This window comes from Phascolarctos cinereus, unplaced genomic scaffold, assembly GCF_003287225.1.
Source record: "Phascolarctos cinereus isolate Bilbo 61053 unplaced genomic scaffold, phaCin_HiC Scaffold_5;HRSCAF=322, whole genome shotgun sequence".
NCBI lineage: Eukaryota > Metazoa > Chordata > Mammalia > Diprotodontia > Phascolarctidae > Phascolarctos > Phascolarctos cinereus.
Window position 1 is genome coordinate 63544744 of NW_027555958.1, and position 288358 is coordinate 63833101.

Consider the following 288358-nt stretch of genomic DNA (forward strand, 5'->3'; position numbering starts at 1 on the left):
CAGAGTAAGTTAGAGTTGTTTTCTAATTTGGTAGATTATTAAAACAAACAAATAAACCAAAACAAAGATAGGACATTTAGTCATTTAATTTCTGGTGATGAGTATCTCTCTACTTAGGATGGACTAATCATAGAGTCTTACGCTGTGACATTTTGCAAGCCTTTCCAACTTGGTAAGATCTACCAAAGTCATCTGCTTAGTCTTAGTAGATCTACTTAGTCTACTTATATCTATTTAGTAACATCTAGATTATTTTCTACCTAGGCGTTTGAGAATCTAGCCTCATTTTCACAATTCAATGAGGTATCAGGAACTTTATTTATTTATTTTCTTATTTATTTATTTGATTTTTTTGGCTACGCAATAGGGTTAAGTGACTTATCTAGGGTCACACAGCTAGCAAGTGTTATGTGTCTGAGGCAGGATTTGAATTCAGGTCCTGTTGAATCCAGGGTAGGTGCTCTATCCACTATGCCATCTAGTTGCCTGGTTATCAGGGACTTTAGAGAAGAACTGAAGAATACACATATTTGAAGCAGAAGTCTGGCCATAGCCATGATGGAGTAGTCACCAGTCTTGGTTACTTTTATTTTATTATTATAAATGTCTTGGAATAGACACATTTTGCCCTTTAGGAAATCAGAGACAAGAGAAACAATATGAAAATGACAGGTATGTAAGATTACACTGAAGTTTCCAAGCAGCTGCCTGTCTCCTTTCAAAACCTGATACTGCAGGTGCTCCTCACCTGTCACTAACCTTGTGTATCATACCATTGGAGCTCTAAATGGGAACACATTCTGTCCCATGCTGGGATTATGAAATGAAAATACAAGCTCTCAAATATCTAAAAAAGCTGAACAATGTCCTGTTCACTTAAAAATGTTTTAAATAGTCTCTCACAAAGGAAAACTACATTGTTACTGATGATGCTTCAGAACCTTAGAAATAAGTGTCAAAGAAATCTGTAAGACAATATGTGTATTATCAGGAGAAAAGAAGAGATTTCACCCAAGTCAACTATGTGAAATTGTTATTGATACTAGATTGAAGAGTTACAATTTCATCATTACAAGTTGAGTCTTTTTATGTGTTAATAAAATCAAAATAATGGGTGTTTAGTGGAAGTTTTCACAATTGTAAGTCTCATGTTTAATTGTACTTTTTTCAGATTACCAGTCAAATGGAATAATATATCTAAATTCTAATTTGTACTGATTAGCATTGATTAGTTGTAAGAAACACATTATACTAGAGAGCTGGTCTTGAAGCCAGAGAGATCTGAGTTCAAATACTACTTCTGACGCATTCTGCCTGTTTGACCTTTATCACATCAATTAAACTCTCACTACTCTTTCAGTGGCAACAAAATCAAATAAAAATGGGGACTACTTAATGATACATAAGAATACCTTTGGGCCCCACATTGACTTAGAAAACTACATATTAATGTTAGCAATATCTTACTGTATTTCCATTAATTTAAAAACATTCTGAATCACATTGGTTCAGGGTTCATTTAATAGTGTTGTCAGCTTTATATGTCCACCACCTGTTTGATACCTCTGACATAAGAAAATACATTTCAGTTCATTTGCTAACCTGCATTGGTAGAGAAATCTTCCAAATGAGGTAGTTCCCCATACCAATGAAATCACAGATATAATTCCTAACCCACCCTGAGTCATATATGTGATCTTGCCTCCACAACATCTTTCTTTTTTCTCTCTACTTAGTTAATCAACAAATATTTATTAAGCCCTGAGTAGGTGACAGTCACTGTTCTAACTACTGAGGATACAAAGCTAGGCAAAACATGTCCTTATTCTCAAATAACTTACAATCAAATTGAATATGTAGCATCTAGATGGATGCATATAAGATAAAAACAGAAGATATTAAAACCTCAAGTGGTAATTGATTTTTCAATTATTTTCAATCTTCTTTAAAGAAGGTCCTGTGACCATTTGTTGATGATGTTATGAAAAGATTCCTAATCTGATAAAGATTTGGACTACTTGATTCCTGAGATCTTTCCTAAAACAAAGAAACTGTAAGTCTTTAACACGCTTTCAGGGCATTGGAGGGAAAAGTCTCTAATTAATATAAAAGCTATCACTCATTTTCACACAATTCAGAGTGCCATAGCAGGAGCTGCAAATGGAAATTTTAAAAAGATGGCTTTTAAAACATTTATCGAGGCAGCTAGGTGGGTGAAGTGGATTGAGCACTGGCCCTGAAGTCAGGAGGACCTGAGTTCAAATCTGACCTCAGACCAAACACTTGACACTTAGTAGCTGCGTGACCCTGGGCGAGTCACTTAACCCCAATTGCCTAAAAACAAAAACAAACAAACAAAAACATTTATCACATCCATATTGCTAATAAGAAAAGTTGCTTGAACCATTTATGGTAAAAATAATTTAAAATATTCATTCAAAGCATATTCTTGATTTTAATAAGCTAATGTTAACTTGTGTCTACAAAATATGCAGTGATGTCTTTCTCTTGGATATGATATTTTCTTTTCCTATGAAGTACCTCACAGATGCTTTTAGTGTCTGTATTGCATTACGTAGGTGGAATTCCAGAATTTTAGAGTTGGAAGGAAGTTCATAGGTCATATACCCCCTCCCATGTTTGAATAAGGTAAAACCTGAGAAGGGGTTCACCTTTTGATTGAAGGCATCCAATGAAGCTCAGCCTGTTGGCATTTTTTGTTGTTTAATCATTTCAATTGTGACTGACTCTTTGTGACCCCAATTGGGGTTTTCTTGACAAAGATGCTGGTGTGGTTTGCCATTTCATTCTCCACATCAATTTTACAGATGAGGGACTGAGATAAAGTGTTAAGTGACTTGCCCATGGTCACACAGTTAGTAAGTGTCTGAATCCAGATTTGAACTCAGGAACAGGAGTCTTCCTGACCCCAGGTCTGGCACTCCATCCACAGTTCCACCTAGCTTCCCCAACCTATTGTCCTCATAGGTACTTTTACGTACCTCTACTTTATCATGTTGAAACTGTACTTGGAATATTATGTTTGATTTAGGGAACCACATTTTAGAATAGATACTGATAAGCTAGAGAGCCCAGGGAAGGTCAGCTGGAATGGTTAAAGTCAATGAATCTATGCCATATGAACATTAGTTGAAATAATGGGATGATTATCCTATAAACAAAAGTTTATAGATATGATTCAGAAGAAAGAAATGAAAAAAGCCAGATTCTTATAGATTGTAGCCTCATGTTTCCATATCCTAAATGCTTCCACAAAAAGTATTGGTATGACTGAGTATAGAAATCTATTTTACCCTAGAGAAAAGCAGAGGGGAAGGGGATAAGAGAAGAGGAGGGTGGTAGAAGGAAGGACAGATTGAAGGAGGGGATAGTCAGAAGAAAAATACATTTGAGGAGGGACAGGGTGAAAGGAGAGAGAATAGAATAAACAGGGGGGATAAGATGGAGAGAAATACAGTTAGTCTTTCACATCATGATTGTTATGGAAGTGTTTTGCCTAAATGTTGAGGTTTATGGGTGCTGGGCTCCAATATCACAACACGTGGATCCTCTTCGAAAGAATTCAACCCAAGCCTTCTTTTGGCCAAAGACAAGGTTTATTAGAACATAGTCATATTGGGCAGACTCTTAAGGAGTCTGAAAATTAGTGAGCTAGTGGCTAGATTATAAGAATCTAAGCCATTAATCCTTAATGGAGACAAGATGGATCTTATATATAGAAAGACTGTGGGAGGGACCTAGGAGTGGCCAAGTAGTTTGGGGTGACTGGAAGAGGGGTGTAAGAAAGCTCTGAATGGTAGTGACCAGTAAGCTAGGGTGAACAGGACTCCTGGGACCTGGACAATGGAGCTTAGGACTAAGTGTGGGAAATGGCTGGGCACCGTAGGGAGGGCTAGACTAGGTTAGGGGTAACAGAATTGGGAGATTGGGTGTAGCCACAAATAAAGGCCAGTTGATTGGAATATAGCTTCAGGCAAATGCCAGAGATTTGGCCATGTGGGAAAGTCCAGGGTTTTTCCTTTTTGGGATTTAGCTCCCATCCTTATCATAACTACACATGTATAACCTGTACTGGATTGCTTGCCTTCTCAATGAAGGGGGATAGGGAGGGAAGAAGTGAGAGAATTTGGAACTCAAAGTTTTAAAATGAATGTTAAAAATTGTTTTTACATGTGACTGGAAAAAAATAAAATGCTAAATAGAAAGTATGCACTAAATGTAGTGAACATCAAATATTTTCATAAAGATTGAAATTGTTTGTTTTAATAGACAGAAAAATACTTATTAGTGACATACAAGTCAGCTTTCTGTGCAAAGTAAGATCATAAACTCATCAGAACTAACATAAGAATTCATAATAATTGCTATTTAACACTGAGAAAAATAAATGACATACAATTAAGATTTAACCATAAATTATTTAAGAAAGCTATTAATTTTTAAATAAAAAAATGAACAATAATTGCATTTGCACACACACACACACACACACAAAGTTATTTAATCCATTAGTTAAACTAATGCAAATAAATTTGCTATAAGGAGACCAAAAGAGATCAGAAAGTACCTTAGTAGAAAAACTTGATTTACTTGCCAAATAGAGAGCGTAAATACCAAAAATAACACTTATTAAAATGTAAACTCATCTGTAAAATTTCATGAAGAACAATGATGGACAATTATAAGTTGCAACATCTCATGAAACAGGAGAAGGTGAAACTAATTTAAAGAAAGTTTGGCAAGATATATAAATAAACCCTATAAAGTGTTTGGTCGTATACCCACTTACATTGGCAGGATAGCTTTAGCATAGCAACAACCCCTAAATCTTGCTAGGCCAGCTCCTGACAGCGATCTCCCTGTTTGAAATCATTTTGTCAGGTCTGGGTCCCCTGAGTCCTACTAGGCAACTTCTATTGTCCTGGGACATGTGAATGTGTGTGTGTATGTATATGTGTGTCTGTGTGTTGTGTCTGTATGTGTGTTTCTTGTGTCCAGGGGTATGTGCGAGAGTGCCCTTGATTTGTTGGGGCAGCTAGTGGCGCAGTGGATAGAGTACCAGCCCTGGATTCAGGAGGACCTGAGTTCAAATGTGGCCTCAGACACATAACACTTACTAGCTGTGTGACTCTGGGCAAGTAACTTAACCCCATTGCTTAGCCAAAAAACCAAACAAACAAACAAAAAAAGAAAGTTGATTTGTTGAGGATTCCTACTCAAATTCTAATCAGTGTTAGGCTAATTTGATACTATAAGGGGCAATGATTATTAGTAATTATTTTAATATGCTCATTTCAGAACAAATATTTAGTCAGTTAATCAATAACAGTTATAAGAATAGGCAATATATTAATCCACATTAATCCACAAATTATACACATCATACAACTTTGTGTAAGTTATATAGACATATAGATTCCAAAAGGAGGGCCCTATAACAGGCCTCAAATCTTAACACTTGTTTGCCAGCTATGGACTGTTAGAATGCTCACACAGATATCTCCATTCTGTTTTGCTCAAATTCCACGACCAAAACAAGCATTGGTGGTGGGATGGTACAGAAAGTGCCCCCCCCCAAAAAAAATATATGTTCTTGGAGCACATGTATAATTAAGCCATCTCTTCTTGCCCAACCTAAAGAGGATCCCATTTGTCTTGTGATGATCTAGTCAGCAGAAATATTTCTTGTTTCACCCAATCTGTGACCCTGCTCATATATCAATTTGCTTATTTTGTCTAACATGTCATGTGTCAATTGATGGAATTATTTTGTATTTCATATAGCTGCTGAAGAAAGTTACTCCAGGTATCTGGCCCTATGAAAATAGGGCCCTGGAAGGAGAGGGTATCTCAGATCATGAGGAAAGTGCAAGGTCCACTTAATTAGAGGGGTTCAGGTCCCTTTAATAAAGTGTTTTGGCTCAGAGCTCTGGCTCAGTTTCTCTTTAAGTCATTTGGGGTAATTTTTGTCCCCATACCCTCTCCACTATTTATTTTCTATTTGGCTGCACTCCTTTGGATTTCTCCTTTATGCCCCCATGCCAGGTGCCTTCTAATCTCCCCAGCCCTTTTTAGCTTCCCTTTGTGTGTCTTTCTGCATTAGATTATAAGCTCCTAGAAGGCAAGTACTGTCTTTCTTTTTGTCTTGTCTTTCCTTATTTGTATCCTGAGTGCTTCTCACAATGCCTCACAACTTGTCTGGCATAATAAGTATATATTGATTGATTGACTACAAAGAAAATAGGGAATAATTGTTAAATCCTATTTGTTCAAAAGTAAACAACTAGATAAATTATCCAAATATATCAGAACACTTATAGATCTGGATCAAATTCTCCCCAAAATGCAAGCAAGAAATGTGGGTAACAAGGTTGGGGAACTTGCAGCCTCAAGGCCACATGTGGCCTTCTAGGTCCTCAAGTGCATCCCTTTGACCGAATCTAAACTTCACAGAAGTCCCTTAATAGTCAATTTATTTTTAATTTATTTATTAAGTCCATTAATAAAATGATTTATTCTGTAAAACTTGGACTCAGTTAAAAGGCCCCACCCAAGGACCTAGAGGGCCACATGTTGCCTGGAGGCCACAGGTGCCCTACCCATGGTATAGACTAATCGAAACTTATTTAGGAGGTAAAAGTAGGCAAATTCATGTGCCTTCAACAACTCATAATTTTGGACTCCTGGCACTGATGCCCTTTAGTGTCCACTAAGCACTCTAGCATGTCACCTGCCAGAGTGAAATTGCTTCTCTGCTCTGTGTTCCTTTCCTTCTCTTCACAGCTCACATGCTGGGCAAAGCCACTTTTCTGCTACTCTGACGCTACCAAAGCAGTGCCAATGTTGGCAGGGTGCTGAAAAAGTGTTATATCCTTTTAGCAAATGATATCACAGTAGCATGCCCATCAAAACAGCTATAATACTCATTTTTCTCCTCCTCCTCCTGAAGTTGTCAAGGACATTAAAGGGCAGCAAAGTTACATCTGAAAAGTTTCTCCTCCATCAGCCTATAGAGGATTCTAATCTGCAATAAGCCCAGACAGTTATTGAAATAGCAGAAGATGCTAACCTCCACAGTGTTCTCTTCCAATCAAACAACTTTCTGCCTCAGCTATATATCCTTCCTGTCACCTGTGATACTTCCCTATCAGTTTCTGCATTCTAACTTCTCTAAACAGTTTTGCTGTCACTTTAAGTCTTTTATGCCTCTGATTCAACCTGCACTCATCTCCTTTTCATCCCCTATGTTCTACATCTATCAGTGCTTTGAATTTGAGGTTTCCTTGTTGCACTTATTTAAGCCTCATAATGTGAAACTCAAAAAAAAAATAGACTTTTTCTATCTTGTTTGACCCCAACATTCAGCTATTAATAAGTACTTAGTAATTGCTGACCATGGGCCAGACACTATACTATGTGTCGGAGTAGCAATTACAAAGAATGAAACAGTCTCTACTCCTTTTATAATTTTCCTGTAATCCTTAAACCCTTCTTTATATTTTTTCAGCTATATACTTAAAATTTCTGAAAATAGTCATGTATAAATGAACTGATGAGCAACATTACTTTGAATTAATCCCTAGTGTCAGTTGGAGATTTTTCCTCTTAGAAAGACAAAATGTTTTTCATTTCTCTGGTCATCTCAGAATCACATGTCTTGTCTCAAGCACTTTTATTTGACAGGCTGTATGTTGTTCTTATGAAGCTAATTTTATCAGTTATCTAAACTCACCAAAGTTCTTTTTGTACTCATCTTCAGAAACAAAAAAAGTCTCCATTTAACTGTGGGACAGTGCTGTTTAGTCTCATAAAGCAGCAAGAAAAAGTAGAGGGGAAAACCACTCCAAAGAAAGTTTGGCATGAAATCTGACTAGACAAAGTCATCCCACAGGGGTTTGAAGAACGAAAATTGAAAGAGGAATATAAAGAAAAAATGAATAGAAAAGATTTTCTCAATAACAACAAAAATTATTCCAACATATTTCTTTCTCTAAAAATGCCTGTGGAATCATCAAATTTGGAACCTGACATCACCTTCCTTGAGGGACGTATAGAAGTAGAAATGGCATTACAGAAAATAAAGGTAAGAAAAACTGCAAGATTTAATGAGTATACACAGAGGAGATCCAAGCTACAGGATTCAATATGATTGAGGAATACATTTATCTTTACAATCTTAATTTCCTTAAATTTTTCCTCAAAATTTCACATTGGACTTAGTCTATTGTGTCTGCTCTCTTTACTTCTGGATCAAACAAATCTGATTTCCATGGTAATCAGGGCAGGTTTTCAGTAAATATCATCTTTGAAGGTGTGATATCACTAGGTTTATGTTTGGTAGTTATTCGATTAACGCCAGGAGAGATTCAGGTTTAGTTTATGAACAAAGGATTTAATTTGAAGAATAAAAGCAAAGTTCAGTTTCAAACTGCTTGTAGGTGTGCTTTCTCTGTGAAATATAAAACCCTTGTGGGAAAGCCTGCAATCTTTTCTTATTCTAAGATGCTTAGTGAATACTTTAGAAATCTTCCAGTTCAATGAAAAAAACAAGTTGATTAGTTTCTGAACTTTCCTTTGTTTCTAAATCCAATTAACATTTAGCAAAATAAGCAGGATTAGACAATCTCTAAGAACAGTTTTAGTGCTAACATTCTTGTAACCTGTGGAACCGCTCCATCCCTCCCCCAACACTGAGTTCGTATTAATTAGGTTGAATAGTGGGGTAGGAATTCAAAGCTGTTTTTTTGTTTGTTTTGTTTTGTTTTGTTTCCACTTTGATTTATTATCCCTACCTGGACTTACTCCATTAATCTCTCTTCCTGAAGAAAAGGGAACTTTTCCATAAATGTGGGAAAGGCATTCTATAGATCCTGCACAGGAAGTCAAGATAGGCTACGCAGAATGGAGTGTGAAACAGTGTTTGTTTGACCTAGCAAAAAAACCTAAAGAAATGCACAAAAAGTCATCATATCCTATAAAAAAATACAGAACAAAATAAACTTCTTCAATAGTCTATCAAGTATTTATTCCTGGGAGGGAACTGAACTTTTGCCTGCAATTGTTGCAAATTGTTCACATTGCTGTGAGTCTTTCTTTTCTATAAGCATATTTACTGCACAATCCTACCCAGGTCTTGAGGGACCTGTTCTTTGATTTTGACCCTCTCTGAAAATTAAGCCTTCTTTGAGGGCTTCTGTTCCTAAATAGGAAATCTCCTTTCACCAGACCTGGACTCTGTGAGTGTCTCACTGGCTTTTCAATAAGCTTCCCACCAGATTTTCTGAGTAACTCTTGCAAGTTTTGCTTTTTAAGTAGGCTGTTACATAGGAATTATGTATTTGAACCTCTTCTTCCTTAATGAAGCATGCTAAATTATGCAGTCTCTTTCTTTAACTAGAAAATCCATTTCCCAAATTTTAAAACTCTCAATTCTGATATTACCTTTACATGACATTACCATTAAATGACTTTCTTCTTTAGCTAAAAGGTTAGATTCTGGGACCTTAATGCCTAAGTAACTTCCTCAAAATTCCTCGATATAGGAGCTGGGATTCATAAACATGATTCATGAACTATTGGGGTTGAGAGGATACATGTATGTATATGACTGTGTAGTTTTTTTTTTTAAGGAAATATAGCAATGCCTCGTTTGCTATCATCTGTCAAGCAGGAAAAGTCCACCCTCAGAATATTTCCTCTCATTCTTATGTGTGAGCACATGTCTATCTTCTACATAAGCATCTACTACAAGAGACAATCAACTGCTTCTGGAGTGGAAATTGGAGGGGATAAACTAAACATGGGCAAAGTCTACCTTCTTCCCCAGAACTGTTCTTACAGTAGCTATCTAGATGGTAGTTGACTAAATTTACATCTGTAAAATTTTATGGAGGGAAAAAATTAGAAGATTTTGAGCTACATTTTCTCATAAAACAAAGTAGTAGAAGAAAAGGAAACTAATTTAAAGAAAACTTGCTGAGATATACAGCTAAGCAGTCATCCTAATAACATTTAAGGATAAAAACAAGAGGATGACAAATGAGAAAAATTGAAAAGAATTACAAATAGTTTTATGAGAATTTTTTGACCATCATATTCAGTAGAATCACCACGCATGTTTTTGAATATTACAGTCTCAACTCTTCTTAAATAGGAGGTAAAATGGCAATAAAGGCAACTAATCTGGAGGATGCAGATAATTTGACCTAATATAGATTAAAGAGCTGTGTGCCAGAGGTGATGCAGTCAGAGGGCATTGAGGGATATAGGAACAAAGTATCTTAAGAAAAGGGAAGATACCAAGTGTGGGAAAAATCTCAAACGTCCTTAATATTGAAAAAGAACTAGAAATTATCTATACGCCTACTTCCTCTTCTATGTATATAACATTTTATGAGAATCAAGTAAAAGCATCAAGTTTATCTTCAAAGAGATAATTTGTTGAGAATAGGCGAGCTTTCATAACTAACCTAGTGTAAGAGACTGTATATTTGCCATTGAAAAAATTAACTGCTTCCAAAAAATGTGGAGTATATACAGTACCATTACACTTATTTTTTATTGATAAGAAAAGAAACACATATTTGATTAATTTTAAATCTATGATGGTATGGTTAATTAGAGCAAAACATCACATTAAGGGCTCTCTTGCAACAAGGCTGCAGCATTATATAAAATGTATTGGTATGTCAGTATTAACTCCCATCCCTAAAAGCAGTGAAACTAGATTGCTTGTCATCCAGGCCACTGGGCTTTTTTAATCTGCCCCACTACTATAGTCACTGGATTCCTGAGCCTTATCACATTCCTTGAACCTTTACTGTTCTATTAATAGTATTTTGTCTTATTAAAATAGGAGCTGATTGAAGGCCAAAACTGTTTTGTCTTCCTGATTGTAGCCAGACAATTTTGCACGATATTTTACACATTACAAAACTTAATATTTTAAATTCATTAATTTTAATAGACATTTTATGTTTAATAATTGTGAGTCATCGTACTTTGTATGAATGGGTATTTGGAAAAGCAATGATTATTGTTATGTGCTTTAGTTTCTAAGTACGGTCTTTCCTATAAAGGGGAATCAATGATACAATTCCTGAAAATGTGCTGGTTTTAAGAACATGTTATATAGACTTAAAGGAAGAAGACTGAGAGAGATATCTGAGGGTCATTGAGAGAGAAAAAAAGAACACTGAAAGGCTGAGTACATAGGGAGATTCAAAGAATTTAGAGCTCTTTCCCTTAAGAAGAAATCTGTTTGTCCAAGGACCGATAAAGTTGAGGCACAAAAGATAGCAGATGTAGATTCAGAGAAGAAAGAGAAGAGTAGTAAGAAAGATTTCTTGCTCAGGGTAATTGAGGTAGTGATTTATTAACCTGATGCAAAATTAGAAAAGTCCATTGACATATCTTAGCTGATATAAAGATATTACAGAGAATCTCCAAAGACTTGTCAAAACTCTCGTGAACTTTAAGCTTGCATTGGCAATTGCATGCTAGACAGGTAGCTATGTGATCCTGGGTAAGTCACTTAAACTCTCAGAGGATGATGAAGGTCCTGAAGTTCATTTCAATATTAGGATCCTGGGGTCATTTGATAGGTGTGTTAATATTTATCCTGATAAATAGAAGTATCAAGTGGAGGGAGCATAACTGTGTTCAAGTATTAGAAGAGGTGTCATGTGGAAGAGAGATTTGATTTTTTTTTATCCATTGAAGGAAAGACTTGAAATAAAAAAAAATAAAATAAATACATTAAAATAAAAGGAAGAAGTCTTAGCTTGATGTCTGGATGAAAAGAAAAAAAAATAAACAAGCTAATAAAAAGTGAAATCAGTTAGTTTGAGAGGTAATGGGTTCCACCTCACTGGATGAGGCTGGATGTCCAGTTGTCACTTGTGTGTATTCTTTTCAGGTATACAATGCACAGATGGCTACTGAGAATTTAATAGAATTTAAGTCCATTGGAATGGACATTAGCAGCTATCTCATCCAACTTAAACACAAAAGGAATTCTTACTATAACATACCAAACAGATTCTTTTCAAGTCTCTGCTTAAAGACCTTTGAGGGGGTGAAACTCACCAACTATTGAGCTGGCCTATTTTATCGTCTAATTTCTATTTTTACTTTAGACTACTAGTCTAAATTTGGCTCTTTTCGACATCTACCCAATGGTTTTGCCGTCAAAGGATATTCTACAGCAAATCTAACTTCTTCACATGAAATCCCTTTAAATAATTGGTAAGTTAATAAATAAACAATTATTTAGTGCTTAGTGACTGCCAGTCTCTGTGCTAAGTGCTGGAGATACAAAGAAGTAAAAAAACAACCCCTGCTCATAAGAAGCTCACAGACTAATTAATGGAGGAGAAAAGAGGAAAACATATATAATCACACAAAATCTATGCATATAGGCTAAATTGGAAATAATCAAGAGAGGAAAACGTGAGAAAAGAGCTGTCATGCCCCCACCTTGTCCCTTCTCTCATCTGAAAATGTCCAATTCCTTCAATGTATACTTTTACTGCATGAACTCAGGCCCTTCACGAACCTGGTTGCCGTCCTCTGAATATTATCCATTGTATCAGTGTCTTACATAACCTGTAAATCAGAACTCACAGTCATTCACAAATATACCACCTCTAGGAACAAATACAAAATCCTCTGTTTGACATTCAAACCCCTTCATAACCTACCACTCCTTCCTTCAGTTTTCCAATCTTAAATCTGTTAGGGATGACACTCTGATCCACTGATACTGACCTCCTTGCTGTTGTACATATAAGAAGACACTTCATCTTTTGAATCCAGACATTTTCTGTTGCTGTTTCTCATAGTTGGAATTCTCTCCTTCCTTATCTCCCCCTACTAGTTTCCCTGGCTTCCTTCAAGTTCCAACCGAAAATCTAACTTCTACAGGAAGCCTTCTCCAACCCCTCTTAATTCTAATGTCTTTCATCTTTCAACTATTTCCTTTTTATGCTGTATGTAGATTGTTTGTACATATTTGTTTACTTTTCTTCCCTACTAGATTGTGAGCACACAAAGAATATGGATTTATTTTTTCTTCAGTATCTGCAGTGTTTATCACAGTACCTGGCATGTAGTAGACACTTAATAAATATTTACTGACTGAGTAACCAGAACTGAAAATAATACTCTAAATAAAATCAATTGAATGCAGAAGACAATGGCTATGTGGCTTTCTTCATCATAGTTTTGCTTTTCTGTTGTACATCAAGACAAAATTAGATTTTTTTGGTTGACACATCACACTGCTTACTCATCATGAGCTGCGAAATACTTTCTAAATAGAAAATTATGTGATTAATATGCCTTGTTAGATGTCCTGGGTAGTAATAACATGAAGGTTGCTATTTCATAATTTCAGGTGTTTGGGATGAGTTTGGCAGACAAATGGGAGACACCATGTTAGTAGATAACACACACACGTGTGTGAGTATGTAGGTATATATACACAAATGTGTGCACGCCTATATGCATACACACATGTGTACCTACATGTATATATGTGAATTTTGTGTGTGCATACATCATATATACATATATTTATTGTGTGCATGTGTATGGAAAGTAAAAATGTGTGTTGGTTATTGGTGTTTATTCAGTCTTCCTTTTTTGGTTTTAATAAATTCTGTATTTTTCTCATGATTTAATATTTTCTTATTTTTTTAATATACCTTAAAATTATTCCCTGAGAGCTCTCTGAAGGCACAAACCTTTTCTTTGTTTTTGACCTAGCCCTGATGATTTCCTTATATTAGTTTTTTTCAGTGCTTTTTCTATGTACATAGAAACATAGTTGTGACTATGATGTTAAAGTACAACTGAAGTCCACTGTCCTTGCTATTATACACGCACTTATACATACATATATACATATGTGTATGTATATATGTTCATGTACATATGTATGTATATATATGTGTGTGCATATGTACACACAGACACACACATTGTTTGAATATTTTCCTGCCTCTTCATTTTTTTATTGTCTTTCCAGTTTGATCTTTAAATGTACTTGAGATGACTTTGTTTACTTGAATCATTGGCTAAGCTTTCTTCAAACTTTTATGGGGCATTATTTCTCGTAATTTTCTGGCATCCTCCACATAAATTTACAAATTAACTTATGTTCTAAGCTTCTATTGCCTCTGGCTGTCTTATTCCTACTCTTGCCAGTGTGTTTTGGCTGAGGTGGTTTCTTGGCTCCTTTGTCTTTCTTGTTACAGCAAATGACTCATATTAGGTAAAATTCAGTATGCACTTGTTTTAATCAGTATAAATGTCCTTTTCTCTATCCATTTCCCACATGTAAGCTTCAATAAATCTTTAAATAGGTCAAGTTGATGTTTTAATTTTTGTTATGTCATTTATCTTTTAATTTTTTTTACTATTAATCTTATCTTTAATGAGTCATTACTCTGTGTAGACAGCTATTTCAGAAATGACCTCCACATTTGATGCTAATTGTTTGCATTCTGCCATAAAATGATCAATTTTGTTTGTGTGTCATGTTATTTGTTGCTCAGCATGTCCAATATTGCCTGATTCTTTTCTTGAAAAACATAATCATGATATGTAAGAATGAAGATTCCCTATAGTCTAAAACCTTTTAAGCTTTCTCATCTCTTTCTCCTCAAATTTATTCAGTCATTGAGTATCAAATTATATAATGATTTAATTTGTTGGGTTTTATTAAGTTCTCCATAAAATCTCTTTTCCTCCTTCTTCCTTGAAATCACTCTTGGTACATAATTTGAAATTATTTTGGTGGTATTTTTGCAAACATTTTCATGATCACTGTAATAGTAAATAATCAAATGGCATTGTTATTTTATTTTGTCTTTGGATGATCAAACAAATTTCCTCAACTTTCCAAGAAAAACCTTGGAGCAATTATCCACTTATCTGAAACTTCAATTTGTATTTTGATCTTATTGATGGTGAGAATATCAGGATTGACAGAGTTTACTTCCTCATACTAAGTGAATATACTAAGGCTAAGGATCTCCAATTTAAAGAAGGCTACTTTATTTTTATTAAATTTATTTATGTTTAAGGATCTCAGATTTAAAGTATTAGTGGTTCAATTAATGTTTATATATGAATAAATAAAAAATGATTCTGAACCATTTCTACAACATTTTCTAATATTCTTTCACAAATACTGAAGAAATAAGAGATAATCTGTTACACAATCAAATGTTTCATAACCATGAATCTAAGCTACTACTTAGGCTCTAAAAAAAGGTAAATAATATGAAGGGAAATATTTTTTCAAACATGGCACACAAAGAATTTAATATTACTCAAATTTTAAAATAATATAAATATTTTAATTGTCAAAACTGTTTTTGTATCACAAATTTTAAAAATAAATCAACTAAATATATGCATAAATAACAAGCACATATTTAAATAGCAGAACTCTCTACTTAACAAGAATGTAGGGATAAAAAATTCATTTAGATTAGTTTCTTAGACTGTATTCCACAGTCAATTCCAAATTTCTAAATGATCTAAAAATAAATCATATCATAGAGGAGAATTTAAAGTCATATCCTTTTCCAGACATAGAATAGAGGTTACAAAATACAAAAAAAAAAAAAGAATATTTTCATTGTTTAAAAATATAAAAGTTTTTACAATAGCAAAGTAAATGCTCCCAATGTATGAATTTGGTAGTATTGTGGATGACTGAAGAAAAAGGAAAGAGGACAATAAGTTATGAGCCTCATGCAATAATTCAGGCCAGAGATGATGAGTGCCTGAAGTAGAACAGAAGCTGTGTAGGGGTGGAGATCAAATTCGAGAGATGTGGAATTATTATTGACAAGGCCTGGCAGCATATTGGATATAGGGAATGAGAGAGAAAGAAGGGCCAAGATTGTAAGGTTGTTAATGTGCTTGACTGTAAGGAAGGGGACCATCTCAACAGAAATAAGTTATAGAATTAAATTTTTTTAAAAAAATAGCATGAAAGAGAAAGCCTTAATAAAATTACTTGCTGACAAATAGGTACAAATAGGTAGATACATAAATATATAACTGAAAAAAAATGCTGAAGGGGGAGGAATATGTACCTGAGAAGAAATACTGGAAATGTTGTAACAACAGATAAAACAGAGTAAAAATATTTGAGGAAATCTACACTCTATAAAATGAAATGAGAAAATAAGTCATGAAGTCAGTATGACAGCTAGTAATGTTGCCTGAAAGTTTGTGAAATGAAAGGTTTTATTTTGGGCCAAGCATTTCCGTAGGTAAATGGCTTATTGCCTAATACTCCATATGGAAATGAGCAAATTATTCATGGTGGTCCAGGGAAATACAGAAGGGTGTTAATTCTGCAATGGTATTTATGTCTGTTCAGTACTAAGGTCATATGAAAATGATTCTAGGAGTTTCCTAGAGAATCTAAGTGCAAAGATCTTTTGAAATTGAATGTGCAGTTGATTTTATCTAGTAAAATAAAGCAATAAAACAATGTTACTAAGTTACTTCTTCAATTAGAATGTTTTTAATTTGATATTTGAACAATACACTTATTTAGTGGTAAAAATAAATATCTTTATGGTCTCAAAAATGATAGTTATTATTTAAGATCAGCCATTCAACCTCGAACCTTTTACCTGAAGAGAAACAATACATAAATGCAGGAGGAGACATTGATTGCTGAAAAAAATACATATACATGAGAAAGTATATTTTGGAAGTTTTTATAAAAAAAAATAGAGGTGCTTGAATATATTGACTGTAGAGTGTGATAAATCATGAAGTGTTAAATTTTATGTTACTGGATGTGTTCAAGAAAAGATTGACAGGTAGAGGCAGCTAGGTGGCATAGTGGATAGAGCTCTGGCTTTGGATCAGGAGCACCTGAGTTCAAATCAAGCCTCAGACACTTGACACTTGCTAGATGTGTGATTCTGGGCAAGTCACTTAACACCAATTGCCTCACAGAAAAGGAAAAAAAAAAAGACTTCCAGAAATATAGAAGTGATTCATGAATTAAATCTGGACCACATGACCTCTAAAAATGAGAGTATTGTCTTTTCCCTTTTGTATAGTTCACAGAATCACCAAATTTGAGAAGTTGGAATGGCTTTAGTGACCATCTAGTCCAATGCATGCAGGAAAATAATCTTTATTATAACATACCCAAGGTCAGGCTATCTATTTCTAAGGAAAGGGAAATCACCATTTCTCGAGGTGTCACACTCCACTTTCTGATAGGTAAAATCATTTATAAGTTTTTTGTTTGTTTGTTTTTGTTTTGTTTTTCTGACAGCAAGCTTAACTTTTCTGCTTTCCACCTTTATCCTGGTTCTGCCCTCTGGGGCCAAATTTGTTGTGTTGTTTTCATTCATTTGCGTCCAACACTTCTTGACCCTATTTGGGGTTTTCTTGGAAAAGAAACTGGAGTGGTGTGCCATTTCATTCTCCTATTCATTTTACTGATAAACAAACTGAGGCAACCAGGGCTTAGTGACTTGCCCAGGGTCACACAGCTAGTGTCTGAGGCCAGATTTGAACTCAGGAAGATGAGTCTTTCTGATTTGGGGCCCAGACCTAGATCAACGGCTCTACCTAAGTGTCTTCTGGTGCCAAACGGAATTAGTCTAATTTATCCTCTATATCATCATAAAGTAGTTCAAAGAATTGAAAGCAACTACCATGTTGGAGGCAGTTAGGTGGCTCAGCAAAGAATGCTCAGCCTGGAGACAAGAAGACTTGAATTAAAAATCTAGCCTCAGACACCTAGTAGCTGTGTGACACTGGGGAAGCCATTTGACCTCTGTCTTAATCACTGGAAAAGAAAATGACAACCACTCTATTACCTTTGCCAAGAAAAAAAACAGTGGACGGTATGGTCCATAGGGTCACGAAGAGTTCAACACACCTGAACGTCTGAACAAGAACAACACCAAGTCCTTGCTGGGACCACAATGTCAGAGAAAACCCTCAGGTTTACTTGGAGGTTGGTTCCATCTGTGACTATCATCCTGCGAAATCTAACCACATTTATTGTCTCCATTTCTTTTGACTACACAGATAAATACAACTAGGAGGCTCTATCAGCAATGTCTCCATTTTCTCTAAATTATACAGAGAGTACATAATTCCTAGTTCCCAGGGTTTCTGTAAGGATTAAATGAGATAATCATTGTAAAACTCTTAGCATAGTTCCTGGTACAGAGTAAGGGCTACATAGATGTTAGCGATGTTGTTATTATTGTTGTTACTCGATGAACTGTTACATTGATCTTCCATTCTTAATATGAGTGAAACCTAAAGAAAAAATCAAGTTGCAGCTAAATAGAGAATGACCCAAAGGAACTCCTTAATAAGATATATAAAGGAGATAACAAAGTTGAGGGGGTTTTATTTCGTCATCTTCTGTTTTACAGATGTTGTGATGAATATTTTCAATAACATCACCCAGAAAAACAATCATAGTTAATGTTGGAAGGGATGAAGTCTTAAAGAAATTATTAAAAACTTGATAAAGCCCTCCAACTTAATGATACAATTTCCTATGCAATTATTTCTTTTTAATTTCTTTCAATGATTTAATTACTTTATTTTTCAATTAACAGGATTTTGCTTTCTCTCCCTGTCCCCACTCAACATTGGTGGGAAAAGTCAAACAGATAAACAAAGAAACATAAAAATAAAATCTCTACAACAAATGTTTATGGTGAAGTAAAATATATTCATATATTAACTATGTAAAACAATACATTTATCTATACACATCTACACCATCATATGTCTGTTATGAGGTAGGCAGTCTTCTAAATCATCAGTCCTCTAGAATTATGGTTGATCATTGTGTTTATCAGAATTCTTAAGTCTTTCAACATTGTTCATTTTATAATTGTTCATTTATAATGTTATAAAACAAATTGTTTTATTAGTTCTACATCCCACTTAGAGTGAGAGTCAAGTGCTGCTTATTTTCTTGTTTGTATGGATTTCTATTTGTACCTTCCAGTATATGAGATATTAAGTGATCTTCAATTACCGCTCTTTCATACCAGAGTGTCCTCCCCCCTCCCTTTCCTTTCTTCTTTTAAGATCATTAAAACAAAAACCACTTCCAGGCCCTCCATTTTGTTTGATTCCATCAAGGACCTCTGCAGACATTATAGTTCTTAGATGTTTGAATCTTATTCCCTTTAGAATGCAAATACTTGTATTTAACTTATTTTTAAATTTCTCTTTACTCCTGTTTTTGCATTTCAGAGTTTTACTCAGCTACTTGAGCTCTCCCCCAAACCCCTCCAAATACCTATAAAAAATGGCTCTAAACAAATTCTAAAGCAGCAAAACCTACAAAAAGACAGAGTGAAGCAAATTTCCAGCCCAAGACAATCCAGATGATTGATTGGAAAAGTATATCACGTCAGGCAGGAAGAGGGCCCAGGCCATAGTGAACCTGGAGCAGGCCTCTGAGGACTGATTTGCAGGCAATTGTGGTGATTTCAGAACTTCTCAACCCAGGAACGCCAAAGGCAACTTAGAAGGTTAGTGGGAAAAGCCTGTTTCTGCAGTGAGAGAAGGGCTAGGTCTCAGAGTCAGTTCCAGAGTGCATAGTTTGGGCGCTGGGGAGGTGGCTGTGTCCTGAGCTTCTGGCCTACAGATTGAGGGGCAATTGAGTGGCTGATCAGAGGGGGATTGCAGGGATCTCTTTGGCAGTGCTAAGGCAGGAATCCCTTGATTTGCCTGTGCTTGGATCTGGGTCACAATTCTGGACAGCAGTCCTGGGGCGAGGAGGAGTGCTGGCATGGTGGAGCTTTTAGTGGTTGGGGAGAAAAAACCTTCCTCACATTACAGGACAAAAAGCAGTTCTTGTGATCACTAACAGACCAAAGCACAGGCCGGGAAAGGAGTAAATACCTTGCCCCTTATCATACCACCTTGCAAGAATTGAAACTTTATAGGTCCCTACAAGTATCTCTGAAAACAGCTGTATAAACCCCTGAAGCTTGGGACATTGGAAGCAGACTTTTACTTTAACAAAGAGTTTAAAACTCAAGTAATTGGCTGGAATCATGAGCTAGCAGAACAAAAAGAGTCACACTACATTATCTTACTTTGGTGACAAAGAAGATCAAAACATATAACCAGAAGAAGACAACAAAGTCAAAGCTCCTATGTCCAGAGCTTCCAAGAAAAATATGAATCAGTCCAAGGCCTTGGAAGAGCTCAAAAAGGATTTTTAGAACCAAGTAAGAGAAGTAGAAGAAAAACTGGGAAGAGAAATGAGAGTGATGCAAGAAAACCATGAAAAACAAGTCAACAGCTTGCTAAAGTAGACCCCCAAAAATACTGAAGAAAATAACACCTTAAAAAATAGCCTAACCTAAATGGCAAAAGAGACGCAAAAAGCCAACGAGGAGAAGAATGCCCTAAAAAGAAAAATTGGCCAAATGGAAGAGGAAGTCCAAAAGCTTACTAAAGAAAATACTTCCTTAAAAATTAGAATACAGCAATTGGAAGCTAGTGACTTTATGAAAAATCAAGACAGTGTAAAACAAATCCAAAACAATGAAAAAATAGAAGACAATGTGAAATATCTCATTGGAAAAACAACTGACCTGGGAAATAGATCCAGGAGAAAGAATTTTAAAAGCCATCTGAAAGCCGTGATCCAAAAAAAAAAAAAGAGCCTAGGTATCATCTTTCTGGAAATTATCAACGAAAACTGCCCTGATATTTTAGAATCAGAGGGCAAAATAGAAATTGAGAGAATCCACCAATCTCCTCCTGAAACAGGTCCCCAAAGAAAATGCCTAGGAATATTGTAGCCAAATTCTAGAGTTCCCAGGTCAAGGAGAAAATATTACAAGCTGCCAGAAACAATTCAAGTATTATGGAAACACAATCAGGATAACACAAGATTTAGCAGCTTCTACAGTAAAGTAACACAGGGCATGGAATATAATATTCTGGAGGGCAAAGGAGATAGGATTACAACCAATAATCACCTACCCTGCAAAACTGAGTATAATCCTTCAAGGTAAAAAAATGGTCATTCAGTGAAATAGAGGACTTTCAAGCATTCTTGATGAAAAGACCAGAGCTGAATACAAAATTTGACTTTCAAATAGAAGACTCAAATGGAACATGAAGAGGTAAACAGAAAAGAGAAATCATAAGACACTTATTAAGGTTGAACTGTTTACATTTGTGCATGGTAATATGATATTTTTAACTCATGAGACCTTTGTCGGTATTAGGGTAGTTGGAAGGGGAAAATTATATATAGATATAGAGATAGAGATAGATGTACATAGATAGATAGATAGATAGATAGATAGATAGATAGATAGATAGATAGATAGATAGATAGATGGATGGATGGATGGATAAATAGCCTCAAAGGTCTAAAATTACTTAGAGTTTTCATTTCAGGGTTTCTTTTAGGTGGTGACTAAGGGATGTTTCTATTTTTATTTTTCCCACTCCTTAAAATATGTGAACAATTTTCTTTCATAATTACTTGAAATATAATATCCAGGTTTTATTTTTGGTCATAGATTTCAGATTGTTTAATTGTTTTTAAAGTATCTTTCCTTGAATTGTTTCCAGGTCATTCATTTTCGACACGTCTTACATTTTCTTCTACTTTTTTTTCAATCTTTTCAATTTGTTTTAATATTCCTTGTTTCATGAAATCATTAACTTGAGTTTGGTTTATTCTATGTCTCAAAGACTCTGTTATTTGGGAAAGGTTTTTTACCTTATGTGATAAGCAGTTTATTCTCTTTCCAAATCTCTCCTTCCTTTATATCTCTCATTTCTTTTTCTAGTTCCTTCCTCTTTCTCTCTTATTTAATGTACTATAACATTTTAAACTGAATATCATTTCTCCAAGGAATTCTTATTCATATTTTTAGCCAAATTGTGTTTTCCTTGGAGGTTTGGTCTATATGTGTTTTGGAGTTATTCCTTTTTCCTTGGTTTACATCTTGGGCATCTCTGGCCTCATAATATCTTTCATTTTTTTCATTTTGTCATTATACCAGCAATAAACTTTGGATATGGCTTCTCTGATAGCCTTGTTAGGAGCTCTTATGCTTTGATGAATGGTTGCTGAGTGATATGACCAAATGTTTAAGGATGAGATTAGAAGAAAAGGAAATAGATGTAAAGTGGGAAACATCTATAAAGATTGCTCTCTTTACTATTAGAGACAGTGGAGTTGCAACACTGGGACTTTGACATCAGAATTCCAATCAACTTCCTAAAGAAATTGGAACATAAACAACAATCTAAGATGATAAAGCTAGATTAGAGCAAGGATATATAGGGGAGGTAAATTCTGGGTATTATGAAGAAGAGAAAGATACCAAAGATACGACAAAAATAAACCTCAGACCTTATCGAAACACTTTTTTGATGAGTGAAGAAACATAAATAATAACTATTATCCTTAATTTTCAATCTATACATTATGAATATATTATTAATAATGTATGTGCCAAAGGCTCAATGAAAGCATTAGAAAAGTTTAAGATAAATTTTGCAAGTGTTATTTCACTCATATCACATCTTTATCATCACGTAATTGAATGAAAGATGTAGATAACACAAGATAATATTTTGCATACAGTTTATTGACTATAAACCAGCTTTTGATCTGAAGGAGCAAAATTCCATTTTAAGGCAGGACAGTATCCAAGTCAAACAAGAATCTCCCATAGATTATGAGATCTTCCAGATGCTGCTGTTTACAGATAGCATTGTACTAATTATATCAGTCCTATTATACTGTAAAACTTCTTAAATAAGGCACATAATCAACCTCATTCTAAAATATTTACAGTCTGAAAATAAAACAAACATGCATCCACTGTCTTCTGACTTCTCCTTCCATGGGGTTTCTTACATTTATCCATGGTGTTGCCCTCACATAGTCACCACCCTAGTTCAGATGAACATCACATCTCACCTGTACTAATGCAATAGTTTGCCAACTTCTACTTCAAGCCTTCCTAAAACATCAGTCTGACCATGCTGCTCATGCTCTTTCTCAATAAGATCAAGTGCATTCACTGTGCTTTCTAGGGTTAAGCACAAACTACGCTGATAATTAAAGTCCTTCACAATGTCATCAATCTCCCTTTCTTTACCTACAACACAAAATTTTCCTAAGTAGATTGGCCAACTTGATGGCAATGACTTTCTGTCTTCTAGTCTCCATTCCTTGCCACAGAGAAGGAATATTCCTTTTTACATGTTATGTAACATATAATATGCTACATATTATAATATGATAACATTGTTTGATAATATACTCTTTTTTCCTATAATCATCTTCTTTCTCACCTTTATCATTCCTACCTCCCCAAACTTCAGTCTCTTCCCTTGTGTTGATTGCTTATTTGAAACCTACAAATGCTCCTATTTCAACCCCATTAAAAAAAAAAAACTTCAATTCATAATACCAACCCTGTTATTGTCTTGAATCTTCCTGTCTCTTTTAAGCCATTTGATAAAAAGCTGTTAGGAAAATGGAATAGTAAGAAGGCCAAAATTGTGTCTGGACCAATATCTCACACCTTATATCAAGATAATTTCCAAATGGATACATGAAGTAGATTTAAAAGACCACATCATAAACAAATTAGGGAAACAAGATATTATCTTTGAGATTTATGAAGAGGGGCAGGGAGAATCACCAAAGATAAAATGGAAAATTTTGATAAAATTAAGAAGCTTTTTTTTGCCCTTTGAGTAACCTCAACACAAGTAGGATTAGAAGGGATATAGTTAAATGAGAAAAAAAAATCTTTGCAGTAGCTTTGTTTCTCTCCAAAGATATCTCTTATTTCCAATATTTATAAAGAACTGATTGAAATTTATAAGTCTATTCCCCAGCTGATAAATGCCCAAGGTTATGAATAGGCAATTCTCAAAAGAAGAAACTCAGTTAATCTATATCCATATGAAAAAGTTCCCCAAATCATTAATATTTCAAGAAATAAAAATTTTAAAAAATATTCTGAGATTCCACCAAATACTATTGATTTGATATTAACAAAGCTGACCAAAAAAAAAAAACAATAAAGAAATGATAAAATGGGGAGGGGCTACAGGAAAACAGATACATTGTTTAATGGAGCTGTCAATATGACCAACAATTCTTGAAAACAATTTGCAATTCTGCACAAAAATACTAAGCAGGACATTATCTTTGACCCAGTTATAACATAGCCAGGCCTACATTTAAACAAGATGAAAGAAAGAGAAAATGTCTAAATATGTACAAAATGTATTTATACCAACCGTTTCTGTAGTGACAAAAAAGAAAAAAAAATTAGAAAGTTTTCATCATTTCGGAAATGTTTGAATAAGTTGTGGTAAATAATTGTAGTGGAATATTATTGTGCTGTAAGAAATGAGAGGAAGGATGATTTCAGAGAAATCAGCTAAACTCTTTGAGAAAATTATCTTTATTTCCTTAGTCTACTTGTACTATATTCAATTTTGTATGAGACTTGTATAGCCAGGGTTCTCAAACATTTTTTTTTTTGTATCATGGATAAATTTGGAAATCTGGTAAAACCTGAAACTTTTTTTCAGAATAATGTTATTAAATGAATAAAATGAAATATATAATTATAAATACATTTGAGTAAAGATATTGCAAGGATGCCTTGAAATGTATCAACAGAACCCTAGTTTTCTAGGCACCAGGGTAAGAATCCCTACCAAGAGGAATGTTTTAGTAACATTTTATAAATTTTGTATGTTAGCTAGCCGTTATTCTTTCCAACATAATTATAAGCAATCTTGTGGACTCACTAATAATTAAGCATACTTTCAGACTACTGTCTTCATTCATATTTGTGACTTTTACTGATCCCTTACTGATCATTATTCACATAGAAGTTTTTTTTTAAATCAATGAGAACTGTAATAACTAAAAAAAATACACCTATATACACAGAAAGCATTCAATTTCAATAAGAATGTCTAACATTCAGATCATCTTTATTAAGATGATCAATCCAAAGAGTTAGTTCATGATTATACATTTCTTTGACTTATACACCATGGAGGCATAAAAAACTGGGCCTTGAATTAAATAAGAGGAGGAGATGGATTATCTTTGGCCAAATTTTAATGACCTCATACATTGTTGAAAGAAGGGTCTACCTTTTTAAGTATAATTGCCCTCCAATATGATCAAACAAATATTTATTAAGCACCAACAAGACACTGAGTTGGGCACAGGTAATAAAATTACTATGTGATGATGTATCATACAATAACATAGTGCCCCCAAAATTTCAAGTTAAAGGTCAACCAAAACACAATGAAAAGGATTATAATGGGCATTACTACACTACAAAATGTTGTCAAAAATTAATTATTCCTGAGAAATGACCTAAAATATGTAATCAAAGTGATGTGCATCTGCAAGAGGAAGAATGCTAGCTATGTAATAAGAGTGAAGGACAATTCTTGGATGGCTTAAATTATGTCAATAATTCAATTGTCGTTTGTCATTAACATTATCAATTGTCATCAACAATTATGTCAATTCAATTGAAACTCAATGTCAAAAAGTTGCAAACAAAAACTCCTAGAACTTTGGGTGAGTCTCTTGATGTGCATATAGTGGAAAATTAATCATCAATAAGAATTTTGTATGTATCCATTATATTACAGACATTGTGCTTAGAATTGGGAATATAAATATGTACATTGAAGAATTTCTGCACTCAAAGAACTTTTTAATCTAACAACATGACAAAGACAAGATTCCCGGAAGAATAGAAATTATGCATGGATTGCTATTGGGTCAACATAGATGAGTCATTATAACAAAAAGGTGAAATAGATTTGGGTCATGTGAGCAATAAGACAGTTAACTAGAAATTTTCTCAAATCTCCATGACCTCTAAAACCTCCCCAAAGCAGAAATTACAAAATTTAGCCAAAATTTAGCTAAAGATAAAACCACTTCAGCTGTTTCCATGTTCTAGAACACCAAGAATCCAAAACAAGATAAAAACGAAATAAAACCAGACAAAATTCAATAACCGATGCTCTCTGACCCTAGGCTCACTCAGCAACCCTTCCCCACCTCCCCCACTACTGGTAGCACATACTACCAGACCCAAGGACGTGACATATGCTTACATCAAAACCTACTCCTACATCCTAGTCACCTCTTCTTCTTTCCAATGACGTAGAGACCCTGATTCCCAGCTATCAAAATTTTCTATGATCTTGACAGTCAGCTTGGTCACAGCAGCAAAAGCCTGCCAGGGGCTGCAAGGTGAAAGCACCAGTGCTGCAAACTTCTGAAAAACTGGTGATAGCTCTGATCTGCTGGTGCCAGGGAAAGCAGGCTCTGAACTGCCAGTGACAGACCAAAGAACTATGGAGCAGAGGGAGTGGGAGAGTTCACCAGGACAGAACAGTGTGCATTTAAGGAGCTGTGCAGCTATCCATCAAGGCTAAAGGAAGAACACAGGATCCAATTGCCACTAGTTTTGACTAGCCAGAAGTCAGTTGGGGAAGACTAACGTAACAGGAGTCTGAGAAGCTTTGGGCCTCAGTCCTCAAAGAAACCACCATCAGAGGAGAAGCAGAAATGAGTAATAAGAAAAATAAGGGGGCTAGAGACTGAAAGTATCAAAGTTTCTGGAAAGAAGAAATCTCAAAGACCTTGAACATAAACAGATGGCATTATTTTCAGAGTGAGGAACAATAGAAAAGAGGAATCCCTGGGGAAAACCTTACAAAGCAGTGGCAGAAAGCACCTAGTGTCAGAGCCTACACTCAATATCTTAGAATTTTTTATTTATAAAAAATACAGAGTAAAAAGAGAGATCAAATGATTAGAGGCCCATGAATCAAAGAATGAGAATCTAGAGTAAAGAAGAATAGAAGTAGGATAATGAAACAAATAAAAGAAATCTTTATTTTGAAGAGGCACAAAAATTAAATTAAAAAACCCACTAACAACTAATTAACAGCACTAGTTTAGGGGATCAGAAGAAGGGGGAATCTACCTGATTAATTGAGAAGGAAGAAAAGGGGTAGAATTATATAACCAGATAAAAGCTAGAGAGAATAATTAATAAAATCCAAAGGAGGGAGGTAAAGGGTTAATAAATAAGAAGAGAGGAATCAGGGATGAAAGGAAGAGAGTCAGTGGGACCAGGGCCACCTTTTATAACTATAAAGTAATTACAGGAACATAATATTGCATTTATAGCAAAAGAGGGAAAATTCATGAAAAAAAATTAAAAGATAGATTCAGGAAAATATAAACCTAATTCATAACTTTAAATGTGAATGAATTAAACAATACAATAAAATAAGAAACTCATTTAAAAAACAAAGATATACACAAAATAAAACAGACAGAAATATTAGTATGCATCAAATAAAAAATATGAGTTGCCAAGATGAATCAGATGAAGCAAAAAGAAAAATTTTAAAAAAGGAATAAACAAAGATGTGGCATGATGAAGGAGATATTGAGCTATATTCTTCTCGGGTTTGTATAAGGTAGTTTTTTTTCTCTTTACAAAAAATAAGAATTAAATAATTTCATCTTGGACAGGAGAGTAAGTATAAAGTAGAGATATCTCTGTGTGGGAGAATAGAATCACATTATTTTGTGGAAAATTTAAAAAATGCATGAATATAGTGCTTTAGTTGTAAAAGTATAATTTCCCTCCATTTATCATATTTTAGATAATTTTGATAAAAACTCCCATTTCCATAGGATTTGAAATTTTACAAAATATTTCCCTCATAAGAAGGCTCTGAAACAAGCAATGAAAGTAGTACTATGCTTATTTCACAGAGGAAAGGAGAAGTCTATTATCGAATTTAGTGACCATCTGACCAACGATCACAAAATCATTCTTTCTGATTCTGGCTTGGAGGAGTACCACTTTTTATGCATTGCTATTAGACAAAGTGATAATGAGGGATGAACTTAAGGTCTGAGTTTAGCCTCTGTTGCCCCATAACTGTGGGTGTGTGATACCTCACTCACTTTGTTCCTGCTACTTTTTCATTATATAAATCAAAATGATTTCTCTTTTCCCCTTCAGTGTTGTATGCCTATCTTCCCATAAAAATTACTTAGCACTAGAACCACATATATTTGCACATATATGACTGAGGCTTCCTTAATTATTTACTTAGGATCATGGTCCTTGTGTAGAATCCAAGATTTACATAGAATCTCAGACATGGATTTTTTTTTCCTATTCCGTCATGTTGAATTCTACTCCTTTCATAGAATATGCTACAATATCATTTGTATTGTTTCTCAAGGAATATTTTAAAGATTCATGTTAACTGAAGTGACACATAAGTTTCTTTTTTATTCTTGTTCCTCTTAAAAAATCTCTAGTGTTAAAAAAGTGAAATGTTTCTTTACACAGCACAGGGAGTTACATATGCTCAGGTCATATCCATTTGACATCAAAATCAGTCAATTCCCTGAAAAGCATGAATAAACATAATCCTTTCTCTTGAGGAGCTTAAAAAAATACCAATCGTAACTCACATTGTTATAGCATGTTCAAGTATACAAACTACTTTTCTCGCAACCCTTAAAAGAATATAGAGTAGATAACAATATTTTCATTTTACAGTTGAGAAAAGAGAGTCTCTGCTGTCAAATGCCATACTCATTGTCAAAAATCTAAGGTTAAGTTGAGTAGACAGTTAATTTGCAGAAATAGTGACTTTTCTATCATTTTTCCCTAAATTCATTTGGCTCCATATATTTAAAATCTTAGACATATGGAATTTTATTTTTTGGTAGGACAACATCAATTTTCTGAGATTTGATGACAGTCACACTTGAATATTAGTGGCAAGAATAATGGACTGAAGGTGGACAGAGACGTCCTCGTTGCCTGGAATTCTTCTTGCCCATTAATTTTCATGGCAAACCAACAGTATTTGAAGGGCAAAGGCCTCTCAAAGTGTTTCAGGCCAAGGGTCACTGTGGATTTTCCTTAGCTCTTTGCAAAATACTTGGGAGAGAAGTATATCCATAGAAGATTAAATGCTGATTACAAGTTCTTTAAAACCTCAATTCTGATAGAGAAGGAAGTGAGAAAAAAGAAAGAAAGAAGGAAATAAGAAAGAAAGGAAGGAGGGGAAGGAAGAAGGAAAGAAGGAAGGAAGTGGAAGAAGAGGGAAGAAAGGTAGGAAGAGAGGGAGGAAGGAAGAGAGGGAAGAAAAAGAAAGGAAGGAAGGAAATGTGAAAGAGGAGGAAGGAGGAGGAAAGGAAATATTTACATTTATGTAAACTTGTCTTGGATTTTATTCAGGGTGCAGAGATGGTAGCCCCTGCTTTATATTTAAAGAACTATGAGCCTGCCTATCTTAGGATGGCATTTCTGATCACTGCAAATGAGCAAATTAGATCTGATGTGTCCCTGAAGAGATAAATCTCAGAAGCTGGTATGAGAGAGAAGTTACACAGCCATGTATCTGGCTAAGTTCAGTAATGACTATAGTAGTTCCAATGTCTGATTATAAGCTCCTTCCAAGTAGAGATTGTGTCTTTTGTCATAATTGTATTCCAGTGCCTAGCACAGCACTTGATAAATAGTAGGCATATACAAAGAATTGTTAATTGACTGATTAATGTTATCATCTTAAGTACATTTTTATCCTTATGATGTCAAATGTATGCCTTGCTACGTATGCCATGCATGTACACAAGTCATAGCTGCTCCAGTTTTATGAGGAAAAGTTTCTATTGCTATTTTCTTCCTGTGTGATTTCATTAACATCTCTTAAAAACAACAACGACACTTTTGTCTTCTGGCTAAGTAATAAAAATAAACATGTTAGCATAAGTTCATTAGCTATAGTTCGTAAACTCTGAGAACAACAGAGTGCCTTGAACTTGGAATAGATGTTCAGGGATGGGAGCAGGAGGACAACGTACAACAACAATGTTACATGAGGTGAAATACTCCATAAGAAATTCATTCTTTCCTATATATCTATTCTTGTTTTGCATTTAAATATTTATAATAATAATAGGAACTTATAGATTACCTATATAAGGAGCATCAAACCAAGTAGTTTAAAAGTAATCCAATTGGGGCACTTTTCCAGGTCAGGTAAATATAGCAAGTAAAACAGAGGTTTGTGGCACTAAGGAAGATATTTAGCTAGAGGGGAATGGAACCTATCAGTATTGGGATTAAACTGGGGCCTGATTCTGGGTTCTAGGGCAAATAGGGTTCCAGATGCAGCAGCAGCATGCCTGATACTATTAAAGGAGTAGTGACCATAGCAAACTCTGAGCTCTGTGTTATATCTCAGATCTGGGTTACATACCCACTTTAGACTGAGATTACTTATATGTAGGGAGTCAGTAATCTGTAGCTGAATTCTTACAAGGACTAGTTTTACATATATATATGTATCTATGTACGTATGTATACATATATATGTGTGTGTTTATATATACACATGCATACATATAATATATATGTATGTATGTATACATACAGATGCACCTCTATACACATATAACATATATATATACATATATACATGCATATACACATATAGATGTACATGCATAAACACACATACATACACACATTTTTATATATATGTATATATGGGTGTGTGCATATATATGTGTGTTTATATATATACATATATATGTTATATATAACATTCAATACCTAGAGAAAGCAAAATCAAGACTTTGGAAAACACATTACGAAAATTAAGAATTAAGAAGAAAATTAAGAAGGCCTTGACATCATTCCAAAAGTTCATAGAACTTTTCTCGAATTCAAAGTCACAATTTATGAGGTAACTTTGGAAGAATGATCTTAAAATAAAAGTGTCCCATGATCAAGAGCTTTTATCATTACTGGGACACCCATGAGACAAACCAAGACAAGAAAAATGACTTGAAAATAACTTTTAACACAGCTTCAAAAAGAAAGAAGCAAAAAACTTAGTTGGAACCCAAATTTAAGTAGAATTCCTGAGATAAAGGAAACAAGAGATCAAAATAAGAATTAAAAAGCATAATGAAATATTGAAATGAAATGAAATGAAATGAAACATCACAGTGAAAGTAGAGCATTAGAGGAAAAAGTTGAAAAATAAAATGAGAGTTTTTAAGGAAATACTTAGAAGGGGAATTAGCAGTAAGACGTGTATAGAAAAGAACTATGAAATCATAATGACCATAATAAAGGACTAGCTAAACACTTGAAAGAAAGATATTGAAAAACTTAAATTTTAAATTTTGGGGGAAGATTTATGTTACAGTTATTAAATAAGTTGTTCTTCTAACTCTATCTACATTTCTTTTCGTTGAAAAGACTAGAGATGAAAAAGAAATTTCAGATTATAGATTGGTCCTGGATAAAGAATCCTGTGAAATGTTTATACTACTAGAATTTACACTGAATATTTCCATTGAGAGGGAATGAGTTACCATATTTCGATAATTAACATTTCAAGTAATAAAATTTTAAATGCATGAGACCACCTCACAGAATTCATTATTCGTACTAACCAGAAACTAGGTATACAAACACAGGAGTCATGAGAAGGTAATTTAATGAAAAAGAGATTCTCTGAAATTAATTAAATTATTACTTGCAATACCAATCATGCTTCCAAAATATTACTTTTTTAACCTAGAAAAAAATGACCAAGATAAAAAGTCATTACACTTTAGGTATAAAATTCAAGTATTTCAAGTGATTTAAAAAAAAAATAAACCATGGGAAGGAAATCAGATCTAAAATAACACAATGAGATAGGAATTATAAAACAATTCAGTAGGGATTAACAAATAGAGATGTTGATCTGTGTATCAAAATAGTTATGCAAAATATAGGAGCATGCAAAGATGGTCTATTGTTTGATAATCCCAAAGACTCAAGCTACTGGGATAAGAACTTACTAAATGAGATAAATTGTTGGAAATACTATGTAGGTGAAACTAGGCATAGATTAACATCTCACACCAGATAGATAGATAGACAGATAGACAGACAGACAGACAGATAGATAGATAAGTAGGAGGTAGGTAGGTAGGCAGGTAGGTAGATAGGTAGGTAATGTGCCAAGTTGACAAGTGCTTTAGACAAATCAAAGAATTAATTACTTTGTATATCTTTGGATATAGGAACAGTTTAGGATGAAACTAAGAATGGAGAAAATTACAAAAGTTTAAGAGAACAAGTTGAACTACATAAAAACAATTTTTATACGAAAGCAAACCTCTTGAAATGAAAGAAAAAATGTAAGGGTAAAAAATATAGCAAATTACTCAGGTAAAGCACTTATTTTGAAGAAAATGATTATGGGGCATCTAGGTGGTGCAGTGCATACAGCTTGGGCCTTGGAGTCAGAAGGATCTGAATTCAAATATGGCCTCAAATACTTGACACTTAGTGTGTGAACTTGGGCAAGTCACTTAACCCTCATTTCATCACCAAAAAGCATAAAAAAAGATTATAATTTATAAGAATAAGAGGCATTCCCCAAGTGATAAATGGGCAGAGGCTTATGAACAGATTTCTAAGCAAGATATTAAAGCTATCAATAGTCATATAAAACATTCAAAATCATTATTAATTTGAAAAATATCAGTTAGGTAACTTTGAGGTCCCATCTCATGCCTAAAATTTTAGCATAGCTGACAATAAAGAAAATGAAAAACATTGGAATGTCTGTAGGCAATAGGCACATTAATGCAGTGTTGAATAGACTGTATATTAGAATTCCATTTCAGAAAAATTTTCAACTATGCCACCAATGCTGCTAAATTGTGCATATCTTTTAATTCAACAGTAGAACTATCTAGACTTTACCTCCAAAGAGACAAAAGAAAGAAGAAAAGGACCCATATTTAGAAAAATATCTGTATGGCAGCTTTTTTTGTGGTGGCAAAGTATAAAGGACTAAGTAGTTCCCTATTAATTATGGAATAAGTGAACATATACAGTTTATTAATGTAATAGAATATACATGCTTATGTGTGTGTGTGTGTGTGTGTGTGTGCATATGTCTGTGTGCATAGTTGTAGTTTTAATGAATAGAGAGCTGGGCCTGCATTTAGGAAAAACTAAGTTCAAATGTGGCCTTAGAAACTTACTTGCTGTGTGCTCTGGGCAAATCAGTTAACCTCTGACTCAATTTCTCATCTATAAAATGGGGATAATAATAGAATCTATCCCCCAGAGTGGGTGTATGGATAAAATGATATAATAATACTTTTAAATCAGTACAGTACCTGGCCCTAAGTAAGCACCATATCATCACCATCATCATTGAATTAAAAGGATTGTTTCAGGGAAACCTGGGGAGAGTTGTATGAATTTATGCAAAGAAATGCAAAAGAAACTTGAGAAGGGACAGGGTGAAAGGAAAGAGAGAATAGAACAAAGGGGGTGGTAGTATGGAGGGAAATACAATTAGTAATAATTGTGAAAAAAATCGAAGCAAGTTTCTCTGATAAAGTCCTCATTTCTCAACCATATAGAGAACCAAGTAAAATTAAAAATAAGAGACATTCCCCAACTGAAAAAAGATCAAAAAATATGATCAGTTTTCAGATGAAATAATCAAAGCTATCTATAGCCATATGAAAAAAAATACTGTAACTCACTATTAATTGGAGAAATGCAAATTAAAACAATTCTGTGGTACTACCTCATACCTATTAGATTGGCTAATTGGACAGAAAGATAAATTACAAATGTTGGAGGGGATGTTGGAAAAAGGAGACACTAATGCACTTTAAGTGGAATTGTGAACTGATTCTGTAGAGCAATTTAGAGCTATGCCCAAAAGGCTATACAACTATGCCTACCCTTTGAACTAGCAGTACCACTGCGAGGTCTGTATCCCCAGTGAGATTAAAAAAAAAAAAAAGTAAAAAAAAAAAGAAAAGGATTTGTATGTACAAAAATATTTACAGCTCTTTTCTTGGGGCAAAGAACTAGAAATTGAGGGGATGCCCATCAATTGGGGAATGACTGAATAAGTTATGGTACGTGATTGTGATGGAAAACTATTGTACTATAAGAAAGGATGAGCAGGTTGCTCTTAAAAAAAAAAAACCTAGAAAGACTTGCATGGGATGATGCAAAGCTAAATTTACTGCGTACAAAGTGGCAGCAATATTGTAAGATGATCAACTGTGAATCATTTAGCTATTCTTAACAATACAATGATGCAAGACAACTTGGAAGGACTTAAAAATTACATCCATCTCCAGAGAAAAAACTGATAGTGTCTGAATGCAGACTGAAGCATATTTTTTTAAACTTTATTTTTCTTGAGTTTTTTTTTTTAATCTGTGTTTTCTTTCACAATGTGACTATTCTGGATATATTTTGCATGACTATACATGTATAACCCACATTGAATTGTTTTCCTTTTCAATGGAGTGGCGGGGGGAGAGGAAGAGAGAGAATTTGGAACTCAACATTTTAAAAATGAATGTTAAAAATTATTTTTATGTGTAATTTGGGAAAATAAAATACTAAATAAAAAATAAAATAAATAAATAAAAGAGAACAACAACAACAACAAGGAAAAGAAATGCACAGAACCAGGAGAACAAGTTCTTTAATAACTACAACATGAATCTTCTTCCCAATTTTAAAATTTAAGTTTTTCAACATCTTTCTTTAAAGTGTTTAGCTAGTCTTTTATCATAATCATTATAATTTTATAGTTTTTTATACAGGTCTTATCATTCTTAAACAAGTTAAATTCCCAAATATTTTCAGGTTTATTTACCATTTATTCTTGATATTCACTACTAGGAAACATGAATGTAATTACTTTTGTTGGTCAAGCTGGTATATGTAGAGTAAATCTGCTGAACTAATTTTTTTGTCTAAATTATTTTTTGTTAAGATAGTTGAATTTTTCTTGCTATACTATCATGGTATCTACAAATAATGTTATTTTGATCTTTCCATATCCAATTTTAATACCTTTAATATCTTTTCCCCGCACTCCTACAAATGCTAGAATTTCTAAAACTATTTCAAATAAAAGTGGTGAGGGGGGATATGTTTATATATTTTTAGTAGGAATACTTCTGTGTCTCCATTGCACATTGTACTGGTTCTTGTCTTAAAGATTATTTTTTTCTAATTGTGCTTAGGAAAAATCATTTATAACATTTATTTTTACTATTGCATTTTTATCATGAACAACAATTACATTTTAGCAACTTTTTTTTACTTTATCTATGACACAACTGTATTTTAACATATTTTATGATAGTTCAAATTATTTGACATGGAACCAGCTTTGCAAACTCTGCCCCATCAAAATGAGTCATTTGACTAATGTAATTCTGTACTTTATTGGTTAATATGGTATCTGGAATTTTACATATGCATATATTAATGAAATTAATCTAAACTTATTTTTAGTGATCTCTTGTCCTAGTTATAAAATCGATACCATAATTGCCTCATAAAAGTTAGAAGTTAATGTTCATTTTTTTCTATATATATGAATCATCCATTTTCTGCAAGTAATAGTTATTCTGGGGATATTTGAAGGTATTCCCCAGTAAAACTATTTGGAAAAAGAATGTTTGCATGTGTGCATTCAATTCTTTGATGACTTGAATAATGTCTTCCCCTGAGATTGGACCATTTAAAGTACTCATTTCCTATTGCTTTAGTTTAAGGAGATAATCTCTTTCCTTTCCAGTTTGTTATAATACAGCTACATGTAGCATTTTTGAATGTCTTTTCTTTTGTATATTCAGTCCTCTTCTTTTCTATTTCTCTGTACTGCAAATAACATTAATATTTTACCTTTATAGATGAAGAAATTGAGTATTTAAAGTAGAGCAATTTTCCCAACTTCATCAAGGGTTTAAGGTTAGGTTTAATGCCAAGTCTCCTGATCTCAAGTCCAGTAAAATTTCCAGGAGATAAGCCAAATGCAACAATAGCTAGAAAAGTAAAGTAAATGCAAAAAAAAAAAAAAGAAAAAAGAAAAAGATGAAAATTTAAAACAAAATTCTATGTAAATTTGGAATTACTGCAATAGAATTTTAAGAAATAATGATATGTACCAGCAAAATTTTTCTGTTTACATTAATTCTGAGCTTTTTAAAATATTTCATAATTCTCACTTTTATTTTTGATAAATTAACACTTTAAATAATGATTTATTTGATGTTAGTAATAGACTTCCTTTCATTAAAATGTTGTCAATATAGACCCACAGGAGATAGCATTGGAAAGTCTGAGAATGAAGAGTTCAAACAAATATACACATATAAACAAATGCAGAGTTTCTTTTTTTTGCATTTTTTTTAATAATGGAAAAAAAAACCCTATGAGATCTGTTGGCCTGTATCTCACAGGAATCAAGATCGTGCAACTCTGTACTTCTGTGAAAATAAATATGTGTGAAGCAGCTAGGTGGCGTAGTGGATAGAGCACTGGCCCTGGAGTCAGCAGGACCTGAGTTCAAATTCGACGTCACACACATAATACTTCCTAGCTGTGTAACTCTGGGCAAGTCACTTAATCCCAATTGCCTCACTAAAAAAAAAAAAGAAAGAAAAGTGTGTGTGTGTGTGTGTGTGTGTGTGTGTGTGTGTGTGTGTGTGCAGTGATAGAAAAAAAAAAGCTAAGGAATAGATGATGCAGGATTATAGTCAGGTCAATTTAATGAGCTAAATAGCTACTATAAACAAAATACTGGATTAATAACGGAATGATTCCTAAATCATATTGCCTCTTATTTTCTGCAGAAGTTTTCCAGGATTATGGTGACATTTTAAGTTTCTTCTGCCTCTGTTCTACCCACTTCCACAAAGTTAAAAGCCCTATAACAATTTGTTTCAGAAAATTCTAGATTGACCCCCTTCCCTGCCCTATTCAATTCCTTTTTACAACATCAGGACTTGGCAAGAATCACCATGAGATTACTATTTCCTATCATCCCCACTTTTCTGCCACCAAAAAGCAGTAATAATTGGTTTACATATTTTTCCTTTTTATCTATATTATCTGTTTATCATTTATCTATCTAGCTGTCATCTATCCATTTATTTCCTTGTTGATTTGTTTGCTTATTTGAGTTTTAATTGCTAATACCTACTTCATCTCCATTCTGTTTTGGTTTCTTTCATACCAAGCATACTACAGAAAGAGATGGGATTTTGCAACATATTTTCCATATTTCTGGTTCACCATGGGATAGCCTCTATAGGTCAAATCAACCTTGTTACCAATGAATTTAAACGCATATTAAATGTTTACTATATACCAAATAGTGTGTTAAGAGACAATGCTTTTAGAAGATTAGGGTATAATGAGGAATATATCGTGGATGAGGAAACAGAAATTTGGTAAGGAAATGTTTGATCTGGAGTGTCCCAAAGTTGGTGAACTGATTCACCAAATTATATATTCTTTTCAGAAATAATTTTAGTATTAATTTGATTACTTTTCCCAGAGAAAGAAGTAGAAATTGTAAGAGAAGAAAAGTAAAAAGGTTACATGAAACAGAAGCAGGCAAGAAAAAAAATAAAGATATGGTAAAGGTGGAGGCTGGAGAGGATATTACATTAAGTCTCAGTCAGCTAAATGAGTAAGCTAGTTTTTAGTCACCAGTCAACGTTACTGAATCCCAGGGTAGGTTTCTAGCTTCCTGCCCTTCAACACCACACCTCAGCTAGTCTCACCTTAGAATTTCTTTTAGCACCTGAGGTATCGTCACTTTGGAAAGTCCCCTTTTTCTATAGTATTCTCACTCTAGAATATCCCTCCATCATGTCATCCCTTCTCTCACTGGAAAAAGAAAGAGGCAGAGAGAGATAGTGAGAGGAAGAGAGACAGAGAGAAACCAAGAGACAGTGACAGACAGAGAGATTCAGAGAGTAACAGGCAGAGAGATGTAAAGACATTGGCAGAGGAGGAAGGAGGATAAGATAGAGAAGAGACAGAGATAGACTTATAGAGAAAAAGGGAGAGAAAAGAAGAAGAAGAAAGAAAGAAAGAAAGAAAGAAAGAAAGAAAGAAAGAAAGAATGAGAAAAAGAAGGATTTGCCTAGAAAGAGCCTTGTAGAACACAGACATTTATGGAATGATATAATTTTTGAGTCAGTACAGGAAACTGAGAAGGGCCAGTAAGATAGAAGAAGGAAAGAATATTTTCACAAAAAAAAAAAAAGAACAGGACAGAGTATCCAAAAAAGAATGTAGTCATCAGTGTCAAATGAAGCAGAAAGCTGCATGTTAAACATGAGGAATCAGATCATATTTGGTATAGGTAGCTATAAAGACATCACTTTTAGTTGAGTAATAATGCCAGAATTCAGACAGCAAGTGGTTAGCATAAGGCCTTTATGTAAAACCTTAATATGGAATAATTATGAAAGATCTTTGGTGAAAGACATGAAATGTATTATAGCTAACATAAAAGAATATTGCACTACTGTTCATTTTGTATTAGAATAACTTGTATATTATCCAACTTAAAAACTTAGAATTCTGACTAGAAAGATATGTAGAATTCTTATCATATATGCTTTTTATCTTGTCATGTATGCATTTTCATCTATGTAAGTAAGTAAAAACTTTATATGACTCAGATTTATTGCTTTGTGGAAGTATCTTAGAGTTCAACTGACTCCTTCCCTCCACTTCTCCTAATCTGTCTCCCCCTTTACCCACCCCATACATATTCACTGACTTCTCTCAACTCAATAACATGGAATCTTTAAGCAATGAACAACTGCAAGTTTGGCTGATTTAACCCAAGTGAATAAATAAATAACTATGTCAAGAAAGATATATACTAAATATTATCATGTATTTAGCTCAACACAAAAGTGAAATCCATCAGAAGTGACTTTCATGAACAGACAGGTCTTCATAGTAATCCTAAAGTTTCAGGTTATATCACTGAACCTTATTCTATTTGTGACCTAGGGCAAGTCACTTAATCTCAATGTGCTCCAGGTGTTTTATATGTGAAAGGAAAAGGTTGAACAGATGCCCCTTGATGTCCTGTCCAGCTCTCTATATAAAATTGATTGATTATGAGACAAATATTGCTGTAAATAAAATGGAATCTTATCTATTAGATCCAATTTGACCGATCCTGACAAATCTTCAAGTTCAAACCAACAAGGGAGAGACAACCATGGGACAGTTAGGAGATATGATATATAAAAGGCCAAACCTGGAGTTAGGAAGACATGAGTTCAAATCTGTCCTTGGATACTTACTATGTGACCTTGGGCAGGTCACTTAACCTTTGTTTGGCTCAATTTCCTCATCTATAAAAGTGGGATAAAGCACCTACTTCACAGAGTTGATATAAGACTCAAGCGAATTAACAATTGGAAAGCATTTTGCTGAGTGCCTACAGGGCACTTGAGTATGGCCTTTTAAGTCCAAGTTTTATTAAAGAAATTCTTTTATTAATGGGATTTGTTCTGTGAAGTTTGGATTCAGTCAAAGTGCCTCATCTGAGGACCTAAAGGGCCGCAGGTTCCCCACCCATGCACGCACAGAGTGAATGCTATATAAATATAGCTGTTATTATTAAATTATAATAATAATAATTGTATCTGTGATTTCCTATAACCAAGGAAAAAGTCACCATCTGCCGCTCTGCCCACCGGCAAGAGAATGTTAAAAAAAATTAAGAAGACAACTTATGAATCTTTCTATTATTTCCAGTTTAGTTAGGTTGTGGCTTATTCTCCTTCTTAGTAATTTCTGAGGGCTCATTAAACCCCACTAAGAGCTGGAGGTAAAATCATACTCTATGCATTTCAAATCTATGCCAGATGTGAGAGTTAGTCGTGGTGACAAAGGTTTTCAAGGGGAAAAAAATTGAACCAAGGAGGACCAATATGGTTAATAAAAGAATGCAAACTCCTTAATCCTGTCACATAGCTCACTGATGCCAATTTTTTTATAAGATCTTTTTTTTCTGTCTGGCACTTAGTATAAAGGGCAAGTTATTATACCCATATTTTAATTAAGTAGAAGGTAATGAGATGCCAATTGTCAATTCAACTATAAACATTTACATTTTGTCTACTATATGCAGATGCTATAAAGACAAAAAGTGAAACCACCCCTACAAATAAATAGCTTATAATTGTACATTTCTTTTTTTCTTCTAAAAATGTTATTGAAAACAGTTTTATTCTATTTGAATATTGTTCAGAGTTCCTCTCATTTTTCCCTTTTATTCAAATCCTTAACAATCCTGAAAAGGCTTAGAAATGTAATTTAAACTATCTTTACCAGTCACTTTATTGTTTTTTTCCTTATTTTTTTAAATATAAATTTATTTATTTTTAGTTTTCAACATTTACTTCCACAACTTATTGAGTTCCAAATTTTCACCCCATCTCACCCCTCCCCCCACCCCAAGATGGCATTCATTCTGAATATCCCTTCCCCTAGTCTGCCCTCTCTTCTATCTCTCCCCCTCCCTTCTCTTATCCCCTTCCCCTTCTATTTTCTTGTAGGGCAGGATAGACTTCTGTACCCCATTTCCTGTATTTCTGATTTCCCAGTTGCATGTGAAAACATTTTTTTAAGCTTATTTTTAAAACTTTGGGGTTCCAAATTTTCTCCCTTCCTCACTCCCCACCCACCCTCATTGAAAAGACAAGCAACTCAATATAGGTTATACATGTGCAGCTATGCAAAACACTTTCATAGTAGACATGTTGTGAAAAACTAACTCTATTTCCCTTAATCCTACCCTGCCCCCCTATTTATTCTATTCTTTCTTTTGACCCTGTCCCTGCTCAGAAGTATTTGCTTCTGATTACCCCATTTCCCAATATGCCCTCCTGTCTATCATCCCCTTGCTCTCTTGTCCCTTCCCCCCCATTTTCCTGCAGGGTAAGACAGATTTCCATACCCAATTGAATGTGTATGTTATTCCCTCCTTAAGCCAAATCCTATGAGAATAAGATTCACTCATTCCCTCTCACCTTCCCCTTTTCCCCTCCACTGTAAGAGCCTTTTTCTGTTTTTCTGTTTTTTTTTTGTTTGTGATATAATTTACCCCCTACCTCTCCCTTTCTTCTTCTAGTATAATCCTCTCTCATCCCTTAATTTTATTCTCCAGATATGACCCCTTAATCTTCAACTCACCCTGTGCTCTTCTCTCTCTATCTCTCTATCTATCTATACATATACATATAATTTTCCTCCAACTACCCTAATACTGACAAAGTCTCATGAGTTATAAATATCATCTTTCCATGCAGGAATGTAAACAGTTCAACCTTAATAAGTCTCTTATGATTTCTCTTTCCTGTTTACCTCTTCATGTTCCACTTGAGTCTTATTTGAAAGTCAAATTTTCTATTCAGCTCTGGTCTTTTCATCAAGAATGCTTGAAAGTCCTCTATTTCACTGAATGACCATTTTTTCCCCTGAAGGATTATACTCAGTTTTGCTGGGTAGGTGATTCTTGGTTGTAATCCTATCTCCTTTGCCCTCCGGAATATTATATTCCATGCCTGCGGTCCTTTAATGTAGAAGCTGCTAAATCTTGTGTTATCCTGATTGTGTTTCCACAATACTTGAATTGTTTCTTCTGGCAGCTTGTAATATTTTCTCCTTGACCTGGGAACTCTGGAATTTGGCTACAATATTCCTAGGAGTTTTCCTTTGGGGATCTCTTTCAGGAGGAGATCTGTGGATTCTTTCAATTTCTATTTTGCCCTCTGGTTCTAAAATCAGGGCAGTTTTCCTTGATAATTTCTTGAAAGATGATGTCTAGGCTCTTTTTTGATCATGGCTTTCAGATAGTCCAATAATTTTTAAATTCTCTCTCCTGGATCTATTTTCCAGGTCAGTTGTTTTTCCAATGAGATATTTCACATTGTCTTCTATTTTTTTCATTCTTTTGGATTTGTTTTACAGTGTCTTGATTTCTCATAAAGTCACTAGCTTCCAATTGCTCTATTTAATTTTTAAGGAAGTATTTTCTTCAGTAATCTTTTGGACTTCCTTTTCCATTTGGCCAATTTTTCTTTTTAGGGCATTCTTCTCCTCATTGGCTTTTTGGACCTCTTTTGCCATTTGGGTTAGGCTATTTTTTAAGGTGTTATTTTCTTCAGTATTTTTTTGGGTCTCCTTTAGCAAGCTGTTGACTTGTTTTTCATGATTTTCTTGCATCACTCTCATTTCTCTTCCCAGTTTTTCCTCTACTTCTCTTACTTGCTTCTCAAAATCCCTTTTGAGCTCTTCCAAGGCCTGGGACTGATTCATATTTTTCTTGGAGGCTTTGGATGTAGGAGCTTTGACTTTGTTGTCTTCTTCTGGTTGTATATTTTGATCTTCTTTGTCACCAAAATAAGATAATATAGTCTGACTCTTTTTGTGCTGCTTGCTCATGATCCCGGCCAATTACTTGAGTTTTAAACTCTTTGTTAAGGTAAGAGTCTGCTTCCAATGTGGAGAATGTACTGTCCCAAGCTTCAGGGGTTTGTACAGCTGTTTTCAGAGATACTTGTAGCCTGTAAATTTTCAGTTCTTCAAGGTGGTATGATAAGGGGCAAGGTGTTTACTCCTTTCCTGGACTGTGTTCTGGTGTATTAGTGACTACAAGCACTCCTTTCTGTCCTGTAACTGTGAGGAAGGTTTACTCTCCCCAGCCACTACAAGTCCCACCATGCCAGTGTGCCTCCTTACTCCAGGACTGCCGCCCAGAACTGTGACCCAGTTCCAAGCACAGGCAAAGCAAGAGATTCCCACCTCAGCACTGGCAAAGCGATCCTGCTGTCACCCTCTGATCAGCCACTTGATTCCCCCTCAGTCAGTGGGCTGGAGGCTCAGGACACAGTCACTGCCCTGTGGCCAGCAGCACAGAGCTCTCTAAGCTCTGGAACTGGCTTTGAAACCTAGCTCCTCTCTCACTGCAGAAACAGATTTTTCCCACTGACCTTCTAAGTTGTCTTTGGAGTTCCTGGGTGGGGAGTCTGGAATCAGCCACAGGCGCCTGAGATTTAGTCCTCTGAGGCCTGCTCCAGGTTCACTGTGGCTTGGGCCCCCAAGCTGCACTGTGCTCCTCTAACAGCCCAGCACTATATACCTTTCTGATCAATCATCCAGGTTGTCTTGGGCTGGAAATTTGCTTCACTCTGTCTTTTTGTGGGTTCTGCTGCTTTAGAATTTCTTTAGAGTCATTTTTCATTTTCATTTGGAGGAGTTTGCGGGAGAGCTCAAGCAAGTCGTTGCTTTCACTCTGCCATCTTGGCTCTGCCTCCAATTCTACATTTCTTAAAGCCTTGCCAAAGATAGACAAATATGCAGGATTCTGGCATATATATGGGGATTACAAAGTCAGTAATGTTGAGGATGTAATTTTTACATGCGTGTGTTACAAATGTGTCTGAAATGTCAAGTGCCTAGTTTAAACGATTTCAATGGCTTCCTTTTATAATATTCTCCTAATGATCAATTTCTTTGGCTTCTTTGGCAATGAGTACATCCATGGCAAGAGTAGCAATTAGCTGAAATTTCCTAGGTTAATGACAGCTCTTCACAAAATATAGTATTCATCTCCTTAATGACTCTTCCCAGTGTATTATCAGTAAGTAAAAGCAACTGATTTTAGAGATGTTTATAACATGAAACATGGAAGGAAATTTTAAGAAGCTTTGATTAATTAAAGTAATTATACAACATAAATCTCTGTTTACTTTTCATTGATAATAATACAAACTAAAAATAATTAGCTTTATATACTCATTTAAGGTTTATAAAATACCTTCAATATATTATCTCATTTGATTTCCACAACCCAGTGACACAGGTGCTCTTAATAACCTCATTTTATAGATATAGAAACTGAGAGGTTAACCTCTCCATCTTTAATGTTCATTCAATCTGTATTTATATTTATAACCAAATTAAGTCTCTGTTAGCTGTAATCTATCAATACCCAGGCCGCAAATCCCCTTCTTTTCATGGTAATTTCAGTGCCTAGTTCATAGTTTTCTCACTAAATCTTGCCCTAAGACTAGAAATTCAACATACACACATGCATGTACATATGTGTACGTACATACATACATACATGCACACACATATGTGTATGTATGTGTATATGTATATGTATATTAATGCTCCCTGAAACACCCTAAATTCTCACTTCCTCAAATTATTCATTTCCAATGATCTATTCCTCCACTTTATCTCACCTATATTAAGATAAAGTCATAATTTAATCTTGGCCATCAACATCAAGTGTCCCACTTTGATGTTCATGAAAGTTCTAGAATGCCTTCATCTGATCATATTTCATTATTCCATTTTTCCTTCTTCCTTATGACCTGTAAAACTGCTCTTCCTCCTCACTGTGACCTCCAGTCCTTTCATCCTTCACTTTTCTCCCCATTCTCAAGTCATGAGTCTTATAAAGGCTATACTCTCCTTCCTTCCCTATTTGATCCCTTTGTGACTCATTTAAACTTGACGCCATCTTCTTTACTTGGGTACCTTGCTCCTTTATTTTATTTCTGATATCTGATCATTCCTTGAGAAGCCTCAGCCTTGGATTACTCCCTCTGTTTATTCCCTTCACTCCTATTAACATGATAATAAACAGAGCTAGAGAAGGACAACAAATCATGCTTCTAGCAGCTCTTAGTGTAGAAAGGCTATCTTTTACACTTTCCAAATCAATTCACTATTCTACTAACTACAGTGTTTTTCCAAAGCCTCCTGTAGTATTGTAACTGCTGAGAAATTTGACTCATACTTTAATGAAAATGTTAAGGCCAATTTCTGAGAATTTCCTCTTCTACCCTTCTCCTCATTTCATCACTCAAAAGTCTTCACCCACTATATCCACTGTTTCACATGCACCTTTGATACTATTCCATCCATCCCATCGTCCTACATAGATTGTCCCATCTATCATTTCACTCTCACTAATTATCAGTTCTTCCCTATCTACTGGCTGTAACTTTGTTGCCGACACACACTCCTACATCTCTCCTAACGTTAAATACAACTTCCATTGACCTATTCATCCTTATTAGCTATTGTTCTATATCTCTCTTCCTTGTTATTGCTAAATTCATTAAGCAAACCAAGTACAATTGGTTCCCCTTTCTCTCCTGTCACTCTCTTCTAAACACTCAGCTGTCTGGGTTATGACTTCTCCTGTTCACTGAAACTGCTCTTTCAAAAGTTACCAAAATCTTTTGATTGACAAATCTAATGGCCTTTTCTCAATCCTCATGCTTTCTGTTTCTCTGAAGAGTTTGGCATTGCAAATCACCCTCTTCTCCTTCAAGATTTCTTCTCACCAGGATTCCTGATGTTAGTCTTTCCTAGGTCTCCTCCATTTCTCTGACCTTTCCTCAGTCTTCTGTGCTGGATATTCCATCCAAGTCATTCTTGCTAAAGTTAAATGTCCCTCAAGTATCTGATACAAGCCCCCTTTTTTTTCTCCTTCAACATTGTCTAGCTTGGTTATCTCATCAGCTTCCATGGATTCAATTGTCATCTCTACACAGAAATCACTAGATCTATCCATCTCTGTTTTTTTCCCCATCTCCAGGCTCATATATCCAACTGCACACTGGGCATATCAAACTGGATATCACATAGCCATCTTAAAATCAACACATTCCAAACTTAACTTATTATACTTCCTTCACATATCTCCTCTCTCCCAATGTCTTTATTACTGTTCAGGGCACAATGAAAATCCGAGTCACTGAAGTTTGCTAAATTTCAGCCTTGTTTCTTCATTCTCATAACACATATCAAATCTTTGGCCAAGTCTTGCAATTTATATCTTTATAACATTTCCTATATAAATCACCTCCTCTCCAAGCAGCCAGTGACATAGTAGATAGAACACTGGGCATGGAGTCAGGAAGACCTGTGTTGAAATTTCAATTTAAATATTGAGTAGCTATTTGTCCTTGAGAAATTACTGTTTGCTTCAGTTTCTTCAGTTAACTGTAAAAGGGGATAATAATAGCACCTGCCTCCAAGAGTAGTTTTGAAGATCAAATGAGATCATATCTGTAAAAGCACTTAGCACATAATAGAACAATATATAAATGCTTATTCCCTTCCCCCTCCATTTACATAACCAAATGACCTGCTGGAGGGCCTCATCACTTCTGCCTAGACTATGGAAATAGGCTTCTAGTTGATCTTCTTGTCTCAAGTACCTCACCACTTTAGTCCAACTTCCAGTCAGGTGACAAAATGATCTTCCTAAAGTAGAGGAATTATCATGTAACTCCCATACACACAAAAACTCTCCATAAATTCTAGTGGCTCCCAATTACTTACAGTATCAAATATACAATCCAATGTTTGGTTTTAAAGTCCTTCATAACTTTACCCCTTCCTATTTTTCTATTCTTATATTTTACTTCCCTTGATATAGCATGGAATCCAGTGACACCAACCTCCTTACCATTTCTATTATAGGACATTCCGTTTACCAAGTCTATGTCTTTTACTTGGTGTTTTCTCTTCCCTGGCTTCCTGTAAAAAGTGCCATCTTTCGTAGTTTCCCTCAATGCTAACTCCTTCTCACTGAGATTACTCACTCAAATTTGCCCAGCATATATCTTCTAGGTGCATAGTCATCCACATTTTTTCTCCCATATCCAAATGTGAGTTCCTCAAGGACAGGATTTATTTTTCCTTTGTGTCATCAGTGCTTAACCCCATTTCTGTCACATAGTAAGCATTTAATAAAAGCATATTGACTTGACTTGACTTTTGTGACTTTCCCTGTATCTACAGTATCATTTTAACTAAGGACTTACTGACTATATGTTCAACATTCCCTCATATTAATCAAATTTCATTGAGGTATTTTGCTTTTATATCTTTAGGGCTACCTCCTTAGGATGTAGCCAAGATGACATTTTACTAAGTCTGCACAAACTACCCCACTGTATCTACTACCTGTCCCTAGAAATCAGAACACATTTTAACTTTATATCTCATCCACCTATCTGCCTTTTCACCCAAGGTATTCCGCTATTTGTTTCCATAACAAGCACACTTCCATCTGTTCTTCTATCCCCGCCCCCAAGAGTATTTTATTTTTTTCCAATTTGATGTAAAGATAGTTTGCAACATTCATTTTAGAAAGATTTTGAGTTCCCAAATTGTTTTTCTTTCTTCCTCCCCTCCCCTCACATCTCCCCAAGAAAGCAAGCAATCTGATATAGACTATATGTGTACAATCATATTAAAAAATATTTTCACAATATCCATGTTGTGAAAAAAGAATCAAAACAAAGAGGAAAAACCATAGAAAGAAAAACAACAACAATAATGACAAAGAAAATAGCATGCTTTGATCTGCATTCAGACTCCATAGTTCTTTCTCTGGATGTTGATAGCATTTTCTATCATGAGTCTTTTGGAATTTCAAATCTCCTATGCACAGCATGCTATTACTTTCAAATATAGCAAAAAAAAAATTATCATGAATATTTCTTTTTCTTTTTTTCTTCCCTTCCTCCACCATAGAGATGGCTACCATTAGACACAACTACACATGCACACACAAATGCATACACGTACACATACATGTAAAATTATTCTATACATGCTTTCTTTTATTATTTCTATATGAATGCAGATAGTATCTTTCTTCATATGTCCTTCATAGTATTTGGATATTTATAATAGCCTCATTTTCTACTTACAATCTGAGTTACTTAGCGCACTTAAATTTTTCTTTTTCATTTGTTTTAAAGTAAATATTATTTTATCCTTTTCTAATTACATGTAAAGATAATTTTCAACATTCATTTTTTATGTTGAGTTCCAAATTTTTCTCCCTTCCATCTCCCCTCTCCAAAATAATCTGATCTAGGTTATACATGTACAATCACGTTAAAGATAGTTCCACATCCATCGTATTGTGAAAGAAGAAACAGAAAAAAAGGGGAAATCCACAAAAATGTAAGCATTTAGAGATATAAAATTTTCCCTATGAACTACTTTAGCTGCATCTCCTAAATTTTGGTATGTTGTCTCATTATTGTTATTCTTTTTGATGAAATTATTGATAGTTTCTCAGATTTATTGTTTCACCCACTCATTCTTTAGGATTATTTAGTTTCTGATTAATTTGTAATCTATCCATGTTTCTTCATTACACATAATTTTTATTGCATCATGATCTGAAAATGATGTATTTAATATGTCTGCCTTTCTGCACTGAACTGTGAGATTTTTATACCCTAATACATGGTCAATTTTTGTGCACATATCATCTTTTCTATCCCCATTTAATTTTCTCCAGAGGTCTATCACTAACTTTTCTAAAATTCTATTTACCTCTCTAACTCTTTTCTTGTTTATTTTATGGTTAGATTTATCTAATTTTTGAGGTTGATGACCCCCACTAGTATAGTTTCACTGTCTATTTCTTTCTGAAACTCACTTAACTTCTCTCCTAAGAGAAGCAGCTTCTGGCTGCTTGCAGTATTTTCTCTCTGACCTGATTATATTAGAATTTAGCTATAATATTCCTGGGGTTTTTCATTTTGGGATTTCTTTCAGGAGGTGATGGGTAGATTCCTTCAATGACTATTTTACCCTCTGGTTCTAGAATTCCAATGCAATTTTTCTTCATAATTCCTTGAAAGGTGTTGTCCAGACTCTTTTTTGAATCAACACTTTCAGGTAGTCCAACAATTCTTAAGTTATCTCACCTTAACCTCCTAGATCAGTTGTTTTTTTCCAATGAGGTCTTTTACATTTTCTTCTATTGTTTTTTCATTCTTATGATTTTGTTTGGCTGATTCTTGATGTCTCATAGATTCATTACCTTCCACTTGCCCAATTCTAATGTTTAAGGAATTATTTTCTTCAGTTAGCTTTTGTACCTCCCTTTCCATTTGGCCAATTCTACTTTTCAAGGAGTTGTTTTCTTCAGTGGATTTTTTTTTCCATTTGGCCAATTGTATTTTTTTAAATAATTATTTTCTTCAGTACATTTTTGTCCTTTCTTTTCCAAGCTGTGGACCCTCTCCTGCATACCTCTCATTTCTTTTCACAATTTTTATTTTACCTCCATTATTTGACTTTTAGGATCCTTCTTGAGCTCTTCCAAGAAGGCTTTTTGGACTTGAGACCAATTCATATTCCACTTAAAAATTTCCAATGTAGATATATTAACAATGTTGTCCTTTTCTGAGTTTGTGTTTTGATCTTCCCTGTCACCATAATAACTTTCTACTGTCAATGTTCATTTTTGCTTCTTGCTGGGGTTTTTTTCTCATTCATGGCTTTTAAAGTTAAGCTCTGTTTCTGCAGCACAAGGGGCTATGCCCCAAGCTTCTCATGCTGGGGGTCAGGGGCCTCATCACTGGCTTTGTACACTGGGGTCCCAGTTCTTGAAGGCTTGCTTACTCTGCTAGGGTGACCTGGCCAACTTGCCCCTCTTGTTGTCTGGCTTCTAGGGCTAGCAACTTGCCTTCCACTCTGGGCCTAGAGGCCTGGCAGCTGGCCTGCTATGCCACTGGCCTGCTTAGCCAGGACCACAGGGCCTCAGTTGTATATCTGTGCTGTGACCAGGACCTCCTGCTGGCTTATACTGACATCATCTGTGCTAGGCTGCACTACCCCTTCTACCCAAGTGAAATAGACATTTCTTGAAGTCCTTCTAAGTTACCTTAAGCTAGAAAATTATTTCCCTCCATCTTTCTGTAGGTTCTGTCACTTCAGAATCCATTTAGAGGCTTGATTTAGTTTTTTTTCTCAGGGAAACAAGGGAGACTTCTTGGAACTTCCTATCATCTCTCCGCCATCTTGGTTCCCAATCTGTACATTCTCCAACCCCTCTCTATACACTTGATTTTGACATAATGATTATATCAACATTAGGATTTTTTTTTTAGAAAGGGCCTGTTAAGGGAAAAGGACCCACAAGTACAAAAATATTTATAATAGCTCTTTTTGTGGTAGCAAAGAATTGGAAATTGAAGGGAATAGAGGAATGGCTGAACAAGTTCTAGTATGTAACGTAATATATAGATGTAATGTAATACTATTTTCCTATAAGAAATGTTGAGAAAATGGATTTCAAAAAAACCTGGAAAAATTTAAATGAACTGACATTGAGTGAAGTGAGTAAAACCAGTAACAGCAGCATTGTGTGATGACTAAGTTTGATAGACTTAACTCTTCTCATCAATACAATGATCTAACACAATTCCAAAAGACTCATGATGGAAGATGCTGTCCACATCCAAAGAAAGAGTTGTGAAGTCTGAATGCAGATTGAGGCATTGTATTTCTCTCTCTCTCTTTTCTTTCTTGTGCTTTTCCCCTTTTGTTCCAGTTCTTCTTTCACAATATGACTAATGTGGAAATATGTTTAATAAGATTATACATCTGTGGCTTATATTGGATTGCATGCTGTCTTGGGGAGGGTGGAGGAGAGGAAGGGGGAGAAAATTTGGAACTCAAAATCTTATAGAGGTGAATGTTGAAAATTAAAAATAAATTAAAACAAAAAAGAAACGGCCTATTGAGTTTCAAAGTCACATGACGAAATGGCAGATTAGATATATTCTCTGGTCCTCTGGACACCTCAAATCTGTCAAATATAGGAATTATGTATGAGTCAAAGCAATTTCTGTTGTCTCTATGGCCTAAGTTACAATCAAGGTTCCTAATGACATAACAGAGGAATTAACAACAAAGAAGAATAGTTCATAATCCTCAACATGCACACTGGGCATGTTATTGGACTGTACAATCCAAACAGTGTTCTTACAATATAATTCATTTCCTTCTCCCCCTCTACTTCATGTACCATCAAAAGTCTTATTGATCAGTGGATAGAGCATTAGGCCTAGAGTCAGGAAGCTCTAAGTTTAAATCTATCCTCAGAACTTTGTGAATTTTGTCAAGTCATTTGACCTCTGTCTACCTCAGGTTCTTCAGTGTAAAATGGGGATAGAGAAGTTAGATGGAGCAGTATATAGAGAAGCAGGCCTGGAGTCATGACTACATGAGTTCAAATCCAACCTCAGATACTTGCTAGATGTGTGACCCTGGGCAAGTCACTTACCCTTGTTTTCCTCAGTTTTCTCATCTATAAAATTAACTAGAGAAAGAAATAGTAAAACACTCCTGTATCTTTGCCAAGGAAACCACAAAAAGGGTCACAAAGAGCCAGACACAACTGAAATGACTGAACAACAATACAAAAATGAGGATACCTACTTTAGAGGATTGTTTTGAGGATTAAATGTAACAATATTTAAGGCAGTAATCAAAGTACCTGGCACACAGTAGTCCCTTAATAAATTGGTGTCACCCCCCCACCATCTACCCAAAAAATAAGCCAGAATTTTACTTTACATGGGATGCAAATGCAGTAGTGCATAATATTGCAAAAATGCCCAGCCAGAAAAGTGAGTTGTAACAGGGGTAGGTTTTAGTGTTCATATGGAGTTCCAAGAGAATGATGTAAAAACTAGCGCAGTGACTTGAGACAGAAACTAAGGCCAGCAAAAAATGACTTCCCCATCACAAGAGGAGGCCTAGACAACTTTGAGGCACATTTCCTAAGGAAACTGGTAGTAAAGAGAAAAGAGTCAGAAAAAAATGTAATAGGGGAATGTGACTGAAATAATATCATGGCAAAGAAAACTTGGTTAAAGACCTTAGCAACAAGCAGATAACCAACAGGGCATATATTAAGAGTATAAAGAAATATGTCTTCTATATCATCCAAATGATTCTAAACTTTTATGAATATGTAGTGCAAGACAAAGAAAAATTAATCAACCCAAAGAAGTATATGCCCCTCAGGATTCTGAAGGTAACATGGAACCACAGAAGATATTGATGAGTGGTTCAAGAGAGAAATAAGAATCATGGAAAGGGTTTGCTAACTGCTAGACACATCAGTTCACCATTTCTGTGACCCCTAGCCCCTCCCATAATATGTTGCTTCCCGTTATAAATATCTAAGCTTCTTGAGAGCAGAAACCATCTCCTTTTTAGAATGGTATGTCCAGCACTTAGTATGATGCTTGAAATAGTAGATTAAGTAGATTTACAAATTTTATCACTCATTACATTTACAAGATAAAAGTGTGCATTAAATAAATATGACATATTTGCTTCAATCTCCTTCTCTGGTATGCCATAAGTAAAATGCATGCCTTTTTTTACTTAAAATCTCTAGTTTCCTTCAAAACTCTGTTCAAATGCCACTTATCATTTGATGTTTTTTTTAGGTCATCCTACCTGCTGTCCCTATTACTTTGGATGTCTTTAATGTATGTGTGTATACACATGAATAATTATGTGCATGCTTATGTGTATATATTACATATATGTCATGTATATAATACTATATACTATACTATATATAGTATATAAGAGTATACATACACTATATCTACATCTATATCTGTCTATAGATCTATCTATCTATATCTCAATGTCTCCATATATATAGATGTAGATGTGTACACATCTTTATATCATTTATAATTTATATAATCTTTTCAATGGAATGCAATAACGTCCCTGAGAGTAGGGACTATTTCACTTATGTTGTATCCTTAGCACCTAACACGGCACTTAGAAAATAGTAGCTGCTCAAAAAATTCTTGATTTAATGATTTGATTAATAGGCATTCACTGATGTGTCTGTGATACAGAATTCAAACCATGGAAGTACCCTCAAGCCTTTGTGTCCACCCCTCTGATTGGGTTGCTCCTTGAAGAACCTCTATTTGAGGCCAGCCATCTACTCATTTTGCATCAGGCTGAAATCTGGAATCATCCATCATGCCTCCATGCTATATATCTTACTCATCTACTCTCCATCTTGTTCTTCCTCACTTTTGGCTTCTGTTGACTTCCTCCTTTAGAATGTAAGCTCTTTGAGGGCAAGGACTCTGTTTTTGTTTGTATTTGTATTCTCAGTGCTGATCACCATGTGACACACAGTAGAAGCTTAATAAATACTTTTTGGCAGTCTGACTGATCTCATTAATATAATAATCCTATACAAGAATTCACATCAACCTATCCATGTCTAGCTATGCTGTGAGACTTTTCCCCTATCCGACTCTAAAAATATAAGCATAATATCAGTGTAATGGCTAAACAGCTGCAGTCACATTGCTGAGAAAAAATAGATCAGAGTGGAGGAGGGTTTGCATGGAGAGAACTCCTTAGTCAATCATGTGATTTGGAGAAATTCATCAAAGTCGTCAGAGACATTCTCTTGAGCAATTGCAACCAGTAGCACTGCCCAGTAGAGCTTTCAGCAGTATTATGGGAGCCAAAGTGATTGAGCACCTTCAGTAATGCAATTTTTGACAATTTGACAATAAGAAAAGGAAGTTTTAGGATTTTACTAAAATACTCTATCCTCAAGCCCAGGAGAGGGACATCGTAAAGGGAATATAATTCTACATCTTCTGTTTCTCCCAGAATAACAGATATCTTGAGAATTAATTCCTCAATAAAATCAACACTGTATCATCTACTGTAAGGACACCCTCTAGTTGAACTTGGTAAATAGTCTAGATTCATTTTCTGTCTTTATTTTCTTTAGTGCTATTTACATTTCCTCTAAAATCACACCAGACTATAACATTTAAATCCAGATTTTGTGGCTCCTGTGTTTTTGATGGTTAGAAAGGGATCCTTACACAAATCTTTGTAGTTTTTTTTTCTATCTCTTATATTTGTTAATCCTCCAGTTTCAGCCTTATAAGCCCTTGAGACTATTTTTACTTAATTGAGCCTTTGTGGCCTCTGAATTCTGATTTCCCTATCTCCATTCCAGACTCAGATAAAATCTCACTTTCTCTAGAATGTCCTTCTTCTTTCTTTCTCACCACTGGACCTCTTCTGCCTTCCTCTCTGAGATTACCTTTTATATGCACTGCATACATTTTTTATTTGATTGTTCCTAATTATTTTCATGTTGTCTCCTCCATTAAAAAATGAATGACTTCAAGATAAGGGTCATGCTTTTTGCCTCCTCTTCTCAGGATTCTCAATGCTTAACTCATTTTCTGGAATATAATAGGCATGCAATACTTAAATGACTAAATCACTGTACTCAATGCATTTCTATCAAGACAGAATATTCTAGACCTGGCTCTTTGTGGGTACTTCCTTCAAACATTCATGGTCAGTGACATCAAAATGAGAAGGATGTGTAAGTTCCAACTTCTTATTAAAGATTCTAAAAAATACATAACAATATATTTTTATATTCTACGACAAGGTACAATGTAGGCGAGCACAGGTAAAAATATGTTTAAATATCTGACTTGAGAGTAAGTGGCAAGAAAAGACTGGAAAAATAGATTACACAGAAATCTCACAGCTATGTATCATAAATACTTGCTTTCAGAAAAGTATCAGAAGATGCTAGACATTGAAGTACTTTATTAACTTCTCCAAAAAGTGAAATAGATCATATTTTGATAGGCAATGCCTCAAGTATGGGAAGATATGGGGAGGAATGATCACAAATGCTCACAGCTTTGGTTACACTGATTCTATATAGTCTTTATAGAAGATATGGCAAAGCAAGGCCAAATGATAGAGTGACTCTCTCATCTAGCCTTCATACTCTTCAGTAATCCAAGAAAGGATTCCATGATACATTCAGAATTCCAATCATTTCCACAATCACCCCAAACCTCCTTATCTCTAAGTCTGCTATTAAGACCAAACTGGGATGGAGAGAAAAATTACAAGGAGAAATTTAAAGTCAAGGTGGATATCTCTACGCTCTATGCTCAGAATGAAAGATATATTGTATACTCAATCAATCAACAAGCATGTATTAATTACATGCTAAAAGCCAGTGGTGGTAATGGGGTTACCAAAAAAAGAAAGTCAAAAGATAGTCCTTGCCCTTGAGGAGTTTATATTCCAAAGAGGCAGACAACATGCAAACAAGCCTAGATAGATAGATAGATAGACAGACAGAGATGGATGTCTATCTCTGTTATCTGTCTTTCTGTCTATCTATCTATCTATCTATCTATCTATCTATCTATCTATCTATCTACCTATCCATACATATGTAGATAATGGCAAATGCTTGAAAGGGAAGAAACTGGAAATAAGACAGGTTGGGAAAGGCTTCCTGTAGAAGGAGGGATTTTAGTTGGGACTTAAAATAAGTCAGAGAGGTAAGCAGTCAGAGTGGAGGAGGGTAAACATTGTAGGCATGGGGAAACAACCAGAGAAAATACTTGAAGTCAAAAGATGGAGATTCTTGTTTGTTGAAAGGCAAGGAGGCAATGTTAATGGCTTGAAGAAGACCTTTTGGGAGTAAAATGTAAGATGACTGGAAAGTTAGGAGAGGACTAAGTTATGAAGGACTTTGAATGCCAAATGAAGCACTTTGTGTTTGATCCTGGAGGCAAGAGGAAACCAATACAGTTTATTGAGTGGGGAGTGGTGGTATAGACATGATAGGACCTGTGCTTTTGAAAATCATTTTAGTGGCTAAATGGATGATGGATTGGAGCATGGAGAGACTTGAGGCAGGCAGACATTCTTCAATGTGCAGAGGGAACTATGACCCAACAGTTCAAGTGCATAATCTTACAAAAAATTGAAATCAATTTCAGCAATGTTCAATTTTATATTCAAGCATTCATAAATCAAAATGATCACAGAACAACTGAACTTTTCCAATTGTTTGCATAGCAGTCATAAATGTGAACAGCAGGAAGTTGGTAAATCACTGTTTACAAATCATTCCTGTTCTTGCAAAGCACTGCTTGGAAACTAAATAACAATCCAAATAGCCAAATCCCAGCAGTAAAATCATCCTAACACAAGTGCTTAGGACGGAAAATCTTGTTATCGTTAGATGAAGTGGAAACCTAGAGAAGATGGGCATCTAAATGATCATTGCAAAAGGCCATTATTTCCATGCTTTTACTGCAGCAGGAAATAGAAAGGCACTGATGGGATTCACTATTTTGTTTCATTTTTTTTTAAATTATCACATCACAATTGTAATTACATTGCACAATGACTATTGATTCTACCAGTAACTATTAGAAAACAAAATCCACGTCATTTCTGCAAGCAACGGAAACACAACAGGATTTTGACTTTCTTTAATTATAGATTTGCATAGGCATATCCTGAATTCTGATAACCCTACCAAGGTCATTTTGTAATAACATCAAGAATATTTTACAATTGTACCCCAGCAGGATTTCATTCAACCATTGATCATAAGGTAAATCAAATAGAAGATACTACACTAGCATTTCATCTCCAGTATCAACTTCCTTCAGCATTAATATCTTTGTCACTCTCATGTTGCTTCATGTATGCATAAAGATAGAACTAACCACTCTACCTTCAGTTTGGCCACCTACAGTGCTGTCTTTGTGAAATCTATTATAACAATAGGTGGGTTAGAATTGTTTAGCTCAGTTGGATTTGTGCTAATGATCTCAAAGTCTCAGGATTTGTGTCTCCACTGGAAAGTTGGTAATATGTTTTCCCTATGCCAAGAAACAATAACTTTCTCTCGGTCCAATCATCTTCCAAATGGGCATGTCTTCACAAGCAGGACCAGGAAGAAAATGTTAATATTTTAGCACAATTATAGTGTGATAACTGAGAAATAAGTCTGAAGTTTAACATACAATATATACAGGAGGTAAATACTATTAATTTCATATATAACAGCCAATATCTTATCTGAAGTGACATTGTAATTCATACAGAAATGATGACAGGCAAAGAGAAACTAATTATAAGGAGGACACATATGAATAATTAGTTATTAATACTTAACTAACCTTTTAGAAGCTCTGCCAGCAATACCTCAATTGATTGGTCTATACTACTTCTAAGTATTTTCTAATTTATCATATATTGTAGCCTACTCATGTCCAATTATGCATCTCTCCATTGACTTTTAATTGATCATCAGTTTTGATAGTTCAGAGTGTCTAGTATTCGATGACATGCAACCACATGATATAAATAAAAGAATATTGGTGTTTAAAAGGTGACCCATTGTGTCTGAAAGAAGTCTGGTATTGTTAAAAATAACTTTGCAGTTTCCCAAAGGCAATCCAGCCCGTTGTCCTCCTTTTGGCTCAACACTCAACACTTGACCAAACACACTGTACATTTGTAATGTCTGTCCCAAGAGATAAGATATATGGTGTGTATACATGCGCTTTTTGTATATTCTTTGTATACATATATAAAATATTAAATTAAATTAATACAGTTTTGAGAAACTAGTAATACTCATTAAAATATTTTCAATCAATTTGATATAATTAAAACATATTTAAGAATCACTGGGATTTTTATGATATTTTTTTCCTAGCCAGTTACATGAAATATAAATTATCTCATAGTTATTATGCTCACAAAAATCTTAGGACAAGAACTTTCCTTGAAGATCATTTAAGTCAACCTAGGGAAACTGAGGAATCCACCCTCAAAACTCACAGGTGCAAAACTGGGGCTAGCAGCCAACTATCCTCAGACTCAGTAGTGTTCTATCAAGGAAAATATAAGTAGGGTTCATGGATGAGGGCTACAGCAATTTCACCCTGTGGATGCAAAGAAAGGTTTCATAGAAATGATGGAGAGATATTCTATAGAATTTCAGAATGCAATGTGTTGCTGAAGTAAATGTATGAAAAGAAAAAAAATACTAACAGTAACTCAAATTGATCCCATTCAAAGCTGGCACATAGGCCTTCATTTAAAGTTGAAGGAAATTGACATTATATTTTCTGCTCATTTCAGGATTATGTTCATTTGCAAAAAGTTCAGTTTGTTTATGATTCTATCCAGGATCTGGCCACGTTGCCTCAATCATCTGTATACAATGAGAGATTATTCATTTAATGATTAAGAATGAGTTTCAGTTTATATTCCATTTAACAGACTTATTTTATGTTATTTGGTATCACTTTGATTTTGCTTTCCCCCCAAATTTGGCTGTTTTACTAGATTTTAAATAATGTTCATTTTGTATAAAATTCTAAACCCAGATAATATAGTTGCAAAAACTGATAGCTGATTTGGTAAGGACATATACATATGTGTATATATATATATATATACACACACACACATATACATATATATGTATGCATGTATATATATATATGCATACATATATATATACACATATACATATGTGTATATACATATGTGTATATATATACACACACACATATACATATATGTATGCATGTATATATATATGCATACATATATATATACATACATACATATATATACATACATATATACACATATATATCACTTTTCTATTATTTTTCATATTTAATGTTTTATGGACTGTTTCATAAGGGGATGAAAATGACTAGCATACAGTTGAATTCAAGTATCAGACAAGTATTTTTATTATGGCTTATTATGATTAATATTTTACCTTCATTGTTATCAGGTTCGGATCTTATAATAAGCTAGTGTCCCGACATTAATTTCTATCCAAAATTCTTTGAATTCTTTCACAGGGAGATATAATAACTATTATTTGCTGTTAAATAACAGTGCCAGAATCTAACTTCATACTTTTAAAGGTCAACTCCAATGTGATATAGTACAACTGGGATGATACATCCCTCATGTTGTACACACTTCATTTTCATCTTTTCAGCTAGATCTCTACACTTTAAAAAACTTTGTGTTCCATGTAACTTGGAGATTATGTGCATTTGTGATATTAAGATATATTAAAATGTATTTTATTAAGATTTCCTGCATCAGTGTTTTATGTGGGAGACAGTAGGTAATATTGTGATGTATAAAAAGGTCCAATTCCAGAATTGAAATTATCTAGGTTGTATGAGTTATGTAGTTTTAATATGGTAAATTGTCTTTTATTCATAAAAAACTAGTAATTTGCTGATATACAATTTAGTAGCCAACTCATCTTTTGCTAAATATTCAAATACATTTTTTCAGTCTCTTGCAATGTGTTCTCCATTTTTTAAAAACATTTCCTTACAAAATATACATTGATCACTTCACCCAGGCTTCTTAAGAACAATTGTTCTGTAGGTTCTCTGACAGTGACTTGGTCATGAATCACGATAATAAACCCCTCCATTTAAACAAACAAAATATACAACATTCAGCCATGTATGTGGAGCTTCTTTGAGGACATATTGCTCTTTGGATTTAAGCAACTGTCACCTCTAGATGGCCCTTTGATTCTACTCTTAGATCTCAGTCATTCCATAGGTTGTATTTGGATAAGTCAATTTCAGTTAGGTTTGACAAACCTAATGGTGTTTATTTGTCATCAGTCTTGACTGTTGTTCAGTGAAGTGATGTTTGCTTATCCCAAAATAATTTCTATGGTTTCTATTTGTCCTATGTTCTTTAGTATCTTTTGAGAATTTTATACTTATTGAGTCTAAATGACATCGTAATTTAATTGAAGAAAGATTAAAGGAAGCAAAGGAAATGTTTAATTTCTTTTGTTTGTTTTCAGTCGATTTAGTGGCTTGATGGGGTTGTAGAGTGTGTCATGGAAGACTAATACCTCTGGTGTGAGGGCTGCTGAGCCCTTTTTAGGGCTGCTTTCTACTTTTGGTGTCCACCTGATCCACCTAACTCTCACCTGTGGCTCCAAGAACATGTACAGAGGCCACACCATGCCAAACCATTTCTACAGATGGACTAAACCATGTCAAAGGTAACCAAGGAGTCTCAAACCCATTGGTGAGTTAGGAGGATGTCTACCTCAAACATGTGAAGACTTCCCCTTTTGGAATTGGTGGATGAGAACAATTTATTCCAAGGGCATGAAGGTAGCAGAAGCAGATGCCATGGAACACTTAGAGTTTGGTTGCATATCAAAGATGCCAAGGTCATCCACTACATCTTGAGTCATCACCAGTCATCTTGACTCTATCCTGCCACTGGACTGTGATAACTCTGGAAAAGAGAATGAGGCCGGCAAGTTCATGCAACTCTGCATCCCTTGAATCCAATTTATGCATGAATCAAAAGACATCACCCATGCCACTTTTACCATTTTTCCATTTTTATCTGAAACTCCTGTATACAGTGAGAACTGTAGTCACAAATCTGTGCATAGGTAACCCAGGTCGTTGGGTTGTCTTCTCACTGGAAGCAGCAGTGGGATTCAGTAGCCCCCTAGATGTCAGCACAGACTTTTAAGAATATCACTGTTCACTTCTTAGTGTAAGGAAAGGGATAGAAAAGATGCCCTAAAAATTGTCTGCTTACCCAGCCCTGGCCTCAACACTGCATTAGGCCTTGTGGTGAAACACACATCCAAAAAAAAAAACCAAAAAGACAAATCCACTTGCCATCGGTACCCAAAATGTGCACACACTTATAGACAATACAAAATCCAGTAGGCCTGAAAGATGAAAAGTTCTTGTTTAGAGAGAAATCAATAAGTATCTCATCCAAATAGCAGCCCTGAGTGAAACAAGGCTAGCAAATGAAGGCCAGCTTACTGAAGTTGGAGGTAGATACATATTTTTCTTGAATGGCCACACTTCAGGGGAGTTCCATGAAGCTGGTGTAGATTTCGCAATCAAAACTAAATCTAGTCAACAAGCTTATATGCCTTCCAAAAGGAATTACAGGCCATGACAATGTGATGGCCACTTGTAGGAAAATGATACATCATTGTCATCAGTGCCTAAGCTCCCATCATGATGAACCCTGATGAGGTCAAATGAAAATTTTATGAAGACCTGGAGACCCTTATCATCAATGTGCCAAAAGAAGACAAGTTTATAATTCTGTATGACTTTACTGTTAGAGTAGGTTCAAACTAACAGGCATGACAAAGAGTTCTTGGGAAGAATGGAGTTGAAAATAGCAACAGTAATGGTCACTTGCTACTGCAGACTTGTGCAGCTCATGACCTTCTGATCATCAACACTGTCTTCTGTCTACCTAAATGCAATAAAACTTTGTGGATGCACCCATACAGCAAACATTAGCATTTAATAGACTATGATTGTAAAGAGAAGAGACACACAGGATATGAAAGTGATGAAGGTAATGTGTGGCATAGAGAGGTGGACTGACATCATAGACTTATCTTCAACAACCTAAATACTCACATTCAACAAAAGTGGTAGCTTCAAGGCAAAGTTACTACCAGAAGAATTAATGTCAACAGATTACAGTGTTTCAGTTGGCAACAGTGGAGCAGAAAATGAATGGGCAGCTTTCAGAGAATTGGTGTACAGCACTGCATTTGCTCATCTGGGTCAGAACAACCACAAACATCAAGACTGGTTTGACAAAAATGATGCGGAAATTCAGAAGCTGATAAATGAAAAACAAGAACTCCACAGGGTTTGCCAGCAGGATAATTCAACCATATCTAAGAAGGAAATATTTAACTCTATCAAAAATAAAGTACAAGAGAAGCTTAGAGAGATGCAAGATTCTTGGCTCAGTAACAAGAAGACAAAATTCAGTTTGGATAATAACAATCCAAAGCATTTCATGATGTCATGAAACCTATTTACGGGGCAAAGACCTATAGTACATCTCAACTACTCAGTGGTGATGGAGCCACATTGATTAGTGATAAGGACATGATCCTAGAAAGATGGGCTAAACACTTCTATACTGTTCTCAACAGACCATCATCAATCAATCTAAAGCCATTGAGTGTTTACCTCAAGTTGAAGTCAATATGAGGTCTAGCTGAAGTTCCAACTGAAAAAGAGGTCTTAAATGACATCAGGCTCTTTTTGTGTGGCAAAGCACATGACACTGATTCTATTGCATCTGAGATTTACAATGTGGCAGGTCCACAGCTCATACAAAAGCTGACTTAAATTTTGGGGTTATATGGCAAGAGGAGATTATCTCCTAGGAGTTCAAGAATGTCTCCATTTTCTATCTCTATAAAGGTAAAGGAAATAGATTGTCTTGTGACAATCACAATGTGTGTGGGGTCTTTCTCTTAGTAAATGCTGGCAATATTCTTTCCTGAGTCCTCCTTAATAGACTGATACTCCACCTGGAAGATTGTCATCTACCTGAGAGGCAGTGTGGCTTCAGAAAGGACTGAGGAATGGTCAACATCGTGTTTACTGCCCAATAACTCTAGGAGAAATACCAGAAGCAGAACACAGATCTGTACACAACATTCATAGATCTGGCCAAGGCCTTTGATACTGTCTGTTGTGAGGTCTTATGGAAAATTATGTCAAAATGTTGTTGCCCAGAGAAGTTCATCAGTATTGTACATTAACTTCATGACATCAAACTTGCCAGAGTTCTGGATAATGAACAATGCTCTTGCACTTTCCCAGTCACCAATTGAATGAAATGAGGCTGTGCTTGCTCCGATGCTTTTTAGCATGATGTTTCCAGCCATGTTGCCAAACACCTCCAATGAAGACAAACATGGCATCAAGGTCAGCTATTGCACTGATAGCAAATTCTTCAATTTGAAAAGGCCACAAGCAAAGACTGAAGTGGAGGGAGTGTTGGTGCATGATTTTGTTTGCAGACAATTGTGTACCTCTGAAAATAAGAAGGAGCAAAGTATGGATTGATTTTCTGCTGCTTGTGCTACTTTTGTTTCTAAAAATTAACACCAAGAAAGCACAGGTGCTCCATCTGCCAGCACCACACCATCCATATGTGGAACCATCAGTTACAGCAAATGGAGAAGTTTTGAATACTGTGAATAAGTTCACTTACCCTGGCAGTATACTTTGCAGGGATGAACTCATTGATAATGAGGTTGGCACATGCATTGTCAGAGCTAGCTCAGTGTTTGGGAGGCTCCAAAGGAAAGTGTATGAGAAAAGAGGTATTAGGCTGATTAGTAAACTGAAGGTCTACAGAGCTATTGTGCTGACTTCATTGTTGCATGCCTATAAAACCTGGCTAGTATACCAGTGCCATGGCAGGAAACTGAATTGCTTCCATTTGAATTGTCTTAGGAAGATTCTGAAGATCACTTGGCAGGATAAATATTGGACACTGAGGTCCTTTTATAAATTTAACTGCCAAGCATTCAAACACTACTGCAGACAGACCAACTTCAATGGGCTGGCCATGTTGTTTTAAAGCCAAATGTATGCTTGCTAAAAAGACTATTTTATGGAGAACCCACATGAGGCAATTGCTCATGTGGTGGTCAGAAAAAAAATGATACAGGGATACTCTAAAGTTCTCTCTTAAGAAGTTTGAAGTTTATTATATGACATGGGAGACATGGGCAAAGGACCACCCGGCATGTTGTTCCCTCATCAAAGAAGGTGCTGTGCTCATGAGCAAAGCAGAATTGAAGTAGCTCAAAAGAAAAGCGAGATGCACAAATTTAGACAATCCAACCCAAATACTCACATTGACTATTTTGCCCTACTTGTGGTAGAGCATTCTGAGCTTATGTTGGTCAGATCAGCCACAATAGGATACACTATAATTTTACTTTAACGTAGTGATGTCATTTTGTTCCTCTTCCAGAAAGAAGGCCAATAACTCTGCTATACTCCACTCCACCCCATTCCACTAGTACCCACAACATGTTAAGAAAAATCTAGAAGAAAGGCTTCCAGAGCATTGAAATTTCTTCTGAGGATATGTGGGAGAACATGGACAGGAATCACACAAAACAAGTAAAAGTAGAAAGTATGTATGGTGCTAGGAATGGGGGTATATACCTGTAATCCATGTTATTGGGGAAACCAAGGCTGATGGAATACTTGAACCTGGAAATTCTTAGCTATGTTTGGTCCTCTTTCAGGGCAAAGGACAATAAGCAACCTACCAACCAAACAACAACTGAATGGGTTTCATGAGGGGTCTTTGGCATGTGAGAGTGCCACTGATACCTTTTATTAATTTTATGCTAGCTTAATTAATAAAATGAGTAATTACCCAGAAATTATGTCTCTTAAATTTTTTGTACATCACAAAATACTTCCAAAAAATAATCATTCATCCCTTTCTTAAAGACTTCTAATTATGGGGAAACCAATTGACACATACTGAGCTTCAAATAAAGTAAAACTCCCAGATTGTAAAGAAGAAGAAGAAGAAGAAGAAGAAGAAGAAGAAGAAGAAGAAGAAGAAGAAGAAGAAGAAGAAGAAGAAGAAGAAAATGTTGTATAATTATTAATACCTGCCTTATATTCATGCAGTTGATACTGACTTTTAAAACCCAGTGCAGGACTTTACATTTGTCTTTACCAATTTTATTTTATTTGATCCACATTCTAGTGCTTTATGTAGCATTCCATAAATTTGCATCTCTTCATCCAGTTACCTGCCACTTAATCTCTGAAATAGAGGGGAAGGGACATTGGGTAGGATAGGTTGGTTAAGTTGCTTGTTGTTGCCACTGTGAAAACAGCTACTAAAGCCAGTACCACAATTTCGCCCCTGTCAAGGAAGTTAAGCATTGGTATTGTTGAAACACTTTTGTCTTTGTTCTCGGCAAATGAGGTCATCTGTGCCTCTTTTACAGGTAGTTATTGCTTCTCTCTGTCAATCAAAGCAGTCATAATGATATAGAGCAAAAGGAACAAAATCAAACCAAGTAAGAACAGCAAATATCTCCTTCTGAAAACTGAAGGGTCAAGAGAAAACCATGAATGGGGGGAAAAATAAGTAAGTAGGGCATAAATATATGCAAAAGAACTTTCCAAACTCTGGGAGAAATGCAACAACAAAATGTGTGCTCAGTAATATTGAAGGGCAGCAGATACTGATTTCCCATTCCAAAATTAAGATGCCAGCCATGGGAATAGGGAACATGCCATTTTCAACATAGAGAACGAGAAAATTAGGAATATATAATCAGAAACATTAAGCAGGAGAAAAGTTCTGTAGGGTTTTGCATTTCAAGCAAATGAGCATATATTTTGTCCTAGAAATATAAGGAACTATTGTAGTTTATGCATCAGGGAAATATCATGGCCACTCTTGTGCTTAAGAAATATCACCTGGTTAACTATGTTATGGATGGCAGAATATTGAAGTGGAAAGATCAACTGAACATTCTAACCTTTCACATAAGAAGTGCTTAATAAACCTGTATTTGATCCAGTGAAATATTTTCCTGCGAAGCAAAGCTTATGAAAATGAATTCCTACATTTAAATGTTAATCTTCCATACACATTTATGATACTTTTTGAATGACTGACATCTAAAAACAATGAAAGCATTTAGCGAAACACATGCCCATATCTTAGTTACCTGCATTAAAAAAGATCAATTAAAGATAGTCATGTTTTGGAATTCTAAGAAAATGATACTTTAATAGCATAAGATCTAAGGCTGCGATTTTGTTTAAATCTGATCGAAATCTGTTAGGGCTTCTGAGAATGAACTGAATGAGTTGAAAGGCTATAAAAATAATAACTCATCGCAATATGTTTGAAAATTAGTTCATGTACTTTTAAGGCATTTTTCACAACTAAAATAATGCTAATTCTTTGGTTTTATAATGATAGTACTGAACAGCTTTCTTCTGAGTTCATACATATGAGGAATTTTTCCATATTTAACTTCATAGAAATATTTTAGATTAATAAGAATAAATAGTCTGACCATTTCAAAATGAGGTAAATGGGAAAAGAAAGATTGAATTATTTGCTTAACAATGTATAACTAGCAATGGGGAATTTCTCTCTGGGGAATTTCTAGATTGGCCTAATAACATTTGCTCTACTGTCTCTATCTTCATTGCCTTCTAATATTTCTTTCAAAAGTTTAGTGTTCCAATATCCCAATGGAATTGTCATCTTATTAATGCGGATACTTTTTCTAGGAATGAAGATTGTAAGCATGTCATCATTTTTATCCTTTGCAAGACTTGTCAAATGTCCTGTAATAAATCTGTCAGATGGGATTCATTCAACACACCGAGGATGTTTCTTGGCTTCTTTTAATGTTATATGGATGCTGTTGGATATGCAAGATCTTCATCAGTTACAGTTCACACTTTGAATTTGACCAACCCACCCTTTTCCTTTTCTGAAAATAAATTTCCATGATTACATCCTTTGTACTGAATCTCATGTGTAATCTCTCATTTGTGTCAGTTTGATATACCCAATTAGTATAAGTAAACTCATTAATTTTCCCAAAATTCTCTACCTTGCTCTGTTCCCACATATGGTTGGGATTCTAACAGGAGAGAATGTATTAAGTAGGAAAAGCTACTTTTTTTCCTTGACTCATATAGCATTTGATAGATATCCTTTGAAGTCCCTTCCCCCAACAGCTTTGTTCCTAATGTTCAGGACTTCAAAACCATATCTTAGTTTCTACTTCATCCTGGAGCTTCCATCAGTACCTGGAGATTCCTAGCTGCCCAAGAAATCCAACTATCCCTGTGATTTTCTTACTCTCAAACATGAATATTAGATGTGTGAATGTATATACAAACACACAGACACCCCCACACACCCCCACACACATACAAATGGCTTTTCTGGACATGCCTAACAGACTTTTTTTATTTCTTTGTTTTCCTACCATGTGGATGAGGATAGCCTCCCTTGATTGTCTATCTGCAATTTTAAAATTGCTGAGAGTGTGAAAACTGGAGCCAAGATGGTAGAGCAGAGAAGCACTCAGCCAAGCTCTTCCAAATTCCCCTCTAAGTAACTCTAAAATACTGCCTCAAATTGAATTCTGGAATGGAAAAGATTACATAAAACAATTTTCTAGTTCAAGACAACTTAGGAGATTGGTAGGAAAGGTTAGTCTTTTCAGGGTGGTGGTCTGGCCTGAATTGAAGCACAGACTTTACAGCACAGGCCACAGTTGACCTTAGAGGGGGCTACATTGGAGAGCACAAGAAATTTGAGAGCTCGCAGCTAATGGATGGTAGAGAAAGGGATTGGACAACTAGTCAAAAAAGAGATTGACAGAGATCCTTTGTTGATACTAGGTTTGTGACATAATTCATTACCCTTACACTATTCCAAAATGCTGTCCCAAAGTCAAAAGGAGAGATAGCATTTGTGGCCACAGTGGAATAGGGGGACCAGTGTTTTTTCCAGGGACAAGAAGCATATTTGTGGTAGCTCACTGGGGAATAGGGACACTGGTCTCAATTTCAAGACAAAAGGGAACGCTAAAAATTTTAGCAAGAGAAAAGGGGACCTGGTCATAATTCCAGGGCCAGGATGAGTGGTAACCCTACTGGTAATAAAGTGCTTTTTCAAGTAAAGACCAGAGCACAAGCCAAGAGTGCAGTGAACACTTCTACTTAGATCATACCACCTTGGAAGCACTGAAAAACTACAACTGCCCAGGGCTAGCTGTGAAAACAGCAGGAAGAAAATCCTGAAGATGTGAAAAATGACCCCTCCACCCTGGGAGCAGAGTCCAAATTTAACATGAAGTTAAAAGTCAAGAAATAGACTAGAAAGTGAACAAACAACAACAAAAAGAATCTGATCATAAAATAGATACAGGAAAATCAAGACAAAAACTCAGTAGAAGAAAATCATGTCAAAGCAGATAAAAAGAAAGATTCAAAGAAAAATTTGAATTGAATACAAGTCAAACAAGAATTCCTGAAAGAAATTAGAAAAGGATTTTAATAATCAATTATGAGAGATAGAGGACAGATTGGGGGAAAAAAAGATCAATAATACATGAAAATTATGAAAAGAAAATTAATAGTTTGTTAAAACACACACACAAACACTTAAGAAAATAGCACCTTATTAAAAACAAAATGATCCAAATGGTAAAATAAACACAAAAAAAAATTCACTAAAGATAACACCTTAAAAAGCAGAATTGGTCAAATGGAAAAAGAGACACAAAAAGTCACTGAAGAAGTTTTTAAAAAGCAAAATTGGGAGACAGAGCCAAGAGGTAGAGTAAAGTCAGAGGCTCACCTGAGCTCTCCCACAAATTTCTCAAAAAGTTTTAAAAACTGACTCTAAACAAATTCTAGGGCAGCAGAACCCATAAAAAAAGATAGAGTGAAACAAAATGTCAGCCCAAAACAACTTGAAAAATTAGCCGGAAAGATGTGCTGCACCACAGTGAGAGAGGAGCACAATCCAGGGCAGTCTGCACCAGCACAGGACACACCAATGCAGACTATGCCTGGAAAACTCTGAGCAGGTCTTTGGACAACTGAATCATTGGCATTAGTGGCAGTTTCTAGACCACTTAGCCTACAGATGCTAAAGCAACTTAGAATGTAAGTAGGAAGGGTCTATCTTACCAGGGTGGGAGTAGATCACAGTCCAAAGCAGTCTGCTCCAGCATAGCCCTGGCCATTGCAAACCAGGAGTAGATCTTAGGAGTGACTGAATTAGCAGCGGCAATGGCAAAAACTGCTTTTGAAGCACTCAGGCCACAGACAGTAAGGGGATTGAACAACTGGTCACAAGGAGATTACAAGGGTGTCATTTCTAGCAGTGAGGCAGGACTCTGTTGCTTTGTCCATACTTGGATTAGGGTTGCAGTCCTAGGTTGAAGAGGAGCACTAGCATAGAAGAGCTTGCAGCAGAAGAAGAGAAAGGACCCTACTCACAGTTCCAGGGCATACAAGACTGCTTGTGGTCACTCACAGGCCAAGGCATGAGTCAGGAGATGAGTAAATACCTCTCCATAGATCATACCACCTTGGAAGAACTGAAAACTTACAGTTCCCTAGAAATATCTCTGAAAACATTTGTGCAAAATCCCCAAAGCTTGGGATAGCATACCCTTCACCCTGGAAGCAGAGTACTTCTTTAACAAACAATTAAAAGTCAAATAATAGGCTGGTAAAATGAGCAAACAATGGGAAAAAAGAACACTGGCTACAGAAAGTTATTATGGTGACAACGAAGATCAAAATACACATTCAGAAGAAGATAGCAAAGTCAAAGCTCCTACATTGCAAGCCTCTAAGAAAAACATGAATATGTCTCAGGCCATGCAAGAGCTCAAAAAGGATTTTGAAAATCAAGTAAGAGAGGTATAGGAAAAATGGGAAAAGAAAAGAGAGTGATGCAAGAAAATCATGAGAAATGAGTCAATAGCTTGCTAAAGGAGACTCAAAAGAAATACTGAAGAAAATAACACCTTAAAAAACAAACTAGGCCAAATGGAAAAAGAGGTGCAAAAAGCCAATGAGGAAAAGAATGCCTTAAAAAGCAGAATTGGCCAAATGGGAAAAGGAGGTCCAAAAGCTCACTGAAGAAAATAATTCCATAAAAATGAAAATGGAGCAAATGGAAGCCAATGACTTTAGCTAATGACTTTATGAGAAATCAAGAAACAATAAAACAAAACCAAAAGAATGAAAAAAATAGATGATAACGTGAAATATCCCATTGGAAAAACAACTGACCTGGAAAATAGATGTAGCAGAGATAATATGGAACTTATTGGATTACCTGAAAGCCATGATCAAAAAAAAAAAAGAGCCTAGATATCATATTTGAAGAAATTGTCAAGGAAAACTGCCCTGATGTTCTAGAACTAGAGGGTAAGATAAAAATTGAAAGAATCCGCTGATCACCTGTTAAAAGAGATCCCAAAGGGAAAACTCCAGGAATATTATAGCCAAATTCCAGAATTCCCAGGTAAAGGAGAAACTATTGCAAGCAGCCAGAAAGAAACAATTCAAGTATTGTGGAGCCACACTCTGGATAACACAAGATTTAGCAGCTTCTACATTAAAGGATTGGAAGGCTTGGAATATGATATTACAGAGAGCAAAAGAGCTAGGATCACAACCAAGAATCACTTACCTGGCAAAACTGAAGAAAATTTTTTTCAGAGGAAAAAATGATATTTAATGAGATAGAGAACTTTCAAGCAGTCTTGATTAAAAGACCAGAGGTGAATAGAAAATCTGACTTTCAAATACAAGACTCAAGAGAAGTATAAAAAGGCAAATAGGAAAGGGAAATTATAAGGGACTGAATAAGGTTAAATTGTTTACATTCTTACATAGGAAGATGATATTTGTAATTCATAAGACCTTTCATATTATTAGGGTAGTTAGAAGGAATATATATGGACAGAGGGCACAGATGTGAGTTGAATATGAAGGGATTATATCCAAAAATTTAAAATTGAGGGGTGAGAGAGGAATGTACTGGGAGAAACAAAAAGAGAGATGTAGAATGGGATAAATTATCTCACCTAAAAGAGGCAAGAAAAAATAAAACTTTTACAGCAATGGAGGGGAAGAGATAAGGGAGAGTAAGTGAATCTTACTATCATCAGAACTGGCTAAAAGAGAGAATAACATATACATACAATTGGATATAGAAAGCTATCTTACCCTACAGGAAAGTAGGAGGGGAAGGGGATAAGAGAAGGGGGAGTGATAGAAGGGAGAGCAAATTGGGGGAGGGGTAGTCAGGAGCAAATTACTTTTGAGGAGGGACAGGGTGAAAGGAGAAAAAGAATAGAATAAATGGGGGTGGAGGGATGAGGATGAAGGGAAATACAGTTAGAAATAGTAACTAAAACAAAATGAAGTTTCTCTGATATAGGCCTCATTTCTCAAACATATGGAGAACTGAGTCAAACTTATAAAAATAAGAGCCATTCCTGAATTGATAAATCATCAAAAGATATAATCAGTTTTCAGATGAAATAATCAAAGCTATCTATAATAAACATACAGAAAAATATTCTAACTCACCACTGAATGGAGAAATGCAAATTAAACTAATTCTGATACACTGCTGCATACCTATTAGATTGTCTTAATCGGACAGAAAAGAAAAATGACAAATGTTTGAGGGGATGTGGGAAAAAATGGGACATTAATGCACTGCCAGTGGAGTTGTGAACTGATTCAATCATTCTGTAGAGCAATTTGAAACTATTTCCAAGGGGCTATAAAACTATGCATACCTTTTGAACTAGCTATTGCCACTACTAGGTGTGTATCCCAAAAGAGATAAAACAAACAAACAAACAAACAAACCAAAGAAATAAAAGGACCAATACATACAAAAATATATGGGGGTAAAGAATTAGAAGTTGAGGGAACGCCTATCAGTTGGGCATTATAGCATGTGATTACGATGGAATATCATCGTGCTTTGTGAATATGATGGAATACTATTATACTATAAAAGGGCTGGAAAGACTTGCATGGGCTGATGCTTATGTACTGTGTACATGAGCCATTGTAAGATGATCAGCTGTGAATGACTTAGCTATTCCCAGCAATACAACAATCCAAGACAACTCTGAATCAGTTCTGATGAAAAATGCTTTCCATTCCCAGAGAAAGCACTAATGGTATCTGAATACGCTTTGAAGCACACTTTTTTTAAATTTTACTTTACTTTCCTGTAGTTTTTTGTCCTTGTTTTCTTTCAGAATATAACTAATACAGATGTGTTTTGCATGACTACACATGTATAATCTATATCAAATTGTTTGTTTCTGAATGGGGAGGAGGTATGGAGAAGGAAGAAGGGAGAGAATTTGGAACTCCAAGTTTTAAAAATGTATTTTAAAAATTGTTTTTACATGTAAATGAGGAAAAAATAAAATATTTTTAAAAAAACAGAATTGGTCACATCAGGGGCGGGAGTTATAAAAGTTCCCTGAAGAAAATCATTCCTTGAAATTTAGAATTGTGTAAGTGGTAGTTAAAGACTCCAAGAGACACCAAGAAACAATAAAACCAAACAAAAGAATGGGAAGAAAATGGATGAAAATGTGAACTATCTCACTGGAAGAACAACTGACCTAGGAAATAGATCCAAGAGAGATACTTTAAGAATTTTTGGACTCCCTGAAAATCACGATCAAAAATAAGAGTCTAGACAACATATTTCAACAGATTATCAAGGTAAACTGCCCTGATATTCTAAAAATGAAGGGTAAAATAGAAAATGAAAAAAAAAACTACTTATCACCTCCTGAAAGAGAGCCCCAAATGAAAACTCTCAGGAATACATAGCCAAATTATAGAACACATGGATTAAAGAAAATATATTGCAAGCAGCCAGAAAGAAATAATTAAAAAATCATGGAGCCACAGTTAGGATAACACAAGATTTAGCAACTTTCATATTAAAGTATTAGAGTGCTAGGAATATGATAATCAGGAAGGCAAAGTACATAATATTACCAACAGACTAATTTATCTAGAAAACTGATTTTAATCCTTCAAGTGGAAAAATGAGTATTTAACAAAATGGAGGACTTTAAAGTAATCCTTATTAAAAGACCAGAAATGAATAGAACATTTGGCTTTCAAATAAAAAACTTAAGAGAAGCATAAAAGTTAAATATGAACAATAAATCATAAGGTAATCAACAAAGTTAAAACATTAACTTTATTGACAACTGTAACTCTTAGGAACTTTGTCATTATTAGAGAATTTAGGAATATAAGAAGAGAGGGCATGGAGACAAGTTCATTATGAGATGATTTTTTAAAAAAATATGGAATAAGAAAGAGGAATGCACTAGGAGAAGGGGAAATGGTGGTGGTGGGGGGAGAGAATCAGGAAAACTACCTCACATAAAATAGGTGTGAAAGGAAGAGTCATTACAATGGAGGGGGAAATGGAAGGGGCAATAGTAGGCAATGCTTATACTTTATTCTCATCAAGATTGCCTGAAAGAGGAAATAACATACACATGTAGTTGGGTATCAAAATCTATCCTACCCTATAGGGAATTAGGAGGAGAAGGGGAAAAGAGAACAGGAGGGGCTGAATGATTAAAAAAAAAAAGGCAGATTAAGGAAGGTAGTAGTCAGAAGGAAAAACAGACCTTTGAGGGAGGCAGGGTAAAAAGAGGGAGGGAAGGAAAAACTAGGAAAATAGGATGGAGAGAAATAAACAGTTAGTAATCACTACTGTGAATGTGAACAGGATGAACTTGCATATAAATCAAAAAGTGGGTAGCAGAATGGATAAAAAAAACCCAGCATCCAACAATACGGTTTTGAAAAGAAACACTTGAAACAGAGATATATACATAAAGTAAAAATAATGGGATGGAGAAGAATTTACTTTGCCTGAGCTGAGGTGAAAATAAAAAGCAGTGAGAGAGAGAGAGAGAAGAGAGAGAGAGAGAGAGAGAGAGAGAGAGAGAGAGATCTCAACAAAACTAACATATCAACCATTTCAGACATTTGACTCAGTGAAATAGCCTTAGTCCTTTAATTATTCAAATCATGGAGAGGAGTATATGTTCATCTCTCCCTCTCTCATAAAAACAAAAACAAAAACAAAAACAAAAACAAAAACAAAAAACAGCTTGGTCATTTTAATTTTGTAGTAGTCAGTTTCAATGATCTTGTCATTTTTCCACATAATTGTATTTTATTTTTTCTAATTACATGAAAATACAGTTTCCAATATTTACTTTTATAAGATTTTGAGTTCCAGTTTTTTTTCTACCTCTTTCCCCTTACCCCTCCCCAAGACATCATGCAATCCAATATAGGATATACATGTACTATCCTATTAGACACATTTGCACATCAGTCATGTTGTGAAGGAAGATTCAGAACAAGAGAAAGAAAAAAAGAGAGAAAAAATATGTTTTGATCTGCATTCAGACTTTATAGTTGTTTTTCTGGATGGGGATAGAATTTTCCATTATGAGTGTTTTGGAATAGCCTTAGATCATTTTATTGCTGAGAAGAGCTAAGTCTATCAAAGTTTGTCATCACATAGTGGTGCTGTTACCATGTGCAGTGTTCACTTGGTTCTGCTCACTTCACTCAGTATTAGTTCTTTCCAGTTTTTTCAGTCTTTCCAGGTTTTTCTGAAATCCTCCTGCTCACCATTTCTTATAGAATTATAGTATTCCACATATACCACAACTTGTTCAGCCATTCCACAATTGATGGACATTCCCTCAGTTTCCAATTCCTTGCCACTGCAAAAAGAGCTGCTAAAATATTTTTGCACATGTGGGTCCTTTTCCCTTCTTTATGGTCTCATTGGGATACAGACCTAGTGATGGTATTGCTAGATCAAAGGGTAGGCACAGTTTTATAGCCCTTTGGGCATAGTTCCAAATTGCTCTTTGGAATAGTTGGATCACTTCACAACTCCACCAATGCATTAATGTTCCATTTTTTTCACATCTTCCCCAACATTTATCATTTTCCTATTTTATGTTTAAGTGTAAATGTAATGTATATTCCATATATACAATTATAGTTAATATAATATAAATGTATGTTATTACATATTGTAATAAAAGTACTTCAATTATCTAAAATTATCATAATAGATCGTGATTATAATACTTAATTATAAATAATAAATTTGTATTTAAGCATAAATACATGTGTACACTTGCACATGTATATGTGTAAATTAATAGAAATCTTTCATCATTATCGTCATCATAGTTAGAGACTGCATAACATACATAGAAACTCTGTGCTAAGTACTTTACAAATATTATTCACATTTGATCCTCACAAAACCTCTGTGAGGTAATTGATATTATTATCCCCATTTTATAGTTGAGGAAACTGAGCCAAAGTTTAAATGTTTTGTCCAGGGTCACACAGTAAGTGAGACTGGATTTGAACTCAGGTTTTTCTGGGTACTGGCCCAGCATTCTATCTACTTAACCACCTGCCTGAAATGTCTTACAGTTTCTCTTTCCTTTTTAAGCAAATTGTATGGAATATAATTTTACCTTTTAAAAAAAATTAGGACAATCATTTTAAGCATCAAATAGTGTGATTCAATGATGTTTCCAGGGGCTACTGAGTTTAAAAAAATTGTTCTTTTTCTTCTTCAATGAAGATTAGTTCCCTGTATTTACTATGGTATAGTTTTACAAATGGAGGTCACTGAGCTCTTAAAAACTCTGTCTTTTTATAAATTACTTTAACTTTAATAAATAGGGAATTTTAAAATATTATTTATATCACAGTTACTTCCTAGTGCCCTCCCTCAATAATGCATTACAACAAAGAAGTAAAACAAAATAAAGAAACCAACACTTTGTTCACATTTGTCAATTGTATCTTTCTGCCTCTTATCTTTCCATATCTTTGTCCTTATCTGAAATTTATTTTTTAATATCATTTAATATTTTACTTTTCCCAATTACATGTACAAATACTTTTAACATTCTTTTTATTCAAATTTTGAGTTCCAAATTCTCTCCCTCCCTCCTCCCCATTGAGAAGGAAAGGAATTTGAGATAGTTTATATATGTGTAGTCATGCAAAACACATTTCTCTCTAAGTCATTCTGTGAAGGAAAACACAGAAAACAGCAAGAACAACAAGAAGAAAAGTAAAGTAAAGAAAAAGTATCTATTCAAGCTCTACCAGTTCCCTCCCCCCCCACTGGAGATGGACTACACTTTTCATCATAAGCCCTACAGAAGTGTTTTGGATCATTGTGTTGCTGAGAACTGCTAAGTGATTTATAGTGGATTATTGTACAATATTGTTGTTACCACATATGATATTCTCCTGATTCTGTTCATTTCACTTTACATCAGTTCATGTAAGCCTTTCCATGTTTTTTAAGAGAGCATCTTGCTCATCTTTTCTTAAAGCACAATATCATTTCATCACAATCATATATGAAAATTTGTTCAGCCATTCCCCAATTGATGTACATCCCCTCAAATTCCAATTCTTTGCCACGATTAAAAGAACTATCACAAAAAAAAAGTTACACGTATGTCCTTTCCCCTGTTTTTTTTTTTTTTAATCTCCTTGGGATACAAAGCTTATAGTGGTATTGCTTGGTCAAAGGTTTTATAGCTCTTTGAGCATAATTCCAAATTGTTCTCCAGAATATTTGAATCATTTTACAACCCCCAATAGTAAATTAGTGTTTTATTTTTCCCTCATCCCCTCCAACATTTGTCATTTTCCTTTTCTGTCATATTGGCCAATTTGATAGGTGTGAGGTAGCAGCTCAGAACTGTTTTAATTTGCATTTCTCTAATGAATAGTGATTTAGAGCATTTTTTCATATAACTACAGATAACTTTGATTACTTTGTCTGAGAACTGCTTATTCATACCCTTTAACAATTTATCAATTGAAGAAAGACTCATTTCTATAAATTTGACTCAGTTTTCTATATGCTTGAAAAATGAAGTCTTTCTCAGAGAAAATCACAAGATTTTTTTCACAGTAATGATTACCAACTATGTATTTCCTTCCATCCTGTTTTCCCTTGTTTATTTCCCCTCCCCCTCTGTCTCTGTCTCTCTCTCTCACTCTCCATTTCATCATTTACTCTGTCCATTCTCAAAAGTGTTTTGCTGGGGCAGCTAGGTGGCACAATGGATAGAGCACTGGCCTGGATTCAGAAAGACCTGAGTTCAAAACCGGCCTCAGACACATAACACTTACTAGCTGTGTGACCCTGGGCAAGTCAATTAACTCCATTGCCTAATCAAAAGAAAAAAAGTGTTTTGCTTTTGACTGTTACCTCCCCCAAATTGCCTTCCCTTCTATCACTCCCCCTCTCTTATTCCCCTTCCCCTTCTACTTTCCTGTAGAGTAAGATATATTTATATACCTAAGTGTGTAATTATTCCCTCTTTGAACCAATTCTGATGAAAGTAACTTTCATGTGCCCTCCCTCCCCTTTCCCTATTTCCCCCTCCACTGTAATATCTCTTTCAGACATCCTTTATGTCCAACAATTTATTCCATTCTACCTCTCCCTTTCCACTTCTCAGAGTGCATTCTTCTTTCTCATCCTTTGATCTTATTTTTTTAGATAATCATACAATCACATTCAACCCACACCTCACCTCTGCTTTGTCTATGTATACTCCTCCTAACTGCCTTATTAATGAGAAAGTATTTAGTAGTTACAAATATAATTTCCCCATATAGTAATATTAACAGTTTAACCTTATCAAATCCTTTATGATTTCTCTTTCCTGTTTAACTTTTTAGGCTTCTATTGCATCTTGTATTTGAAAATCAATTTTTCTGTTTTGCTCTGGTCTTTTCATCAGGAATGCTTGAAAGTCCTCTATTTCATTGAATTTCCATTTTTTTCCCCTGATGCATTATGTTCAGTTTTGCTGGGTAGGTGATTCTTGGTTGTAATTCTTATCATTTTGCCCTGTTAGTATGTCATATTCTGAACCATCAGATCCTTTGATGTATAATCTGCTAAGTCTTGTGTTGTCCTGATCATGGCTCCACAATATTCAAACTATTTCTTTTTGGCTATTTGCAGTATTTTCTCCTTTATCTGGGAGGTCTGGAATTTGGCATAATATTCCTGGGAGTTTTCATTTTGGGATCTCTTTCAAAAGGAGATTGGTGAATTCTTTCAATTTCTATTTTACCCTCTGGTTCTAGAATATGAGGGCAGTTTTCCTTAATAATTACTTGAAAGATGATGTCTAGGCTCTTTCTTTTGATCATAACTTTCTGATAGTCTTAACAATTCTTAAATCATCTCTCCTGAATCTTTTTCCAGGTCAGTTGTTGTTGTTGTTGTTGTTGTTGTTTTAACAATGAGTTATTTCATACAGTCTTCTATTTTTTCATTCTTTTGGTTTTATTTCATTGTTTCTTGATAATCTCATAAAGAATGCTTCCACTTGCCCAATTCTAACTTTTAAGTAATTGTTTTCTTCAGCAAGCTTTTGTACCTCCTTTTCCATCTGGCCAATTCTACTTTCAAAGGGCTTCTTCACTTCAGTGAATTATTGTATATCTTTTTCCATTTGTCCAATTCTGCATTTCAAGGCATTCTTATCTTCATTTACCATTTGACCTAGTCTGTTTTAAGGTGTTTTTTTCTTCGGTATTTTTGTGCCTCCTTTACCAATCTCTTGACTCTTTTTTTTCCATATTTTTCTTGCATCGCTTTCATTTGTCTTCCAAGTTTTTCCTCTACATCTATTACTTGATTTTAAAAATTATTTTGGAGCTCTTCCATGGCCTGAGACCAATTTCTATTTTTCTTTGAGGCTTTGGATGCAGGAATTTTAATTTTGTTGTCTTTTTCTAGTGTATTTTGATCTTGTCACCATATTAATTTTCTATTGTCAGAATTTTTTTTTCTGTTGTTTGCTCATTCCCCAGCCTATCTATTAACTGGCTGAACAAGTCACGGTATATGAATGTAATGGAATACTATTGAGACATAAGAAATTATGAGCAGTCAACTTTCAGAAATAAAACAACAACCCAAAAGGATTTGAATGAATGGATGGATGCTGAGTAAAGTGGGCCGAACCAGGAGAACACTGTACATGGTAACAGCAGCATTGTGTGATGATCAACTATGACAGAATTAGGTCATCTCAGCACCATGATGAGCCAAGACAATTCGAAAAAGATTCATGATGGGAGATGCTATCCACATCTAGAGAAGAAACTGTGGAGTCTGAATGCAGATCAAAGCATACTATTTTAGCTTTAGCTTCTTTCACAACACGATTAATGTGGAAAGATGTTTAATATGATTGCACCATATAACCTATATGAGATTACTTGTGGAGAGGGGGGAGGGATGGAGAAAAATTTGAAACTCAAAATCTTATAAAATATGTAATTGAAAACTATCTTTACATATAATTTGAAAATTAAAATGTTATTTTAAAAAAGAAACTAGGCAAACTCTAATAGACACAAAGGTAAGATTTTTTTTGAAATGTTTATTTAAATAAGTATTACTATAATTTGTCTTAGACACAGAAACAATGAAGGAATTTGCAGTTTCATTGTAACCTAATTAACAATTTAATTATCTGCCTTGCCTTAACATGCAGGTTATTGAAAATTAAAGTCATTTGATACAGTCATTGCAAAAGTCAAAATCACATTCCTTTTAATCATTTTGTTCAGTGATCAAAATATTTATATGATATAAGAACTATTTTTATTATAGCTTACCACAAGAAATTTTGATCAATAAAGTCTATTCATAAAAAATAAATTTACTTATGGCAGTAATGAGTCTAATCTTCCATATTTTTGCTTACAGAAAGAAAACAAGATAATAGCATTTAAGATTAATAACATTTAATATGCACAGTATGCATACAACATATTTGGCAAAATTGGTTTGCAAAAGGATTATTAGAAAATAAGCAAATGCCCTTCAGAATGAACAAGTTTTCAATTAACTCAAAATATATGTACATGTGCATATGTCAATATGTGTATATATGTATATGCTTATGTGTATGCTTACATATGTGATTATATATATGGGTATATATGTATATGTATGTGTATATGTGTTTATATATACACACATATATATGTGTGTGTGTGTGTGTGTGTACACACACACACACAGACACACACATGAAACAATCTCTGAGTCTTTACTGTATTGCAAGACAATATAAACAGATGTCCAGAGATTTAATTGCACTATCTGCTTGGTAAATGTTGATTTGACAAAACTGACAGTATAGTGAAATACTATTTTTACAGCAGGTTTAAAGTCATTTGGTCATTTGGTCGTATGGGCAGTATTAAAATCAACAGAAAAGCATAAGAGACAATATTGTTTAGAGAATTCAGAGAAACGGTATTTAGTTTAACCTTAGCAGTCTCAAATGAGTTGATGGTTCATTTGCTCATTGCCATTTAGAATTTGTAAAGCGATTGGTAAATAATGGAGTCTCCCTAGTTAGTTTGTTTCATAAAATTCCACTTCAAGGTTCATTTGGGAGGATAAGAAGACCAAGCATTCCTTTTATTTCCTTTTGTCCCTGTATTTCTTTTCTTTCCTCTCCTTCGTTTTAAGTTATTTGCCATTTCACAGTTGCTCTCAAAGTATAAAACATGTGCTTCAGTCTCCAGATAGGATTTTCTTCTCAATAGGAGTGGGTTTGAAGATTACTCCACTCCAGAAGATGGAGTTCTAGAAGTTGATTGGGAATTGCATGGAATTTGCTGTTTATTCTTAGATCAGCACAGTGTGTGGCATAAAGTAAATATTTAAATGTTTGTTACTTATTGATTATTTATTGACTATTGATTATTCTTTCCATGGGAAATACCTTCACTACCTCTGCCATAAATCCTAAAGCCCAGGGCTAGAATAATTTGTGATGTACGTGTTCTACTTGGAAGGCAGTCATTTCATAGTAACAAGGGCTCTAAATCCGTAGTTGTTTGAAGATATATGAAACTAAAGCAGGAATGCTGACCCTCCATAATTCACCAGGTGTTTTCCCCCTTATTTCATTTGCATGTTACACTATAAATATTTTATGAGTTCAGTGGATTTCATTCCAGCTTCCCACTAAGAAAGGAAATGTTTGTAAAATGAGTCTTGTGGAAACAAATTCATAATCAGAGACTCAATATAAATTGTGAGGAATCTAATAATCCCACATGATATTGTTCTCACTAAACTCAAATAGACCATACTCCAAAGTCCCTAATGATCTCCTAATTGCAAATCTGAAGGCTATTTCACCATAATTCATCCTCTTTGATGGGTTGAATCACTTGATATTGTTGACTTACCTCTTTCTGAATACTCTCTTTTATTTCTGTTTTATCACACTATTTTCACTCCTTGTATTTGTCTGATTCCTTTTTCCTAGTTTCTCCTTTCTCATCCTGGATATCATCTCCCCTTAACTGTGGTTATGCCCTAAGGATTTGTACTAGGGCCTTTTCTCTTCTCTCTTTACGCTCTTATTTGATGACTTGTCTGGTCCTGTAAATTTAATTACCTTCTCTAGGCTGATGCCTCCTAAATCATATTTATTCTTTCACTTTCCCTCTAGTCCTCTATCACCAACTACTGGATATTTTGAGTGGATTGTCTATAGAAATATCACACTCCAAATAAGGACCATTTCACCCCCTTGTCCCTAACACACACACACACACACACACACACACACACACACACACACACACACACAGAGAGAGAGAGAGAGAGAGAGAGAAGAGAGAGAGAGAGAGAAAGAGAGAGACAGAGAGAAAGAAATAGAGTCTTCCTCCATTTTCATCTCTTTATTCCCCTTCACACCACAAATCTATGCACTTGCTAAACTATGTTTCTAACTCTGCTACAAATGTTGCCTTCTATCTCTGAAAACTAAATTCCCAATAGCATAATCCTCTGGACGTTATTTGGATGGTTCTTTTTAAAAGGAAATGGTACAATGAAAGACATTCCGTTATTTACCTCCCCTCTCCAGAAAAAAAGCTAAATAATTATTTTTAAAACCCTATATATATTGAATCAAAATCTACCTTCCTATAAATTCATTTGATAAGCATACAACCTCCTCCTTCATGCGCATCAAGAAAAGAATGTTCCACATAAAAAAAACTCTGTAGAATTCTGTAAGCAGAGGAAATTATCTTAGGAGTAGTTAAAAGCTCTGACTTTGTTCCCTAGAGTATTCCTAGGAAAAACTATTTTCAAAACTTGTAGTTCTGAGTACATTGACTAAGAGTAGGTGATTGTAGGATACAGTTCCCCAAGGAACCATAATCCCTGGTTTCTTGTGATACAGCTCTGCATGCACTCTTCATCCACTGTATAGAATGAAATCATAGAATTACAGAACCATGGAGCTGGAAAAAATCCCGGAACATATCTTGCTTAAATCATATTTAATCAAGCATCTACTCTACATGCTCCCAACAAGTACAGATCCAACCTTTACTTGAAGATATCCAATGATGAGAAGCTCACTGACTCCTGAGGCAACCAAGTTCACTATGGGACAGCCTCAATCATGACAGTTTTCCTCCTGACATGCGACCTAAGGTTGTATTTGAACAAGTTCCATAAATGATTAGAATTTCTTACAGGGATTATACACTAATATATAATAAAAACATAAACTCATATTTGTGTATAGCACATTTCATTGGGATGTGAACATAGGGAATTTTATTTTTTTAAGGTGACCATTTACTAAATACTTAATCATAAGTGATATTATTTTATTACAGTAAAGGAACTACAATTTAACTAATCTTACTTTAATTAATGAATAAATTTAATTTAAAATACAAACTTTACAATAAGGCATAAATTACTATTTTGTTGATGCATTAGGTTGTTACAAGGATTTATCTGTAACATCCTGTATGCACATGAAGTCATAAATACATTCATGTTGCCAACAAGAAATCATCCCTCCATATTCTACTTTAATGCCTCCAGTACACTATCTTATGAATGAACTGGATTTTATTTTTATCACCTCTGATTATTAGGAAGTTCATGTTTATAAAAAAAATTCAATTTGAAATTCTATAATTACCACACCTTGGTCTTATTTAATTACAAAACCATATTCTCATAGAAATTAAGGTTGGAATGTGTGGCAATTTGGATTGGATCAGGTGTTGTGAGTCTCCTGTGTAATTTGGAGCAAGGACTCTTTTAGTTCTTCATTTTAAATTAGTTAGCACATTGTCTGGCACATAGTAGGTACTCAATAAATATTTATTGATTGACTGATTGATTGAATGAAGCAACAACAATTTGATGGTTTAAGAAGCTAAGAAGCTAAGTAGTTCATGTGTAGGTGATGACTCAGACCATTGATGCAAGTACATTATGCAGATGTTCTACCAGAAAACAGTGACAGCTAGACAATCAGACTTGATATTCTTTGGCAATTAAAGGGACGGAGTGGGGAGTATTTCATGTGTAAGGGAAGAGGTACTGTAATGAAAACTGGGCTTCCTACATGCTTAATAAATATACAACAGGTAACTCTTTTCCTGAATTAGGGGAAGATTACATTTATAAACTATTAACAAAATTTATAATAACAGCATGGAGGGCAATTAATCAATGAATCAATTAACATTTATTAAGCATCTAATATGTGTCTGGCACTGAGCTAGTACCTTCCTTGTTAATTATTTCCACTTTGTCGTATTCATACCTTGCTTGTACATAGTCATTTGGAAGCTCTCTCCTCCATTAATCTGTAAGCTCTTGAGAACAGAGACTGTTTTACTTTTCTTTGTTTCCACAGCAATTAGCATAGTGTCTGGCACAGTAGGAGGTTAATAAATGTGTAATGACTAAGAACAAAATAAATAATGTGGTTGTTGCCCTGGAGAACCAATATTTCTTTGAGGGAGATAACATGTGCATATACATGTGCATATATATGGAGAATTACTCCTAAATAGTTGGTGGAGAGACATTTGAATCACAAGAGATTAGGAAAAGGAGACCATTTTATGTTTCATTAGTCAAGCAGAATAGGTTTTCTAACGTACTAGAAATTTTATGAATTGATTTTTTTTCAAAATAAAAATTGTAATGCCAAAATATTCACAATAAATATTTCACAATATCCAAGCATTTAGAAGCTCCTTTGCAGAGATTTTATGCAAGAATGCGTTATTCAAATATTGCTTTAGTCTACGAAGTTATTCTGACAGAGCTGAGATGACAGTAGAGATTGTTCAGCATTGACCGAGTTACCAAGGAAATAGTCAGATTTATATAGTGACCTATTGTTTGTTAAAGACTCGCTTTACAAGAACTTTATGAAAGGTTCAGTAAAGGCTTTTTATTAAATGCAGTGAAAGTTTTATACTTAACAATATCGAGTTTGTATTTATAGAAAGTGACCTGTTCAAGGTCATACTGCAAGTAGCAAAGCAAGGGTTTTAGAGGTCTTTGAATTTATTAGACATATATGTAAAGCTAGAAGGTACATCAGCAGCTATCTATTCTAATCAACTCATTGTGTAGATAAGGAAACTGAAGTTCAGGAAGCAGCTTCTCTAAGGTTATATAAGTCATTATTTATAGGTCAATGGTAGGATTTGAATCCAGTTTCTCTGACTCCATCCATAGGCAATACTCAATCTATTTGGCTATACTGTTTCCCAAAAGACAGCTTTAGGATTGGTAGAGGATGGATGGCAGCCATTTTATTCCATATCATCATATCCAGCACTCTTTCCAGAATTAAATACTGAGTTCAGAGAATTTTATCCCCTAGAACACTACTACTATTATATTGGGATTTAGTTCAGTTCTACCTTGATCAGCCCACACATGAAATAATGGTGTTAAGTTCTGATTACTACTACAGTTTAAGAGTGAAATTGATAAGCTGGAAAGCATTTGGGGCACAGCATCCAAAATGGCAAAAAGATTCAAATTCATTACATGAAATGAACTAAAATAACTGGATGAGTTTAGAATAATGAAGAGAAAATAAACAAGTGACATAGTTGTTTTATACTATTCAAAAACAGTGTCATGAGTAAGAAGGAAAAAAAAAACATTTCTGCTTGATCTCAGAAGGAAGACCCAGGAGCACAGAAGGAAAACTAAAACCAATAGATGGAAGTTGGAGGGAGGCACATTTAGGTTTAAAATGAGGAAAAATTTCATCACAATTAAAACTGTACAACAGTGAAATGGGTGACTGGGGAAGTAGTGGGTTCACTGTTATTGGAAGTATTAAAGAAGATGCTGGATGTCTACTTGTTGGAAATGTAGTGAATATTCTTTTTTAACCTTGGTTGGAGAGCATGACCAACAAAATCCTTTTCATCTCTTAGCTCTTCTATGAGATAACAGATGGCATGAATATTAAAAATTCCTTCCAAGTCTATGACTCAAAGACAATGAACCTAAATGCATTATGCAACATCCTATTTGCTGTTTCCAATCACTGAAATATTTTCTTATTAAAATATTCTTCTCATGAAAATACATGAAAGATATCTTTAACAAACATTTTTGAAATGGTTGTTTTATTCCATAAATTAAAAAAATAATGATTAAAAAACATTTTATTATTGTCCAAATTGAGTGAAATGTTTGTGCAAATAGTCCTCTGAAGACAATATTGATTCTTCATTTTGAGCTTAAGGGATAGTTAATGCAGAATATAAAACCAATTTAACATCATTCTAGCCATAAAATTCATGTTTTGTTTCCCCAGAGAAGCTCATCATTTGTCAAAATAAAATACTGAGGATGCCTTGGCAGAAGTGGAAAATTTCTAACAATCTAATAATGCTTTAATTTTATTCATGAATATGGTGGAACTTTAAAACATGTTCTTTTAAAAAAAATCATCCTTCTTTTTGATAAATTCTGAGACTTCGTAACTCTCCAGGAGCAGATGTCCCTCCAATTTTAGGTAATCCTTCCTTCCTTCTTTCTTTCCTTCCTTCTTTTCTTCTTCCCTCTCTCCCTCCTTTCTTTCCTTCTTCAAAAAATATTTCATATCTCTCTCTATGTCTCCACATACATACACACACACATATACATGACTAGGATGCAGGAATTTTGGCTATTTTATGTCTTGCTTCCTTCTCCTCTACTCATTGGCATGTCTTGTGTCCATATCCTATACAGTCTTTGGTGCTCCAATCAATTACAGTTAATCTAATTTCAATCAGTGATGGAGACTCATTTCAAAATATGTCCATGAAACAATGAAAAATGTAAGAAAAATCTTTTTTTAAATTAATGGTTGAGATTGTTGGTAGAGTTTTGAAATGATCCAACCATAATTCTGGACAGCAGTTTGGAACTATGCCCAAAGTGATATAAAACTGGAAATAAAACATTTGATCCAGGAATACCACTACTAGGTGTATATCTTGGAGAGATTTTTTTTTAAAGTGCAAAAGGACCTATTCTTTTCTTCCTCCCTTCACTTCCTCCTCCTTCTCTCTCTCTGTCTCTCTGTCTCTCTGTCTCTCTGTCTGTCTCTCTCTGTCTCTCTCTCTCTCTCGTCTCTCTCTCTCTCCAAATGATTAATATGGAGGTATGTTTTATATGATTGGACATGTATAACCTATATCAGATTGCTCACCATCTCAGGGACAGGGGAGGGGAGGGAGGAAGGGAAAGAAGTTGCAACTCAACATTACAAAAATGTTAAAAATTATTTTCATATGTAATTGGGGGAAATTTAAATATTAAAAATAAATTAATGGATGTGTATTTCAGTAGCATTTAGCAAGTTAGTGCATTCTTAAGGTCAGTCATTTCATTCATAAATTCATTGATTTATTTACTCAACATTTTTTGGAATACATAATATATACAAACCATGAGTAGCTAGATGATGCCAGGCCTGGAGTTAATAATACTTCTCTTCACAATTCCAAATCTGTCCTCAGATACTAGCTATGTGACCCTAAGCAAATCACTTAATTTTGTTTTCCTCAGTTTCCTCATCTGTAAAAATGAGCTGGAGAAGGAAATGACAAACCATTCCAGTATCTTTGCCAAAAAAATACCGAATGAGGTCATAAAGAGTCAGGCATGACTGAAAATTGACTGAACAACAATATATACAAGGCACAATAATATAAAATGAAAGGAAACTAACCATTCTTATGATTTTTACATTCTACATAAGAGATACATCCTGTATTAGTAGATTCCCCTTTACTTGAGGCCAGTAAGTCAATAGTCAATGAATAAACATTTATTAAGTGCTCACTATGTGCCAGGATCTGTGCTAAGTGCTAGACATAATAAAGAAAAAAAAACATAGTCCTTGCCCTTTAAGAGCCTAAAATCAAATGGGGTAGACAAGATGTAAAAAAAAAAAAAGCATGCAAATAAATTTTATACACATTAAATAGGATATAATCAACAGAGGAAAGACACTAGGATTAAGATCTGAAGAAAACCTGTAAAGTGTAAACACCTCTAGGCTAGTTCCACTGAAAAAGCAAATAGTGAGCTCTAGGGTTAGCTGGGTTGGAAGGAAGCCTCAGCCCCAGCCTCAGGAATTTTCACCTCTTGGACAGTGTTGGGAGTCAGGCATCTGAGCAGGGGAAGTTTTATGGAAACTTTACTAGACCTAGCTGTGCTGCCAAGACATGGCCCTAGGTGAGAAGAGACCCAGCAGATACACAGTAATGCAGAAACAGTGGAGTGGAACACAACTGGCTGTGGACACTTACAGGAGGGCAGAGTTCTTGGTTTCAGTTCCAGGCCAGAGGGGAGAAGAGAAGGAGGACCTGAAGGCAGAAGCATCATCCCTGTATCTCAGAATTAGAGGTAACTACAACAACAAGTTGCATAAACTAAAGAAAAATGAGCAGGGGAAGGAGAAAGGACCTAATGATAGAAAATTATTACGGGAATAGAGAAGACCAGGGTTTCTCTTCAGAGGAGGATACTGAAGGAAAGAAAGCTTCTCCTACCCCAAAGAGTATTGTCACCTGCCCAAAAAGGTATTTATAGAAGAACTTTAAAAGACTAATGGCTTTAAAAATGAAAAGGGAGAAATTAAAAAATAATTTTAAAAATAAGAATAGAAAAAAAATAAGATTATGAAAAGAAAGTTAACCAAGTGGAAAAGGAGATCCAGAGTCTTAAGGAAGAAAATAACTCCTTGAAAATTAGAATTGGGCAAGGTTAAGCAAGTAAAGTTATTAGAGACCAAGAAATAATAAAATCAAACATAAAGAATGAAAAAAATTAAAGAACATATGAAACATCTCATAAGAAAAACAGCTGATCTGCAGAAAATATCAAGAAGAGAAAATATAAAAATAATTGGATTACCTGAAAGCTATGATTAAAAAAAAGAATCAATTCAATAATGTAAGAAATGATTAGAGAAAATTATCCTGAAGTAGTTAGAATAAGAGGAGGAATTAGAAATAGAAAAAATCCCATTGATCACCTGAAAGAGATCCTACAAAGAACACCTACAGGAAGAGCATAACTTAATTCTGAAACCTTTAGCCAAAGGACAAAATATTACAAGAACCAAGGGGGAAAAAATCAAATATGCCAGAACCACAATTAAAATCAAACTCAATATGAACAGACTGTTTACTTTTTATATGAGGAAACACAAAGTGTATGTCTAAGATTGCAATTAGTAATTGGGTAGTAAGAAAGAAAGAAAGAAAGAAAGAAAGAAAGAAAGAAAGAAAGAAAGAAAGAAAGAAAGAAAGAAAAAGAAAGGGTCATTAATTTGAAGTTTAAGGTGGGAGAAAGGAAGGATATAAAGAGTAATAAGACTGAAAAGATAGTGGAGAGTAAAGGAGAAGGGTAGGTATAAAAGAGCTAGAAACCAAACAGAGAGTACTGTATTTAGCCCTAAAGATGATATAGAGCCACTAGAGTTTATTGACTTGGGTGTGGTATGGTTTAGCCTGTCCTTTAGAAAAACTGTTGTTAGCTGAGTAAAGAATGGACTAGAGTGGGGAACGACTTATGGCAGGCTGACCAACCAACTTGTTATTGCAATAGTCTAGGTGTGAGAAGTTGAGGCCCTTGCAGGGTGTGTGGTAGCAGCATCAGTGGAGAAAGAGGGCATACTTGAGAGATGCTCCAAAGGTGAAATCCACACGTCTCGTTGACAGACTAGATACCGTGACTGAGACATTGTGAGGAGTTGAGCCTGAGGGCCTGGAAAGATGGTAGTACCCTTGACAATAATTGGGAAGTTTTGGGAAATGATAATCTGTTGAGTTTTAGACTTGTTGAGTTTAAACTGTATAGAGGTCATCTAGTTTGAGAACTCTAATAGGCACCTGGATATATAAAACTGGAGGTTACCAAAGAGATTAGGGCTGCATAAACTGAGAATCCTGAATCCTGGCTAGGTAAGTTGGGTTTGGATAATTTGTAAGAATTGAGAATCATCAGCATATGAATGGTAAGTAAATTCGTGGGAGCTAATGAGACCATCAAGTAAACAGCATAGAAAGAGAAGAGAAGAAGGCCCAGGATAGAGCTTTATGAAACATCCATTGTAAGCAGGCATGACCTGGTTGAATATCTGGCAAAGGAGACTAAGAAGCAGCAGTCAAATAGATAGGAGAACCAGAAGAGAGTGGTGTCTTGAAAACCAAGAGAAAAGTGAATATCAAGGAGAAGAGAGTGATCAATAGTGTCAAAGACCGCAGAAAATTTTTTAAAAAATGAAGAATGAGAAAAAAGCATGGACTTTAGTGATAGATTATCATTGGTAGCTTTGGAAGGAACAATTTAAGTTTTATGATGAGACTGGAAACCAAACCATAGAGAGCTAAGAAGAGAATGAGAGGAGAGGAAGTAGAGGTACCTATGTAGGCATTCTTCTCAAGGAGTTTAGCCACAGAAGGTAGGAGAAATATGGGATGATAATTACTGGGGAGAGATAAATCAAGAGAAATTTTCTGAGGATGTGGAAGACATGATCATAATTCTAGGCAGTGGCAGCCAGCAGACACAGAGACTGAAGATAAACAAGAGTAGGGGGATAATCAAGAAGGTACTCTTCTTCAGGATATGGAATGAAATGAAATGTGCTGGTAAAGGACTTTGTTTTGGCAAAGCTAACTCTTTATATGAGAAGGTTAAAAGAGGAGATATTGGCAGAAGGTATCTGAGTGCTCAAAGATGAAAAGGAGGGAAGACTAGGGAGATCTCAAAAAATTAATTCATTTTTGGTACATTATGAGACACGTTTCTCAGCTGATAAAATGGGGGTAAAGGAGCTGTGAAACATTTAGAGGAAGGATAAAAAGGTTTCAAAGTCACTGTAGTGAGTGTGATGAAAATATTGGAGAAGGAATTCGTAGTAACAGTGAGCGACCAATTGAAGTCATGTGACGTTTTTTAGCAAATCACATTTTATTTTTTCTAATTATGTAAAGAGAGTCTTCAACATTCATTTTTTATGATTTTGAGTCCCAAATTTTTTTCCCTCCCTTTCATTCTCTCTCCCCAAGACTACAATCAATCTGACATAGGTTATACACGTGCAATCATGTTAAACAAATTCTCACATTAGTTATATTGAGAAAGAAAAAGCAGAACTAAAGGGAAAAGCCACAAAAACCCAGAAAAAAAGACAAAAATGTTTGATTTGCATTGACTCCATAGTTGTATAGTTCTTTCTCTTGATGTGGATTGTAACACAAATTTGTAGTGAACCCATGTGATTTTCTCCACCTTTGAATCTTGGAAGATGTCTTTTAAAAGAGGCAATCTGATCATTTGTCCAATATATTGTAGGGTAAATTATTTTTCATGGATTGGTTTGATGAGCTGATTTTTTTTAATATAAATTTATTTATTTTTAGTTTTCAATATTCACTTCCACAAGTTTTTGAGTTCCAAATTTCTCACCCCTCCCCCCACCCCAACATGCATGCATTCTGAATACCCCTTCCACTGGTTTGCCTTCTCTTCTATCTCTCCACCCTCCTTTCTCTTATCCCCTTCCCCTTCTATTTTCCTGTAGAGCAGGATAGACTTCTGTACCCCATTTCCTGTATTTCTTATTTCCCAGTTGCATGTGAAAACATTTTTTTTAAACATGTTTTTAAAACTTTGAGTTCCCAATTTTCTCCCTTCCTCCCTCCCCACCCACCCTCATTGAAAAGGCAAGCAACTCAATATAGGTTGCACATGTGCAGTTATGCAAAACACGTCCATAGTAGACATGTTGTAAAAAACTAACTCTATTTCCCTTAATCCTATCCTGCCCTCCCATTTATTCTATTCTTTCTTTTGACCCTATCCCTCCTCAGAAGTATTTCCTTCTGATTACCCTCTTTCCCAATCTGCCCTCCTCTCTATCACCCCCTTGCTCTCTTGTCCCCTTCTCCCCCTATTTTCCTGTAGGGTAAGACAGATTTCCATACCCAATTGAATGTGTATGTTATTCTCTCCTTAAGCCAAATCCTATGAGAATAAAGATTTACTCATTCCCTCTCACCTTCCCCTGTTTCCCCTCCACTGTGAGAGACTTTTCTTTTCGGTTTTTTTTGTGAGATAATTTACCCCATTCTACCTCTCCCTTTCTTCTCTGAGTATCATCCTCTCTCATCCCTTAATTTTATTCTCCAGATATGACCCCTTAATCTTCAACTCACCCTGTGCCCTCTATCTATCTATATATATACATACATATAATTTTTTTCCTTCAACTACCCTAATACTGACAAAGTTCTCATGAGTTACAAATATCATCTTTCCATGCAGGAATGTAAACAGTTCAATCTTAATAAGTCTCTTATGATTTCTCTTTCCTGTTTACCTCTTCATGTTCCACTGGAGTCCTGTATTTGAAAGTCAAATTTTCTGTTTAGCTCTGGTCTTTTCATCAGGAATGCTTGAAAGTCCTCTATTTCACTGAATGACCATTTTTTCCCCTGAAGGATTATACTCAGTTTTGCTGGGTAGGTGATTCTTGGTTGTAATCCTATCTCCTTTGCCCTCTGGAATATTATATTCCATGCCCTGCGGTCCTTTAATGTAGAAGCTGCTAAATCTTGTGTTATCCTGATTGTGTTTCCACAGTACTTGAATTGTTTCCTTCTGGCAGCTTGTAATATTTTCTCCTTGACCTGGGAACTCTGGAATTTGGCTACAATATTCCTAGGAGTTTTCCTTTGGGGATCTCTTTCAGGAGGAGATCTGTGGATTCTTTCAATTTCTATTTTGCCCTCTGGTTCTAAAATATCAGGGCAGTTTTCCTTGATAATTTCTTGAAAGATGATGTCTAGGCTCTTTTTTGATCATGGCTTTCAGATAGTCCAATAATTTTTAAATTCTCTCTCCTGGATCTATTTTCCAGGTCAGTTGTTTTTCCAATGAGATATTTCACATTGTTTTCTAATTTTTCATTCTTTTGGATTTGTTTTACAGTGTCTTGATTTCTCATAAAGTCACTAGCTTCCAATTGCTCTATTCTAATTTTTAAGGAAGTATTTTCTTCAGTAAGCTTTTGGACTTCCTTTTCCATTTGGCCAATTTTTCTTTTTAGGGCATTTTTCTCCTCATTGGCTTTTTGGACCTCTTTTGCCATTTGGGTTAGGCTGTTTTTTTAAGGTGTTATTTTCTTCAGTATTTTTTTGGGTCTCCTTTAGCAAGCTGTTGACTTGTTTTTCATGATTTTCTTGCATCACTCTCATTTCTCTTCCCAGTTTTTCCTCTACTTCCCTTACTTGCTTCTCAAAATCCCTTTTGAGCTCTTCCAAGGCCTGGGACTGATTCATATTTTTCTTGGAGGCTTTGGATGTAGGAGCTTTGATTTTGTTGTCTTCTTCTGGTTGTATGTTTTGATCTTCTTTGTCATCAAAGTAAGATAATTTAGTGTGACTCTTTTTGTGCTGCTTGCTCATGATCCCAGCCAATTACTTGAGTTTTAAACTCCTTGTTAAGGTAAGAGTCTGCTTTCAATGTGGAGAGTGTACTGTCCCAAGCTTCAGGGGTTTGTGTAGCTGTTTTCAGAGATACTTGTAGGGACCTGTAAATTTTCAGTTCTTCCAAGGTAGTATGATAAAGGGCGATGTGTTTACTCCTTTTCTGGCCTGTGACCAAAAGTATTCCTTTCTGTCCTGTAACTGTGAGGAGGGGTTCCTCTCCACAGCCACCACAAGCTCCACCACGCCAGCGCTCCTCCTCACCCCAGCACTGCTGCCCAGAACTGTGACCCAAATCCACACGTGGGCAAAGCAAGAGATTCTTGCCTCAGCACTGGCAAAGAGATTCCTGCCATCCCTCTCTGATCAGCCACTGGATTCCCCCTCAGTCTGTGGGCCAGAAGCTCAGGAAGCAGCTGCCCCACCCAGGGCCAGGCTCTTGGGGAATGGAGCTGAGACCCCGCCTTCCTCTCTGAGCACCGACAGAAACAGACTTTTCCCACTGACCTTCTAAGTTGTCTTTGGCATTCGTGGATTGAGGAGTCTGGAAACCTCCACAGCTGCCCGCGATTCAGTCCTCTGAGGCCTGCTTCAGGTTTGCTGCAGCCTGCGTGCCCACGCTGCGCTGCACTGCACTCCCAGCCCGGCGCGATACACCTTTCTGATTGATCATCCAGGTTGTCTTGGGCTGGAAATTTGTTTCACTCTGTCTTTTTGTGGGTTCTGCTGCTTCAGAATTTGTTTAGAGCCACTTTTTATGAGTATTTGGAGGGGTTTGGGGGAGAGCTCAAGCAAGTCACTGCTTTCACTCCGCCATCTTGGCTCCGCCCCTTGATGAGCTGGTTTTTAAGATCAATTCACTTACATTCATTCTGTAATTTTGAGCATATTTGTACCACATCCATATCATGTATGCATGATCAGTTGAGGAAGGAGACTGTACTACCACTGTACTATCAAGGAAGACTTCATAGAAGAAGTGACACCTAAATTGAAGATTCAAGGAGTTTTCAGTCATTTTCAATTGTGTCTGACTCTTTGTTATTCCATTTGGAAATGTTTTTGCAAAGTTGCTGGAGTGGTTTTCCATTTCCTTCTTCAGCTTATTTTGCAGATGATGAAACTGAGGCAAACAGGATTGAGTGATGTGCCCAGGGTCACACAGCTAGTAAGTGTCTGCGGCTGTATTTGAACCCAGGTGTTCTTGACTCCAAACCCAGGTCTTTATCCACTGCACCACCTAGCTGCCCTTCTTAAAGGTCCAGAAGAGTATAATAAATGGCAATGTGGAGGGATGCATGTAGAGTTTGTTAAAAAGCTAGCTGTCCAGTTTTCCTGTAACACTACATGCATGAAGAGAAGTAATATTAAGTAAGGTTGGAAGGACCTCAAAAACTAGGATGAGTAGTTAGATTTTTTTTTTCCTGAAAGGTGACAGGCCACCATTCATGCCTTTTTAACTAAGGAGTGACATGAGTATATGTGTATCTTTTAGTTTCTTTTGGCAGCTCTGTGAAACTGGGAATGATATAAGAGAAACATTGGTACAAAAGCCAGTAAGGAAGTTTCTACAATAGTCCAGGTAAAATAACACAAAGATCAGTATGAAAATGGTAGCTGTGTGAGAGGTAAGAAAGATGGATGAAATTTCAAATTATTACCTTGTACTATCATTCCATCTCCATCGTTATATAATTTGTATTTACTTATAGAAAGGGCATGATGCCATAATGGAAAAAGAAATTTCCCCGTTTAAAGAGTTTCTGTGGAAAGGTCAGCACTCCTCACCCTCTCTTAATTTCACTTCTACTAAGCCCTCCCTCTCCATCAGTCTACTCTGTTGGAGACTCTGCAGTTTACTTGCATTAATTTGGTATAATCATTAAGTCCCTGAACAGGATAAACTGGGTTTGTATTACAAATAGCAAGATAGAACAAGGAACAACCTCTAAGGGTAGGAAGGGATAATATTAAGAACCTCTGAAGGGAATTTGAAACTGCAGCAATCTGGCAAAAATTGAGTACAAACATATTAAAAGGATATTCAACACTGAACAATTGTAATATGAATTTTAGGCCCAGAGTAGAGATGAGAATGTATGTAATACATTTTGGTAGAGAGGTGCATGAGTTTTGTAACGAAAGCAGAAGGTTGCATATATTGTGAAATGCTTTCACTATATCAGTTGATTTCACTTAATACGTTATTTTTAAATTGTTACAAAAGTGAGCTCTTTTCCTTAGAAGTAGGGAAAGGAGAGTATATAAGGAAGGGAATGCTTCCAGAAATGTCTATGATGAGAAATGAAAGGCAATAATGAAACTTTAAAAAGCACTTGAAGACTATATTCAGAAGCCTTTATCTCATATCTCAGAGGCTACAAAATGATGGGTTATATAACCCACTGTAACCATACATTTTAATAGATAAAAATGTGGACATTGGGAATTAATATAATGGAAAGTAGACATGCTATATCTTATTATTAGAGACAAAGACCTTCTCAATTGTGCTTCATGGAATCCCTTGCCATTTTCAAAATTCAACATGAGTAGAACCTTCTACACAAAGTGTTTCCTGATCCCTCAAAGTTCCAAGCAACCTTACATTTATCTTGTATCTACTTATTTATGTCAATTAATTGGCATACTGAATAGAGAGCTGGACTTAGGATCTTGCTTCAGATATTTCCCAGATATGAGACCCTGGGCAAGTCATCTAACTGCTCTTAGCCTAAGTTTCTTCATATATATATGTGTGTGTGTGTGTGTGTGTGTGTGTGTGTGTGTGTGTGTGTATTAGAAAAAGAGGATAATAATAGTGCCTATCTCACAGACTTGTTGTGAGGATCAAATGAGAGATGTAAAATGTTTTGCTTATATTAAATACTGTGTAATTCTTAGTTATCATGTTGTTTTTGTAATTGTTGTCATCTCTCAGAGCAGAATGTAAGAACCTTAAGAGGAAGAATTATTTCAATCAATTTTTAGTTTGTTTGTTTATTTGTTTTTTCCCAGCACAGTGCCTAGCCTAAGAACTTAATAAATGTTTGATTTATTGAGCCACAATTCTAAATTGTAGGTACCATTATTCTTATCAATCAATAAGAATGTTATTAATATCCACTTTTGAAACTTACAATGACATTATTGAATTTTACTCTACACAGGGTGACAGTTTAAAGGAGCAAATTGCCTCTAAACAAAGCCTTCAGAAGCCATAAAAGCTGTCTGTGTACTTTTCTGCACTTAGGCCTAGAGGAATATGGCCTTTTTGGTGGTGCCTGACTTATTAATTAATGTTAGGATTCTTTCTTTCCTGCAAATAATGATGGCATCAACTTTGCAGAGAGTAACTGTGATCATTTGCTTTTGTCATTTACAAAGGGCACTGCAGAATGTGAGGGGAATCAGCATGAGATTCTTTGTCAAAGACAACTATGGTTTAATATCAAAGGGAAAGTAGGAGGTTCATTGAAATGAGAAGGAAGACTCTAAAATCTCCTTGGGGAAGGCCCTGTAAAGTTCAAATATTTCCCATCTGATCCTCTCCTTTCCACTTATTTCCCCATTTATCTCCATTCCCCACAGAAAAATACAGGCACTCTCCATCTGCTGCCCAAATGCTTTGCTTCTTCTGCATTAAATCACCCCAGCCGCTGTTCACTATTAGTGTTGTGCCTTCCAGTCCTTCCAGAAACCAAGTTGTAGGTTTCTAAATTTTCAGACTATTCCTTCACAACTTCCCTTCCCCCTCCAATAATTTTCTACAGCACAGATGTCAAATACAAGTCACTCCAGAGTATGGCCTGAACTACATTAAAATGTAATTGGGAAATATTTAACAAAGTACATTAAAACATAGGTAACATTACATTTTATAAGTCAGTATGAGGCCCACAGGAATCCTTATGAAGAGATGAGTGTCCCCAAGTTCCACTTGAGTTTTACACAGTTGATTTACAGACATAAAACATAACCCTTCATTATTCATTGATCTATCTATCCATCTATCCATTTATTTGTTTATTCTAGTCATTTTGAGGAGTGAAATTTGTAAGTTATCATTTACAGACATTGTCTGTAATCAAGAAACTATTCATTCTGTATAAAGAAATGTTCTCTGTGAAGGCTTTTTAACAATACTATTATTGGTCTGAAACTTTCAAAGATAATCACTGACTACCTAAAGTTATATAAGTGTACAGCCATGTTGACTTCTGGGAAGAAGATAGCCTTTACTATTTAACATTAAGTTGTCACTTATTGGTCCTAAGTTAGAAGAGGTAATAAAATCTTAATTACTTATGGATCAAAGTCCCAAATCCTTAGATTGTAAGCCAAGGCCGTTGGCTCAATTGTTACCTCCTCCATGAGGTATTTACAAATACACTATATGTGATAGCCCCCCCCATCCCTCAAATATATTACTTCATCTTAATTTTTGGTCATATTATCGTAATCTGGGTTTTCATGCAAGGGTAGAAAGTTTTGCATACCTCTATGTATGTGACTTGAGTATTATTGTATGGAAAAAACATGTTGACAGAATGCAACAAACCTATGTTAATGGAGGGAAAGTTTCCAGACATGATTACAGAAAGACCTTTTTTGAGTGAAAAAAAAATGTTTGATTCCAGATATTCTTTGGCAGTGACTTTTGGGGGAGAGAGAGACGTTTGAATTTATGAATATTTGTGAATATCAAGATCTTCAAAATGTCTCTATTTCCAAGGTCTTTCTTTTATCCTCCCTGGTATTTGTCCCAAAGAATTTCTGCAATCACATGTGTCTCTTTTGAAGAATATATCACCTACCCAAACCTCTTGACTAACCATTTCCTTCTTTTACATACAGTTTCACATCAGGATTTTTTCCCACCAATTCAGCATTTTATTTTGCACATGTAGCAGTTCATGAAACTCTAAAGCTTTGACTAGAAACCTGGCTTGCATCCATATGTGTGTATACTACTTCCCTCAATAAAATGCTAACACTCTTAAGGCAGGGACTGATTAATTTTGGCTTTTATATGCCTGACATCTATCAGGGTGCTTGTAACATAGCATTTGCTTAATAAAAAACATTGATTGATTTTTGTGCATTTATTGCCCATTGTACTTCTTGATGAATCCTCTACTCTAATCAACCTTCATTTTTCTTTGATGCCTTTATATTGAGACAAACATCTTTTATTTTTTAAAAGATCTTCTATGTGCAGTGAATGCATTGTGAAGAAAGATTCATTTATATGTAAAAAAGATTACTGATACTTATAATGGTGGGAATGATTGATCATGAGTTCTTTAAGGCCATAGGAGCCTAACAGGTTCTATCAAGTAGGAAGAATTTCAAGTGTGTAATCAATTGAATAGGTGCTATTCCAGAAGGCAGCATGAGGACCCTGTAGTCCTCAAGATGTCATATCATGAAATTCTCAAGAAGTTCATATCATGGATGTGCTTTCTAGAACCAGGTTGATCCAGTTCATGAGAGTAGATTGTTAATTTTTTTTTTTGAGAATTTACTTTTCAGGAAATTTTTTAAAAGATAAAATCAGGGTTTGATTTATTATTTTATTGATTTCTTAAATTAAGAATGTGATGGAGAAAATGTTATTAATGCAAAAAATAAACTTAGAAGTGTATCATGTATGGTCTCCCCCACCCAGAAACACAGCTCTTAAACATTTACCAGCAAAATCCTGGTTCAAATCCTCTCTATAACACTTAATAATTGTGTGGCCTGGAAAAGTCACTTAATCTCTTTGTCCCTCAGTTTTCTCAGCTTTAAAATTAGAGGTGATAGATTTCACGTTATCTAAGGCCTCTTCAATCTCTAATTGTATTCTGCTATTACTTATGAGACATGTATTATGCAATGGTTAGGAGTGAGAGATTCTAATATTGGCTCTGTCATTTGCTAGCTATGGAAACTTGAGGAAGTCACTCTGGACCTTATTTTTTTTTCACATCCAAATGAGAGGATTGTGCTAGATTATCTCTAACGTTTCTTTGCAAATTTTAAAATATATTTTATTTATTTCATTAAACATTTCCCAATTACATGTAAAAATTTAGAATTTTTTTTAAATTTTGAGTTCCAAATTCTCTTTCCCCTTTTTTCATCTCTTGAGAAGGCAATTTCATATAAATTATGCATATGAAGTTGTATAAAACATATTTCCATATTAGCCACATTGCAAAAGAAAATAAACAAAATAAATGCATAAAAAATAAAATTAAACATACAATTCAATATGCATTCTCTCTGTGGAGGAGAATAGCATTTTTCTTTATGGATCTTTTAGAATTTTCTTAGCTTATTGTCTTGATGAGAATAGCTAAGTGTTTCACAGTTTCTTGTCCTCACAATATTGCTGTTACTGTGGACAATGTTCTCCTGGTTCTGTTCACGTTAGTTTGTGTCAATTCTTGTGTGTCTTCCCAGGTGTTTTTTTTTTTTCTGAAATGATCCTGCTCATCATTTCTTATAGTATAGTAGTCTTCCATCACAATCATATACCACACCTTGTTCAGCCATTCCTTAACTTATGGACACTCCGTCAATTTCCAATTCTTTGCGCTCTCTCTCTCTCTCTCTCTCTCTCTCTCTCTCTCTCTCTCTCTCTTACTCTCACTCTCTCTCTCTCTCCCCCCCCCTCTCACACACACACACACACAATGCTTCTATAAACATATTTTTTTTAATTTTCTTTCATCTCTTTGGGATACAGACCTAGTAGTAGTACATTGTAATTCCCGGCTGTTACCATGACTAGCCTAGTTGGGTTTGGGTAGGTTCTTTAACAGTATACAGAGAGGCAGCTAGGTGGTACAGTGGATAGAGCTCTTGCCCTGAAGTCAGGAGGACCTGAGTTCAAATACAGCCTCAGATACTTAACATTTAACTAGCTCTGTGACCTTGGGCAAGTCACTTAACCCTGATTGCCTAAAAAAGAAAAACAGGGAAAATTAAATAAAATGAGTTTAAAAAAAATAGGTAAACAGAAAAGAGAAAGTTTTTTTTTTCCTGCCACAAAAGCTCACAGAGATCATCTTCTAAATGACAGCATGGTTTTGATTTACATCATTTGAGACTTCAGATGCTAAAACCATTAGGAATACTTCTTATATTTGAAAAATAAAATAATTCTTCCCCTCCAAAAAAAAACCTAAATCATCCTCTCTATTAATCCAAGTGCCACTTTCTTCTTTGGGTTTATTTTCTACAGGAAATGTTTCCTAGCTACCTCAGTCCTGAAATCTAATGAAATCATTGAGTAGAAAAAAAGTTTTAGAAATGACTTAGACCTAAGTAAATTCCCACGCTATGCAATTACTTCACGTGCAACATTTCTGGAAGATTGATTATATAGCCATTACCCCTTGTTCTGTCTCTGCTGAATCCACAGGGAACACAAACAAACAAACTCTTTAAATGCTAATCCTTCAGATATTTAAAGACAGTTGAATACAGGATAGAAACAATTACATTTTTCATGGAGGAATACAGAAAATGTGGAAATAAGAAAAAAAGGAGAGGATGAAATGCTAAATATTTGAACTTCCTAAAGACATCTTAGAGGGAGAATTTCAGAACTATTCCCTCTCATTTCATTGAACAGCACTGTCATCTTTTTCCCCAGGCTGAATATCCTTAGTTTCTTCATCTGTTCTTCATGTAGCTTGATTTTCAGTTTGCTTTGTGATCTCAGTGACCTTCTTCTGGACATGCTTCAGTGTATCAATTTTCTCTTAAAATGTGGCTCCAAGAAATGAAAACAATATTCCAGATGTGATAATACCAGGAGAGATTGCTCTGGGGGTAGTGCTTTGCCTGTTCTGTACACTTTTTTGATGAAGGCCAAAATTACATTATACCTTTTTTTTTGGCAATAAGAGAAAGCTGTTGACTCAATGTTGTGATTGCAGCCAAATAAAGCCTCTTTCTTTTAAATACAAATTATTTTTAATCCAGATTTTCTCTATTTTTTACATGGGAGGAGGATACTTTTAGAGAAAGTATGGAAATTATCATGTACCCCTACTATATTTCATCATGTTACCTCAACCTACTACTCCAGACTTTTGATTTTTTTCAATTAATATATCATTCAATATATTACTACATTGGTAGTATTAGAAGTTTATTGGCAGCAGGAGAGGTGATCAGAATCCCTTGTTCATTATTCTAATCACTGAACTTCAAACTCTTTCTGAATGAGTGGTTTTGTCTTGACTATTTAGCCATACCAGATAAATGAAAGATAGTTGACACTGGAAATTTGAAGAAAGGATTTGTTGCAAGTTATAACATAGATAACCAGGGGAATTAGATGATGAGGGCAACATGGTAGAACTTGCTTTACCCTAATATTTAAAATAGTTCTGAATATATAGAGCCTTGAGGGTGAGCTGCTACATCAAAGGAGTATAGGCAACAGCATAATGATGGTAATTGGCTCTTTGGTTGTTTTTTTTTTTTATTCAGGAGGCTAATGATTTGAATTGTTACCTATTTTTCACTTTAGAATGTCTTGCTTAGAAAGTTTGAATCAGTAAGTAGCTAAGAAAGAAACAAATTAAACCCAAGAACTATATGAACATAATTACAAAACACTTTTCACACAAAGTCAGGATCTAAATAAGTAGAAAAATATCAGTTGCTCATAGGTAAGCTGAGCTGATATAAGTGACAATTCTAACTAAGAAATGTACTTATTCAGTGCCATACCAATCAAAATGTCAAAAAATGTTTTTATAAAGTTAGAAAAAATAATAATAAGATTCATTTGGAATTAAAAAAAAGGTCCAGAACATTAAGGGAACTAATGAAAAGAAATGCAGGGGAAGGTGGCCTAGCAATTCCAGATCTTAAATTGCATTATAAAGCAGCAATCATCAAAACTGCATGGTAAGAAATAGAATGGTAGATCAGTAGAATAGGTCAAGTATGCAAGATGTAGTAGTCAATGCCTATAGTAATGTATTATTTGATAAACCCAAAGACTCCAGCTTCTGGAATAAGAACTTACTTTTTGACAAAAATTGCTGGGAAAACTGGAAAAGGGTAGGGCAGAAAGTAGGCATAGATCAAAATCTCACACTATATACCAAAATAAAGTCAAAATGGGTTCATGATTTAGAAATACAGGCTGATACTATAAGCAAACTGGGAGAGCAAAGAATAGTTTACCTACCAGACTTATGGAAAACAGAAGAATTCATGACCAAACAGGAGATAGAGAACACTACAAAAGGCAAAATGGATAACTTTGATTACATTAAATTAAAAAGTTTTTGCACAAAGCCAATGCAACCAAGATTAGAGGGAAGGTAGAAAACTGGGAAAGAATTTTTACAACCAGTCTCTCTGATAAGGGCCTCATTTCTAAAATATATAGAGAATTAAGTCAAATTTATAAGACTGTTAAGTCATTCCCCAGTTGATAAATGGTCAAAGGAGATGAACAGGCAATTCTCAGATTACGAAATCAAAACCATCTACAGTCGCATGAAAAAATGCTCTAAATCACCATGGTTTAGAGAAATGCAAATCAAAACAACTCTGAGGTACCACATCATACCTATCAGAATGGCCAAGATGACAAAACAAGAAAATAAAAGTGTTGGAGAAGATGTGGGAAAATTGGAACACTAATGCATTGTTGGTCGAGTTGTGAAATGATCCAATCATTTTGGAGAGCAATTTGGAACTATGCCCAAGGGGCTATAAAAGTGTACATGCTCTTTGACCCAGAAATAGCACTTCTAGGGCTATATTCCAAAGAGATCATGCAAATGGGAAAAGGTCCCACATGTACAAAAATATTTACAGCAGCTGTTTTTGTGGTGGCAAAGAATTGGAAATTGAGAGGACTCCATCAATTGGGGTATGGCTGAACAAGTTGTGATATATAAATGTAATGGAATACCATTGTGCTATAAAAAAATGATGAGCAGGCTGGCTTCAGAAAAACCTGGAAAAACTTTTATGGTCTGATGCTGAGTGAAGCATACAGAACCAAGAGAACATTGTACACAGTAACAGCCATGTTGTGTGATGAGTAATATTGATAGACTTACTCTTCTCAGCAATCCAAGGATCTAAGACATCTCCAAGAGCTTCATGATGGAAAAGACTATCCAGAAAGAAGAAAGAACTATGGAGTTTGAATGTAGATCAAGATATACTATTTGCTATTTTTTTTTACATCTGTTGTGTTTTGTTTCCTCATTCTGGTGGTTCTTCCTATTAGTTCTAATTCCTGATTTAAAAGTGAAACTTTGAGAAGTTAGTTCTATCCTTCTAACCAGAACAGAAGAAGGCTGGTGAAAGTGAGAACAAATTGTATGTTACATTCTCTTCTTTCTTATTGACCATGTCACCAGAGACAGTTTCCTACACTGTAAATGGAGATAATGATAATAATAACATCTACTTTAAGTATCATCAGTAGTACTTCCCCAAAATGATGCATTTATTATGCCTGGCCATTGAGTTGGGCAGAAGATGATGAGGAGCTCTTCATCATCTCTCTTGTATCCAATAAGCCATTGGGCTCCTTGTTAAGATAATAAAGTTCTTTTAGTAATCTGATGTGTAACTTTTTAGAACTTTTAAAAATAGCTAAATATTCTCATGCTACATCCTCTGTAATTATTTTCAAATTCCTTTTATCTATAATTGTTCTGTCTTTTCAATTTGAACATCACATTGTATTCAGATATAGAGTTGGAAAGAAGTAAAGACATCTTGTACAAGAGTTAACCAGATATCTATCTATCTATCTATCTATCTATCTATCTATCTATCTATCTGCCTGTCTGTCTGTCTGTCTGTCTATTTGTCTGTCTCTGTTTCTGTCTAAACACATACATACACACATATATGCATATATACATATATGCATATACACAAATATGAATGTATAAGTACATGAATATGCATGTGTATATTCAATTTATGTGTGCACATATGATATACACAATACATGCATGGGCATATATACGCTTACATACAAAGAGAGAGAAAGAGAATTTCCTTTGGAATTCTGTGGATTTTATTTTATTTTTTGCTTTTAAAAGGTTTGTAGGGAGAAGGGATTCATAGTCTTCTACAGAGAACTTCCTTCACACACACACACACACACACACACACACACACACACACAAAGGTTAAGAACTTCAGACATATCTAGTTCGACTGTTACACTTTACAGATGAGAACACAAAAACAAAGGGGACAAGTCACATTCTGAAGACCATCCAGGGGTTAAGTAGAAAACCCAGAATTTTAATTTATGATGTCAAGGCCCTTAAATCCAGTGCCCTTTTCTATTACATTATATTAGCTTTCCTCATTTTCACTGCTCTCCCAAAAGAATAAAAATTGAAGTTTGAAAAAAAAATTATGACAATGTTAATACTGACCTTAACTTGGCATTTAAATAGTGCTTTAACATATACCAAGTACCTTACAAACATTATCTCAGTTGGGGCTGAGGATGATATTGTCTTTCTCCCAAAGTGGACCTATTCCTGTCCAGTCCTTCTTGTCAGGAAACTATATTGAAAATATATACTTTTATTGCCCTCAACATTTTTTTGAAAGTTTATCTCATTCTGTGCATTACTCTTTCCTGACACTTATGAGAACTTATGTCACATAAGGGTGAAGAAAAATAGAGAACCATGCCCCTTGGCAAAACAGTGCTGGACTATTTTCCTGATTGGCAAGTAGTTCTGAAACTTTAAGCAGATTGTCTATGTCAAAAAATTAGCTCTATGTGTATACTTCCTTACTATTTGATTGTTTACAATATAGTAAGAACATCCTCATCTTCCACTCCTTTTCTTGCACCTCCTCCCATCTAATTAACAACCATGCTTCCATTCTGATAAGCTCAATCTATTCGATCTCTAACTCTACAGTCTCATAAGAGCAGCAACACTTGCATTAGCCAGTGTTTTCTTTTTTCCTGTCTTAGCAGTTTCATGAGAGATATTTTGAAGTATCTCTACTGAAGTCTGTGCTAATGACCTGGATGTTGTTTTTCTGGCTTTCCAGAAATATGCTTTGTACAATGTCACTTCCCTGAAGCTGTTAAGGCTGGGGGGGGGGGGAAGAATGATTTAACAATGCTTCTTGTCTCCTGGTGGCAATGTCTTCATACCACTATCCATCTGATACAGAACAACTGCACCTATAGCTGTGTATAATCTGAGAAGATATGTGGGGATGAAGTTGAGAAATGTTGGCTCAACCTTCCTGTTAAAAGATTTTTGTCAGTGGAAAAAAAAATCACACTAATCAATAATGCAGCTTTATTTCAAACTGCTACTTTAAGTAGTGCTCTAAGGTCAGTAGTATGAATCCAACTGTGTCTGCCTGCTCAAGGAAAACTTATCTATATAGAGAGATGGCATCAGTTTTGACTTTCTGGAACACTTTGTTTTGTTTTGTTTTAATAGAAAATTGGGTCATCTAAGTCATCCCTAAAGCAACATTAATTGATAAGAAAGTGAGAAATTTGTCAATTAAGAGAATGATTAATGCTTATTATATCTAACATATTTGCTTTAGGCCAAATTTATCATATGTTTTAGTAAGTTTTAATGAGTTGTACATTTTGCATCACACTGGGTCCTTTTGGCAATATTTTTATGATATAGTTTCCATAAAGACATTATGACAATACTGGGAAATGCCTATATTTGTCTTGTCTTCCCACAAAAATATTAAGCCTTTTGAAAGCTTCAGAAGCTTTGTCTGCTCATTCACATCCCTCAATGATTACTAAAGTGCTTTAAGAGTATTAGAAAAACAATACTATTATTAGTGATACACAGGGTGATGATGATGGTGATAATGCAGGATAATAAAGTCACAGCACAAGGTTAAAACAATATACAAACATTAACCAATAAAATAATGCAACAACAATTGCTACAAAAATGTTAATGGCAATGTGTTTTTTGAAATATGCAAAAAAGCATAGATCTGGAATTTTTAAAAACATATTCACTTCCGGCTGATCCACTTACTAATTTTGTGGCCTTGAGTAATTTACATAACTTTTCTACATCTCAGTTTACTGTATTCAAATGTGGATAATAATATTTACAATAGCTACCCAAAAGAGCTGTTGCTAGCACCAAATGAAATACTAGATAGAAGAACATTTTAGTTTTTAAAATAATTTTCTTTATATACTTTGACAAATCACCAGGATTTCCCAGCATCTGTACCTTTCCAAAGAAACATCTTTTGTAACAAAGAATGAAAAAGAAGTAAGAAAGAGTTGGTAAACCAAGATAATGAAAATCTCAATCTCTCTCTCTGTCTCTCTTTCTATCTCTGTCTCTGTTTCCTTCTCTCTGTCTCTCTATGTCACTCTCTTGCATATATGTGTGTGTGTGTGTGTGTGTAAATATATATATATATATATATATATATATATATATATATATATACGCACACTTATGTATGTGCATGTGTATTCGTATTCTATGTCTGAAATGAAATGAGAAGGAATGCCTTTTACTATTTCTGTTTTGGGGCCAATCTTGGTCAGTGTACTTTATATTCTAATAAATTGTTTTGCAAGGAACTTTACAAGTCATCTACTTCTCCCTCTTCAATTAGTAAATGAGGTGACTGAATTTCAGAGAAGTGAAGGGCCTTGCCCAGGATCCCACAGATACGAAGGATCTGGTTCAGGATTTGTAATTGGTACTTCCAAAAATCTGTTACTTATGTCATTATAAATATTCTTACACAGATGCTGTGTCATTAAGGTGTTTTCATTCCTCCACCCCCTCAATAATGTCCTAGACTTCTATTTTATGGTCATTACTTTTTAGATGTTTCCTCTGTGCGTTGCCAAGGTTAGTTCCCACATGAGAGTCTACTGTTGGGCATGAAATTAAAATGCTTTGCTGATATCATATTTGAGGCCCCGGGATAGTAATCCTGACACGATGAATAATTGGAATAGTGCTTCTGTGGATAACATACTTGTTGTAATTAGCATCATTATTATATTCCATTTAATCTGTGAATATATGCTTTACTTATATGGATATTCCTTCTACTAGGAATTCTACTATTAAATTATTTGCTCATCTTTTCTCATACTGTAAAAATCTTAGATATGTTTATACTTATACCATCCATAAAATGTTCAACCAGTGTAAAGGACAAGATGTTCAAGGCCTTTATATTTTTTTTTTCCATTTTATAGGCAAAGTAGAGAATTCAGGCTACCAGTCTGTATCATGTACTCTTTTTGTTTTTTAAATGTTTATTTTTTCCCAGGTATGAAAGCAATCTTTTTTGCTAATTTAGTTTGTTTTTAATTTATGGAATAAAACAATAATTTCCATAATACAGTACAATAAAAAATGATTGCACATGAAACTCCAAATCTACTATGTACAACCTGCTATTCCTTTAAAATGGAAACAAAGTCATCAGGTAAATTTTTTCCTGTTTTTTTTTCTCTCCCCCCTGCCCTTGAGGTGTGTATCATTATACACAAATACATACACACACACACACACACACACACACATAAAATTATAAAATTATTATATACATACTTCTGTTCATCAATTCTTTCTCTGGATGCAGACAGCATCTGTCTTCATATGTCCCTTATAGTTAATTTAGGTATTTTTATTAGACAAAAATAATTTATTCACTGAAAGTCATTCTTAAAACAATATTGCTGTTACTATATACAATATTCTCTTGGTACTGCTCATTTTGCTTGTCATTATTTTGTGCAAGTCTTTCCAGGTTTTTTTTTCCCCTAAGATCATTGAGTCCATTATTTCTTGTAGCACAGCAGTATTCCATCACAATCATATATCACAATTTGTTCATCCATCCCCCAACTGACGGACATCCCTGTAATTTCCAGTTCTTTGCCACCACAAAGAGAACTGCTATGAACATTTTAAAATATATTGGTTCTTTTCCTTTTCCCCTAATCACCTTGATATAGCCAGAGTAAATAGACATAGTAGTGGTATTGTTGGGTCCAACGTTATATGTAGTTTAGTAATTCTTTGGGCATAATTCCACATTGTTCTCCAAAATGGTTAGATCAGTTCAAAATTTCACCATCAATCAATTAGTGTTCAAATTTTTCCACATCCCCATCAACATTTTTCACATTCCTCTTCAATCATTTTGGCCCATTTGGTAGGTGTAAAAATAAATCTCAAAGATATTTTAATTTGCATTTCTCTAATAATTAATGATTTATAACTTTTTTTCATATAACTATAAACTATTTTGATTTCTTCATTGGAAAAATGCCTGTTTATATCTTTTGACAGTTTATAAATTGGGGAACAACTTGTATTCTTTTTTTTTTTTGGTGAGGTAAGCAGGGTTAAGTGACTTGTCCAGATTCACATAGCTAGTGTCAAGTGTCTGAGGCTGGATTTGAGCTCAAGTTCTCCTGACTTCGGGGCTGGTGCTCTATCCACTGTGTCACCTAGCTTTCCCATTGTATTCTTATAGATTTGACAAAGTTCTTTATACATGTCAGATATGAGATCTTTGTCTGATAAACTGTCTATAAATTTTCCCCAATTTTCTGCCTTCCTTCTAATATTCACTCAAATTTTATTTGTACATAAACTATTTTTAAAAATTCAATGTAACTGAAATTATCCATTTTATACCTAACTTTGCTCTCCGTCTCTTGGGTATTCACAAATCGTTTGCCTTTCCATAAGTCTGATAAGTAATATTTTCCATATTTTTTGAATTTTTTTTCTCTTTTTATATCTAGGTCATGTACTGTTGCCATATTTCATACATTTTAACTCAATACAACTCAATCTTAACAAAATTACCTACTATGTATAAGATATTAAATTATGATATGAGAAGAAAATAACAAAACTTCAAATATTCCCAACACTTAAGGTGTTTGTATTTGCTTAGAATGAGCAATGGAGTTGAGAGGCAGAGCCAAGACGGCAGAACAAAGAAAAAGACTCACATGAGCTTTCCCCCAAAAAACCCCCAAATATTTTTAAAAATAACTCTAAAGACGTTCTAGAGCAGCACAAAAAAAAATGGAGTTAAACAAATTTCTAGCCCAAGGCAACTTGGAAGGTCTGCAGGAAAGGTCTGTTGCACCAGAGTTAGACAGTGCTACAGTCCAGTGCAGGCCATGCCAGCACAGACCAGGCCTCCACAAACCCAAAGTAGGTCTCTGGGCAACTGAGTCACTGGCAGCAGTGGTAGCTTCAAGTCCTCTCAGCCCACAGATGTCAAAGACAACTCAGAAGGACAGTAGGAAGGGGTTGTCACACACGGGGTATTGTGGAGTGTACTCCACGATCCCAGTCCCAACCCTAGGAAACCAGGAGGAGGCCTTAGGAGTGACTGAATCAACAGAGACAGTGGCAGTTGTTTCCAGAGCTTTCAGCCCACAGATGGTAAGTGGGTCAAATGACTGGTCAGAAGGAGATTACAAGGTCTTTTTGCTAGCACTGAAGCATGATTCTGTGCTTTGCCCATATTCAGATTTGGGTCCCAGTCCTAGGTGGGAGCCCCAGGGTAAGGAGCAGCACCAACATAGCTAAGCTTGTGGCCATAATGGATGAGGCACCCTCCTTGTTGTTCCAGGGCATAAAAGGCTGCTTGTGGTCACTCATAGACCTGAGCACAGGCAACAGTAGTAAACATGACTCCTTAGGTCATTTCACCTTGGAAGAACTGAAAACTTACAGAATCCTACAAGTATTTCTGATAACAGCTGCACAAAACCCCTAAAACTTGGACTAGTGCACTCTCCAAGCCTGGAAGCAGAGCCTTATTTTTTAGCAAACAGTTAAAAGTCAAGTAATAGGCTGGGAAAATGAGTAAACAACGGGGAAAAAAAAGACTCTAACTATAGGAAGTTACTATGGTGACAAGGAAGACCAAAACACATTCTCAGAAGAAGACCACAAATTTAAAGCTCTTAGATCCAGGGAGTCCAAGAAAAATATAAACTGTTCTCAGGCCATGGAAGAGCTCCAAATGGATTTTGAAAATCAAGTAAAAGAGGTAGAGGAATAATTGGGAGAAGAAATGAGAGTGATGCAAGGAAATCATGAAAAAGAGTCAACAGTTTGGTAAAGAAGATACACACACACACACACACACACACACACACACACACACACACATGCACACACACACACATACTGAATAAAATGACACCTTAAAAAACGCACTAGACCAAATGGTAAAAGTGGTCCGAAAAGCTAATGAAGAGAAGAATGCTTTAAAAAGTAGAATTGGCCAAATAGAAAAGGAGGTCCAAAGGCTCACTGAAGAAAATAATTCCCTAAAAATTAGAATGGAGCAAATGGAAGCTAATGACTTCATGATTAATCAAGAAATAAAATCAAGAGAATGAAAAGAAATGGAAGACAATGTGAAATATCTCAGTGGAAAAAAAACAACTCACTTGGAAAATAGATATTCTAGAACAAGAGGGTAAAATAGACATTGAAAGAATCCACCAATCACTTTGTGAAAGAGATCCCAAAATGAAAACTCCAAGGAATATTATAGCCAAATTCCAGAGTTCCCAGGTCAAGGAGAAAATAATGCAAGCAACAAGAAAGAAACAATTTAAGTATGGTGGAACCACAGTCAGGATAACAAAAGATTTAACAGCTTGTACATTAAAGGATCAGAGGGCTTGAAATATGATATCACAAAGGCAAAGAAGCTAGAACTACAACCAAGAATCACCTATCCAGCAAAGTTGAGTATAATCCTTCAGGGGAAAAATGGATACTTAATGAGATAGCAGACTTTCAAGCATTCTTGATGAAAAGACCAGAGCTGAATAGAAAATTTGACTTTCAAATACAAGACTCAAGAGAAGCATAAGAAAGTAAACAGGAAAAAGAAAGTATAAGAGACTTAATATGCTTAAATTGTTTATGTTCCTACATGGGAAAATGGGAAGAAAGAGAGGGAGAGAGAAAGAGAGAGAGAGAGAGAGAGAGAGAGAGAGAGAGAGAGAGAGAGAGAGAGAGAGAGAGAGAACAAATATCATCTGGAGGAACAAAAAGTCAAGTATATCAAGGGAATCAATGAAAATAAAAAAGCCTGAAGGAAGGTGACCTAACAGTACCAGATGTCAAGCTGTATTACAAAGTGGTAATCATCAAACCAATTTGCTACTGGCTAAGAAATAGAGTGGAGGATAAAAGGAAGAACAATTATGCATAAAGTACAGATTAGCAAATGATCATAGTAATCTAGTTTTTTATAAATACAATGATCCAAACTTTTAGATCTGATTTGACAAATACAATGATCCAAACTTTTGGATCAATATCTGACAAAAATGGTGTGAAAATTAGAAAACATTGTCAGAAACTAGGTATAGACCAACATCTCACACTATATACTAAGATAAGGTTAAAATGGGTACCTGCTTTAGACATAAAAGGTGATACCATAAACAAATTAGGACAGGAGGGGAAAAATGTACCTGTGAGATCTATGGAAAACAGAAGAGTTTATGACTAAACAAGAGACAGAAATGATCACAAGAAGTGAAATAGCTAATTTTGCTTGCTTAAATTAAAACAGATTTTGCACAAACAAAACTAATGTAGCCAAAATTAAAAGAAAAACAGGAAATTGGATAAAAATTTTACAGCAGGTTTCTCTGTTAAAAACCTCATTTCTCAAATATATAGGAGACTGAGCTAAATTTATGAAAAAAATAAGAGACATTCCTCAATTGATAAATGGTCAAAGGATACAAAAAAGACAGTCTTCAGAAGAACAAATCAAAGCTAACAATAGTAACATAAATTTTTTTCCTAAATTAATGTCAAACAATAAAATGAAAATAATAACTCAGAGATACTAAAGACTTATAAACTGATTCAGAGTGAAGTGAACAGAACCAGAAAACCATTGTACACAATGACATCAATATTGTAAGGATGGTCAATTGTGAAAGACTTTGCTACTCTGATCAAAGCAATGATACAAGATAATTCCAAGGGATCCATGATGATAATTGCTGTCCAATTCCAGAGAGAGAATTGATAAACTTTCAATGCAGATTGAAGCATACTTTTTTTTACTTTCTTTAAAAATATTTTGCATTCAAAATATTTAAAGCCTATTTGAGTGACTTAGTTATGAGCTCATATACTTAAAAATTCCATTTTCTGGTGATTCCTAAAAACGTAGTTTTAACTATAGTTTTATTTGTTGCCTAACCATGCAATTGATACTATATTCCCCTTAGGGAACCACCAGCAGATATTATTTAAATCATAAAACTTTTAATGTTATTAGCCTTTGGGGTTGAACTATTAAGATTAAAAATGAAAATAAGGAAGAGATAATGAGATGGACCATGTGTAATATCTTTGAAAGTGAGCTAAAAAAAAAAATAATGGACAAGGTACCTGTTTTCTTTCCTTTAAGTATACATATAACAATTATTTAATTTCCCCATAGGCAGATAGTTTATTTAAGCAAAAGTAGTATTTATTTAATCAAAGAAATAGACATTAAAATTATCATTAAAATGAATGAAAACTTTAAGGGTAAAAGTAAAGGACTTTGAGATGTTTTAAAGTATCAAGCTTTTCTGTATTTTTCAATTGGCATTCTTGAAAACAATTTCATTCTTCTGTGAATGAAAATATGATATAGTTAAATAGTTGCTTAATACGTTTATAATCCTTTATGGAGGAAAATGCTTGACCTGTAAAAAGGTTTTCCTTTAGGAAATGCTGATTTTGCTGTGGGATCATATACATTTCAATGACATATTTTTTTCCCTAAGTTTAAAGTAGTCTGTTTTCCTCAAATGAGGTCATTTCTTACAAGATGATAGGCCTTTTGAGAACTTCCTCTACTATTGGTATTCCTGCCATTAATTTCATATCTGCTAATTCAGATATAAGACATTTAAAAAGCATTAGAAAAATATATTGCCTACTACCTAAACCTGTTCTCAATGGATACTGGAGACATAGATCAGGAATGTGTTTCATCATGTAAGTTTTGATAAGTTTTTTTTTCATTGTTATCTTTAAAAAAAGTATCACCATAATTTCCCCAGGCACCTAGGAGGTACAGTGGATAAAGTGTCAGGCCTGGAGTCAGGAAAACACATTTTCCTCAGTTCAAATCTGGCCTCAAATACTTATAAGCTGTGTGACCCTGGGCTAGTCCCTTAAACTTGTTTGCTTCAGTTTCCTCACCTGTCAAATAAGCTGGAGAAGAAAATGGCAAACCACTCCAGTATTTCTGTCAAGAAAATCCCAGATCAACCTCCAAAAAACCCAGAAAATATCACCCCAGAAAAAAAGAAACCTGGAACAACTGAACTACAAGAAAGATGGGGAACAGGTGCAGCAGCCCAGCAAACAGGTCCCTTAGTGACTCAGCAAAAATAAGGGAAGCAGCACTGCAAAGGGCCCCAGGCAGATAAGTACCCTGCAGCATTCATCTGAAAGGAGCTGAGGAAAGCAACCTAGAGTCTTCCTAAAATCCCAGTCTTGCTGATTCCAACCCAACACCAGGTAAGCTATCAGAACCCTACAGCCTCCAACTGTCAACCAGGAGGAGATCCTGAAGCCCAGGTGGTAGAGCATGCAAACACCAACACCTGGACCTCCAAGTGCTTTCAGTGAGGGCAGGGGAACCGTTGGAAACCAGCTCAGAAAATCACCGGGTGCCTCAGCACTCTACCACAAAGGAATCTCCCAGTGCATTAGCAGAAACAAGGGAAGTAGCATTGCAAGGAGACCCAGGAGGATAAGGATCCTGCAGCACCCATCTAAAAGGAGCTGAAGAAAGCTAAAGGAAAGGAAAAGCAGGCAACCTAGAATTGCCTGAAAGTTCCAGACTGGCTGATTCCAGCCCAACATCAGGTAAGCTGCAAAAACCCTACAGCCTCCAATTACCAACATAAGAGGCCCCAGCACACGACGCCAGTGACCAACACCTAGGCTCCCAACACAAGAAGCTTGAGTCAGTGCCCTCTGTTCCCCAGCAGGTGAGCTCAATCTCTTTAAAGGCCAGGGAATAAAGAAACCATGAGTAAAAAGAAACATACCATAGATTCACATTATGAGAAGAGTGAAGATCAAGACAGAAATTCTGAAGAGGACAACATTGTCAACAAACCAACATCTGCAGCATCAAAAGGGAATACAAACTGGTCTGAAGCCCAAAAACCCTTCTTAGAAGAGCTCAAGAAGCATTTTAAAAGTCTAATGAGAGAGGTAAAAGAGTCCTTAAAATATAAAATTGGCCAATTGGAAAAAAAGTACACTTGAAGAAAACAAGTCCCTAAAAAACACAATTGGCAAACTGGAAAAAAGGTACACTGAAGAAAACAAATCCCTTAAAAATACAATTGGTCTGTTGGAAAGGAGGTACAAAAACTAACAGAAGAAAACAATCTGTTAAAAACTAGGGGATTGGGCAAATGGAAACTAATGACTCTATGAGAGAGCAAGAAGCAGTCAAACAGAAACAAAAGAATGAAAAAAATAGATGAAAACATAAAATGCCTTATCAGTAAAACAAGAGACCTGGAAAATATATCAAGGAGAGACAATTTAAAAATCATTTGACTACCTGAAAATCATGATGAATAAAAGAGCCTGGACAGTATCTTTCGGGCAATCAAAAAGGAAAACTGCCTGGAAGTACTAGAAACAGAAGGTAAAATGACCATAGAAAGAATGCACCATTCACCACCTGAAAGAGACCCCAAATTGATAACGCCAAGGAATATAATAGCAAAATTCCAAAATTACCAGATGAAAGAGAAGGTGCTGCAAGCAACCAGAAAGAAACAATTTAAATATCATGGAACCACAGTCAGGATTACAAAGGACCTTGCAGCTTCTACCACAGAGCGTGGAACATGGTATTCTGTATGGCAAAGGAGCTTGGCTTGCAGCCGAGGATCAACTACCCAGCAAAAATGAGCATGATTTTTCAAGGGGGGGAGATGAATATTCAATGAAATAGGGGACTTCCAAACCTTCCTGATAAAAAGACCAGTTCAACAAAAAAATTGGTCTTCAAGTGCAAGATTCAAGAAAGACACAAAAAGGTAAATGGCACAGAAAGATAAAAAATGCTTTTTATAAGGGTGGACTGTTTACATCCCTACAAGTGATGATGACACTTGCAGCTCTTGAGAACTGTGTTGCTATTACACCATGTTAAAGGAGTATACATAAAGGGGGTGGATATTAGTTGACTTTGATTTAATGATAAAAAAAAGTAATCAAGTGGGATAAATGGATGCAAGTAAGTGGATTAGTCTGATCTTAGAGAATATACTGAGAAAGGAGGAGGCAGACTAGAGTAAATTACATTACAGGAAAAGACAGAAAATCCTATTACAGCAGAGGAAAAGAAGGGATGGGGGTGAACATTGTTTGAACCTTGCTCTCATCAGATTTCACTCAAGAAAGGAATAACATAATCAGTTAGGTATAGAAATCTAACATGCCATATAGGCAGTAGGAGGGAAAAGGGGAAAGAAAAGGAAGGGGGCATAGAAGGAAGGGAAGAAGCAGTAAGGGTAAAGGGGAAGAAAAGGGAAAGGAATAATAGAAGGAAGGAGACACTGAAGGAGGTGGTGGTCAAAAGCAAGACACTAGTGGGGGGGAAAGGAGAAAGGAGAAAGAAAAGCATGAACAGCGGGAAAAAAGGATGGAGAAAAAGACATGGATGGTAATCATAACTGTGAATGTGAATGGGATGAACTCTCTCATAAAACAAAAGTGGATAGCCAAATGCATTAAAAACCATAATCCTACACTTCTCCAGAGGCCTAGTGATGGAAAATGCTATCCACATCCAAAGAGAGAACTATGGAAGTTGAATCACTATCTTTTTTTTTTCTCTTCTGTTGAGTTTTGTTTCCTCTTTCAGATGGTTCTTCCTATTGGTTTTAATTTTTACTTACAGCTTCACTAATGTGAAAATATGTTTAATAGGAATGTAAATGTATAGCCTATATCAGATTGTGCGTCGTCTTGGGGAGGGTGGTGGGGAGGAGGGGGGAGAAAAATTTTAAACTCAAAAGCATATGGAAGTGATTGTTGACAAATCAAAATAAATTAATAAAATACATTTTAAAAAAGAACAGAAAATCCCAAATGTGATCATGAAAATTTGTACATGACTGAAATGACTAAAAAAACAACAATGATTTGCCCAGTATCACTTTTCACTTACTCTCAGAAAGACATCCCATAGGAAAAAAATCATGTAATTTTAAAGTTTTCATTAAAATATTTCATTTTTACTAAGCAGTACTAGTTTCACTCATAAAGATATTAAATGAACTTTTAAAAGCACATCGCTTAAAAGAAGGTTTCATGTTTGTTTGTTTTTAATATGGAATTTTCTGTGGTTCATTATTCCATAGGGGGAGGGGTGGTGGTAGTAGTGTTGGGAGAGACAAGTAAAGACAACAAGAACAACAAAAAGAATACTAAACAAACTTTCTCATCTTATCATTGAAAGTCCTGCATCATTTGGATCCAGGCTACTTTTCCAGGCTTGCTAAATTTTGCTTCTTTTCACGCCCTCTATATCCTAGCCAAAGGGATTGATTTGTAGTATTACAAATGTAGCTTTCTATCTCTCAGTACCATACCTTTACTGGATCCTTTGCCTTCGGCAATGGACTTTTTCTGTTTCTCCACCCTCCCCCCAACTCATGTCAGCTGTTGGTGCCTCCTGTTTTAGAATACTTCCTATCCACACAGGCATATGTGTGTATGTGATATCATATTGTTTCAGACTGATTTCTCATAATTTTGAGTGTCCATACAATATGTATTTATTGAAGAACTAACTCAATGGACCACCAGTCCATTCACAATCTGAGAAATAGTGATTTTTTAAATGTGGATGTTTAAACTGATATCTCTGAATTCATGGATTCCACTGAGATATTTTGTAGCAGTCCAGAGTAAAATCTTCCCAGTTGGTTTTCTGTTGTAGAAAAATAATTGCAAATGCCTGCTACTTTTCCTGTGTGCATTCATCAGGTGTACTCAAAATGTCTGCATACAGTATCTTAAAAAAGAAATCCTATAGGGCTGAGGTTGAAATGACATGGTTCAGTAACTGCTAAAGCCTTTTTTGTCACCAAGATGAACCTTTTCCATTCTTTTGGAATCTTGCCCTCATCGAATTATCTCAACAATTAAATCCAAGCACCTTTAAAATTGTTTTGGCTTCTATGTGTACTTCTATACGTGTTCAGTTTATTATGACAACTTTAAGTGCCATTGTCATTTCTACACATAGGGCTTTAGATAAAGACTTTTCTATATACAATGAGAATACTGTTGTTCTTAATGAGAACAAATTGATACAGAAACAATAACAGATATGCTAAATATTATACTTATTTACTGTACATTTTTTTCCATTATAAATACTTGGCATCATCTTGCCTAATAGGATTTGAAGTTCTGTACACAAGTTCCTCCTCAAGAATATTTATTTATTTAGTTCACTGAGCACGCAATTCTTTTGATAATATTCCATTTTCATCTTCTCAATGTTTTGTGAATTAATTTGTACACCAAACTTGGATTACTGTGTTTCTCTTCTTGGCAAGAATATTAACTGGTGCATGCTGATTGACATGGTTTGGTACTTGGGGGATGCTTGTATAACATAAGGTTATATTTCTCTACAAAATGATATTATAAATCAGCATCCTTACTTTTATCCATTTCTCATTTTTTTAGAGACAAATTATTTAAAAATATCGTATTAGAGCTGCTATAATCACATACAGTGTCTTCTCCTCTTTAAATATTCTTTTAATGTCTCAGCTCATATTGACTAACAAGACATGACTTTGTGACTCTGAAATAACACTTCTTGTAATTGTTATTTCCTGTCAAGATTATCACCAGTTTAGTATCTTGGGTTGTTAGAGCTTACCGTATCTAGTGTCTTCCTATTTGTTAATTCAACAATTATTAATCAAGAATCCATGAAGTACATTAAAAATGATATTTTTCTTCAATATAATTACCTTATAAGCCTATGTCATTTCTTTTATAAATTTAAAGATGTTATTCTGAGCAGGGATCTATAGACTTCAAGAGAATAACAAAACAATTCATAACTGAAACATGTTAAGAACTCCTGTTCTAAATGAAGACACACAAAGCTTCTGAGACTTTGACCTTTCAAAATTCGCATTGATAATAAATACACAGCCAAAATCAAAGAAACATACATCCCTATGTGTGTGCATACATCTATGTATACACATATTTAATGTAAGTTTATGTCTATATATTGTTAGAAATGATTTATTTTGGTAATCTGTGTACTAGAGACTCAGAGCTCCCTTGTCAGCCTTCTGAGCAGAATTCTTCAAAAGGACATCTCTGATAATGAGATTGCATTCAATCTTATTTTGCTCAAACTCCAACCCAGGCCTGAATTGATTTTATCCTAGTCAGGTTTGGGTGGAGACAGACTTCTAAGACTGGGGGTGGTATTTCCTTTGATGGTGGGTAATATTGTCTCCTGTGAACTATGATCCAAAGCACGTACTCAAGACCTCATTTTAGTATGATCTTTCACTTAGTATGTCAACCAATCACAGTTAATTGGCACCCCTTGGAAAGACATAATCTTCAAAGGGCGTCTAAAGGGTACCCTAAAATCCCAAATTGAGCCAGTTCTGAACTGGCCTCTTTAGGGGTGCCCAGTTTTGGACTGAACTCCCATGCAATACATGTGAAGCCACCTTGAGAGAAATTAAATCACGGACACGTACTCCAATTTCATTTGTCTCTTTGTTAGATCACACTCTTTTAAATTGGGGTCTGAGGTGTTCAAGGAATCTGGGGTTAACAATAAGCACATATGTTTGTAAATGTGTATATGAACATACATATTATGTATGTATGTGTGTGTGTAATCGGCAATAGATATTGGTGAATGAATTGCTCTTATGTTCATTCTAATCTATTTGCTTATACTCCCCATGAGTAATGCAAGAGAAAATGAACTATAATGGTTGTTAATTGTATTTTTTTAAATCTTCTTGTTTCATTTGTAATAAACATGTAAATGCGCATGAAATTCAGTTCTTTTAGTAGTGAAATTTGCTCAAATTCCTTGGTAATTACAGAAAGATCACATCTTAAAAATAGGAACAGTTAAACTGAGGTTTGTTGGTTATTTTTAAAAAAAATTGAACATCACCTTGTTCTAATTTTTTTTTTATCACTTCACCATGTCTTCTTTTACAGAAGCTGAAGGGGGACCAGTTGGGATAGCAACAATTTAAGAGAGCTAACAAAACAAGGAGTTTTTTATAAACCAGCCACCTGAAAATATCTGGGATTTATGTTTTGTTCTCCAGAGTCTAGGAATTGACCCTCGAGAGGGAAACACAAACCCCAGATATTTTCGGGAGTTGAGCAGTTGGGACCTGGGATCAGAAGACTCATCCAATTTCCCCAAGTAAATTTTGAAGTTTTAGGACTGCACTGACCCCAAAGACAACACTTTAAGATGACCATTTAACCAATTCTGACCCAATCTTATGACAATGTCAGAGGGTGTCTCGAATTTAAAGGCATAAAACTATTGTGTCTAATGACTGCGAGGGCTTTGTCTTTGGATCTGTTCTTGGTTCTTGTCTTTCTCTACATTGTCTCTTGGTGATCCACTCTCATGTTTGAATAAAATTCCAAATTAAAGCTGATAGCTAAATAATACCCAGTCCTTAAGATGTTTATGTCCCTTTTTCTTTTTGGGGGGGCAGAGGAGAGAGGTAAGATCTAAGCTACTTTTCTTATATATTACTTTTGGAGTTTTCCTTAACTCCCTGTCACTTCGTGGTAACAGCAGAGATGAACAATTAGTAAATGCAGATACAATGGAAGAACATACTGGAGGTGCACGCTTCAGAGGTTTTACGTGCTCAATCACTCAGTAAAAAATGCTTCATGATATTTATATTTCATATATTAGTGCTTAGCCTAGGAAAACTTCTTGCTTGGTCAATGAAATCTACTCATTTTATGATGGTAATTCTAGTTATGGAATTTATGACTTACATCCACCTGGCATGCAAATCCATGTTCTTCCTATTCCTGCTTTATTGAATAGAATTTATTGCAGCCTTCTAAATAAAATGAGGTAGAATAAACAGTTTCCCACAATGATTCATCATCATCAGGAGATGATTATTATTTTGTCAATGTCAGGTGTAGGAGGTTGAGTTCAAAATAACTCTTAAAGATCATTATGAGACCAGGCAGTGTAGATGCAAGCTAGACTTGATTCTAGAAGAAAATAGCATGTGGCAGTACTCTGTGAATTTGCTGCCATTGTTGCTAATCAGGGCATCATGGGGGGAGCAGTGTTCTTCCCTGCTCTTGTTTTTACCTAATGTATAACTTCAGGTCCACCACTTGTTATTAAGTAGCAAGAGAACACACTACTGAAAGGGTGCTTGGAATGATATACACCCCATGATGCTACAACGTGACCTAAACACAACTGAATTCTACAGATAGTGACAGTTAGATGGCATCTTTAAAATTATTATGCCCAGAACAATTTCCACTGTACAATAAGTTCTTGACTGCTTAGCAATGAATAAGTGAGGCCTCGTAGAGCAGCATCTGCTCTTTAGACTAACAAAATATGGAAAAGATTTGGTGCTAAATAATTCACTTTATTATATTTAGCAAATACTTAATGTGCAGGTCTGCCTCACTTTTTTTTTCTCCACTAAATGGGTGTCCAGAAGAGCTGCAAATAAATTATTTTTTTTTGGTATCTTGAAATGTGGAGTGCCTTATTGCCCGAGGGAAATGTACTGAATTTTTTTTTTGCAAAATTAAGAACCCCAATATATAATGAAACAGTGAATATGCTACTATCCTGTGCAATGACTACATAAGCTGATAGAATAAATAGTAAAAAAAAAAAAGCATTGTATTTTGCATAAGAAACTAGCCTTTCAGTTTGCAAGATATGGCCAGGGAAAATCTCTCACATTCAAGTTACGGAGGAATAGTAGCAACGTACAATAGGTGAGGAAGTTTCCATAATGGGAATTCCATACACTGATGAAATCATAATTTTATGCATTTAAAACAAAGATAGAGACGCGGACATTGAGATATAGTACTCCCATTGCACTGAAGTACGATGAAGAACAAATTACACAACTTAACACAAGTTCCAACAGGAATACTAAACATGAAGCAATTTCCCTAATGGTTGCTCAGCATTGTGGTAGGTATGAGGGGCAGATGTATACACTAAGAATATGAAACACGCTGTTTGCCCTGAAGGAACTTCTGAAAAGTTTAGAGAACATAAATTTATAGACAAAAAACAACAGAGAAGAACATGTCAGAGGAATGAAATCAAATGCCCAGTTCTATGGGCACCATGATAAAGGTTCTTAGAGAACATAAAGTCAATATGTCTAGAGGTGTTCTTGTTTCAAATGATTCAGAATTCTTCTTTTTTTTCAGATTTATGGGGATTTTGATCAAGCCTAGAAACAAAATATTGCCTTTACCTTATTATTATTTCATGTTGTGGCTAATTTTCTATTTTGTTTATTCATTTTATTTTCTATCTAACACTTCTATTAGAATAATTATATTGTGATGATTGAAATAAGTACTAATTTTTCAGCATCAATAATTGACATATAAATAAACAGCATAGAATATGAGAAAGAATGTTGAACTTAACCTTGGGAGCCCTGGGTGCAAACCCCAGCTTTGCCACTTATGGTTTATATGACTTTTTCCTCTTAAGGAACTTCTACAACTTTGTTTTTGTTTTTTTAAGGCAATTGGGGTTAAGTGACTTACCCAGGGTCACACAGCTAGTAAGCGTCAAGTGTTTGGTCTGAGGCCAGATTTGAACTTAGGTCCTCCTGAGTTCAGGGAGGTTCTCTATGCACTGCACCACCTAGCTGCCCCAGAACTTCTATGACTTTGAGCCAGCCATTTCACCTGGGGGCTCAGTCTCATCAGCTGTAAAAAGAGAGATTTGTAATATTGGCACTCTAAGTTCTCTTCCATATATACCTATGGGCTTCTCTGAGTAACTTCACCTTTCCGAGAACAAGCTTTCCCATACATCTTACTAGTAAACAGACCTAAAAGATAGATCTAAATCTGAGGCAATATGTGATCCTCGATAGGGACTTGGGAGTCAAGAAAACCTGAGCTCATCTCATGCTACAGGCACTTCCTGACTATGTGACCTGAACCATTGACTCATCTTCTTTGGGTTTTAGTTTCCCTTATAGTTTGATGTAAAAAGATCTTGTTGAACTCCAGGGTATCTAAAGTTCCTTAGAGCTCTAAATCTATGATCCTAAGCTATCTAAGGATACTCCAAGCTCTAAATTCTTTAATAAAATATTTTAAATGTTTGTCCTTCTATGAACTAATCAAAACTCTGTTTGAATATGGATCACTTCATTGGGCAAAAGACTTCTTAAGTATTATATTTCACCACATAATTTTCACCACTGCAAAATTTTCACACTCTGTTTTATCAGTCCAAAAATTGGATTATAACCTTTCATTAAATAATCTTCACATGGTATCATTCAGTTCCTCACATTGCTTAAGAAGCAAACAGAGCAGCAATGTATTCCCCAGTGTCATGTGAATACACATTTATCTCTCACGTATTGTGAACCCTGAGCCTAGAATTCTCAGCACACCTGCATTGTCAGGATATTTACAAAAGCTGACTTGCATGGTTTGTTTAGAATGCTGCAGTACTAATAGTATTGTCACTCAATCCAATGAAGAGGAGTAGGCTCAAGGAGAGCAGGGGGGCAGGCAAAGCTGCCTTGAGTAAGTCACATGATATGATAGGACTTGCATCTTCTAGTGCAGGCTAAACTGTACAGCTTCTCTGCCAGCAATACAATTTAATAATAAATGATTTTTAAGCAATACTGGCACAATTTTTAAAGCTTCACATATTGGTTGCACCTTACTTTTTTGCCAAAAAATTTGGCCTAAAATCTGTGATGATTATATGGTGAAATGTGGTAAAGGGACTATATTATATTTGTCTTTGTATCCCCGGTACTACAGTGCTTGTTTAATTGAACTGATTTAAATTCATGCCCCACTTGCTCAACCTGTCACTGCTTGAAGTCCTGAACTGCTTTGCAAATTTGATAGACCCTTGATTTCATTGTTTAAGATTTCCAGTCAATGGTTTTACCATCAACATCATCATCATTGCTAATATTTATATAGCATTTACTATGTGCCAGGGACTGTGTTAAGAGCTTTATAATTATTATCTTATTTGATATTCACAACAACCATTTAAGTAGGTGCTGCTACAATCCCCATTTCATAGATGAGGATACTGAGGCAAATGGGGGTAATTGACCAGCTCTGGTCAAATATCTGGTAAGAGTAAATTGAAACCCATCGCATCACCTTAGATTTTGCATTTTCCTCTCATAAATTATCAATTCTATATTTTACCAGGTATGCTGGTATCAAGCATTCAAGAAAATTCACCAAATTTTATAGATAACAACTAGGTGGCAGAGTATATAGCATACCAGACAAGGTTACTGATTTCTAATCCTACATCAGACACTTCCTAGTACTGTGTCCCTGGACAAAATACTTAATTTCTCCAAGCCTGTTTCCAACTCTATAAAATGGAATAATAGAACCTAGCTCATAAGTTTGTTGTGAGGTACAAATAAGATAATACATGTTAAGTGTTTTGCTGGCTATAAATTACTAGACAAATAGTTATTATTGTTGCTATTACTGTTGTTGTTGTGGCATTCTTTAACATTTATTAGCCATTTACTATGTGCCAGTGCTATGCTAAGCTCTAGGAATATAAAAAGAAGTGGAAAAAACAATCTCTGCCCTAAAGGAGTTTACATTATAAAAAAAGAAGAAAACAGATCATAGGAAAGTAGAGGTTGGGGACTTACCCAGGTAGGTGCAGGTATCGTCGCTAACTTAACTGGACCAATGTTTAAAAGTTGTCTGAAGCTCAGAGGAGGTAAATATCTTCCATAAATAAATGCTTATTAAGTGCTTATTATGTACAAAGCATTGTGCTAAGTGCCAGGCATACAAATACAAAAATAAGACATCCCCTATTCGCAAGGAACTCACATTCTAATGTAGAAGATAATCTGGATCAAAGGCACAATCTGAATATAATCTTTTTGAGCACAAGGACTGTTTGGTTCCCTATGTCCAATAAAAAGCACATTGCCTGGCATAGTATAAACAATAAATAAATGTTTATTCATTAACTTATTACATTATTGATTTCTTATTCCAAGTTCAACATTATATCCATGATGCACATAAATGTTAACACATTAGTTTTAATAGCTGATGATCAAAATATATCATCTCATCTATGATCAAAATTGAGGTAATTTACTTTATGATGTCACATCAATTCATTGTATCATCAGAAAAATAAATATCTATATCTCAAATGATGTACATATTTATAAATGTACATACCCATATTCATACAAATTACCTCTGGAAATATATAGGGCTTGGTGAGACATACTAAGTCAATCTGTATTGTGTAGTTGGTGGTCCCAAAGTGTTCAGTAAATCCTGAAAAAGTTAGCTAGGCCCATGAGAGCATTTTAGTAGCCTCTCATAATTTCTCTCATATATTGCTATAGAATTCTGTAGCTCAGGGTGAATTGAGACTGAAGTGTAGGAATTTGAATTGTAAATAGGTTCATTCTTACCCAACACAGTTCCTATTACTTGACCAAAGCTAATATATATTTATTGAAACTGATTGATATTTATTTCTAGGAAATGAATTTTATCTAGTGGGTGACAAATGGAGAACCATAAATCACTTCAGAAGCATACTGTTTAAAATATGTATGCATGTATATATGAATATATTCATATAGATAGCAAATATGTATATATACACCAGATATACATTAAACTTTTGTGCATTAAATCAGAGAAATAGAATTGTAAGTTTTTTCCTGTTTTTCAAAATGTGCATACGTGCTAAAAATAGCCATCACTGAAATATAATTAAAATTAGCTAAAAGGAAGATATATTAAAGAAAAATCAAAATTCAACACTTCTCATAAATGAATAATAATTTTCATTAAAATATACATTATGTAAATGAGTTGCTCATCAACTCCCAAGGTATTTGAGCTAAAAATTTGCATTGAAAGTCACAGTCTCCCTTGCAGTATACCAGGTCAAATGATTTGTAAATGACATTTTATTATTTTAAGAGCAAAGTTTGTTCTTTTACAGTGGATGTACTTTTTTCATTAGAAAAATTATTTAAAATAGACATTTGCTTAGGTGTCTGGAAATATGGTTTAGCATTTTGGGAAAACAAATCCATCAGTTCAAGAACTTCACAGTCTCTGAGGCCCCCCAGGCCCCTCAGAACTCTCTCCAAATGTAGGGAATTTCCTTGCTATGTCTCTGAGGACATAAAACAAAATCTCTGAGTTAAATGGGCTATAGGGTAAAAATTTCACAAAGAATCACACTATGTACAAGGAATCTAGGTCCAAATCTTTCTGCCCAGAACCTTTTCAGCAGAAATGATTGAGAAGTACTTAAAAAAAAAGGACACAAATATTAACAAGCAAAGCCTAGGGAACAACATTGGGAAGTTGGAAGCTAGATTTTGGGTAAACAGAACAGAAAGACTGAAAGCTTAGGTGTTAGGATTGAACATAATTTTCCTTGTTTCCTGTAACTGGAAAACAAGTCAGTCAATAGAGAAATATTTATTACCTGTTATGTGCCAAGTACTATGTTAAACATTAAAGATAAAAAGAAAATTTTTTTAAAAAAATCACTTCTCTCAAGGAGCTCACAGTCTAATGAAGTAAACATCATTGAACCAATTCCATACAAAAACAAGCTATATACAGGATTAATTGGAGAAAATCCACAGAAGGAAGAAATAAGCATTAAGAAGAAACAAGAAAATCTTCTTGTAGAAGGTAAGATTTTAACTGAGGAATGAAGAAATCTAGGAAAGCCAGAAAGCAAAATGACTAAGGAGAAAAAATTGCAGGCATTGGGGGCAGCCAATGAAAATGTCCAGACTCTGGAGATGTAGAGTCTTGTTTAAGAGAAAACACAGAGATATTTGTCTCTCATTTATATACATATGCTTGTGTAAGGTGTAAGAAGACTGAATAGGTCCAGGGGAGGTTATGAGGAGCTTTGGAAACCAGAAGATTTTATATCTGATCATGGAGGTGATAGAGACCTGCTATAACTGATTGTTCAGAGAGAGTGAAAAAAAAAAGAGGGGGGTGCTTGTTATTCAAGAGATATTGCAAAGATAAAATCAACTGTACTTGGCAACAGACTGGATATGAGGGCTGAGGGAGAGTGATATTCAAGGTTCTAACTCCACTAAGCACCACAGCTAAGACCCAAACTCAGATCATCTGATGCCAAGATTGCTACTCTTCTGTTAATACAGGGCTTCTTAAACTTCTTCTACTTGGCAGCATTCTTTGGTGCTGGCATGCACAGTGCAAAGTGCATGCTTTACGTTCAGAACCAAGGCAGCAGTGAAGTTGTGCAATGTAACACGGGCAAGTGCTGCCAGAAACACCTCTGATTCATTACACGTTTGATTTTGAATTAGTTTTTGTTGTTGGGCATTCAGAAACCTTTTACTGTTGCCAAATATTTTGCAACCCCTTGGGTTCATGACACACCGTTTAAGAAGGCTATGTTAAAGCATGGAGAAGATGGAATAATGGAAGCACCTGACTAATCCTGACACCTCAGACCTCCAATATCCATGATCCTTGCAATTAATTAATTTTAAAAATAAATTAATTGCCTACTTTGTTCAGAGGACCATCCTGCACAATAGAATAATACCTTAGCTAAAAACACGTTAGTTTTATAGCTTGGCCCTAAAATATAGTAAACTTAGGTCATAGATTATAGCATTGTACTGTGGCAAAATTAGAAACTTTTATTTTTATTTTTTCTTAGCTATAAAATTTGATGACTGTCCCATAATTCAAAAATGTCATTTTTTATAGTGAAGGAGAGATGAGTAAAACGTTTGAAATCATTTTCTAACTATATTGTGTATATATGCATATACATATATGTATGTATTCTGTAACTATATGTGTGTATGTATGTGTGTGTGTGTGTATATATATGTGTGTATGTGTGTGTGTGTGTGTGTGTGTGTGTGTGTATTCATACACATATATGATGGACCTTATTTTACTAAGATTTTCCTTTCAATTGAAGGAAGTAGAGTGAGCTTGGAAATAAATAATTACATATGGAAGTCTTTTTGATGAGTCATATTTAAAATAAAAGGTTGTAGGAAAAAGCTGGAACACAGATCACTTCCATTATACATAGATCAAGCTCTCACTAATAATCTCTGAATGTCCCAAACACAAAATCAATGTGTATTATGCACATATGTTTACTACGTACATTTACACATCTGAATTTGAAGAAACTACTTAAATATGATTTGCACTTTGAAGGTGGAACTCACATCACACAGATAATAAACAGCAGCTGGAGGTGACTTGGAAGTCCAGAATTGGCTCTTATCTACATTACAGGGAGTTAGCTGTCATATAGCTTTGATATCCTTTTTCAGATCTTTAGCAACATTTGAAGAGAAACAAAACATTATGAGCTTTGGTTCAGCTGGTGGTTTTATAATCAAATTTCTTTCAGAAATAGAGGAGTATGATATATGGATATCTTTTTCTAAAATTAGTTTATATGGAAGAGAAAAGTTGATTCTTTTTTTTCAGAAAATGTAATAACAGCTTGGTACCAAAGTGCTGACAACTAAAAGGCTTAAAAATATATGTGCAAACGTTTTCTGTCAACTTATATGACTTTCTCCCCTTATTTCTCCTTATAATCATATACTTATTTCTTCTTTGAATATAAAAACAAAGCTAACTATATCTATTTAGTCTATGGTTAGAGCATATGCTTGTGTTATCTGTATTGAAATGGCTGTCAGAATATTTGGAATAATAAAATAGGTTTTTTTTTTTTTGATCTCCAGGGAGTATACTCCACATCAAAAAAAAAACACACACACAAAAACAAAAAACCATACATCTGCATTTGTGAAATCCATGGTTTGAACATTCTTGGTCAGGAAAATGGGGAGGGTTAAATTCCACCCTGGATACTTACTGGGTGTATTAGTCTGAGCAAGTTATAGCAACTACATCATTGTTTTTGTTTTGTTTTGTTATTTTTGTATGTGTGTGTGTATGTAGATCAATTGAGAATATATTAAAAGTGCTTTGAAAATCATAAAGTGTTTTATAAATGTCGCTATTATTACTGACATTATTGCTATTTATCTCATTCTCAACGTTTTCTACAGAGCTTAGATTATTTAGTGGTAGTCATACTGGCATTACGCAAAGAAAAGAATTATAACAATATTGATTATTTTTAAGCTCATATCATAGGTTTCAGGTGTACTTTAAATCAATAAATCTATATGTATGTATATATTGAGAAATTACTATGGACAGGGTATTTTGAGAGAGACATAGAAGTAGAAGATACAGTTTTTGCCTTATAGAGACTGCAAAAAAACCCAACTAATCTTTGGAGTTGGGGTAGCAAAAACACAGCTGTTCAGTTTTCTGTCCACATTAATTCTGAAGATTTTATTAATCAACACATGTCATTAAATGCCTGCTATATTCCAGACACCATCCTAAGTGGTAGGGAGAGAAAGGAAAATACGCACACACACATGGACGGACACACACACACACACACACACATACACATACAGAGTAAGTCCCCCAAATAAAGCAAAATCATTAAATAAAATTTATTTTGGAATTAAATGTTTAGGAAGTGGTTTTAGGAGGAGAGAATGAGAATCAGGAAAGACTTCATGATAATAAGCTATGCCTTGAAGGGATTCAATGAAGAAAGATTATATATATGTGCGTGTGTGTGCGCTCGTGCGCTTGCACGCATGCATGCATACATACACACATGCATTTATACACATACACATACATACATATATTAATGTATAGCTGTTGTATACATACAAGCACCTACATGTAGGCATGTACACATATATGTGTATATATGTGTGTATATATGTATGTATACATTGTATGTGTATGTGTATACACATAAACATTCAGTGGAAAGGGTCTGGAGAGGCAAGATAGAGGGGCAAAGGGAAGGCCAGATCAACTGGACAGTAGAGTGAGAAAAAGAGAATAATATTTAATGGACCTAGAGAGACAGGTTGCTGCAATTTATGAAGAGTTTTTAAGACCTGACAGAGGCTTGTAATTTTTCTAAAAGTATTAGGGACTCACTAGACCTTGTTGATTAGGGATGTGACATTGCTACATATGTGCTTAAGGAAAATTTATTTGGCAGCTATGTGGAAAATGGATTAAAGTAGGGAGAAATGAGTTAGGGAAACCAATTTGTATACTACAGTAATACTATACTAGAAAGATGATGAGAGTCTGAACTGAAGAAATGGCAGATGAAGTAGAAAAGCAAGAAGAGGTGAGAGATGTCTAGGTGACCTCTTCTTTTCTTTTTTTTTTTGCACAGTTTGTATAATTGGGATTAGTTTGACAAAAATAATTTGTAAATTTATGTGGCCCTCATCCTCCCTCCTCTTTGCTTTGGGAGTTCACAAACTGTTTCTTTTATTTCTTTTTTTTCCCCTGAGATTTAGTTAAGTCCTTTATTTCTTGGTCTGTTAATTTGTAGATTTAATATTTTTAATAGACATCCATTTAATTTAGATTGTCATTTTACTGGAATGATATTGCATGATAGAATTTCTAATAATTTATTTTTTTCTTTTACTTCTGTTATGAATTAACTTTTTCCCATTTTTGAGACTAATTTGGCTTTCTCAATTAAAAAATAAATTATTGGTCTATATTGTAAGCATTCATACTTTCAATCTATCTCATTAACATTTATGGATAATCTGATTTAGTGGTCAGCAAGATCTCCACCAAAGAATTTTCCACAGGTGGGATATTGGTATATTGACTTTTACCAGAATTTCCAAAAGTCATTCCTGAGTTTGGTGGTAGAATCCAAAGCAACATATCAAATATGCAAAAGCAGAATAATTTAAACAAGCTGGCATTTGCTATAGTGGTCATAAACAAATGTTCTTCCATAATATATTGCTAAATATATTTTTAAAAAACCTAACATTTCAGCACCTTCCCATAACAGTATATGTTATGGCTATCACCATGGTATCATAAGAGGAAAAGCAGAACTACCAGAGAATACTTCCAACATAAATACATATTGAAAAGTGTAAGAAAGCTATTGAAGACGTGAAGATTACATTTATGTCTACCTATCAAATGAACAGAGAACTTGAATGTCACAGTTTAATACAAGTCCACAAAAATAGACAAAGTATGAGGAATTCAGACAACGAATTTTTTTCAGAAATTTTAGGTATCCTCAATCAACAATCAAGCCCAAAGTAGAAAGATTAAGCTGAAAAAGGCATTCAAATCTACATTAAGGACAAAAAAATACTATAATATCAATTGAAAAACAAAAACATTGAGGCTTGAAAAATAAGTAATTCAAAGGAGAAAGAGAATCCCTGAAAAAGAGCATGTGGAAAATTCCTGTATTCTGACAAGTACAATAACAGCAAGAATGAAATTCAGATCAGATATAGAGAAAAAAAAAACCTTTTACTCAATTAATAACAGGATGTGTAAATCAAGCAAAGTCATGGAAACATTATCTTCTTCAAAAAGCCAGAAAGCAGTAGACCCAGGAAGACTTACAGTTGTCACCTAAAATGTTTCACAGTGGAGCATGGAGTACATATAAAACCCTTCAGCATCTTCCTCCCAGAATCAAGCCTAATATCACCTTTCTTAACAGAAGGCATCACATACCTATTATCAAAATAGGAGAACTCCAGTACTTCCTTCAAGCATAGGTTAATTTCAGGTTTAAGCACTAAATTTGAAGCATTCATATCTTGTGTTACTTTAAAAAATCTTTATGAATACTCAACAAGAAAAGAAAATATTGGCTAAAATAACAAAGGTATGACAAAAACTCTCATGAGTGTAAAAATCATCTCATTATTAATTTGGTAGCCTTTTATTAAGCCACCTGAAAGGACCATATCATTTATTCTACATTTATTAGCATAAAGTTATTGGCTCTGGCATTATTTGTTCAGCTGTATAATGTATACCTCACAAAGCTGTTGTAAAGAAATGCCTTTTTTTAAACTGGTCGGGGGGGTTGGGGGAGGGGCGCGACAGTTCTAAAACTTGATGAGCTGTGATTATTTTCTGTCATGGTAGAAGTAATGCTCTATAAGGGATGAAGAGCCATCCTGGGAGTCAAAAAGAGCTAGGTTTGTTTCCTGTATCTTGTACCTCACGGCTGTTTGACACTGGATAAGTAACACTATGCCTGAAGGGAAAGGGAAGGAAAAAAAAAAACCAACACACTTTTATTAAGCACCTATTATGTATCAGGCCCATTGTAAAAGCTTTAAAATTACAGGTGGTTAAAATTATTACCTCATATGATCACAACAAAAATCATTGAGGTAGGTGCCATTATGATCTCCATGTTATTGTTTGAGAAACTAAGACAGACGGGGTGAAAGTCCAACAGCCACTCAGTCTGAAGCTGCCTTTGAACTCAGGTCTGCTTTCAGACACAGTGCTCTAGCTATACTGCACCACCTAGCTGCACCTACAAGAATTGAAGAATTTCATTTGTGCAACACTTACTGACCTGTATTGGTAGAAAGGGAATATTCATATATTAAATAGTAAAGAAATATTTATTCAAAATAAATGAATAAATAAATAAATAGATAAATAGATATATAAATAGATGAATAGATAAATTGAATACTTAATTAAATAATGGACATACCTCCATCTCTCAAATGAAGAAAGCACAAAATCTTGAGAATAGCAGTGCCCTTGCTCCCATATTATTTGACCTGCTTCCTGATTTGGTTCTTGCAACCATAATCCAGGGAATAAATCCTTGTGGAGGTGCAGCCTAGCAGTTCCTTCTGTGGGTCCTGCAACTGCTCCTTTTTCAGCTGCTTTATAGCTAATGAAGATCTGGGAAAAGAAGGTTTTAATTACCTAAGACCCTACCCCTATCAAATAATTCATTAGGAATGAATGTGGTTTTACCAATTGAAATGACATCTTCTTTACCACTGTACTTTATAAGTATAGTGAGGAATTTACATCTGATTTGGATCTGAACCTCCTGCATATGTTTTCCTTCCCGTTTTCAAACGTGAGTTCCTTGAAAACCTACCTCCAGCACTAAGCATAATAAGCTCAGAATCCTTTTCATCCATCCATTCATTTAATCATTGATCCCTTCATTCATTCAATATGTTTTGCAAGCATTTATATACATTGATGTGTCCCCAATATAAGAACAGAAACTATTTCATTTTTGTCTGTCTAGCAGGGATTAAATAAGTGCTTGTTGAATGATTAAAATTCACTGCTCTGTGTGTATGTGTGCATGTGTGTGTGTGTGCGGTCATGTACAAACAAGGCAAAGTACTGTAGTAGGTGGTATAAGAGAAGCAAAGGTGACTAACATATGGTCGTTGCCCTCTAAAAGTTTAAAATCTAATAAATATCATGCCTCTTACCTGATTTTTTTCTAAAAAAACAAATTATAGAGTAGAACAGAGTTATATGTTCAATATTTCCTCATGCTTCTGACACTTATTTACTTTTTTTAAATAAATGTCTTTTTCAAAAAACAACCCTCAGAGCACAAAGTGGAAAAAATCAGTCATTGAATATTTAAATGAGTATCAACAACAATGCAATGATGACCGCAAAAAATTTTTTTTAAATGGCAACTTATTTTTCATTATTGAGTCTTTTTTCTTATTAGAGAAAAAAATAATACTACCTTGGTTTAATTAACATTAGCAAATATTAAGAATAAAATCAAATACAAACAGTGTCAGAAAATTTCACTTGGAAGCCTATTTCTTAAATATTTCCAATTTTGAAATAAATCAAAAAAGTTGATCACTTCCAAACTCCCTGGCTCACGTCTATCCTGAGACCAGTTAAATAATTCAAGTGCTTTATTAGCAAATGATGACTTCTAGGTTTACAACTTGCAAGATTCAATCTGTCTGGTATTTAAGAGAAAAGTAGGAAAAAAAAAGTTTGAAGACTAAAAATTTACATTCCTTTTGGGCAGAGCACCAGCACAAAGGAAGGAAGGAAGAAGGAAGGAAGGAAGGAAGGAAGGAAGGAAGGAAGGAAGGAAGGAAGGAACGAAGGAAGGAAGGAAGGAAGGAAGGAAGGAAGGAAGGAAGGAAAGAAGGAAGGAAGAAAGGAAGGAAGTGAATGGGATGTCCCAGTGAAGACTTCTCAGTGTAATTAAAGTTTGGGATAAGACTTCTTAGAAGAATAAATAGAAATTGTATTGTGACTCAAGGCAGGTATAGAAGCCCAACAGTCCTAAGTTTCAGTTTACTAGAAATCACCTGAGTTATGGGAATCCAGCCCCAAGTACCCCTCCTTTTATGCCATCATTATCTCAGTAGTTAAAGTTTGCCAGCCCTGAAACCCTTGAAGCCCTGCTTTGTATCATGTTGTTACATCTGTTGCTATATTTTGGTCATGGTGATCTTGCCACAACAGCACAGCATCTACCTTGACTGCACATTTTTAATTGTTCCTTTGGCAACACTTCAGTAAACTAAGGGGCTAAATACAGAAATGTATATATTTTCTTTTCTTTTCTGTTTCTATGGATTGTGAACCAAATATTGGCCAGTTTGTGGGAGAGGGGCTTTACCCGTTAGGGCTATTTAATCTGGTTCTTCTGCTTCTGTAATCTGTCTCCCCTCATCAGAGTATACTGGTGGAGGGACACCCTATTCTCAAGAATAACAAATAAATTAACTTTCTGTTTCTCCTTGAAAAACCTCTAAGTGTATTTTTTAATTTGAGTGGCATCCCACACAGAAGGAAGAAAGGAAGAAAAAAAGAAAGGAAAGAAGGAAAGAAGGAAGGAAGGAAAAAGGGGAAGCAGAAGGAAAAAAGAAAGCTGTGTCACCCAACTGGCCAGTTCCAGTTTGGTCCCCGGTGTGCAGCTCCTCTTCTACTCACAGAGGTTGCTGTTTGTCCTTCATTCTCGAAGAGCACCATGACATCTGAAAGGTGTCTATTAAAGACCAGCCTTAACCCCAAATCACTCTGGCTCTCATTGATCAACCAGGAATAGGTCCCAGGCCAAGCCCTGCTTGGTTATTTGGGCCCAGATTGTCCCAGAATTAATGTAAGTAGAAATTGTTTATGTTTTGGCCAGAAACCCTGAGGGTCTTCCCCTCCCAGATCTATTTTTTTTTTAAAGAGGTGTTTCTTTGCTTCATTTCTTATTCAGCCTTAATCACTAAATAGGCTTTGCCTTAGTCAAACTGAGACTGTTTAAGGACCTTAGCTTGACAAGGTCAGGGATCCCCAAGGTATTCTGGGCCATTTCCAGTTGTCCTGATCTGTATTTGACCACCGGAACCAGATGGCTCCAGAGGTGAAAATGAGACTGGCAGCTTTGCATAGCCCTCCCTCACTTAAATCCAATCGACTTGCATGTCATGGCATCACCATCCTGATGTCATGGTCCTCTTTGAGAATGAAAAACAAACAGCAAGCAGAAAGTAGTTTTTATGGTCAAATTGTTTTCCATTTTCTCATTTTTCCATGCTATTTCTTGACTTGAACTTTATGTTAAAGGTTGGTTCTGCCCACCTAGAGCTGAAGAGCTAATTCACCAAGCATCAGGTTTTATCATGCTACTGTTTCTGCTATTTTCAGAGTTGATTTTGGGGATCTGCAAGGTGCTTCTGTGGTGGCATGGTCCTGGGAGAGTTATGATCACTGCTTTCCTGGTCTTTACCAAGGAGGGGCCTCTCATCCCCTGAAGCTTCACTCACTTGCATCCTCTTTGCTTTGGGACTATGACCAGGAGCCCTGCTCCTTTGTGATTGATCATCAGTGCTCCTCTCTGCTTTGGAACCATGACCCAGAACTGTGTATGGGCAATAGAGTTACCAATCAGCAACAGCTGTACCTAGTACCAGCAAAGAAAGTCCGTGTAATCTCTGAGCAGATTTCTGACCCCTTTACTGCCCCTGGGATGAGGGCTTCCAAAACTTCTGTATTACAGATTTCTCCTATTTACCTTTACAAGTTTTCTTAGTCCAGAATATAATTTCACCCTGACTTTTGTTGGTTCTACTGTTCCAAAATCTGATTGGAGATATTATTTAAAAGTTGTTTGGAGGGGAATGTAAGAAGTGTTCCACTGGTTGGCTGTCACTAATCTACCATCTTTAATCTCCCCCTAGCCCAGAGCATCTTACGGAAAGAGATAGAGATTGATCAGTGGAGCATATAAGGTCCACAATATAAATAATCTAGTATTTGATAAACCCAAAGATCACAAATATCATGGCAAGAATGCAATACTAAACAAAAACTATTGGGAAAAACTGAAAATATTCTGGCAGAAATTAGATATAGACAAATATATTACACCTCATACTATGCTAAGCTCAAAATATTTATGGAATATAGACATAAAGGGCAATATCATAAACAAAAGTAGATCATAGAAAAAATTACCTGCAAGATCTATGGATAAAAGAAAAGTTCATGACCAAATACAAAGAGATTCAAGATTCAAGAGATTCAAATTTTGATTGCATATAATTAAAAAGATTTTGCAGCAATAAAAACAATGTAATTAAAATAAAAATAGAAGCAGGAAACTTGGAGGGGTGTGGTAATCTTTGCAGCAAGTTTCTCTGATGTTTCAGTTATAAGATATATAAGGACTTGATTCAAATTTACAAGAATAAGACACATTCCCAAACTGACAAATGATCACAGGATATTACAGTTCACTTTCAGAGGAAGAAATCTAAGCCATTCATAGTCCCGTTAAAAATAATTAAATCTCTAATAATTAGACAAATATAAATTAAAATAACCTCCAGATTCAAGCTCATACTCCTCAGTTTGGCTACACTGAGTAACAACAAAAAAAAGACAAATACTAGCTTACTTTAACATACTCTTAGTGGAGCTATGAGCTAGCATAATCATTCTGAAAATTTGGATGCATGCCCTAAACTATTAAATTGTGCATACCATTTGGCCCAACATTGTTACTAGGACCACACAGCAAAGAGATTGAATAAAGAGGAAAAGGATCCATATGTAAAAAAATATTTACAAAAACCTTTGTTTGTGTTGTGTCAAAGATTTGAAGGTATTAAGGAATGGCTAAATAATTTCTGATATATGAATATGATGGAATACAATTGAACTGCAAAAAATAATAAAGGGATGGTTTCAGAAAAAAAAAACATGAAAGACTTACGTTAATTGATGCAAAGTCAAGTGAGCAGAACCAGGAGAAAAAAAATTATACAGTAACAATATGGTAAAAAGAATCAGCTTTGAAAGATTTAGTAACCTTGATCCACAAAATAACAAATGGGCAATTCCAATGACAATCCTAAAGGACCAAATATTAATATGATAATGATATAACCTTAATAAAACATTAATATGTTGTAATAGGCTATCTACCCAAAATAGAGAGGTCATAGGCTCACAGTGAAGAATGAAATGTGTGTGTGTATACATATGTATAGATACACATGTATGCACGTATGTGTTTAGACACAGCTATGGCAGATATTTGTTTTGAATGACTACGTGTATTTGTAATAAGTCTTGCTTTCCTTGCCTTCTTAATAGGTGGGGGAGAGAAAATTCAGAACTCGAAACAAAATAAATTTAAATAAAAATAATTCCTTATATTCTAGGACAAAAAATGCTAGGCAGGGACTCAGGCATTAAGAAACTTTGTTCTTATCCATTATCTTAGGAAAAAATACTCTATATTAATTCAGGTTTCTTTGCTAATAAAAAGAATAGACAACATTTATATCTATCTTATGCAAGATGTTGAATTTGTAAATCATATATAATATAATGGGCTTTGAGGGTTTTTTTTGGAGGGGGGAGGGTAGGGAAACTAGCACAGTTAAGATTCAGTCCTTTGCTATTATAAAATCTGCATAAAAATTATAGATCAGTTTTCCAGAACAAATAGACTAGCCAGTATCTTGAAATCTATAAGCTCTTTCCTTTGATATTGAAAGTCCATGTAGGTGGCTTATCCCCTCCCAAGTCAATCTACACTATTTGCCTTCAGTAGAATATAAGGCCCTTAAGGATTGGGACTTTCCTGTCTTTATGCTTGTATTTGTACCATCAGTGCAAACACATTGCCTGGTGGACCATAAAGGCTTATAAATGCTTTCTGCGTATAAAAAAGTGTGTGTGTGGGGGTGTCAAGAAAAAACAAGGACCTGCTATGTCTCCGAGTCTGTGCTGGGCTTGAGGAATACAAAGACAAAAAGGAAATAATCACTGACTTCAAGGACCATGCATTCTATTTGAGGAAACAACAGACAGATAAAGATATAAAATATGTGCAAAGTAAAAAAATACATATATATATATATATGTACATATATATACATACACACATATGCATTTCTATCTATCTATACAGATATATGCTTATTGGTAGATGTTATGAAGAAGCTCTGAAATGTGATGGGACACACTTTCTCATTCTTCACTGATTGGTTTCTTACATACGATATAACAAATGAGGCACTGATTAACTAAGGACCTAAGTATCTGGTCTGCAAGTTTTCAGCCAAAGTAGTTCTCAGATGTTAAAGGGGAAGTCCCAAAAAGTCTAGCAAAAAAAGCAGATAAATAATTGGTAAATTTGAATGGTTAGGGCAGGCATGTTCTTTTGGGTGTGAAAGAGGGAATCTTTGGTGATGGAAAGGCCTGAACTTCTAAAATTTTCTTTCTTTTGTTTCTTCCTTCCATCTTTCTTTCTTCTCTTCCTTTTTAAGGATAAAAGATAGTCTTCATTTTTCCCCACAGAAAAATGTAAAATATGGGGTAGAGCAAAAGCAGTGACTTCCTTGAGCTCTCCCCCAAACCCCTCCAAATACGTATAAGAATGGCTCTAAACAAATTCCAGAAGAGCAGAACCTATAAAAAGACAAGTTGATTAGAAAGGTCTATTATGCCAGGCTGGGAGAGAAATGCAGTTCAGCGTGGGTATGCAGGTAAAACAGGCCTCAGCAACTTTAGAACAGGCTTTAGGGGACAGAATCACGGGGAACTGTGGTAGTTTCCAGACTTCTCAACCCACAAACATTGAAGACAGCTTAGAAGATCAGTAGGAAAAGTCTGTGACCATGATGAGAAAGAAGCTCAGTCCCAGCCCCAGTCCCAGCCCTAGTCCCAGGACAACCCTGGGGCAGCAGCTGCTCCTGGAGCTTCTGGATCATAGACTGATGGGGAATCAGGTGGCTGATTAGAGGGAGACTGCAGGGATCTCTTTGCTGGTGCTGAGGCAGGATTCTCTTGCTTTGCCTGTGCTTGGATCTGGGTCACAGTTCTGGGTGGCAGTCCTGGGGCGAGGAGGAACATTAGCAGTGGAGCTTGTAGTGGCAGTGGAGAGAGAACAGAATAAAGTGGGGCTGGGATAGGATAAAGGGAAATATAGTTAGTTTTTCATGGCATGACCACTATGGAAATGTTTTGCATGACTACACATGTATAACCTGTATAGATTTGCTTGCCTTCTCAAAGAGAGTGGATGGGGAGGGAGTAAGAGAGAAAATTTAGAAACCAAAATTTTAAAAACAAATGTTAAAAAATTGTTTTCACATGCAACTGGGAAATAAGATACACAAGCGATAGCATATAAAAATCTATCCTGTCCTATAGGGAAATAGAAGAGGAACGGGATAAGAGAAGGGGGAGAGATAGAAGGGAGGGCAGATTAGGGGAGAAGATATTCAGAATGCATGCTGTCTTGGGGTTGGGGGAGGGATGAAATGGGGAGAAAATTTGGAACTCAAAATCTTGTGGAAGTGAATATTGAAAACTAAAAATAAATGAATTAATCTTTAAAAAAATGTAAAATATGCAAAGTGCTCATAGAAGGTGTAAGCTGATGTAGAAATCACATAAAGCACTCATGGCAGCCCATAAATAATTACAACAATTCTCTCAAATTCCAATTTTTTTGTGGATATATAAAAAAATGAATTTAATAAACATCTACCAAAATGGGGACTTCCATATACATGGTAGAAAAAGAAAGAGGGGGTTGTATGTGTAACTACATATCTCTTATTGACAGTTTGTTTTTCTTTTCTTTTTAAATATATAACAAATTCAATATATTACTTTCAAATCAGCCCTCATATGAGATTCCTTATTGCCTTCCTTCTGTTCTCTTTTGTGAATTTCAAAATCATGATCTAATGCTATTTTCTTTTATTCTTTTTTGCAGCCCTATTCCTAGCTTTCCCCTCAGTTCTCATTCTACCCTAAAAATTAAGAAAAGAAAAAATAAAACCTTTGCTCTAAGTATGAATAGACAAATAAAATATATTTTCAAATTGAATGTCTTAAAATGAATATCTCATTCTCCAATTTTTGTCCATAACCTTTCTGTCAAGAGGTGGATAGCATTTTTTTAAATCATCTTCATCAAAGTCATCTATAAATGTGGTACATCATTTCGTTATCAGAGTTTTTATGGCTTTCAATTTTTTTAGTACGTTATTGTATAAATTATTCTCATGGTTCTTAGTTCATTTTTCACTATTTCCTAATGCATAATACTATTTCATTACATTTGTTTAACATAATTTGATTCTCTACTCCTCAATTTATGGGCACTCCCTTAGTTTCCACTTCTTTGCCACAACAAAAAGAGCCATTATAAATATGAATACTGATGAGAAAACCAGTTTGAAATATAAAATTGGTGATGTGGAACTCAGAGGAGGGATTAGGGATAAAGATATAGATGAGACATGCATTTCAGTCTTATATAGATGACAATTAAATCCATGTTCATTGATGTGGTCACCAAGTTAGAGAATGTAGAGGAAGAAGAAAAAAGGGGTCTTAATTTTTAGGTGTTATCCTCTACCTCTTATTAATCTTCCTCCATATCCAATCTGTTGCCAAAACTGTTAATTTGACTTCTTTAACATCTCTTAAATATACCTCCTTTATGTCCTTTGATACTCCTGCCACTCTGAGAGGGTGCAAAGTCTCAGAACCTTATGCTTGAATTATTACAATAAACTGCCTGTCATAATTCTCTGATCACTCCAATATATCCTGCCAACAAAATGACTGTTCCTAAAGTGTAAGTCAGACCATATCACCTCCCCCATTCCACTGCTCAGTAAACCCCACTACTTCTCATCATCTCTAGGATTAAACACAAAAGCCTCTGTGTTATCTGAAACCTTTCATAACTTAGCCTTCTCCTCTGATTCCAGTCTTCTTACCCCTTATCCCCTGCCATGTACTCCTTGATCCAGTCACACTGGCCTCTTTGTTTTTCAACAAATAAAACATCTGTCTCCTGGCTCCAGGAATGTTCTTTGGCTCTCTCCCATACCTCCTCATTCTTGCTTCCTGGCCTCCTTCAAGTCCAAATCAAAATCAAGAACCTTTTTCAAACCCCTCTTCATTCCAGTGTGTTCCTTTTGTTAATTATTTCCTATTTATCCTAAGTATGTCATTTTTGCACATCTTTTCTTGTTTTCTTCCCCATGAGAATGTAAGCTTCTTGAAGGAAATGAGTATATTTTGCTTCTTTTTGTATCCTTAGTGCTTAGCCCAGTGCTTGGTGCATAACAAATGCTTATTGACTAATTTATTGATTAACTTGCATATCAATGATATAACAATTTAAATATTGAATCCAATTTCAGGCTAATTTGAGAAAGAGACAACAGTCTGGGCATAGTGGCCCATACCTTGCCTATATGACATACAAATTACAGTAAATTTTATTTCAGCATTGAACACTTTTCCCAAAACTGGCAAAGTACATTTTTTTTTACTTAAATGATGCCATTTTGTAAACATCACCTTAATCTGCCAACTGCTAAGTTATCATGGTTTTATATTTTTTCTACACCCATGAGTATCATACTACATTATAGGTTAAGTAAAGCTTATATGTGGTAGCATATGAAACAACATCCACATTTTGAAGTTATTCAAGATCAAAGTTTAGGGCAGCAAAAAACTTTGAAGCTTTGGGTGATCATCAAGCAGAGACTGTGACCCAATGTGTAATTTTAAGATAATCTAACTTATGTTATTGTACTTTAATGGATAATTGAAATAGATTGTCTTGGTTTCTCCTCAGATATTTTCTATTTCCCATGATCTCATGTTGCTGAAGTATATGATGATTTAAAAATTCAATAACATTTACACTTTGAAACACAGTTAATACATGAATATTCATCAATGTCAATTTGTAATTATGGTGTCTTAGCCATGCAATTTTATTAAATGCCAAATATCGTTATTTGTGCAGCTAACTAAACATAGTATATATATATATTCAACAAATGTATTGAAGTTTAATTCTTTCAGAAAGAAACAGGCTATTGACCTCCATCTAACTTCCTGAAAGTTATTTTCTGTAAGCACATATAGCTGAAATCTTCTCACACCTAACTGAGTTTTGTTTCCTGAAGAAATTGTTGTTGGAGGACATCTCAAGATAGAACTAGATGTGTGAGGACACTATTGTTTAGTCTTATATGTCTCCTAAGGTAAAACATAAAGCTTTAATGTAATCCCATAATAATTTCCCACAATTTTCTGGGCATTATTAGTAACATAAGAAGAGTCATGATCCTTTCCTTGTAAGGCTTTCATTCTAAAGCAGAGGTTCTTAACCTTTCTTCTGTCATGGTCCCTTTTTTCAACCTGGTGAAAACTATAGACCATTTTTTAGAAACAAAAGAATATTTCCAAGCACAAAATACATAGAATTGAAAAACAAATCAACTATATTGAAACACAGATACCAAAACTCTTTTTTCTTTTTCTTATTTTTTACCATGAAGCCTAGGTTAAGAATCCATTCTTTTAAACTAATGAAATAAAGTTTTACACATGGATTTCTCATTCTTCTACTTCCTGCATTTTACATTCTAAGTAACTTTGCCTCACTGTGATTCCCAAACATGAAATTCCAACTTCTAGTTCCATGGATTTGAATACTTTGAAGTGAGAAGTTAGATATGAGGTAAGATTTGGAGAAATTAGAGGGTTTTTTTTTCTTTAGTAAGGCAACTGGGGTTAAATGACTTGTCCAGGGTCACACATCTAGAAAGTATAAAGTATCTGAGGCCAGATTTGAACTCAGTTCCTCCTGATTCCAGGTGTGGTACTTTATCCACTGTGCCACCTAGCTACCCCGGAATTAGAGTTTTTAAGAAGTGGGGATAAGGAAGGACTGTTTTCATGGCATAGGGCAAGGGTGATGACAAATTACATAAAACACAGCATAGATGTAGAAGTAATGTTTTGTGTGAAGAACACCAAGAAGTCCTCAGTTTTTCTTGACCATGTTTTGCAGAAAGGTAAGCCTTTCAAAAGTAGGTTGGACCCAGGTTTTTATGGACTCCAAAGAGAATAGTTTGTATTTAAGCCTAGAAATAATAGGGAGTAACTGGAGTTTACTGAGCAGTTGAGTAATATGGTCAGACTCATGCTTTAGAAATATCACCTTGACAGACATGTGGATAATGAATTAGAGATGGGGACCCTGAGGAATTGAGACAAATTAGAAAAATATTGCTATCATATAGGCAAGTGGTGATAAGTATCTGAACTTACAGCATGGCATTCTTATATATGAAGAGAAGGGGGGAGGAAAGTTTGATGTGAGAAATGCAGTGGAGCTGATTTAGCCAAAATTGACATTCATTAAATATGTGGTATGATTTAAAAAAAAAAAAAGGAGTAAAGGATAGCTCTGAGGTTGCAAGTCTGGATTACTAGAAGGGTTAGGTTTTCCTTGATAAAAACAAGGAAATTTATTTAGAAGGGGAACTATTTGGATAAGAAAGATGATGAATTCTATTTTGCAATTTGTCTATAGGACATGTACAGTCAATTCTCATGACTTACAGCAATTATGTTCTATAAAGTCATTGTAAAAAAGTGAATTAGTGAATACTGAGACATTGTTCCTAGGGGAAACACAGGGTTAGGTTCCTGTGAGCCTCTGGTCACAACATTTGTTGTATCTCTTTCCAGAAAGGCATCACATACATATCAGTAAATTTATTCTTCCTTTTTTTTTCCTTCTGTATGTACCACATTGTTGATTCATTAATATTGAACTCATGGCATTAAACACTCTAACTCATGCCTGCACAAAGTTTATCTAACACATATATTTTCTCTACAAGGCACATTATAGTCTTTTTTTTTTTTTTTTGGTGATTTGGAATACTAGTTAGCCTTTCAGCAATATGGGGGCATTTTAAGCAGCAGAATCACCACCACCAACAGCAACAACAACAGAATTATGGAAAATGTGGCACTAAATAGGATATTTATTTATAGTATGAGAACTGAAACAAGAAGGTAGACCATCACCTTGTTCAACCTCAGCTAGAACATGTACCTCAGGGAACTTAAACTTTTCACCCCTCTTTGCATGTTCATGAATGACCTCAAAAGCCACTTGAGTAGAATTTTGAGGTTACAAATCAATTTTAGGAATTAAGTGAATTTTAAAATATGAAATGCATCAATAATGAAGATCGACTATAGTTTGAAGAGTCCAGTAGCAGTTGCTAATATGGTACTTGTGCATAGAGGAGAGGATAGGGTTCTCTATATTCATCTGGGTGTCATTTGTATTGAGATGGTAACTTAATTGATGGAAGATAATGAGGTCACTGAGAGAGAGTTTAAAGGGAAAAGAGAAGAAGACCCAGACACAGCCTTGTGGGAAACTCATATTTAGGGAGCATGATATTGATGATGAACTAGCAAAGAAGACTGAGAAGCAACAGTCAGACTGTGAGGTCAGGAAATGAATATTGAAAATGTCACAAAAGTGTCCAGAGGATAGAGTATCAGGGAAGGACAGGTGATAAGTAGTATCAAATGTTAGAGAGGTTTAAAAGAATGAGAATTTAGAAAGAGGTTATTTGATTTAACAATTCAGAGATCATTGGCAATTTTAGTAAGACCAATTTCAGCCAAAGGAAAAAAAAAGTGGAGACAATTGGTATAGATCTAGGAATTAATTTGTTAAAGAAAGAACAATGATAGGTGATAACATGATGAAATAATAGAATCATTGGGGTCTTTTATGTATGGAGGAGACTGGAAGTGTATAGATAAGGGAAACTGAAGATCAGAAAGAAAGAGCTGATGATTATGAAAGCAACCTTTTACAGGAGAGAAATGGGTAGATATGGAGTCAAAGGTAAAAGTAAAGCATTTGGCCTTAGTGAAAAAGGACAATTGATTATCAGACACTTAAATAAAGGAGGGAAGAAAAAGGGATATTTCAAAAGGCTTTGAGAAGTGGAGTAGGGAAAAGAAAAACCCATGCAAATGGTCTTGATTTTCTTAATCAAGTATGAGGAAAAGTCTATTGTTGAGACAGTGGAAAGAGGGTATTGTAGGAGGCTTATAAACAAGATACATAGACAAGCACTATGGGGAGTGTAATAGAGAACCAAGGAGGAAGGAGTTAAAAAGGATTCCCTTGACGAAGTGAGTGCCAGGTTAGAGTAAATGACAAATTTGAAATGGATCCAGTTATCCCAGTTCTATGACTTTATTCATCACTACTCAGCAGCAAGTAAGAGTAGAAGAGAAAAAAGGTGGAGGTAATTTAGTTTGGGGATTTGGTTAATCAAAATTAGTTTTAGAGTACAACTAATCAAAATTCAACCTTTGAATAACCACTGCCATTTTTTTTTTTTAGCAATTGGGGCTTAAGTGATTTGCCCAGGGTTACAAAGCTAGTAAGTGTCAAGTGTTTGGTCTGAGGCCAGATTTGAACTCAGATCCTCCTGACTTGAGGGCTGGTGCTCTATCCACTGTGCCACCTAGTTGCCCCTGACAACCATTCTTGTAATAGTATCTTTTGCTCATTTTCAACTGAGAAAAATAATTCTCCGTTCTGAAAAGATGGAAGAAACAACCAAAATCTATTTTGAAGTTCAAGAGGTCCATATCTCTATCTTCTGAAGCAATAATACATTTTTACCATGTTGCATTTTTCAGATATATGAATAAACTAAAGATTTCCCACTTAATTGAATTTCAACTAGTAGAATCCTAGAATAGATTAGACTATAATAGGCAGAAAAGTGCTACAGAAACCACATTAAACATGAGTCCAAATTCCTTCTCTGTTATACATTATCTGTATGACTTAAGCTTATAAGAACTCCAGTTTCTATATATTTAAGGTGTTGAGTAAAATCTTACTATTTCTGTCAGAGCTGTTACAAGGAGCAGATTAGATAGTATGTGTAAAGCAATTTGTGTCAATAAAGGATTAAATATAAAATAACTGAAATTACATAATAGTATAAAAGTTGCTTTAGACGTTGTCTAAATAGATAAAGACGTAAGTATAGGAATAGGTTTGACTAAGGCTATCAGCATAGATATCCCTAAATTATGCTTTAGTTTTTGAAGGAGAGACAAAAAAATATTATGATTGATAATTAGGTATGATAAAGAAGAAAAACTATGTTGAGAATATGTGAAAGGTGAAATAGTATCAGATATGGGATGTAAAATAGTTTATCAAAATTGAGGCTCTGTACATGTGTTTGGAACTTATCAGCTTCAATTTTATCAAGTTTACTTACACTACAGTGATAGAAACTGAAATTTAATAACATGATATATTAAGAGAAATTCACACATACATGCTCTGACACATACAAATATACTTTATATGGTGTGAGCAGAATAGCAATCATTAATAAAAATAACAACAACAACAAAAGATCACATCATATCTTCTTCCAAAACAGCGTTGTTTCACATATTAGCCCTAGGAGTAGCATAATTGCTGGTCACCTCAATCCCACATTCTCTGATTTGTGAAAACTCAATACACATGGCTCAGGTGCCATTACATAAGCTTTTATTTTTATGGTTGTATTTCCTTGGTCCTAATCAAGGGTAAAATATGCTTTTCAACATTGAAATTACTTGTCTATATACATTCATCTATATCTCAATAAGGTAAAACATATTAGAGGCTTCTAAGTGGCACAATGGAGACCTCACTAGACTCAGAGTCAGAAAAACTTGATCTCAAATTCAACCTCAGATACTTCCTAGATATGTGATCTTAATAAGCAAGTCACTAATATTATGCCTCAGTTTACTCATCTGGTGAATCTTAAATTTCCTAGTGTGGGAGGAGGCCAAAACACTTTTAGATATAGTGTTCAAAGAAACTGTCATCAGATGGGAAAGTCAGAAAGTGAATAGGAATAAAGTTAAAGCTGAAATAGATTTAATCGAAAGAGAAAAATAGGGAAATTACACTATATGTCAGCCATATTAATCAATATTGTTTTTAAACTACAAAAAAATAACTAGACAGTATGAAAATGAAATAGTGTGGTGGTATAGGAAATACTGAATTGACAGACCAAGAAAAATATGGAAAGTTTCAGACTTGTGAAAGAAGAGTTTATCCACTCTCAGAGAAACAGAAGACAAATAAGTATAGTACAGTCTTGCATATATACATATAAATGTATATGTTTAGAAATGAGCATGATTATATATATATATAAGTATACATATGTATATATATATAACTATATATATGTATGTGTATATGCATATGGACAGCTCTGAACACAACGAGTAATATTTATTATATAGGGTTTCTTGAAATGGAAATTTGTTGCTGTATATTTTGAATTCTCTCTTAAGTTCTATGTACATGGCAATGCTTTTTGTTTTTCTTCTTTTCTTCTTTTGTATTGAAGTCTTAAAATTTAAGTTTATAATGGATAGATTTTTCTTTTTGATTGTGAATTTGAGTTTAAAATACATTAATTTAAAAAATAAATCAACATGCTCAGAAGATTGGAAAAAAAGAATATGAATAGGAGAAAATCAATAATCAGGGGGAAAAGACTGAAATCATCAAACATGAGAACATAAGTGGTCTTCCAATTCTCACATTGTTATTTTGAAGTCATTGGTAATCCACCATTATATATCACTATCATTTATCTTGCAAAAATTCAAAGTTTATATAATATTTTATTATTTAATTTAACTGAGAGAAAAGTTTTTGCCAGTATTGAGTTCCCAGGTGATCTTTTCTTGATACTTGACATTATTGCTGCCATTCTTAAATGGATAACTTCATATGACAAAGAACCATGCCCTTCCTAAACTCAAGATTCCTTTTTTGAGCCTTAATTAGGGAACTTTGATTCAACTGTAGCAATTTCAATTTCGTTGTCATTGTTGTTTTTGTTCAGTCATTCAATCATATCTGACTCTTTGTGATCCTGTGAACCATAGCCTATCTGGCCTTTCTATTCTTCACTATATCTCGAAGTCTTTCCAAGTCCATGCTCATTATTTCCATGACCTATACTGTCCTATGTTTTCCCCTTTTCCTTTTTCCTTTAATCTTTACTAACATCAGGTTCTTTTCCAGTGAGTCCCATCTTCTCATAATATGAACAAAGCATTTAAACTTCAGCCCAGTATTTGAACTTCCAGTAAATAGCTTGAATTAATTTCTTTAAGTGTTGACTGATTTGATCTCCTTGCTGTCCAAGGAACTCTGAAAAGTCTTCTTCAGCAACACAATTCAAAAGCATTTATTCTTTGATGTGAAGTTTTTCTTATAGTTCAACTCTCAAGGTCATATATTGCTACTGGAAGAACAAAACAAAACAAAACAAAACACAGCTTTGACTATATGGACCTTTGCTGGCAACGTGACATCTCTGTTTTTTAGTATGCTGTCCAGATTTGCCATAGCAATGAGCAAGTGTGTTTTATTTTTCTTGCTTTCATTGCCATTTGCAGTGATTTTTGACCCCAAGAATATAAAATCTGACATTGTTCCCATTTCTTCTTCCTCTATTTGCAAGGAAGTGATGGGATCAATTGCCAAGATCTCAGGTGTGGTGTTGTTGTTGTTGTTGTTGTTGTTTCTTTTTAATGTTAAGCTTCAAGCCAGCTTTTAGATTTTGCTCTTTCACTTTCACCAGGAGGCTTCTTAATTCCTTTAGACTTTCTGACATCTGAGTAGTATCATCTGCATATCCGAGGTTATTGATATTTCTCCTGGCCACCTTAATTCTTTCTTTGGATTCATCCATCCTGGTATGTTGCGTGATGTACTCTACATATAAGTCAAACAAATAAGGTAACAACATACAGCCTGATGGCACTCCTTTTCCAAATTTAAACAGTCAGTTGTTCGATGTTGGGTTCCGACTTTCGCTTCTTAATCTACAGACAGGTTCCTCAGGAGATAAGTGAGATGATCTGGTGCTCCCACCTCTTTGCGGACTTGCCATGTTTACTTGATCTTTCCAACAACAGACTGTTCTTTTGTCACCCGATGCATCTGCAGCTGAGCTTTCTTTCAGTTTTGGCCTAGTCATTTCATTGGTACTACAGCTACTCATATTTGTCCTCTACTCTTCCCCAGGAATGTATCAGATACCTTCCCACCTGAGGAACTCATCTTTCAATGTCATCTCTTTTATCACTTTAGTACTGTCCATTGGGTTTTCTTGGCAAAGATAATGGAGTGGTTTGCCATTTCCTTCTCCAACGGATCAACTTTTGTCAGAGGTCTCTACTATAACCTGTCTTGTGTAACCCTGCACAACACAGCTTATAGGTTAATTGAGTTATACAAGTCCCTCTGCCATAACAAGGCCCTGATCTGGAGTGTGTGTGTGTGGGGGGGGGTGTTGTTTCACTTTTATTATTTCATTTAAGCCTTTCCATGTTGTTTTCCTAAACTAAAGGTGAGTCTTTATATTTCTTTAAATATGAAATTCAGAGCAGAATTCCAAGAACCTTGCATACTATCTAACAAACATTAATTGAATAGAATTAAGCTTGTAGAATTATAAACACAGCAGCAGAAGAAAACTAAGAGGTCATCTGGTCAATTCCTTCATTTTCTAGAGGAGGAAATCAAGTCCTAGAGAAATTAAATAATTTCTCCAATTTAATAAATGGTAGAGTTATTTGAATCCAGGTTATGAATGGTAGTCAAGAAAACATGCCCCTGGTTTATAGATATAAGACATATTGTATTCTATTAATTAACTATACATGAAGGCTTTTAAAGATTAAATGATCTCTGAATATTATTTATGGTCCAGAATGCTTATTTAAAGAATAGATTATTTTTAGACTTTAGAAAGTAAACGTTTAAAACATGCTCCATTCTCATGAAACTGCAATGTATATACACACTATTCATTGTGAGATTTTTATATGTAAATATAAGGTGTTATTTATGACATTACACAATTACTAAGGAAATTACAATGATGCTGGGCAGATAGAATACCTATTACTTCTGTAGGGATATTTCCCAATTTCAGCCATTTTTATTTTATATTACAATGTGATGTATAAATGAAGGAAAATTGAGAAATATAATAAGAATTTAAAAATATGTATATGCACACACACACATATATGTATATACATATATATATATAATATATGTATATACATATTCTCTTATTTATTATTCAAGAGCTAAGAATCATTTAGGAAAAAATGGGGAAAGAATGTTCCAGCAGGGATTGAATAAATAGAACTGTTTATTCATACTGTCCCCTTGATTATTATGGAAATAACTGAACCCAAATTAACAAGTGGAAATGTTGCCCCAAGACCCCCTTGAATTTCCCCCTCATCTATCTTCTTAAAATAATTGTTATAGTGTATAATTATTTAACTTCCTACACCTGAATATCTCAAAATGGTTTATACACATTAATCAAATTTTACAATGCCCCAGTGTAACTTTAACGAAGCAAAAGTAAACAACAAAATGTCTGTTGGCACTCTAGTTATTATTGTCCAAGCATCACACAACTCTGCATCCACAAAAAAAAATTGCTATTAAATTTTAATTATTTTCTATGTATCACTGCCAATAAACTGAACACAACTGCTCAGTTACTTTTAATTATCCCTGGCCTTGTTGATTACAATGTGACCCAAGTTCATTTGATAATACTTGTGAATTTATTTTCATTATGGAGAATATGTGAAAAGTTATGTTTACTCTGAACACTGGGAAATGTGGGATATTTCGCAAAATTATGAATTAGGAAAGGTGATAAATTAATGCCTGCAGCCTTACTTTGAATTTAATCACATAAATTTCATAAAGCAAATTTTCCCTAGCTTAGAATGAGTGTGGGAGAATATCCAGTGGGTGGTAAAAGTGGTGAGATTAAAAGGAATCCAAGGATCTGAGAATATTAAATATTTTTTCAGAGATCAGAGCAAAGCATTTCTATGACAAGGTAAGATTCTTAAATTAAATGCCAAAAAGAAATATGGGAAACCATTACAGTCACATGGCCCATGAATATAAACCATCTGAAACAAATGTTCAAAGCAAGAGTGATTGGAGCATGAAAATCCATTGTCCTAGGCCCATAGATGTAGGTAATAATGGAGATTATTGCATTTTGTAATCTATTGTCCTGAAATCTGTTGACAGATCCAATAGGATGAGGATGGCTGAGAAATGCTTCAACTTCTGCCACCACAAGGTTAATGCAAATTTTACATATGGAAATTTCAATCAAATGACTAATTCTGTGCTTCATTTCAAAACAATTAGATCTGATAAAAGTTAAGTCCTGTGTACATGTTCAAAGTCAAAGAAAAGATAATATTCTAAATTTAGAATAAAGAGCAGTAATATCCTATTTGGTGTGTACTACATCTGTATAGAAAAACATAATTTCTTTATGAAATAATAACTAATCTTTTCAAAATAATTCAATGATTTTGTGTGTATACTGTAGGTAGTATGAGGCATTAGAGGAGATACAATTATTGATGATACACAGTTTATAATTTTCTTAGGTCTTATGACAAGTTGAGATAGAAGATGTAATGAAGTATTCAAATAGACCTGCCATCTCATTTATTAAGATTTTCTGCTAACAATGTAGATTACAACATATCCCAGTGGAATGCTCTTGTTGTGTGTGTTTGGATGTATGTTTGTATTTACATTTGTGTTTGACATTTGAGGAAGATCTTCCCACTAATTAATACTATCTGAAAATGGAATAAACTGTATAGGATATATTGGGGTCCTGTGCACTAAAAGTCTTCAAGAAAACAATAAATCAATATTTTTTAGACATGTCATGTGAGACATTTTTTTTCTTGGCTAGGCAATGGGGTTAAGTGACTTGCCCAGGGTCACACAGCTAGGGAGTGCTCTATCCACTGTGCCACCTAGCTGCCCCATAAGACATTATTATTAGAGAACAAATGGACTAGACCCCATCTGATATCCCTTTTGACTCTACAACCTGGTGATTCTGTGTAATATACAATGATACATAGTAGATGCATCACAGAGCTATAAAAGAAAGTGTTAATAAGCTGACATGACCAGAACAGTCTATAATAGTGGTGTGGCAGTTTTGTTATAAAGAAAGGGTTGAATTTCAGCAGCTAAAGTGGAGAGAGATCATCTTAGGTAGATGAGAAAGGATGGAGCAAAGGACCAGTTGTGTTTTCAAGACCAGAGAGCAGTTCAATTTTGTGGTTCATAACATGAATAGAGGAGAGTGATATATTATGAAATTCACATCACATCATTAAATAGAGTGAAAGAAAAACTGGCAAGAGAAATGAGAGCAATGGAAGAAAATCATGAAAAACAAGTCAACAGCTTGCTAAAGGAGACCCAAAAAAAATACCAAAGAAAATAACAACTTTAAAAACAGCCTAACCCAAATGGCAAAAGAGGTCCAAAAAGTCAATGAGGAGAAGAATGCCTTAAAAAGCAAAATTGTCCAAATGGAAAAGGAAGTCCAAAAGCTTACTGAAGAAAATATTTCCTTAAAAATTAGAAAGGAGCAATTGGAAGCCAGTGACTTTATGAGAACTCAAGACACTGTAAAACAAAACCAAAAGAACAAAAAAAATAGAAAACAATGTGAAATATCTCATTGCAAAAACAATTGCCCTGGAAAATAAATCCAGGAGAGATAATTTAAAAATTATTAGGCTATCTGAAAGCCATCATCAAAAAAGAGCCTAGACATCATCTTTCAAGAAATTATCAAGGAAAATTGTCTTGATATTCTAGAACCCGAGGGCAAAATAGAAATTGAAAGAATCCACTGATCTCCTCCTGAAAGAGATCCCCAAAGGAAAACTAATAGGAATATTGTAGCCAAATTCCAGAGTTCCCAGGTCAAGGAGAAAATATTGCAAGCAGCCAGAAAGAAACAATTCAAGTATTGTGGAAACACAATCAGTATAACACAAGATTTAAATAGAGTGAAAGAAGAAGGGGGGGAAAGCTATGGAATAGATTAAATAATAATAACTAATATAACATAAATAAAAATTTAAAAAATGTTTGACATAAAGAATCTTGCCCCCCAAAATATTTCTTTAAATTACTGATAAGAATCATGGAAGATTACTTGAAAAAAAGAATATGAAAATAATCCTAATAATCATGCAGAGTGTGTATGTTTCCCATCCTGCATGATACATACATACACACACACGCACACACACACACACATGTATTTATGTATACATACTACATATATCTATATCTAACTCACAAATATATACACATACAATCATGAATTTGTCAAAAAGCAACTTAAAGGGAGGCTTTCAGATATAGATAAATGTACATTTACACACACACACACACACACACACACACACACACATATATATATATCCATATACCTATCAGAAATCTTGCTCATCCTTGTGTAAGGGAGATTTTTTATTCTTGTCTGGAGGAAGTCAGGAGAAGGGAATACTCTATTCCTTTTAGAGAGGGGTATTGGACTAGAATTGTATCTACTTACCCTTTAAATATTGTTTTCTGGGGGAATTTAGTTAGTTTCAAGTTTGTTTCCTCATCAAAATCCCATAAAAAGGAAAGAATACCCCAGCTTATCTTCAAAGGTTGACTTTTTCCCACCAAATATTAGTTCTACAAAAGGCCATTAGAAATAGTAAATGGCAAATAAAGTCAATTATTACAGTTGATAGCAAATAGAAATCAGAGAACTTATAGAGTTTAAAATATACCAGATAACCATTAGAGTGAGTGAATTACTTAACTTTCCTATGGGGAATAAGATAACTTAACTCAACTGAGAGAGAGAGAGAGGGATAGACAGAGGGACAGAGAGAGACATGGAGACAGAAAAGGGCAGAGAGAGAGAGATACTCCTAATAGCACCCAGAGGGAAATTCCCTGAAGACTTTAAAAATCAGGTACAAGTTGATGAACTGCCTTTCCTTTATATTTGGCTTCCAAAGTCATTTCTATCTCACCCTGGAGTTCATCTAAAGGAGAGTTTGGAACTATATGCATCTTTTTAAGTCTTTTTCACGTAAGAAGGGAAAACAAGCAATCTTTTCTTCCAACTCTTGCCAACTAATCATTCTCTCCACCAATGAGGATAGTCTTATGCTAATGCTCTGAGCTTAAACCCAGTGTTAAAATAATAAATAAAAAAAAATGTGGTGATTTATAAGGAACGCTGGATAAATTCAGCAGACCCAGGTATGAATCCCCACTCTGACAACTACCTATGTGACTTTGGGGACTTCATATAACATCTCTAAGCATCAGTTTCCTCATCTGCAAAATAAGGATATTAATGCCCACATTACTTACTTACCTGATAAAGGCAGTAATTTGAGGATTGAAACATTTAAAAAATCACTTTTTGAAACTGCAATAGAAATGCCTTCTAATGTATATTAGGTGTTTGGCATTTGAGGCTTTCAGCTGGGACATTTGGCCCCAGAAATGATTTTTTAGTAATTAATAGACTTAAGATTTTTATGAATAAGGTATACCAGAGAAAGCACTTTCTTATTGCCAACCTTGCAAGAATGTCCGTGCTTCATATATGTACATACATATACATAAACTGATACATTATTTTTTTTTCATATTAGCAGTCATAACATTTTTCTAACTCTAGGCCAGTTGTTATCAGCTAAAAAAACAAACAGGGAAACTATAGTCAACTATTGTTGATTTGTTGACTGACTGACTGACTCACAGCTACATTATAGCCCTAGTGGCTTTGAATCCACATTGGTCTTCAGAAACTGTGGGACAAAAACCGTAAGAGGCAATGATTTAAAAGGAGGAACATAATACAAGTGTAAATGTATCTGAAATTAGATTTGAATATAACTTTTCCTCTCTTATTTCTGGGCTCACTTCCCCAATTTTCAACTGTACTTACAGGTTAGGTCCCGGGTTAGCTGCTACTATTACTCCCAGACCATTAAAAGTAATCCTTTGGGTAGCTATTCTGTGCTGTCTAAAGCTCCATGAGCATGTTTCCCATGAACAAATCAATTGAGTGATTAATTTCACTATTTGACAAAGACATTTATTCATAAGGCAAGGAAAGAATAAAAATTACGCAACATTCTAAGCATGAATCTGGGATGGTCTTTGCCCCCTCAAAACATGAAATCTAATTCTGAGTACTGTAATAGTCTTCAGGTAACACATATAATGAAGACAACTCACAACTCTTCAACTTTAATGTCCTTTCTGTTTCTTGGGATCTATATTAAATTGGTGACTTCCTTGCTAAGCTAAGCTACCCTGACTTTGGACTTCACTACTCTACTACGAAGCAAAACTGATTTGTTACTGGTGTAGGTTGTTCTGTTACCAGGCTGGGCTTTTATCCATCTACACTTGTTTTATGTTTGTTTGCTTTTGTCTTGTTTTGGGTTTTGTTTGTTTGTTTGTTTGTTCACATTTCCAGGCCACTCCCATAGTGAGCCAGACATTTTATTTGTTGGGCCAGGCCTCTGAATCAAGGGAAGAGCTGCTGATTTTTAGAAAGGGTAGAAATACTTAGAATAAAATTTGCATAAGCTTCTCTAGTTCTGTTCCCTTGGCTTTAATTTGATTGTTTTTCACCTTTCTGGAAATCCAGAGACATATATTCTCTCTTTTGCTGACTAGTTGTTCCAAGTAGCACATGGTAGTATAAAGATGCATAGCCCTTCCTCTGGAAATTGAGGCTTCTTAAAAATTATTTGTATTTTTAGTATATTTCCCAATTATATGAAAAAACAATTAATCATTTTCAAAGTGTTGAGTTCCAAATTGTCTCTTTCTGACTCATCCCCAAACTCTCCTTTGGAAAGCAAGCTTGGGTGCAGCTAGGTGGCTCAGTGGATAGAACTCTGGCCTTGAAATCAGGAGGACATGAGTTCAAATACAGTCTCAGACACATGACACTTACTAGCTGTGAGACCCTGGGCAAGTCACTTAACCCCAATTGCCTCACCCCCCCCAAAAAAAAATTGGGAAATTGTTCATTTGGGGCAGCTAGGTGGCACAGTGGATAGAGCACTGACTCTGGATTCAGGAGGACCTGAGTTTAAATTCAGCCTCAGACACATAATACTAGCTGTGTGACTCTGGGCAAGTCTCTTAACCCCATTGCCTAACCAAAAAAAAAAAAAAAGAAAGCAAGCTTGGTGGCACAATGGATAGAGTGCTGGGTCTGAATTCAAGAAGACTCATCTTCCTGAATTCACTTCTGGCCTAAGACACTTAATTACCTGTGTGACTCTAGGTAAGTCACTTAACCCTATTTGCCTCAGTTTCTCATCCATAAAATGAGCTGGAGAGGAGAATGGCAAACCATTTCAACATATTTGCCAAGAAAACCCCAAATGAGGATATAAAAGGTAGACATGACTGAAACAACTCAACAACAACAATTTGATATGAGTTAGACACATGAAGTCATGCAAAGCATTTCCATATTAGCCATATTACAAAATAAATAAATAAAAGTATAAAAATGGAGGTGGGAAAAAAGTATGTTTCAATCTGCATTCAGAGTTCTTCACTTCTCTCTCTTGAGGTAGATAGCATTTTTCATCATAAGTCCTTTGAAATGATCTTGGATGAACACATTGATCAGAATAGGTGTCTCACAATTGATCTTCCTTACAATATTATTATTATTCTACACATTGGTCTCCTGGTTCTGCTTACTTCACTTTGCCTCAATTCATAAAATTCTTTCCAGGGTTTTCTGAAACCATTCTTTTTGTCATTTCTCATACCACAATAGTGTTCCATCAAAATCATATACCACAACTTGTTCAATAATTTTCTAACTGATGGGCATCCCTTGAATTTACAATGTTTTACCCACACTAAAAGAGCTGCTGTAACACTTTTGTTTGAAAAAGTCATTTTCCCATTTCTTGATCTTTTTGTGAATGAGTTATAGTAGTGGTATTACACAGCTTTATAGCCCTTTGGGCATAGTTTCAAATTGTTCTCCAGAATACTTACTTATACTAGTTCACAACTCCATTAACAATGCATTAGTGTCCCAATGTTCTTATGTCTGCTGCAGCATTCATCATTTTCCTTTTCTGTCATGTTAGCCAACCTTACAGGAGTGAGGTGGTATCTCAGAGTTGTTTTCATATTCATTTCTCTAATCTGTAATGATTTATAACATTTTTTTCATGTGACTCATGGTAGATTTGATTTCTTCTTCTGAAAACTGCCTGTTCATATCCTTTGGATATTTATCAATTGGGGAAGGGGTCATATTTTTTTTAATACATTTAGCTCAGTTCCCTATATGTTTGAGAAATGAGGCCTTTATTAGAGAGTATTACTGTAAATATTTTCCCAGTTTCCTATTTTATTTCTAAATTTGGCTGCATTACTTTTTGTGTGTGTACAAAAGCTTTTTAAAATTTAATGTAATCAAAATTATCATTTTGTTTCCTGTAATCTTCTTTATATCTTTTTTGGTCATAAACCATTCTGATATTCATAGATTTGAAAAGTACATTTTCCCATGCTCTCACAACTTACTTTATGTCTAAATAACTTATTCATTTTGATCTTTCTTGATATACAGTGTAAGATGTTGAGATGTTGGTGTATGCCCATTGGGTTTATGAAATGCTAGAAATACTAGATTATTATGGTCATTTATTATTGTGTATTGGGTACCAATTCTATTCCACTCCTCCACCATTCTATTTCTTAGCCAATTCATCCCATTCTTATTCATAGTTATGACTATTGACTCTGCATTTCTTGCCATCCTATTTTCTTTTGTTTGTCTTTCTTTTTATATCCAATTTTTCCTCTAAAGTCTATTTTCCTCCTCATCACTTCCTTGTTTTATCTGTCTTCTCTTTTATTATGCTGCTTTCTTTTGTTACCTCTCCTTCCACTCCACACTTCCCTGTGAGGTAAGTTAGATTTTTATTACCAATTGATTACATAAACACACACACACACACACACACACACACACACACACACACACATTCCCTCTTTGAACTAATTTAGATAAGACTGTAGATAAAGTGTTGCCCCCATTTCCCCTTTCATTGTTAATGTTCTTCCTCTCTCATCTCTATTTTATGAGACAATTTTCCTCATTCTTCAAACTTTCCCTTCTCCTAGGGAATCTCTTTTTTTCCCCTTGCCTTTCTTTCTTTCTTTCTTTCTTTCTTTCTTTTTCTTTCTTTCTTTCTTTCTTTCTTTCTTTTCTTTTTTACATTATCTAAGCATAATTGATTCATCCCCACACCCTCTTTCTGTATAGAATCCTTCTAAGTCCCCTAAAAATGATAAAGTTCTTAGAAAATACGTGTATCATCTTCCCATGTAGGAAGATAATCAGTTTAACCTTGTTGAGTCCCTTATGATTTCTCTTTCATGTTTAGATTTTTATGAATCTTTCAAGTCTTGTATTTGAAAGTCAAAAATTTCATTCAGCTTTTCATCAGAAATACCTGAAAGTCTTTGTATTGCATTAAATACCTATTTTTCCTCCAGAGAATTATATTCCATTTTTAAGGATAAATTTTTTTGGTTGTAATCCCAGTCCATTTGCCTTCTGGAATATTATATCCCAAGCCCTCTGTTTCTTAAAAGTGCTAGCTACTAAATCTTATGTGATCCTGACTGTGGCTCCTTGGTTTTTGAATGTTTTCTTTTCGGCTACTTGAATTATTTTCTCTTTGACCTGAAAATTCTAGAATTTGTCTGTAATATTCCTGGTAATTTTCATTTTGGGATCTTTTTTCAGGAGGTGGTGGGTAGATTCTTTCAATTTCTATCTTACCCTGTTGATCTAAAACATTAGGACAGTTTTCCTCAATAAATTCATAATGTGATTTCTAGGCTCCTTCCTTGAATATGGCTTTCAGGTAATCCAATATTTTGAAAATTTACCTCTCCTCAATTTTTATTCCATGAAACTGCTTTTTTTCTCATAAAACATTTCACCTTATTCTATTTTTTTCATTTTGACTTTGTTTTATTGTTCCTTGTTGTCTCATGTAGCCATTTGCTTCCATTTAGCCAATTCTAATTTTTAGAGCTACTATAAATAACTAGAGGAAAGTACAATATATAAAATATTTAGAGTTTTGATGGAAAAAATAAAAAGTGTATGAGTTCATTCATTTGGGTTTTGCTGTGTTAATTTAACTGCATTTACAAAATGTTCCATATCATTCATTCAAAGTAAGGTTATTCATACTACTATGCCACATATTGTGAAGGTTAAAACTGATGAATAGTACAGCACTTGTGCTTCTAAGAGAATGACAATCTAGTAGAGGGTATAAGTAATGTGAGCCAATAGTTATAAGTAGACTGTATACATAACCATAAGAGAAACAGAAATTAAAGTAAAATTCATAATCAGCAAACAATCTTTCTGGCTCAAAGTTTTAGTAAGACTGAATAGTGGAAGTTGTAGTTGAACTGAATATTTGAATGTCACTGACAAGCAAAGGGAGACAGAAGAGGAATTTTAAGTGAAATAATCACAGAAGCAAAAAAAAAAAGTAGGCATAATTTGGGAATTTCCAATAGAATGTAAACTACTGTAGATTGGAATTGTTTCATTAATTTTGTTGTCATTGTTTATTTTTTTATGGCAGTGATAGAGGTGTTGATGACAGTGGTGGTTGTCTCTCTTTTATGCTCAGCACCTAGCATAGCATCTGAATAACAGCAGATATTTAATAAATGTTTGTTTGTTTTTCCAAAGGAGTCCAACATTGATTAGTTGTGGTGTCTAAACTGGGGGCCAGATTGAAGAGAGTTTTAAATGCTGGGTAAGGATTTTGGATTTTATCCAGTAAGGAATAGGAACATTGAGGGTTTTTTAGTAGGATGTAACCTGGATACATAATAACTTGTAAGAAGGAACTTTCAAAGGCCGAAGAACAACTTAAGAGGTTATTACAATAGATTAAGCCAGAGTTGATGAGGGTATGACTAAGGGCAGCAGAGAAGAGAGAAAGGGAGGGAGCAGATTGAAGAGAGAGCGCATAAGAAGAATTGAAAAGACTAAGGGATTAATTGGATTTGGTGGTTGAAAGAGAGAAATATCAACAGGAACTTGAATACTTCAAGCCTGAAAGTCTGGGAGAATGAGAGCATTTTTAACAGAGATATAAGAAGTTCACTGTGAGAAGCAAGTCAGGAGGAAATGTTGATCATTTTTAGATTTTTTTAATTTGTAAATGTTATCAGAATAAGTTGAAAATGTCCAGTAAGCATTTTAAGTTAAGTTCTGGACCTTGGGAAAGAGATATGAAAAGATGGATTCAAATTCCAGGGCAGTAACTTTTAAAGGTATAAGAATGAAAAGGATCAATAAGGAAGAGAATGGTGAGAAAGGCTGAGTACAGAACTTGGGTGAATTCTCACATTAAGGAAGTATGGGGCTAAAGAAAAATCCTGAGAGATCTAGAGAGAAAAGCAAAATAGGGTATTACGATGGATAGCAAAAGGAAAAAAAAGAATATGGAGGAAATTAATAATGTTACTCTCTCATGTTCAATATACACCTCTTCATTGTCTTCTTCCCTTTCGTCTGAAAATGTATTCAGATTTCTTTCATTTTAAAAATCATTCAATTTCTCCGAGAACCAGTTGAGATACCATGCCTTCCTTAACTGCCCCTGATTCACTAAAGAAAGGCATATGCTTTCTCCTCAAATCCCCATATTTTGACTAGTCCTCTTATTTATATTTCCTGGGCCATTTAAATTCATTTTTTGAGAGTCAGCAATGTGTAGAGAATAGGGCACTGGACTGGTAAAAACTGTGTTTAAATTCTGCCTTGGGTCTAACTAGCTGTGATTTAAGGCAAGTTGCTTAACCTAAGTTTCTGTACATTTAAATTAAAGGTGTTGACTTGATGGCCTCTAAGGTCCCTTTCAGATCCAAATTTATGATGTTATGATATAAACAAAAATCTTTTACCTCTTTGATGTCAAGGTACTTTTTAGTATAGTCTGTGTTGTTCGGTCTCTATATTCCCATTCTACTGCACAATATGTAGCGTATAGTATATGTTTAATAAGGTTCTTTTGAATTCAAACAGATGATAAAGATCCCCAAATGGTCGAAGAGTTTTAAATTAGGAATGCTATGAAGTCCCAAAATATAACATCATGGAAAAATATTTTTTATGTTTTGATGTCTTATTGAATGGGCAATTTAGCTAAAACCATACCACTAATCATCTCTAAAATTTTTAAGTCTATGAAACATGGCAAATGCCAAAAAACAATGTGTAGATAAAATAGAAGTATGGATTACACAAAAATAAACAAATATTTCTTTCTAGAAAGCAGTCTGAAGGCAATTTAAATATATCCTTAAAAATGACATCTCACTGCTCTCCCTCAACTTTTCCCTCAGGGTAAAGCTATGGATGAAACGAGTTACACTTGATTGGTTGGTGATGCCCAATTTATTTAACGTTCTATACATAGAGTTCATCCAAGAGAATATGGGATGAAATAATCTAATCCAATCTTCTTCATGAGAAAAAAAAATCGGTATCATTCAGACCCAGCACTGATTTACATATAGTTCTTGTCTCTGCATGAGGAGCCAGGACATATACATGATGGCTAGTGCTCAATTATAGAGTTTGCCCTTTAGGCACACAGATCTACCTTTTCAGAGTAGTTTCTCTTGAAGAGCATGCTCATAAGAGAAATTACAGAATAAAACAGATCCCAGGGGGTAAAATGATGGCAAGCCCTATGAAATTCAGGTATTACATTTTATAAGTTTAAAATAATGACACAGATTCTCACTTAGAAGCAAGGACATATATCATTGCTAAACAATAGAAATAATAATAAGAAATATAAATAATTATTCATTGGAGCCCAATAGTGCCTTGTGCTAATGCTAGGGGCTGTATTCTGTGTTAATCTTAGCATAACTCATTGAGAATTATTTCAATATTGTTTTATGCAGTAGCAGCAGCTGTGAGAGCACCTGCTGTTTCCTTTTTTTTTTTTAAATAAATTCCACTTGGATCTCAATGAGCCCACTATGGTCCTGCAGTTGTGTGACTCAGACTTACTGATGCTGCTCAGTGATGAACTCTTAAATAGGCACAATTCATCAGTGCCAGTATTTTTAGAGATAAAACAAGTAAGCCTTGTATTGTAGCTGTATATACATTAAGCTAGGAATACACAGCTACAATAAGTACTCATCGGCTTATGGCTAGTTGAAAAAAGAACGTTCAAAGGTCAAAAGGCATGATTTCAGCTTTTTTTTCACCTATTTCAAAAGAAGTAAACAATAGAGATTCTTGTAAGTCCTGCTACCACAAGTTTCTACAATTATTTCCTCTGGGAACAGTTCCTCCTCACTCATGTCTATCCATCACCCATGGCCCTGATTTGCTTTCACGTAGATTCTGCGGTATTCTATTCCATCACTTTTTATAATTTTCAAGAAGACTTTCTCAATTCTCTTAATTCTAGTGCCTTCCCTCTATTAATTATTTTCTGTTATATGTATATATAAATGCATGTGTATGTATACATATACACACACATATATACATGTTTGTATGTATATATATATTATCTTACTTTGTCCATATTTGTTTGAATGTTGTCTCCTCCACTGGTTTATTAGCTCTCTTTTTGTATGTCATGCACTTAGCACAGTGTCTGCACAAAGCATTTAATAAATGTTTTTTGATTGATTAAGCTCATTTGTAAAAGTTTTTGAAATTTTTCATGTAGATTTCAACAATGAGTAGCTTCACTATTTCAGGCTACTCTTTTTGTAATGGTAAGGCACATTTGATTGATTATGGTGTATTAGATGTGTATTAGGTTATGTTCTGAGAGGTAGAATAGCATAAAGGATAGAAAGAGCTAGCCCCAGAACTGAAAAGACCTAGGCTCAAGTACCATCTCTGTTAATTATTGATCATGTGGCTCTGGGTGCTGCCTAAGGTAACTAAGAGTCTAGATTGCAGACTACTTCCTGATTTACATTGTCAAAGAGAGTTTCTTCACTGGGAGTTCCTCACAACAATTAAATAAAAGATTCCTCTCTAGGTACTCTTACACAATTACTAGCCCTGCTATTTGATTGCTGTTTCAAGTTTAAACATCTACAATTAAGAGAAATTGTGAATACATGTGTGCATATTTGTGAGTCTTTTTACATATGGGCTCCCATATGCGTATGCATACTTATGCATAAATGTGTAAAAATGCCAAAATGTTCACATGTATACCTGAATGTCCATATATATGAATTATGATTTCCTAAAGATTAAGTTGTAGCCCCTTGTTGTTTTCAAAGATTCTTACTTTTTTCTTCCTATCTTCCACTCAATGATTTGTCCTCAAATGATAAACTTACCTTGTAGTTAGATCATCTCCAGAGTTAGAAGAACTTTAAATTAACCAGTGAAACTAGATGGCCTGAATAAACTAAAAGAGCCTAGTCTATTACAAAAACATGGAAGCAATTTCACTGTTGTGTGAGAGTGAGGATAGAAACACATCTTACCCATTGACCGCAAAACCTTATTGGAAAGGCTCATTTATCAGAATCAGTTTGTGGCATTAATACTATATTCCTTATGAATATTTCAGTTCCAAATGATTAACTTCATTTCAACAAGCCCACTCACAGTGAAATATGAATATGTTTTCTGGACTATAATTTTTTTTTTACATATTTGTGTGACTATTTTAACACCAAGGCAATAAAAAAAAAGAGCTAAAATGCATGGGATATAACTTTAAAAACTGCTTTCTGGATCATTTGACTAACCTACTGTAGCATAGATGTTATGAAGCCTGGATTACCATGTTATTCAGCCATCTCATGCTGAACTACATCTGAAAGAGAAGTTGATTATGTACTGCATGTGGTTACGTTTCAAGTAACAATGTTGTTATAATGGTTTGTGTTTCATGGATAATGGTATTTCTGTTTCTACAAACCTTGTTATGGTACTGATAAGCAGTTGGTGAGGTGAGGCATTTCTTGGAGGTTTACAAAAAATATTCTTAAAATGATACTGAGATGTTAGACCAAAACTGTATAAATTCTCTAAGTTATCTTGGTTTATATATTTAATATTTAACTACATGATAAATGTTAACTAACTTCTTTGAGGTGGTGAATAATTTTCTAACTGTGAGGATGGTTAGATATTAGAGAGGGTTATTGAGGGTGGCTGAAAAATCTCCTCAATTACATGTTTTATTATATTTTGTTTGTTTGTTTTAATACAGGATATTCTTAGCTGTCTGTAGAGCTTCCATCTTGGTTTCCTTGAAGGCAAGGAAATGGATCTGTGGGCATTTTAATATCTCCTTCAGTCTTATGATTCTGGGTATTAGTATGAGAATGCCTTCTGATACTAGGCTACTTAACTGTTAGCACATCAATAGAATCACAGAATTAGAGAAATTGAAAGTTGGAAGGACCCAGTGGCTATTTAGAACAACCCATACAGGAAACAAATTCATACTATAACATATCTAACAAGTGATCATCCACTCTGCTAAAGAGGAAGAATCCAACACATCTGGGGTAAGGGATCCAGGTGAATGACCTGAGTGTTCTATGGCATCCTTACAACCCTGGGAAAAAGCAAAAAAGGCCTCTAGCTCCCTTCCAAAGACGGGGTAGCCCCAGGTAAAGAACATTGGGGACAACAGGGATAATGGTTGCACAAGATGTAAAGGCATGGATAGGTTGGTATTGTTATCTTAAGAGGTAATATTCAACCGAGTAAATCCCAGATCATTTGAGTATTTGATGACACATTGCAATCATCACAGTCTTTTAAGATAGCTAGTGAAACTATTGTGTCCTTTTCATGATAGGAAACTGAGACTTAGATTTCATTAAATGACTTGTTTACCTATACATAGGTATTAAGTAGAAGCTCTGTAATTCATATTCAAGTGCTCCTACTTCAATCCTAGCCTTCTTTACATTGCATTCTCTCCCTCCCTCCCCCACTACATGTCTACCTACTTTCCTAGGAGCAGCCTAAAAAGATTTTGAGAAGTTCAGTTTGGCCTTAGAATGATGAAGATTTCAGCTACAGAAATTCAAATATTGTCTGAAGATTGTCAAATAAAGTTCAAGGAATATTCAATCAATTTGACATAAAAACGGAAGACACTTTGTCTGAAGAGAGTCTTTTAAGTGCTGTTTTACTCTGCCATAACAAATGCTTTTTTAATAGTAAAACTCTAAGTACAGTCCAATGCCGTACATTCTATATACCTTCCAATCAATACTGTAATGGCAAAATCTACTATGTATGTACTTTTTCTTGTGAAAGGCTACCTACTCCGTTCTAAGAAGCAAGCTCAGAGTTTAACTCACTCCACAGACTTGTTCTCTTCTTCATTAATACCCCTTCCCTGCTACTCTGGAAAAATCTGTGCCCTTAGGCTTTGCCATTCTTCCTCCTCACTCACATTAACATTCAAGATATAGGAACTTTAGACAAAACTGATTTACTTTATCCTTCTGTGTGATCCACAGCTACCATAACTCTTCATTTGCTAAGTAAACCAAGTCACCAAAGCACCTCCTTATGTTTCCGTATTATGGTAATTTACAATGATTATTAAAATTCTGAACGAAATTACTCTAGTCAGCATCAATGTCTCTTCCCTCCATTGCACACTCTGCAATATCAATAACTTCTCTTTAGAGGTCTTGTAGTGTGTGTGTGTGTGTGTGTGTGTGTGTGTGTGTGTGTGTGTGTGTGTGCATGTGTGTATGTGTGTATTTTAATTTTTGTTGCTATTATTAAGCACTTTTTATTTTTTCTCTGTTTTACCTACCATGTTCAAGAACAAGAACAAGAAGGAAAGTAAGAGGGGGGAGGATAAGAAGAACAAGAAGGAGGAGGAGAGGGAAAAACAACAACCACAAGGAAAACAACAAATGGTGGAATTGTGAACTGATCCAACCATTCTAAAGAACCATTTGGAACTATGATCAAAGGGCTATAAAATTGTGCATTCACTTTGACCCAGCAATAGCGCTCCTATGTATCCCAAAGAGATCATAAAAATGGGAAAAGGACCCACATGTACAAAAATATGTGTAGCAGCTTGTTTTGTTGTGGCAAAGAATTGGACATGGAGGGGATGCCCATCAACTGGGGAATGGCCCGACAAGTTGTGGTATATGAATGGAATGGAATAGTATTGTTCTATAAGAAATGATGACCAGGAAGATTTCAGAAAAACCTGGAAAGACTTATATGAACTGATGCTGAGTGAAGTGAGCAGAACCAGGAGAACATTGTACACAGTAAAAGCAATATTGTATAATGGCCAACCAACTTTGATAGACTTAGATCTTCTTAGCAATTCAGTGATCTAAGATAATTCTGAAGGAATCATGATGGAAAATGCTCTCTACATCCAGAGAAAGAACTATGGAGTCTGAATGCAGATCAAAGCACAGTTCTCAAAGTGTGAATCTAAATCTCTTCATATGGCTGTCCTCTTTTTAAAAAGCTGTTCATATTTGAATCAGGAAATCTTCACCTTTTTGACAGAGAAAAGTGTTGCTTCAAATAAGTCACAAGACTCTTTGTTGCCCCCTTTCCAAAGACCTATTATTTCACTAGGAGTCAAAGTAGATCATGAGGATTTGATGGGGCACAGACAGAATTAGAATTTAATCAACAATGGAAATATTTCCAACTATATTCTTTCAAGGAATATTTCTAATGAATATAATATGTGTCATCAAACAATAAACAATCCTTTATTAAGCACTTACTATGTTGCCAGACATTATGATAAATATTGGGAACACAAATACCAAAATGAAAAAAAAAAACTTGCCTTCAATGAGTTTACATTATCTTGAAAATAATACTATGTATACATTTAAAGAGATGCAAAATATAAATAAAATAATTTGGGGCAGCTGTGTGACCATGAGCAAATCACTTAACCCCAATTGCCTTAAAAAAATCAATGAATAATAATTGGGGGAAATGTCTCTAGAAGCTGTAGGCATTAAGAAACAAAGCTTAAACATTAGAAACAAAGCTTAAACTGAGCTTTGAAGGGTATTACAGATTTTAAGAGATACAAATGAAAAATTGAAGCCCTGGCATGGGCAACAGTTTGTGCAAAATAACTAAGGTAGATATGGAATATCTTGTTAGTAAGACGTAAAATTTGGCTGGACCATAGTTTTGTGCAATTGAAGTATTTATAATGAAGCTAAAAAAATTGGTGGAAGCCAACTTGTAAAAGCCTTTAAGTGGAAAATTTATATATTTTTTCTTGTCTTCTTTTTTTTGGGTGGTGGTGTGTTGTTCTTATTTTGTTTTTCCCTGGAGACGATAGAGATCCAGTGGAACTTTTTGAGCAGAGGAACTGCATTGTCAGACCATTGTTTTGTGTCTGTCATTTTGGCACCATTCAAAACAATGAATTGCAGAAGGGAGACAGTTGAGGCAAAGAGGTTCATTAGGAAGCTTTTAGAATAGTCTGGATGAGGACTTTTTTTGTCTTAGATCTGTTGGGAACCAGCAGTCTTAGATCTTCCAGCTATTGAATATGAGAACAAATGGAGAGCTGAGACTTACAAATTAGGGACACAGTTTTGCTATGTGTACATTTGAGACCATCAATAACATGATTTAAAGGGAAAATACCCAGTCATTACAAACAAACATATCAATTAAAATAGCTCCTTTTATGCAACTATTATCCTGAAATATAATCTTGACCACATAACACATTTATTGCTAAAATGAGGATACCAACAGCGCTGGTAAAAGTCCTAGTCCTGAGCTTGACCAGACATAAAGCCATACAGACTTCCACATTTGTAAAAATATTAAAGAAGGGAGAGAAAGAAAGGAAAAGGCTACTAGTGATTTCCTCATCTACTAAGGTAGTAGCCTTCTATCCTCCTCTATCCCTACAGAACTTGAAGAGTCTCCATTTACCCACTTCTCCTTCCTTTAAAAAGAAAGTAATCAGGACCTGTCAGCTCAGGATCAAAATACTGTTACTCTTTCTTGCTTAACTATTAAAGAAGAAAAAAAACATAATCAAAGGAATGATTTCAGAAGGGCAAGTTATTCTTTTCAGGAAAATGAGTTGCCTTCTTCTAGACATGTTTTGCCTTCACTAGGATCCGAGAATGTTTTATAGCTCATCTCCTGAGGTTGAAGTAACGTATTCCCTTCATTTTTCCCACTCTAACAAAAAAGGCATTAGTTATGAATGCTGAGCAGAAAATTGCCACCTTGGTCCAGCTGACATGATTCCACAGTGAGTACAGCTTAGGATGTGTATGGGGGGTGGAAGGGCAACTTTATTAAAATTAGAATGTTATGCCTGCAAACCATGATCCATGTGGAAACATCTGTACTGATTGGAGCTAAGTGAAGGACTAATAGTTTATTCCATGTCCTTATCATCATTCAAACAACTAGAAGGTATTACTTACTAGTAGCAATATTGCCAAGGGTGTCAGATAGTAGGAAATCTTACTAAAGGGGAGGTGGAGTAGAGAGTAATACAATGACTTAAAATATTTTTAGACTATTAGAAGAGGAATTAGGCTTTTTCCTTTTTTTTTTTTTTTTTTTGCTTTAGTGGGCCCATGGGCAATAGGTAAAAAGAGATAGATATCAGTTTGATATAAAATAATTTGTTTTAGAGTTTCTAAAAGCTTACTTTTGTTGTTGTTGGTTAACTGTAATTTGAAGTCTTTAAACTAGATTTGCAGGGCTAGTTACTTGAAGAGTTTTGTTGATTCTTTCTTTAGAATATTTCTTATATTTATCTTCTTTTATCTATTTGCTCAGGGGTGGGGAAACTTCAGCCTCGAGGCCACATGTGGCTCAGGCCCTTTTCACCTACAATTTTTAAACAGTTTCTTAGTATGTCTCCCTCATTTCAATCTCTCCCCTAATCCATCACCTATACAGCTATAAAATTAGTATCCCTAAAATGCAATACTCATACCATTTCCATGATCTAGAAGTTCCGGTTTCCTTAATAGTCTCACATTTTGTTCCTAACATTCTATAGATTCCAAACCTGTTGTAATAGGATCCCTATTGCCCCCATGCCTCATAAGTCTAAAATTGTGACAAACTTTAGGGATAATTGAAGAACTGTTTTTAGCAATATCATGTAATGAGTAGAATTCTGCATTTGGAGTCAAGGACACTTGGGTTCAAATCTTGTTTCAGATGCTTATTAGCTCTGTGACATTAGGAAAATTTCTTAACTTTCCTAAGCCTTGATTACTTCATCTGTAAAATAATGGAGTAGGTCCCTTCTAGCTTTAAATCTATTTTTTTTTGTTACTATGATTAGGCACACTTGGAATCCTTATGAAATATCTTTACATGAGATTTTGGATTCGGTTTGTCTTTATTTGTTCATTCACAAACATTCATTAAACGCCAACTATGTGCTGGGAATCCAAGATAGGAGTTACTCAAGTAAGGCTATTTATTGAGTGACTTTTTATATTGTTTCCTGACTGTTTCTAGTCTGTCCCTGTTTCTGTTTTGTTCATTTAAACTTTTTACTCACTAACTTTCAAGTAGGCAGTTGCAGTCCACTCCTTTGTTTCCCCAGTATTTGCAGCTTTTGACATTTGTTTGCAGCCTGTGAATGGCCAGTCCTTCATTTCTGATAACAGATCAGCATTTCCTCTAGCTGAGTTCAAGGAATTTGTGGACATGAACTTTATCTAAGCTGTCACTATTGTGTCACAATGCTCTTAAACAAATGGTACAACTGAGAGGATGCCATGGCCTACTAAGAATGCCCTAAGGTCAACTATTGGAAAAGATTAGCCAAGTTTCTTGTCATTCAATGTGACACATTCAACAATTGGAATCAGTCTTACTGAATTACTAATAACATGGCATCTCAAGATTTGTCTTGACCATTCCATCCATCCTTAGCCAAAGACTTTCAAGTCAAAAGGAAACTATCCTGAATTTCTAATGAGTGTACCTACTAATGTTTACCACAAGAATTACATTTTACTGGGACCTATAAAGTTGTATCAGAACATGGTTTTTACCACTGCAGTTAAAGTCACAAAGACTTTTTATACAATTTCAAGTCTATTTGGTCCAGTTTAGAGTTATCATATTGATCATCTATGAAAGTGTTCTTCGAAGGAACCATTAGGAGCAGAACCATCAGAAATTTATCCTCAATGCCTCTTGGCATTGATTTTTAGACTACAGAAATACAAAGAAGCATTTTCTCCCAACCTCTTCAACTACTGAAGCAAAATGATTTGTTATTTCTATATGACAAGTATAACATAGAGATAATTTCAACAAAAGTGTATCTTCTTTGACTAAAATAATTATTTGGTAATTAAAAATATGTGTTAGCTAAAGAGAGATGGGTGAACCATAGAGGATACTATGAGGCAAAATTTCTATTTTTTTTCTTGTGAGTTCTAATTGACATTTTGCTCCATTTTATTTCCCATATTTGTAAGTTATGATGAGTTTATCCCACCATAGTTTATTTTTTCTTTTTCTAAAGACAAAGATAATATTAACATATTGAAGTTCTGTTCATCCCTTCCAGTCTTTATAAATACTACTAGACATCTTGACTTTGGTGTTAAGCATGACTTGTAAATGACAGTGATAACACTACATGAGAATGTTGATGCACTTCTTCAACAGGTCCAACTGTGAGTATTAGCATCTCTACCATGTTTCCAATCTTTATATCTGTTTACAAATTGACAATCTATTTATATCATTCTCTACTTAATTTACATAAAGGATATACTTATTAGATTTTTTAATTATCTTTTTTAAAACTTCATTTTGGAACAGCTCAATACCTACCAAAAATGTTTCTGTCAAGTGTTTAGTTTCCTATTTGGCTGCCTTAACCTATTGTATGTTACCCGAAATTTATTACTGAGACTTGCATCACCTGGCTGGAATGTGTGTCTTAACTCCTTTGTTGGTGTTTGGTGTTATGTTGTGTGATGCCCTGACAACTGACAATTTATTTGAGGACACTATATTATAACTATCAATTTTAATAGATCTATAAACTAGACATTCTTTCATTATCCTTCCAAAATTCAGAATAACACTACAAAGAATGGTTAAAAAAATGGGCTAACACATTTTAATTTTTTTGCAAGTTATTTACATACATTATCTCTTTTGGGCTTCGTAACAACTATGAAATGCACAAGTACTCAATTGTACAGTAAGAACTCAGAGAGGTTATTTGCATTTACCAGAGCACACAGGAAAAAGAAAAAAAAAACCTGTAAATTTGCAAATATCCTCACTCCTTTATTTCCCTGACAAAATATTGTTATTCCTCTTTATTTCTATATCCATATGTTACTCTTTTGATTTCTATAAACTTCCATTTGAATGCTTGTTCCCCTTCTCCAGAGAAAATTATTCACTACATGCTAACTATAGAGAAGAAAACATGTAAAAGCCTTCTGCTGCATTAGCCGTAGTAGCTGAATACTAAGATAGTGACCACCCTAGTTTCTCTTCTTTTGTTTCACCTTAATAATATACCTAGAAGATAAAACAATGTGTTCATTATCTATATAGGTTGCAAGTCCTGCACATTCAGTTTTGTTAAATTTAAAAATTAATGGCTTCTTGGATTATATTTATTGTTATTCAGGCCTTATCAAGACACAGTATTGAGTGCGTGTGTTGCTATTTCTTAGTTCAAATACTTGAAGTGAAGGACTATGATTCCTGATGTAAGAACCAATTCTGATTGTAATAAGACAAAGCTGAAGTCAAATAAATAGCATGAAGAATAGGGATGCTAAGCATCTCTTTTTACTGATGAAACAAACAACCATAGATAGGATGATCATCCTTAACAAAAATAAAATTAAGCTATTTTGGTCAGAGAGGGAGCATCCGTTTCCAAATAATCATGTAATTTTCTAGGAATGAAAAGCTACATAGTTGTTTTGTTTTGTTTTTCACTTCATAAATAATGGTAAGGAAGACAAATTTCAGTCTATATATCCAGTGTGTTTTCAATTAAAAACATTTTTTTTTTAGGTTTCAGAGTTTAAAATCTACTCTCTCTTCAGTGCAGGAAATAAAAAAAAATCTTTATAAGGAACTTAGTTCATTGAAATCAAAGCTGACTTATTCATTCACAAAGTTAAATTAGATAAGAACTTGGCCTAGAGAAATGGATTATTTGAAGTTAGGTAGATCTATGATTTCATAGGTGTCAATACTCCCTTCACCAAATGACATCCCCCTCAAATAGCCCCTTGCTGCCATTAGCCTATTCCTGTCATTCTATGAAATTTTGAAATTTTGGGTGTGTTTCCTCTATAAAGGATCTGACAAACTGTAAACCTCCTCCCTATTATTTTAGTATTTCAGATATATTGCCTTGGTATATGGGTTCTTATTGCTTGCCTCTTGATCTTATATACTGTCTACACAGCTTTATTCATGTTTGAAACAGATGCCTAGCATTGGAACCCTTCCTTTGCCACTAATTTCCTGTGAGATCTTAGGAAAGTCTCCTAACTACTCCAGGCCTCAGATTCCTTATATATGAAATAAGAGTGCTAGACTCTTTTTGTCCAGGTACTTTTGTATATCTTGTCCATATCTCACTATATTGTCACACCCGTTCTTTTGAGCAAAGCATCACTAGTAACGTACTGTATTGTGCTTGTGATTATTAGATACTGCTTTTTACAACAGTGAATAGTGTGAGATCACTGAAATGTCCAACCTTTCACAGATAAAATCTTTTTTAAAATTAGAGTTTTATTTTTCTCCAGTTACATGTAAAAAATAATTTTTGACATTCCTTTTTAAAACTTTGGGTTCCAAATTCTCTTTCCTTCCCCCCCATTGAGAAAGCAAGCAATTTGATATAGGTTATACGTGTGTAGTCATGTAAAATATTTTCATAAAAGTCATGTTGTGAAAGAAAACAAAAAAATTAACCACCTCAATGAAAGTCAAGGTTTTTTTAAAGTACACTTCAATCTGTATTCAGATACCATCAGTTTTTTTCCTCTGGAGATGGATATAATTTTTTATCATAAGTCCTTCCAAGTTGTCTTGGATCATTGTATTGCTGAGAAGAGCTCAGCCAATCACGGCTGATCATCTTACAATATTGTTGTTACTCTATACACAGTATATTTCACTTTGCATCAGCTTATGTAAGTCTTTCAAGGTTTTTCTGAGAGCATCCTTGCAAATAAAATCTAATGGAGTTTCTTGTCCTAACTCAATTCTCAGTCTACTTTATGATCAATACACAGTACTTGTCTAAAGTCAACATATAAGGGAGCAAACCAGTGGACCATCAATTTATGAATTCCCTAGTTAATTTGAGTTGATTACAGACCATAGACCTGTTTGAAGAGTCAGATTTATGAACGTAGACACGGGCTTTTATATATTGCTAAATGGACATGGGGAATTGGCCTAATTTTCATGTTAGAACTTGCATTTGAAATGTTTGGTGACCCAAAAGTGGAAAGCATGGATTCTTGATTGGAAACTACCCTTTCCCATCATCTAAAAAAGTAATCTGTGAAACTTCTAAGGCCTTATTTTTCTTTTTTGTGTTTTTTCCCTTGGATATGGAGACAGAACTGTAGCAAATGATGAGGAGTGGATTCAGACATACTCTCTTTCCCTTTGACTCAAGCAGCAGAGAAAAAAAGTTTGAAAGAAAAGCAAATTATAAATCTAAAAGGAGAATTTCTGGACTTTCCACTTTTGTCCAATTTCTTTCACTTTTGTTTCCTTTTTGAATGTAGGTGATAAATTCAAGTTCCTGAGAATGGTTTTTCCATGCATTTTAAAGTTGTGAGAAATCAAGAGTTACTGAGTTTGATCACTGGGACACTGGCTTCCTAGGGAGGTATAATTTCCTCAATATTATAATTGCATATTTGGGAAAAGGAGGGCAACATTCTGATGGATTCTGCAGCTGGAAGACTGGAGTCATGACATGGAGAACATAGAAAACTTAACTTTGCCAAGACATCATTGTACTACTGGCAGAAAACATGGATGGGGAGTATTTGTTAACTGAATTCCAATATGTCTTTACTTTCTTCGTAGGATCTAATGGGATATTTTTGCAATTTATTTTTCTTTATTTGTTCAAGGACTTTTTCTGAAGATCCCATTGTGGTTAGTTCACTAAAAGTAGACCTAGCCATATGGGCTGATTCACTTTGGAACACCCTGGCTATGGGTCATAAATATTGATATGCTAATTGAGTGGGGAATTTGTTCAGTCTCTATGTAATTGCCTGGACATTATGAAATTTAAATCCATTCTATTTATCTAATCAAAGTTTTTATTTTCACCTTGTTGTATGTATGAGTGAAAAGTCTCACAATTGTTCTGAGGTTTGAAAGAACATATTTAATATGATCTGAAACTAAGAGCATTACCTTATACTTCTTTTACTTGGATTTAAGCATAGCATCTTCAATGTCACTGTATGGTCAACATACCTATTTCCTTATTCTCACTTGTTTCATGTTAGTGTATACTGAAAACAAGTAATCTCTTTTGTCATGCAGGTTTGTATGCTTTTGATATGTCTTCACATAGTTGACATTTATATATTACTTGAACATATGTGAAGAGACTTACATTTATTGTCTCATTTGACAGTCACATCAACCTTGTCAGTTAGGCACCATCATTACTCCCATTTTAGAAATGGGGACACTGAACCTGAAAATTGTATGTGAATCGTCCAGAGTCATACAGTGATGAAGTATTGGAGACATATTGCAAATTCTGCTATCTATTATCTAACCTTACTGACTTGATATATACCACTCACCCATTCCTCCATTATGGATATACAGGAAGATACATACAAGAGTCACATAATAGGTTGAAATATGCACCACTGAAGGGTTTCCCTACTTCAATGAGATTATGCACCTATCAACACATCAAAACAAATAATGATGAGATCTTTAAAAAATGGATGTAATATTAAATTAAAATGGTTTTGCACAAATAAAACCAATGCAACCAATATTAGTAGAGCAGAAAATTGGGGGAAATTTTTTATAACATGTATATCTAATAAAGACATCATTTCTGAGTCAAATTTATAAGATATAAGACATCCCCCAATTGATACATGATCATAGGATATGAATATGCCATTTTCAGATGAAGAACTCAAAGCTATTTATAGTCACATAAAATATGTCACTATTAGATAAATATAAATTTAAACAACTCTGAGGTATCACCTCACAAGTATCAAACTGATTAATATGACAGAAAAGGAAAATGATAAATATTGAAGAAGTTGTTAGAGAATTGGTGCACTCATGCACTGTTGTTGAAGTTGTGAACTGATCTAAGCATTCTGAAGAGCAATTTGAAACTAGAATGATAAATTGTACATACCCTTTGACCCAGCAATACCACTACTAGGTGTGTGTGCTAAAGAGATTTAAAAAATGGAAAAGGACTTATCCATACAAAAATATTTATAGCAGTTCTTTTTGTGGTGGCAATGAATTGGAAATTGAGCTGATGACCATCAGTTGGGGAATGGCTGAAAAAATTGTACTATATGACTGTGATGGAATATTATTATGTTATAAGAAATGATGAGCAGGATGCTTTCTGAAAATACTGAGGAGATTTTTATTTTAACTGATGCAAAGTAAAGTCAGCAAAACCAGGAGAACATTGTACATTGTAGCAGCAATACTGTATGATGATCAACTGTGAATGACTTAGCTATTCTCAGCAATACAATGATCCAAGACAATTCCAAAGGACTCATGTTGAAAAAATACTATCCTAGAGAAATAAGTGAAGGAGCCAGAATAAATATCAAAGCATATTATTTTTCACTTTTTTGTGCCTTTTTTCAGGGGGAGGGGAGTCTGTGGTTTTTTTTACAAAATTAATAAAAAATGTTCTGCATGATTACACATGTAAACCCTATATCAAAATTCTTACCATCTTAAGGAAGGAAGAAGGGAAGTAGGGAGGGAGAAAATTTGAAATGCAATTTTAAAAATATATATATGAATGTTAAAGATTGTTTTATATGTAATTGGGAAAAATTTAAAAAAGTATTTTAAAAGGTAAATGCAATCTTTAAGTTAATATTACTTCATCTGGCATTGGTCTAACAACATAATGTTATAGAGGGAATAAGAAAAAAAAAAGGGCCTAGGCACATGTCATAGAAGATCAGGGCTATAAAACTTTTGAAACACTAACATATATACCATATGTCATTGAAGTAAAGGATTTATAGACATGCTAGTGCTTGTGATAGCATACACGAAGATACAAAGATATTTTTGTTGGTGTATTCATTGTTGGCTTCTGATACAGACAAAGCCTTCTGCTGCTACAGGGACACCACTAGGACAGTGATGAGAGGATGGGAAATCCAATATCCTTAAAGCTGGAAATGTCCTCCTTTAGGCAAAGGCAGAGAGCAGTGGTGAGGAGACCTAACAATCCCAAAATGAGGCTTTTCATTCTCAGGATTTTAGCTAGAATGTGATATTCATTCTAATTTCTTGATTGAATTCTTCCTCTAATTGCTTGCTCATATATAAACAATCTCTGAAGTCTGACCAAGTAGCCCAAGCCTATCCAAAAAAGAGTTTTGTTCAACATCATTCTACTCTGTAGGCCCTTTAACACTTAATCTAAATCCTTTGAGGGATTAATTAATTGAAGTATGTTCTCATAGAGTTAATGTGCCAAAGCTAAAATGGGATGGGGTATTTTGACCCTTTGGGAGGGGAAAGAGAATAAGTATTTATGTAGTTTCTGTGTGTCGTACACTGTGCTAAGCCCTTCACAAATATTTTATTGAAGCCTAACAACAATTCTGGAAGGTAGGTGCTTTTATTAACCCCAACTTACCCTTGAAGAAACTGAGGCAAAGAGAGATTAAGTGATTTGCCCAACATCACATAGCTAATAAGTTTTAGAGACTGGATTTCAATGCAGGTCTTTCCAATTCCAAGTCTAACACTCTATCCACTGTACTTTTTAACTTCTTCTAGCTGCTTCAGTGGGCCACCCTTATACACACACACACACACACACACACACACACACACACACACACACACACACTAATTTTTTTCTTTGAGTCTATACTAAGATACATAGTAGAAAGATACAGTACAAAGTTTGAATAATACATAGACTTTTAACTTAAAGAGTTGACAAAAATCTAATATAAGGCTAAGACGTTAACAGAGTTAGGTATATATCTATGCCAAAAAATTGAGACTTCAGTGGTGCATGGCATACTTGTGCAAGCATTAATCATTATGCAGTTTGATTTTGTGACAGCAGTTGTCTTGCACATGTGCTAACACAAGGATGACTCAAGATGTCCAATTTGACCAAATGGAACTGGACTGAACCTAGTTCCTTAATTAGGTTTTGTCAGCTAAATCCTGGGTTTTGTGCCATAGTCCCACATTTTATTATTCTTTTCTCACTGTTTTGTGGTTTTAAAGAATTGGTAGTACTTCATGGAAGTTGCTTCAAAGTTGTAGTTTCAAAAGTTGTAACCTCAAAAGAGCATACATCAATGACTATTAGAGATAACACAACAGTGACTGGTGTGGAAACATTATAAGTTTCAGAAATCATCTAAGTTCACCATGAAATAGGATCAGTTAGAATAAAACGCTAAGGAAAATGAATTTGAAAATTAAAAACAAAGAACTATCAATATAATGTACTAATTAGAAAATAAGCCAACACCTACAAGAATATCTCACAGCTAGAAGAGTTGTTATTGATTCCCCAAAAGTGTGGTATAATTTTCTTGAAGTTGGAAGAACAAGAAGACTATATATATATTTTTTAATGGTGGCTAACCATTACTAAGAAGAATACATACTTGTTGAGGGGAAAACAGTACAAAACTGCAGTGCTGAGGGGAGGGGCAATTGGTATGAGTCCACTAAATATACTGGGATGTGCTCTCTACTTCCTCTAACATAGCAAGGATACAAAAGTGCCCATGAACTATATACAACTTATTCTTTTTTATGTGTAGGTCCATTTGGCTTTCTAATAACATATTTCTCTGATGGTATCCTTTAAGCAGGGGCAGTTAAATGGCACAGTGAATAGAATACCAGGCCTGGGGTCAGGAAGAGTCATCTTCTTGAGTTCAAATATGACCTCAGACATTTACTAGCTGTGTGACCCTGGGCAAGTCACTTAACCCTGTTTGCCTCAGTTTCTTAATATGTAAATTGAGCTAGAGTAGGAAATGGCAAATCTCTCCTGTATCTTTGCCAAGAAAAATCCAAATGGAGTCATGAAGAGAAAGATATGAATAAAAATGACTGAACAACAACAATAAATCTTTTAAGCCATTGCTATACAGTACCTCATTTTTAATTTATGGAGCCTAATTACATTGAATATATGCCTTTTCATGGCCCACTGTGTGACTGTCAGCTTTGTTTGGAAAGGGTTGTTTTCTGTGATTCATAGATATATATAAAATCACTAGAATATTGGCACTAAACAAAACAAACTTTGTTTCAAGAAGAAGCATAAGATTATTTTAAATATACTCTGCAATTTCTCAAAGGCAAGCCATTTTGCTCTCTCTCTATTCAATTCTGAGTCATTCTTGTTTTCTCTTTCCAAATTTCATCCTAGATATATGTACTGATGTTCCGTAGCTGTATGTTGTCCATCAAACAACATATAATAATGTGGACAAAATTAATTCTTCTTCCATTTATTTATTTGTGTGGCTAAGTAAGCCATACCCATTTGAGCAATATGCATTTAATTTAGGAGTCTTTATAATGTTTGAAAACTGATGTAATCATCATGCTGTCATCTTCAAAAAGGAACATGTGAATGACCTCCCTATCTTGGAAAATTTCTCTTTGATTTGGACTCTGCACTGGAATTCTTATACCGTGGTAGCAAACAGCTTTGACAATCTTTTTCCCATTTTCTGCCTCTCTTCACATTAATAATTACAGTATCATTGAGTATAATTATCTCTGTTTTAATACTTTCACAGAACATTCTGTAATTCTGCTTTATGCATATTTGACACTTTATTAGAAGAGGGACTTTAAATTAACGTTTTACCCGATTGATTCACTTTAGAGTAAGCCCGCAACAGTCACAGTTAGCTCTTTGAGAGCTGGGACTGTTTGTTTTGTTTTGTTTTGTTTTTATTTGTATCCCCAGCACTTTGCCAGAACTTAGGTGCTTAGAAAACGCTTATTGACTTGACATGGGACCTTATATGCTGTTTATCTTTTAGTTAATTGTGTGACTATAAATAACTATGGTGTGAAGGGAGGAAATGAAGGGACTGAGGTGAGGAGGGGTGAGGTGAAGGGAGATGCATAAGGGGAGTTCCTGTTGGTTGGTTTCCCTCTTCCCCTACTGCCTCACTGTAGTCACCACCTGCTTCTCACTACTCCCTCCTCCCTCCAACTGCTTTACCTTCAGAAAAGGGAGGACCACACTGCCAGGAGAGGAACACCAACAAGACCCAGAAAGAGCTGGAAGTATTGCATTCTTTTTAGGAAAGCAATGTAAGTTTCTGAGAACAAAGTCTTATTATAAAGTGACTTTCTTTTTTTTAACAAGGAATGGGAAGCCATTTAGAATAAAGCTGCTTATCAAGCAAACCCTTTTCAAGTTGTCATCTCAGTAGACTAAAATACTAAGAGCAAAGTTATTTGGCAGTGTGATCTATATTAATAGGTGTATCCTTTATTTAAGGTCTTAATCCATTCCTTCTTTTGAATGATTAATGTTTAAATCACTTCAAAATGAGTTAGTGGTAAAATATCACTTCGATCATTTCATATAGTTCACATCTGTACGTGGTTGCATTCCACGTTTCTTTTGTTTTGTTTTATTTTTGCAAAAGGATTGCTATCATCTCCAAAATAAATTAAATTAATTTTTCCTCAATGTTGATATGCTGAGAGGCTTAAATATTAGGGTTTCATAAGCTATGGGGCAAGAAAAAGTAAAACACTTCTGTCAAACATAATAGAAAAAATGTAAAAATATACTTGTATTTTAAAAAATATCCTTAGTGAGCACACAGTAATAGAGTAAAAGAAGTATATATATATATATATATATATATATATATATATATATATATATTATATATGTATATATGTGTGTGTGTGTGTGTGTGTGTGTGTATATATGTATATATGTATATATGTATATATATATATGTATATATATATATATATGTGTGTTATATATATATATACATATATATATATAATTTGGGGGGCATTGATTTTAATAAATTTATACTTATCTATCCAAAAAAGTTCTGTGGTGAGTTACAGATTATCATTTTTGAAAGCTGACATATTTAATTTTCTATCAATGATTCTTTTGACAAATATGGAAATAGCTATCACACTTCTGAGACAAAGTAAGGTTCTAAAAGTATCTGCATAGGGGCAGCTAGGTGGCGCAGAGGACAGAGCACCGGCCCTGAAGTCGGGAGTACCTGAGTTCAAATCCGGCCTCAGACCAAACACTTGACACTTACTAGCTGTGTGACCCTGGGCAAGTCACTTAACCCCAATTGCCTAAAAAAAAAATAAAAATAAAAGCATCTGCATAAGATGAAGTATTTCTCTAAGACTGCTAAGATGCTAGTTTGCAGAGTACATAAAATATTGGACTTCAGGTCAGAAAGATCTGAGTTCAAATACTGTTGCACTCATTTATTAGATGCATGACATTGGGCAAGTCATTTAATCTTTGTCTACCTCTCTTTTTGATCTGTGAAATGAGGATAATAGCACATACCTCACAGGATCTTCACAAAGATCAAATGAAATAATATGGAACAGCTTTCAAAACTTAAAAGTACCATAAAAATTCTAGCTATCATTATCAATAAGATGAAATTCACTATACACATACTTTACATGTTACATATATAACATAGATATTTAATAAGTATATACATACATTACATTTTATATATAATATGAAATGTATATATACACATTTTACATATTGTATATTTAATATATTAAGTATATATACATATACTTTATATATTATATATGTAATATGTAAAGTGTTCATACATACTTTACATATTACATATTACATATGCATACCTATGTACGTATATATATACATATATATATATATATATATATATATATACATACATGTATAGGCATACAGACATATCACTTAACAAATAAAAAGTAAGGGATATGGATAGATAATAATTTCTATTAAAAATTCTGGGAGTTTTAGTGGAATAGAAGCTCAACATGAGCTATCAGTATGATATTAGCCAAAAAAGTTATTGTGATCTCGGGCTTCATTAAAGGTCTAATTTCCATGGCTAAGGAGGTGATAAGACCTTTGCACTTTTTCCTTGTCAGACCTTACCTGAAATGTTTCATTAAATTTTGTGTACCACAGTTTAAGAAGAGTATCACTAAACTGGGAACATATAAGGGACAATGAGGATGGTGAAAATAATTGAGCTCATTCTGTATCAAGACTGTTTTCAGTATCTGGGGATGTTTAGCTTGGTGAAGAGAAAATCCAGGATAACATGGTATTTGTACTCAGATTTACAAAGGGCTGACATGGAAAAGGGTTAGAGTTATTTTCTTTTGTGTTAGAGGACAGGACCTCTGAGGAATGAGGAAACTCTGTAAAGGGGGAAAGGTAGAAATGATATATACCAAGGGAAAACAAATGAACACAAACATCCTAGCATTTAGAGCTTTCCAGGGTGGGAATGGGTTATGTTGACAAGTGGTGGGTTCACCTTCCTTAGAGGTCTTTAAAAAAATATACATTTAGGGTGTGTTTGGGTAGAGATTTTTGTTCTTGTTGTTTTGGTGATGGCCCAAATATATGATCAATGAGGACCCGTCCCACTCCCAAAATTCTGTAAATCTGATCAGTAACAAATGATTTTCTGTATGTTAACATAAAATCAGTTTCATTTCTGTGATACCATTTGAAGCAATATATATCCAGTTATTACTTTTTATTTTCACAATATGGTTATGGTATATATCATAATGAAGTAGCTTGTATAAGCATCATGTTTTTTGCCACTTCTGATTCTTAGTCCTTTTTCATGAATAAAATTTTTAAATAATGTGAAGGATATAGACACACAAGCATACTTGCAAATGTGTTGGGATTCAGTTATAGCTTAGTGCTTCTCCTGGATCCACTTGGCTTATTTGAATGAGATTATGCAGTTTACCAGATCCAAACTCCAAACACAAAGTTGAAAATGAAGGAATAAAGAAAAGATTGATATCAGATTGCATCAGCAACACTGTCTTGGCTAAGGTAAAAATTATTTCAGTAATTGTTCCCTAAAGTTGCCAGAAAATTTTAAAACAAAAAAAAAAGTCACTGAGTGTCAGGGGTGGTAGTGGAATATATAAATCAGAAAGGAATTTAGATTTAGGATATGGGTTCTATTAAAACCATAGTTCAATGAATATGATCCAATAATTATTTATTAATCATCATATTACTGGGATTCTGGGATTTTGCTAGGTTGTAGGGATACAACCAGAAAATGAAAACAATTATTTTTCTCTCAAGGAGCTTGCTTTCCAGTAGGGGGATATGGTGTGTAAATAGTTAAGGATAAGAATAAATAGCCTAAAGAGAATTAATAGCATTTAAAGCTAGCCTTAAAGGAAATTTTGATTCTAGAAATTGGAAGTGAAGAGGAATTGCATTCCATTCATGAGTGTGTTGAGCAGGACACTAAGAATATAGTGGAATTGCTCTATATATAATTCAGTCAATCAACAAATCATTTATTAAGCATCTGCTATGTGCTAAGACTTTATATAGTGAGGCAATTAGGTGGCACAACAGATAGAGCACTGTTCTGGGGTCTGGAAGACACTAGTTAAAATCTATCCTTAGACTGCGTGTGTGGTATTGGACAAGTCACCTGATCTCCGCCTGCTTCAGTTTTCTGCAGTGTAAAATAGGGATAATAATAGTACTTACTTCCCAGTGTTGTTGTGAAGATTAAAAAAGATAATATTTGTAAAGTGCTTGGAACATAGTAGGTGCTTAATATTTTTTCCTCCTCCCATCCCTATACACGGTGAAAAGTTTAAAGTGTTGTTAAAATTCTATACTTGACCCATTGCAACAATGGAGTTGACCAAAATGTGCTTACCTATTTGGATATGGAGATTATGTTGATCACCCTAATTAAACAACTGTTGCTTAGAGATGAAGATAATTACTATCTACTGACCGCCATGATTAACAAAGATAGACAAACACTGGTTTTTCAGAGTCTGACATTGCCAAAATTTTCATCTTGAATGAGAATCATTGTATGGAAATATGAGTTGCATTATAATTTGTCTAAATTAGCGGTCTTCAATTATTTCAAATTTACAAGATATCAGTGTTGTGGAAAATTGCTTAAAAGATTGCCACTTCATTAGAGCCACACATAAATTACATGACATTTGTATTCTTGACAATGAGATATGTCATGTGACTTGGATGCCAATGATACCTGCATGCTCAGCAAGTCATAGTGGGGCATTGCAATTTTAAAGAATGTAATTGAAAATGTTCTTGGCTAAAAACTCACAGAATTAAAGATATATTGCATGAGGGGAAACAAATGTTTGTCACGTTTCTCCCAAAGAGCAAGTTGAGGATAATGACATTGTTTATTTGGTTTATGAGTATATTCTTTTTTTTGGCATATAGTCTTAATGCACTGGATTTAGTCCATATTATTTTAGAAGGAGCAAAACACTCAGGAATCTATAAGTACCAGGGTGTAATACAGAGTATAATTTAAAAGAGAATTCTGATATTTTTCAGTTTAGTAGTAGTTATAGTACTAGGCCCACCATCTAGTAAAAAGTACTGTTCTACCAGAATTTTCTTTCACAAACTTTTATATAACATTGTACAAGGCCCACATATAGGATCTTGTGAAAAAAAAAATTCTGGTAGAACAGTGCTTTGTATTAGATGATTGCATTTGTTATTTGAATAATGCTTTTTAAGAACTGAAAATCATTTTAGACAAAATAGTTCAACCTTACTCAATGCAGGAGTTCCCTTTCGAATGGGGGTCCAAACTGATCTTCAGTAGTCTCACTGAATGAATCTTGGGAAAGCTCTAGTACCAGACAGAACGAGAAGTATATTTCCCTCATATGAGCAAAGGCACAAACTAAGTCCAGTGGAACTTTGGACTTGAACTTTGGTGAGATTAATACTTTATAGGACCTGGATTTAGTTCTAAACCTAGACCCCTTGTGTCTGCCTTGGAGCAAGAAGGTACAGGGAAGATTATTCCACCCAAGGTATTAGGGAAAAAACATATGCATGCTAGTTCTTGTTATATTTTTGAAATAAATATTCCTTTATAAAAGCTAATTAAATATTAGCTGGTTAAATGAAACTGGGGCATATCACTGGGCCATTAAAATAATGGCAGCACTATTGGTAAGGGCTCAAATCAATGGCATAGAAGAAAGGACCCCAGATTTAATAAAAATGTTGATGTAGGGGGAGTGAGGAAGTGGACAAACATGTAATGGGTCTAGCCTTCAGAAAATAATGGAACCAGAGACAATGAGATTACATGTGAGGCCTTGTCTCCAAAAAAATTGCACTCTTTGCATTTGAAGGGATCCATACAGAAATTTCCTAACTGGAACTTTATGCATTGGATATCCTAGTTTGCAAGACGCAAGAGAAATTTGTTTAAAAATGTTATGTAATTGTATAGTTTCTACCCCCCCCAGTGCATTTTCCCTCACAATTCAACTATATTGATGCAATTTTGCAAACTTGTCATTTCTTGAATCCTTGAATATTTAGATACTGACATTTGCTATATTAATCAATCTTGTAAGCGCATTGTTGTTAAGCTTAATTTGAGAAACATGGAGTTTATATCACTAGAATCTTGGCGCCTAATAGAGAAATAATCTTTTTGTTTCTAATTTAAGAAGACCTAGATTACTTGCATTTTGAGAGCAATATGCTCTGTAGCTTTATAAAGTACCTGTGTGCCTAGGAATCCCAAGTATTTAACTCTTCTTCCTCTTCCTCTTCTTTCTTTTTCTCTTTGTCCTCCTTGTCCTCCATCTCCTCCTTTTCACCTTCTCTTTCTCTTCCTCTTCCTCCTCCTGAACAATTTACTTTTGACCTGTGCCAGTTTTCCTTTTTTTTTAATTTCTTGAAATATATCTCAGAAAGGCAGGCTTAAAAAAAAATCCCACTGTATTTTAAAACGAGTCTACTTGTTCTGTCAGTTGACTTTGTAATTCCATTATATTGATTCTACAGTGATAGGAATTAATTGGGAGAAATTTCAGGTGTCCCTTGTAATAAGGACACAGAAGAAATTTTTTCTGTAAACCTAATTGGATCTATCACCTCTGGCATAGGCTCCTCCAGGTTATATTTCTTTGCACTATGTAGAAGAGACACTTGGAATAGTTTTTCTATACCACAGTTGGATGGCCTTATACTCAGAAGGAATTATTTGGGAGCTTTCCTTCTAGAGAGTTTTCTCATCTGAGTGTGAGAGGGTGACCCCACTGGATCCTCGATCCTAAATCCCTATTAGGAGAGAGTACCATGTGCTTTGAAAAGTTTGGTTTGACAAATTTTGATATGTTTGACACTAGACTACCGTGATGGGCTTAAACTTTCTTTCTGAAAAAAAGAAAAGCCATGGTTTATATCATTATTATAGATATTGTTGTATTTGTGGAATGTTTTGAATAGACAATAATTTTACATATATACATCGTAAACTCTTTGTGTTTTCAGTATCTTTGAATCCATGTCATATATTTAAAGTATAAGAATGATCCAAGAATGTAGAATTGATTCAGTGTTTGTTATAATTACCAAAGATAGTTTACACATTATGATGTTTTAAGGTAGTGTGGTCAATAATTACTCAGTCTCAGGAATGTATAACAAAGTTTTCAGATGATGCCGAATTATTTATTTTCTTCTTTGTTCTTTGCTTTGTGTCACTTTAACCTTTTGACTTACTTTCAATTGCTCATGAATTTCCTGAAAAAAAAAAGTTTGGTTTGAATCAGTTTTCCATCAGAGATAAGAGGCCAGTTTTCTTTGCCTTTGTTTTATATTATGGGTTGAAGGTCATTCTATCGCCATATAGGGCAATTATTGAGTACTTAGCAACCAGTAATCTTTGAAAAAAAAAACTTTCCCCACTTTTTTTTTTTGCTTTGATTGGTGAGGCAAACAGAGTTAAGTGACTTGCCCAAGGTCACACAGCTAGTAAGTGTCAAGTGTCTGAGGCCAGATTTGAACTCAGGTCCTCAGGCCAGAGCTCTGTCAACTACACCACCTAGGTGCCCCTGAAAAAAAATTTTTTTTTTTGAAATGTGCATTGTCAAATTTGCAAAACCTAGTACTTAAGAATAATGGGATGTGGTGTCTCAGACCTGGGGGCTTGAGCCATGGGAATTCAGGAGTCCAGGAATCCAGGCCATACACTGCAGCCATGAGAGGAGATTTGAGACAATGAGACCAGTTAGAAGTCTGTAGCAATAAGCAAGGAGAAAGTTGATGAGGCAACTCAGTAGCACAGTGGATAGAGTGCTGGATCTAGAATCAAGAAAATCTGAGTTTTAATCCTGATTCATATACTTTCTAGCTATATGATCTTAGCAAGTCAGTTAAATCTCTTTTTGCTTCAGTTTCCTCATTTGTGAAATGATGGCTTTAGACTCAATAGCTTCTAAGTTTACTAAATCCTATGATACTATGAACTAGGGTAGTTGAGAAAATAAACTGGGAAAGAGACACATAAATCCACGTCAGTAGTTATGGAGATTTGTCATTCTTAGTTTATGAAAAGTTTGCAAACTTCTATTCAATAACCTGCAGTTTTGTGATGAAAAGCTGTATTTTCCTCATATAAACTGCATTGATCAAGAAATTCATGCTCCAACAGGAAAGAGTTATAGGAACTGATGCTGAGTGAAGTGAGCAGAACCAGGAGGACATTGTACACAGTAAAAGCCACATAATGCTATGACTGACTTTGATAGTTAGCTCTTCTCAGCAATGCTGAGGTAACTCTAAAAGACTCACAATGGAAAATGCTATCCACAGCCAGAGAAAGAACTACGGAGTCCGAATGCAGATCAAAGCATATTATTTGCTCTCGTCCTCTCTCTCTCAATTCTTCTTTCTTGTGATTTCTCCCATTGTTTCTAAGTTTTCTTTACAATGTGACTAATGTGAAAATGGGTTTAATATGAATGCATATGTTGAGCATACATCAATCTACATGCCATCTTGGGATGGGGGAAGGGAAAGATGGGGAGAAAATTGGGAACTCAAAATCTTATGGAAGTGAATGTGGAAAACTCTGTGTGTGTGTGTGTGTGTGTGTGTGCATGTGTGTGTGTATGTATAAAGAAATCCATGCTCCTTCTCCAATTTCTAGGTTGAATGACCTGCTTTTAAATTGCAATCATAAAATTTTCCATCTCAAGGAAGACATTCAAATGATTCAGTTTGTGTGTGTATATGTGTAAGTGCGCACGCATGCATGTGTGATAATTCCTTGTGAACTTAATGTTCATTGAGTTCTTATGGATATTGTGTATGGAAGACTTTTTTCATTCTTTGATTGGTTTTGGATAAACTGTCAAGAGCTAAATGACTTTTGATTACATTTCACAGATCTAATGGCATGTACCTATTGTCAGCTTTTAATATCATTCAGTGAAGTTAATATTATTCTATCAGTATTGTCATAGATCTTGTAAAGAGATATTTAGTTGCATATTTCAAAATCAACAAGTAATAAGCATAATGGGATCTTATATTCTCTATATCTTTCAATCAATTTTGAGACGATAAAAAAATGGGACTCATTATTGAAGATTGCTTGTAAAAGCCTTTACAGAAGAATCAATCCACATAGAAATGACCTTTATAAAGATTTTGTAGATGGGAAAGCAGGCAATCTGAAGCTATAGTTACTAATGTCCTATCAGTCACCTTTTTGGGGGAGGTGATTAATAAATTTTGAATTTCCCCCCCACATCTTTAGCATCACCCTCACCATTTCACTCACAATTGTATCGTCTCCACCACATATCACTATATAAAGTTCATCCAAACCAGCTTATTTTCTTAACTGCTCTCTTTAGTGCTAAAAATGTCTTCTATGTAAGCATCTCAGGTACTATGATATAAGGTTCCAAGGCAAGTAGTGCCATTATCCTTGGTGGGGAAAAAAAATGACAATAAAGATTTTCCCACCCATATGTAAAGGTCATTTAGGACTTTCTTGAAAATGTAGCTTTTCCCCCTGACATTCATATTTTACTTTAATACTTGCAAAGCACTTTATATACATATATGAATTTGATGCTTAAAGCAACCCTGGGAGGTAGCTGTTATTCATATTCTAATTTCACAGATAGAGAAACTGAGGCTGAAGGAAGATAAATGACTTTTCCAGGGTAATATAGTTAATAAAAGTCCAAGGCATCATTATGAACTCCTCACTTCAAGTCCATCGCATCTACAACTCCACTGAGCAACCAACACAAATAATGCAAAAAAGAAATAATCCAGCTCAATGACCTTCCTATGATAAAAATCAAGCACACACAAAGAATTCACCCATATGGAGATCTGGCAGATTCTCAACTCAGACAGAGTATAGGTTGAGGAGGAATTTCTTGTGTGTACTATGATCCTTCAGATGCTTCTGTTTCTGGATGACATTGAGCTGATTACATCAAGATGCAAAACAAAAATGCAGTCTCTAGGAAGAGATCTGTAATCAATAAAAGAATTTGGGCTTCAATCTTTTTTAAATACTTTATTTTTTATTAAATTTATTTTTAGTTTTTAACATTCACTTTTATAGTATTTTTAGTTCTAAATATTTCCCCTCCGTGCCCTCCCCTCTTTCCAAGACAGCATGCAATCTGGTATAGCCTATGCATGTATAATCATATTAAACATATTTCCATATTAGTTATGTTGCGAAAGAAGAATCAGAACAAAAAGAAAAAACAAAAAACAAAAAAACAAAAAAGGGGAAAATAGTATGCCTTGATCTATATTCAGACTCCACAGTTCTTTCCCTGGATGTGGATAGCACTTTTCACCGTGAGTCTTTTCAGATTGTCTTAGATCATTGCATTGCCGAGAAGAGCTAAATCTATCAAAGTCAGTCATCTCACAATATTACTGTTACTGTGTACAATGTTCTCCTTGTTCTGCTCACTTCACTCAGCATCAGTTCATGTAAGTTTTTCCAGGTTTTTCTGAAATCTGCTGTTCACCATTACTTATTGATCAATAATACTCCATTATATTCATATACCACAACTTATTCAGCCCTTTCCCAATTGATGGGAATTCCCTCAATTTCTGATTCTGTACCATCACAAAAAGAACTGCTACAAATATTTTGTGTATGTGGGTCTTTTCCCCTTTCTTATGATCTCTTTGGGATACAGACCTAGTAGTGGTATTGTTGGATCAAAAAGTAAGCACAATTTTATAGCTTTTTGGGCACAGTTCCAAAATGACCTCCAGAATGGTAGGATCAGTTCACAACTCCACCAATAACACATTAGTGTTTCAATTTTCCCAATTCTTCTCCATTTTTTATTATTTTGTTTTGTTTTGTTTTGTCATTTTAGCCAATATGATAGGTGTGAGGCGGCATCTCAGAGTTGTTTTAATTATTTCTCTAACCAATAGTGATTTAGAGCATTTTTATATGACTATAGATAGCTTTAATTTCTTCCTCTGAAAACTGCCTTTTCATATCCTTTGACCATTTATTAACTGGAGAATGACTTGTAATCTTATAAATTTGACTCAGTTCTCTATATATTTTAGAAATGAGGCCTTTATCAGAGACATTGGCTGTTTTATATATACATACATACACATATATACACATGTATATATATACTATATACATACACATACATATATACATATGAACACACACACATATATACATATAGTATATAATGTAATATAAATAATGTATAGATTATATAAATATAATACACACATGTGTATATATATATATCCTAGCTTTCTGCTTCCCTTCTAGTTTTGGTTGCATTGGCTTTGTCTGTGCAAAACTTTTTTTTAATTTAATGTAATTGAAATTATCTATTTTGCATTTCACAATGCTCTCTATCCCTTTTTTGGTCATAAATTCCTTCTTTCTCTATAGAGCTGACAGGTGAACTATTCCCTGCTCTTCTAATTTGCTTATGGCATCATCCTTTGTGACAAAATTGTGTACCCATTTTGAATTTATTTTGGTATACCATATAAGATGTTGTTCTGCGCTGTTTCAGCATGCTATTTTCCAGTTTTCCAAGCAGTTCTTTTCAAATGGTGAGTTCTTACCCCAGAAGCTGGAGTCTTTGGGTTTATCAAACATTAAATTACAATAGTCATTGGCTACTCTGCCTTGCATACCCAACTTATTCCACTGATCTGCCACTCTATTTCTTAGCCAATACCAAGTAGTTTCGATGATTACTGCTTTATAATGTAATTTTGTATATGTTATGGCTAGCCCATCTTCCCTTGCATTTCTTTTCGTCAATTCTCTTGATATTCTGGACCTTTTGTTCTTCATGATAAATTTTGTTGTTATTTTTTCTAGATCTATAAAATGTTTTTGGTAGTTTGATTGGAATAGTACTAAATAAGTAAATTAATTTAGGTAGAATTGCCAATTTTATTATGTTAGCTTAGCCTACCCATGAGCAACTGATATTTTTCTAATAATTTAGATCTGACTTTATTTGTTTGAAAATTGTTTTATAATTTTGTTCATATAATTCCTGGGTATGTCTTGGCAAGTAGACTCCCAAATACTTGATACTGTCTACAGCTACTTTAAATGAAATTTCTCTGTTTCTTGCTGCTGGGCTTTGTTAGTAATGTATAGAAATGCCCATGATTTATATGGGTTTATTTTATATCCTGCAACTTGGCTAAAGTTAATTATTTCAAGTATTTTTTTATTTGATTCTCTAATTATACCATTATAACATCTGAAAGTGATAGCTTTGTTTCTCCATTGCTTATTCTAATTTCTTCAATTTCCTTCTCTTCTTTTACTGCTAAAGGTAACATCCCTACTACAATATTGAATAACAATGTTGAATGGACATCCTTGTTTCATTTCTGATCTTATTGGAAATGCTTCTATTTGGGGGGAAGGGTGAAGCTAGGCAATGTAGTTAAGTAACTTGCCCAGAGTTACAGAGCTACTAAATGTCAAGTGTCTGAGGCCAGATTTGAACTCAGGTCCTCCTGACTCCAAGGCCAGTGCTCTATCCACTGTGCCACCTAGCTTCCCTGGAAATGCCTCTAGCTTGCTCTCTTTATATATAATGCTTGCTGATGGTTTTAGAAAGATTTGGTTTGTTAATCTACAGAGGAATGATCAAATGAATGAAAATACTTATTGTCCAAATTATAATATGTATCAGAATGGACACCCAAGATAGCTTTCCAACAGTGTATTAATTTGAAACAACATAGCTGGACATCGAGGTGGATCCAGAGTTAAAAAGGAGAAGTGAAGCCTAGGCTGATTTCAGAAAATTGCCAAGTACCTATCCTAAACTTCCTCACCAAAGCAAAGGCTCATCTTTCTAAAACAAATGTAAAAGATGGTTTCTGTATGGCAGGAAGACCTAGAAAACTACAGCCTCCAAAGAACTAGAGATTTGCTTTGCCCTAGAGGGCAATGGGAAGGCATATGACAGGTATTAACAGTTTATAACATATAACCAGCAGGGTACTCAAAATAAGACTAAAACAGGTTCAAGTTATTCCATCAAATTATTGTATGACAAAGAGAAATGGGCTGACATTGTGATGAGTGAAGAGGATAAGAGGTGGATGTTATATCCAGAGAGTCCAAATCATCAATTCAATTCAACAACCATTTATTAAGCACTTACTATGCCCTGGGAAATATAAGAAAAGGTAAGAATATCCTGTTTTTAAGGGACTCACACTCTAATAAGGGAGATGACATGCAAACAACCATGTACTTACAAGATTTGTATAAGATAAATTGTGGGTACTCTCAGAGGGGAATGGGAAGGACTTCTTTCAGTGTTTGTAATTTTAATTCAGAATTGAAGGAATTAGGGAAAGGCAAGAGGGAAAGATTGGGAGGCAGGACATTTTAGACCTGGAAGACAGCCAATCTCCCACTCAGTAGGAGACTGAATGATACTTGTGAGAAAAAGCAAGGCGACTGAACTTGCTAGATTATAGAGTACTTGGAGAAGAGTAATGCATAAGAAGAATAGAATGGGGCCAGACTGGAAAAGTCTCTAAAAGCTAACCATTGATACCCTCACACTATGAATAGAATATGTAGAAGACTATAATATGTAGGGTGGAAATTGGATTGCATACTCTCAAGAAGTCATGGAGGAGAGAATTAGAATAGGTAGACCCAGATGGATTTGGATCTTAATTATTAGAAGAAACTGCTGGATTGAAGAATTCACAGATCTATTTGAGTAGCATTACTCCTAAAAATAGTTTTTAAGTAACACAGATGTCTAGACAGCAAAATAAAAGGAGGGAGAGCATGGTTTAAATAGTTTAAGAAAAATAACCATAAAGTAGTGGTAATCAATAACTCTTCCTATAAGAATGGAGATATGTTGAGTATACAAAGAAATTCCACACTGATCTCTGTGCTTAATAAATCCTTCTTGATTGATTGATGTATTGATTGCCTTCGGGATGCCCTCAATACAAAAATTATTCTTACAAAAACTGGGCATTTGTCCTACTTCTTTCTCAGATATTTAAGGCAGATTAAGATTGTCTCCTGTGGTATTTAGGGGATAGAGAGGTGGAATTAGGGTGAGGAGGATCTGACACCATTTTCCCATGCCAAATATTGGCTAGGTGACCCTTAGCAAGTCACTTAACATCTTAGTGACTCAGATAACTTCGTTAGACTTATTTAATAAATAATAAATTAGCTGTGGGATTCATAAGTGAACTCCTGGGGCTGATGAAATCACGAGATTTAAGAATGGTAAGGAAATTCAAAGGCCTGTTGTTTTAGGCCACATTCCAAAGGGGTGGGTATATAGCTAAGGAGTAGTCATACAGTTTTGTTGTTGCTGTTGTTGTTTGTTTTTTTGAGGCAATTGTGGTTAAGCAACTTGCCCAGAGTCACACAGTTGGTGAATGTTACGTGTCTGAGGCCAGATTTGAACTCAGGTCTTCCTGACTGCAGGGCTGGTACTCTACCATTGTGCCAACTTGCTGCCCCGGTCATATAGTTTCTGTTTGAAGACATTCAAGAAATAGGAACTCAACATATCCTGAAGTGAATTTCATGTTTGGATAGCTCCAATTGTTATATAAAGATGTGCAAATTCAGAAGACATTTATTTTGAGATCAAAGACTACTATACATAATTTTGTTCAAATTATTTGTGATATATACACACATACACCCCTATGTACACATATTAGGTGGATATAGGTAGATTGCTCACTCTCTCCAATTTCCCTCTGTCCATAGCAGAAAAGGTACGCATGCTTTTACAAGTACCCTCAAACCTATACCCTCAAACCCATTTCTTTCTCTTGTCCAGTAGGACCTTACTCCAGCAATAATGCTCTTTCCTGCACACATTATTTCCTTGGTATGCCTTAATTTTAGTGGGACTACAGATATCTCCATGTTTCCTTAGAGACATCACTAACACTAGTGCCTTGAATAGACAACACAAAGTGTTCTTGGGGCAAACAACAGTAAGGTAAACTTTAAATCAACTTTAAAACAAATAAATTTAAAGAGTGGGAAGGACAGACTTCAGGGAGAAATGTGGATCCTTGGAACTTAGAAGCACTATGGAGCAAGAGGCTTTTTTTTAAAAAACAGTGGAAATATTCAACACCAAGGGAGGGAGCAGGAAGGTGCTGATTTCTGAAAAAGCTCCACTTGTGAGCCATTCAACAAAGTGGATAGAGCTCCCTCCTCAAATGCTTTCTACTTATGTGACCCTGGGCAAGTAACTTAATCTGCCCAAGTCTCAGTTTCCTCGTTAATATTAATAGCATTTACCTTAGAGCATTGTTATGAGCATCTAAGGAGATCACCTTAGGCTGAACTGAGGAAAACCTTCTTTTCCTGATTGATTGCCTTCCTTATTACCGATCTTGAAATGTACACTTAATGACCAAGAACAAATTCGTTGTAAATGGACAAATGTTTTAATATTACTCTCAAGTAACATAGAACAAAATTAGTGATTTAAAGGACAAGGCTTCCATTTTCAGAATCTGATAGTTGTAGTCAGGTAGAGAAAAATCTCTTCTCCCTTCCCCCAACCCCATTAAACCAAATCCTCCTTGAAACATATAAAACAGAGATGGGACAAATTGATCAGAGGATAAAAGATATATGTTCCCTCATTCTTCTTCCAAACCCCATCTACCCAGGCATTGTTCCAGGGAAAAGAATTCTGTCAGTCAGTCAACAAACTGTTATTAGTCACCTCCTATTTTTTAGTCTCTCTACTGCAAGTGCTATGAACTGGACTCTGAGAGTCATACAAATTGTTTTAGCTGCTGTTTGTTGGTCAGCTGTATGTTCTCAATGACCTATTACCTATTACTTCACGCACCCTTTGTCACACATTCAGTTAACAGTTCTGGCTTTCCCTGCTTCCTATTTCAGGAAGTACCACAACCCTCAGCTCCTTGATGATTCAGGGAGACCTTTATGGCTTTTGTGGAACTCTGGACAAATATTTGTACTGCTATGCCAAGACATGATTCAGTCCCACTAAGTCCTCATGGCCACATCCCTGATGGAGGGGGTGATAATCTACATCCATGATGAAAATATCACCATCCTTGTAAAGAACAGTTAATATCTGCCAATATTCATCGTAAACATCATGCGAAGCATCAACACGCAACATAGCACAGATGATTTTCCCTAAATCACAGCTAATCAACCTACAGTACCGCATATATCAGGTCTCCAGTAATGTTAAGTGGAGTAGACATGATGCTAAGCAACACTTCAGTGACTAAGTGTCTAAATTAATTGTAATACAAGGCAGGCACGGGGAACAGAGGCTGCTGAGATGCGTCAGGCTCCCAATCTGAGTTTTCTTATTCTACCGTCCAATTCCAGAGCAGCTGTCCAGAGTGACACTATGGTCTTTGGCCCCTAAGCGTTAGAGTGGAGCCCCAACAAATTTAACACCTAATGTCTCCCTTAAGGGGCAAGCATTGAAGATTTCTCCAGCCCCGCAGAGGCAGAGACATCACTAGAAAAGATGGAAGAGAAGGCCCTGCCACAAATTCAGGGCCACAACTGTCCTGAAGCCATATTACATGCATACATTGTGTCAGTGCAAGCAAATCATACTCAGCAATAAAATCAATGCAAATTTATTAGAACCAATGACAGTAGGTCTATAGCAAGAATGTAAACACACACACATATAGACATATATACATACATACATATACACACACATATATATGTATATATGTATATATATATGTATATATATGTATATATATATGTATGTATGTGTATATATATATGTGTGTGTGTGTGTGTATATATATATATATATATATATATATATAAGCATATATGTTTACCACACAGCACTGTGAAACAATTCATAGGCATAACACAGGTAGAAATTATATGTGCATGATATTAGATCTTAAGCAAGGAGTAAATATCTAAAAAGAAATGTAACTCAGAAACATGCAGTGACAAAAGCTATATATTAATGTGTCTATTATATATACATTAATGTGTGCCTATATATTAATATAAGTGATTATATACAAGGCACATATCACAGAGATAAAAGTTGGTATAATTATCTGATTGCATGTGTAACCATTTCTCCTACGGCATCATGCTTATGTGAACAGAGGTCAGATGGTACTCACTCTTTCACAACCTGTTGTTAACCCTTGTGCATCTATAGTTAAAGGTGGGTGATAGAATACTTATCATCATTAGATCTAAATTGCTGTCATTTCAAAACCTTGAATTTTTGAGGACATAGGCTATATGTCTGTGTGTAGCTGTATAGCTCTATATCCTAGGAGGCTGTTTTCAAATGAAGTTCTGGGCCAAAGAAAAGGTACAGCTCACCACTCCCAGACTGACCATCTGCACTAGAATCCTATTCAGTTTGACATAAGGTTGTTGGGTTACAAAATGTAGTATGCTCTCTAATGGAAAAGTCACCTTCTGAGGCATTATCTAGTTCAGACAATATTTGTTCAATTGGTAAGCATCATCTTTTCAGAGTCCCCTGAGCTAATTGCCTATCTCTTTTTTTCTTTCTATCCACCAGGGATAGTCTGATAAATTTTCAAAAGGGCCCCCTTTACTTAAAAGGGCTATTTTGCAAACTGACAAGTTGTCCAATTTCTCATCAATGGTCTGGTTTCTCTTGTATAGAGTAGCTTGACATTTCTTTGCCAGCTTGTATATTCACTGATACCAAGGTTTCACACAAAAATTCTGTAACATTGCTAAAGGTCTTAAGAACAATCTTGGGTATCATATCATCATTTGTTTTTCTCAGAGCACTTCTGATTAAAAATTGTGGATACTTTGGTAGGCTTCCTTTATTCTATTCCTCAGCCAATGGGTGTACTCATTACGGACTTAACACTTTTTATCTTTGGAATTCCTACCCATTAGATTCTGAGCTCTTGAGAGCAGGGATTGTCTTTTCGATTATCTTTGTATCCTCAGTGCTAAGCACAGTCCTTGGTATATAGCAGAGGCTTAATAAATGCTTTCTGACTGGACCCTCTAGACAGTCAGCCAAACTATCTTGATTGGAAAGAGTTTCGTATGATCACTCCATTCTGCCTCACAATTCACCTTATATGTCACCCCTGTTTTTACCATTTACCTTACTGCTACACAACTCAGGCAGCTGGGTTGCACAGCGCTCTAAGGGCAGGGGATGGTTTTTAATTTTGTGATCACATCTGCAGTGCGTGGCATAGTACCTAGAAAATATTAAGTATTTAATATTGAATTGAAGCCCCTTGTCGGTGGTGATCAGTTTACCCTTTAAAAAAATTGTTTTGTCATAAGGCTGTCTATGCTGTTAGCACTCAATAATTGTTTATTTATAATATATTAGTGTGTATTACAAGATGCCAGAATGCATATGATTAGTTATTGCATAACAGCATGTTAAAAATTAAAGAAATGACTACAAGAAAAAAGACAGAACTGAAGGTTTGCACAAACACTGGAAACACTATACAAATGTACCCACATGTCTGGTTAAAAGGGTTTCTTTCAAAAGGTGAACAGTCTCACAACAATGAGATAAGTTTCCTATAATCAGGAGTCCCAGATTTTAACCTTGATCCCATCATCCATATCCTGGGAGGCCCCTGAAAAGTCACTTCTATTTATCTTTAATATAGTCTATGTCTTTCTGTCACCTGAGACCTCAGCATCATTACTATTTGAACACTTACATAGCACTTTATATGTCAAAAGAACTTATAATCATTTATCAAAGATTGCTTGATGTTTTATAGATGAGTAAACAAAGGCACCAAAAAAGTCATGACTTCCAAATTCACCGAGTAAGGCACTTTAATAGCTAAGGCTGGAACTCATCATGTTTGAATCACCAGACTAAATTGCCTCTTTAACCTTTCTATTCCTTCCAAATAATAGATAAAATAATGCTTGTAAGTAGCCCTGAAAGAGTATTGCAAGGGCTTACAGATAAAATTGTTAGGAAGAAAGGGTCTTAGTAGGTCACCCAGTTCATTTACTGCTTCCACATAGACAAGACTTTCTAAGGGCATCCAAGTGAGGGGATTCTTCCGTCATGTAATAACCTCACCCATTATCCAGCACTCTTATATTAAAGAAGTTCTTCTTCATGTCTTTTCTTAATCTTTCACTATGATTTTGTAAAATACCCAGTTGCTTACATTTAGTATTTCTCAGATAAATTATCTTTCAATATTTCAATTCAGTATAAACACAAATTCATTCAATGCCTATATGTAAGGCATGATACTAGGTTCTGGGGAATTTCTCTTTTTAGCCTAAAGCATTTATTTATTTGTAAGGCGAAGGCTTGGTGAGGAAACCTCTACCCCTGGTGATCAGGATGTCATCGAACAGCTAGATGGCGCAGTGTACTGGGCCTGGAAGACTCATATTTCTTAGTTCAAATCCTACCTCAGACACTAGTTGTGTGACCCTGGGCAAGTCATTTAACCCTGTTTCCCTCAGTTTCCTCACCTATAAAATGAGCTAGAGAAGAAAATGGCAAATCACTCCAGTATCTTTGCCAAGAAAACCCCAAATGGGGTTACAATTATTCATACATGGCTGAATAAAGACTAAACAACAACATTTCATCTGAAACCCTCTTAAGGAGTTACTTGGAGCATTAAGAAAGGATAATACAGTTAATACTTTCAGATGTAGGACATGAACCCCTTTCTTCCTGACTCTGAGGTAGGCTCTCTTTCCGTCATATCAAATTATGTCATCTGGTGCTAAGGCTGTTATGCTTTACTTGTTCAGACTTTTCTGGCTCTTTGTGATCCCATTATGGGGTTTTCTTGGCAAAGATACTGGAATGGTTTGCCATTTCCTTCTCCAATAAAATAAGGCAGTATAGGGGTTAAGTGATTTGCCAAAGTCACACAGTTATTAAGTTTCTGAGGCCTAATTTGAATGAAGTCTCCCTGACTCTAAGCCCAGCATTCTATTCTCGAGCCATCTAGCTGCCTCAGATAGGTGAGGACTAAGTACTCCATGGAGAGATACAAAGCAAACCATGCCTTCAATCACTTATATTCTACAGAGGGAATATAATATTGATATGGTTTGAGCTTAACTCAGGCCAGTCCCCTAGCAGTTTATGTTTGAAATTCAGTTGAAAAGAGGGACTTGTAATCCGTATAACAGTTGAGGAAAGGAGGTTTACTTTGTCATAGGAAGGGAGGAGATGCTCATTCCGGATAAATATTCATTCAGCTGAGCACAGTTTTCTAATATCTCTCACACTGCTGGCTTGTGTTCACAAACCAGAGACAGGAGTTCCAGTCCCCAATGACCTGGATGTTTTGTACTCAGTTGACAAAGAAACTTCATCAATGGTTGAGTCCCTTGAGCCAGTTAAATCCCAGCGGCAGTTTTCAATACCTGTTAAGAACAACTAGCCTAATTCGGAGAATCAGTTTGGGATATTAATAACATCACAAATCTTTATGCAAGAATATAAATACAACACAGACATATATTAATGCTTTATATATTAATACATATACAATTGAAATTTAATTAGATTTAAAATAATATCTTCTTAAGAGGGAGAGATCATTACTAATTTTTGGTGGAGGAGATGAAGAGGGGGTCAAAAAAGGCATTACAATGAAGATGAAATTTGAACTATGCTATTAAGCAAGCCAAGGATACTCCAAGATGAGAGACAAGGAGGGATTATACAATAGACGTGGGAGACTAGTTGGCCAAAGGTCCAAAGTGCAGAGGTAAATGTCATGGATGGAAAATACTGTTTGCATAGAAAGGAGAAAGAGATTAAAGGGAATGGTGTGGCACAACTGAATAGGTAGATGGAAGTCAGATAATAGAGTTCTTCCAAAAGAAGAGGGAGAAGTTTGTTTGAGAGGCGGCTCGGTGGTATACTGAATGGCACAGTGCTGGGCCTGAATTCAGGAAAACTTGACTTCAACTCTGGCCTCAAACACTTACTAGCTGTACAAACCCAGGGCAAGTCACTTAATCTTGGTTTGCCTCAGTTTTCTCATGTAAAATAGGGATAATATTAGTACCTATCACCCAGGCTTGTTGTGAATATCAAATGATATAATTATAAAGGATTTGACACTGTTCCTGGCACATACTAATGTCTGAGGCCAAACTTGAACTCAGTCCCCAACTCCAGGCCCAGCACTGTGCTACCTAGCTATCCTAAACACTATAAAAATGTTAATTCTTCTTATTATTATTTTATCCTAGCAACAATAGAGCATCAGTTAATATTTTTGAGTGCATATATGTGTGCACATGTATTTGTGGTGGGGGACTCAACGGTGTGTTTTAGGAACATTGATGTGGTGTTTATGTGGAAGATAGATTAGAGAGGCTTAAGACAGGAGGTAAGTGGGGAAGATATAATTAGAAGGATATTGCTGCAAGCTAGATGGGAGATGATTCAGATTTGAACTACATTAGAAGTTTTATGAGTGGAGAGCATGGACTACATGTAAGAAATTCTTTTTAGTCTTAAGAATTGCTAAACGATTGGTGAAGAGATCTGAAGAAAAGGGAGGAGTCAAGTGACTCCAAAGTCTTAAATTTTGGTTATCAGAAAGGAGTCTTCTAAAGAAATATTAAAGTTGCAAAATAGCTTGGGGATGCAGTGGATAGAGTCCAGGGCTTAGAATCAAGAAGACTTGAGTTTTAATCCTACCTCAGACATTCATTAGCTATTTGATGCACAATACACTTAATCTCTTTGTTCATCAGTTTCTTTAACTATAAACTGGGAATAGTAAAAGCACCTAATTCACACGGTCACTGTAAAAATCAAATTTGTTCTATATATACACCATCTAACATAATATAATATGTAGTGTTCTGCAAATTTAAAGCACTTCATAAATGTTAGCTACTGTTTATAAATTATTATTTAGCTATTTATTTATTTTATTATTTTAGCTATCATTTATAAATGTTAGCTATTAGCTAATATTGTTACATAGGTTACATATTAAGAACACAAAATACATTATTTTGTGGATATGATGATTTGAGATGCTTATCATACATTCAGGTAGAGACATCCAATAGGCAGTTGGTAGTGAAGAACTGAAGCTTAGGAAAGTGATAGAAATAGATACACAGATCCTTCTACTTCAAATGTGTTTGAGAGGCTACTCATAAAGAGCTGGAAAAAACACAAAAAAAATAAAAGAAGTGTTTGTTATTTCATACAACATTTATACCCCACATAATTATTTATGAGGTAGATCAGATTTACAAAATGAATTATGTGACAAATATTGTGCATTCGACTCAATGATCACTTTAGAAAAAGTATTTATTTCCCAACTGCATTTTCCAATTGAAGACCTTGACCTATTAAGTGCAATGTGTTGACTAGAATATGTTCCACATAAATGCATACTTGTTAGAGAACAATAATAAATAAAAACTATAAATATGAATAAAGTCACCTTTGTAGTGATTCATATAATAGAAGAAAAAAATTCCTGTTGGAGGGAAAAATAATTATTATACATTGTATAATAATTTCCAGTGTTGCTGCGGTAGGACTAGTATCTACAGCATTTCTTCCCACTCCCAACATGGCACAGACCCAGGGCACTCCTCCTTTTCCTTTCCCAGAGCTTTCCTTAAAAATAAAGAAAGCTGTCTCCAAGACCCAATTGACCCCAGCTTTCCTGATGTAGCTTCCTGGTACCTTAAAGCCATAAGACCTCACACTATATGGAGTATAGGCCTTTCAGATTTGGTGGGTGCCTGTGACAATGGGAGTCACCATACCCAGATGGACTCCTGACCAGACATGTTTCCATCAATCATGTGTATCAAAACACAAGATAAGTGCCCCTGAATCTTCATCATATAGCTTTCTTGTGTTAGGGCAAACCACCTTTTTTGCCAACTTTTTTTTTTAATTTTGATTTATCAACAATCATTTCAATATGCTTTTGAGTTTAAAATTTTTCTCCTCCTCCCTCCCCACCACCCTCCCCAAGATGGTGCGCAATCTGATATAGGCTATACATTTACATTCCTATTAAACATATTTTCACATTAGTGAAGTTGTAAGTAAAAATTAAAACCAAAAGGAGGAACCATTCGAAAGAGGAAATAAAACTCAACAGAAGAGAAAAAAAATGATACCAATTAAACTTCCATAGCTCTTTCTTTGGATGTGGATAGCATTTTCCATGACGAGGCCTCTGGGGATATCTTAGATCCTTGTAATGCTGAGAAGGGTTCAGTTTATCAATATTATTCATCCCACAACATGGCTGTTATTGTGTACAATGTTCTCTTGGTTCTGCTCACTTCACTGAGCATCAGACCATAGAAGTATTTCCAGGTTTTTCTGAAGTAAGCCTATTCATCATTTCTTATAGCATAATAGTATTCCAGTACATTCATATACCACAACTTGCTCAGCCATTCCCCAACTGATGGGCATCCTCTTAATTTCCAATTCTTTGCCACCACAAAAAGAGCTGCTATGAATATTTTTGTACATGTGGGTCCTTTTCCCATTTGTTTGATCTCTTTGGGATATAGCCCTAGAAGTGCTATTGCTGGATCAAAGGGTATGCACATTTTTGTAGCCCTTTGGGCATAGTTCCAAATTGTTCTCCAAAATGGTTGGATCATTTCACAACTCCACCAACAAGTGTTAGTGTTCCAATTTTCCCACATCTTCTCCAACATTTATCATTTTCCTGTTTTGTCATGTTGGCCAATCTGATAGGTGTGATGTGGTACCTCAGAGTTGTTTTGATTTGCATTTCTCTAATCAATAATGATTTAGAGCATTTTTTCATATGACTATAGATGGCTTTAATTTCTTCATCTGAGAACTGTCTGTTCATATCCTTTGACCATTTATCAATTGGGGAATGGCTTGTGTTCTTATAAATTTGTCTTAATTCTCTATATATTTTAGAAATGAGGCCTTTATCAGAGAGACTGGTTGTAAAAATTCTTTCCCAATTTTCTACCTTCCTTCTAATCTTAGTTGCATTGGCTTTGTTTGTGCAAAAACTTTTCAATTTAATGTAATCAAAATTATCCATTTTGCTTTTCATAATGTTCTCTATCTCCTGTTTGGTCATGAATTCTTCTGTTCTCCATAGATCTGATAGGTAAACTATTCCTTGTTCTCCCAGTTTACTTATGGTATCAGCCTTTATATCTAAGTCATGAACCCATTTTGACTTTATTTTGGTATGGTGTGAGATTTGGGTCTATGCCTAGTTTCTGCCATACTCTTTTCCAGTTTTCCCAGCAGTTTTTTTCAAAGAGTGGGTTCTTATCCCAGAAGCTGGGGTCTTTGGGTTTATCAAATAATAGATTACTATAGTCATTGACTACTGTGTCTTGCATATTTAACCTATTCCACTGATCCACTCTATTTCTTAGCCAGTACCAAGCAGTTTTGATGATTGCTGCTTTATAATACAATTTAAGATCTGGAATTGCTAGGCCACCTTCCCCTGCATTTCTTTTCATTAGTTCCTTTGATATTCTGGACCTTTTGTTTTTCCAAATGAATCTTGTTATTATTTTTTCTAACTCTATAAAATAATTTTTGGTAGTTTGATTGTATGGCACTGAATAAGTAAATTAGCTTAGGTAGGATTGTCATTTTTATTATATTAGCTCGGCCTACCCATGAGCAACTGATGTTTTTCCAATTATTTAGATCTGATTTTATTTGTGTGAAAAGTGTTTTGTAATTGTGTTCATAGAGTTCCTGGGTTTGTTTGGAGGTAGACTCCTAAATATTTTATAATGTCTACAGTAAGTTTAAATGGATTTCTCTTTCTATCTCTTGCTGTTGGGCTTTGTTGGTAATATATAGAAATGCTGATGATTTATGTGGTTTATTTTATAGCCTGCAACTTTGCTAAAGTTGTTTATTATTTCAAGTAGTTTTTTACTTGATTCTCTAGGATTCTCTAAGTATATCATCATGTCATCTGCAAAGAGTGATAGCTTTGTTTCTTCTTTGCCTATTCTAATGCCTTCAATTTCTTTTTCTTCTCTTATTGCTAAAGCTAATGTTTCCAGTACAATATTGAATAACAGTGGTGATAATGGACATCCTTGTTTCACCCCCGATCTTATTGGAAATGCTTCTAGCCTGTCCCCATTACATATAATGCTTGCTGAAGGTTTTAGATAGATGCTATTTATTATTTTAAGGAAGACTCCATTTATACCTATGCTTTCTAGTGTTTTTAATAGGAATGGGTGTTGTATTTTATCAAAAGCTTTTTCTGCATCTATTGAGATGATCATGTGGTTTCTGTTGGTTTTGTGTTGATATGCTGAATGATGCTGATAGTTTTCCTAATATTGAACCAACCCTGCATTCCTGGTATAAATCCTACCTGGTCATAGTGTATTATTCTTGTGATAAGTTGCTGCAATCTATTTGCTAGTATTTTGTTTAAAATTTTTGCATCTATATTCATTAGAGAAATTGGTCTATAATTTTCTTTCTCTATTTTGTCTCTTCCTGGTTTAGGTATCAACACCATATTTGTATCATAAAAAGAATTTGGTAAGACTCCTTCTTCACCTATTTTCCCAAATAGTCTATATAGTATTGGAATTAATTGTTCTTTAAATGTTTGATAGAATTCACATGTAAATCCATCTGGCCCTGGAGATTTTTTCCTAGGGAGTTCATCAATGGCTTGTTCAATTTCTTTTTCTGAGATGGGGTTATTTAAGTATTTTACTTCCTCTTCGTTAATCTGGGCAATTTATATTTTTGTAAATATGTATCCATTTCACTAAGATTGTCAAATTTGTTGGCATATAGTTGGGCAAAATAATTCCTAATTATTGTTTTAATTTCCTCTTCCTTGGTGGTAGCTTCACCCTTTTCATTCTTGATACTAGTAATTTGGTTTTCTTCTTTCTTTTTTTAATTAAATTAACCAAAGTTTTATGTATTTTATTGGTTTTTTCCTAAAACCAGCTCTTAGTTTTATATATTAGTTCATTAGTTTTCTTAATTTCAATTTTGTTAATTGTCCCTTTGGTTTTCAATATTTCTAATTTGGTATTTAATTGAGGATTTTTAATTTGTTCTTTTTCTGTTTTTTTTTTAGTTGTATGCCCAATTCATTGATCTCCTTTTTTTCTATTTCATTTATGTAAGCATTTAGAGATATAAAACTTCCCCTAAGAAATGCTTTTGCTGCATCCCATAAGTTTTGGTATGTTGTCTCATTATCATCATTCTCTTCAATGGAGTTACTGATTGTTTCTATGATTTGTTGTTTGACCCAATCATTTTTCTTTTATAGTCACAACTTTTTAAATTTTTTTTAAATTTTTTATTTTTTAGTATAAATTTATTTTTAGTTTTCAACATTCGCTTCCACAAGTTTTTGAGTTCCAAATTTTCACCCCATCTCACCCCTCCCCCAACCCAAGATGGCAGGCATTCTGAGTATCCCTTCCCCTAGTCTGTACTCTCTTCTATCTCTTCACCCTTCTCTTATCCCTTTCCCCTTCTATTTTTCTGTAGGGCGGGATAGACTTCTGTATCCCATTTCCTGTATTTCTTATTTCCCATTAGCATGTGAAAACATTTTTTAAACATATGTTTATAAACTTTAGGTTTTAAATTTTCTTTCTTCCTCCCTCCCCATCCACCCTCATTGAAAAGGAAAGCAACTCAATATAGGTTGTCCATGTGCAGTTATGCAAAACACTTCCATAGTGGACATGTTGTGAAAAACTAACTCTGTTTCCCTTTATCCTATCCCGCCCTCCCATTTATTCTATTCTTTCTTTTGACCCTGTCCCTACTCAGAAGTATTTACTTCTGATTACACACTTTCTCAATCTGCCCTCCTCTCTATCATCCCCCTGCTCTTTTGTCCCTTTCTCCCCCTATTTTCCTGTAGGGTAAGACAAATTTCCATACCCAATTGAATATGTATGTTATTCCCTCCTTAACCCAAATCCTATGAGAATAAGACTCACTCATTCCCTCTTAGCTTCCCCTGTTTCCCCTCCACTGTAAGAGACCTTAATTTTCTCGTTTTTTTTGTGAGATAATTTACCCCATTCTACTTCTTCTTTCTTCTTCTCTGAGTATAATCCTCCCTTACCCTTAATTTTATTCTCTAGATATGACCCCTTAATCTTCAACTCACCCTGTGCCTTCTATCTATCTATCTATATATATACATACATCTAATTTTTTTCCTCCAACTACCCTAATACTGACAAATGACCCAATCATTTTTTAGGATTAGATTATTTAGTTTCCAATTATTTTTTAGTCTATCTTTCATGCCTCTTTATTACATATAATTTTTATTGCATAATGATCTGAAAAGAATGCATTTAATATTTCTACCTTTTTGCATTGGATTGTGAGGTTTTTATGCCATAGTACATGGTCAATTTTTGTGTATGTGCCATGTACTGCCGAGAAAAAAGTATATTCCTTTCTATCCCCATTCAGTTTTCTCCAGAGGTCTATCATATCTAACTTTTCTAATGTTCTATTCTCCTCCTTAACTTCTTTCTTGTTTATTTTGTGTTTGGATTTATCTAGTACAAAGGGGGGGAGGTTGAAGTCCCCCACCGGTATAGTTTTGCTGTCTATTTGTTCCTGTAACTCCCTGAACTTCTCTAAGAATTTGGATGCTATATCATTTGGTGCATACATATATATATATATATATATATATATATATATATATATATATATATATATATATATATATATATGTGTGTGTGTGTGTGTGTGTGTGTGTGTGTTTAGTAATGATATTACTTCATTGACTATGGTGCCTTTTAGCAGAATGTAGTTTCCTTCCTTATCTCTTTTCATTAGATCTATTTTTGTTCTTGCTTTCTCCGAGATCAGGATTGCTACCCCTGCTTTTTTTACTTCAGATGAAGCATAATATATTCTGCTCCACCCTTTTACCTTTACCGTGTATGTGTCACTCTTTTTCAAATATGTTTCCTGTAAACAACATATCATAGGATTATGGTTTTTAATCCATTCTGCTATCCATTTCCATTTTATGGGAGAGTTCATCCCATTCACATTCACAGTTATGATTACTATCTGTGTCTTTTTCTCCATCCTTTTCCCCCTGTTTATGCTTTTCTTTCTCCTTTCTCCTTTCCCCCCCATTAGTGTTTTGCTTTTGACCACCACTTCCTTCAGTCCCTCCTCCCTTCTATTATCCCTTTCCCTTTTCTTCCCCTTTACCCTTACTGCTTGTTCCCCCCTTCCATCCCCCCTCCCTTTTCTTTCCCTTTTTCCCTCCTACTGCCTATAGGGCAAGTTAGATTTGTATACCTAACTGATTATGTTATTCCCTTCTTGAGCCAAATCTGATGAGAGTAAGGTTCAAACAATGCTCCCCCCCTTCTTTCCCTCTGCTGTAATAGGATTTTGTGTCTTTTCCTGTAATGTAATTTACCCTTGTCTGCCTCCTCCTTTCTCAGTACCTTTTCTAAGATCAGACAAATCCACTTACTTGGATCCATTTAACCCACTTGATTAGATTTTTTTTATCACTACATCAAAGTCAACTAATATCCACCTCCTTTATGTATACTACTTTAACATGGTGAAATAACAATACTGTTCTCAAGAGCTTCAAGTGTCATCTTCCCTTGTAGGGATGTAAACAATACCCCCTTATTAAGAACATATTGTATCTTTCTGTCCCATTTACCTTTTTATGTCTTTCTTGAATCTTGTACTTGAAGATCAAATTTTTGGTTGAGCTCTTGTCTTTTTATGAGGAAGGTTTGGAAGTTCCCTACTTCGCTCAATATCCATCTCCTCCCTTGACAAATCATGCTCATTTTTGCTGGGTAGTTGATCCTTGGCTGCAATCCAAGCTCCTTTGCCTTATGGAATATCATGATCCATGCCCTGTGGTCTTTTAATGTAGAGGCTGCAACCGTCCTATGTAATCCTTACTGTGGTTCCATGATATTTAAAATGTGTCTTTCTGGCTGCTTGCAGCACGTTCTCTTTCATCTGGTAATTTTGCAATTTTGCTATTATATTCCTTGGCGTTTTCTATTTCAGATCTCTTTCAGGTGGTGAGCGGTTTATTCTTTTTATGGTTATTTTACCTTCTGGTTCTAGGACTTCAGGCAGTTTTCCTTTATGATTTCCTGAAAGATATTGTCCAAGTTCTTTTTTTCATCATAATTTTCTGGTAGCCCAATAATTTTTAAATTGTCTCTCCTGGATTGATTTTCCAGGTCGGTTGTTTTACCAATGAGGTATTTTATGTTTTTGTCTGTTTTTTTCATTTTTTTGTTTCTGTTTGACTGATTCTTGCTCTCTCATAGAGTCATTAGTTTCCATTTTTCTCATTCTAGTTTTTAATGGATTGTTTTCTTCTATTAGTTTTTGTATTTCCTTCCGCAATTGGCCAATTGTGTTTTTTAGGGACTTGTTTTCTTCAGTGTACCTTTTTTATCAATTGCCCAGTTGTACTTTTTAAGGACTCTTCTACCTCTCTCACTTGAATTTTAAAATATTTCTTGACCTCTTCTAAGAAGGCTTTTTGGGGTTCCAACCAGTTTATATTTCCTTTTGACGTGGCAGATGTGGGTTTGTTGACAATATTTTCCTCTTCAGAATTTCTGTCTTGATCTTCATTCTTCTCATAATATGAACCCATCTATGTTTCTTTTTTTACTTATGGTGATTCTTTATTCCCTGGCCTTTCAAGAGATTGAGCTCTCCTGCTGGGGAACAGAGGGCACTGACCCAAGCTTCTTTTGTTGGGAGCCTAGGTCTTGGTCACTGGCTTTGTGTGCTGAGGCCTCTTATGTTGGTAATTAGAGGCTGTAGGGTTCTGGCAGCTTACCTCATGTTGGCCCTGGAATCAGCAAGGCTGGAACTTGCAGGCAATTCTAGGTTGCCTGCTTTTCCTTTCCTTTAGTTTTCTTCAGCTCCTTTTAGATGGGTGGTGCAGGGTGTTTATCAGCCTGGGGCACCTTGCAGTACAGCCTCCCTCTTTTCTGCTAATGCACTGGGAGATTCCTTTGTGGTAGAGTGCCCAGGTACCTGGTGGTTTTCTGAGCTGGCCTCCACTGGTTCCCCTGCCCTTATGGAGGCACTCAAAGGTCAAAGTGTTGGTGTTTGCCTGCTCTACCTCCTGGGCTTCAGGATTTCTTCCTTCTTGCCAATTGGAGGCTGCAGGGCTCAGACAGCTCCCCTGGTGTTGGGCTGGAACCAGCAAGGCCAGGAGGTTTAGGAAGACTTTAGGTTGCTTTCTTCAGATCCTTTCAGATGAATGCCACATGGTACTTATTCGCCTGGGGCTCCTTGTAGCTCTGCCTCCCTTATTTCTGCTGAGGCACGGGGAAACCCATTTGCTGGGCTGCTGCACTGCTGCTTCCTGTCTTTCTTCTAATTCAGCTGTTCCAGGGTTTTTTTCTGGGGTGATATTTTTAAGGGTTTTCAGAAGTTGATAGAGGAGAGTGAGAGCGCCTACCTTTTTACTCTGCCAACTTGACTCCTGGAAGCGGAAGTCTTTTGTCAACTGTTAAATGCCTTACAAGTGTCTGGTTTTGTCTCAAAACTGCACTTTAACTAAGAGTTCTAGCATAAGAGCTGCATCCCAACAGTTTAAATTTACCTCTTGGTTAAAGAATAAGGACTAGTTGTGGCACCCATGAACTATTGCATTGGAGGCCTCATGTGGTGATCTTGAAGTCTCTCACATATATTTCCATTGTCCTGTGTATTATGATTTCCAGTCAGGTCATTGCAGGACTGAGGAAAGTTAAAATGTAGGTGGAGAGAGCTTAGGGCAGAGAGAAGGTAAAGAAAAAATTTTTCCTAGATAATTAATAATTATTCTTTTTATTAAAGTTGTTATATTTTTAAATTAACAGGAATCTGTTTTCCCTCTCTACCTTGATCCCATTGGAAAAACATCAGCAACAACAGCCTTTAACAAATATTCTTGGTCAAGTAAATCTTGGACCCTTAATGCTTTTTTTTTTAAAGAAGTATGTACCTTCTCTACCCAGAATATATAACCTCTGTCTCAAGAGGTGGATAGCATGCTTCACCCTCAATGCATTGGAATGTTGAATGTTCATTATCTTGATCACAATTATTATAATATCAGTGTTGATTCTCTTTGCAACATTGTTGATATTATAGAAATCGTTCTGCTGGTTATGCTCATTTCTTCTTTCAAGAGTTCATAAGAGTCCTTAAACTGTTTGATTTATCATATTGATTCTATACCATACATGTTTCTCATACTGCTCATTTTACCCTACATCAGTTCATACAAGGGAAGGAAAAGTATTAACAAGTTTTGATCTGCAAAGATGTCTCCTTGCCACTTCCCCAGTCCTCCCCCTTCCCCGCCTTCCCCTTCAACATGAAAATCAGTCTTCGTGAATGAAGGTTCCTATTAGGTTACTAAAGGCATTTGCCCCTATGTTATTCAATGTGATGAACCCTCTAGAGAAAGAAGAGCATAATAAATGTCAGAGAAAATCCATAGGTCTTAGGGCTAGTGAATGAGAGGGAGGCAGCAGTTAGATATTAGCCTTTCATAAAAGCAGGATTTTTTGAGAGAAATTGTTTCCAAGTTAAAAGATCATAGGATACAAAATTAAAAAGCCCTAGATTTATCTGACCTCTGAGACTGTGTGACCCTGGACAAGTCATTCAATCCTATTTTGCCTCAGTTTTATTATCTATACATTGAAAGTAGTAGTAGTAGTAGCAACAGCAGTAATTATATTAACACTAATTAACAGCACAGATTTATACAGTGCTTTAAAGTTTACAAAGCACTTTACATATCTTATTTGATCTTTATAACAACCCTATGAGATAGACACTATTATCCCCAGTTTTAGAGATGGTGATTTGTGAGAGGTTGAGTGATTTGTCCAAGGTCACACAGCTAATGAATTTTGAAGGAAGGATTTTAACTTAGTTCTAACCTCTCTCCCTGTCATGTGCTCCAATCACTGTTTTACCTTTACAAGATTGTCTTAAGGATTAAATTAAATAATACATGTAAATCATTTTGTAAATACACACATATATACATGTGTATATATAATATATATACATGTACATATGTATATATACATTTGTATATATAAAGTTTATATATATACACATATATATGTATGTATATATACATATAAACAAATGATTTACATATAGTGATAAATAAAAGAATGTTTAGATTTATAATTAATTTATATTTGTGAAGTTGTACTCAGTCTATTTTACCAACACCACAATAAACCACTTGCAATGTAATAAAAAAAAATATTAAGGTAAGGGGAGGAGTTAGTGAATCATACACAATGATGCAATCTTGCAAATATTTTGTGTGACCTTAAAAAGATCTCAGACCCACTACTACTCCCAAATCTGTGTCACTAACTTTGAGCTTTCCAATAAACTCCAATTCAATATTTCTGCATGGTACAAAGCTGAGACTGAAAGCCAATATGTTGCCTAATGGAATGGAGATCCCAAAATCTCTCAACAGGCAGAAACAAAGGGCCAGAGCTATTCAGAACAAATTTAATAATGATTAATATAAAACATTACATTTTCAAAAATCCACTGAGGAAACACAGGATGGGGGAGACTTTACTGAGCAACATTTCATATGATGAAGGCCAGGGAGTTTAGTAAATTACAAACTCAAGAAGAGTCAACATTATGCCATAGCAGCCCCCAAAAAATGTTTAGGCAGATTTAATAGAAACTTAAAGTTTCTTCACAGGACAAAATTTTGGAAGGGAAATGTACAAATTGGAGTACATGTAAAAGAGGACAAGCAGGAATTTGAGGGTAGTCAAAGCTTTGCTGTATAAGTATAGCTAGAAGGAACTAAATGACACTTAGGTGGGTACATGAGAGTTGCTTAGGAGGAGGAATTACACTTGTTCTCTTCCCCCATGAGAATGTGAGTTCTTTGGAGGCAAATGCTATGTTTTTTGTCTTTCTTTTATCCCTAGCATTTAGCACAATGCCTGACACATCGTAAGTGATTAATAAATGCGTGATTGTGATAATGATGATGATACAATTATACCATGCCACAAAGTGATATAATTGGTTCATGTGGGTCTATGTTTCTATGATCCCAGAGAATCCTATGCTTGTGCAAATATATTCTCTACACCAAGAATTTGCATCTCTTTCGATCTCTAGGGTCAATCATCCAGTCAAACGTAAGGAAATATCAAGGACCTAATATGTGCCAGATTCTTGTCTGGGTGGTAGGGATATACATTCAAAGAACTGAACAATCCCTGCATTCAAGAAGCTTATAATCTAGCCCTTAGCACAGATCCTGGTAGATATTTAATAAATGGTGATTGAGTGACAGACTGAGATTTTATCTCTTCTGAGTTATAATTCCATTTTGCCAACTGCTGGCTTGTCATCTCATTTTCAATGGAGGTTAAAAAAAAAGTAGAGATTTATCCATTTGAGTATACTATAAATTACCTGAACAAGGAAGAAGAATTAAATAGTGAATGTTAAACAAGTTACAAGTCTAGTTTAAAGATATGATATAATATTACTGATGAAGGACATACAGTAACCAGGTCTGTTAGAGCATTCTCTCTTTGCCAAAGGCAGAATCATATAAATACATCACGTTATGTGGTAGTCATCCAAGTGGTACAATGGATACAGTGCTGGGCCTGGAGTCAAAAAAAGACCAGAGCTTAAATCCAGCTTTAGATATTTATTAAATACATGACTCTAGGAAATTCACTTAAACTCTGTTTGCCTTAATTTCCTCATCTGTAAAATATGGGTAATAATAGTGCCTATCTTGCAAAGTCTCTGTGAGGAACAAATGAGATAATAATTGTAAAGTGCTAATCACAATGCCTGGCATAAACTTACCACTATATCAGTTGCTGCTGCTGATGTTTTTGTTATTGTTGTTATTGTTAATATGATTATTATTATTATTATTAATACTATTACTATCATCCCCTAAAAGGGAGAGGAACCATAAAGAGAAAATTCTAGTCAGGATCACATTGAGACTATAGAAAACAACAGAGTTCTGGAGTGGCAATTGTTTACTGCCTCTTCAAACTGGTGAGAGAACAGGAGATTAAAACTGGACAAAGTTCTGAATCATACCCCCCCTTTACAGAAAAATTATTGGAACATGCTGTCTACATATACGACTTCTACTTTCTCTTTTCTCACTCACTTCTCACCACTTTGCATTGTGCCTTCCAATTTCCTTGTAACAGTGTATTTTTTTTTCCTCAGGAGTCATCAATGCCCAAATCCAATCTCTTTTTCTTAGTCCTCATCCTTCTTGACTGCTTGGCCAAATTTGACATTGATGACCCTCTATCGCAAAATAGTCTCCTTTATCTCTGCTCTGTGTTTTTGTGATACAGCTCTCTCTTGCTTCTTTCCTAAATTGCATGGTAAGCCATTCTTAGGCATGAACACCCAGTTCCCATCACCTAACTGTGAGTATTCCCCAGAGGTCTGTCCTAGGCTATCTCTTTTTTTTTTTTAAATCACCAACTCCTTCCAGTCAGTCATTTCCTCAGCTTTCAAAGATTCAATTATTATTTCAATCCAGATAACTCCCAGATCTACATGCCCAACCATTATCTTCTTTAATAACTTCAGTTATATACCAACATTTATTGTTGTCCCCCCCCATTGGATATCTCATAAGCATATCAAACAAATCAGAACATTTTCCTTCCCCTTAAACTCAATCTTCTTCCTACTTTATCTGCTTCTGTTGAGGACACTACCATCTTCCTAGTGATACACATTCAAAACATGGAAGTATCCTTTACTCTCCTTTACATCAATTTCTAATTTTGTTTGTGTCATATAAATTTTTTTTACTAGAAAATACACACACACACAGGAGTGTTGGACTGGCTGTTTAGAGTAAATCTGAAAGTTCATTAACTATAAAATTGCAGGGTTTTCACTCTCATGATTAGTCTATAACAATTTGTATCTGTATGAAAAAAACAACCTAACATGACTTCAGTAAAATTCATCGATGACTGCACTGACAGTCAGCACAAATGAGTTAGATGACAGTTACTATATTTCAGAATCATATTTTTCTTTGTTAAGACTCTGACCCTTCTCAAGATCAACGGTTATGAGCCTAGCTATTTAGTTAACTTCTGATAGTGAAATTCATTCTCAATACTGAATAAATAAAGCAGATCTGATATTTATGAGGAGCAAATACTTTAAATTATCTGCATGCAGTTTACATTTCCAAATGATTCATTATTTTCTGAAGTCTAATTAAAAGTGTATTTGCTTGTCTGAAAATGTTATTTATCCGATTGACTTAGGAACTAAATTAAACAAAAAAAATTCTATCTAAGGAATGCCCCAAAAGAATTTTCAATGTCAGAGAGATCCTCCCACAAAGCCTATAACCAGGGAGGATCAGAAGAGAAATTTGAATTGACTTTAGGGCTACCAGAAATACATGTTCTGCTAAAGAGTCATTCATACCTTGATCTTTTTGGGGGGAAATTTTTGCTGCGTTTGCTTTAAACATTTCAATATTTCTATCCTGGTTGCAGTTAACAAAAGCTACCATGATTGAAATGTAGTGATTATTTAACACCCGTTGTTCAGAAGAGGCTTTCTCTAAAACTCAGAGGCACATACACTCAGGATTCCTGCCCCAGTTTTCAAGAATGACAGCAAAAGCACCTTTATCTGACATTTAGGATGATTAAATTTTGAAAAATCACTTGGCATATTCAGCATGACTCCACAGGGTGCTCTTGCTTTATAAGGCAATGGATCATGTTAGCTTAACTTATATTTAAGATTTGCTGGCCTGATATTATTGTGTTAGGCAGTATTGCTGAAATGGAAACATAAAATTTTGCTGCCACAAGATCAAGCCTGTGCCTGCCCTACACTATAAATTAGTTCCATAAAGTTTTAAAATGCAATGCTTGTTCTGGCCCTAGCAGTCTCATGAAATAGCAAACTATGCTTAAATATATAAAATTAAACCTACAGTGGGCAAAAATACATTCTTCTTTCTGTAGCACTAGAACTCAGAAAGAGCAGGAAAAAAAATAGGTTACTTAACAAGCAAAAAGGTCTCCAGAAAGCTAAAAGAAACCAATTGCTTTCTAAAGCTCATTTTTAAAAGCAGGTTGTCTTATGGGACAACAATGCTTTTATTTTTATGAGACAAAATACAAAGAGTTTGTTGCTCCAGAGTCTTTGCTTGAAAACATGAACAACACATGCAAATGAAGGGTGCATAAGCATGGGAATTGTTTACCAAATGTGGAAGTCATGCCTATTATAGCGTCTGCTTTGAAAATGGAGTTGTTCAAGCAGAAATCCTACTTAATGTTGAGTGATGAGTCTAATTCCATGTAGAAATGACAAAAGAGATTTGGCATAGGCATTAATTGGGCTATTTGCAGAAAAGGTCTTGACATGAGATGTGACAAAATTTCAGCTATTATTAGAAATGAAAATGGATGGTAAGAGCAAATTAAACTCTCATTAAACTTGTAAAACAAGACAAAATATAAACTTTGGCCATAGTAGATAGCAACCAAAATGTGTACATTGGTTTCCTCCTTCATATTTAGATAAAAAAGTAAATCATCAGTGCTAATTTTAAAGGAAACATGTAAGCAAAGACAGCATGAATTCATGAATGACTCTGCCATAAGAATGAACAGACCACTAGAAATTGGTATTCCCTGTTTAGGAATTGTTACAAGGGTTAGGAGGGGAAAGCAAAGCAAAAGAATGCATAACTATTCATTTCCCTATCATTCTATAATAGAATGTGTTTGTTTTATGTCTTTTCCTTGCTTATCTCAGGCCATTTTTCCATAGTCTAAATAGGTAGTATCCAACAGCATTTAAAAAAAAATAGATATGGGGATCTGAACAGAGATAGCAGCTTCCATCATTTTCCTCTGTCCTAGAAGAGAGTATTTTTTAAAGTTTTACTTGTTAATAGTGAGTTTAGAGGACAGAATTAGGAACAATGACTGAAAACTCATGGAGGCAGATTTTAAAGCAATAGTAATGACAATAAGTAGTATTTTTTCAAATGTATTTTTTTTCCTATATGTAACCTATGACCTTACACCTGAAGCTCTGAAATTAATCAGTTTGGATTCAATGTTGTAGATTATCCTCAAAATCACATCTCCTTTTGGCATGCTCTGCCCAGTTCTATCTTCTCCTACTAGCTGTCTCAGATGACCAGTCAATGTCTCATGTTGCTATGAAAAGACTATTAATCACTGTCACTTACATTAATGGATAATCCTTTATATCTAATTCCCACACACTTCAATAATAATGATGACTATAATTTAAAGTGTCAAATTAATTTTGTTATTCATTTTATTTAATTACAACAATAAACTCTTAATGTGTGCTTAATTTTCATACCATTTGATCATGAAGCATGGTACTAGGACAGAAATTTTTGAAAGAATAAAGAGAACATTAACTTATTGATTAAAAGAGCCAAGGGACCTGGAGTAGGATGAACAAATTATGGGTTTATACTATTTTGAACTAAACTGTTCCTAATCATGGTAACATCTGAAATAAGCAATGGGGCAATTCACTTATTCCATTTGATAAAACTGGAATTGGAATTTTCAACTCTTCTTAATTTCAGTAACTTCTCTCTGTCAATTATTTCCTTTTAATCCTGTATATTGCTAATTTGTATATATTTGTTTACTTATTGTATCTCCAATTAGACTGTAATCTCCTTGAGGGCAATGGACTGACTTTCATCTCTTTTTGTATCTCCAAAAATTAATACAGTGCTTAGAATATAGTAGGCCTTAATAAATGCTTATTACATTGATTTCAGACTGTATAGCTCATAGACATCTTGAATTTAACATATCTTCTCAACTTCAAAAAACATATAAATTTAAAAAATCAAATTACATCTTCTTCTATTTTTCCTGTTTCTGTTGATGATACCATCATATTTCTAGTCCTAGTCACATCTGACTCTTTGTTACCCTATTTGATGTTTTCTTGGCAAAGATACTGGAGTGATTTGTCATTTTCTTCTCTAGCTTCTTTTACAGGTGAGGAAACTGAGGTAAACAGGGTTATGGGACTTGCCCAGGATCACGCAGCTAATAAGTGTCTTAGGCCAGATTTGAACCATGGAAGATGTTTTCTTAATTCTAAGCCCAGTGCTTTATCTACTGAATTACTAGTTACTCCTTAATACCACTCCACTAAGGTAGTGGTGGTCTTATCAGTTTGCCTCCAGTAAATCTGTCACATTCATCCCATTAGCTCCATTCATAGGACACCACCCTGATTCATCTCATCATCTTTCACATGAACCATTGTTAATGCCTTCCTCATTATTCTCCTTTCTCCTCCAATTGTTCTTCTGGTCTCTAAAAGTGATTTTCTAAAGCATTGTTCTGACCTTACCATTCTTCTTTTCAATAAAATCTAGTATTCAACATGTCTAAAATTATACTCAATCTTTTTCACAAATCTTTCCCTCTTCTACATTTCTCTATTTTTTGCTGAAAGTATCATCATTTTTCTAGTCTCCCATGTTAATAACATACACATTGTCCTGGACTCCTCACTCTTACTTCATATGGTGAATCAATTGCAAATTTTTGACATTTCCACCTGCAAATCTCTCATATCTGATTCCTTTTTGTCATTCAGACAGTTACTACCTTAATTTAATCCCTTAATGCATCTTCTCTAGGTTACTACAAAGACCTCCTAAATGGTCCCCCACCTCATTTCTCACTATTTCAGGGCATCCTACATGAAGTTGCCAAAGTATTTTTCCTTTAGCTTAGATCTGACTACACAACTTCCCTACTTGAGCAATTCTAATAGTTTCATATTATCTCTAGGATACATCAAGCCAAGTCAAGAAGCATTTATTAAGCATCTAATTTTTGCCAGGGATGGTGCTAAAAAAAGGTCACTAGGTAAAATATAAACTCATATCTTTAACTTTTAAGTCCCTGCATTATTTTTTGTTGTTGTTCAGTCATTTGCAGTTGTGACCAACTCTTTGTGGCACAATTTGAGGTTTTCTTAGCAAAGATATAAAGTAGTTTGCCATTTCCTTCTTTATCTCATTTTATAGGTGAGTAAACTGAGGAAAGCAGGGTTAAGTGACTTGGCCACACAGCCAGTAAGTATCTGAGGCCAGATTTGAACTTCAGAAGATGATTTAACACTGATAGAAGGAATGCCCTCAGTAGGATTTTCTTATGTCATTGAAACTAAAGTCTGAACCCAAAATTAAAAACATAAAATATAACAAAATCACAGTAGATTGTTTTTAGGGGGCAATTATTTTTCAATACTGGCTCTTAATGAGCTTGCAATCTCCGAAACTAGGTCATATTCCTATGAACAGTTTCCTAGCTATGCCTCCCTCATTCTAGACTTATTTTTTTTCAGAAAGAAAGGAATTTATACTTATATCTATTGAATATCATCATATTTGGTCCATTATTCTAACCAATTGTTATTTGATGGATTCTCTAGTTATTCAGAATGTTATGAAATAATTTCTGCTTCATGTCTTCTACAGATTTAGAAGTGCAACTTCCATGCTCTCATCTAAGACAATGATTTTAAAAATGAACAGAAAAAGATCAAGGACAAAGCCTTTTAATAACTCATTTAGAACCATCATTCCATGATGACAACATTTTATTAATCACTTCACTTTAGGGTGATCATTCAAAACATCTAACAATACTAGACTAGTCTACCTTATCATTAATTTATCATTTCTACAAGGATACCATTGGAGACTTTTTCAAATGCCTTGCTAGAATTCAGGTAAACTATATCTCTGGCATTTTAATGATCTACCACAGAAGTAATCCTGTCAAAAAAGGAAATGAATTTAGTCTGGTCTGAATTAATCAATGTCTGCTGTCTATTAAGAATCAAAGCTTGCCTTTATGGAGATTCACAATCAATTTATTTTAATATTATGTATTTGGATTTTTGTCAGGAATTGAAGTTCAGTAATTTAAATATGACATTCCCTTTCCTTTGTTAAGGTTGCCATAGTTTCATCAATTGAGGAATGACTGAACAAGTTGTGATATACAATTCTGATGGAATTCTATTGTGCTATAAGAAATGATGAGGGGGATGATGTCCAATAATCATGAGAAGATTTATATGAACCAATGCAAAGTGAAGTAAACACAACCAGAACATTGTACATAAAATAACAATATTGTAAGGATGACTAACTTTAAAATATTTAGCTATTTTGATGGTACAATGATTCGAGACTATTCCAAAGGACATTTCATGGAAAAAAAATACTTTCCACCTCCAGGGAAAGAACTGATAAACTGTAAGTGCAGATTGAAGCATATTTTTTTCACTTCATTTTTCTTGCTTTTGGGGGACAATATGGCTAACATAGAAATATGTTTTCCATGACTTCACATGTATTATAGGTATCATATGGCTTGCCTAATTTATGGGTGAGAGACAGGATGAAAAAAGGGAGAAAATTTGGAACACAAAATAATATATGTATATGTATACATACATATATAAATATATGCATATATAAGCATATGTATATATATATATATGCATATATATATATATATATTTAAATAAAAACCTGGTATAATGACAGTGACTCAGCAGTCACACATGCAAGTATTTCTAAATAATTAGGCATTTATACAGGATTAGTGATTTAAAAAATTGAAAACAGCTCTTTGCTCTTTTGAAAAGAATACGAAAAACCATAGGACCATCCATATAGGATGAACTGAGTAACATCTCTTATGAATATGAAGTAGAGGTGATGAATATATTTTAAGGATAAGATCTGGTAGATAGAATTTCTGAAGGACTGTGGATAGAAGTTGGCAGTATGATACTGAAAGCCACAACAATGAAAAAATTACAAAGAAAAAGAAGAACAGGAAAGTAAAATGTCTGATAAAACTTTAAAAATAGTTGTGGAAAGAAAGAAAGTAAAAGGTAAAGGAGAAAGGAGAAATGCAGAATTTGAGAGAATAGTGAAGAGAAAAAAAAGTTTTTCTTAAGTGATCAATGCAAAGAAATAGAAGAAAATAATAGAATGGGAAAGATAAGAGATTTCTTCTAGAAAATTAGAGATCAAGGAAGTTTCATGCAAAAAATAGGCATGATAACAGGCAGAAATTGTAGTGACTTAACAGAAACAGAAGAGATTGGGATAAGAGGTGGTAAGAATATGCAAAAGAACTATACAAGAAAGCTCTGAACATCACTGATAACCACAACGGCATATTTACTGCTCTGGAGCCAGACACACTAGAGAATGAAATCAAGTGGGCCTTAGGAAGCATTGCTAACAATAAGGTTAGTGAAGGTGATAAATTCCAGCTGATCTATTTAAAATTTTAAAAACAAATGATGCTCTTAAAGTATTGCACTTAATATGCCAGGAAATTTGGAAAACTTGACAGTGGTCACTGGATTGGAAAATATCAATTTATGTCCCAATTCTAAAAAAGTACAATGTCAAGGAATTTTCAAATTACTGAACATGTGTACTCATTTCACATGCCAGCAAGATTATGCTTAAGATTCTACAAGCTAGTCTTCAACAATATGTGAACAGTGAATTACCAGAAGAGCAGGACGGTATTCAAAAAGGCAGAGAAACTAGAGACCAAATTGTCGACATTCTCTGGCCTATGGGGAAAGCAAGGGAGTTATAGAAACACATCTGCTTCTGCTTCATTGATTACATAAAGGCTTTAACAGTGGGGATCACAACAAAATGTGGCAAGTCCTCAAAGGTATAGAAGTAACAGAACAACTTACTTGTGTCTGGAGTAACTTATATGTGGCCAAAGAAGCAACAGTTTGAACCAAACATGCAACAACTGATTAGTTTAAAATTGGAAAAGGAGTACAAGGCTGAATATTACTTCCTTATTTTTTTTCCACTTCTTTGTGGGTATGTCATGGGAAATGCTAAGTTGTATGAATCAAAAGCTGTAATTAAGGTTGTCAGGAGAAATATCAACAATTTCAGATATGCGGATGATACCACTCTAATGGCAGAAAGTAAGGTGAAATTAAGAAGCCTCTCAATGAATGAAGAAAGGATAAAAGCTGGAGTGAAATTACACACACATATACACGTACATATACACACACACACATATATATATATATGTATATATGTATACATATATACATATATGTACATATACATATATAGAGAGAGAGAGAGAGAGAGAGAGAGAGAGAGAGAGAGAGAGAGAGAGAGCATCTTGGTCCCATTATTTGCTGGCAAATTGCAGAAGGCTCAAAGATTACTGTTGATGGAGACCAAAGCCATGGTATTAAAGGATGCTTGCTCTTTGGAAGGAGCTATGACAGATCTTGACAGCATACTAAAAAGCAGACATATATCTTGCCAACAAAGGTCCAAATAGTCAAAGCTATGTTTTTAGTTTTGTTTTGTTTTTTACAGCAGCAAAGTATGGCTGTGAAAGTTGGACTATATAGAAAGAGGAGTGCCACATAACTGATGCTTTTGAATCATGGTACTGGAGAAGACTTTTAAGAGTCCCTTGGACAGCAAGATCAAATCAGTCAATACTTAAAGAAATTAATTCTGTCTATTCATTGGAAGGTCAAATACTGAAAAAGAAGCTCACCACATAATGAGAAGATGGGACTCATTGGAAAAGATGCTGATTCTGAAAAAGACTGAAGGCAAAAAGGAAAGGGGACAGCAGAGGATCAAGTGAATGGATATTGTCATGGAAACAGCTAATATGAACTTAGACTTTAATAGTGGAACACAAGGTCAGACTCAACTGAATGACTGAACAACAACTATGCTCTCTTAAGATCCTGTTTATATTGGGTTTCATCTGCTTTTAAATCATTTCATTGTGTTTTATCATTAATATTTATTCATTCTATTTTATGGTACTTAAATCATTTAATTAATGTCCTCACACTAATTGTTCTTTTCCTTGCTAAAATACTACAGAAACTATACAAAATTTGAGTTTTTCAGAATTCTTTTGGTCATACATGAGCCTTTCTCCATTATTAAAAAGCAGTCATCATATTCCTTCTTTCATCCTTTTCTTGCTGTATTCAACTTAACTGAGAAAAAATAAAGTGCTGTTGGTTGGCAACCTTAATGGCCAACCTCATGAATTTCTGAAATATCATGCTGTAGATTTCATACCTATAAATCTGTGCCACTTGTCTGAATTCATACTTTATTAAAGAGGTTGGAATATGTGAACTCTTATGTTGCTTCTAGCTCTAAAGAATCAATGATTCTAGAGCAGAAGGAATCACAGCCATGAAAGACAGCTATGAAATACACACATCAAACTTACTAAAAACTTAATAAGAAAAGCATGAGCTGCATAATAGAAAAAGCATGATATCAGTCTTCTCCTGCTTTTCAAGGTATATGGAAATCCTAAATTATTTGGTGATTCTTAAGTTCAGAATTTTGAAAGTGAAAATTTTAAACAAACAAGCAAACAAAAACCCTATGATTTAGCCTGGAAGCATAGTGAAGGACAAAATAAGATATTAGTGTTCTGAGGTAGAGGCATATTTTAATATATATCTCTGAAGTCCTAGCAATAGGAATGATGGTTAAATTGGCTACTTTTCTTTGCTTTCAATTTCTTTTTAGGTAAAGGCTAAATAAATTTTACTATTTACAATTTTTACTGCAAAAAAACAATGATAACCACAATATCTGCAAAGGAAAAGTAGTCTCCATTTGCTATTATCTGTGTCCCTCTTTCTCTGACTTGATGTGCAAAATGGTATAGTGAGACCATTGGATACACTTTTGTGGCTGGGAATGGGATTGCTTTTTGTTTAATATCTCTTCTTGCCTTGTTTCACGTTGAGGAGTGGAGCAGTTGAGCCTTACCTCATCTCACTTTACCTGATTGCAGTCTGTTTCTCTTGTAGCAGGTAGATGTTGTCCAAGCTTCCGACCTGAAATGCTTGCCAGAACTGAGAAGCCCAACACTTTTGCATCTGCTATAAATGTATGAGAGACTAATGAGGGACAGGTGGATTGAGCTTTGCTTAATTACCGTCAGCTTTTCTCCTCTCAGGTTCACAAAGTGTAAACTTTGGGACTTTTTTTTTAAAGAGTCATTTTATTCTAGTTAATTTCTGATGAGGTCCTCAACTTGTTGCTAATTTTTATGGCATTATTCTTACTTCTACAATGGTCCCAAATAGTGACAGCAACTTAAATCTTCTGCTAGACAAAAAAGCTTTACTTAGTAAATTAAATATCATTTTGGATTAATGCTATTATTATTTCATTACTTTTTCTTTCTTTAAATTTATCCAATAACATTTTGATTTATTTCTCTTCTTATTTTATTTTTTTAAGTTTAAGAAATAGTTTAAATTGAAGATAGAAGCACTAAATGATAGAGGTAAAGCCAGTTGGGTTGTCCATACCGAAGATTTTTCTTTTTTTGTTACTCAGTCATGTCCTAATCTCTTTGAGCCCATTTGGGGTCTTCTTGGCAATGACACTGGAGGGGTTTGCCATTTCCTTCTCTAGCTCATTTTACAAATGAAGAAACCAAGACAAGCAAGTTAAAATGACTTTGCACAGGGTTGTACAGTAAATGTTGAGGCTGGATTTGAACTCAGGAAGTTCCCAATTCCCTTGTTCGCAGACTAATGCTCTATCCACTGTGCCAGATAGTGCCTTTTCCAGAAGTCTCTTTGACAAAATGAACCAGACTTTTCACTCTAGTCTCAGATCCATTTCAATTGGAATTGAATTCAACCTAGTAAACATTAATTAAATGCCTACTACATTCAAAGTGTATAAAAATGAAAGTCTTCACAGCCCTATCCTTCAAGAAATTTATAACAAAAGAGGTGGGGTGGGATGGGGGAAGCACATAGATAACTATTTTATAGATAACTATTTAATAAAAGTTACATGATTTATATTATTTTCTTATGTCCAGAATATCCAAGAATTCAAAATGACCATCTGTGGAGTTATTCTAGGGTAGTTTCACTGACATCTCTAATCAAGGAGACAGTGTTATGATTTAACTGATTTAACAATCAGTGCTTCAATTCTTATCTCCTTCCTTCAGCTGTATATTATAGAGGAGTTTTAAAGTGATCATTTCTTCAAACTTCTGCTTTTCAATATCACTTTCCTTGAGTTTGCTCATACACACAACTGAAATCAGCAGATTATAGAGATAAGAGAGTTAAAATGGAGCATAGGTCTCTCTAATCTCCATTTCTGAGAACTAAAGAATTTTCAATACACTCCTCACACTGTTTGGGGGTACAAGTTTCTCTTATAAAACATAGCCATAGGTAAATACACTGAAACTAAGTTTCACTGTCTCATGCACGAGTAAACAGCACACTGGTCATTTCATACACAGAAATACTCATATAACTACATGCATACTCACATACATAAACATAATCCTGGCAAAATTGTTGAGATAATAAAGGTGATGATACTCTGCAATACAATATTGATCTTGGAGTCAAGAGATATCTTTTGTTTAGCACTACATCATTGGACACTGTGTGACAATAGGTAAATCATTTAATTTGCTAAATCTTCAATTCTTTGTCTGTAAAATGGGACTTGGAGTATCTACTTCATAGGGTTGTGAAGATAAAATTGAATATTTATAAAATTCATTGACCAAATAGCCCTTTAAATCAGTAATACCAATACTAGGCTTCTATCACAAAATAGAATTTTAAAAAAGAGGAAAAGGAACCATGTGCATTAATATTTATTTTTTTATAGGAAAGAACTATGAACTGAGGGGTGCCCATAAAATGGGAGATGGCTGAATAAACTATGGCATATAATAATGATGATGATGAATGATGATGATGATAATTATACCTTACATTTATGTTGTTTTAGGTCCTGTACTAAAAGCGCTACCATAATTATCTCATTTAATCTTCTCAACAACCCTGGGAGGCAAGGGCAATTATTATCCCCATTTTATATCTCAGGAAACTGAAGCAAACCGAGGTTAAGTGACTTGCTCAGGGTCCCATAGATAGTAAGTGTCTGAGGCTGAATTTGAAATCAGAACTTCCTAACCCCAGCCTAGTGCTCTATCTACCCTATCACTTAGCTGCCCCCATGAATATATGAATTCAAGATGATGTCATTATACTGCAAGAAACAATGATAAAGACACTCAGTCTCAGGAAAAAAAAATATGGATGTTTTCTACGAACTGATGTAGAGTGAAATGAGAACCAGAACAATTATTTTGAAGAACTCTCATGAATGTAAAGCCCGACCACAATTCCAGAGCACTCATGATGCAGAATACTACCCACATCCTTAAACAGAGATAATGAACTTAAGATTCAGAAAAAAAAAATAAGACTTGATTTTGGATATGGTCAATAGGGAAATGTATTTGTTTTGACTATACATAGTTATTACAAGTGTTTTGCTTATTTCCCAATGTGTATTATTGGAAAAGAACAAGTAGTGGTAGTATACACCCATACCCTCACACCCCCCAAAAAAAATCCATTGAACTATTTTGAATGACACATGGGAAAGTGGAAAGAAGCACAAAAAATGTTACAGACAAGCAGTGCAACTCTGAAAATTAAATGTTAAATGTGTTATACATTTTAAAAGAAAAGAAAAAATATTGAGAATTCCATATGTAATCCTTATTTTCTTTTGTAATATGTGTATCTTATTTGTTATTTGTTTTGTTTGAAGTTCAAAACAAATTGAAGTGCATTTTAAATATGTGTGTACATGTTACCTATTATTATTAAAAAGATAATTGAGTAGAAAGCAGGAAGTGATTCATGAAATTAAAAAATAACTTCATAACAACTTTTAAATAAACAGTAGTAGATCTTGTCTAGAAGCAGCTAGATGGCTCAGTAGATAGAGCATTGCGCCTGGAGTCAGGAAGACCTGAATTCAAATTTGGAGTCAGACACTTATCTGGGTGATCCTGGCAAGTCACTTAACATCTGTTTACCTTAATCTGCTTGAGAAGGAAATGGTAAATCACTATAGTATCTTTGTGGGGGGAAAAAAGCACCAAGAAAAAAATGAAAGAAACCATGTATTCATGTGATATAATGCATAGGATCATGAAGACTGGGACAGAACTGAATGACAATTTAACCTTAATTATTTTGGGCGATAGCAAGGTGGTACAGTGGATAAAGCAATGGGCCTGGAGTCAGAAAGACCTTAAAATCAAGCTTCGTATACTAACTTTGTGATCACGGGCAAGTCATTTAAGCTATTTTCCTCATTTCCTCCATCTGTAAAATGAGCTGGAGAAAGATATAACAAACCTCTCCGAGACTGCCAGGATTGCCCCATTGCCAAGACTACCCCAAATAGAGTGATGAAGAGTCAGTCAAGACTGAGCAGACAAAAAAAATCTTGTCTAAATTAGCTTAAATATAAATTAATAGGTCTTTAAAAAGAAAGAGAGAAGAGAGAAGAGCAGATTATAACAAGTTTCAGTAAGGGATTCATTTATTATCAGAAATAAATTAAGATTTAGGTCAATTCTAACTCATGATATTTCTTTTGTAAATTTTGAACATTTTACCCCTTAGGTATACTCTTAATGTCACTATACTCCTTAAGTCCCTGATTATCTTTCCAAACTATTTCACATAATAATAGGATTTCAGAGTTAAAATAGAACTGAGTGGCCATTTAATTCAACCAATGCCAGAAAAATGCTTTCCTCTGTAACAAATCCTAAAAGTGGTTATCTAGACTTGAAAAATCCCACAACTGAAGTGGCTGAACACAATTATTAGGGAGTTTTTTTCCCCTTATATCAAACATAACTTTGTCTATAAATTTACCAACAACCTAACTACTTTGTTCAGGTACTAGAGGCACTGTGATCTACATTATAATTCTGAATTTGATGTACTTCTGGTCTGGGAATCTACCAGTAAATTTCACTATAATCCATAACGACAAACTACTCCCTAAATTCTAATTAGTTTTTCCATAAATGTATGCTACCTAGCAGTAATAATAATGATAATAATATTAAGATTACATTGCAGTTATATTAGCATAAAACAACTCTTAGTACTAGAAAAATCATTCAAATTACCACTATTAACTTATATTTCGAAAAGAAAGTTACTGCATAAATGCTTTCATCATGGTCAGCATTTTTAAACAATTCATCTTTTTCATACTTGAGAGATAGCATAACACATGAATTTGAATATGAGAATACTTTTTTAAATTTCCCCAACAAATTATAATTTTTTTCTTGAATACCTTAAGGAAACCCATTTCATTTTTCAATATCTGACTTCTGAGTTTCACTCTGATTTTAGATCCACCCTCTCTGAAAGGACAGAACAAATTAATACTTCTTGCTTCTGGTAACCTTTCAAATTGTTAAATCTATTATCAAATTGTTAAAACAGCTATTATTGCTTCCCTTAGTCTACTACTCTCCACATAAAATATAACATATTCCTTCTATGACATAGCTTTTGTACTCCTCACCATTCTGCCAACCTTCTTTAGAGATTTAGTCCAATATCAGTGTTCAAATGGTGAATCTAGAAAACTAGTAACCCTAGATTGGGTCTAATTTGTGAACAGTATAATGGGATATTACTTTATCATAATTTATTTTACTTTACATACTTTTATATACTTTATATTTACTTTATTTCTCTGAATGTGGCAAAATATTATATGTGCTTTTTGAAATACCACAACATACTGTCAGCTTATATTAAACTTGTAAGCAACTAAAACTCACAGATGTGGCTGTTGCTTTTGTTTTTCTTACCAAAAAAATAAAAAGGGTTCTAATCCTGTTTTCTTTATCTTGAGTATGTGTACATATATGTATGAACAAAAATATACCCATATATCTATGTCATCTATTAAAATGCACAGGCTATAATAAGCTAGCTGAAAAATGAAAGGAACCATTCCATGTTATCAGAAGTTGATATCCCGTAATGGTCTAAATTCTTCCACTTTTATTTGACATTTAGAGGGAATTCCTTCTGTTTTTTCCTGATTTTCTGCAATAGATTTATGACTAGCTGCAAAAATGATCACATAGTTCCTGAGGTTTGCTTCCTAGTTTCAGACAGCAGCAATGTCTTAACATAACAGGTGTACATAGCAAAACTTCTTTTATGAATGCATGTCCTTGGGAATTCCTGTAAAAATACATTCTTCATTTGTACCTTAATGCTTTTGAAGAATATGTAGCTTTGGTTATATTTGGGAACATTGGGTGTAAAGTAGATGAAACATGATCCCTCAACCTTTTTTCCCCCTGGGATAAGAAGAATTGAACCTCATATCCAGAGGAGGGGAAGCTCTGCAGAAATAAGTGGTATCAATAATCTCTTAATAATAACCTCATGTGCTTGGGAAGAAATGCAGGATTGTGGAAGATATGCTCATTGTGGAGGCAAGAGGTTGTAGCTGAAATCTGGTTCATGTAAAGTGAAGAACAGTAGAACTCCCCCTACCTAATACAAAAGTTTAAAATGTGATGAATGAAGAGTTATATATTTTATGTCATCCAATGTATATATGTTTTGTTGAGATGGACAGGTGGACACTGAGGGGAATAGAAAAGGGAAAGGAAGAACAAGATGAGAGAAAGATTATAAGTCCTAGATTTATAATCAGGAATATAAAATTTAAATCCAGCCAATAAAATGTTATTATACATGTGACCACATACAAATCACCTGAAATAAGTCAGTCACCTGTATTACAGTATTAACCTCATAGGTTTGTTATGCAACTCAATTGAGATGATCTATTAAAATATTTTGAAAACTTTAAAGGCTTCTATTGATACCAGCTATTATTATTAAATAAAAATGAACCTTATGTTCTACATTTGATAGCTATGTAAGCATAGGCAAATAATTTAATCTTTTTGAATCTAAAATAACTCTCTAATATTATTTGGTAAATTTTAGATGAGTTGTGACCTTCATCAACAAAGGGAGTTCACATACCCAAAATTATAGATGCTCCATGTAGTTACATATGAATAACAGTGTCTTTGCTATACTGATTTATGTGTCTTTTAAGTAAATCAAGGGTCACTGCAGTAGAAAATGAGTGAGAGAGAGAGAAAGAGAGGGAGAATATGCATATATATATATATATATATATATATATAGATATATAGATATGTAGATAAACATGGATATATGTATATAGAGGTAAAATATATGTATGTAGCCATGTATATATCTATATCTATCTATACTATAGGCTTTTCTCAAATATTTATAAATGAATGATTTTAAAAAAAATCCTTACTTTGTGCCAAGAGCTGTGCTAAACCCTGGGGACATGAATACAAAAGCTAAACAGTCTTTGCCTTCAAAGAGCTGACATTCTACTAGGCAGAAACAGCACAGATAGCCAGCGAGACGTTTTTTGGTATTGAAAGTTACAAACATTTTGAGTGGAGCTATACAAAATAGATTCATATAATCCTTTCTAGAAAAATGTATAAGTAGATTTCATCATTTTTCCCCAGAACTAGAGAGCAAGTAAGAAGGGTCATGTGATACTCCACAAATAATAGGAAAGTAGATGGCAAATGAATGGCTAGAGAATTACTGTTCATCCTTTGAAAAAGGAGTCATAACATCATTGGGTAAATTGGATCTAAATGAGGTAGAGTTGCATGAAGTCTTTAGCCTCACTCTCTCTTCCAGAGTCATCCAAATCCAGTGGCAAGACAAAAGTCAAACTGACAGACAATGGCCCAGGAAGCAGTGGATGACCTTGGAATCTTCAGTGTCTGAGTAATCTCTATGTGCTACACAGCACCTGTTTCAGATGCCTTCATGACTAGTGGAATTATTCTTATCTCTCTGTTCTGAGAGAGGGAAGTCTTCACATGCTTAAGGTAGACATCGCACCTAATTCACAAACTGTTTTGAAGCTTGTCAGTCAACCTGGTTTAGCCCATCTGCCAAGATGATTTTACCAGGGTGTGGCTGCTAACATGCTGCAGCTTCTTGGAGCCACAGGTGAGTTAGGTGAAAAGTGGACCCAAAAGTGAATGAGCAGCCCCAAAAAAGGGTTGACAAGCCCTCAAATCAGAAGCGCTAGTTCTCCCTGAATACTCCATACACACTGGCTAGGGAGTAAGGCTTGAACTGAAGCACTGCAAGGAAATTCTTGAAATAATGTATCATGTGAGGCAGTCACTAGTCAGGAAAGTTGGGGAATTTCTAAAGATGAAAGAGTTAAAACTCTTAGGACACAGTCTCTGGTCAAATAACAAGGAGGCTAGTTAGAAAATGGCATAGAAGTAAGGAGTGAGATGAAACGTGTCTGAGACCAAGGGAGGGTGTTACCAGAAGTTATCATAAACTGTCTATGTTTTACATTAGGCTATTCTCTTGTGGTCACATAACTAGTTTAGTGTGAGTAGTGGAATTTGAGCCAAGATAGCCTTGTTCCAAGTTTAGCATTCCACTGTAACCCTTGCCTTAAAAGGTCATTTGTGTGATACGATTAATATTGGAGATTGCTTGCTCAGTACTCCATACCTCTGTTAGGGGCAGAGTTGACAAGAGCTGGAGAGAAAACAGACTATCATATTCTGGTTTCCAGCCTTGCAAGAGAAGATATGGGGTTCCAGACTATCTTCTAGTCTCTAAAGGGCGAGAAAAACTCTGGAAATAAGCCAACATTCAGAGGAACCTACAGCCTCAATCATATCATTATCGCCAACTTATAATAGAGACTTTGAGGGAAATTTCCTTTTGGGAGAGATCTGAGTCTTTCTCTCTTGGATGAGCTGAGTTATCTCTCTCCCATTGGGAAACATTATTTTTCTCTGTTTTGTCAGGAACATATTCTCCTATGTATGCTTTCTCTGATTTCTATTTTATTACTGATTTGGATAAATGGATTTATTTGCTACATGTACTCCCTATGGAACTGGGATTTTCTGGGAAAGGGGTCAAGCTTTGGATACATAAATACATCTATCTATATTTCATAGATGCATATATGTACATATAGAGAACTATATATATATTTCTATTTCTATATAACTAAATATATGTATGTATGTGTGTATATATGTATATGTGTGTGTATGTGTGTGTGTGTGTGTACACACAGAGACAAAGAAATCTTGAGGTACTCTTCCATTAACTGATAGTGATCACAAGCACAGCTTAAACCTAAAATATACTTCCCCTATATTAACAATATTTAATGTTACAGATAGATATAATTCTAGCCCAGTAACCTGTCACTCTGAGAAGAGCAGAGTGGCCAGGCTCTGGTCCCAACTTTCTGTTTTCCTTCCTGGAAGCAATAAAGGTTTCACTTGGAGAAGGAAGACTCTAGAAATATCTCTTCTTGCCCCTCTGCAAGCCACATCTAGATAAACCCATATGGGCACATATAACCTACATAGACAAAACACATAGAATACCACACCTTAATCATTTCCTTCATCTCCATTATTTTGCACTGTTTTTTCAATCCTTTAATAGCATGGTAAAATCAATAAAAGACATGTGTTACTATTCCAGTAATTAATATTCTGTAGGAAAGAAAATAAAAATGTCACTTTGTATTATTACAGAATATCTATGGCATATATTGGGTAAGACTTTATGTTTACTGATTTCTAACCCATCATTCTATTCAGCAGACAATATTGCCTATGACTATTCTTACCTTAAAAATGAAATATTTTTTAAAATCCCACAATATAGAGTCTAAAACCATTCTGCCTGAACATAACCTTTCCCAAATTTAATGCAGCTTGAGGTTTTCTCACATTTCCTTAATCCTATTAATGAATCACTCAGATCTGCCTGATTGCCTCAATGTTATATGTTTCTTTTCCTAACAGTATAATGTTACTTAGCCCTTAGGAAGGTGCTTTCCTTATGTTTTAAGATTCTTTCTTTGAAATATATTCAGGAAACACTGAATTGTGCCATTTCTCCACAGCTCCAAGGCAGGCATTTGTACAAGCTATCAAAAGCTTAAAGAAGCTTATCTGTCTTCCTAGAAACAATCTTATCAAAATATATAACTTTGCTGTTATATCTATGAGAGATAGAATATAGAAGAATTTGGCTCAGTTAAAAGAAAATAATTTTCCCATAAAACACTGACTACCTAAATGTAATAATACATTAATCTATTTGTGATTATATTGAAATTATTGGCAACCAGTCTCCTCTAACCAATTTGTCCACCACACGAATAGCTAGCTTCCAGAATAACCTTACTTATCAAAGCCACCCTTCTGAATATACACTGACAGTTTATTTTTCCTAAATATATTTCCCTTTCTTGATTTAAAATATTTATTTCCACTGATCATAGAGAAGAATTCCACCGTCCCTGAAAGTAAACTGAATTTTGTTTAGCTTCTCAAGTGAACTGATAATTTACTTCAGGGAATTAGAATTTTCTTATTGGTTTTCCTCCCTTCCTTTCCTTTTTCCTTTTTTCCTCTCCTTACATCTCTTTTTTCCCTTTCCTCCTGCCTCCATTCCTCCTCCTCCTCCTCCTTCTCTTCTTCTTCTTCTTCTTCTTCTTCTTCTTCTTCTTCTTCTTCTTCTTCTTCTTCTTCTTCTTCTTCTTCTTCTTCTTCTTCCTCCCTTCTTCCCTCCCTCCTTTTCTACCTTCCTTTTTCCTTCAGCCCTCTGTAAAGCATGTTAAATGCATGGAAAATCTTTTCATCCAGTTTGACCTTTCCAGAGCACAAAGGATTCAGATGGTTTTAAAATACTTTAGTCATCTCCTAAATCAAGTTTCAGAGATATTTTCCTCCCACTCATTCAACAATACTATTTCATTTGTAATGTTCTAATCATATTATTTCTAATTGTTAATAATGAATATACCTGGAATGCTTTTTTTGCAGCTCACTCATTCCTTCATTTGTGAGCCATACTTCATGCATAAATTCAGTAATGTTGGCTGATACATGTCTTTAAGAGGACTGGTTATGGCAAAGACAGTGTTATTCACTGATAAGTGAAGCTTCTACCTTCTCTCTTAACATGGTTTTTGAAATACACTGTTACCAAAGTCCCCTTATCCAAAACACCAAAATTATTTTCTACAGATTTCATATGTACTCATCTCTGTATATATCATTTGTCCCCAGTAGAATGTAAGCTACTTGAGGGCATGGCGATTTCAAATTTTATCCTCATCCCAAGTGTCATGTACATGTCTGGCATACAGTAGGTGCTAAATAAAACTTGCTAAATTAAATTTAAATGAATTTCAAGGCAAATCTCCTTTCTGTTGGTTCTGATTGGTTTGAGTATTGAAGGAAGTGTTATTTGAGTTCCTAAAGAATAAGCAATATAGTGTTGGTAGAATTAAAATGTTTATGCTAAAGGTTGAGGTAAATTTGTAATGTGGTCCTAAGCTCATATTTTTAGGTCCAGAAGGAACTCCATCAAATCAACTCAGAAAACATAGATTGTTTTTGAACACTGTTTAATCAGATTGTTTCAGATCTTTCCCACTGGAGTAACAAAGCTAGTGTGTATTAAGGATGTTGAATATTGGTAACTTTATTTGAAAGTATCTGGTCAACTAAAGGGGATATATCACCAACTAAAGGGGATATATCACAAGAAATTTTTTGAACAAAGGGCTTTTTACCTATAGATTCGCTGCTAATGTGTTTGTCAGAAATGATTATATAACCTAATCAACTTGGCAAAGAACATATCAAATAGTCAAGAGGTATGATCATCTATTATATCTCCATTGATGTCCTATGTACTATGGAGAATAGAGTATAAGGAATGGATATGTGATTTCATTAATGTAGTGAACTCATAGATGATTAAACTCATGTACAAGCATGCACCCTTCCCTGTAACTTATAATCTTGAGTGACCCTATAATACGAACATGTATGTACAACTTACAATACACATGTATACACACTTTTATATATGATAACATATTATATGAACATTATATATTTATATAATATAGACTATATGTGTGTATGTGTATATATATATATATATATATATAATTATGTATTAATATACATGTAGACATAGATGCATATGTCATTTATCCATGTGTGGGCATCAGAAAGACCTGAGTTCAAATCTTGCTCCAAACACTTAATAGCTGTGCTACCTTAGTCAAGTCACCTCCATTTCCTCAGCTGGAAAATGGGGATGATAATAGCATCCGCCTCCCAGAGATGTTGTGAGGATCAAATGAGTTAATATCTGTTAAAAAAAAAAACAATTTTCATGGTGACTGGAACATCATATGTTCTACATAAATGCTAGCATATAGAAATATATGTTATTTGTGTATGTGTTTATATATATATTTGCATATATGTGCATAATATATATGTAGATAGATAGATAGATAGATAGATAGATAGATAGATAGATAGATAGATAGATGGATGGATGGATGGATGGATGGATGGATGGATGGATGGATGGATAGATAGATAGATAGATAGATAGATAGATAGATAGATAGATAGATAGATAGATAGATAGATAGATGGATGGATGGACAGATAGATAGATAGATAGATAGATAGATAGATAGATAGATAGATAGATAGATAGATAGATAGATGGATGGATGGATGGATGGATGGATGGATGGATGGATGGATGGATGGATAGATAGATAGATAGATAGATAGATAGATAGATAGATAGATAGATAGATAGATAGATGGATGGATGGACAGATAGATAGATAGATAGATAGATAGATAGATAGATAGATAGATAGATAGATGGATGGATGGATGGATGGATGGATGGATGGATGGATAGATAGATAGATAGATAGATAGATAGATAGATAGATAGATAGATAGATAGATGGATGGATGGACAGATAGATAGATAGATAGATAGATAGATAGATAGATAGATAGATAGATAGATAGATGGATGGATGGATGGATGGATGGATGGATGGATGGATGGATAGATAGATAGATAGATAGATAGATAGATAGATAGATAGATGGATGGATGGATGGATGGACAGATAGATAGATAGATAGATAGATATAGATGGATGGATAGATAGATAGATAGACATCTCCCTTGGGAGTAAACAGAATCATAGGGAAGTGAAAACCTAAATGCAAAATAATAATGTGTTTCTAAAGCACTTTAAGGTTTGCAAAGACCTACCTCAGTACACTCATCTGAAATAAGCAGGGCAAATATTATTATCACTATTTTATTAAAGAGGGGAAAAAAATAAATGACTTGTCTATGATGACACAATTCAAAGTGAAGTGACTTGGTTATGACGACACAATTTTAAATCCCAGAATTTCTAGCCATATCTCCTGACTTCATTTCTGGTTTTCATTCCCCTATAACCTGCTGTCTGGAATTAATATTCTGTTTTGATAAGATAAAATTGGTAGAATTTGAGACCCAAATGGTTAAGCAAGCTCAATCCTTTCAGTGGGAGGTAGGGGAATAATATCATTTATTTTCCCCTGAAGAAAATCCTTTGTTCCTCCTTTCATTTCTGACAATCGTTCTCCTATGTTGACGCTCCCTGTAGCTGAGGGTCATCAAGCATATTAATGGTGTCTTATAAATATGCAAATACACAGATAGGCTCAGTGGAAGCAAAGCAGCAAATCTGGACTGTAAGCTCAAGAACCTGCCAAACACATAGCATAGGCTTTAGAGCACAGCACTGAGGGCATAATCAGCCATGACAGAAACAGAGGCTCAGTGGTGGATCAATTCCAATCAGTTGCAGTCACTATCAGTGTTGGGCTGTCAACAAAGCATAAAGTATGCAAATAATGAAGAAGCTAATGTACAGATCTTGGAGAGTGATAGAACTGTTAGGGCTGACACACAGTACTTGGCAGTCTTTCTTTGTGTAGTCAATAAGAAAGACCATGGGTTACTCTGCAGATATTTATTGTTCATTTCATGAGAACAGCCTTAGAGTACTACAACCCAACAATCAGAAGTAAGATAGCAAGGAATGGAACTATATTCAATTTTTATTTATTGACTATATACAATGAATTAGTCTTGTGCTAGATGCAGTAAAAGGTAGTGTGACTTTTAGTTAATGTTTACATTAGCAACATTTATACTTTTTATAACACATATTCTAGAAGGCTGAGATATAATCTCTCCTGCCTTTGGAAAATAGAGTATTCTTAATATATTCATGCAATACCATAGTTTAAAACAAATGGCAGATTCAATAAATAATTTTTTTTCTTCTGTGATTCTATTATTATATTTGGGAAACTGCATCAAAGAAAAAAAAATCTAGGTGTGCTTGCTTGCTTCGCTGAGTTAGGGGAGGAAAAATGTTTCCTGAGCTTATCTCTCAATTGTCATGTTTGCAGTAAGAAAAGGCCATGTGGAAGGGAGAATGTTAGTAAAACTAGAAAAAGGAGAGCTAAGGAATCCCAGGTTAAGTGGCTTTTCATAAGACCTATTATAGAAAGATTGTAATACTTCAAATTCAAAAATACGTTATTTCATCAGTGTGTATATTTCTTCCATTTATGCAGTTAGCAATTAATCTACATTTCAGGAGATGGTTTTCATGAACTGTCAAAGCTGAAAAACAATTATAATCTGTTAACCAACGTTCTAGTGATGATCCTATTCATACTAGTTTGTTCTTGGACAAAAGACATTCAATCCATTTCAAGGTTGGAGTGTAAATAAGAGGATAAAAATAAAATCCTGAATCATAAACTTCATTTAACAGAAATAATTTAATTCTTCATCTGAAAAAATGAAAACAATGCTTCAGAGAAGGGGTTTCATTGGAGAGTTGAAGCTGGGCTTTGGAAGGTAAATAGAATGACTACTGTGGGATTTATCTCTTTTCTTTAAAAATTCCTGGGGGGAAAATGAAGATAAAGCCTCCTGTTATCTTCCCAAAAGAGAAATTTGGGGAAATGTGTGTACCATAATTTTGCAGACATCATTCCAACCCCTGCCCCCTCCACAACCAAATATTCATCCATCTCCATCATCTGATTTCACCTACTTGTTGACATCAGGAACATACATTGTAAGCTAATCCATATTGGAAAAAAATGGACATTTTATCACCTCACCTAGTTTTATTCCTATGTTTTTATGGGACCAATGCTTAAAATTATAAAACAAATTTCCAAATGTTAAAATATCACACACCAGCACCAAGCTGGTAAGACTGAGCATTCTTCGTTCTTTTCAAGTATACCATGTAGGCATCTATCTATTCTGCCCTGGTACTTTGTGTGAAATGGAATTCTGCAGAATACCATGAAGAAAAAAGATTGTCAATTGAAATAGGGATACTATTAACTCTTTCTCCCTGTCCTATTTTCCTTCTCCCCCATAGAGTTTTGCTCCCGAGATCACAGAGGAACCTAAAGAGTTTTCCATTTAAGTTTTTGGTATAGTTTTATTTATCATTTGTCATATGGTCCATTGAGAGAGTGGCTTGTAGCCTTTTCCAAGCTCTATAAATTTTGGGAATACCAACAAAAATGTTATAGAATTTTGATGCTGCTTACAAATTTCTGTTTCCAATATTTTCCCTACACCCAATAACTACCCCATAGTTATTGTATAACCTCTTACGCACCTACATAACTGACTAATGACACATATGCTGGATTTTGAATGTGAAATCCTTTCTCTTATCTCTCTTCTTTGACAGAGTACTACACCTGGACTGTGGGGAAAAATCAAATCCTGACAAACCACTAGCCATGTGACTTTGGCCAAGTCACAACCCTTGTCAAACTCAGTTTTCTTGTATGTACATTTGGGAGCACCTACCTCAAAGGGTAGTTGAGGATTGAATCAGGAGTAAAAGATTTTGCAAATATTAAAGCACTGTATATCTGTCATCATCAGTGTAATTAGCATGTTCTGTTATGTATGAGAAAGAGGTATCCAACCAGTCAGGGAGTAATAAGTATTGAATGATTCTTATAATTAATCTTTTCTGTGAACAGGAAGTTCTTAGACAATATGCTATGTACCAATTTCCCTATTTGATGTACATCTCATTGAAAACCTCCACATCCACTGAGTATTTAAATCTTAGGTCTTCCAAATCCTAAAGCTCCATGTGTCTAAAAAACTTCACTAGTAATTGCAGCCTATATAAATTGAAAGTTCCCAAGGCAGACTGCAGGAAGGTGAAGAGAAACAACTGATACAATTTCATGGTTTTTTGAAAATACCATACACCGCCATGTTTGTTTAGGGCTTAACTATCCCAGTTGTGTTATTGTTATTGTTGACCAGCTTTCTCCTGGTCAGTGATTCCACACATGCCTAATATTGGAAGTTAAATAAAATAATTACAAAATATCTAAATTTTTAAAAAAATCTTGAAAATAATTAAAATGATAGAGCACCAGCCCTCAATTCAGGAGGAACTGAGTTCAAATCCAACCTCAGACACATAACACTTACTATCTGTGTGACCCTGGGCAGGTCACTTAACCCCATTGCCTAGCCAAAAAAAAAAGGAATAAAAAAAAGAAAATAATTAAAATGGATAATAAAGTTTTGTAGCATATACACACATGTGTGTATACATATGCATATATATTATCTAAAAGTGAAAAACTTGGATTTGGGTTGTACCCTTTGTATTTAATGTTCTTCTTTTGACACTTTCTTTGGTTTTTGCTAATTCAGCTCTACAAAATAAAGTAAAATGAATTTTTAGTTATTTTAGAGTCAACATTTTGTTGAAATATTCCCGTCCCTTGTGGAACTGATGATAGTTGCTTTAATGTTTTGGAATTTTAATGTTTGTTGAGGATTGCCTTAGCAAATACCTTGCCTTCAGCATTTTAACTGTCAAACAACATGGACTTATTAAAAATAGGTCATGCTAAACATATCTAATAACCTTTGTCAACACATTTACTCATTTAGTGTGAGAAGAAATCCATGTACTTATTTTTAAGCTGGATAAATACTACTGACAGATACGAAGAACTGTTTAAAGTTCTGAACCTTCTCAGACAGTATTCTCCATGTCCATTTCCATATGCTCTGGGATTTAGATACATAAATACTACCTTGGTCTCTGGCTTCTCATGCGCCTTTAGAATATCTTCAGTGAAACTTATTAAAGTCAAGTCAAATCAACATTTATTAAGTTCTACTATGTAAAACAACAACAGTAATAAAGAAACCACAACTACAACCACCAGCAGAACAGTTAAAACAACTGTGCTCTTAAGGAACTCTGGGGTTAGTGGGGAAAACCACAAGCAAGCAACTACTGTTGGAAAGGATGGACAGGGATGAAGTGTCATCCAGAAAGAGTGAGGTTTCAGTGAGTGCAAGAATATCGAGGAAGTAAGAAAGGAAACATTAAAATAAAAAGATAGAAGATAGTTTGTTACCTATGGAGCAGGTATTCCAGAGATCACAGAGACATGTGTGCGTAACTTTCACAGCAGACATTAGTGGAGTTGGGATGATGTAGATGGGAATAATTAAGTACTAGAACCAATAATCCATTCTCATACACTCCTGCTAGTACACCAGGATGTTTTATTGCTCATTATGATAACACTGACTGATCTTTGGACTAATAGAAATCATTTCCTTTATTATTATGTGTATATGCAGGGTGAGTAAGCTTGTAATGGAATTACCATATCAGAGAACTCTGTTCTTACTGGCAACATGAATCTAGCATTAAACTTAAAACCAAAGGAATTATGACAATAATTACCTCCTATATTTTACTTGGGGATCAAATTCATCTAATTTGACTTCTTTGTAATAGGCAATCAACATGCACATATGGTATATTGAAAACTCATATAAAAATAGCATTCCAAAAAACACAACATATATACTTTTGACATCTTATGATCCTACATCCTTATTGTACCTCTAAGTAAAATGAAGCTCAGATAATTTAAGTACCTTTTTGCAAGACTGTGTCTGTTTACCCATATCTTGTCGATAAAAGTTTTAAGTGAAAGGAATAGGTAAAAGTAGAACCTGGGTATGCTAGATAATAATGCAATGATTTTTCCAATGTAAGGCAGAAGAACACATGAAATGTAAATAACTCTAACTAGGAGAGACTTCCATGTCATATGCTAGGTTCCCAAATTGTAGCACTGCTTCCAAAAAAAAGTATCCTGAGTATATGATGATTCTGCCTCTATAACTAAAACGCAATTGAATTTTCTTACATAAATATGATGAAATTGAATCATTGTTGGTAAAATGTAGACTTTGAGATTATATTTCCAGCAAGAGCTATGAGTTTGTGCTTAACTGTCGAGATCCTTTCCTCTACTGCCTGAAATGACAGTTTTATGATATAACTGGTAAGGATTGGTCTGAACACTGTGTTTGTTTATTGCTGCTTTTCTTCTTATTGTAGTTCTTGTTTTATTTTTGCTTTTGTTTTTCTGTTTATGCCTTGAATGACTGATTTAGGAAGTGAACTCAGGACCTTTGTTACAGGTCTCATGGCATTATAGAATATTTAGGGTAGGGAGGATCTTAGGGAAAATTAGTGTGTCTTGTTATAATCATCTGGAAACACACAGAGCGAATCTCTAAAAAGATCGAATTTCTCTTCTCTTCTCACCAGTGGCCTTTGAGAAGATGATTTCTTTTTTTTATTTTTTTTCATTCCACTGATCTTTCCTCTCTCTTTTTGGGCACCTTAATACACTGAAGCTATAGATCATTGGCTTCAAGCACACTGCCCTTGCCCATACAGTAGCATCTACCAAACAGATTTGTACCTCCTACCCATACATGTCAATTTCACAAAATTGAATATTTTAATCCTTCATCTCATTAGCACTGGGAATGTTTTCACCCCAATATATCCATGATATTCTCCATGTGAGTATCTGTTTAACTTAGTTTTCATGTCTTCCCCCTTATACTCTTAAAAATACTTGTGGACTTCAAGAGATTTCCTTTATAAGGATTATATCTATTGCTATTTACATTTGAAAGTAAAGCTATTTCAAATTGTTTTGTTGTTCTTCAATCATTTAAATTTTATCTGTCTGTTTTGTGATCCCATTTGGGATTTTCTTGGCAAAGATATTGGAGTGTTTTGCTATTTCTTCTCCAGTTCATGTTTATACAGAAGGAAATTGAGGCTAACAGGGTTAAGTGACTTGCCCAGTGTTACACAGCTAATAAGTGAGCTGGATTTGAACTCTGTAAGTTGGCTTCCTGACTTTAGGCCCAACGCTCTATCCACTGCATAACCTAGCTGCCCATAAATAGCTATGTGTTAATTAATTTAAAATAATAAATAGCCAACTACATATTAATATAAATAATATTTTTAAAATTGTATTTTCCACAAGAAAAATTAGTGAGGCATGGCATTGTTTTATTTTTTGCAAATATTTTTAATATCTAGCATTATAAAACATGTTTTGATTCTCCTATGGTTCTGACTTCAATTTGTTGTGATACATTGTTTTCAAATATATTGGAAAAAATATGACTTTTTACAGATTTATCACTGGAAAAAGGAGGAATATTTTAATTGGAAAATAACATGTTAGTATTATTCTGAAAAATAGTTTCAACCCCCAAGGACCCTATAAAAGGGTCTTGGAGACTGAAGGGAGTCCTTGGACCACACTTTGAGAATCATGGCCAATGTGGATCCTTCCTCCATCAGTAAAACAAAGGTTTCCTAATCTATACAATTCCTACTATTTTGTCTCCATAAATCTTTCATAGAGCATTGACCCCAGATGCTGGAGACCATCTTCTGATTTTTTAATATTTTGAGTATAGCAGTTAGTCACTTTCAGCTGGTAGCCCTCATCTTGCCACATGATATATATCTTTTTCTTATTATACATGCCCTTGATATGTGTGTGTGTGTGTGTGTGTGTGTGTGTGTGTGTGTGCATATCATTCCTTGAGCATGTTATTATTGGTAATATGAAGAAGCTTACTTAGTGTCTTTTGAGACAGATGGAATTTTGGTTCTTCTGTGATCACAATGGTCTATGATTCAAAGGCATATAGCACTATCAGGAAAATATCAGTCTTGAACAGAGATTTTAATATTAAGAACAGCTTGACATCATTGAAAGTGCTAGCTCATTTTCCAAATATAACCCATTATTTCCCTTCTTCTTTTGTGTAACCTGGTGCGAACCAATTCTTCATCTATACAGCGCCCATCCAAGACTGATATGTTGCCTATTCTCCTGAATTTTATAATCTGGCCATATGCATTCTACAAGAAGTTTTTTTTCCCCTATGTCAATGACTAGGCTGCTCTCTTTTAAGAAACTTAAAATAATCAAGGGTATTCAGGGCTCAACAAATTTAGTCCAGTGTCACTCACAAGGAAGAACATCTGGAGACACTCCACATCATTGGTCAATGTTTGTTATATTTGGACATAGTGCAAAGCAACCTCTGTGACATTGGTGAATGAACATTTTTGGTTAAGATAAATCTTTGAAGCCTTTTTTGACGCTGATGAAGATGAAGAAGATGATGATGATGATGATGACAATCATAATACGGCCAGAGGATCATTGAACAATGTGACCTTCAGCTCCAGTATTTTCTCTTGCTGTTCCCCATGCCTGCAATATTTCCCCTGCTCAATTCTGCCTAATGATTTCCCTGGCTTCCTTTATGTTCCAACTAAAATCTCACCTTGTAAAGTAACCTTTCCAAACTCTCTTAATTTGAGTGCCTTCCTTCTGTTAATCATTTCTTACTTATCTTGTATATAGTTTGCTTTGTATATATTTGTTTTCATGCTGTCGTTTCAATTAGATAGTAAACTTCTTTAGTATGGTCTTTAGATTCTTTTTTAAAATGCATATTGTTTAGTATTTTTTTAATTTACATGTCATTGACTTGATTTCATGAGTTCATCTTCTACCAATCTTTCTCCTGCCAGCTATCTTAATTCTATTAATAAGCTTTTGCTCCTTCTTGGATATGAGGGAGTCACTGAAGAACAGTGAATAGGCGAGGAACATTGCTAGGGTGTGCACTAAGTTTTAGCCTATCCCCTGTTCTTGAATCACTTGCCCTCTTGTTCTGTGGTGACACATGCCTTGACAAATCCCAATCTGAATTTACCTCCACTATTCTCTTCTACTTGTACTCATTTGTTTCTGAGTTATGCTTGTGGAAGTCACAGAAACATGTCCCTTGTAATTAACACAGAATGATACAGACACATACACACACACACACACACACACACACACACACACACACACACACACACATCATTGGAAAGCCTGCATATATCACTATGAATGTAGACAGTACATTCTTAGATGAGATTCTGGGCAAGAATAAATTAGTCATTGGCCTTAAGTTTCATGAGAAGGATATTGAAAAAAAAATTGAAATAGGATTATGAAGGGTGGGGGACACACAAAACCTTGAAATCAGTTTGTACAGACTAATTTTGCATGTCAGATTCCCCTTCAACACCAGAATCAATGGGTCTCTTCACATTATCAAGCAGACTACCTGGGCATCAGAATTGATTGGGGGAGGAACTGTCCAAATCTATATGTGTTATTTTTTTAAAAAGCACACAAATTTACATTGAATTTGAGTTAGGAAAGCCTGAGTTAAAAAAAAAAAACTAACCCAAACACTTATGAGCTATGTGAAAACATGGATAAGTCATATAACTTGTCTTAGTTTTAGTTACTATATCTAAAAATGGAGATAATAATACCTTTCTCACAGCAGGATTGTTGTGAGTAATAAATGCTATAATATATGTAAAACATTGTGCATTAAAGCTCTATCTAAATGTCAGCTCTCATTATCATGAATATCTAAAGATAAAATAGATTTATGTGTGTATTGTATACAAAGTTCTAAGACATTTTAATACTTTAATACTCAAAATATGTGGTTTTATCAACACATTTTGCTTCTACCGAAGGAAAAAAAAAACTGAATCTTTCACTCCTTAGTAGAAGTACTCAAGACTTCCTATGGTTCATCATTAATTGCATGACCAATTGATAGCTAAGTTAGTCCTAGTGTGACAGACACACATCCCATCATTATTTCATCATTGGAATTTTGTCAGAATGGTTTAACACACTTAAGTTTGCAATCTGCTAGCCAAAACTTTGACAACCAAGTTCATTTCTACCTCATTCTGAGGATAAAGCATGATGCAAAATATAGAAAGAATGAAAAGATAATCTCACTGGAAGGGGTTTTCAAAGATATATTCTTTTAAAATATTCTGCAGAAGTTAAAGAAAATAGTTGAAATTTTGTGTATTTGATCATAACATCAAAATATGAATTAGGTTTTTTGAAACATTTTAACCTCTCTGCTGTTTTGTATTGTCCATTATTACAAGCACTAGATACTGCATCCTGTTCAGAAGAGAGCACACGTTTCTCACTTGATTTGTCCAGGGAGCAAGAATTGAGCTCCGTGTCCAAAACTGGAAGATGCCCACTGTCAGTTGTTTGAACCACTAAACCTACTATCAAAATGGTCAGTGTCTTTATCAAACTCATCTGTGATTTTTATCCAAAGCAAGATGTCTTCCCAATTCTCATTTATACCCTTTAAGGATTGATTGTAACGCAAGGCAGATTCCTTGCTTCACTGCATTCAATGATCAGAGAAGACTGAACTATTCTCCTGGGTTCCTACAGTTGAGGAAATTTGAAAGCAGTACTTTTGCCGTCTTGTTATTTTCTTGGTGTTAACACATACCATGCTAAAGTTGCTGTGTTCTGGTATTTTAGAGGAAAATAACTTTGAGGAAGAACATTCTACCCTCCTAATATCTTTTAAAGCTGTTTTTAATTTAAATTTTTCCTAGTGTTTTTTTTTCCTAGATAAAAGAAGCCATTCTCTTTCTCTTTTCTTTTCTTTTCTTTTCTTTTCTTTTCTTTTCTTTTCTTTTCTTTTCTTTTCTTTTCTTTTTTTATTTGTGCAGGGCAATCAGGGTTAATTGACTTGCCCAAAGTCACACAGCTAGTGTCAAGTGTCTGAGGCTAGATTTGAACTCAGGTCATCCTGACTCCAGGTCACTATGCCACCTAGCTTCCCCCTTAGCCTCATTTCTTACCTAGCCTTCATCACTGAATGGGCATTGCCTGAGTCAAACTGAGACCTGGGAAAAACCTTAGCTTAAAAAGGCCAAGGTCTTTCACTACATCCAAGGCCATCTCTGGTCATCCTGGTCTATATCTTGCCACTGGGCCCAGCTGGCTCCAGAGGAGAAAGTGAAGCTGATGACTTTGCACAGCCCTCCCTCACTTAAATACAATTCACTTTCAAGTTATATCATCTCCTTCCTGATGTCCTGGTCCTCTTTGAGAACAAAGGACAAACAATAACCTTTGAAAGTTGTTTTTAATTTAATAATTACAAAAGACCAATTTTTTTTTCCAAATGTGATACAAAAATTCAGGTTTGAATTAATTAAGGTAAAGGAATTTTATAAATATTGGTAAAGGTATGTTTATACTTATAAAATAATCTACAAATCAAGATTCCATGAAGTAGCCTTTTTCCAAGCCACTCCCACTCTGTAAATTAAAGTAGAAATAACTCTGTAAAGCAATCTGAGGGCAATAATGTAGAATAATGATCTTGAAGTGATAATCATCCATTCAATTAGAAAAAAAATTCTATGATTTTTTCCATAGATGATAAGAATGACTCAAATACTGTATAACAATTAAGAAAATTCAAAATGTACCACGAAGGGTAAAAACTGAGTAGATCATTTTATGAAAGTTTAGTCTGAGAAATTCCAGAAGTCTCTCAGACTTCTATTCTATTTCTTCTTATTTCTCTATTGTTTTTCATCCTTGAGAGTTCCAGCTTTAGGCTACACTAAATTGAATAGTTTAACAATGGGAGGACTAGGGCTCCATCAATGTGGCTACCTGATTTGTTATTAAAATAGCAACAACTCACATTTCTATAGTACTTTAAGCTTTACAAAACACTTTTGACAGCAACCAGTGGAAGTATGCAGTGGAAATGATACTCTACCGCTTTTTAGAGATCAGGTAGCAGAAATTTGGGAAAATGGGGCGACACCCATAGTCATAGAGGTGCTGTGTCAGAGCTGGCATTAAAACTTTTGGTAAGCCTACTGATTCCAAATCCAGGGGTATACTAATAACAATAACAACAGCAGCAACAACAGCAATAAGCATTTATATGGTACTTGGAAGTTTGCAAAATGCTTTAAAATATTATATAATTTCAACTTCAAAATTACCCTAAAAATTTGGTGCCAATATTATCACCATGTTACTGATAAGGAGGGAGCTAGCTGGCACAGTGGACAGAGTGCTATACCTAGAGTCAGGAAGACTGCTTCTTGAGTTCAAATTTGTCCTCAGACATGTACTAGGTGTGTGTGACCCTGGACAAGTCAGTTACCCCTGTTTGTCCCAGTTTCCTCACCTGTAAAATCAGCTGGAGAAAGAAATAGCAAACCACTCCACTATATTTGCCAAGAAAACCCCAAATGGGGTCACAAAGAGTTAGACATGACTGAAAAATGACTGAACAACTACAACAAATTGATAATGAAACTGAGACAGAGATTAAATGACTGGTCCAGGTAACACAACTTGTAAGTGTCTATAGCTTGATTTGAACCCAGTTCTTTCTGATTCCAAGTCCAGTGCTCTCAGTATTCTAGGCATTCTATCCACTGTGCCACTTAGCTGTCTCTAATAACACCATACTGAACATTTTGTGTGTTAATCCTTATTCCTAGGTTGCCTAGATACCACCCAGGATCACAGAATCATAGAAATTCAGAAATGAGAGGACTCCTAAAGGCATTTAGTATAATTTGCGATCTGAAAAATAATATTATCTACAACATCCCCAGCTATTGGTCAACCAACTTCTACTTGAACACTGTCAATGAGGAAAAAATGGCTACCTCTCAACATAGGCTATTCTGCTTTGGAGAGTATTAATTATTAAGAAAGATTTTATGTTGATTTTGTTTGCTTTGTTTTTAGTGCTGCCCATTTGAATATAAACTTACTTGTTTTGATTTCCATTCATTGTTCCTTTTTCTGCCCTGTGTGGCCAAACAGAACAAGTTTTATCACTATTATTTCATGACTTACTAAAATACTTGAAAACAGTTATCACGTACCTCACCTCACCAATTCTTCTCTTCTCCAGGCTAAATAAACCTAGTCTATTTACCAATTTTTCTATGGCACATATTTGGAATACTTTACTTTCCTTCTTGTCCAATCTGGATCAATGTGCTAGGATTGCAAGCTGCCCTGTATGCCTAAAACATATTTTTCTCCTTTATATCTGGAGGATGTTTGAAATTCTTCAATTGCTATATAGACTTTAATTTTACAATGTGAGGTGAAGTGTGAAATACTAGTATTCCTAGAAGAACAAATTATTCATATTAACTTGTAAATTTCAACTATTATTTTTAAAGCTGATTTTTCCATCAACATTACATCCTAAGCAAGTATTTATCCAACTTTTGTTTGAAGTTTGCTAGTGATAGAGATCCCACTACTTTGCTAAGTAGTCCCACCTATGATGAGGCATCATGAATAGTTATCATAATTTAACTCCAAAATCTTCATTCTTTGTCTACTGCTCTTAGTTTTTTCAACTGGAACTATGGTAAATAAGTCTGTCTTCAAGAGAGTAGCTTTCTTTGAAGTGCAGTTGTGCTCCCCCTTCTCTCTGTTCTTTCCCTTTAAAATTTTATTATGAGATACCCATACAAATATACATATATTGAGATTAAACTTGTGCCATGACAGTGTTTTATTGTAACTTATGTTGAAAAATATTTATTTGTCCTATCTTTAAGAAGTCATACATACAAAATCAACTACTGTTAAGATCTAGACTGATGAAAAGCAGGCTTTTACTTCAGGTTCAATGTTGGGATGAAATGATTCACTTGTAGTTCGTTATCAAAGGGTTTTATCTGGCATTAACACAGAAATTATACCAGCAAAGATACTGTAGCACTTAGCTTTAGCTTGGGTAGACACTGACTGCTTGGCCTCCATATGGAGAATCATATGGTCAGGAAGGCAGGGTATGGTTACTCCAGTGGTCTCAGAGCTTCAACCATATCTGAAAGGCCTATATTCCACATGAGTATGCCTTTTTATGTTCTTAATTGACTAAGAAGACAGGTGAATACTGTCCAAGACTACTATGGAAGTGGTCAAATGAAACAGGGGCTAATCAAATCCCAGGTATAGCTTTGTCCGTTTTTAGGGAAACCCAATTCATATGAAAGAGAGAGGAGGCACAGATCTAACTCATGTTGGGGATGGTGTGGGAAGAAGAAAGTGCAGGAGAAGCCATGTTTGATATTATCTCTATTAAAGCTACCTGGTGCTAAAAGTTTTTAACTCCTCTACCCAGAAGAATATCAAGGGGTACTAGGAATACAATTAGAAGAAATATGAGAAGCTTTAGGAATTTTTTTTTCTCTTTTTTGCACTGAAAAAGACATATCATGTCAGGCATTAAAGGTAGGCTCATTAGAAGCAACCTTCTTTAAATGCAGGTACCATTCTGAAACATAACCATATTGATTTTGGGAGGATGAAGTGAGGGAGGGTGAGAAAGAGATAGAAGATAGAGAGGAAGACAAAGAGACAGAGAGAAAGTAAGAGCAAGAGAAAGAGACAGAAAGATGTTTGCTTATTATGCCTAATTCAAATTGTGTGGGACAGCGAGCCCAACCCAAATTAAACTCAGAGACCTCATGGTGGAAAGTAAAGGTTACCTTTATTACAATCTCGAGAGATGGCTGTCTGCTCCTTCGATACACGTGGAGAGAGAGACAGGGAGAGAAACGGAGTAACAGGGGCCGCCTTATGAAAGCAAATCTCCGCCCACCACGCAAACAAGTTTCCACCCACCACTATCCCTTACCCCCTTACCTGGGGGTGGGCTTACATTCTAAGCTCGAAAGTTCCTTCCTATCCTCTTAACTGGGAGGTGAGGCTTACATTCCAGGCCCGAAATTCAAAGACAAGGAAAGAGGCCGGAAGCTCAGGTTGGGGGTGGGGCAGGGCTTATTCTTTCTGTTAAGTGCTTAAAAACAGGGTTTAAGTGGGGGAGGATTTTGAAAGTAATAATCAAGAAGTATTTGACCCTTTGAGGAGCCTTCACTTCTGAGAGTTCATTTCTCACACTACCTTCTGAACTCATTACCTTAATTACACTGAGAAGTCTTCACTGGGACATCCCATTCAAAATGAAATAATGCACTTAAAGTACTTTGAAAAATTATATGAGTGCTAGTTACTGTTAGAAAGCACATATTCACCTCATACATCCTTTTTAACCTAAGTGCTTATCTTCATTGGCAGCACTGATGAAAACACCATATAGGAACCAGGTTCTTCAGTGTACTGTCCAGGAATTCATAATGTATCATATTTTACTTATGTTGTAATGAAGCTAGCTTTAAAAAAAACTGGGGTTCTATTAGTGAAATTTTAATGCATTTCTAGTGAATAAAGCTTAAAACTAACTGAAAAAGGGTATATTGTCAACAGATAATAATACTTTATTTTTCATTAAGGAATTTGAAACCCAAATCCCATCTTTAAGGAAAAACAACATTGTATTACTTTTTTTTCCAAAATTCTTTGAACAGTAACAAGGAAGCATTTTTTCTGTTAAAGAAAATTTGAAATATAAAAGAATGGCTAAATTGTTTCCCCTTTTCTGACTGCTTATCCAGCCTCAATCTTACCCAACTATACCTTAGAAGCTGATCAGTATAAAAACACAGAGGAAGTATAACAATGTTACCAAAGTGACAGGAGAGCTAAGTGGTACCCTGGATAGAGTGCTGAGCCTGGAGTCCAGAAGACCAAATTCAAATATGGAATTGGATATTTCCTACTCACGTGACCCGGGCAAGTCACTTAACTTCTCTTTATCTCGATATCCTCAATTATAAAATTGTGATAATAATAGCATGTAGTTCTTAGGGTTGCTGTGGCAATCAAATAACATAATATTTGTAAAACACCTAGCACAGTATCTAGCACATTATAGCTGCTAAATAAATGCTATCAGCATTGTTACTATATTGTTATCATTAGATATGTTAGAATATAATTAAATTATTTTTATTTTTATTTAATGTAAACATCTTAGCAATTACCTGTTATGGTCAATAAGAACAATGTAATACCATCAAAAATAATTTAATTGTACCATTTAGGGATGAAGTATGGGGGAGGAAGGTCATAACTAAGTAGTTAGAAGATAATCTACAGAGAAGAAAATAGTCATTCATTCAACTTTAATTTTGCAACATTGAGTATTGCTAAAATTGGAAAGAACTTCTTGTTAAAGTCTGGTTTTCAGTTCTGAAAGAAAAATTCATTTTGTATAGTTGGGTTCAGAATAGAAACTAACAGTTGATTATTGCCCAGAATATGACTCAGCTAACCGAACTATGTTTTTCTCCTTTTTATTCACTTTGGCTGTGTCACCATTCACTCATCAACTCAACAGATGCTGCCTATAGGGATCCTATTTTATTTCATATCTCTTTAATTCATTTGGTCATCAAGTTCTTCTCAAGCACAAAGACAGCCACACATAAACTTAGTCTGTAATTTTTATATCATTAAATAAATGCTTTCTGATAACTAAAAAGATTTATAAGTTAATCTAGTCTTTCTAAACAACAACAACAAAATAAGTAGAGAATAGAGATCCAGTTTGATGGGGTTGGAGGGGTTGTTCTAATATCTGAGTGGAGCTACCAGCAATATATGGAAGTAAAAAGTGATCACCTATGCAGATTAAGCTAAGGGTCATTTAATTCAACTTTGTATTACTAATTTGATTAGAATACAAATGGAAAAGGTATTTTCCACACTACAACATATCTAATAAATGATACAACTACAGCAGAATTTTAGCAACAATTTACACTTATTTCATATCATTAGAGGAGTTCAGGAGTGAATTTTTCCTTCCTAAATTTCAGCAAGTTAGAAATTAGCCATTGACTTAAGAACTGGAGCAAACCTCTGCAACTATGAGTGAGTCTGAAATTTCATGCATTCTTGGGCAAATATGTCCTTTTCACTGAGACTGAATAGGCCGTTTTCTATTCATTCTATTTCAAGTGCTAGATCTTGTTCTCTTAACTCAAGTGACAATTGACCTCTTGGGACTGTTAGCAAGCAATTTTATGTATTGAATGTGATCAGTGAATCACTTAGTATTCTTGCCCAGAGGCAGGGACTTAAATATTTGGAAGAATGTTAACCAGAGGGAATAAATTTTTATTGGGTTGAGTCTTTCAATTAGACTTTCCAAAGTACCATATTTTGGAAATTCACAAACTAGGGAAAAAACAAACAAACAAACAAACTAGAGATGGTGATGGATATGAGAGTTAATTAATTACTCTGGGAACTGGAAATGCCTTATTGCTAAACCATTTGAATAGTGTTAAATGATTGACATACTAGAAGGTTAGGCATGCAAGAATTATATTATTTCATTTCTTTACTTCTACCATTCCACCTTGCCCCCAACACCATTTTATGAAGATGATTTACAGAATGAGCCTTTGTCTGGAAGATACCACAACAACCAGCTAAGAAATACAATTTTCATTCAAATTAGTTATTTGACATCACTGACCCCTCTATTTCCATTCAGTGTTTTTCAATTCTGAATTAAAAATTGTTTGTATACCTAGATAAAGTCTAAGAAAATTCCTTGGCCTTTTGATGGAGTCTGGAAGCTTCTGAACTCACCATCTATACATGGACAAAAGAGAAGTACCAATTTTACTATTGAGACTGAGGAAGGAAAAACTCGTCTTTCACATCTAGGCAGGTATTTTTGATTGGTTTGTTTAATTTAGTCAAGCCTGGACAAAGAATTCCATGAGGATTATTCCAGCTGTGATGAGATTGATGAAATTCTCAGCACCATGAAAAACCAAAGGCTGTCTGTTAAAAAAGAGCTGCAATATCGCAGGAGCTGTTCTTCTCTTAAAACATTCAGCAATTATTACTCATTCAGTTCAGGTTTTCAAAAGATGGAGTGGGTTTTCTGAGGCAGAGAAGCATTGTCTCTAAACTGAATTCAGTGAGAAAAAGCTATTCATTAGACTGTGAAGGATAGAATAAGAGTAGGGGGGAAATGGGGTCTAGGGAATTTAAATAGCACATAGAGACATAAGATACTAACTAGCTCCTTCTCAGTGAGTTGAAGTCAGATGACAATTATTCATCCAATGTACTGAAACAATTAAAGGAATGGGTGCTGAGCTGCTGTAAAATACTTTTAAAGAACTGTCATTGACAGGAGAGTTTTCTTGGAACTAGAGTTATGTCGATTTGTCTTAATCCTCAAAAAAAAGTTTTTTAAAAATTGGTATTTCAAATTATTATTAAATAATCTGGATACCTATTTCTGGCAAATTTGTAAAATGAATTATTAAAGGAAAAATATATGAACATTTAAGAAATAAAAATATGATCACCATGAGCCAGCAATTAACATATGTCTTTCTTTTCATTACATATAATCATTTAAAAAAAAGTCTAGCTTGATGAATTACTTTTTTTTTAAGCTTAGTTGCTCAACTAAGAGACCAGGGGAATTTCAAATATATAGCGTATTTGAATCCCAGTACAAATAGCTCACATTTGTTTTTAGATCTTCATGATCAGGATGGAGGTAAAGATTAAGTGATGTTGAAAAATTACACCCTGGTGAGTCTCCAGTGCCAAAGAAAGATGTCTTAGAAGCTTGAGAGGCTGTTTTCTGTTCTATCAGTTTGGTTTATGAACTCTGAAATTCCCTAATCTGATCACAATCTGTTGTCACTCTTCCTCTCCCTCTACCTTAAAACCCTGTTCTTTATCTTCAGTGTGACCTCTAATCCCAAAAGCTATTTCCCTAGGCTATCACCCCAGCACTGACTATATCCTCCTCCCTTCCTCATCTTGATCCATTAGTCAACCAGTTCAACTCACTCCCCACCCTGCTGCTTTCTGGATGTTGTGATCCCTTGCAACTCATCATTCTGCAAGAAGAAATCAAGTCTGAAATGCACACCTCCTTACTACATCCTATGCATAGGGTCCCTTCCCTTCCTCTGTTTGGAGAGGGTGAATGGTGGACATTGGAGAATTCCTCCCAGTTCCTTCATCATTTAAGGAGAGCACACAGGAATTAATCTCATCTTCCCCTACTCATTGCCCCCTGGACTTCATGTTCTCCAAAAGTTCAACATTCTGTAAGACAAAATCAACTCTGTAACTCAGATCATTTCCTACCTCATCCAACTCTGCTTTTCAGTTTCTTTTTATATGTTGTCTTCTTCCATTAGATGGTATGCTCCTTGTGGGTGATGAAATAAATAACCCTGTGAACTTCTAAAACAGAAGTAACCCCAGGTCCAAAAATGGAGACTTAGAATGAAACAGAGTCTGTTCAAAGTTTACAAAGATTATAACTGAATTTATTGCATGAGAGGAAGCTTGCAAACTGGACCAGAGAAAATTTCTCGACTGCCTGTCTGGCATATAGTAGGCATTTTATAAATGTTTATTGACTCTGACTCTACAATGTCCTTTTGTCTGCATTCCTCTCCTTCACTTCTACTCACATGTTGCTGAAAAAAGGTGGTGAAAATCATGAAACCATGTTGACTTTAGGCACTTCAAATTTACGTTACATAATCTCAACTCAGCCACATTGCAGCAAAGCAATCCTTTTATACCTCCCTAAGTCATTCACTATCCCAATCATCACTGGAGCTTATCTAAACCTTTTCATTCCTCTTTAAACCTTCCATGGCTCTCCATCCATCCATCCTCTCATTTGAGAACATTTCATCCTGTTCCACTTAGGAAAAGAAATAATGGAACCATTCACCAAGAGTTTCCTCATTTTCATTCTTCCGTATCTCACTTCTTACAGATTCCTTCTGTCCCTTTTCTCTACTCTACAGGCCTTGATAAGGCAAACTACTCTACAGGTAAAAGTGATCCCGTCCTATCTCATCTTCTCAGACAGATTTTCTACCCCTTTTCTGCCATTATCCCTACATTCAATCTATCCCCATCTACTGGCTCCTTCACTACTAATATGCCTATATCTCCTTCCCATCCTCAAAAAAGAAACTTCACTTGGTCTATCTATACCAGATACCCTCATTCAACTCCATAAACTCCAATAGTTTCCTATTACCTCTAGAATCACGTATAAAAAGTCCCCTGTTTGGTTTTCAAAGCCTTCTATAATTTGCTCTCTACCACCACCACCACCACCATTCCAGTCATCTTACTCCTTATCCACCACCCTCCAAAACCCCAATGTGTTTAACAATCCCATGACATTGGCCTCTTTGCTCTTCATCAAACAAGATACTCCATCTCCTAACTCAAGACATTTTCACTGGCTGTCCTCCATGCTTGTAATTCTATCATCCCTTTTCTTTGTCTCCTGTCTTCCCTGGTTTCCTTCATTTATCAACTATATTCCACATTCTACAGGAAGCCTTTACCAATACTGCTTAATTCCAGTATTTTCAGTCAGTTGATTTTGCCCAGTTTATCTTGTATATAACTTGTTTATACCAAGCTGTTTGCATATTGTCTTTTGGCTTTCTTTGAATTCTCAAAACTTAGCACAGTAGCTGGCATACAGTAAGCACTTTATAAATGTTCATTGAACTGACATCATTTTTTATCTTTACCCCACCTCCTATTAATCATATCTTCCTTGTTGATAAAGAAAGTAAGAGAAAAAACATTTAAGGGCTTACTATATGCTAAATGTTTTACAAATATTATTTTATTTTTAACCTCATAACTATATGAAGTAGTTACTATTATTAGCCTTTTTTTATAATTGAGGAAACTGAGGCAGAAAGAGGTTAAGTGACTTGCCCATATCACATGTCTAGAAAGTATATAAAGTCAAATTTGAACTCAGAACTTCCTGACACCACATTTGTTCTATTGTACCAATTAGCTGCCTGGTAAGAAACAGATTGAGAATAGAATTGCCAATTATTGATTCTTTCACCTTAAGAATAATAAAATATGGTTGTGGTGCTAGAAGAGCAAGTTATAGAAGACTTTGGAAACCAAACAGAGAATTTTATATTTGTGTCTAATAGTAGCCATCTATAGAGTGAGGGGAGAGAAGAAAAAAAGGGAAAAAATTATATGTTTATTATATATTCAAAAGGAATAGCAAGTTGTAGATAATAGATTTGCATTTTCCTTTGCAATCATCTTTTTTTATTATCCTATGTTATAGAGTTGCTTATTTTATTCCGTAACTTAAAAATTAAATAAATAAAAATTTTAAAAATTAAGAAAAATATAATTGAGTTCAAATGTTTTCTATAGGTTGTACAATGGATAGGGTGCCAGGCCTAAAGTAAAGGAAGACTTATCTTTCTGAGTTCAAATCCAGCCTCAGACATTTATTAACTTCGTGACCCAGAGCAAGTAATTTAACTCTGTTTGTTTTAGTTTTCTCTACTGAAAAATGAGCTGCAGAAGGCATTGGCAAAGTATCTTTTTGAAGAAAACTTCAAATGGAATCACAAAAATCATATACAACTGAAATGACTGAAAAATAAAAATATGCATTCTGCTTATATGACATGGGGAAAGTCATTTAATCTTTCAGTTCCCTGGACAATTGTTTAAGGCTTTAGGATGCACAGGAGTTACTAATTTGCATTGGCCATAGGAGTTTACTTACACTGGGAGTGCCTTATACCAATGAAAATGCAGGTCTGGATAAAGTAAGTGAATAAATAATATATAAGGATGAGACACTGAGAGGTTGAGTGGAAGTCATAAAACAAGACAGTAGGGATGAGGAGGAATAGGTAACTTGTCTTCTTTTTTCCTCCTCTTTACATATTCCATATCATCCATGGGCCCTAAACCAAATTTAAGCTTCTCTACTCTGCTATGATTAAGTTAGAGTATGATGAAAAGTGTACATTGCCTTGTTAGGTACATAAATATTTCAATTTAATGTACCCTAAGGTTCCATTTGAATTTCAGTGTCACATCACACTGCTATTAATTTCTTGATTTTTTTTTATCAAATCACAAATCTTATCAATATTTGTAGGGTTAAATTTTTAATCTAGAGTTAGGCCTTCACATGTATGTCTATTAAATTTAAACTTATTGGATATGTCCCATCATTTTATCCTGATATCATCTTCTTCAATCTCAATTTTGTCATTTAGTATGTCAACTAGCCCTCCCAGCTTCATGTCATCTCTATATTTGGCAAGCATTTCCTCTTTGTCTTTATCCAACTCTTTAACAAGAACATTGAAAAGAATTAAATGATAGAATTAAATAACCTTAATAGCAAATTACTTAATGAAGATGTCTCAATTTGGTAAGAACTTCTGGGAAAACTATAAAACAATTTATAAAATTAATCTTATAGCAACATCTTATATAGTAATATATTATCCATAATAAATTCAAAACTGGTATGTGACATGAACAACAAAGATCATAGCAATGGAAAAGAAATTAACCAGATGACTTTCACAGCTATGCGTAGTAGATAAGTTCTTAACCAAACAAGGAATAGAGATAATTACAAATGATAAAACAGAACATTTTGATTACATTACATTAAAAAGCTTTTGCTCAAACAAAATTAATGAATTTTGGATAAGAAATTAAGCATGCAATTAGAAAAAAAGATATATTACTACAAAATTTATTGGATAAATCTGTGCTAACATATGTAGACAATTAACAGAAATATAAGACCAAAAGTCTTTCTCCAATACACAAGTGGTCCAAGGATGATAATAAACATTTCTCAAAAGAATCACAAACTATTACCAACCACGAAAAGGAATGCTTTAAGTCACTATTAATAAGAGAAACATACGGGAAGACAACCCTTTATTTATACCTCACACTCAGTAAATTGGTAAAGAAAACAAATTAGGGGAATAAGCAATGTTGGGAGTATTGTGGAAAGATGCATTTATTAACATATTATTAGCAGAATTATGAATCAGTAAAACAATTTTGAATCATGCAAATAGTCATGAAAATACCCTTTGATCCAGAAATTTGACTGTTAGGTATGTATCCCAAAGATGCCACTGATTAAAAATAAACATTCCATGTACACCAAAATATTCATAGCAACACACTTTGAGCAAATAACTTACTACTAATTGTGGTACAAGAATGGAATAGGATATTAGGGTGCTATAAGAAAAGATGAATGTGATGAATACAGAAAAGCATTGAAAGTATTACAAGAATTGATATAAACAGGGGCAGCTAGGTGGTACTGTGGATAGAGCACTAGCCCTGGAGTCAGGAGGATCTGCATTCAAATCTGGCCTCAGACACATAACACTCACTAGCTGTGTCATCCTGAGCAAGCCACTTAACCCCAACTGCCTTACCAAAAAGAAAAAACTGATATAAACATTAATAGAGTAAAAAAAAAGGCAATGACCACAATGTAAATGGGATGAACAAACACAAAAGGATTAAAGCTAAGGCTGCAAAATTACAAAGCTTAAGCATGGATCAAAGAGGAAATATGGAAGGACACCCTCTCTTTTTGCAGAGGGAGTTTACAAGTTTGGAACATTTCAAATATTGTCAGATATTTTGTTTCTAACCTATTAATCATTTTTCTGCTTTTTTTTTCTCTTTTCACTTAAAATATTTTATAGGATTGCTGTCTGTGATGGAGAGAAGGTAGGCCAGAGGAGAAAATCTAGAATATATAAAAACAAAAGACATCACTTAAATGTACTACTGTTTAGTTGGTCCTTCAGTACATATATCTTGGCCAGGTGCTGAGGATAACCAAAGGACCAGGTCCTGATCTGAAGAATAGTATGGGTTGATTTGTGTCTTCTGGCTTTTTCCTAAAACAAAAGTCCATATTTTTCACATCAATATGGCTGGAAGTCATGGAATAACCTGATTTCTGTAGGGTTAATATTGCTGGTATTTCTAAGAGCAGAGGATAGGTGCCTGTTGGATGTGAGTAGATCACAACATATAACCAACAAACAAATAAAAAGGTGATTCAGCATAAAGGACAGAATGAGGGAGATGTATGACAAGAAAAGAAATTGGGTCAGTCACTAATGAGGGTAAGGGAAAATAGGATTCAGCTAGAGAACACAATGGCCTTAGAGTCAGGCAGATCTGAGTTGTCATCCTTTCTAAGAGACTTATTAGTTTTGTGATCTTCAGAAAGCTATTTAGTCCCTCTCAACTTCAGTTTCCTTAATTGTAAAATAAAGGTGTTGATTGGTGGCTTCCAAGATCTCCTCAGTTTGAAATATAATCTATGACAGAGAGTCTGCATGTTCCCTTGGCAGCCATGCAATGTAAAGAGACAAAAAGAAAATCCCAGTGCATTGGGTCAACCCATTAGGGATTATTTATAGGAAGATAGGCACATAAGTCACAGAGTATGAAAAGACATGTATGGGTTAGTGCTATCCAAAACTGCAGGGTCTTCTCACATCAGTGAGATCACAGAACTCTTAAAGCATTAAAGAAATTACTCATCTTTCCTATGCAGAATTCCACAAAATAAACAATTATTTTTATTTCAATTTAGTATGCACTTATTAAGTAAGTAAGCACTTACTCAAATGATTGTGAAAGGTATGGGGGGTTAAATAGAACAGTCTCCTCTGATGGAATTTGCAATCTACCACGTGTGTTTTTTTTTTCATTGAGTGAATACATAGATTTAATTTCCTTAAATGGAGTAATCATATATCTTGTAGATACTGTAATGCTTTTTGCATAGTATGTGTTCAAAGGTTTGTTAAAAAAATTAATTAATAGATGAAGGTTAAAACCTATTAAGTCACAAAATAGCATCTGAAACATCAACTAAATATTTTTTTTTGCCTTGAAGCCACTTCAGATTGTCTATCATATATAGGATTAACAAGGTAGGGACTGGACCTGTGATACCATTGATAAAAGGAAATTAACTACTTAATAAATTCATCAATCAATGTAGTTCTGCACCTTCTCTTCAACTTATGGTCACAGAGAGAGACAAGGAAGGAGACAAAAAATACATACTTGTATTATTCCTATTAAATGCAATGCACTGATCCTTTCAACAACCCTCTAAGGCAGGTGCTATAATTATGCCCATTTTACCACCGAGAAAACTGAGGCAAACAGAAGTTAAGTGGCTTTCCCAGAATAGTCACACTACTGAGCTAGACTTGAACTAAGATTTTCCTAACTTTGGGCCAAGTTCTCTATTCACTGAGCCACTTAGCTGTGGTAGTTATCTGGAGTACTGAAAGTCAAAGGAGTTACTCTGAATTGCATGCCAGCATATGTCAGAGCTGCAATTTGAACCCAGGTCTTTGTGGCTCCAAGACTCAATCTCTAACCACTACACCATGTTTCCACTCCTTTTAATATATCCCTTTGACCTGCAATCCCTTTTTACAGAGCATACATGTGGAGTCTGTTTTGATATGTGACTTCAGTTGACAAAGACTGCATGCAGTATGGTTTACAACTCAGCCACTTACATTGATGGGATGCCAAACACTGTTGCTCAAAAAAAAAATCACCTTGTTCCTGATTGTTACATGCCAGCTATGTCCTTTATTTACTCTAAATACTCTGTTCCTTATAGCTATGATCCATCATCATTTGAAATTTTGCTTCAATGAATTCTTGAGACATTCTTTATAGCACTCTGCTTCTGGCTATCCCATTTCAGCTTATCATACAGCTTTTTCCTGGGCAAATGGTGTCATCCTTTCTCCACACATGTCCAAAATGGCATTGCTTCCAAATTAACAGAATGGTGGCAACCCAAAATTTCATTGGTCATTCTTCTTTGCCATTTTAAGGCAGACTTGTCACCCATAGAGTAAAGCAGAATTGTACCATAAGATCCTTTCAGACTATTTTAAAATTACTCCAAGAAGCAAAAGGGTCCTGATAACAAATGTTCCAATATAGTTGCCCTTTATATAAGTCTTTCAATGCATCTACTTCTGAATATCATTTAAAGGTCTTCTAATGGTGTTTGGATTTGATGGGTATTAGGAGATTACATTCACACAGTACACAATCAAAGAACTGTGAGCTTCTTCTCATAATAAATGTAATGGTCCATGGATTAGTAAGCCTTGGATCAGTGAGTGGTTTATCTCCAAGAATCACAAGCATTGAAAAAAAAATATGAAGGGCAAGGAGATGAGTCATTGCTGTATCTTAAACACATACAGGGGGTAAGGGAAGAAAAAGGAGCATATATGAAGAGGAAAAATAAATTATATGAAGAGAGAAGGAAATAAGTACAATGAAAAAGAAAACAGAGGAGCATGAGAAAGAAAGAAGAATAAATTTTTTAAAAAACTTAAATATGTTGAGAAGTGGTAAGGTCCAAGAATGAATTAAACTGAGCAAACTCCAATAATCCCTTCCAATATTTCAATTCTGTGATTTGATAAAGTTAAATTTGATATTATTCAGTGTTTTACAATGTGGTTTGTACTAGATCAGTGTGTTTATCAACTCCAATTATAATTGGAAATGGGAAAATGACTAAATTCTCCACCCATAATGATTATTTATTTTGAAGTCTCCATGAGACAGTTCAAGTTTGGCTAGTGTACAGGACATGGAGAACAAAAGACCCAGGGGTCAGAGGATGAAGGCATGGGGAAAAAAAGGTGGGGTGAGTTTTTCAAGTACTTAGATCTTCAGGTATTGATACTTTTGCCAACGCATAATAATTTGATGCAGGCCAGCAAATATAAAAGCTATTCTAGATGATTATGAGATGTGGGTTTGCACTCAACATTACACTCAGCTTCTGCCTAACTTCCCTAGAGTTAAAAGTAGGCAGAATATTTCCTCCCCATTTCCCATCCATGTTAATCAAGACCTGCTGTCAATGCACCCAAGTAAAATGGTGGAAAATGGGATCAAAATAGACAGGGATATTAACTAAGACATGTTGCTTCTGCAACACTCTTAATGGCTTCTATTTCTAGTCTCATTAGGAACAATTTAATAAAAATGGTATTACCAGAATACGTAGTTCTAGTAGACCATTTGCATAACTTGCACGACAAAACCCCAAAATGTTCAGTCATTCTCTCTCTCAAAAGCCCAGTAAATACAATAAATATCTTCATTCTACTGCCACCCCTTACTTATTTCCAATTTATCTTACATAAAGCTTGTTTGTACAGTTATTTGCATGTTATCTCCTCATCAGACTGTGAGTTCTTTGAGAGCATGGACTGTCTCTCACCTTTGCTTGTGACCTCAGAGGATAGCACAGTGGCTGGCACATAGCAGGTGCTTAATATTTATTTACTGGCTGAATAATTCCAAATTCAATTATTTGTTGTAATGAAGTAAGAAGAATGAAGTAGCATTCAGGGTCTTCACCAGAAACAATACTGGGTAATGCTTATGTTTCAGCTAAATTATTCTTTTATTTTCCTAGCAAACAAGAGGGCCATAAGGCTCAAATAAGATGATGATTGTAAAACAATTTGCAAACCTTAAAGTACAATATAAATGGAAGTTGTTTGTTGTTGTTGTTATCATCATCATCATCATCATCATCATCATCATATTACTATTATTATTATTATTATTATTATTATTATTATTATTATTATCCTACAGTCACCAGGCCTCCAATTTGGTGATATTTTCATTCCTGTGCCTTCTACTACACTAGATAGATAGATACATACATACATACATACATACATACATACATACATACATACATAATGCATGCACACATAGATAAATACATACATGCACATATGTTCATACATAGATATATGGACAGATGGACAGATAGAATTGTTTATTCTCCATTATTCATACTTTCTTAAGTATAGACAAGAAACAAAATAATGATACAAGCTCTGATTTGTGCCAATTGCTAATTCATGAGGTGAAAATGCTCACATTGAAAATTTAACAATTGATTCTAGTAAGCTGGTTAGAAATGGCCCCAGATATCCCCAATTATGATTAGTAGTGATGTTTTACTGAATCTTATGTGTATAAAATATGCAAAATCAACAAATAATAAATTCAGATCTGGAAGAAAACAGGGAGGTCACCATGTCCTCTCATTTAAAAAAATGACTTAGAAGACCTACAGGCATTAAATAACTTGCTCAATATCTTATGGGTAATAAGTAGTAGATCTGGGATTTGAACCTAGGTCCTCTGACTTCATTATATTATACATGTAAAATATAGTTGGAAAAATAGATTAGAAGTAGGTTGTTGAGGAAAGATTGAGGGAACAATCACAATAAGAATAAACTCTGCTTTTTTTTTATTGCTTCCTTGTGCCTTTCCATCTAAAACAAAGTAAAACATGAAAAAAAGAACGTTTCTAAGAATTGTCATTGTTTCCTTTACCAACCACACCCATCTATGGTGCAGTGAGAATTAGTGATGGGGAAGGATAACTGGATGTGCCCATCACCCTAGGCAAATATGAAATTGAAGAAGAACCATCAAGAATCAGAATTGCTTCCCCTCTTACAGAACACAATTCATCTCTCACTCAGCACAGGGAAAATCCTTTAAGTCTCAGCTAACATCCTATCTTTTACTAGAATTCTTTTTGAACCATTCTTAATTCTAACATCTTCCCTCTGTTAATTAGTTCCTAGTTATTCTGTACATAGCCAGCTTTGTATATGTTTGTTTGAATGTTATATTAGCCCACTGACTGATACACAGTGGTATTCAATGTTTATTGATTGTTTGATTGGGACGAATAGTTATGACACTTGACCAGAGTCATATACCCACTATGTGTTAGAGATGGAGTTTAAATTGAGTTCTTCCTGATGAAGGAAGGAAGGAAGGAAGGAGGGAACGGAGGGAACAGAGAGAGGAAAGGGAGAGAGAGGGAAAAGGAGAAAGGGGGGAAAAGGGAAGGAAGAAAGGAGGAATGAATGGACAAATAGATGAATGAATAAAAGGCACACCTGCTGTGTGCCCAAATTATGGTAATTGATGGAGATAAAAATATTTTTAAAGACAGTGTCCCTGTGCTCAATGAGGCAACATTCATTACTAGAAAAGAAAACATAAAGGAGTATTAACTAGGGGGGTGTATTTTGTTCTGGGGAGGTCAAAAGAACAGTTCTGTAGTCAAATGGAGAGATAGGTGGATGACTGGAGAGAATGTGAAGCTAAATCCTGCTCTGTGGTATCTGGGGCAGCCAGTAAGTCTAGTGGGAAAAGTGCCACTATAATATTAAGCCCAGTCTTCTCTAATATTTGTTCATGCTAGTTTTGAAATATCTTTTTCTTGAAATACATAAAACTATAACTAATTTCTCTTCACAGGAACTTCATTTTTTTTGTTTTTTTAATCCTTTTATGATGTTATTAGAAATGGAATGATCTCGTTAAATAGTTATAACATTTTCAAAAGATTATTATACACAGACGATTAATTTTACAACTTCAGCTATCTCTTATTCTCTCTGTAGTTCACATAATCACATAAGCTTTTATAAAGGATTAGCTGACTAGTTCAGCTAATTCTTTGATTTCACTTGTTCATGTGAAAAGAAATCAGATGTTAAGATTGAAAATATTCAATATTGCAGATTAGCCATTAGTAGGTCAATTAAAGTTATAAATGCCAATCAAAGAGCATCTTAAGTTTGAAAATATGACATTTGACTTCTCATTCTATCTCTGAGAAAATACAGACTCCAAATTATGCAGCAGGAAAAGATGTAGTTTAAAATTCTTTTGCCTGTCAATGACATTCAGGTCATTTCTATATGTTTAAAATGAGTGCATATTCCTCAAAAACCTGAGGTAGTATGTTCATATGACCAAAAACAAGGCCAATTCATTTGAGAAGCTGAATGAAAATAATTAGTCTTTTTACTTGTTTCTATCTTCTTTAGAGTACAGTTAGTGCCTTTTGTCTGCTGCACTAATCTTTGGAGTAATTATAAAAAGATAGACTTATTGACAATTTATATCTTTTGCAGAGCTTTGTTGATTTTAACCAAAAACAATGACAAAAAGATATTAGTTTCACTGAACCAAACATTTACAATTAAATCAGAGGATTGAAAAAAAGATTATAGAGGAATTAGATGAAAATTATGAATTACAACCTTAATTTTCTTCAATTAATATCAAAATCAGAATATTATTCATAAGAAAAAAATCTGTGTTTATGATACTTATCATTTGTTGATGGTGTGCAAAAATTAGAACTGACCAATTGATTAGCTGGAGCAATATTTCAAGGGCGTTGAAATAAAAAAAAAAACATTGGTGGCATACCAGTAGGGGTAATCAGTCGTGTGGTAGGAGTAGAAGATCCAGAAAATCCAGTAGTCTGAAGTTAAGGACCTCAAGTTAATAGACATTACTACTCAGAAATTTATGAATAAAACATGGGTCAGTTTAAATATTTTGAAAGTTCCGTAGATGTTTTTCACTTTGTATGAAAGTCATATACATAAAATAATCATCATATTTTGAAGTGGAAAAGAAGTTATTCATAGGATTAAACATTTAGAATTAGGAGGAATCTTAGAGACCATTGAGTCCAATCCCTTTATTTTACAAATGAGGACACTGAAGCTGAGAAACATTTTTATGTATCTGCTGGCAAATATTTAGAAAGCCTGCCCCCCAAAATATGTTAATTGCCCAATTTTAAATTTAATTTGTATCATTAACATTTTTTAATCATATTCTTAAGATTAGGCCATTAACAAAAAAATAAGCCAAGCCCTGATTTGTAATGTTTGCAGATTTCCAAAGTGGAAGCAATAGTTTCTCACTAGTAGCTGGCTCCAGCACATGCTGAACAGGCCCAGGGTCAAACAGCTACAGCCTGAGATAAGTTTCTGAGATAAGATTCAAACATAGGTCATCCTCAGTTAAAATCCAGGGATATATCCACTGTGTTACTTAGCTGCTAAAATCCTTTTTAACTGAAGCCCAGAGAAATTAAGTGACCTTTTTAAAATTATCATAGAGATAAGATATCAGGGTCTGGGCTGGGAAATTGTTTACATTCACATACATAATAAATTGTCTTCATCTATAAGTTTTATTGTATATATATTTTTTTTTAGAGGCAGCCTTAGTTGATAGCCAACATAGGAACAGAAGTTCTGGGTTCATGTCAGCATTACAATAAACAATCTAATTAATCCCTCACTCTTCTGAGCAACTTTCTTAAATCTATAATTTGAAGAAAAGGAGTCAACAAATTGGCAGAGGGAATTTCTTCACCAGTAATTCCCTACACCAATGAAATCACAGGCTCAGTCTATACCCCTATATAAAGATTAGTATAGTAGAAGCAGTGAATCTTAGTGGGTAGGGAGCCATCCTGGAAGACTGGAATACCTTAGTTCAGGACTTGCTTCTTACATATCTTAACTGTGTAACCCTGGACAACTCACTTAATCTTTCAGTATTGCAAGCAACTCTTTCAGGTGAAAACTTAAAGCAAGGATACTGGTCCAAGTTTAGTATAATGTCCTCATTCATACTTTCTTATAGCAGTGAAATCTCAGATCCAATCCCAAATGAGAGATGAGAGATGAGATATAGATACATACATACATACATACATATACACATACACACATACATACATAGAAAGATGCATAGATTGACAGATAGACATAAAGATAGATAAATCAATAGACAAATAGAAATATATAGATAGGTAGGTAGACAGACAGATAGATAGATAGGAATATAGATATATACATAGAAACACAGATTGACAGTCAGACATAAAGATAGATAAATCAATAGACAAATAGAAATATATAGAGAGTAGGTAGACAGACAGTAGATAGATAGATAGATAGATAGATAGATAGATAGATAGATAGAAGACAGATAGGTGGAAAAGAGGACAGGGAGGTAGATAGGCAGATAGGTGACAGGCAGAGAAGCAGATAGATGAGAGATTGTTAGATTGATAGTTGCACAGGTGGATAAGTGGGTAGATAGACAAAAAAGTTGATGAGCAGATAGGTAGACAGATGAATGAATACATATTTTTTAAAGTTTATTTTCCAAAATATCTGCATGTGATTTTGAAATATTTTGCATGCGTTTTCTCATATAATTCTTACAAGGTGGCTTTCTCATATACCCCTTTCTTTTAACACTCCATTATTTCACTTGGCTGTCTCATTGGCTTTCATGGACTGAAATATCATTTCTGTGCTGGTGATTCTTAAATCTACTGATCTAGCCCAAACTTCTCTGCTAACCTCTTGTGTCACATCTCTAATTGCTTATTGGACATTCCAAAGTAGCTGTGTGTTAGACATTTTAACTCATGTCCAAAAATGAACTCATGATCTTTCACCCAAATTCCTCCTACCTTCTGAACTTTCTTATTATTCTCAAGGCTACTACCATCCTCCCAATCCCACAAATTCTCAGCCACTGTTGTCTCCGAGTTCTTAGTCTTTCTTTCATCTCCCTGATATATTCAATCTTTTGCCAAGGCCTGTTGATGTCACCTTTGTAATTTCTCTTGACTACGTCTCCTTCTTTCCACTGACACTGGCAACACTATAGTGCAGGCTCTCATGCCCGGATTTTCACAGGAGCCTTCTGATTTTTGTCCTGGGTGCAGATTTCTCCCCAATTCAGTTTGTCTTTCACCTAGTTGACAAATTAGTTATCCAAAAGTGCAGCTTCAAACATAAAACACACACACACACACACACACACACACACACACACACACACCCCTTTCCAATCCACTTTTCAGCAAATTGCAGTTGCTCTTGGACACCTCTTGGATACGTGTGTGTATGTGTGTATAATGAAATGGCAGTTGCGCTGATACTCAATCAGGCAAAAGCCTGTCCTTAATCGCATTCTAGATCTGTGGTAAGATCTTTAGGAAAGACAAGCTAGACATGCCTTAGTCCAGTCTGTTAGAAGGCATCAGTGGAACTCTGGAAAAGCTCCTGAATAATACGATCCTATTTTCAGATATCTTTCTGACTGATTACCTACTGAGGTAGAGGAAGTCAAACATACAGACTTTGGAAATTCACTGTAGAGTGAAACATATTGGGGATAGAGAATTTTTTTCTCTCTCTTATTTGATGAACTTGGGGCCCCTCTCTATAGCAGCTAGACCTATAGAATAATTGCATCAATTATAAGCAAACAAGAAAACTGCTCTTAACTCTTACATTCTATGGATAAACAATACAATGTATGCATAAAATCTAAGGAAGATAAGAATGTAAAATAAGGAAGTACACTGTTTGGACATGTGTGTAGGCATGTATACGTGTAAGCTGCAAGAATTGTTCTTCATTTTATCTTTGTGTCCAAAGCACCTAGCATATTTCATTGAAAACAGGAGGTGCTTAATCAATAACTGACAGGTTTAGAGCATATATAATTCCCTATATTTATATAGTAATTTAAAGTTTACAGTGCTTTGCAACTATTATCTCATTTGATCCTCACAACAACACTGGGAGGGAATTGCTGTTATTATTCTCATTTTACATATGAGGAAACTGAGGCAAACAGTGGTTAAGTGATTGGCCTATGGTCACACAGCTAATAAATGTCTGAGACTGGATTTAAACTCAAGTCTTCCTGAATCTCCCCAGCCATGTGTTCTATTCATTGTAACACCTAGAAGCCTATACATGTTCAGTTTATATTCCATCAATATTGAATAAATTATTTTTTTCTTGTAATCAAATATCATAGTGTAATGATCATATTAACCCTGACACCCATGGGAATTCTAGTAATAATTCAAAAAGTAATTAAAATTATTATTTTCTTACAACTAGAGAAATAGTTGAAGTTCAATATGGCAAGTAAGCTTATCTCTCACTTAACAGAAGTTCATTTGACAGAATTAGAATTTCAGTAATGTGGGCTGTACTATAAATCATAAATGCTATCCGAAGAACAAAATTCCAAAAGTTCACAGAATGTAATTGCCATAATATATGCACTGTGGTCCAGCTGGAATGCATTTTTTTTTAAAAATCAATTCCTCCCATGCCTCTACCCAATTTATTTTGTTTTTCCTTTAAATTTATATTATAGTTAAACTCACCAATCAGACAGTAGACAGCAAAATCATTATATTGTCAGAATACTATTTTGGTGTGTTAACAAGTCTGAGTAAAAAAAAAATACGAAGCCTTTAAAATAAATCTTCTGATCATTGCTTAATATGAACTATTTTACGGCAACTCCTTGTTGCAGCAGACTGGTGATCTGGTCTGCTTCTCTAACTAAGAAATAGTCATTTTTGCTTTTCTCTTTGCTTTATATAGTAATAATGCAAAAGGAAATAAATAATATAAAATAAGAAGCTTAAATAATATGACGCATGAAAGAAACTAAAAATAGATGGTTAAATCTTATGCATCAGGGGGAAAAAATATTTCTATGGCTACATGAACCCCTCACTGTCTCTGTCTGGGTCTATCTGGCTCTGGTTTAAATTTATAGTTGAATGACTCTATACTCTTACAATATTTCTGTCAGCTGTATGGCCTCTTTGGGCCTTAAATTTGTTGTGAAGATTGAGGCAGCACCTTGGGGCTGCCTAAGGCTGCTGCTATATGTAAATGTCCAGTTAAAAGAGTGGCGCATTTGTGGTCAAAGTGCCTGAATTCTAATTCTGACTGTGCTCCTGTAAGACCATGGACAAGTAACCTAACCTTTCTTGAACAAGTCTCCTCCTGGGTAAAATGCAGGGGATGGTATAGATGATTTCCAACATCCCTTCCATCTCACTTTATAATCTTTCAATTGCCTTATGATGAGCTTACACCATTCATGAGCTTTATAATGTTTATCAATCAATTCTAGTCATTAGCCAGTTAAGAGGCCTGGATCCCAAGGGTCCATTTGGCTATCTAAATTAAGCTAAATCATTCATTTATGTGTATTTGTATATGTGCAAATAGTCAGTGTGTATCTCTGAGCACTGAATTACTCACATCTGTGTTTCCTTCTTTTCCAAAATATATTTATGCAATGATAGAGAGCCAAAGTCATTATGAGACAGGGTGGAACAGATGATTATATTCCCAAGAACATTTTGCATTGTACTGTACTTCTACTTTCCATTTTGTATTTTGTGACATTCTGTGTATAACACGGCATTATTAGAATTTTGACTATCATTGCTAGTTTTATTGCAACTTTTAATTTTCCTTAGAACAAAAGAAGGCAATATTTTTAGGTGATTTCATTTTTTGAAAACAAAAGCTATAGTTTTCTTTAATGGAATACAGACATGAAATTAGACTTGAAACAGGCGGAAAGAAGACTGAGTCAGAGAAGCTATTTTACCTTAATTATTTAATCACTATGGCCTTCATTTATAAAAGGAATAGTTTGTACTAAAATTCATCATAGCACAGTAGAAAGGACACAGGATTAAGGGTTATTTGACCTAGAAGATCTCTACCATTTATTATGCATGTAACCATGAGAAAGTTTCTTTCCTTCCTTAGGCCTCAGTTACCTTGCTAGTAAAATCAAGTTGGAGGAGATAACCTTAGAACTTCCTTCTAGCCTTGTCACAAATCTCTAAAGTCTTTTCTTACTCTGTATCCTATGATCAATTATCTATAAATTTTACAGGAAAAAATCCCATTAATAAATGTTAAAAGCATATCAGACCAATCAACATTTCATGTATTATGAGTGCAGCTGGCATTTATATAGCATTTTAAGGTTTCCAATGTGTTACATATGTGTGTGCACATATGTATATGTATGTGTGTATATATGCACACACATATGTATATGTATGTGTGTATATATGCACACACATATATATGTGTGTGTGTGTGCATGTGTGCATATATATGTGTGTGTATATATATATACACACACATATATATGTATATATATATACACACACACACACACACACACACACATATAAAACCTCATTTGTTAACCACTTAAGCTCAAAATGAGATGGCAATACCTAGCATATTACTTATTACATATATTTATACATATAAAAAAGTGTGTAATTTCATTTATTAAGTTAAGCTCAAAATGAAATCGCCATACCTTGCATATTATTTGACTTCAATCCACATAGAAAGAAAAAAAATGTGACTTTGTGAGCACCTGTTTTAAAATCTGTTGAGCTTCCTTACGTTGTTTTAATTGCCACTTTCTAACATTTTTAAAAAGGGGAGTAATAATCCACCATTTTGTTCACTTTTATTCAAAAAATACACATAGGAAAAGGGGGAAGTATTATGAGAGGTATCTGCTTTGAGACAGTTTCTTTCTGTTGTTAACAAAGTTATAATTTCACAATTAAAACCTTATTTGCCTTTTAAAAAGGATGAGCAAGATCCCCACCCTCAGCCTCTAATGACTCTCAAGTTGATGGACAAAGCTAGTAATACAGAAAGTTTGACTTCAAGGTTCAATGTGAGCTAAGGTGAAGGTTAAAGTGACTTTGGCAAGAGGAAAAGTAAATTCATATTACCTGATTAGAGTAAAAGAAATAGTGAGGAAATAGGGACAATGTACACAGAATTTAGCTTCTTCTAGCCATGTTAGAAATCATATTACTCTGTCTCTTTCTGTCCTCACGCCTCCAATAAAATTTACACTGTTTATCTGGTGTCTGATCAGCCCAAGCTGCATCTTGTGTCATGTGGATAATTAATGAATTTTTGCTATAGTTCACTGGTATGTGAGCTCCAGAAAATCTATTGTCCCCAGACATATTCTTCATCTGGTGTTTGTTTTATTTTCTGGTGCTAGAAAAAATGCAGCAGTAGCTTCTCTGGCAGTTTTGAAACACACCCTGAGGGTATACTTTGAACGAGAACATACTTTTCTTTCCCTCTTTTTTTTTTCAGAACTCTGTATTTACCTTTTCTTTTTTTTTAATTTATTTATTTTTAGTTTTCAATATTCACTTCCACAAGTTTTTGAGTTCCAAATTTCTCCCCCCTCCCCCCACCCCAAGATGGCACGCATTCTGAATACCCCTTCCCCTGGTCTGCCTTCTCTTCTATCTCTCCACCCTCCCTTCTCTTATCCCCTTCCCCTTCTATTTTCCTGTAGAGCAGGATAGACTTCTGTACCACATTTCCTGTATTTCTTATTTCCCAGTTGCATGTGAAAACATTTTTTTAAAACATGTATTTTTAAAGCTTTGAGTTCCAAATTTTCTCCCTTCCTCCCTCCCCACCCACCCTCATTGAAAAGGCAAGCAACTCAATATAGGTTGTACATGTGCAGTTATGCAAAACATGTCCATAGTAGACATGTTGTGAAAACCTGACTCTATTTCCCTTAATCCTATCCTGCCCTCCCATTTATTCTATTCTTTCTTTTGACCCTGTCCCTCCTCAGAAGTATTTCCTTCTGATTACCCTCTTCCCAAATCTACCCTCCTCTCTATCACCCCCCTGCACTCTTGTCCCCTTCTCCCCCTATTTTCCTGTAGGGTAAGACAGATTTCCATACCCAATTGAATGTGTATGTTATTCTCTCCTTAAGCCAAATCCTATGAGAATAAGATTCCCTCTCACCTTCCCCTGTTTCCCCTCCACTGTGAGAGACTTTTTTTCTGTTTTTTTTGTGAGATAATTTACCCCATTCTACCTCTCCCTTTTCTTCTGAGTATCATCCTCTCTCATCCCCTAATTTTATTCTCCAGATATGACCCCTTAATCTTCAACTCACCCTGTGCCCTCTATCTATCTGTATATACATATATACAATTTATTCTCTTCAACTACCCTAATACTGACAAAGTTCTCATGAGTTACAGATATCATCTTTCCATTCAGGAATGTAAACAGTTCAATCTTAATAAGTCTCTTATGATTTCTCTTTCCTGTTTACCTCTTCATGTTCCACTGGAGTCCTGTATTTGAAAGTCAAATTTTCTGTTTAGCTCTGGTCTTTTCATCAGGAATGCTTGAAAGTCCTCTATTTCACTGAATGACCATTTTTTCCCCTGAAGGATTATACTCAGTTTTGCTGGGTAGGTGATTCTTGGTTGTAATCCTATCTCCTTTGCCTTCCGGAATATTATATTCCATGCCCTGGGGTCCTTTAATGTAGAAGATTCTAAATCTTGTGTTATCCTGATTGTGTTTCCACAGCACTTGAATTGTTTCCTTCTGGCAGCTTGTAATATTTTCTCCTTGACCTGGGAACTCTGGAATTTGGCTACAATATTCCTAGGAGTTTTCCTTTGGGGATCTCTTTCAGGAGGAGATCTGTGGATTCTTTCAATTTCTATTTTGCCCTCTGGTTCTACTATATCAGGGCAGTTTTCCTTGATAATTTCTTGAAAGATGATGTCTAGGCTCTTTTTTTGATCATGGCTTTCAGATAGTCCAATAATTTTTAAATTCTCTCTCCTGGATCTATTTTCCAGGTCAGTTGTTTTTCCAATGAGATATTTCACATTGTTTTCTAATTTTTCATTCTTTTGAATTTGTTTTACAGTGTCTTGATTTCTCATAAAGTCACTGTCTTCCAATTGCTCTATTCTAATTTTTAAGGAAGTATTTTCTTCAGTAATCTTTTGGACTTCCTTTTCCATTTGGCCAATTTTTATTTTTAGGGCTTTTTTCTCCTCATTGGCTTTTTGGACCTCTTTTGCCATTTGGGTTAGGCTGTTTTTTAAGGTGTTATTTTCTTCAGTATTTTTTTGTGTCTCCTTTAGCAAGCTGTTGACTTGTTTTTCATGATTTTCTTGCATCACTCTCATTTCTCTTCCCAGTTTTTCCTCTACTTCCCTTACTTGCTTCTCAAAATCCCTTTTGAGCTCTTCCAAGGCCTGGGACAGATTCATATTTTTCGTGGTGGTTTTGGATGTAGGAGCTTTGATTTTGTGGTCTTCTTCCAGTTGTATATTTTGATCTTCACCTGCCTAATGAATGGAGAAAGTATTAACAACAACAAAAAGAGTGATATAACAATGCTATGTTATGTGCTTGCAAACAGATAACTGGTAAAAAAAAATCTTTGAATCCAAATTCTCAGATACAATTTATTGAGATATACTGAGGAAGTGATTCAAAATTAAAAGGCTAATGAACTGACAAATCAATATCAATTCATAGAAAGAAATGACAATTAAATTTTTAAAAAGACAGAAGGAGACAATATACCAAAACTTTTCACATGCAGTCAAAGCCATCCTTTGGGAAAGTGTTTACCTCTAAACACTTTCATCAACAAAAGAAAGAACAAATCCAAATCAATGAATTTGGAAGGCAATTAAAATAAAAAATAAATTGATCACATAGTAAAGGAATTCCCAAATTGAGAGGAAGGGGAATTCCTTCAAACATTTAAAAAAGAGTTCTGAAATTTAAAAAAAAATTATTTGCATACCAGAGGGAATAATGGCATCCTCCCAAAACTCCAATAAAATATATATGCTTCTAATACCTAAAACATGGAGAGATAAATTTGAGAATGAAAGCATTAATCAACAGTCATAATGAATCATGATATAAAACTCTTGAATAAAATATTTATAAAAAGGTTACAGCAACTTATTATAAATAGAATAAATTATATAAAGTTTGGATTTTTATTAAGGATTCAGGGTAAGTTCAATATGAGAAAAACTATAAAATTAGTATCCCATAATAAAAATAACTAAAAGTCATGTGATAGTATTAATAGATGCAGAAAAACCCTTGAGAATATATAGTAATACTCTTTTATGTTTCTTTTCTGTTTTTTTTTTAAAGAAACATAGGAATACATGAAGCATTTCTTGATATGGTAAGCAATATTTTTTCAAAACAATATGTTTATACCAGCTGTAATGGAGACATAGTAGATGCCTTTCTAATAATATCAAGAATAAAATAAAAATCTCCTCTATTATTTGCCATCATTCTATGGGGAAAAAAACTATCTATACCAGTGACAGAAGGAAAAAAACAATCAAGAGAATAACCATAAGCAAAGAAGGAAAAAAATATATATAGATAGATATTACTTTTTGCAGTTGATATGATGGTTTACTTAGAGAACCCTAAGGAATCAAATAATATTTATAGAAACAATTTATAATTTAAGTAAAATTGGTGGTTATAAAATAAACTTATAAACTTATTATAGTTTCAATACATTACTAAAAACCAAATAAATATATAAAAAGCAATTCAATTCTCAGTTATTTCAGGATTTACAAAATATTTGGTAATTAATTTACCAAGGACAGACACAGAAATAAATTATGAATTTCTCTTTACAGAAATAAGGAAAGATAAATAATTGGAAAGTAACTAAATGTTCTTCTGTGGGTATTTAGGCATCTTTTCAAAGGTCAGCTTGACTTCCTTTGGAGGAGGGGGAGGGAAAGAAAAAGGAGAGCAACACCTCAGCTGACCTAATACAGTGTAGGCAACCTCAGAGTTAGAAGCACTTTTCCTGGATGGTTTTGGTTTTATTTTTAATAGTAAATTGAATTTTGCTGTGGATTATAGAATTGTCAATTACAAAAAATGTTTTCATCCTTACTAATGGATATAATAGGCATAACAATTTACTAATCAAGATTGTAGGGTTTTACTTCATTGTCAGCTGAGTAAACTTTGCACCTATAAAGTGGAAAAATAAAATGTTGTCTTCAGAAGATTCTAAGCACTATTCCACTTTTCCAGTTATTCCTGCTGCTTCCAGATATTAGTATCTAGGACCAATATAAAATTAAGAAATGGGGAAAATTCATTATTCAGTATAACTTTCCTAAGTCTTTCAGGAATCAGCCATCTAATAGTATGACAGGAAAGCCAATAGAGCTAATACAGACTGAGTGTCCATTATGAAAGACAGTACTAGAAACAAGATGGCTGAGTAGAGGCAGCAATCCAGCAGAAATTTCCCAACATTCCCCTCCAAACAAATTTAAAATAACCTAAAACTGAAATCTGAAGTGGCAGAACTAACATAAGGTCAGAGTGTCATTTTTTTTCCAGCCCAAGACAACTCAGGAGACATTGGGGTGGGGGCCAACCCAAGCATATGTGGTGTCAGTAAAAGCCTAGGGCTTGAAGATAGCTACAGCAGCAGCAGCTTTGGAAACTTTTAGCCCAGAGATGTTTAGTTGGTCAAAGAACTGGTCAGAAAGCGATGACAGGGGACCCTGTGCTAGGAAAGGGTGCAGGATCCTGTTGAACTGCAGAAATGCCATTCCAACTCACAATTACAGAGCAAAGAGGAGCACTAGTACTTGAGCACGCATGGACATAGGGACCCTGCTCAAAGTCACAGGGTAGAGAAAAGCACTTAATAGTAATTCACGGGAAAGCAAGGGTCCTGGCTTTAATTTCTAGTTAGCGAGGAGCACTAGCATTTGTGGCAACAGAAGATCAGGAGACCTGGTCCTGGCTCCAGGGATAAGATTAACACCAGCACTTACAGCTGCAGGAAAGCAGGGGAACTTACTAGATAAGGACCAGAAATCAGAGCAGGAGAGCTATGAGCACACCTTTTCTCAGATCATATCACCTTGGAAGCACTGAGCACTTATGGACCCTCAAAACTACCTCTGAAAACAGCAGCGTGGAAAGCCAAAAACTTCAGATGGTGTTACCCCCAACCACAGGAGCAGGGTACAACTTTAACACAAATTTAAAAGTCAAAAAATGGTCGAGAACCATGAGCAAACAACAAAAAGGGAATCTGCTCATAAAAAGCTAATATGGTAAGAGGGATAATAAAGATATAAACTCAGGAGAAGACAATGTCAAAACATCTGCAAGTAAAGCTTCAAATGAAAAAAGTGAATTGGACACAAGCCCAACAAGAATTTCTAGAAGAGCTCCAAAAGAATCTTATAAACCAAGCAGGCAAGGTAGGAGAAAACTTGGGAGATATAACAAAGATGGTGGAGTAAAGGCAGGGGCTTGCCTGAACTCTCCCCCAACCCTTCCAAATACCTTTAAATAATGACTCTAAATGAATTCTAGAGTGGAAGAACCCAGAAAAAGACAGAGTTAAACATCACTGTAGCCCATGAAAACTTAGAAATTTGCCAGGAAAGGTCTCTTGCAACTGGGTGAGAGAAACTAATAAAATAAATAAATAAATGAAGTCCTTTAAAAGCAGAACTGGCCAAATTGGGGGGGGGGGGTACAAAACCTCACTAAAGAAAATCATTCCTTAAAATTTTAAATTGAGCAAGTAGAAGCTGATGACTCCATGAGACAAAAAGAAACAATTATAAAAGGTCAAAAGCATAAAAAAATTGAAGAAAATGTGAACTATGTCATCAGAAAAACAACTGACCTGGAAAATAGATTGAGGAGAGATAATTTAAGAATTACTGTGCTACCTGAAAGCCAGAATAAAATAATAAAATAGCCTAGACATGATGCTTCAAGAAATTATGAAGGAAAACTGATCCAATAGCTTAGATCCAGAAGTTAAAATAATTGAAAGAATCTATTGATCACCTCCTGAAAAAGCCTCCAAAATGAAAACTCCTAGGAATATTATAAACAAATTCCAAGAGTTCCCAGGTCAAAGACAAAATCTTGCAAGTAGTCAGAAAGAAACAATTCAAATATCATGGAGTCACTGTCAGTATCATGCAAGATTTAGTAGTTTCCACATTAAAGGAGCAGAGGGCTTGGAATATGATATTCAGAAAAGGAGCTAGGATTACTATCCCTCAGTGTGAAAAATAGACATTTAATGAAATTGAGGACTTTCAAGCATTCCTGGTGAAAAGACCACAGCTGAAATAGAAAACTTGATATTCAAACAGAAGACTCAAGAAAAGCATAAAAAGATAAACATGAAAGAGAAATCATAATGGACTTTATAGAGTTAAATTTTTATACTACTACATGGGAAAATTATATGTAATTCCTAAGAACTTTGTCGTCATTAAGGCAATTAGGAATATACATATACATAGGAATATATATAGGGCATGTATGTGAGTTGATTATAATAGGAAGATCTTCCAAAAAAATGAAGGGGGGGAAATGAAGAAAGAGGTATGTACTGGGAGTAAAAGGAAGGGAGAGGAAGAATGGAGAAAATCATCTCACATAAAAGAAGTGTGCGAAAAAGAGCCTTTACAATGGAGGGGAAATGAGGGTTTGGGTGGGTAAGGCTTGAATCACATTTTTGTATGAATTGGTTCAACAAAGGAATAATATACACACTCACTTATGTATATAAATATATTTTATCCAATAAGAAAGTAGGAGGGGAAGGAAATGAGAGAAGTAGTAATATAAAGAGGGACAGATGAAGGGACCCAGTGATTAGAAGCAAAACAGACTTTTTAGAAGGGACAGGGTAAAAAGAAAGACACAAGGATAATCGGGAAAAAATAAAATGGAAGGAAAAACTCGGTTAGTAATAGTAACTATGAATGTGAGAGGGATGAACTGAACTGTAAAATATAAGTGGATAGCAGAATGGTTTAAAACCAGAATCCAAAGATATATTGTTTACAAGAAAGATACTTGAAACAGAAAGACACACAGAGAGTCAAAATAAGGTGCTGAGGTTAAAAAAAAAGGAAGGGTAGTAATCAGCCATGACCTCAGAAAAAGCAAAAGCAGACATAGACATTTAAAAAGAGGTGAGCAGGGAAACTATATCTTGTTAAAAAGTACCATTAACGACAAAGTAGTATGAACACCAAACATATATACACCAAATGACATTCCATTTTCAGAAGAACAAATTAAAGATATTTATACTCATGTGAAAAAGAAACAAATTGAATCACTCCATATGAGAGAATTGCAAATTAAAACAACTCTAATGTAGCACTTACACCTGTCAGATTGGCTAAGCTGACAGAAAGGAAACATGATAAATATTGGAAGGGATGTGGGAAAATTGGTACACTAATACCTTCTTAGTAGAGTTGTGAACTGATCCAGCTATTCTGGAGAGCAATTAGGAAACAGGCCCCAAAGGCTATAAAACCGTACATACCCTTTGATCCAGCAATACCACTACTAAGTTTGTATCTCAAAGAAATAAAAGGGGAGGGTTGGGATCTATTTGCACAAGGGTATTTATAGCAGCTCTGTTTTTGAGCCTAAGAATTGTAAATTGAGAGGATGCCCATCAATTGGGGAATGGCTGAACAAGTGCTGGTATATGATTGTAATGGAATACTATTGTGCTGTAAGAAATGAATAGCAATACTGTATAGGCTTTATAATTGCAATCATGTTAAACATTGCCACATTTGTCATTTTGTGGAAGAAACTTGAAAAGAAAGGAAAATAATATGCTTTGTTCTGTATTCAGACACCATTAGTTCTTTCTCTGGAGGTGGATAGCATTTTTCATCAGGAGTCCTTTGAGATTGTGTTGGATCTTTGTATTGCTGAGAATATCTGTCATTTACAGTTGTTCATTATACAATATTGTTATTACTGTGTACAACGTTCTCCTAGTTCTGCTGGCTTTACTCTGCATCAGTTCATGTTAAGTCTTTACAGTATTTTTTTTTCTGAAACCATATTGTTCATCATTTCTTATTGCTTACCATCTCAGGTAGGGCTGTGGGGAGGGAGGGAAAAGGAAAATTTAGAACTCAAAATTTTAAAAAATGTTCAAAATTGTTTCACATGTAATTGAGGAAATATAAAGTATTATTTAAAAATAAAATTAAAAAAGAAAGTTCCTGGAACTAGTGATGTGAATATACCACTTTATTCTTCTGGGTTCCTAAGCTCTAGAGGGGCAGACACTAAGCTATGAGAAAAAGAGATACAGAAATAGAATGACAGAGACAGAGAGAATGATAGAAAAAACAGAGAGACAAAGACAGAAACATACAGATACACAGAGAAAGAAACTCAGACAGTGACAGATAGACAAGCAGCTAGAAATGAGGAGACCATTACAAAGACACAAAAGACACAGAGAGATAATGTCCAGGCATTAACTCTGGCTGATAATGGCTGTGTGGGATTAAGCAAGTTATGATCAATGTGCCAGGAAACTCTCTGAGAATCTAAGGTACAGAATTGGTGCTAATGAGCTTTGTAAAAGGAGCTCCTCACCAAAGTTTTCTATGTGAATAAGATAACAGATCTTATTATTTCTTTATTTTAGCCATACAAATTATCATCCCTTTCTTCTATTATATTCTATAACAATGACAGCATAACAGGGTGGAAAGAGAATTAAAGCAAATTTAGGTAATCTGGGTCCTACTCTGGTTCACTTTATGTCTTTATTGTTGTTGTTCAATCTTTTCAGTAGTATCAGGCTCTTTAGGACCCCATTTGGGGCTTTCTTGACAAAGACATGGAGTTGTTTGTCATTTCCTTCTCCAACTCATTTTATAGATGAGGAAATGGAGGTAAATAGAGTTGAGTGACTTGCCCAAAGTCACACAGTTAATAAGTATATAAGGTTAGATTCGAACTCAGGAAGATGAATCTTCCTGATTCCTGGCCAAGCATTCTAACCACTGTGACATCTATGTGACTACTGCGTGACTTTAGGCAAGTCACTTAATTTCAATGAGTTTCATATTTTGTCATCTCTATAAGGAAAGCAATGTCTTGGAACGTCTCATTTCATAGACTTGTTGTAAAACAATACAAATATGATATCTCCTAGAAGTAAAAGATCATACCTTTATAACAATAAGGGACCTCAGAGATAATTTCATTCAACTCCCTCATTTTATGCAACAAGGTAGAGAGAGGTTGACTTGCGCAAGGATTTAAGATTCTTTGAAGTAGTTGAGCACGGATTGAAACTCTGACTCCCTATATAGCCTTCTCTGATGCATCCCTAGTGTGTCCCCATAATTGGGGATTTATTGTTTTATCAGAATCCGCTTTCTGTTTCAGATGGTAGCACTGAATATGCTTTGGGCACTTTGCTTCCGAGTCCTTCCTTTTTCATACTTCCTATTCCTTAAAATCTGTTCATTGCAATGTTCCAATATTATAATACAAACTTTATATTCTGAGGAAATCAGACTATGGCAGCATGTACTTGTTTAACCTTCACAAATCAAGTGAAATGTTACTATTCAAACAAATTCTGAATGAACCAGAGTATATTGATTCTGCCCTTCAAAAACATATTCAGACAAGGAAGTATACAAATAAGAAAAGATTTCCTACAGTGTTTTCTAAACGCTGATTTCCTAGAGAAGAGTACATAGACTGTGCATGAACCAGAATCAATTAATGAGCCAGTCATTTTAGTGCAGAGCAAACATTTTGCGCAACACATACTAATGGTAGCAAATGCATTTTGAATATGTCATTTTGGGACTGCTAATAACCACTCTTTCATGCTCATATCAGTTGTCACAGTGAGTATTTAAGACTAGGTCAAGGTTTGGTGTGGATAGGAAAGGAATAGAAGATAACAAGAAAAGGGAAGTCTCCATGATTTCTGTTTTGTGTTACTTTAAATATTTTATTTAAGTACTAAATTTATTTTGTCTTACTTTAAGTACTTACTTTAAGTATAAGTAATAATCAACCATTAGGTGTCCAAACATCTGAGGTTATTGACTATGTCTGGGTTAGGGTAAAACAAAGCCTTACTCACTGGTCATAAGTAATTATTTGCCATATGGGATGGAAGGCAGCTTCCAGAATGGAGTTTAGATATCAAATACAGGAAAGAACATCAGGCCATAAAAACAAAGAAAAGAAAAAAAGAAAGCAACATCTGGGGAGACATATGTCAGAAAATATGTAGGAATAATTGAGCAGATAGTTACTTAAGATAAAGATAAGAGACAGCAAAGGGCCTGCCAGGGTCAAAACACCTGAGAGTAATTTCAGTTCTTCATAAAAGGTTGAAAAGTCATAGTAGCTAAAGTAAACCTTACATTGGAGCATCCCTTTAATAATAAGCATTCTAGTCATAATATTCCTTTGTTTAAAGAGGGTCAAAATCTTGATACTACATGTTTGAAAGCCATGTTAAAGATATATAAACTTTTTTTATTTATTCTAATTTATATGGGAAATGTCCCAGGAAATATATACACATATACACAAATATGGACATACATATATGCACATACCTTTTAGATTATGTAATATATGTTTGTGCACATATATGTGTGTCTGATATAACAATTAAATAATGGATATATAAACATATTATAGACGATATACTGTTAACAGAATACACAAATAGGCTAAATTAATGAATATACACACATGTATGTATGTATGTGTATGTATCTGTATCTGTGCATGCATACATATATGCACATACATACTTGCACATATATGTGTGTATGTATATATTCCTTACATAATGGTTGGTTGGAAGGCATGAAAAAAAGTGCTTCATAATCAAAAGCAACAATGATTAATTCAGGCATTTCAGTTTATAAATATAGTGCATCTTTATGGTCAATGAACTTCCATGGCCCTCCCTTTTCCCCTGAAATCTACTGAAATTAATGTGGTCCTTAGTTTTAAATTTTTTTGAAAATTAAAATTTCATGTATAAGATAGATTATGTTTTTAGAAATTGACTTTCTTGGATTGCAAATGCTTGCCTGAAGGAAGTTAGATTTGTTTTGTGCTATGAACTGAATATAGTCATAAAAATATAATGAAGAGTTAATGAATATAAGCCACATATTATACTGATCAAAGAATGCTTAGGTAGAAATAAATTTTCCAGATAACATTTTCTCCTATTTTCTGTGCTGATTACTTGCAAACTTAGTTAAAATACAAAAGATGAGCCATGGTATGCTTATATTCAATTTGTGAATATAATAATATATATATATATCTAAAACTAGACTGAAAACACAGAATATTAATGTTTTTCTTCACTGACTATGTTGAATTCTTTTTTGCCCTTATATAACATTATTTATTTAATTGCATTAATTATTTAACGCAATATTTAATGGTGACTAACACTGGAGGAAAAGGAATATAGTAGTTGATTCACTAAATGTGTAATTTTTAGAATATTTGTTTATGTAATATTGAGTAGATGGCCCCAATTAAATAGGGCTTTAGGAGTCTGAAAGCCACATTGTAGTTTAAAGATGATTTTTGCTTTCAGAAAGCGTAATGATTCCATATTGCTGCTGTGGTTTTTGATAACACATTACCAAAGTTAGAATATTATTCCAAATGCTCACTCCCAGCTATCTGCTCATACATTTACCAAAAGAATAATCTCTACAATTTAAATGTAATTTGCATAAAAGCAAAGAATGTGTGTCATGTTTTCTCCCCCCCCATAATAAAGGAACCATAAGAAGAAAGTAGAATGACACGTTATCATTTTCATGTTATTATTTTCTAATTCATCTGAATTTCTGATTTTATTGATACAAGCAACTTGAAGTTAAAGAAACTCATTCTTTTGGAGAAGACTGGCTCCTTTATAACTGTAGATTTGCTTCAAGCATTGGTAGGCTATGACTTCCCAAGTCACCCAGCCTCTATGTCAGAATCTGGACTAATTATGAATTTGCCGATGAGAAATGCTTATCTTAGGTACATAGAAACACATACATATTATATTCAGAAATGTGTTTTAATATTTGCATATATAAATGTAATTTGGGAAAGTATTTTTTTTGTTTTGTTCTGTTTTGCAGATTTATAAATACATAGTCTATCATAGCATTTAAATTTCTGTTTCAAAGAGAGAAAGATCCTGATTTGTATTTTAAAAGAATGTATGTATACATTTGTACCACTTCTTTCTCCCTCTCTAGATAAACATATAGCACCTGTTTAAAGTGTGTATACGTAAATACATATACACATATACATAGATACATTTTCATTTATATCTTCAAGTTCCTAACTTGAACATAGCATTCTTTCTAGCACTTAGGCACACAGTAGGCACTTAATAAATGTTCATTAACTAATTTACATGAACATACTTCCATGCTCTGTTGCCAACTTAGGTGGCTGATATTTTAAGGCTTATACGTTTTTCTCTACTCCACAAAGTCCCACTTAGGTCATAACCTTTTTTTTTTAGTTATTATTTTTCATGCTCATTCTCCATTATTTCTTACTTCTAATACACTTTGAGAAGCAATGAGGCATAGTGTAGAATACTACATGAGTAGAATCATAAAATATGGCTTTGGTACCTGTCTCCACCATTCAGTGATTTCTAAAGTTCAACAAGTCATAGTATAATAGGACTGAGAACTGAAAGAGAAGTAGTAATTGTCACTATAACTGGCATTTTTCTAGTGATTTAAGTTTTATAAAATGCCTTACAAAAGTGATCTCATTTCATCCTCCCAACAACCCTGGGTGGTAGTTCTATTATTATTCCCTTTTATATTCTTTACAGATGAGATAACTGAAGCAGACAGATGGTAAATGATTTGCCCAGGATCACACAGAGAGGAAAGCATCTGAGGCTGAATTTGAATTCCAGTCTTTCTGCTCCCAGGCCTGGTTCTCTTTTTACTGTGCTACCTAACTATCTTGAATCAGACAAATCTTGTCTAGCCTCTTCATTGTAAAGATTGAATGACTCAAACCAACAAAAGTTAATTATCTTGCCAGCAACAGTTTTTCTTTTTTTGGTACAAATATGATTCTCACCTTTGTGCATGTGGATTAGATACTATTGTAAAAAGAGTACTTACTTTGAATCGGAACACCTGCCTTGAAATTCTAATCCTGCCTTAATGATTTCATTATTTTGCTCAAATATCTTAAACTCTCTGGGCCTCTTTATGCTCATGTCTAAATGAAAGGCATAGATTAGTTCAACTGTCAAACTCAAATAGAAAAAGGATCCCTATGGACTTCATATTGACTTGGAAACAGTTGAATTAATAGCATCTGTTTTATTGTAGTTTTGTTTATTTTGATAAACATTTTCAAATTAAATTTTATTTTTTCCCCTTCAGTTGGAAGTGTGGGCAGGCAGGCGGCCAGTTTGATGCCTCTCAGATAGTAGATATCTAAGTTTTAGCATTAGGCTATCACTGTGATCTCTTCTGGCCCTGACTCCCAATAGCTATTTAGAAGTTTGAATTCTGAGGGATTATTTTGTACATATTTATGTGGAAGAAATTTTCACTTTTACTTGGGTAAAAATAATTGCATAAGACATTTTCTCGGCATATTCAAGCAAATCAGATTGCTGTTGTTTCTGTTTGCCCTTCGTTTTCAAATTAGATCAATGACATCACAGGGTGATATCTTGACTTCTGCGTGAAGTGGATTTAAGTGAATCAGAGTTGTACAAAGTCGTCATTCTCCCTCTTTTCCAGTCATTGACACCCAGTAGCAAAGAAAAGAATAATACACAATCTTTCATATTTATGTGATCACATCAGTAAGAATATATGGACAATGGCAACAACAATGAAAATGCCAGAAGAGCTTCATTATTGGAATCAAGTGGAAGCTGTCATTTCAACTTCCTTGAATCCCCTTCAGCAACTTTCCTCATGCTTGCAGGCAAAGAAAAGAAAATGAACAAATACTATCCGAGGAGGAAGCATAAAATTAAGGCACTTTGTTTTAGAAGTCAAGCTCACAACAGTATAGTTTCTTGCCTGTGCTATCTCTTTAAACAACATACCTTCTGAATTCCTGTTGTTAACCCTTCTTTTGTTAACCCTTCTCAACTCGAGTGACTGCATTTCTTTGAGTAGAGACTTAACTAAAACTCTAGTTCCTGTAACTTCACTTTGTTTCTGGCCATGGTAAACAAAAACTCCCTGTCTGCAGCTTTTATGTCTTGACTCCTTGAATTTCATTTAAAATTATTAGTGATATCTGCCTGATTCTCTATTGGCCCTGCAAATGAGCTTTTTTTCCCCAGCTGCTGCTCATTTTCTTGAGGTGACTTTTCCTGACAAGTTGATTCTACTCTTCAACCTGTTGAAAATCCCAACATATTGCCATTCAGCAACAAGAGAAAAAAAAAAGCAGGAAGTGAATTGTTTTAATGTTTATTCAAATATAAAATAAGAAAAAAATACAAGGAAAAGGCTGAAAAACAAAGGTGGTTTTAATAAAAGTAATATGGCTATGAACTTCCAGGAGGGAGCCAATCACTCTACATGTGTAGTGATCCATGACACAGAGAGAAGTGTTTGAGACAATTATGCCAATATTGTCTCATCTCCCAATTCATTTTGCATGTATAGATTCAGTTTTTTGAATTTGTGTTAAAAGTTAATGGCATTACCTTTTACCAGGAAGCTGCTTTGGAGCCCAATTAACCTGATCAAAAGAAATTTGAAAGACTCCCAAGCTGCTAGGTAAAGTGTGCGTTAATTTCTAATTCCAACTAATTAGAAAACATTTTCTTTTTCTTTGACTTTTCTAAATTATTTGAATTGTAAATGTATTCCCCCAAAATATTTCCACTCATTATAAATATTCAACTCATTATTCAACACTTACTGGTAATTCAGACTTGGGTAAAAATGTGGTCAAAGTGCCTGGGCATTATTGTAATCTCCTTGGAACACAGAACAAAAATGCATCACTTTCATCAGATATGTATAAAAGAAAAGGCCTTGAGGGAACTTTGAGGAAGCTATTTAATTCAATATGGCTGCAATAATGTTGCAATATGCTCTGTATAAGAAAATGAGATTTTTAGTTTTGAAGAGTTAATGTATAACAATACATGCAAACAATCTCAAATAATCATGAAGTCAATTTGCATTTTTCCTTAGTTGCAATAGTTACAGGCCCATAAAGACTGGAGGAAGTCCATAGAAGCTGAGGGATCATAGAAAAGGCCTGCCAAACTCCCCAAACTCAAAGAAGGTAGATATAATTTATAGTTGATTTAAGGGGATATGTTGACAAGACAGGAAAGGGAAATGGGTTGAGGCAAATCCAAATGCTTTGTGAGACTAATGGACTTTTGGGACGGATTTAAGATAGCGTCATTGCCTTTGAAAATCAGAGAAGCTGGCTTACAGAACAGCACAGTCAGAAGACATATCACTTTTGTTGCCAACATCTTATATCAACAATTAACCCCCTAAATGCAAGCAAGGGAATCAGATTCTTAAACCAATGAAAATTTGAGGAAACTGGTACACCTATAATTCTTAGGGACTTCAGACCACTCCCTCACTTTAGAGATGAAGACACTGAGAGTGAAAAAACTTGATGTAATTGCCCAATGCCATATACTAGTATTGCCAGAGGTCAGGTATGAAACAAATTCCTTTGAGTCTAAATCCAGTGCTCACTATGGCCTCTAACATGTATTTGTAAGGAATTTTATCATTTTTAAAAACTATTCTAGCTAGCATTTTATCTCTTAGTCTTTATAGTTATCCTCTTTCTCTAGATGCTTTGGGACAGTTTGGTGATACAGGAGAGAGAGTGCTGTCCTGGAATCATAATGATTCATTTTTGTGAATTCAGATCTGACCCCAGACATATCTATGTGACCCTGGGCAAGTCACTTAACCCTGTTTGCCTCAGTTTCTTCATTTGTAAAATCAGCTAGTGAAAGGAAAGACAAACCACTCCAGTATATTACCAAGAAAACCCCAAATAAGGTCACAAAAGTCATACACAGCTGAACACCAACTAATTTCACTGAAGTGGGCAGGCAGGAATTTTTATGCTTCTGATGGAGAAAGTAAGGTTCATCTATGAAATGAACTAAACCAAAGTCAAATTATCAATAAGTGGCAGAATTAAGATAAAGTTGCAAAAGTACTAGCATAGTTTTCTTTTTTACTAACCCATGTTGCATCTTTTAAAAATAATAATAGCAAAGCTTTCTAATTTCTTTAATTGTATCCTTGGAGATCCGTCTTATAAGAGTTTTCTATTATACGTAGCGTGTATTAAACACATAATAGGTCCTCCAAAATTTTATAAGAAATTAATGAATATATTGCTCTATGATAAATCAAAAAGTCAAAATGACTTAATGAATTAAATGTTCCCTCCAAGAGAAAAATAAAATAAAATGGCATTAACAGAAATAATATACAAGCTGAGAGCTCATGAGGAGAGGTAAGGTAAATATGGAAAAAGAATAAATTTAAAATACAGCCAAATATATAAGCAAGTATGGTCATTTCATAGAACTGGGAACTTGTCAGAATTCTTGACTTGAAATTTCATATACCCCCTCTGGCAATTTCTAGTGAGACTCCAAGTACATAATTACACCTCACCTTCCATCGGACATATGACTAAGTCATCTCTAATAAATCTTACTAGAGATGGATTGCTATATATGCATATTGTAGAAGAAGAGATATGCCACATATTTATTGCCCTGGGTTCAGGAAATAACAAATCTTTTATATATTTAGCATTAATTTAGAAAGCAATACATGTATACATTTCATATCAGCAAGATGTTTAACAAAAATAATTAAATTCAATTCAACAATAAGTTATTAAAAGCTTACTCTGTTGAAGCATTTTTGCCAATTGAGGGATAAAGGCAATAATAAAAGAATCCTTGACTACAAGGAGTTCACACTCTATTGGATTCATAAGTAAGTGGAGAGCAAGGAAATGAGGTGAGAGACAGTAATAGCAACTAGAGTATGTGGACAATATGTTCCCAATGTTGTAGTAGATTTATTAGAGTAAGTTGACAAATTAATTATAACAATTACTATAGAGCCTTTGGCTATCTATTTTTACAAGATGTCACATTGCTATCTTTTATTTAACCCTCCTTAAAATTGAGCCTAAATGGAGTATTGTTTTGTTGTTGTTGTTTATATTTTATGTAAAAAATTGAGGTTATCAGGACTTGGAAATAACAAATGTGAGAGTAAGTATAGTGTTAAAGTGGTAGTATGGCAAAATCATGAAGAGAAGTGTTTTCGTTTTCTATTGTTTTGGTTTTTGTATTTCTTCTATATTTTTATTTGGATGAAACTTGGAAATGCTGAATAAAGGGAAATTTAGACTTTTTTTTTGTTTTCAATATGTTGCTCAACATGGATATATGGCATTTTATATGATAGAATTATATGCGCCTTTTTCACAGCCCAAAAAGCCCTTTCACTGAAAACTGTCTCTGGTTATAGTCACATGGACCAGTTATACTACTGAGGGCAGGTCATTCCAAATAGAAAAAAAAAAGAATCTTTAATTGTTCTGTCCCAGACATATAGGGAATCAGTATGAATAAATGACTGAGTCATTGATAATGAATAAGTGATCCAAAGATATAAAGAATATTTCTCAAAGGGATATCTGTAAAACCGATGAAAATTTGCATTAAACCACTAATAGAACAAATGAAAATCAGAATTCTGAAATTTCAACTTACACAGAGCAAATTTGCAGAGAGAAAAATGACAAAAGATGGAAATAGTTAATGGCGTAGGGATTCCAAATGACAAGCACAATATGTTGCTGGTGGAATTTTGATTGGACCAAGCATTATAGAAAACAATTTGGAATTATTCCTAAAAACAATGATTAAAATGTCTACATTCCCTTGATCCATGGCTAGGCCCACACATCGAAAAAGAGAAATAAAGTTTAGCTAGATAAAGAGAGAACATACACACACACACACACACACACACACACACACATAGAGCTTCAGAGACCACTTTTCTCCCAGCCTCTCAATGTCAGTTTCATCCTGTGCTGCTCTTTTTCACTCAGAACACATTTATAATCTGATGCTCAGTCTTCTCATTTATACATAACAGTCTCTAGCAAGGGGTTGGCTGACCACAAATATGTCCCCTGGGGTTTATAATCCTTCCTAGTTTTGGAAAAGAGGAAATTAACATGGTATTAGCCCTTAGAAGTTTGGATTGGCATGGACATATTCAAGCATGGAAACATGAGAAGAGAATGGGGAAGTAGCTCTCTTCACAAAGCAACAGCACAACTGAGTTAGCAGCTGGTTGGTATCTGTCACATCTGCAGTTTCCTTCTTTAAGAACATGAGAGATAGCCTCTATCTAAATGGACAGCTGCAAGACATGTATAACTGTGTTTTAGTACTCACCAGAAGCAAGCTAATGTAGTGAGGCCTACCCTTCCTCCATTTGGGTTTTCTTAAATTTATTCTTCTGAAGAATACATGTTGCTGTTCAGTAATTTAGTTATCTCTGACTCTGTGACCCTGTGGGCAACACCATGTCAGTACATTCTACACTTCAAATTCTTGAAGTCTTTCCAATTTCATGTTTGTTGTTTCCATGACACTATCTATCTTCTGCTATCCCCCTTTCCTTTTGCTTTCAGTCTTTCCCAACATCAGAATCTTTCCCACAGAGTTCTGTCT